This window comes from Cinclus cinclus, chromosome 1, assembly GCF_963662255.1.
Source record: "Cinclus cinclus chromosome 1, bCinCin1.1, whole genome shotgun sequence".
NCBI lineage: Eukaryota > Metazoa > Chordata > Aves > Passeriformes > Cinclidae > Cinclus > Cinclus cinclus.
Genome location: NC_085046.1, coordinates 83,462,717 through 83,751,074, shown reverse-complemented (window position 1 = coordinate 83,751,074; position 288,358 = coordinate 83,462,717). Strand labels below are relative to the sequence as shown.

The window sequence follows — 288,358 nt, the reverse complement described above, 5'->3', positions numbered from 1 at the left end:
TACTGAATCTTTGTTCTCAAATATTTTGTAGGCCAAAATTTCAGGTGCCTGTTTCTTAATATTGGCTAGAAAATGCTACATAATAAAACCTAACAACAGTGCCATTTACTTTCATGGTCTCCCTTGTGGGTATATATATAGACTTCTATTTTTCTCTTCATTTTTGCTTAATCCAACCCTAAAATCTCTTAGATTAAGTACACATAGGCAGTGACTGTTTATAGTATCTCTATTGCTGTCTTTTGAATTGCCTTTGCTCTCTGTAGTGAAAAAATGGTCACGTTTATCTGAGTTTACTTAATTATTTGCCTCTTCATTCTTGTCACTTCTAGCATTTCTAATTGTTCTTGAAATTTCTTTTATTGATTGTGCTGAAGCATAGCCTCCTGTACCCATTTAAAAAACAACTGTTTCTAATGTTTTGTGTTCTTTTATTGGCTGTGTTATGAAATCGTGGGGATTAAAAAAGAAAAAAAATAAAGAGAAAAAACAGTTTATATAAACAGCTTGGTATTTTTAGATATTTTAGAGCACAGGGTCAAGCAGATCAGCTTTTAATTAGAAACAGATTAACCTTTGATCACTCCTGCAGAGCTCTACAGCATTGACTGAAGGTAATCCCCACAAGCTTTGGAGTGAGCATAGTTGAGATATCTTACCAGTGACTTTGCATTTAAAAACTGAAGGTCATAAAGTCAAAGCAGCATGCTAAAGCTGGGAAGATTCTAAATCCTACTGGGGCAGCGACACAGATGATATGCTGCTGGGGAGCGCAAAAGAAGAGCAGTCCAAACTACAAATCAACTGCTAAAGTGCTCCTAAGTTCTCAAGTTTGTTAATTTATGGTAATGTATGAATATCTATTTTTCAGCAAAACTTATATAAAAATAGATAGTATTGTAGCTCGTATCTAAGGAAGAGAAATAACAATTTTTGTTCCTGAAAGTTTTGGCTGCAGAAGCTAATGGTAGCCTCAAAATGCAGTGGAAAGTCTCAGGGGATTTTAGTAACGTGGAGCTGTTTATGGCATTTCTATAATGATCAACATATTGCTACATCCCAAATGTTTAAGCATTCTCTGTGCTCATGTAGATGTGCATCTCTTAATATTGCTGACTATTGTGAAATCTCACCAAAGTTCTCTTCAAAGCAGTGCAGAGCAAGACAGCAGACTTAGACATTGTCTGTCCAGCTCTGGAGAACTCATTTGAAAACCCTTTTTGTCTTACTTTACTCACACTTTTAGGGGAATATCTTGCCCTATAGGAGTACCTTAGGTATTTAACTTATCGGAATAATCTCATTCCTTGCTGGTACATGCTACAAGGCCTTATTTGGCTCTAAATTAAGGGCATAAAGATTGGGCAGATCAAATGGGCAGAGGCACTGATGACTGCTGTAACTCTCTGGACATCTTCAGGAGAGGCAGTCAGAGAAGCACTAACCTTATGAGAAGCTTTTTACTTAGCTCTTCAGACTGCACTGCATTCAAGTGTTTGACATTAAAAGAAATTACTTTTAGAAGCAGCCTGCTTTTATTAATTAATTGAAGGTGTGTTTTGTCAAGGTACCATGAGATTTAGTGAGGGTACCTGACAAACTCTGTGTGCTACAAGAATATCTGAAGACCAGTTTGGCTTTCAACATTTTCAGTCTAGTGTTGATCATTTATGGCTAATTTTTTCCATGCTAGATTGGAGTGAATTTAATTTCTTTTGTTGTGGGTGGGTTATTTTTTGTTTGTTTTGTTTTGCTTTTTACTCTCAGACTCTGAGTTTGGGAATGCATAATACATGAATTTGTGTATTCCCGTAGGGAAAGCTTCTCTGTCAAAAATTGAGAAATGAAGAAATATTGATTTCTATAAAACCCTTTTCTGGAAGAACAAATAAATGTAAGTTTTATAATTTAAATTTTGTGCATGATGTTCATAATTTCGTAAGTGATTTGATTGAATGCAGTGAAAATTTGAATTGAACCCAATTTAAACTAAAAATCTTGGACTTCAAGGAAGCCAGATGGCCTGATGATTGAGAACTTTGTTTTCCATGATTCCTTAAACCTAATTTTTCAGGAAAAGTTGAGAGCCTAAGCAGAATAAATGCACTGAACTTCAACTTAGTTTTTCAGTACATGTTATACCAAAACTTTGGATGAGTAAATGATGAGCTGCATTTTTTCACCCTTTTGCAATTCTCGGTTGTCTCTTGTCCCTTGCTGAAGCTGGTGTGCGATGACTGGCTCTGTGTGCTTCACATTTGTGTTTTTAACAGGCTTTCCTGGCCCCAAGGCTTTGCCCCCACGGCAGCACCAAACCTTGCCCAAGCCAGGTGTGGGGGCAGGTGACTGTCACTAGAGGGCGATGCACATCCAGAGGTTTAGGAATTTTTTTTTTTTGTCCCTCCAAAGGAACCGATATGGAGCGCTGCGGGTTGTGGTTGACCCAACACAACTTGCTGCTGTTGTGGCTCTGAACTTGTTGATCAGTTGTTAGATATGTATGATAACGCTGATAAGAAAATATAAGAATTTAGGAAATGACTAGGAGATCTCTGCTTGGAGTTTTACTGGAGTTTTTCTGAAGACGCCGAGTCATTTTTGTGAGTGTTTTTCATGTTGAGCTATGCTTAAATATTTTCTTTCCTGTGGCACCCCCTGGCTTTTTCTTTTTTTAGTTTTGTTCTGGTTTTTTTTTTTTTCCTCAAGGCATGCATGGTTCTTTTTTCCTACTTACTTTTTCTTTTAGTTATTGGAACATAAATGGGTTGATATTTTTAATTACATAAGTTCATACTTTCTTTAAATGAACTCAGTAAATAACTTTTGCACATGTCTGACCCAGCTGGTAATGTGCAGTGGATGGGCAAAGAAACAGTTTATGCTAATTGTAATGATCTGTACATGTAACTATTGTTAATTAGTTGCTATGAACACCTACTGGCACTTTACAGCAAAAGCTGTTGTATCAGAATAAAGTGAAATAAAAAATAAGGACATTATGAAAAAAAAAAAAAGAATGCAACTAGAAAAACACCAAAACCCCATCATTGCTTTAGTCCTTTTCTGTCACCATTTAAAGCAAACATTTGCTCTTTCAAGCAGACCTCAGCAGCAGCATGAACATGCCCTGTGCACCACCATGTTACAAGGACACACAGGCCAACTGTGAAAGGAGCTGGGCTGCACAAGATAGGAACTCCTGATGAGCCATTTATGGAAAATTCAATGTAGTTTCCTATGGCTGGGATGAACTTAACTTGTAGTAAGATTTGTCACTTGTCTACAATAAGTTTTATTTTGATAAAAAATTGTCATACTACAAAGGTAGGAGTGTTGGCACTGAGGTTTCCACAGCTGTAGTCTTCCTTTTTTTTTTTTTTCATTTTTAGGTTAAACACCTCAGAAGTTAGGGAGGTATCTGAGTTGGAAATCATAGCCAACTATCTCAGAGCTTTTGTCACCATTTGAGTACGCTCTTACTACAGGACCCATCAGGAAGTCAGGCAAGGGTTTTATTTCTTGTGTTGCCCATTATCCTAACCAAGAAACTGATGGGATAGGCCTGCCAAATGCTCACTTGAGAAGATAAACCTTCCCATTCCCCAATGGAATGGAGAATCTGTTCCTTTATAATCTTAAGCGCTTTTCAAGAAAATTTATTTTGATGCCAGTATTGAGAGTCATTATTGAAACCTTCTAAATCAGAAAAATATCAGTGACAAGTTCATAGTTGTTATTCAAGAAGGATGAGGTTGGACATGTGGGTTTGCTGGTATTTTCTCCCTAAGGTACCATACTGCATCACTAACTGAGAGACTTGTGCTTTGTGCTGACTGGTGCAGTGGAATTCCCAAAGCTCAGATCTTGGTATCCTGCCTTACACTGGGCCACTCTGGGGTGCATCATCACTGTGGGGTGTTAGAGAGAAAATACTGGGTTTTTCTCTAGCTTCTTTCTTTTTGAATATGTTCTTTCCTAAAGACTCAGCCTGGCTGGAGAGCCATGTTTGGGAAAAGACCACTTCCAGTATAGTAAGAAGAGATATGTTTCCTTTTGGTATATACATGAAATGGGCATTTATCCAGTAAACTTCATGGATAATTAGCTCACTGGTGAGGTACAATCATGTCAACATGTACCCAGGTCATGTCCCTGCTCACCAGTTACTTCTGCCTGGTCCCCCTGATAGGAGTGTTTGAGATGACAGAAAGCTTTCGTCTGGGCAGGTGTTTTAAGGTAATTAGCTCTAATACAAAATAAACAGAGCTTCTTTTTAGTGGGGCCCAGATTCTTCCCCCTTCTGAGAGCCTAACATTTTGCATATCTGTTGTGTACCACACGCAAGCTGTGAAGGTCAGGCCTCTTCCTTTCTGCATAAAGAACAATTAAATGCCAGTAGAAGTTTGTTTACTTTCTCTCCTTTGACTCCAGTAGAGAGTCCCTTCTTTACATCAGTTGTTTTATCCTGTTTCCATGAGGTCTGTGGTGACACAAAGCAGTAAGGTGATGACCTTGAATCAGAGCAGATGTCATAGTATCATGTATTTGTTTCCAGTGCTATTTAACATTTGCTGTTTGCCCTAAGATAGCAAGCTGGCTTTTCTTATGTTAGTTTTCTTTTATAAGCTGCTCTGCAAGAAGTTCCAATTTAAGCCTGATCTGATGCAAAGAAGTAAGCTAAACCACAGAGAGGTTGCAGATAGAGTGAATTAATATTTGGTGCCAAGAGGAGCGTTGACAGGATCCAAATACCCAATCTTCTTGTGCCCTCATGGCTTGAAGGGAGGAAAATAAGTTTTTGGTGTTTGACTAAGATTTGTCTTTGAAGAACCGCCTCAGAGAACAGTCACCTTGATTTGCTCTTGCAATGTGAATTCTGAGGAGGTTGTCATCTAGTGGTATAGTCTCTGAATACCTTGGCAAAACTTGATCAAGGAGGAGAGAAGAAGTAGGAACTAGTTATGGTGTTCACTGTTTTGGCACTTGTCTTTGGGCATCCTGTTCTGGGCTAAGGTCCAAGACCTGAATTCTCTGATACTTTTTTCCCTCTGTCAGAAGTGCATGCATGACATAAGCTAATTACATTTTCCCCTGAGCCTGGATTTGGGATGGAGTGGTATATGCTGACTTCTTCCACAGCTTGTGGTGATATTCACATTTGGCAACAGAGAAATAAACTGAGATTGAGAAATAACTATTAAGGCAAATCTCTGATTTGTACACCTGAAACTGTGGCAGAAAATCTTTGCATAAGATTAGGAGTTTTGACAATTATTGATCTTCATTACTTATTTTTTTCCTCAAATGCTTGAGGGTCTTGGTGATTCTGTCAATGAAGTTTTAGCTGGGTTGGTTATTGGTGTATTTTTGTTATCCTCAGCATAACAATCTAGGCTTCAGATCTCGTTCAGCTGTATTTGATTTGAACTGACTTCCTATCAAGTAAGACCTCTTCTGTTAAGAAAATAAAATTTGGGGAAAGTAACTTTCCTCACTATCCCCTATAATGTTATAATTGTCACTAGTCTGTAAGCATCATAACAAACCCACGTCAGAGTGGCTAAAACATTACAACTGAAACAGTGCCATTCCATGATTGGAAATGAGCTACCACAGTGTAGGTCAGGTCAGTCTGCCCTTCAGTTTCGGTTTTCCTAGCCAAAAATAGCTAATTCTTCTGGTCATTAGGGTACTTCCAAAAATGCAGAAGGAATGGTTTTAAATTCTACTACAATGGAAATAGTTAAGTGTCAAACCCATCTTTGTGTTTCCCCAGACAGGTATCTTTGGGGCTTTGAATTGAAATGTATTAAGAAAGAGTGTCACATCTACATCTAGAATTACAAATACTTACAAAAAAAATTCTTCATTAAAAAAAATAATTATCTCACCTAAGGGAAACAAAATAATTGACAAAATGTTCTTGTGAGTGCTGTAGGCTGAAGCACCAGCTTTCTTCCATGAGTTTCAATGTACTTTGATATTCTTTGATTCCATTATTAGGATCATTAAAATATACAGTATACAGTAAAATTAAACAATCCAAATCCATTTTTTTTTCTGCTCTGATACATGAAAAAAGAACAATATTTGGGAATGAATTATTGGTATCTTTGTCAGTAATTCAGATTAGTGGCAAGAACTACCTTTATTTTTTGTGTACTTTGAGTAGTTGGCATTTTCATGATGCCTTATGACAGTGTGTTACCTTACTGACCTATTTAGGCACAACACCCAGCAGTTCCTTAATTACTTTTAATCTCTTTTTAATGTCATTAGTGCACCTAGCACATTTTCTATTGCCAGTGGAAGTGACCAGTGATAATCTTAAAATAGGGTGGCCTGTCTGTGCCTGCTGCCTTCTTTTAGCTTCCGTTCTTTTTTGTGGAGCTATAAAAATTGGGACAGGTAAGTGTCACAAGACCAGTCTGTCAGCTGGCATGGGAAGAGTAGAGTTGCTCATCACAACTACAACGAGTGAAATTAGCCGTGGTGAGAGAAATGTCACCTGCCCTGCATGAGGTTCATTTTACCTCTGCAGTCTCCAGAGGCAGGGAGTAGTCCTATGTGCATGAGGCAGATGAAGGTTTTTGTATCACTGTATAAGTGCTTTAATTTCTTTTAATTTAAAGCTAAGACATAACAAGTTTTTCCAATCTCCAGGGGAAGTAACAAAGCAGTTAATCCTTTTCTGTCATTCAAACTTTCCACTTCAGCTATTTATTATGTATGAGAGCAGGCTCATTTTAATCAAACCCATATAATTTCTTTTAAAGAATATACATCTACACCTCAGCAAAAGGTGCTTTCCTGCATTTTTTTTAATAACAACTGTTGCTTTCTTGTGGTTTTGGGTTGGTTTATGTTTTGTTTCTATCTTTAAACTGCACCTTTACAAGAATGACAGAGCTGAGACAGTTTGTAGCACCACCAAATCACATCACCAGAATACTTCAGGATCAATGTTGTAATTGTCATCTCTCAAGAGGAGGTGGCCAAAATACATTGTGCTGTCACCTTTATTGGTTTGGTTACTGAGGGTTGATGATACAGCAATTTTGCCTCATTAGACCAAAACTAACAAAGGCAAGCAATCATCTCAGAGCAATTTACTTTAGAACCGAAAGACCTCTGTCTCTTCTGAGATGTCTGCTGCATCTTTAAACTTTTAAGATACTTCTTTCTTCACGGTAAGATTTCCCTATAGGAAGGGGCTGGGTCTATACTCTGCTCTACCTACATCTCTGTCTTTTTCAGTGTGATAGGCTTTGGTTCAAAGTGATCCTAGGTAAAAGGTATCACAAACTGAAGAGGAGAAACTGTGAAAATGTCTCAGTGGGAGACCTTGTACTGGGGACGGACTTGCTTTGCCTGCTTCCGTTCTGTGGACTTCTCTGAAAGGGAAGAATCAAAAATCTGCTGTTCCAGTTTTGGTGTCTGAAACACTGGCAACGATATTGCCCCCTCTCTTCCCCCTGCTACCCCTCTTCCCCCAGTTTACACATGTATTCATTTGTGATGGCACACAACAGCAAGAAAAGAAGCTGTGAAAATGAGATCCTTTTAAACTTGTAAATTCATCTCCTCTAGAAATCCAAAGCATGATGTAATGCTGATCACTTTGTTGTCCTGTGAAAAGATGTCTTTTTTCTTCTTTGCCCTCTGGAAGCCAAAGGTTAAAGGCTGGATTCTTTGTATGTTTCTTCTCAGGCTGAATCTTACCCAACAGATCAACTAGATCCAAGCAGTGTGTCAGAAGCCCTTGCAATACAGGATGAGCTCAACTTGGGAATATGTGAGAAAAGTCATGAGCTAAATGCTTCTTAGGAGAAGTATGAAAGAAAGATTCTTTCTAGCATTTATTATATGTTATCTCACTTCTTGGCAAATGTGCCCAGAGCACAATATAAGTCCTGGGTCTTTGAAGTTCTTTGTGCTTTGCCTTGTTTATTATACCAAGCTGCTTTTTTTTGTTGTTTGCTTGCTTATTTTTTTTATTTTTATTTTTTTTCCTGCATGTGTGTGTTTGTTTATTTGCTTCTGACTGGAATGGTACTGTGCCACTTAAATTTATTAGAAATTGCTGCTTTACTACTCTCTGATACTCTCTGAAAGGAAGACATAATGATGGGAGCTAGTCACCATCACTTGATTTCTTCTATCTTTGGGCTTGTGTCACACTGAGCCTTTCTAGAAAACACTTATGTGTGTCTAGGTAAATGATTTGCAGGTAATTAGAAATCTAAGATTTAAATTTAGAACTCAGCTAATATTTGAATTTTGATAAGCTACCTATACTGTGCATGTCTTCAAGGCCAATCTTTATTTCAGGTAACAGCAAGTGAAATTTGAAGGTGAAACTTTGCATCATAGCATTTATTAGTAACTGTTATTGTATTAAGTTCATCTTTATTTGTATTGTTGTAGAGTCTCAGCCTTGGACAAAAATCATAAATCTGCTTAATCCTTTGAAAAAATTTTAGATGTTTGACTAGATGATGTTTAAGGCCTCTTTCAACCCTAACCATTCTATTATTTCTGGAAAAGGTCCTTGGGGTAGCCAGTAATGAAGGCACTCTAATTTTCTGCCAATATGGCTTTTTGTCATGAAATGAAAATAAAAGCTCTTCTAGAATGCTCAAAATGTGTTTTGGGAAAGGTTTTCTACTATCACAGAAATAGGACTCTTGCCAACTGCATCCACCAACAGCTGCCCTGAATTTTTATACAGCATTTTCTGAAAATGGTGTATTAGGTTATGCATTCTTATACAAATTCTGTTTTTGAGAGCCAAAGTAAATGGTGAGATTCAGAGTACTATTAGCAAATAGAGTGGTGCTCCATTAACTAGTTATGCAGCCCCTTTTTATTAAGCCTAGATCTGGAATTCAATAAAGAATTGTAATTAAAAAGACAGTTTGGAAGAGGTAATGTTTTTATATTTGAAGATTTTCCTTTGCTTTGTGAAACTGTTTATTATGAGAAGCTTACCTGAATTGAAACAGCTGCCCACATTGGAAAGAAGCTGTGAAAAGTTGTTTCTTGATGGGGTTGACCTCTTTCTGAGGAAAAGTGTGTTTGTGCATGTATTTTATAACACGTTTGTATATTGTATTTATAGGCCTCAGCTCATTTCACTCCCAAAAGTCTAATTGGGAAAAGTTTAGCTGAATTGAATCTGTCTGGAAATTCATTATTCAGCAAGGCCAGGTGCTATTGTCATCTGTACCTGAACCAAATGCTTACGTGCTTGAACCCCATGAGTTTTTGAAAACAGTCTCTAGTAAGGTTCATAGTCTCACTATCTCTTAATGAGAGCAAGACAGTACAACGCACTCTTGAGACCAGAAGACATTCAGTGCGTTTTCTGGAATGTCCAAACAACAGATAAGTATTCAGGGCAGTGGTAAGCCAAGGGCTTTTAGTTAGCACTTAGAACAGAAATGCACAATGTTTTGGGTTAGAAGCCACTCTACAGATCCTCTCCTAACACCCACCATGTCATGGGCAGGGACACCTCCCATTAGCAAAGGTTGCTCAAAGGCCAGCTTGACCTTGAATATTTGCAGGGTTGGGTACCCACAATTTCTCTGGGAAACTTGTTCCAGTGCCTCACCACCCTCACAGTACTCACATTAAATAACTGCTTCCTAATGTCTAATCTAAATGTGCCCTCTTTCCATTTAAAACCTTTCCCACTTGTCCTACTACTACATGCCTTTATGAACTCACTTTCCAGCTTTCTTGTCCTCTCTTTAAGCACTAGAACATGCACTGATAAGCTCTTCCTAGGGCTTTCATCTTTCTAGGCTGAACAGCCCCAGCTTTTGTAGCCTATGTACATAGGTCAGAAGTGCTCCAGCCCTCAAACCATTTTTGTGGAACTCCTCTGGACTAGCTCCAGCAGGTCCATGTCCATTTTAAGTTGGTTTAAATAATAGTAAGAATGATCACAACACAAATAAAAGGCACTGATTGTGCTGGTCTCCAGCTCTTAAGCTCATTGGTTCAAACCTATTAAAATACATAGTTTCATTTTCCTTCTTTTGAAGTCTTTTGGTAGGAAATATATTTGATAAGCATGATAATTCAAAAAGTCTCTGGAGGTAAGAAGACATGATTATTGAAGTTAGGGAAATAGAAACAAAAACTACACTAAGTCTTATGAAAAGTCAAAATGGCTTTGTGTGAGTTTTAGGGTAGAATGGCTTATGATATTAAGCTTATCAGGCTAGCCTTTTTGCAGTGCACTTTCCATTAGAATCTTGTGCTATGTATACAGCACAGTAAACAAGGTAGCTTGAGGCCTGATAGCAGCCTGATGTTTCATCTTGGCTGACTAAATCTGCATCTCCCATAGTTCTCCTATGCTGTGAGCACAGTGTTACAGTTTCAGGTACCTATATACCTGTGCTAGTTTACTAATTAGGCTATTTCATCATTTCTATACACAGAAGTGTACAGAAGACACTGCATGAAAGACATCCAACAGAGAGTATATCTGGTTTTTTATCACTTCTTTTCCATGAAACAGCTCTTTTACATAGACAGCCTCCCAGGCTATCAAATGGACCTAGTTTTGAATTACTGTTTCTTAGTATTTTCTGGGTTTTTTATTCTAATGGATTACATATGCTATGGAAAATCAAGCAGAGTTTTCCTCCTTAACCCAGAAAAATATTATAAGGTTACAAGAGTGCTAGCCAGGCAAAAGATAATATTGGGCAGGAGTTTGTCAACAAATTTAATTAGCAGTCACGAGTTTCCTCATAAGTCATAAGTTGCTTTGTGCTGTGATTTGTTGCTGTTGTATCTTTATAAGCCTTGGGGCAACGTACTGTGTCTAGGACAAACACTGCTTTATGTCCTTGCTGATGTCTGTCATTTGATTAACTTACAGTGTTTTATCAATCTTGGCTTGAAGGACAGGTTCTGGTCAGGTGATGTGTTCAAACATACAGCCAGAGAGTCCCTTGGGAAGAAGGAGGAAAGAATTCCAATTTCTTCATTGTTTCTCTCCTGCCAACAGGTACAGGAAAAATGCAGAAAATAAAACACATGTGAAAGTCTTGAGCTTGTTCTCTGTCACCCTTGCTCCAGAAACACTTCAAGTCCTTTACTCCCTAAGCATTGCCTAGATACTTTCTTTCCTTTAAAAGCAAGAATTCGGTTATCTTCCACGCTCAGAAGAAACCAGAGATTTGTTTTCAATATCTTTGCCAAAGCATGCTGGCTACCAGTTAATTTTCAGGTACACAGTATAAGCAGAAAAGACAAAAGATTATGTGAGTTTGTACACCACTTCATGTTAGCTGCAAAGTGTGAAACGAAACAGGGAAAAGACTAAGAAACAAGTTGTAAAAAAATGTATTCAAGTAAGACAGCAAATATAGCTGTAATAGAAAAATATTATTTAAAAACAAGTAAACGACAACAAAAAATGCTGCTTTGGGGAATCACTATGGTCTAGTTACCTTGATGTATGTTTCAGAACTTCAGAGCTGTGATAAGAATGGGCTCCACACTTTTTCCGTCAGGAGCTGAGAGCACCCCACTGCAAAGGGGGTGTCCCCTTTGGGTCACTGCCTGCTCCTGTAGCCTGCCAGCAGTGCTGAACAGCAGTGTTGGCAGACTGGTACTCATCTGCCCGAGCCAACACTGAAAAAGTGAATGGATAGTCCTTGTCAACAAATTACATTGTATCACCACTGAAATTTAGGAAAGACCACCATGTACCTGCACTAGCTGTCAAAAAGTTTACCTTGAGAGCTCTGGAGTCCTGAAGCAATGACACCAAGACTTAATTCTCTGGGACTTCCAGTTTGCTGCCTAAAGGGACTTTCATCTTTTAATCTCATGACCCTTATTTTTTCCGTGCTATTTAACTAATTTCTGTTCTGACAATTCTTAAATAACTAACTATTGAATCATAAAGACAGACTGTCATTTAACAAGTCTTGTTGTTTAGAAGTATGTCTAGAGCCTAAAGGTAAGTACCCACTGAAATACCAAGGTAATATCTTATTTCATGAAAATGTACACATTTAAAAGAAAAACAGCAAAACCTAACTTTGAGGTTGTACTAGTATGGGTAACTTTCATGACGGTGACTTCCAGGGAGTAGAAGCTAACAAATTAAATGGAAAAAGCTGTCAAAATTTTAAAGGGTAACTTTCTATTTGAAGAACTTTGGTTTTGATCTCTGATTGAGACAGTCTTAGGAAAACTGTGCTATGAGGAATGTTAAACTGTCTGCATCCAAATGTTTAAAGGATTATAAAAGTTCATCAAATCACTAGTTGTTTTTGAAACATCTATGCATGGAGTGCGTGGACAGGATTCGGAATAACCTGGAGAGTTCATTGTTTGCACAGTAGTAGGGAAGAAGTGCTCCAGATCAGAATAAAAGCAAAACTGAGACTTGCATGGGATTGTTAGACATGATGAGATCAAAAAACCATGCCAATTAAACAAAATATCTTGTTTCCTTATAGCTCAGAGTCATGCAGATGGTGAATTAGTTGGACTAACACAGGCTCATTTATGCAAGATGCCACCAAATAGCCCATCTTCTGTGTTGCTTTTGTACCTGTGAGGGATTGTCACACCTTGTCTTCACAGGACTTGTAAAAATTACAGTACATTCCTACGGATACCAATCAGTACTTCTGAAGAAAGATAAGAAGTGGTGCAATATAAAACTATTTTTTATTTCACAAATAAGGATTTTTTTTGTTTGTTTGTTTTTAGCTTGTTTGTTTTATTTTTATAACTTCTGGTCTATTGAGTGATTTTGTATAAACCACTAGTCCTAGATATGGAATCTGGGAAATGGGGACATATGCTTCTCTGTGGATTACACTGTGTTCCCCTGAATTTGTTTTTTTCTTGGCACAAAATCTTCAGAAGAAATATAATAGTGCATGTAGGTGAGGCACTAACAGTAACAAGCTTGCCTCTTGGATTGAAAATTCAGAATATCTTTGACAGCTCTTCAAGGCTTATGCTATCAGCCAAATCAGTAATGTTCCAATTAAATCTTCTTCAGGAAGAATTTCTTCACTAAGAGGGTGGTCAGGCACTGGAATGTGTTGCCCAGGGAGATGATGCAGTTGCCATCCCTGGAACTGTTAGAAAAACCAAGTAGTTGTGTCACTCTGTGATATTGTCTAGTGAGAGTGGTGATGTTTACTCAAAGGTTGGACTTAATTACCTTGGAGGTCTTTTCCAACCCTAATGGTTCTATGAAAGCAAAAAGCTACATAGCCTAGCACATTTTACATTTTTCAGACCCTATCCCATAACTTAAAAGTTTCTCTGCAGCTGCCAGCACTCAGTGGCCTGAACGTGCCAGTGTGCTACAGATAGTGAGGAGAAATGGTGACTCCTCCATCCCTTGCCACTGACCCTTTTCCCTATTCCAAAATGACCTTCCCTCCCAGGGCCAAGAAAAGTTCTCTAGTTCAGGGCTTCTGGGAGTATTTTCCTGTGGACTTCTTGGGCATTGGGGTTTCTTTCTTTCTTTCTTTCTTTCTTTCTTTCTTTCTTTTTTCTTTCTTTTCTTTTCTTTCTTTTCTTTTCTTTCTTTTCTTTTCTTTCTTTTCTTTTCTTTTCTTTTCTTTTCTTTTCTTTTCTTTTCTTTTCTTTTCTTTTCTTTTCTTTTCTTTTCTTTTCTTTTCTTTTCTTTTCTTTTCTTTTCTTTTCTTTCTTTTCTTTCTTTCTTTCTTTCTTTCTTTCTTTCTTTCTTTCTTTCTTTCTTTCTTTCTTTCTCTTTCTTTCTTTTCTTTCTTTTCTTTTCTTTCTTTTCTTTTCTTTCTTTTCTTTTCTTTCTTTCTTTCTTTCTTTCTTTCTTTCTTCCTTTCTTCCTTTCTTCCTTTCTTCCTTTCTTCCTTCCTTTCTTCCTTTCTTCCTTTCTTCCTTCCTTTCTTCCTTTCTTCCTTTCTTCCTTCCTTTCCTTCCTTTCCTTCCTTTCCTTCCTTCCTTTCCTTCCTTTCCTTCCTTTCCTTTCCTTCCTTTCCTTTCTTACCTCTTTTCTTCCAGCAGATGTGATGCCCCATAATTTATGCAGTTTAACATTTGAAGACAGAGACACAGTTCTGAGTATCCAGAGAAGGGAGGTGCTGCATTTGGACAGCTGAACTTCATTGTGTTGATGCAGAAACACATTTTCCTTAAGCCTGATGATGTGACTTGAACAGTCCTTGATTGTAGTACACACAGCCTTACAAACAAATTTTCCCCCAAACATTCTTCTGAATACTTGTGTGCTTTGTGTTCTAGTTCTGTTTTTCTTTCCTTCCAGCAAACACTCAGGCTAGCAGTATTACTTGGAAGTTTTAATTTTAAAGCAGTGATTGGATGGAGTTCACAGAAAGCAAGCTCAGAAATGCAGCATTTATAAAGCTTTTTTAAAAAAGTTAACCAACTTGTGCTTGTTTGCATTTTCCCAATACTTGTTTTTTTAGGTATGTTTCCTGAAATAATGGCTGGACAATTGTTACACATTATTTTAGTTTAAAAATTATTTAACATGCAAAAAATCCATGAAGAATAAATTGTCAAGGAGATATTGGTCTTAAATTATCCATATTGTTATGAAATCTGCATTTTAATAAGTGGATGTTTTGAAATATCAATGCCATTTTCCCCTTACAAGAAAAACTACATCTGCATAAACTGAATACCTGCTCTCAGACATTAGTAGCAGTTTGATATGTTGGTAATTATAATTCCAAGACATCAGTGCAACAAAAGCCACGAGAGGGCAACACTTTTGCATGGCTTGTGCAGGGAGCTGGGGTTTGGATGATTCCCTGCTCAGTGTCCATTCCAAAATCTACAGGGCAATGCATGTTTCTTCAGGATAAAGTTAAACTCCTTCTCCACTAGAAATGCACCTAAAAAGAGTATTTTTTCAGACTGCCCACCTACACTTCAGAACCATTTACAGCTCCAGTAGCAAACACTGAAACTACTGACAAAAGTGTCTAATTGGAGAAATATTCAATTATGCTTTAATTTTCAAGTGGAAAATTAGTCAAATGAGTTCAAATGAGCAGTGTATTCTATTCACACTCCCAGCATGGGAGCAGCCTTGGCAAAAAAATGAATACATAATTAACGGTGGGTTCACCCTCCATATTTGTCCAGATTTCAGCTAATTTTCTGCCTTAAACACTGCTTTAGATCTCTTACTTTTTCTCTTTTTAAAAATCTTTGGATTCTAAATAACTGCACTTGCTGAAAGGAGGTATTCCTTTCAAAGATTTCAGAAGTTAGTCTTATTTTCTTTCTGCACATCATTTGGTCAAATTATTTTGAACTGCAACTGTTAGAAAATAACCTCAGATCTCAAAAGAATTTTTGAATTTCCATATATCTCACAGGTTTTCATAATTTTTTCCTTTTTCTGTAAATCTGTAGATGAGGATCCTGGCTGCAGAAAGATTCTAACTAAGCTTTATCTTAATGAAAACAATTCAGTTGACTTTTTGGATTAGATTTGATTTTGCCTACTCTAGTCATGAGGCCTTTTAAAATAACAGTAAAATTATAGGCCTTGCCATGTTAAGAAGCAATTTTTTCTGAGTTCTTTTTGTTTAAAAAAAAATGTAGATTAATTGACCCTTATGTCTAGAATATATTGTGGTGAGGGGGAGAAACAGTGATGACCTTTTTTGTTCTTGGACAGAAGAGGCTGGGATTTTTTGTCAGAATCTCTACCACCTTAGTCAATGTGATGGGGGAGGAGGTGGTGTAACAAATGGTGATCTTTGTGAAATTCTATCCATTTCCAAATCCTAGTAACTGAATTATTTACATGCAGCAAAAGAAGTAATTGCTAACTGTAAGTAAAGTGGGGTGGGGGAGGACTGGGGGGAATCAATGGAAAACAAAGACTCTTTGTGGGATTTACAAGAGCCAAACAGTTTCTTTAAACCAGTTGGGCAGGTTAAATGCAGAGATGTCTTGTTTTTCAACAAAAAGTCCCCTGGAATTGTCAATTACTCTTCAACCTAGACAGTGATTCATTGTCCATTGAATAAACAAAGTAAAAAAACAGTTGTGAACATCATGATAAAAACACCTTTGAGAAAAGTCCAGAGCCTTGAGGGCTGAGGTCTCAGTGACAAATAAATTGTGATCCACCTCCAGCCTTTGTTTTAAAGTAGCTCCCAGTTGGTTCCCAAAAGGGTGCAGGAGTTCTCTTCACTAGGCACCATATTTTTGCATCTACCTGAGTTGTACTGAATCAGTATGCCTTGGGGAGATAAAAAGGGACCGGGGAGAATACTGTTGAAATTGAATTTAAGTCTTTACAATTATTCCAGATCTTTGTTCACTAACTAGGTTCCTGATGTTGACTCAGTGAAAAAAACTTGTATTGTATTTTAGCACAATGGTGCTGAGTGGAAAAAAAAACATCTCCAAATGAAATTTCCATCTCGAAAGCTGCCTACTCTTATCTGAACTTAGCTGTTTCTTATTACTTGATTAGTATTTAAATATGGTGATAAAAAATGAGATTGAAAGAATGAGCTGTGCCTTAGTAGTCTTGATATAGTTCCTGTTAGGTGTTCTAACTCTGGATAAACACAGAGTACAGAAACAAATCACTTTAAAACTTCTGCCATCTCTCAGGTAGAGACTACTTCTTGTGAAAAGGAGGAAATGTTCTTACTCAGGGATTGGGTTTATTAAGGGCACTTAATAGATTAGAAACATAGAGGTTATTTGTAGTTCAAATTACACTGTCTCTTTGTAATCCATACTTATATATCTAGAAGAAACTAAAACATCTGTCAAAAGAGCTCTTATACTGGGAAAATAGGAATATGTACATATACTTCCCTGCAAACTTTTCAAAGACTTTTTCCTATTACTTCAATAGAGAGAGTTTAAAAAAAAAAAGCAAACCAAAAAAAAAAACCACACACAAAACCTTCTGACTGGACCTGATGCCAGCATAGCATGTGAATTCACCCCTATCTTGAGATGAAATATTTAAATACTCTTCTAGCACATAAGTACATAGAGCTCCTGCCAGTGTTTGAAAGCATCTGTTGGAAACAATTGCAACAGTAATCTAGTGGACAGGCTCTGTGCACCAAATTTTCCAATAAACAGCTACCTTCTAGGCAGGACCCATTATCAATGAGGTGATCTTATTCTAGCAAAACTATCAGAAAAGTTTAGGGTTAAAACTGTGACAGGACTGGAAAAGATCAAATTGTCTTCTCTTATGACAGCAGTAAATCATAATGTGCATGGGAGTACAAATATTGTTGACCAAAATTTCTTAGCAATTACTGGTGGCAAGAAGAATGAAAAGTTGGTAAAATAAAGGAAAAGAAGTATTGATGAAATAGTCCAAAGTTGTGTTGGGAAAGCATGACTATTATCTCTTAATTCCTGATTCACCAGTTAGCTTGAGACAACGAGCTCAGAAACATGCATTTTACCTGTATATTTATTTTTACTTTAACTTTTATAACAAATCCAACCCTGAAGAGAAAGCTGGAGCAGAAGTTTGAGCAACTACCATAGTGATATTTTGCTCAAAGCATGTTGGGTTATGATTGTATTGGGTTAATAGAACAATACTTTAATAAATCCTACAAATGAGTAACCTAGTAATGGCAATAAAAACTCAGTATGAAAAGCTTTTTAAACCTCCAGATATGACAGCCTTTTGATGAAATAAACTCCTTCTCTACCCTACACAAATTGTATAGTGCCATTAAAAATTTATCTCTTGTTATGAATAAGTTTTAAATTATAAAGAGAAGGCTGGAAGATAGTATATAAATACCGAAGCGACTGCTTCAGTGTCTTATTTGGACACTGCTTGCCAGCTGATTTGCTTATGCCTTGTGCCAAATTATGTAAGAGTGTGTTGAAGAGACAAGAATGTTTTTTCTGGGCACTCGTGACTGGTTACAAATACACCCAAAGAAGTTTATTCAGACCCAGAGCTCCATTAGTTTATCTTTGGCATTTCTTCTTTGCAGCTGAGGTGAAAAGCTTTTATTTTAAAGGGTGAAATAGCAACTGCAACCTGTTTGAGAGGATGCAACTTTTTTGTTTGGTGAAGGCAGAAGACACTTACTGCTTTTAGTACTTTTCTCCTTCCTTGCAGAGTAGCTAATGGAAGCCCATACAATACTGATATTTTTTTAAATAATCACCTTCAGTAGGAGATATTTTCTTCATGCTTGAATAAAAATAAAAAAAAGGAAATAATTAATATGTTCATATGGCAGGGGGAAACCCCCTCCCCAAAATCTGAAACAAAATCCCAAACTAAAAGCACTTCACCCCAAAAAAAAACTTTCTGTATTTTTTTTCCTACTGGCTTGAGAACATGAGCTCTCCTCTGCTGGCAGCATCGGTGACTATAACAATTCAAGAAGTACAAAAAAGAAAGTTACTATTTTCAGATGCTGATACTTGGGAAGACCACAGAACACTCAATCAGATATTTCCAGGCACAAGTCTTGCAGATCAATACTTGAAAGCTTACAAACATCCCAGGGGTTTAGATGCTAGACTGTTAAACCCTAATTTAAGATCATTTACCATCATTGAAAGCTGTTGGCTCAGAAAATCCTAACCAGAGACTGTTTTTCAGAAGTAGTTAAGTATTGATATTGTACGCAGAGAGAATTGATTCAGTGCAAGGCATTTCTGGCCAATACATAAGAGAAGCATGGCTGGAGTCACAAGATTGATTTTGAAAAGGGTAGAACAGCAGCATGTTTGTTTTTTTTTCCTTCTGTCTTTGTATTGCTTGAAGTCCATACACCCCTTCCACAATTCTATTTCAATTTCAGGAAACAAGATATTTACTACCAGAATCACACTCCTTAAATTGCACTTTTTTCCATTCTTCTGCCACTTCCGTTTGGAAAATGTACTAATTACCTGTCATAAGGGAAGACAACTAAGAATTCACATTGCTTGACCCCATTTTTGCTGGTATTCCTTATGGCCTGGGATGATTAACCTATTTTTGCTAGGTCAATCTCCACTTCTGTAAAATGGGCATAATTCTCAATACCTGCATTATTCCATAAGGATGTTCTAAAACTTGGGTAAAAGGTTAATTGAGGTGACTTGTAAAACGTATTTTAGGATTTACCAGTGAAAAGTGCTATATTCATGCTAACATTTTGAAGACTACCTGTGCTTACTAAGGTAACAATCCAGTGAGCTGAAGATTAAAAACTTGGAAAAGAGATCCTATTGACATGTATTTGTTTATAAATGAGTAGGAAGGAATAGACCAGCTAAAGAAAACAGATAAAATAGGATTTATCATTCCCTAGTGTTTCACTATATATCAACATCTACTTAAAGCTTCTATTAAGGTAACTTTTCAGCAAAAATTGTAACATTTGCAAAGTTTGTAGGAAGAATTAAGTTGCCATGAGATGAGATGGATCTTTGCCTCTAAAACTGTATTTCTGTGTGGGTGAATAGTAGTTCCCTTCTTGCTGCTTTACCAGGAAATAATTGCTTGCATTCCTGGCAGTTTTAAACTATGTTTGTGACACAAGTTTCCATCCAAAACTTTATCTGCTATTATTCCGACACAGAACTGCGAGTCAACTTTTCCCCAGAGTCTTCTACAGCATTTTTTTTTCTTTCTCTTTTTTGTCACCACTTAAAAACCAATACTGTTTTGAAATAGTCACTCTTCCAGCTGAACAGATGTGACCATTACATGAAAGCTCTGAGGAATGTTCCATGGCAACATCTGCTGCTTCACTTTAAAGTTTATTTTTAACATGAAATAGTTATGAGGGTTCATTTGTAGCTGAAATGCTGTTGTCTCAAAGCAGTGCAATTAGGTCTGACCCTTCAGCAGAAGGGAAAAAAGGTATGATGACAAGCAGTTTTAAGGCAGAGCTACTGCAGGCAAGCTAGTGACTTTGCTTTGTTATTCATCACATTTGTGAAGACCTATGTATCTTATATGCCAAAATTTCCTTTGAAGTCAGGTTGTGCCATGAGAACTGCATCTTCAGAAGCAAATCTTTTCAAAAGATTTGGCAAACTGTTCTTGGGGGTTTTGAAAGTGATCTTATTCCAGTTTACAGTCTCCATATTGAAGAATTTTTTTGTTGTTGTTTTTAATACGAAAATATCTCCTTAATTTTTGTGCGACATCACAGTGTTATTAGAGTAATTGCTGTTATTTCTGTGCATAAGACTGATGTCACAATGACGGCATAAGACGAGGTCTGAGCTTCTGGGAGGCAGAAGGAGGCAATAGCAAAGGCTTTGCAGTAGTTTATAGCCCCTGAGGAGTCAGCATGGCTGGAGCCCTGGGGTAATGAACCACTGGGGGCTGCTAGGGTAGCACAGAGATGCAATGCTCACTGAGGATTGTGAGATAGAGAGGGTCACTTTACTGCCTAGAGCCAAGTGGCAGCTCACATTACTCAAAGCGGAATCCCAGATTCTGGCTTACAGCAGTTTTCCACTCATTTGCTGCCAGAGCTGGTGGAGTAAGAGAGAATCTCTAGTCCGTTATTTCCAGCCATGCAAAAGGACTGGCAGGAAACATATTGAAGCAGATGTCTTGTGTTTGAACAGAATTTCAGTGAGTCATCTGCATGCCCTTAGGCACTCGATGCACCAGACAGCTTTCTAATGGCTGTGGCATCTTGCTCACAATCTAATATTATGCACAAGTTGCACATAATAAAACCCCACATCTTTAGCTGGGGACAGTCCATAGTAGATTTGCTGTGCAGTTGAGGACCTGGTGCAGGAATGCAATGCCCAACACACCCTTAATCTGATTTGATGTCAAGAGCCAGAACCTGACCCTGGCCCATAAGTGGCATTGCTGTAGCAATCTTTTGGGACACGAGCATTTGTCATCTTCAGACAGCCCATGCAAACAAAAGGGTTTTTGTGAGTTGGCTGGCAGCCTGTGAGGTACATACACAGCTGTGTGCTATCTTAATTTTTCCCTTCTTTGTCCCAACATGCCACTCAGGGACTCACTCAAAGTGAATTAAAAGAAAAGAAAGATGTTTCAGCCTTTAACAGTAGCAAGCTCTTTTCCTTCTATGGGTGCAAAAATGAATGTCTTATGTAAGGTAAATCATGACCTTGTTACTTGAGACAATATGATGTAGCAGCTACTAAGGGCAGCAGGGAAGTTTCTCTTTTCTACCTGTCCTTTTGATACTTTTGATACCTGCATGTTCCTTCTCCCCTCAACAAAAGAAATAAAGCCCCATGTGCTGTGGTTCTCAATTAATACTATCTCACTGATCAATTTCATTGTTGGATTGAAGCAGCAGAAGGGGACATGCATCCAGGTAATGATTTACTTACTGCAAGGTCAAAGAAAATACTTCTGTACAGCCATGGTCTGCACAACTGATATTGAAGAGCCACATCTACTTGGCCCCACACTTCTTATTTGCCACTAAACCTGGAAGTGAGGCAGGGATTTCTATATCAGCAACAACAGAGCAAAGCCTCATCTTCATCACTCTCTTGGATGACTGAAAATATTTGCACATATGCTATGTGTAACATAGACCTGATTACTTGATGTCATGCATTACATGAAACCATCCTTGGGAACAAAACCTAGGTAAATCAAAACATGCTGCAGAACCCCAAATAAATTATTTAACAGTGACAACTAGTGTGGGAAATAGAGAAATTTATGGCAATATGATGTCTACGCTGAATCTTACACTGTTGCAGAGCTGACCTTGGATTAGTATAATTTGGAGTTTCTTACAGGCCTGATTTTTCTGTTTCACACAAACAATTAAATCTTTCTTTCCTTCCTTTTTTTTAAGACAAACTAATGCTTTTTCCACTCAGTCTCTCCACTTATTCTGTAAAAATAGTTCTCATCAAATGTCATTTTTACTTATGATTATCATACCAGATTGTCAAAAGACAGTATTAAGTATGCTATGCTGAAGGGGAAGGGATAACTTTACAGACTGCTTTGCAAGTGCTGATGTTTGGTTTTGCTCTTTATGTATATTAATGTATGTTGTCTAAGGTGCATAATTTTTATCAGTGTACTCTATGTACCACATATAGTTGGTTCAACAGCCCCAAAACTGGGAATTATTTCCGGTGAATCAAACAGCAAGAGTGTTTCTTCTCCTAAGGAACAAAAAACCTTTTAGTTTTACCTTTTGATTATTTTCAGACTAATTTTAGTACACCTTGAGCTTTGAACATACTCTTCTTTGAACTGTGTGAAAACACTGCACTGACTTAGGGTTGCTGAATTTCTGGCGTTTGATTTCTCAGATTCTCTAATGTCCTGCAGAGAATTCACATTGAATGTAAAATGATGAAGAAATTATCTCACTTTCACCTCTCACACCTTTTCTCTTTGAAGTCTCAACCTACTGCAGCCTGTTCTTGCAAATTCTGTTCCTATATTGGAAACTGAAACTTGCTATTCAAGAGGATGGCTTGTCCTGCTATGCGTACTTTAACTTATATTGTTATCATGGAGAGGCTGAAAATAATAAAAGCAATGTAAAAAACCTGGCTTCTGGAAATCTAGTTTATTGCTTTTTAGTGAAATCAAAGAGAAATCATGTCATACACACCTGATCTTGCAAAGTTTAATACATCATAATGTCTGAGGTTACCTGCATGAATGCCTCATGCCAGCATCCTGTACCAACAGCAATGGGAAATGAATTATTGTGACTCTTTCAATAACTTTGATAGAAAATGAAGCCTTCATTGCTGTTGAATTGATTTGCTGTGGAAGTGGGAACAATTATTTCCTGCCTCGTGCTTGTGAGTTGTTCTCTGGCTATGAGAAAGAGCATGTGTTCATGTCGTAATTAGTAAACAGGCAGTGTAACTTCTTCTGTGCAGTGTATTCCTTCAGCTTCATTCTTTAGTATGGAACTAAAGGAAGTACCAAAGCTCCTAAAGAGTGCAGTAAGCAAACGTAACAGAGACAGTGATGTTCCTGACTATTCAAAAGATGAACCTCAAAGCACTGGAATGTGACATTCTACATTGTAGCTGATCAGGAGCTCCATTAAATCCTATGCCAGAATTTTAGATATCTCGGCTTACCATAGATGTATTTGAATTTAAACATTTTGTGTTGACAGCAATCCATATCAAGTTTTTATTCTAACTCTAATCAGGAAACTTGGGTTTGCAGGTTTTTGGCTAGGATTTATTTTCTGTTCATTCAAGACATAAATTGCATTTACTCTGAATAGAAGCCCACTCAGTGAGGTTCCTGAGGACACTGTGGTTATTCATTGAGTAGGGTGATACTTTGAATGTGTAACCCCATCTTTTTCATATCAAATGTGGGTAAAGAGAGTTTGGCATCTAGCCCACTAACATCCTTAATCACTGAGCTCCTGCTAAAGAAAACTACAGCTGATGGAAATAGGGTCGTTGTTTTGAAAAGAGAACAAAGTGGCCACACAACCACACATGCAAACAAATACTGGACTAGTTCAGCATCTAAAAGAGACATTTGAAGCCTGAGGTACCAACAAAAGGAATAGAAATGAGCAGAAACTTCCTAAGGCATCTGTAAACTCCTGATTGCTTAACAGTAATAAAGTTCAAACAAATAGTACAGCATGTAGGTACCTCTACAATTTAGGGGACATTCCTCAAACAAATAAGCAAGTGACATGAAAATATCAATAGGAATAGTAGTGTGCTTTAAGAATACTAAGAGAAAAATGGAAATTTGCCAAGTTTGAGGAAAATCTGGATCATGTAAAGATATTAGTAAATTATGCCCTGTGTTTGCATTCAAATATTTTTGTTCACACAATGTTTAGTAGAAAATAACTAATGCAAGATCCACTGCACTGATTTTATCTATTACATAAATTACATTACCTATGGAATCTGTAAACATCATTACAGTGAAGAATGATATTATCCACAACATTTATTCTTGAACTGCTAGGAAATTAGCTACTGCTGGAAAATGTTGACAGGGAAAAAAAAAATTGTACTGGTTTTGATACATGAAAATGAAATAGCATCTTGACTGTAGAATGAATTATATAAGCTAAACTCGCCATGAAAGCCTAACAAAACCAGACAGAATGTAAAAAACAAAAAAAACCAAACCTAGTTATTTGGGAGTGAACAAGTAGACTTGATTTGAGTAGATTTGAGCTTACAATCAAGGTTTCCTACCTTACTGTGCTTCCTTAAGCAATAAGCTGGTTAATGGAACATGTCCCTCTGCATAGTTTTTCCTCCAAAGTTGGAAAGGATTAAGTTCCTAACTAATGTAGAACATGAACACCTTTGATACATGCATATGAATAAGACAGAAATATTTAATCTCTAACTCTACATTGGGGACCAGAAAATTGTGTGCTATGCTCTTGCAAATGTCCAAACAATATGAAGCTTTGTGCCTTTAAATTTTGATTCTGAGCAGGACTTGAGTGATATTTCTGTTCAAAGATTATCAGTTTTTAAATACTCTTTAGCTTTTTGATCTGAAATATCACAGTTTACCAAAAAGATATGCAACTGGAAGCATCCATCTCATCTCATACATGCAGCAGTAAAATTTGAATGGCATTAGCAGGTAGCATATACATTACATGTTCCTAGAACCAAGGATCCCAGATACATAAGACAGATGTCTATCTCCTATATAATGTGCTATGACAGCAGGCTGGAAATTAACCTACTTTCATTGTGTGAATAACAGTAACACCAATGTATGTGTTTAATACATAGACTTTGTAAAGATTGGCTTGAGAGTAGTGGAAAGTTTTGGGGGTTGAACCCATTTCCTGAAATGTACATCTGGCATGTTGGTGAATATTAACAAAGTCCAAGTGCCATGTCCTGCACTTCAGCCACAACAACCCCATGAATTACTACAGGCTGAGGGAAGAGTGGCTGGAAAGCTGCCCGTCAAAAAGGGATCTGGGGGAGCTGTTGATATCCAGCTGAACATGAGCCAGAGTGTGCCCGGGTGGCCAAGAAGTCCATTGGCATCATGGCCTGTACCAGCAGTAGTGTGGTCATGGAAGAGATTGTCCCCCTGTCCTCAGCATGGGTGAGGCCACACCTCAAATCCTGTGTTCAGTTCTGGGCCCCTCACTACAAGAAGGACATTGAGGTGCTGGAGCATGTCCAGAGCAACAGAGCTGGTGAAGGGTCAGGGGCACAAGTCCTATGAGGAGCAGCTGAGGGAGCTGGTGTTGTTTTGTCTGGAGAAAAGGAAGTTCAGAGGAGACCTTACTGCTCTCTACAGCTTCCTAAAACAAGGTTGTAGCAAAGTAGTCTCTCCCAGGCAAACAGCGACAGGACAAGAGGAAATGGCCTCAAGTTGTGCCGGGGGAGGTTCAGGCTGGACAGCAGGAGGAATTTCTACACTGAGTGACTGTTAAACATTGGAATGCACTGTCCAGGAAGGTGGTGTTCAAGACATGGTGCTCAAGAAACAACTGGAAGTGGCACATAGTACCATGGTCTAGTTGACAAGGTGGTGGTCAGTCAAAGGTTGGGCTTGATCTCAGAGGTCTTTTCCAAACTAAATAATTCTGTGATTCTGGGACATGGTGTCTAAAAACTCCACCTGTGTGAATTTGCATTAGAAAACTCTCTTTTGTTTTTCTTTTTTTTCCCCCTTCTTGAGTATGTTCAGCAATTGCTGTACAGACATTTCTTCTTTTGTATTATTTGAGTAAGTACCCAATGGGATAGGTCTGGTGCTCTGTGGATCCTAATACTCAACAATAACCAGTTAATTTTGTGGAGAGGCATTTATATTTTGTATTCCCTGTTTTTATAGTAGAACTTCTGATAGTTGTCCTTGAATTAGCATTTGTTGAATTCATTAGGGAACATGGACATTTGCTAAACAGAAGATTTCGTCAATAATTCAATTTTTTCAAGTTTTTAAAAATATTATTCTCATATTTGTAAGTGTAATTTATTTGCAAATCCAGCCAGCTGACAAAGAGTGCCTTTCATCAAGAAAACTCATAATCTAACAGCAAGGAATGGAATTAGTTGAAAGATGAGAATGTAGACTTGAAGGAACTTGCTTCTCTTTCTAGTGGTCTAAAAAATTTTTTTGCCCTTCATTTATCTTTCACTATTTGGATTATTTCCTTTCCATTTGATATGATTGCTATTCCAAGGACATTAGAAACTGCTGCACTTTTGGCAAGCGACCTTCCAAGAACTTTTTTCTGCTCTTCACACTCAGCATCAGTATTATGTGCAGTAAATTTTATTTGTCAGCTACAAAGAAATCTTGATGCAGTTTTTCACCCTGTATGACATATACTTTCTCAGTTATCAGAACAATATTTCCCTTTATACTTAAGGGAGAAGGAAGGAGAGATTCATATTTCTCTACAAGTCAAGAAACTGGAGTGCTCTGAGCTCAGCTCTCCTGAAGGCAATGTCTAAAGTAAGAGCAGATGAACTTAGATACAAAAGTTAAATGCCTGAAGGTAACAATCCCAGTTGAGAGTATTAATGAGCACCAAAGAAGCATTCAGGTCTTTGAGAGCTTCATCTGCTATTGAATAACCAAGATAACCAGCAACTACCCTACAGCAAATAAAGCAAACAAGACTCAATTTCAGAGCACTTGTACTTTACAGCTATGTTCTTTTTCCTGTGGGAAGCACAACTTATTTAATAAGAAAAACATTAGAACAACATAAGAGCTAGATTTAATGGAAAGGCCAAGGCAACCAAGTATCAACTGGGCAGTCATTGTCAAGCCACAAGTATTGTTAGAGGGCAAACTCACTGAGGGCATTGCTTCTCTTTGTTGTTCTCTTCTCTCTGTTTTTCCCTTCTCTCTGTTTTTTTCCCTTCTCTCTTATGCAATAACTCTGGAAAGACTTCTTGCAAGGATATTATACAGTATATTGGATTTTTAATGGGCTACAGACCAGATTTCACCATTTCAAACTGTTCTCAATGTCCACCATAAATTTTACCTTACACATAACTTTCAACAGGATTTTTTCTGTTCACAGGAGGAACAGGAGTAAAATGGGATTACATGCAAAACTGAGCCTTGTAGGCTGCCTGAAAGAGTAGCAGCAAGCAAAGGAAAATTAAAATATTATTTTATAGCTGTTATAAAAATTATTCCTGTGAGCAAAATATTTTTTTTAAAGACACCTCTTGCCTAAAAGTGACATATTTGGCTTCATTCTGTTATTGGATGCTCAATAAAAATCCTTCTCTGCTATTGCTTTTTTGAGTTACAGGGTTTAGGTTACAAGAGAGATGAAGAGGGACTTTTAATAAAAGCATGTAGTGATGGGACAAGGGGGAATGGCTTCAAACGGAGAGTAGTTTTAGAATTTATATTAGGAAGAAATTCTTTATTGTGAGGGTGATAAGGCACCGAAATATGTTGCTCAAAGAAGCTGTGGATATTCCATTCCTGAAAGTGTGCAAAGCCAGGTTGGATGGGACTTTGAGTAACCTGGCCTAATGGAAAGTGTCCCTGCCCAAAGCAGAGGGTTTGGACTATAAACAATCTTTTAGGCCCTTTCCAGCCCAAACCATTCTGTGAATCTATAATTAATCACTGAAAACAAGACTTAGGGTGATAATGCAAATTACCCCACCCTGGTGTCTGAGAGCTGATCAACAGTTTACCTGTGCATATGATTTCTACATTCAATAAGTGGTCATATGCCTAAAGGCATACAAGTGATCATTGTTTCTGTGAGTGTGTTACAGAGACTTTTTATGTTACTGGATTTTTTTATGTTATTTGACTGTTTTTCCCAGTATGGGTTTCCCCACTGGAAGAAAAAAGACAGCTGTCTTATTGTCTATGAGCACAAGAAGCTGCTTCTCCTTGACAGGCAGCAGCTGCCTGCATAGAGATGATAGTGCTGGGTTTGAGTTGTAGAGCATGAAGTGACTCTGTACTGACAGTATGGGCATCCTCTCTACTTACTAGGGCAATGCCCTACTGATGTTCTGAAGTTCAGACTTAAGGGTTTGCCTGTGCAAAGAAAAATTGAAGGAGAAAAGGGAGTTGCCAAGAGGGTGTAACTCTTGGACTCAGCTAACATGCCTGGGAACCCAAGGATGAATAATTTCAGGAACAATATGAGTACTTCAGAGCTAAGCACACAGACATGAGCAGAGTGTGATGTGATGTCTGCACATGATCTTATCTCTACGCTCTTGGAAAGAAAGTGGGATTTTTTCCAGTTGATGGGAATTTGATACCTAAGTCTCGTGAGTATTTGTTGGAAATCTTACTGTGAGGCTTATCTGTTTAGGCATGCATTCGGCAAAAAAATATTTTTGTTTGGGGGATTTTGGGGTGGGACTTTATCTGTATAAGGATGGGAAAGGGCTAGGTTCCAAGTTTCAAACTTATTTTTTTTTAAATGTTTTAACAGACTCACTCTAGTTACTAGAAAATGTAAAGAAATGCATTTTAATATACTTTAAATGAACAGCTGCCTCTCTGAAGAATTCTGACAAATATTATAAGAAAAGGCTATTTATCCTAAGACATTAGGAAATCACGTGGCATGGCCATAGCACCTTTTCTCATAATGGGCAATGCTTTATTTTGCCAGGGGGCAAAACATGTAACCTGTGTGCATAAGTCAAACAATGGAAATGGAAGTATATCCACTGGGCATATGTGTCAAATATGCAGTCCATATTCAAGTAACAAAATCTAACAGATTAGTACTACTTCTGTGAGAACAGCAATACTAAATATTTTGCATTATCTTTGTATTTTCCCTCAATTTGCTTCTGGCCATCTCTTCCTTGTTCAAAGCATAACTTACTGAAGTGTGTGTATGTCTTTTTCTATTATGTAGAGAATGAAGAGATAGACACCCTTGAGCCCCAACCAGCAAACAGTTTTTCAACTCTGAAACTTAAATAAGGAATTTGTTCTAGCCATCTCTGCAGCTTTTGAATGAGGCAAAAGGACTGCAAAGTGCATAATAAAAGGCAAGAATCTCATTTTTTCAGTTGCATTGGTTGCCAAGACACTGGACAAGACTGGTGTATGCAAGACTATTAGGACAAGGCTCCAGTTTAAATTTTGTGCAAGTTTTTTTCAGAGTATTCCTGGTGATTGACTGGACATTTTTCCTTGAAATTTAAATCTTCTGGTTAAATGGGTTCCATCTGCTTTAAATGCTATGAAATGTGTGCTGAGAATGTTATCAGTCATAGGAGATTATCTTTTTAATCAAACTTAATATTTTCAGGATGCTTGAGTATTCTGTGATGCTCTCAAGTGCTAAGTTTGTGTAAAGACACCATATTAACACATACACAATGTGCTCCAACCCATCCATCATACCATCAGGGCATCCATCTGCCTGGTAACCCTTCTCAAAGGGAGCAGCTGAGCACCACACCTAATTTCATATCTCATTTCTGCCTGAAAACAGACAAGTACACGATGGTCATGTGCAGGGGTTTTAAAAGCCAAATCCCCTTTGGGTCAGACTTGACACCTTTTTGGAGATTTACCTCCTTGCAGAAAATAGTGAGCAGCAGCACGAACTCTTGTCTGCAGAATGGAAATATCAAGCTGATCAACATTTCCGCATTGCTCGCAAGATAATCCTTCATTTGAGCTGCTTATCTGAAATCTGTCTCATGAATCTGATGGGAGGATTTGCCCTAAGTAGTTAATTATGGTGCTGCTAAATTTCCTCCTCTCTACTTATTCCTTCACTTTAAGAAAAATCATGCAGCTATAAAGACTGTGAACTTCAATTAAAAACAAAAGAAACATTATCTAGCTAAAAACTTATTAAGGCACCTGAAATTATCTTTTTGCCTTTCATTCTGATCTTACTTTCCCAGATGCTCACTGTAGGTGGATTTTCAGTTGGAGCAAATCTGGCTGTTCTGACAAAACTGTGGGGCTTGAGGGTTTTGTTTGTTTTGTTGGTAGGTTTTTAGTACATTTGAAGGTTTGTTATTTGCTTGGGTCTTTAGGTTGTTGTTGATCTGACTTAGAGCATTTAAATGGAGAATTCTTCTATGTCAGGCTAAGCCCTGTCTGTTGTCCTGGCCTGAACCTGGCTGTGAAGGAATTGCAAAGACAAAATAAAGACATTGCCAGATTAATTATTTCTAGGGCACGTGAGACTCTTACAATCTTTTAGTCTAACTTATACTGCAGAGAGGAGCCATGGCTTTGTTTTTTAAAGTATTTTGTACCTAACTGAGGTTTATGAGAAAGATTTCATATGTTTTGAAATTTAAGTGCCATTTATGATCCCTGATGTGATGGTGATAAGGGATTGCAAAGACATGTTAATATGGATGATGAAAAATTGCTGCGGTAATATGGGAAATTGTTGGGCCATTTCCCACACACAGAATATATTTTGTCTATGAGGAAACACTTTGCTGGTTATTCAGATTTCTCAACCAACCTCTATAGGAAGATCCTATTCAGGTTCTGTTTACACACAAACTTTCTTTTCCCTCTGGATAAGGTCAGTATATCTTTCCTGGTGCAGACACTGAATGGAACTGGATGTTCCTTGTGCAAGTGGGTCTGCCTTAGGGTGGGATTTCTTATGTGGTTCAGCAAAACATACATCTCGTGATACATGTGAGAAAAGGACTTGAATTCAAGTAATAAAAGGTACTTTTCTATCATAGAAGTGATACCAGTAAGAGCAAAGTTTTACTCAAAAAGTTATGAAAGTTCTCATTCTCCTTTTACTGAGCTGCTAAACAGGACAGCCCTGGATTTCATGTGGTGCCGCCTTGGCCTCTTGGGAAGCTGCTGGGCACAGCCTTTGTCCTGGTGAGCTTTCCTGCCCAGAGCTGGGTGTGTTGCTTTCTGCAGCAATCCAGTCCCTAGAGAAAATGAAGCAAAATGTACTTAATTGTTGTTGCCATGAAAAATGACAGTCTTGGAGGGAGAAATGGCCCCCATCCAATCGCTTTTATGAAATCCTAAAAGAAGCTTAAGTTTCTCCTTGGGAGGTTTAAGATTTTGGGGATGTTGTCAAATTGCCTTTCATTAGCTGGTGCTTTCATTAGCTTAATTCTAGGTGTATCCCAGAAGTTCCCAGTTAATCCCCAGGAAGTTTTGGTCTCTAGCATTTCAACAGCAGAGGCATACGTTTTTTATGAAGACACCTGTTTGAGCATACTTTTTTCCTCTTTATATTCCCTTCACACATTGACCAGGACAGGTGTTACCTTACTTTTTTCTCATGTTTGTGGCTTTTGAAAAAAATTTTGGAGCCTTTTGGCATGTAGTCCATAAAAGCTTGCCAAATGTGAACTTATGTGAGCAAATAAATGCTTTCTGCTAATTACTCCAACCAGGCATTCTCCAGGACATGCTGAAGAGCTAAAATAGTTGTGCTTAAATGCTGGCCATAAGCTCTTTTCTTCTCCCACATGGACTTTAGGGTTTTTGGTTTTGTTTTCTTTTGCACACCATGCAAGGTAACTGTGTTCAAGTCCTGGTCATTTATGTCATTATGTACACATGGCCAAGTACTGAATTATAACATAGTTAGTATGAGACACAACTTCAAATTTTGTTTTTCACTTTGTTTCTGCTGAGACCTGTGCTCAGAGGCTCTACCAGCCCTGAGGCAGTAGGATTCTCCAGTATTTTGATGCCCAAAAAAAACCTCACTGGTTCATGGAAACATGTGTAGGACTTGCTTGAAGATCCAGTTTTGGTTTTTATTTAACTTCTTTAGGCACTTGCTACACAGGGTTGTTTTTTATTTTTACATTTCATAGGAATTTTGTACCTTGAGCAACAGTGCCTGCAAAAAGAATGTGAGGAAATATAATGACTTTTCTCCTGCTTTCTTGTATTAAGAAGCTATTTCTTAAGGCTATCTTCTTAACTGCAACTGCTGTCTGTGCCTGGAGCTATTAGAAAAAAATGGCATTATAGCTCAGAACAGCAGCATATTCTGGTTTTGATTTCTTGTGTGTTTACTACCAGACCCATTGGGGTCCTTATCAAGACTAAGTAGATTGTTAAAACCCAGGTGGTGGATGGTTTGTTTCCCCTTTACTCTTTTCATGGTTGGTGGCAGGAAAGTTTCTTGACACTCCCTTATCTGAGGTTTATGTAATGAATTGATCATAGGCAGTATGCACTTTGAACTTATTCCAGTTTGGCAAAGCTCAGCTGTTCCTGAGTCACCGTGACTCCCAAAGGAATTTTTCCTGACTTTAGATGCAGGTAGATGATTTATCCCTACCATGGGCATTTTGAAAAACGTCCCCAATGAGAAATCAGGCTCTTGATGGGATACTGAAATGGCACCATTGTACAGACACACTCTGATTTAGAGTCTAAAAATACTGACAAGTTCTGACTCCAGGACACATGCTGAACTCCCTGCTCTGTGTGCTGTCCTTCACTGGATGAGATACTCCAAGTGCATATTCTAGATACCTCTGCCTACTAGGGTCAGTTTGAATCTCTTTACATGAGTGTTTTAACACATTTTCATTTCTGCACTCTGTATGTATGTGTGCCTTCTCATGGCCACTGACTTGTTTTCCCACAGACAAGACCTAAGTGTAACCCCATTATCCTGGGAAATAAAAAATTAAACCTTTCACCAAGAGGTAATTATACCAGGTGTAATACTTCCTGACAGATAACTCTACTTTGCCTGAAAACCTCTAGACTGGGGACAGAGCAACCTAGGATTACACTGACAAATAGCCAAAGACAGCAAATCTGAAGTTTTTCTTTGGGGTTACAACCTGAGGTAAGCAAAAAGAAGAACATACCATAAGCAAGCAGTAAATTCTCGCACCTGCTTGTGGATGTTGTACCCCACTGGCAGGCTGGTTGCCTCAGTTCACAGCTAATGGGCTTTGTAATAACAGCAGTGAAACACGGGAGCAGGATGCCCAGAGAAGTGATAAATGCCCTATCCCTGGAAACATTCAAGTCCAGGCTGGATGGGGCTCTGTGCAACCTGGTCTAGTTAAAGTGTCCCAGCTTATTGCAGGTAGGTTGGATCAGTACCTTTAAAGGTCACTTTAAACCCAAACTACTTTTTGATTCTATTAAAGAACTCTGAAGTAATATAGCTTGATCAAACTGCAAAATCACCCCCACCACAAAGAAGCCTCTATCCAAAAATTGTGTATAGTGTGTACAGTGAGGTGCATCTCTCCCAAGCTGCCACTGTAGGCCTGGCAAAATTGCCTGATGACAAGCAGGTAAATTCTCTTTTTTCTTCCTTGAGTCCCTTTTAGAGTTTCTGATTCACTTCCTTATCCTCTAAGATGCAGTGAAAACCCTGTGAAACTGTGCTATTGCTGCAAAGTCCCTGGCAAACAGGAGTTTTGTGTTCTCTGCAGAATTTTTCCTTTTCTTCTCCACCAACAGGTGGAGCAGAGACGTCTCACCTCTGCCACTCTCCACAGAAAACTTGCAGTAAAAACAGTGCATTTACTTTTTTGTCTTCCCAAAAATTATTCCAAATCTTGACGTTGTTTTCCTAGTTTTTTTTGCCAACTCACTTACGACTTGTGTGCCTGTTCTCTTCCACTGTCAGAATGCAAATACACCAGCTGTGACCAACTGTCAAAGTCTTTTTTAATCTCCATTTAAATATTTACTGGCTGTAAAACAAACCTCAGGGCTCTTTTGCTAAATAAATAAATAAAACCAATAAAAATTGCTTACTCATTAAGGTATTTATTCCTATATTTTGTGTGGGAAACTCTCACAAACCTGTGTTTTGCTCCTGAATTACTGAAGGTGTCCTTTCCAATTGCTAACAGAGCCCAAAAGCATGTGTAAATGTTGCATAACATACACATAAGAATTAATGTTTAACAGCAGAGTGCCACTGCTGAGAAGGTATCTGTAAACAGTGCTTGTTTATATGAGAACCCTCGGCATATCGCTGGTGGTGAAGAGCAGATCTCGAAAAGGTTTGCACCTGAGAGACTGGTTTACAGTCATTCAACTCCTCTGATGCAGGAGAAAAGCCAGCTTCCTGCAAAATTAGCACATGACCTCAGAAATTATCCCAGGGGACCTTTTGTTCACTGTTCCCCTATTTTTAACTTGTTTTTAAGAATTCCAAATGAGCCTGCTGCATTTGAGTTGCATTTTTTCTTGTGCAATGACCTTTAAACAAGCATATATGTTCAGCTGTGGCATTGAGGTTGCACTTCAGGAAAATTAGAATTAGGTGTACACATGCGAGCACATACTTTGGCTACGTTTGCTGTGTTCAGCTCGGGCTCCCTGACACACAATTAACAACTTCAAAGTATTCATTGATGCAAATCTCTCATTATAGTATTCAAAGACAAATAAGGGTAGAAGGCTGTTGAGATCTTAATGGACAAACTATACATATATATATATATGGGGAAAAGAGGCTTTTTTCCTCCATGGCTAGAACAAACAGCGTTTTGCTTGCCTATATTTACTTGGACAAGTCACCAAGGGATCAGGGCTGATGGGCTGTGACCTCTAGAAGTTAATATGTTACACAGGAATAATAACAGAACAGTGTTAAAGTAGCGAGTGCCGGAATTAGCGCCTGCCATAGGCATTTCAAGTGCACGTTTCTCGTCTGCTGCCCTGTTTCACTCGAGGTATGTCGCTGTACTGTCATTACAGCTTGAAACATCACTGCACCACCCTCCCACCCCACCCCAAACAGGAAACTTATCTGGCATAACAAAAGCTTTCCATGTCATCCATGGAGTATTTCCCAGTTGTAATCAGGATGGCTGTAACTTGGATGGGGGCATGGGGAGGCTGTAAATGTGTTTGGGAGCAGCAGGGCTGTCCCTCTGGGCAAGCTGCTTGCCCCACTCCATGCCACACAGGGACAAATAAAGCTGCTCTGTGTGTGAAGGGGTGGGAAGAGGGGAAACAAGAGGGAATAGCTTTGCTGGGGACAGACAGGCAGACGAGGTTCCTCCTTTCATAATCTGTGCCAATTTAGATTAGCTCAAAGTGACTATGAAGCTGCAGTCTAAATTAAGTTTCATCCCATGTACCCAGCTTTATTCATAATTGCTCAGAGACAAGGAGTCTGTTGAGGCTGGGGTAGTATCTAGTACACATTTAGTATTTAACACACTGTCCTTTTTCTCTTGCTAAAATCTCTTTGTTTGCTTCATTTTCAAACTAATGAGGTAGGCTACACTGCCTTAGTATATCCTCAGACTTCACATCCTCCATCCTACATGCCAGTGGTAGAAGGGATCCTCTGGAAAAAGAAATGTTTAGTCATTTCATTGAAACACTGCTGCTGTTGTTCCAAAGTAACCCTCCTGCCAGGATGTGACTGGCAGCAACAAGGTCTGGGTTCAGATTGAAGGGAGTTACTCCAAACGTGGTGACATGGGCCACACCTGGAAACAAGTGGAAAAATTATACTGAACTTTAGTATTTCAAAAGCAGAGGCATAAGAGGCAAACATGAGTCAAACAGTTTAATTTTTTTTTTTTTTTTTTTTTTTTTTTTTTTTTTTTTTTTTTTTTTGGTAAGAGAGAACAAAAATCTGACCAGGTAGATAAACAGTGATAGTAACTGACTGATATAGTTATTATTTAACTATAACAGTTCATAGTCTTTTTTCTCTAAGGAAGTAACTTCCAGGGTAGAATTTTTCCTATCATCTAAGTGGAAGTAAGTGAAATCTAAGATTTGTTAGGTGATAAACTGCCCTATGAATCGATGCTGTGGTAGCTGCTGACGGTTGTGCTTCTGGCTGCTCCATTTTCATTTGTAGGCTTTGGCAGCTCTCCTGAGAGCCCTTTGCTCTTGGCTGGCTGCTCCCAACCTGGCCCAGCCACCTGTATGATTCTTGCAGCTGCTGGACTTGCAGTGCTTTAATGCTCAGAACTGCCCACAGCCAGCTGGCTGAAGTGAACTGAATCAGAAGCTGGACACAGATCTTCAAGGAAGCAGGGAAATGTTTTTTCCTCCCTCCTATGCATATACAGTCTGCAGTACAAAACCTTGTGAACACCCTGCCCATGCTGTTTAAGCATGACCACTAGCCTTCCACTCAAAGCACAATATTTGCTGTTGCCTTAGGCTGGGACAGCCATTTGCCCAGATACATTTCACAAAGCTTCAAATAAATTTGAAGACTATAAATGTCATTGTTATAGCTGCAAACTTTTCCCCAGTTTTTAAACTCCATTTCTCAGCAATGCCTCTCAAGCATAGTAACAAATGCACAAAAGAAATGTTTAGGACACGTCTGTTCGGGTGTTCTGTTTACCTCCCTCTCGCCTCTCTGGAGGGAAAAAGAATCTCTGGTGGGTTCCAGGGGTGTCCAGAGGGAAGGTTGTTCTTAAATTTTTGGGGCAAGCTATCAGGTTCAGGACTCAAAGGGACTGAGTTAAAGATCGTTCTGCTGCCTAAATGTCTTTTTTTCTCTTTCTTTCTTTCCTTCCTTTCTTTCTTTCTTTCTTTCTTTCTTTCTTTCTTTCTTTCTTTCTTTCTTTCTTTCTTTCTTTCTTTCTTTCTTTCTTTCTTTCTTTCTTTCTTTCTTTCTTTCTTTCTTTCTTTCTTTCTCTCTTTCTTTCTTCTTTGTTTTTTTCTTTTAACATAGAATACCTGGGAATACAAGAGACAAAAATACAAGTCCTTCACAAGTGACTGAAATCATTGTTCCACTGATGGTGGGTTCAACCTGACCTCTTCAGCTCTTGAGAACACTCATGAGCTCAGAAACTCAAAATTCTTTGTCTTATTTTTGTATCTCTCTCTCATCAAAATTGGAAGCTCTGATTACAAATCTACCCAGGGTGTCCTTTCAGCTTCCTGCTGCAGCTTTGCTTTTATGATGATGTTAACATCATAACATCCACGTCCTAAGAGCATCCTCCTTTTATCATCCACCTCCTAAGAGCACCCCCTTCATGCCCACACATTTCACTCCCATTTTAAGAAAAAAGTAAAAGCTGTTTGGCTTTGCTTAGAGCATAGGGGGATTGCAAAAGCAGATATCATTATTAAAAAAAAGCCTTCCTGTTCTCTTCTCCAGAAGGTAGTAACACCTATTTCACCACCTTAGGAGTTGGCCTCTCCTCCCACAGATGCATATTGGGACTATCAGCCTCAAGCTCCCAGGGAGCAGCGACAGAGGCCTCCCAGTGGAGAGGTGTTGGATACAAACATTTAAAAGCCTAATTTTGCAATAAGACCTTGGGGGATTTTTGTTGTCTTGTTTTGAGTTTGTTGTCCTGCTGGTTGCTCTCTTCCCTTTCTTAATCATTAGTCTTTTCCAAGCTTTAATCCAATAATTGAAATGTTATTAAGACTTCTATTGGTCATTTTCTTGTAACAGATTGTCACAAGACTGTTGAAGAAATCACGCTCATTAAAACTTCCTTCCCTGAGCTTTCCGCAGCATGTTTTCTGATCATACTGTTGGACCACTGTGGAGCCACTGATTTAATTTTAACTTCTACAGTAAAAAATAAGCTAGGAATGAGTTCTTAACTGTTTTGTTGTCTTAGCTGCTGGATTCTGTTTCCCTTCAGAAAAACTCCATTTAGGGTTCTTAGTCCTGGAGTTTCATTATCAGTTGACCTCAAATATCCTTAGTTTGCCAGTGATGAATCCTATATTCTCACTTGAGTCCACTAACACAGATACCTGAATCCTCACTTGGGCACTCAAGAATCACAGAGCATTTTGGGTTGGGAAGGGCCTTTAAAGGTCATCTATAGTCCAACCTCCACAGCATTGGCAAGGACATCTTTTACTAAAACAGGTTACTCTTCCCACCATCCAATCTAAACTTGAACATTCACAATGATGATGCATCCATTATTTCTCTGGGCAACCTGTTCCAGCCTCTCACCAGTCATTGTAAAGAACTTCTTCCCTACATCTGCTCTAAGTCTAGTCACTTGTAGTTAAAACTGTTACTTCTTTCTATTATCACTGCCTGGCTCTGGTAAAAAGTCTGTCCACATCTTTCTTATATGCCCCCTTTAAGTATTGAAAAATTACAGAAACTTTCACTTCTCCAGGCTGAACAACACAAATTCTCTCAGCCTTTCTTCATAAGGGAGGTGTTGCAGCCCTCTGATGATTTTTTGTGGCTCTCCCCTGGACCCACCCCAACAGTTCCATGGCTTTCTTGTGGTGAAGGCCCTGGACTCAGATGCCATTCTTCAGGTGGAGTCTCAGACGAAGCCACAGGCATCTGGAACTTCCAACTCAGTATGCATAAATAAAACCCCAAGATATAAAACCCTACCATAAAGGAAATAAAACTCTAAAATCATAAAATCATACATGGATGGATAAATACATCTATTTTACAGTCTATGTTACATCCATCTGAAAATTCCAGGTTTAGCCCTTCTTAATGCTCATCTATCAGGAAGGAATAAGGAAATCATAAACCAGTAAAAATGTAATTATCAAGATCTGTATTAGACAACAGTTTGGAAATGCAATTATTATGTATAAATGAACCATATTTTGTAATTTTATAGGGAATCACCTTAAAATTGAAAACATGGTAGCGAAGTACTGCTGATTTTCTGTCTTGCTCTTGCCCACACCACTCTTTTCCAAAGAGTTAAAAATGCCACCCTTCAAGTTGCAGAAATATTCTCCTATGTTATGATATGGAAATCTCCGTGAAGAGGAAGGCTATTACCAGCACAGGAGTGACTGTGCAGGGGAGCTGTACCTGTTGTTTAACATGTTCTATGAGCTTGGTAATAGTTCAGCTGGGACTTGACAACCTGACAGAGGTGTTTTCAGTAGCCATGAGCTGAGGCTGTGTGGGGAAGGGCATGGAAGCTTCTGTCTGTGGCATGCCCAAGTGTCTACAGGTGGGAACTTATCCTGTTCCCACATTGGAGCAGGACACAAGGGTATCTTCTGTACATGCAAGGACAAGAAAAAGCAGGGGCTGCTCATACCAAGCACCCTGAGAAACCTTCATGTAAGCAATAACTTAGGCTGCAGAGGCTGCTGCAAGACTCCCAGCTGTTTGCTCTTGTGTGCACACATGGTCTGACTCAAGCAGACACTTCCTTCAAGTTTGAGAAGTGTTTGGACAATGCTCTCAGACATGTGATGTGATTCTTCATGTCCAGTGCAGAGACAGAAGTTTGACTTGACGGTCCTTGTGGGCCCTTGTGGTCCCTTTCAATTCAGCATACTCTGATTCTATGAACCACTGGGGTGATCTGGCACGTCAAACACAAAGTATCTGTGAACAATTAAAATGTCACTCTCTGACTTTTAGTTTTCCCGTGTAAGCTGTAGACAGGTTTCAAAACACATTATCAATGAAAGTTTGTAAAGATTTCCATGTGCATTTTGGTTCAGTACTGACCAAGAAAGTTAATGTGACTTTTTTGACAGACTTAAAACACAGGCCAGTGCTGCAAAAGCCCCTCCATTGTCATTGTAGGTGTTAGTCTAATGCTTTTTAAGAGGATTTTAGCATTTATTTGTCATCTTCTAGTAAAAGAAAAAATGGTACACAAATCTGTGGGTTCCTTTAATATTGCACCAGATTATTAACAAGTATAAAACCAATCTATTCCTTCAATTTCTATGGACACATGCCTATTTACTGAAGAGTTGTGGTTTATCCTAGACCCTTCATGGCCACTAAGGCCTTTCTGTGATAGACAGAGAAAAAATGAGTTTCTATGGGATTATTGTTTTCCTCCCTTGTCATCCACCTCTGCTGAGAGTAGAAGGTGGAGTAAAGGTGGGGCTCTGGCTCACCGCCCACTCTGCTGGGAAGGTAAACTGTGCCAACAGGCTGGGCAGCAAGCGAGTGCTGATCCAGACACCAGCTGCTGCCAGCAGAGCTCTTGCCATGGGGGCAGAGGAGGAATCAAGCACAGATTTTGTCATCACAGTTTGTTTTCGGGGTGGTCCCTGAAGCCACACAGTAGTGCACCACCCTGAGTAGCAAATTCACAGACATCTTGACATTTTCTTAGTTTGCAACTGTGAACAGCAAAAATGTATTCTCTCTCTTTTTAAGTTAGTGGTGCTCCATATTTATTTTTCCTACGCACATCTAATGCATGTTTAGTATTCTTAAAGCCTTGAACCTGAGGACATTCTCATGCTGTACATTTTCTGGATATCTGCAGATGAGTCACCTGAAAAAAATGGAGTGTAGTTTCATTTTAATTATGTAATAATTTATACCACATCCCTAGACTGAGACTGCAGCATAAGGAGAGCTGGCAAGCCAAGAGAAGACAGAGAAATTAAAAGATTCCAAAGATTCACCAACCATACCATGTCAGGTACAGGGTGTCTAAAGGATATTTAAAGAATGTGGCAGACTTTTTGCCTTCATGTTTTCTTTTAAAGGACAGTAAAATTACAACATGATTAACCTCACATTCAAAAGAAAGAGGGAAACAAATGAAAGAAGAAAAGTTCTGTAGAGTAGACAACCATTACTCCATGTGTTTGCAAGAGATAAGAAAGATTTGGTAAATGCAGTTGGAATCAGTAGTAAACCACTTAATATCAGTCACCTTTGGATCATTACAGTGATGTTGTCCAGATAATCCATACTTCCTCCACCCCTCTTTGACTCTCCAATCACTTCCTTGATAATTCAAGGACAGTTTTTCTGGTTTCTAATTCTGCATATTGCTCACAGGAGCAGTGTAAGGAAGGTGACTGCAACCCTTCATAAAAAGAGAAGCTCTACCTTGTCTTGTTGCTGCCTGACCACATCAGTTCACTGATTCTATGGTGAAACAACAGTGTACTTCATCTCAGACCAAGATCTCCTGGATTTGTATCACCAGATGGCCATACCTAGCTAACCCAAATCTTCTGGAAAAAGACAAAAGCAGCAGCATTGGTCTCAAGGTATGTTAGAAAAAGAAAAGTATTATTGTTTTGTCACTTGTTGGGATTAAGGTGTAAACTTTATGAAATCTACAATGGGAGAGTTAAGAAGCCTCTGCTGGCCTCAGAGGGTCAGGCAATGGCAAAGTCATTCTTTGCACCACTGATCATATAATGATATGATGGTGACTAGAAAAATTTTACTGTACATGATGTTAACCTAAATGAGCTCACAGAGAATTCCTCCAGGTAAGAGGTAAGCTCTTTTTTCATTTACCCCCTCACACTTTGTAACTTAAGCCTAAATAAGGCTTTATGTATGTCAGAGCTTATCTGCCTTCTTCAGATGCTTTCTTTACAATACCATCTGTTAAGGCTCATTGTTTCAGGGCTATAAGTCTCATAATAATATAATTTAGCGATTTCAACATGTTCATGAGGTCTGTATTTGGGGTAGGAATGAGTAAATGGATTTTGGGGGCGCATGTAGCAATTTAAGAGGATGCAGCTATTCAAGTTCTGTTCAATTTATGGAGAATTGTAGAGATTATATGATATATCAAAGGTCTTTTTTCCTAAAGAATTAAGGAATATGATGATATCATATCAGTGACCTTTCTTTTTAAATCTTTGTGTGCTTTGAATTGTTGAACTAAGGCAATCACAAATTAGGTGACTCAATAGAAACAGCAGCAGCACCACGACTACTACTTTTGTATCTTTGCATAAGTACATATGTATTTGTCTTTATCTGTAATGTATTAGTTTTGACTTATACACAGACCCAAAACCTGTTTCCATTTATGTTGCTATCAATCAGGATTAACCGAAAGGTGAATCAGAGGATGCAGGTATGAAATGAGAATTATGTACGTAACTATGAAATTCTATAAAATCTATGTTGCACTTTATTCATTCTGAGACTTGAAAATGAAACCTGGAGTACTACTACTCCCTAACCATGAAACATTTCTAAATTTTAGTGAATTACTGTCCTGCAAAGAAAAAAAACAAACTAATGTAGTAGAAGTTTTACCCAGTCTGTGAGCTAGAAGATATTTGTGGACAATGTTAACAAAGCTTCTCCTATACAGTATTAAATATTTACATAGGGTACTGTGAGTGTATATAATTCTTCTTATTATAGCATGAAGATATATGTTTTACATCAAAATAGAAATGGCCTTCTTGAAGTAGGAACCCTGGTTCTGAGTATTCACTACAGACATGGCTCATGAGAATTGTTTTCTAAGGGCGTTTGGGACTAACTTACTCCAAGAATGACTCCAGGAGTTAGTAGCTGAAGCCCCACCTGACTGTCAGGGTTTCAAAGGCAGCAGGTGCTCCCCGCTGCCATCACTTCCAGCTCCAACCATGTTGCTGGCTGGAGAGCTGGGTGTGATGCATGGGAGAGGCGCAGGCTGCTTGCACTGGCGAACACGTGATGTTGTGTATGCAGTGTGCTGCACAGGAAACACTGGGAATGTGCCACATATACAGCCCACAGAGAGGAGCTTTCTGTTTTATTGTGTCATTAGACCATGTACAGTGTCCCTTCCATAGTCTTCTTCTCAATCCTGCCCGACTCTACAAAGTTTGGCCTGTCTGTAACCCCCTAACTGGAAAAGCATCAGTCATAAAGTGATGTGCAACAACTTCACAGCACTTCCAAATGAACTGCTTTGGATCTGCAGAAAGTTATTTACACAGGAGGCTCATAAAGTTTCCCTTTCTGATAGTTGTGCCAGGCTGCATGGCCCAAGACCTTTACTTCTGTTTCACAAAAATTCTGAAAGAGAGAATAATACGAAGAGTACAAACTACTTTCATTACAGGAAGAGGTAAGGATGAAGTGAATTTTAGTGGCGCAAGCACCTGTGAGGCAGTGAGTCACATCTCTGAAATGCTACTTTCACAACTTCAAAGTCTTTTTTTGCATGGCAAACAAAGATCGAAACCTCCAAGAGAGGAATGGCTGTAGCTGGGTCACTCTGACCAGCAGGCCAAGTGGGATTACCCAGCTCAGTACAATGAAGACAATTTTACATAACTTATTTAGTGTTTTGATTTAAATTTGTTTTGTTAGGTAGCCAAGATTTCCCAAAGGCTTTTTTCAGTCATATAATATGACATGATCTTGAAAATTGATTTTGGATTTTCTCTGGATAGTACTATTGTCTTCTCTGACACTGTTCAGATGTTCTCATTGTTCAGATGAGTATGAGTCATGCAACTACTAATTTTAGGAAGCATCTTATTTTATCATGTTGACTAGGAAGGTTGTTACCACAGCTGGGCCCAAGAACATGAGCTTTGGCACACACTGGCTCTGTACCAGTAAATACGCTTTCATTAATGTCAGTTCAATTGGAAACTAGGCCTCGGGTTTCAGATTTTGAAAAAAAGTTCACATAAGAGGAACAGAGGAAAAGATAGGAAATTGAAGGCTAAAACATACAGAACAAAATGGCAGGGAAAACAAATGTGGGGGGGGGGAAGAATATACGGAAGAATAAGTATGAAATCATTACCCAATCTTTAAAACAAAATCCCCCAAATTCTATGGTTCTTACACTCAAGACTGTGTCAGTGTATTGTAGAGACCAGCTTCAGTGTAGCTTATGTGGTTGTCCACTGTGTTCACTTTTAGACACATTTAAAATTACCCGGTTTTAATGTCCTGATGGCTGCACTGTTCACAGAAATTCCTCTTGCCGTATTCACATTGTGGGTTTAAACCATTTCCCCATTTCTTTTAATGTACATCATGTTCCTCACCCTGCATATGTGTTCTGAAATACTCTCTTAGGCAAAAGGACCCTCTCTTTCCAGGACATTTTTACACGGCATGATGGTGCTCGATCTGCCCTGCAGCTCTTGATTGTCAGCACTGGGCCAGGACTGCATCATGCACCCTCTCATCTCCACTGCTGCTCCATCCCTCTCTCCACCACTTTCCAGACCATATCACAGTTTTAAGGCACGAGTGAATGGTCAAGCAGGGGTCTCTTCAGCAGCCTTTTCCATGCAAAGGGTGGGCAAGAGCCTCCAGTTTCCTTCACCACACTCATGATACTTTTTTCTAGGTCTTAATGCCCCATTAAACCCTTTGCTGACTTCAGTAAGTTTCAGGAGATAAAAGGAAAAATATCTCTTAAGGATCTCTCTTGTAAAACAGATGGGTTGAGAGACAGAAAGACAAAGGACAAGCTTCAGTATTTCTACATGCACAGAAGACAATTACCTGATAATTCAGAAGAGCATGAACAATCTCAGCAAAAGCTACAAAAAGCCTGTATCTGTATCTATATTCATGTGCTCTTTCAGATGGCTTGTCATGTGACATATTATTAGTATCTTTTTTGGTTCTTTCTTTGTGATCCTCAATTGACATCACAGGCGTTTTACACATAAGTCTCTAAAAGATGAAAAAAACCAAAATCGCTGTTCCGAAACTCCCAGGTTGTCCAGGGCAGGAACGGTCTTTGCTCTCTTGCAGATGCCATGCAAGTGCAGTTTGGCACTGAGTCTCAAAGGAGGCTTCTCAGCACCAGACAAGACAAGTGAGAAGAACAAAAGATGAAGCAGAAACTCGTCAGTTTACTATGTGACTAAGGGCAGATCCAAACACCTTTGTTCTTTGTTCTCCATTGAGTGCCCCACTCATCAAGCCATGGTGTCTTTCTGAAGCAAATTCAGCCTCTCCAGTGGTATTTGATGATGTGTTAGGCTGTTATGGACCAGCAGTGACCCAATACCTGTTCAAAACTAGTAAACGTTTTTTATTTGTTATTTTGACTCGTTCCTTTAAAATGCCTATCATTTGCTCTCAGCTATTTCAGGCTCCTAACAAAAACAATGGGACATGTAGGGCCAACTCCCAAAACAAATTTTTGAAGAATGGGTGCTCTGGGACTTAAGGAAAAGACTTAGCAAGCCCTGAAAATCTAACTTCCTGTCTCTTTCTTTTCTTTTCACTATGGGTAGCAAAATAAAAGAGTTTTGTGAGCTCGAGGCTACACAACTCCAATTGCTATAATTACATAGCTAGGAATTTTATGATTGTACAGTAAGTCAACTCTCTTACCAGGACTAATGCTTAAATTGAAACTTCTAGATTGCTTGAAATGGGAAAAATACTTATGTGGTTAAAAAGGTTTGCTATTAACTGAACCTAACCACAATAACTAACTTCTATTCACAATTTCTTCCTGCTATAAATTTTAGGTTGTTATTTTTGCTTTGGTTTTTAGGCTCAAACCTGGCTTCCAGTTCTAGGATGGTCCTCAAACAGCTAAATCATAAAAAGAGGTTATGTGTTGGACTAGAGCAAAGGTTTGGTTAAGGCGCATATTAGCTAATGTTGAGCTAATTTTAAGCTCTCTTTGCTATATAAACAAATTCTTTGGTATTAGACTTGTCTTACTAGATTCCTTACGTGTTCAGTTACGTTTATACTACAAACTCAAATTCCTGAAATATTGTAAGCCAGTTTTAGCAGAAGAAAAATGTAGCCTTAAAGGGTTGATTCAGTAATACTACTAGCAGTGAAGGTAAAGAAAAATAAGGTTTTGAAAACTGTACAAAGGAAAAAATATGAAATTGCACAGGTGAATAATTGATTTTTTGTTTTTTATTTGTAAAGGCCTAAATTACTTTATGGCAAGGATTTTGTCATCCAAGTGAATTGATAGGCTAAGAAAATATATTGAAGAGGCCCATCAAAACAGAGATGAAGCTCTACAAACAGGAAAGGGTTAAAGAAACTGGGAATGCTGAACATGCAAATCTCACAATTTTATGACATTGGCAAATACTCATTTGCCCCTCTCCAAACTAATGCCCTTTGCCTAAACCAAGGAGCACAGCACCCCAATTGTGGGGATTACAATGCACACTAGAAAAAGCCCTTTTGCGCTTTTTAAGAGGGACATGCAGTGCCAAGTAGCCTGGAGAAAAACAGATCCCCATGTTGCATCACACAGTGTACTCCCCACATAGCACTCAGCTTTTTTATCAGATACATGCAACTAAAGAACAGGGGACATGGGCACTTGGCCACAAGACCATGAGTTTGGTAATTAATAGGCTTTCACTCTTTCGATATGCTGTACAAAAAAGAAGGGAACATAATGAGCAGATACTAGTTTGATGTTTTGTACTTTACACTTCTGCTCGGGTATTAAGGGTAGAAGTTAAAGCTGAGGCAAGGGAAGTTCTTTTGGTGCAGTTTGCTAATGATGCAGATGGGGACACGTTTGGGTGTTTCTGCAGAAGTTTTGTGCCTGTGCAGCTTTAGCAACTGTTCTATAATAGGGAAGAGTTCATAAAGATTTAGGAGTAAAAACAGGAGATGAGAAATGAGTGAACAGATGATGAACAGAGCCGTGAGATCAATTCCTGTGATGTAGTAGATGACCATTCATTCCTGGAGCTATGGAAACTGACAGCGTACAGTGACTGAACCAATCCCCTTGCAAAATAAAGCATGCAGCCTAGCCTATTTATTTTCATAAAGGCGCAAATTAAGATCATGCATGTGGCTCATTACTGTGGCATGTGGCTCAGATGACCGGGGTAATTACTGAACTGCGGTAACTCGGTCAACTTCTATCCATGGTAACAGGAAAATTAGAGATCAATGTTTTGCTTCTGCAAATTCGTGGTTTTGTTTCTCTACATACAGCTAGGACTGGCAGCTGCCTCCCATAGGTATCTGCAAATGTGGGGTTGGAGAGAAGGGAATAGAAGCCAGCATTCTTAAATCTCTGCTGAGGATATGGGAATTAAGGGGAGACTTCAGGCTGTCAAAGTGAGAGAAGATAAGGATGACTATAGCACAAGTGTTCTGTTATATACTAGGGTAAATACCTAGAAACTGGTATATTCGTCATAATGCAAAAGCCTCGGTAGACAAAGGTTGGCATTTACAGCGATCTTCCAGTCATGTAGTAGAGAAAAGATGAACATTTCACTCCTCTGTTACTTGCAAATCAGTCCAATGTCTGAATGTTTCAAAGCATCTGCCTGGGATGGGCTTTTTTTTTTTTTGTATATGGCAATGCCATCAGCCACATGAAGCTTCTGACCCCTATTTGCCAAGTCTTTCTTGCTGAGGAAGCAGCTCTCACTTTTGGACCCAGAGAAGCTGCTTGCATCTACTCTGTGTGGTTACTGATCTGGGTAAGACACTTTCTAATGGGCAGAGTATGCAGAAACATGAGCTCAAGACTGAAGGGACTGAAGGATTTGAGGAAAGGGATGACCATTAAGCAGAACCTGTGCGACTATGATCAAGGCAGCCAGGTGAAAAGCCAAGTGAGGAAGCAGCTCAGTTCCTCGTTCGAGTTCCTTACTGTAACATCACTCAGCCGGCTTGCTCCCGATTCCTGGTCCCGGCGTTGGCTGCTGGCTTGACCTGTCTATTGTCTCTGCCATCCTCCCACCGTGGCCAGGAAGGCAAGGTAGCACAAATGGAGAGGAGCAGAGAAATTCCTGGAATACCTGGAGAAGTCAGGCTGCCCAACACCGGGCGTGTAGGGCTGAGGACACAACAGTAGTGTCATCCAGACTTCCCTGCCTGGTTTTGCTTTCGCACACAGCTGTAGCAGCCGATATTCTGGGAAAAAGGTGTGAAGGGGGATATTCCTGAAACAACACACAGGGATTTTAACGCGATGCCCACGTTTTCACGAAGACTGTGCGGTTGTGCGCTCCGCACCGCCCGGGGAGTGGGGCTGCCTTCCCCGTGCTGGGCTCGTTCCAGAGGAGGAAAACCCCGGGAGAAGCCTGCCTTGCCGTGCCACGGCCCTCCAGCACCTTTCCCTGACCACAGCCGCTGCTAGTTTTAAAAGCTGTTTGTGCCGCCTCCGAAAGAAAAAAAAATTGTCTGTATGAACATAGGTGACGAGAAACAGGCCGCAGGTGGCAGAGCCAGGGCCGGGCAGGGTGTGAGGCTGAGGAAAAGCCTCCGCACCCCGCGGGGCTCAGTGTCGGGCACAGCCGCCTGACAGGCACAGGGTTTGCCAAGTTCGTGGCAAAGAGACGGAGAAGGGTCCTGGGAGCTGGCGCTGGCGGGGGTGTATGTCGGTTTGTCGCTCCTCTCCCCCGCCTGTTACCCCATCCCCTTCTCTCCCACGCCGTGGCGTGGGCGGCGTGGGTGGCCGCCCTGGCAGTGCCCGCGGGGGCGACCGCCGTGTTTGCGTTTGTGCCGGGCAGTCACATGGAAACCGGCTCGCAGCGCCCCCGCACTCCGCGCTGCCCGGGCAGCGGCCGGCCGAGCCCCGCCGCGCCGGGAGCTCCTCCGCCTGCCTCTCGCCCCGCCGTGCCCGGCTGCGGTCCGGCCGGGCAGCCCGGGAGTCAGGGCCCGCGGCGCGGCGTGGCTTCCCTGCCGGCCGGGTAAGGCGGGCGGGGGCCGCCCCGGCAGCGCATCCCCGCCCGCAGCCGGGTACGCCGGGCTGGGCAGCCGTGGGCGGCGGCGGCCCGGGCAGTGCCGCCCGGCAGCGGGGCGGGGAGCGGGGGAGGTGGGGGCGAGGGCGGCTCTCACTCCTGTACTCTCTTCTCTTCCCTCCCTCTCGGTACCCCCGCCTCCGACCTTCGCCGCTGCCGGGATCGCGTCTTGCACCGGCCCGTCCTCTGAGAAGTGGCGAGGGGGGCCCGGCCATGGAGACCCTCGTGCGCCCCGGGGCCAGCAAACCCCCCACCGGGTAAGCTCCCGCCGGGACCCGGCCCGGCCCGGCCGCCGCTCCTCTCCACGAGCGGGAGTGGCTCCGGACGGCGACAGCGGCCGTGCTGGCCGGCGGGCCGCGGTGCCTTCCCTCCGTCCCGCCTGTCTCGCTTCCCTCCCGGGCACCGAGGTCGGAGCGGCGCGCAGGTGTCGGCGCCCGGCCCGCTCGGAGCACGGCCCGGGGACGGAGGGGGCACGGCGGGGAGCGGGGGGCGGTGAGCGCGGGTGTAAAAAGGTCAGGAGCAGGAGAAAGTGTCTGTTTCGCCTTTGCCCTGCGGGAGGGACGCTCCGGCCCGGCTGCCGGCGCTGCTCCTGCGGCTGCCAGACCGGAGAGCCGGTTCGGTTCGGGGCTTGTTCCCGTGGTTCTGCCCTGGGGAACGAAGGGCAGCCGCTGCTTGCAGCTCCCGACCCAGGCCACCGGGGCTGGAAGGGACTCCGGCGGGGAGGGAGCCGGGGCCGTGGGGGGGATCGGGGCGGACCCGTCCGGCGGAGGGTCCGGGGAGCCCCCGCGGCCGCAGAGGTCCTCGCCCGTACGCCCGCCTGCCTGCGCGCCGAGACGCAGCTGCCAAAAGCCTTTGAAAGGTTTATTCAGCCGTCCCAGACGTGGGTCTCAGTCCCCACCGCACGGCCGCGGCAGAGGAAGGAAAAGCACTGCCTACCGCGAATTAAAAGTGCCCAAAATTGTCGGAGGTTGATGGGAGACCGCGGTGGCTCCTCCCGGTGCCTCCTGCCTTTAGTGACAGACACCGCTCTCGCAGCACTATTGCTAAGTAGCGGGAGGGTTAAGGGTTTTTCAAGAGAACAGACAAGCAGAAGATATGCCAGCAGTGGAATTTATTAGTCCGTTAATTAAACGACGAGAACAGCAGCACGATGAGGTCCTAAGTGATCTCTTTTGTCAGAGCAAAAGCTGGGCAAGTTTTAAGAGCTGTGCTGTCTGCTCACTGCAATTTACTGCTCTACTTCACGCTGTCTGCACAGACTGAAAGAGACTGTGATTGCTTCAGCAGCTTTTTTATTTTTACGTCTAATGTTTATATCATAAATTTATTTTCAACAAAGTAGGAAACAACTCTAAGGTACGTGCTAGTGGGTTACAGTAGTTTTGTTCAGTTTCGTTTCCTTAGTTTGTGTTTAATAGGAAGCCTTGCAGTGTACACAGAAAGTAGCACAGGGAGCAATGGTGAAGATGCCATTGCTGGTGCTGTGGTAATGAAAGAGTCTGTGCCATGTTTCTTTGTCTTACAACGTAGGACATAGCTTATTGCTCTTTTTGTAAATAAAATGCTTAATTCCAGCTGAAATTGAGCCTGTTTGATCGTGACCTTTTAGGCTAACCTTTCAGGAAGAGCGGTAGATGTAAGGTGCCTCCCCTCTCTGTATTTAGTTGATGTAACAGTATAGCTGCTTTCTAAAATGCTGATGAAGAGGAGATCTATGGTGCCAATTTACATATATGCTTTGAAGAGTAATTCAGATACAGTGCTGACTAAAAATTTGTCTTGATTGCTAGGTATCCAAAGATTTATTTAGAAACTTAATTTGCAATGGGAACACATATCATTGGTGCATCTCAGAGAGCACCACTGGGACCTGGGAACATTTCTGAATAAAACTCTTGAATCCTTTGTAACCAGTTTCTTGTCTACAGCCATAGTCAGATATGATGTACACGAACAGCAGTTACAGAAACTGCATTAACTTCAGTCATATTGCTCCTGACATGGCTCAAGGAGGTGAATCCAATCCTAGGGTGCAGATGCACTTGTGATATTGTATAACAAAGTGTGTGGGTGCTAATCTGCTCATGTGGAAGCTGATGGCATCACTGTCCTGTGTACCAAGGGGTGACTGCCTGTTTTATCTGAGCTCATTTCAGCCTGGAATTACTTTGTGTTGCCTTTTCTTGCAAGTCAGACCTTCCCTGCCTGGATGTGTCTGTGCTGTTAGCAGGGGACTTCACTGAACGGTTCATAATTCCCTGAGTTGCTATCATCCATATTGGACACTGGTGGATGTTTGATCCCTAATCAGATTTTACTCACTTGGTGATGAAACCTGTTAGGGCCAGCAAAGTGCAGCAAGAGCACAGCTTTGTCCTTTTTGGTTTCCGTATGAATCCAGACGTGAACTGCATCTGTGGAGCGTAGCTGAGGACCTCTGGCTGTTAAGGCCTTTGTGACAAAAATACCTTCCTTTCATGGCAGAAGACATGCTATACACATTTCCAGCTTATTGATTGGCTTAGCTTGCAGTTATGAAAGGGAGGTAAAAATGACCGCAGCTTCACTATTTTTAACAAAATTTAGGCAGAGCTGTTTTGTCTCTGTGTAAATAATTAACAGCAACATCGTGACCCTCCCTTGTTAAACAGTGAATAAATTTAATGTATCATTTTGTGCAGGGTAGACTAGCTCTGCTGTGTGCTTATAGAGATAAATTAACTTGGTGTGTTCCATGGCAGAGTTCCTTGAGAATTAAGCATTTAAATGTAGGATACTGTTGGGTTTTTTGTTTTAAATGGCAGAGGAAAACTGAAGTTTGTGCTGGTTGTTGCAGGGTTTTTCCAATTTTTCAGTTTCAAAAACAGTTGTAGACTTCAGAACCAATAATTTTATTATTACTGATTGCTAGGCATAAGGGTTTTTTTTAAGCTTTACCAAGTTCATAAAGGTTTATTTAATGAACATTTATTTTGGTTTATGAAAGTGAATTTAAGACAAGTCAGTAGCAACAGCAGAAATTACAATTTACTCTATGATTATGCCATGGATTCTAAAAGTAAAAAGATTCTAAAAGACCAATACAATTTTTTAGTATCTTTCTGTTTGTATCTGCCCTTGTTTCATTAGGGAGAGCAGAGACAATCTTCCCTGGGTGTTTCAGTTGGGGTTTTTTTGGGGTTTTTTGTGTTTTTTGGCCATAATTTGGCATAACAGACATACACTGGTCGTAAATGGCACTGCAAGCTCAAGGATCAGTTCTGTTCTGCTCTGTTAGTAGCCTTGCAAAGAGCAGAACATCTTCTCTGGCCACTGAAGGCATCTCCATCTCCCACAGAAGCCAGCAGTTTATGGATCCATCTTCATGCCTGTGACTGAGCACAGAAAATCTTCCTCTGGAGTCTGGCAAATTTGGGGAAAGCTTCTGTATTAAACTGGATGTATGAGTGCTTTCTTTAAGTAGGACCTTTATTTTCTGTGCTTCAACTTCTTTCCCTATCTCACAGGGCCTTATGGTACTAACAAATGCATGCACATCTTACCACACCTACTTTGAAGTGACTTCCCTGATGGATTGAAGTGTCCCTGGAAGTCAGATAAGGATATGAAACATCAGTAATGTTTGCATGCAGAACTGGGGAAAGCAAATCTCCAGCTGCAGAGCAAGTTGCACATCTCAGCTTGTTGAAAACTTTTATAACTACTACACATAGTTAAGTTGCTTTGTGAAACTGTGCAACCAGCTTTAAAAAAAATATTATTATTATTTTGTTTAGTGTTTTATTTTATTTTCTAGAAAAGCCTGGAGAGCACTATTGTGCACAGAACATCGATTAGTCTGTGTAACACTGGTTGTATCATACACTAGCTTACCTCCAGGTGTTGCACAGTTTAGGATAAAAAGAAACAACGTCATTAGTTTTTAATTGGGAAGCTGAGCAGTTTGTATATGTGTTCTATGTTTTGTATTTATATGAGATTTCTGTGTAATATGCCGAGTGGTGGATGGCGGAGGGCAATGACTGCAACCAGAAATGTAGAGTAGCAGTGTGGTGAAAATCACAGAGTGGTTTGGGTTGAAAGGGACCATAAAGATCATCTCATTCCAGCTTTCCTGCCGTAGGCAGGGACACCTTCCACTAGACCAGGTTACTCAAAGCCCCATCCAGTCTGGCCTTGAACACTGACAGGGATGGGATATGTGCAGCTTCTCTAGGCAACCTGTTCTACTGTCTCACCACCTGGTAAAAAATTTCTTCCTAATAGCTCATCTAAACCTCCTCTCCTTTAGCTTAAAACCATTCCCCCTTGTTCTCTCCCTGCATGGGAGCAACTTTCAAGATTGCTGCTTTGACCGGTTACAAAACTGACACTTTACACTTTTTGGCATTGGTCTTCACATTGTTTCATAATTTATATCTGTATCACTCCTGCAGAATTCAGTTGATTCACTTCTTATCTGTCCACCTGAGACACACAGAGCTTCCCTGTGATGCATTTTTCTGGCACAACAGTCAACATTAACCCTGTCTTCCTCTCAGTCTGGGCCCAAAGTATTTCTTTCTGTGTCAGTGGAGATACATCACATTAAATAAAACTCTGGTACTAATGGCAGAAAAACTGTGCTTGCTATTGCATAGAATGAAACAGGGTAATTTTTTTCTGTGTTTGGCACCTCCATATGAATGTAACTGTTGAGCTAATATACTGTAAACAGATTTATATTTTCAGTCATGACTAATATCTCAGGATTGCTGAAGATAAGGATACTAATTGTAAGAGTAAGCCAAATGGCGATATAAATACAATGCAATCCAGTCATGACAGCTGTTCTTTCAGAAGTCCAGGTTCCTATTTCTCATGTCTTACTTTTTCCTTTTTTTTTTCTTCCTTTTCCTTTCTTTCAGAAATCTGCCAGAGTAAATGATGAATGTGTTATAAAATCTCTTTCATTTCTCTACTGTCTAGAATATTCAGGATTTGTTTTGACTTTCCCCATCTTCCAGTTGTCTCTCATTATTTTGTTCCTATGGAATGTTTTGTACTTTTTTGTCTTGCTATTTTATGCCACTCCTGCCACTGTTAGATGAAATTGAACCCTCTCTTTCTTACTGTTACCTGCCTTAGTTGTTGTTCATGTTCTTTCCCTTATAATTCCGGATTCATTTTTCTTCACGTTTTGCTTCTGTTTTTGCTTCTTTTGGTCAAATCGATAGTCTTCATGGAGTCACTTCACTGCTCTGCAGGAACATTTTGATAGGACAGATTTTACTTACCACCCCATCTGTTACACCAGTAACAGTCAATTTCAAGAGGCTGCACTAGAGAAGGGGGCGTTAATTACAGTTTCAAGTGCTCTCATGGGTACCCCTTCAGAAGATGCTGACCTTTAAAGAAAAACAACTTCCTAAATATTTATATTAAAGTCAGTTCAATAAATACATGGCTGCTTTGTGTGTAGCTGATCTTTCTGTAGAAGTGGTATATTTCTTTTTGCCAAGTAATTCAGATCCCAATGCATGCTTATGGCCAGAATGAAAGAATTATTTTTTCCCTTCAGAGGAATGAGAGTTCTCCTGAATACGTATATTTAATCTTAATCACCTGTCCTCATGTAGACTTCTGTTGTCACAGACCTGAATTATCTCACAAGCATTTATGAAGACTTCCTAACAATATTCATTTGGCTTAAAGAAATACATTTAGAAGACTACATATGATTTATATACGCAAAAGTGTAAACACATTTCCATGACCAGCTCCAAAAGCAGTAGGGAGGCCGGCGACAGAGTTAGGGAAGTACCTCACTTCTCCTGAATTGCAATTCAGTGCCTTAACAAGTGTTCCCCTGTGTCTGAGCTTTAGATACTCAGTTAGCATCAGCAAACACTTGATTTTCTTGCAACAACTGTGTTCTGTATACTGCAGCTTTTTGTGTTGCTCTGGCATTGTGATTTCCATGAAAATTGACAGTTTTCACACTGTAATGCTGCTTCTAAGAGAATGACAGGCCTTTAGAAATTGTTTTTTCCATAGTGGCTTAAGCCAGTTTATGCATAAGAAACTGGGAATTGGAAAATACTTACAATCTCTGCCAGCTAAAATTATGATTTAAGGATAGTTTAAAAATGGCTGCATTTCCAGGTCGTGGAAAGTACAACCCTTATTAAGGTATGAATCCTTTTACTATAGAGTGTTTCCAGAGTTGTTAGTTGCCCAGTGAGCCAGGTTGCTTATCATTAAATAAGTGATGCTGGGAATAGTGTATTGTTGTCATAGTTTCAGCATGAGAGTGCCAGCGATGAGTCAGGGACTTGACCCATGCTAAGGAGTAGTCAGAAAGCTGTGTGGCAGGGATGTGCTGTGATGGCACTGATGCACAGCATCTCATACCCACTTTAGTCCCTTCATACTGTCTTTTCAGTTTCATTAATTCCTCAGCTAACGATCTTGCCGCAGGTGCTGTGCATTTGTGCAGAGGAGTTGTAATAACCAGAGAAAGGGGGAAAAATGGATTGGGAATGGTTTTCCTATGTTCTTTTGTTCTTACTATAGCTTCCAGATTTAAAGTGTCTGTGGGACCATAAAATTAATTTCTTATTCCTGTGAATTCAATGTGATATTTGTACGTTAAGCTGTGCTTTGTGTGTTCTTTGGGCTATGTTGTATGGAAGAGAGCTGTCATTTTCTTGTACAGTTTCCATGATGAAATGTGAATTACAAAGCTTTCTCTAGTAGTCAAAAAGTCATGCCTGGGTACTTTTATTCGGGCATGGTGACCATCATTAAAACAGTTAGGGAAGGTGAAAATGAAATGGTGTGGTCTGGCCTGAGGTACTTGCAGATGTGCACTAGACAGACTGCATTTTTGGGTTTGGTTCTGTGTTCTCCAGTGTCTTGTTTTTATTAAAGGTGGTTGACCTGTGCATAAGTATTTAAGGCTGGTCTGTGAGCTCTTCTGCCTCTTTCTCTCTCAGTGTTGCTGTGGTGTATGCAAAGTGGAACAGCTCAGTAAAGTGCGATGTGCAATTCCTCACCTAAGTAATCATCAACCAGGTAATTATGGAACTCTCTTACAGAAAACCCATGTTCAAAGATCTACTTGGCAAAGGAAGGGCTGAGGATTAAGCTTGCAGTAGCTTTTACTACACCGAATTGCTAGGACCACCCTGCAGCCTGGAGTCCTCCTTTTTCCTTTGAGTGAGAAGACAGACCAGGTGTGACCTTCAGTATTCCTGAAGCTGTTGTGTAGTAGTTGGTGTTTCTGTAGCAAGCTCTTAGAGAAAATACGGCCTTGCTCAGCTGAGCTGGTGTTGTGGTGCTAACAGTGAAAACTTCCTTTGTTCAAAAAAATGAACAGGTAACATGAAAAATCGTCCCTCTTACATGAAGCTTGAGCAAGAAAATTACATTTTATATTATCAGTGTTCTAAATATGGCCATACTGTAAGGTTCCAACAGCAAGTACCAATCCAAAAGTACCAATCAGATAAGTGTTACTTTATGTTTTCACCAAGAGTGACTAACAGTCACTAGCAGTGACTGTTTGCTGTGCCTACTTTCCTTTCCGGAGTGTCGGGCACTATTTAAATAAATGTGTGCTGATCTCAATGACTGTTACTGGGTTGTTACTGTGAAGTGGAGCTAAAACTGCTGGTTTTCAGTAATCAGGGGTTAATGACATGGGGTTTTTGAAGACCACAAAAATAGAGATTTAAAATGGATACCATTAAGGGTTGATGAGATGCTTTCTTAATTTTCAAATGTTGTTTCAATAAACATTCTTGTTACCATTCATACATAGTAAGATGATATAAAACCTCTCTATATTACTGCTTTTTTGGTAATATTTCAGTGGCTTAATTAGACCAAAGAACAATAAAACTCAAGGGAATTCAAGGGCCTGAGTACAAATGCACTATTGATCAGTTGCTGTCTCCAAAGTCTGATGGTCATTCTTGTTAATCTGATGGTCCCCTTATCTCTGAAAAGGCAGGTTTCTTGTTTTTGTTTTTGGTTTTGTTGTTTTTTTGGGGGGAGGGGGGAATATTTCTCATTTGTATTTATGTTGCTTGATGCCAGGAGATGGTGTGGTAATGGCTTGAGCAGGAGTTTGTCCTCTGAGGTTGTGTGGTGGCCCAGATGCTGTAGTATATGTAAATCCACCATTTACAGAATCATCTCAGTCAAGACCGACATCTCCAGGGATACAAGAGGAAAGCTCTGTTTTAGATTATCTAGATGATTTTTGTTTTAAAAGCTCATTTCTCATTTCTTCCTTCTTGCACCATGCATCCCACAGTGGGCATTCTCCAGTACTCACCGTGGAGATTTGTTGGCTGCTATGGCAGCAGTTTTCTGATGTAAGAGAAAATTAACTAGTAAATTCTGATTAAACCCTTTAAAACACACATCTTTTGTTGTGTAGAGTTATTTTATTTACGATAACTTTTTCCCTGCATTAGTAGGTTCCAAAAGATAAATAAAAACTTCAAGTCTCTTTACAAAAAAGAAACTATTTCTTTTTTTTTCCTTAATTCTGTGCTTAGATGACTTTCCTTTCTGCACTTTTTGTGTTTGAGGTTGGTATCTTGCATAGGCAGCAAAAATACCTCCTAGATAAATACATCTAAGAGCATGTCTGCTCCTACTGTGTGCAGGATGTGTATTTTTCCCTGTTTTTTTCTGAGTTTGCCAGGAGGGCATTTTCCAAAATCAATAAACTGTTTCAGACAAATGGGAAGAAAAAACGTTTTCTGTTCTTTTCTTCAGTATCTGCTCCCCTGGCAATGCTTTATTTTGGAACGTCTCAGTAATGGTTCAGGGTGTTGAGGAGGCAATATCTTGGTGCAAATCCAGATTCCTTCTGTTTCTTTTTGTGGTTTTGAGTTTGGTTTTATTTTTCTGGTCTTTTTCTTTTGAGTAACTTCTCATGGTACTTTTGGAACTAAGCCGACACTTTTATGGATAATAAATAAATTACTGCTGGTTTCCCTGGGGGTACAGCTCACGTTTCAGTGTCAACACAGCTTTCTCTGCTCTAAGGGGGCTGGTTGTGTTGCTTGTGGTCGTTCTGAGGAACGCCTGCTACTAGGACAGGGCTTTCTTCTTGGAAAGGAAGCCAGCCTTTGGCTTCTGCCACAATTAAAATCTCAGTACTGTGACACCTTCAGGTGTTCCTAAGACTAACTCTCCCAATTCATTAAATACAGCTACAATTAGGTCAGATCACATTGCTAAACTGACAGGGTTGTAATTAATGCAGCTATTTATTTTGTTTGCTTTTAATTACCTGTTTCTTTTCCCCTGCTGAACTGGAGAGTCACTCAATCATGTCACAGCAACACAGAGCAGCATCACATGCTAGTGTTACATTGCCAGTTGTGCATAACCTTGTGCTTTCTGAGATATACAGTCTTTTTGCTGTCTTATTATATGGCTTCTTAAGGTCTATTGTGCAGCTTTGTTCCCTGGGTAGTGACTGGTTCTGAGGGGGACAAACTGGGACCATTGTCCACTTAGTGGGTCCCCAAGTGTCCATTTACCCAGGGAAGCTGCAAATTGTCCAGCACTGGGCTGTGTGTGGCAGTAGACTTGCCTGAGCCCAGACTGACATAGGGATAATAGGGCGAAACCAGTGTGTGGCAGGAAATTGTTCTCCAACTCCATCATGTCTTTTGTAAACCAGAATATATTTTTGTTCCTGCTCTTACACTAGCAAGTCGAGGATTGCTATAGTCTGATCAAGTCTGTTACGATCATGCATTAGTACAGAATTTCTTTGCATTATTAAATGTACCTTTTCTGTTGTGAGACAAACACAAGATGTATCCTTGTGTAATGAACAGAGGGTCCAGGATCAAACTTGAAATTGAAAGAGGTCATCTTTTACATGAATCATTGCCTAACAGAATTTTATCCTAAGTTCAGAATTTTGTGGTTTTTCCAAATTACCTCTGTAGGTAGAAGGATAAAAATTTACACTGCAGTTTTAAATAATAAATTTAATTGGGTGTTTTTTTTCCCTTCACCTCAAGTCCTATAGATTGTACCAACTTTGCAAGACAGTTCAGAAAACACTACCTAAACGCAACCCTGTTGATGATTAAACCATGTCATGATGACAGTAAAATTTATTTTCTTCCTAACTTCCTAGCAAATATTTGAATTCCCCTTCCAACTTTTACATGGATTAGAAACAAGAGAATACCTTCCCGAAAGAACAATTAGTTATTCTGCAACAAGTATTTCCTCAGTTTTCATCTTCACAGGTATCAGGAAATATTACTCTTCTCAGTAGAGAAAATTGATTATAGTTGTGGCAGAATTCTTTATGAAGAAGACAAATTGTGAATTTTGGAACTATTTAAGTATAGGTGGGTTCAACCTGTTCTTTGATCTCCATGCTCTTAGTAGTTCTATTTCACAAATAATATCTCAGGTGATTTAGCACTTGATATCAGGATCAAAATACAGGGTCTTCCCTCTCCTGACTCAGAGGTAGTATTTCTTTCTATTTTTTGTAATATTTATTATTTTCCAGCCCCATATAAGACAAAGCAGAAATTAACTTTTTTCTTAGAAGCACCTTTTTTTTCCTTTTGCCTTTCCCCCTTAAATTTTTGGTCAGGCTGTTAGTGTAGTATTGTACAAAATGACTGCTAAGGACTGAGCAGACTCATAGTCTTTCTGTCCGCTCACTCTGCTGGACTCTGTTGGGACAGAGTTGGAGAGTCTGCTTGTATTTGCCAGAGAATGAAGTGCAGCAAAAGCACTGACTAATTGTTCAGTGCAAAACTGGAAATGGGACTTTGATCAGCTGCTCTGAAGCAGCATGAATTTATTTGACCTGTTCAGCATGGAGGAGACTGGCCATGGCTGAGTTCCCATTTCCTCATGTTTTGAGCTGAAGAGCCCTTTGGGTTTGGTCTTGCTCTGCTTCATTTGCCAGGTTGAGCTGTGTAATTCCCAAGCAGCTTGGCTGAAATCTCTGGGTTTGCTCCTGTATTAGACAGGTATAAGAGGGACCAACGTGGTCTTTGGTTGGGCATGTCGGGGAAATACTTGTGGGTGTGCACTGATCTTGGTGCCTTACAAGGGTTCAGGTTTGTGTTTTATATTAAAATAACAAAAGTCCGGTATCTCACTATAAAAGGAGGAGGACTGTTTAGGTAAAGATGGGTGAGTGCAATCTCTGTGTGTTCCTTCTGTAGTTGATTTTCTTTACATTATATTAAACTTCCAAGTGCCATCTTTCCACCAGTATTCTACAGCTAAAGACCTCTTGGACACTAACAGTTTATTGTTCATACTGGCAAAGATACAAAGGTTACTTGTTTCTGTTCTCACTTGTTCTCTTTGCAAGATCAGATCAGATATTACTTTTTTTTTTATAAAGCCTACAGCTTGTCTTGCCATTGCACCAGTCTTATTTAAGAGTGCTGCTCAAGTATATAGTTGTTTGTTGTTTATTACTGAGTATTCTCAAATTAGCCATAGTTATTTTGGAATGAAATCTCTTTGCATTCAGGTAGTTAAATACCACACTTTCTCCTATTAAAAATGAGATCCAGGTCTGCTGGAAAATATTTTACACATAAAAAATGCCTGAAGTATAAAACCTGTTTATACAGATACCATGGATTTCTTGCCATAAAAAGCACCGTAAATTCCCCGTGCTGCTTCATTTTCATAAGGAGTTACTTGAAAAGAAATATTGCTTGTGGTGAGTTGCCAATTATATATATACTAATTTGCTACCTGAGAATAATTTCAGATTTTTAAATTAAGTTTATCAGTAAGTGATAGAGAGGAAAAACGTCCAAAACTGCTTCATACTTTACAGTAGCATAGTATAGAAGTACTTTAGCTTAAATTTGCTGGGAAAGAAACTGACAATATTGATTTTTTTATTATTTTTTTTTTAAGGGAATGAATTTATCTTTTAATTAAAGTGGTGTATCTGTGAGGAGTTTTGGTGGTTTTTTTTAATGTAACTTGCCACTCACCTGTATTGTTACCGGACAAACAACTCAGTGCTGTATATCAAATATTAAGCTGTCATCATGTAAGTGGTTTCTGTGTGCAAAACTTTGGTGTTAGATTTGAATAGGAGGCTACATACAATGGCTGGGAATAGAGAGCTCTGTTCTGCCATAATTTGAGAGGACATGCACATTAGCCTGCTGTACAGATCAACCCTTCAAGCAAATGATCCAGACAGTTGACAAGGGGAAATACATTCCCTTGCTTCTCTTTTAAAAGATACCACTGCTATGTGTAGGAGGGAAAAAAAAAAAAAAAAGAGAGAGAAAGAAAGTTAAAGTTCAGGGGCATTCAGCTGTAGGGATGCAGTTAAGAGACTAAAAATAATATTGCTTTATCTTCCAGAAGTGAGATAGTTTTTTTTTTTTTAAAAATGGGGATTTAAGTGAATTGGAGACTTCATGTTCCTTTTGTTCCTGGTGAGGTACCTGTGATTTATTCCATAGTGCTTATCAGATAACAGAAAAGACCTCAGTTTTTCAGAATTGTGTGGACGTACAGAGGTCCACACAGGAAACTGTTGTGGAGGCTTCTTTGCTTGACGTTTGTGAGTAGTATCTGTACAACTACTTGAAAGTGATGTGAGGAAGGATCCTGCACAGCTCTAGTCTTTGCATGCAGGTGGTCTGGGTAGCAACCTCCTCACCAATAGGCAGCTCTGGCTTACTGCATGTAGAAAGAAACAGATTTTTCTTTTGTCCTGCTGGTTTGGTGGGCTCTCTTGGCATTTATAAAAAAGGAAATGTGTGATTATTTTAGGAATCTTTGAAAATGGCAGCATATCTCTGTATTAGTATGTTCATATTTCTCACCGAGTTGCAGATGGAAGATTCAAAACTGTGGTTTGGGCAACACGTTGATTAATACTGGAAATAAATGCTGCCTTATGGGACCTCCCTTCTGGAGCCAGCATGTCCACTGAGTCGTACAGCTGTGCCGGTCTTTCCAGAATTGTTCTGCAATCTATTTACTTCGAACAAATGTTGCAGTCATGGATGGATTTAAGAGGATAATGATCTGACAGGCCATGCAAGCTTATAGATTGTAAAATTTTCTGTACACAGAGAAACCACGTGTTCACTAATTAAACTTTCCTTATATAGATGAGTGGTACTGTTGTGTTCCTCAAAATACATATGGAAGATGAGAGGTGAGGAATATAATTTTTATTGCTGCACAGTAGGGTGCAGGCATGTTGACACCTGATGCAGATTCAAAATTGCCTTAAATTCTCTACTGGCTTGTATAGAGTAGTCAGTGTGTTTCTGTGGTTTGGCAGTGTTGCCTGCAGATTTCACAAGTGGTGGAGTTTGGGCCTTCATGCTTTTTTTAAAAATTGTCAGAAAGTACATGTACGTTCCTGGGAGCTCAGGGTAAACAGATCTCACTTGGAAAAACATTTGAAAAAAATAAAACTGTCCCTTGATACTGAAGTCTATTCTTCTTGGTCTTTTTTATTAATTCTGTCTAGCAAGTTTCTAATTTTGTGGCATGATAGAAGAGGAGAACTGCGTCCTTGAATTTGTATCTGGAGTAGGGTTATCGTCGCTTGGGCGCTGCGTTATACAAGCGTTGTAAGGAGTTTTCTTTGCCATGGCTTGTCATCTGACAGCCACGTTCTGCTTGGTCTTGAGCTCCTTGTTCCTTTCAGGTCTCATCTGCAAGCCTGTATCTCTCGGCAAAGCTCTGATTCCCCATGCTTGAAGCAGCACTTTGGTCTTCTAAAATTGTCCTTAAAATGACAGTGTGCCAGAAGTTACAAACTGGGCAGACTTAGGGATTATGTGTAAAGGCACAGCAGGGTGGTAAAGGAAAGTTTTAGAAGCCCACAGCTACATAAATTGCTTTCCTCAAGCTGCTTGTTTGTTATTTTCTCTGACATCTTCCAGTCCTTTCTGCTATCTTCTTCCACCAAGCATTACTGTCTTGCAGAAGAAGAAAGGGGAAAAATGTTATTCATGAAATAGCAAGTTAGATAGTGTAGGCATAGTAATAATCATAAAGTTTTACATGTTTAGATATAAATTTTACAACCAGTGTGTTATAAGAAACAGCTAAACCCCAGTGATTTATGCTTATAGGTAAGATATAGGCAGGAAGAGAATTACTATTTTTTCTCATTTATTCTAATTCCAGCTATTTTCAAGTTCAGACAGTACCAGTGTATTGTCTACTGTATACATTTGTAATTACATAAAACTGATAACAAGCCATATGACCTCTGCATACAGATCTAAATATTGCCATCAGTTAATTTATTATGTCTGAATATGTGTCTGTGCTTAGCTCAGTCTGTAATTCATAATGTGCTATCTTTATTATTTTTTACATAAAGAAATGTAGTAGAACAGTACATCAATGAACACTTAAATGAGAGAACTGAGTATGTGATAATGTACTTATTTTTTACTGTGAAAATGTTTTCCTTTTTCAGTATCATTTAACTCTTCAATCCATTAAATTATTTCTATCACAAAGTGAAATTTGCATGTACATTGTCAAAATGTGGCAAAATATGTATGTACAGATTGAGCAGACAGAGTTCTATTGGTTTAGTATTTCAATGTATTACCTTTTTCACCCCATCTCAAAACTTCCTAATAATCAAAACCAGTGAATGTTGTGTAACTTTATGATATGGTTATATAAGTCGGGAAGTTCAGTTTTAATAATGAAATTAAATGCAATATGCAAACAGCCGGGACCTTTTTATCTACAAAACCAACATAGTCTTGAGCAAAAGTTCAGAACTTTACTGCTGGCAGTTTACTTTCAGCTTTGCTGGAAAATTAATGCTTTCATGACTGAATCCAGTTTGTGAAAATATAAGATTTTTCACTTCATACAATAAAAATCATATATCTTTAAAGTTTTGGCTTCTTAGTGAAAAACTTCTAGTTTCAATAAACTGCAGCAAGTTGTATTTTAGAGAAGGGGGAGGGTAATTTTTTTTCCCTACAGAAAGTTTTATAGCTTTTTCCCCTCTTTCAAATTTTCCCTGAAATGACCAAAAAGATTTTTTTGTTTTATGAAACCTGCTCTTGATTAAGTTGATTGTGTTTTATTTACCTACTTAATCTGAACCATGCTTCTTCCTTATCATGTAAAGTCGCTTACTGTTGCTAAATATACCCGTGTATTTTAAAGAAGCAAAGCTGTGCGTGAGTGCGACCCATTCAGAGCGGGGTTGTAGGGTAGGGAGGGACCTGCTGGTAACCTGAGAGCAAGAGCAGATGCTAAATTAGCAGCTGGATCGTTAGTAACAAGTCCACAAGTGTCTGCTGGGAAATGATCTTCTTTGGGCGCATGTAGCGTGGGTGTGTGGGTTATTCAGAGTTTCTAGAGTCTAGTTGCTCTTTACCGGTGACTCAAAGGAAAGTCATGGAGCCATGAGGATTTTTATTTGTGAAGTGACTGGCAACTTTTTTTATTGAAATTACAGGCTGCATCTATAAATTGTCATTACTGTGTAGCATTTTCTACTAGGACACGCAATTGGAAAATGATTGGAAGGGCAAGGAGATTGCTGACAGTATTTAGTTAGAGTTAAATGAAAACCGCAAAAGATCTGTGGAAAAGCAAATAACGTCACAAGGGCATCATTAATAATCCCAGGGTTACATTTATTTTCACCTTTAATATAAATAGGTATCAACCATTGACTTTAGTCAGAAGTAGTTGAGATTACAACTGGATGGGACTCTAAAATGTGACCAGGGACTATCAGATGATGTGATTTCAGTGATAGCCAAGCAGGAAAATCCCAATAAAAGATCACGAGGAAACAAGGTAAGTAAGAGAGCTGTAAAAAAAGTGCTGAGGAGTCTGGCTATACTTCATATTGAGAATCAATGTATTTCTGTATATCTAAAGCTAGTGATTATGTAAATATGTGCTTTGCAGATCACCATTTCTCCATACTGAAGAGCATGTTTGGGTTGTTTTTTTCTAAGCTTATCAATTTGGTGGGGATGATTCAATTTTGTAGTATAAACAGACACAAAAACGATAGACAGACAGAAGCATGATATATGTATATAACGGTCCTAATGTCACCAAAAGGTTTTGTAATTTTTTTTCTTGTCATTGTTGATCAGGGAAAAAAGCCTCATTATGGAAGGGAAACAAGCCTTCCAGCTGATGAGTGTGATTCTGCTTACTAGTGACAGCCTTGTCATGGGCACAAAGTGAGTTTGTGGTGTTTTGAGGCAGTGACTATGATCTAACCTCCACCTCCCCTCCCCCCCCCCCCCCCAAAAAAAAAAAAAAAAGAAAACCAAACAAAAAAATCCCCAGATGGCCCCCTTCCAGGCTCATGTCTGGACACCCACGCAGCAGTGATTTAACTTATGAAGGTGCTGTATCCTACTCAGTTGTCCTCCTCTGGTAATTCCACTCCAGTACCAGGTTTCACTGAAGGTCAGTCAAAAGTTAAGGCTTTGGGGCTGGCAGCAAGGTTTTCAGTTGGGTGTCAGGAAGGGTCGGAAAGACAATTCTAACAGAAACCCCCCTCAAGACACAAACATATTGTCTGTTTCAGTGAGGGACGCACAGGACAGATCTACAGCTCTGAGTTTCTTTTTCTGGGAAAGGATGAAGAAGAAACATTTAAACAACTGTTTTTATCTGAGGATCCTTTTCTGCTCAACAATCCAGCAGCTAGACTAGATCTTTCCTCCGTTTTTTGCTGAAGAGTTAAGCATCTGTGTGAAAGACAGGGAACAAGTTACAGTACGTGCAGTTTTGTGTGAGTACGGAAGTGCCCTCCCCCAATTCCCAAAAAAGCATAGCCAGTTTTGGATTGTGTAGTGGCTATCTATATTAGCCTAAATATGGAAAAATGTTGACTTCATAAACCTTGGCAGAAAAAGACATATGTTGGTTGTATTTGCATGTGTATATGTATACAGACGTTATATTATCTGGTTTTAATTGACATGTTAGTGCCTTGGTAGAATAGTGAGTATGTTGAAGACCATATAAAGTTACCCTGTTCCAAGTACAAGCATGGGGGTGGGTTTATTTTGGGAAAAGGAAAAATGGAGGTTACTCTCTGGTAGCTTTTTTTCAGGGAAATTTAGGAGTGTGATTATTTGATTGCCTTTTGGCAAGAAATTGCTTTTCCATCTTTGTATGCAACTGTAATTTAGCATTAATGGAAAAACAGAATAGTTTGGTGTAAATCCTCCAGAGAGTACATCCAATTCTAGTAGGGATTAAAAAATGTTCTGCTGCATAGCTGATGTGTTGGTTGAGATTGCTGTTGCATAGCAGCTGGGATGGAAAAGGAAGAGAGTTAGCCAATTCTTTGTGATCACCAGGCAAAGAGCAGCTACAAGTTTGGTGTTTGGGATATTTTTTAATTTTTAAAAAATGTGCTATGTAATGTAACACATTTTTAAAAGAAATTAGTGTCTCCCCTATACAGCGGTTTGCTGTGAGCCTTTGTCACTAACAAAGTCGCTAGCTTGTCTAACAATTATGTTTTTATAAACAGGACTTAGATATTCGGGAACTATTTGGTCTAGTTTTCCTCAAATTTGTTTGTACCAGTGTGCCTCATTTTCTAGTGCTTCCTGTAAGTGTGGGTGATGTGTGGTAATGACAACATGAATGATGGCAAAGCTTCAGATCACTCTCCTGTAACTTTGTGGCAGAATTCTGTTCATAGCATGTATAGGTAAGAAAGCAACCATGAGCTTCACTCTTTGCTAATTTATGTAATGGTAAATCAGGATTATTTCAGGCTAAATTGGTGATTTTTGAGGCAAGTAGCCACTGTTTTTTGTGAGATGTGAACCTTTAATACAGCATTTTAATATAAATAATACCATAATTTTTTAAAAGCCTGATTAATGCAGAGAAAATGTTTATAATTTTTGATAACTTAGTGTCTGTGGGGATTGCAGGAGCTAGTCTGGGAGGGCTAACTGGTGTGAGGCTTTGGTCTCCAGCCCTAAGCTGATGTTGCGTACAAGAACCTGTGAGGTCAGTTAAGGAGTCAGCAGAACAGACCTTTTAAGGTCATGTAGGCATGACCTTGAACAGCATTTGGGATTAAATTGTTTACTTAGGCGTATGCATTTTCTGTCAAATTGTATGTCCTTTGAAACTTGGTTAAAACAGACCCTTCCTCTGAAGTGGCTGACAGAAGTAAAGTACTCTTTGGATTTCTGTGTAAAGACCTGGAGGCTGCTCCAGTGCAGCATCTTCTGGGAGAGAAGCAGCTCAGAAATCATTGCAAATGTGGGGTTTGATGACTCCTATATCTTTATTCCAGTTCCTTTGCTACTGCAGTAGCTAAAATACCTCAGGTACAAGTCAGAGGAGCCCCCTGAAGAACTTTAATAAATAAAATACAAACAAATAAAATCTAAAACAAATAACATCCAAACTTTATTTATATCAATCTTCTTTTTTTTAAAATTTTTTTTCAGCTAACCATTTGTGTTGGATTTGCAGTGAGAAATATCCCCCCTTAGTATTTGGCCTAACATATCTTTATAAAACTTCTTTGCAGATCAGAATTACTAGACTCAGAAGTGCAGTCAGCTCATGTCCCTGTTACAGATAAATTCTGCAAATGAAGGTGTAACTGCAGATGTCCCAACTGTGTGAAGTCAGGTCCTGCACACACTGCCCTGTGCCTGTGTTGCATCTTGCTGGTTGTGGATAGGGCATGGGTGATGCAGTCACACTGTTCTGTGACTGCAAGGCTAAAGTACAACAACACCAAGCAAAATTCAATCTAGTCCTCCCCTACTGAAAAAAAAAAAAAAAAAAAAAAAAGAGAAACAATTTCTCACTGCATATCTTTTGGTTTACAGATTCCTTCATTATAGTATTGTCCTGGACCCTGACCACACAGTAGGCATTGCTAAGAGATGAGCAAAGTTCGAAGTTGATATTTTTTGACATTGACACTGACTTTTTCCAACAGATCCAGCTGTTGAGAAATACAGTTTAAGCATTCAGACAAAAATTCTTTTGTTTTTTTAACTCACATGAATGGAAGTATTGAGGACTGAAGTAAATAACTGGAGGGTTTATACTATCTCTGAGTTTGAGTTCTGTTTAGGTTTTCATGGCATAGGACAAAGAGCTTTGGTGAAGAGGAAGGCTACAAAGAAATGCTTGTTAAAAGGTGTTGTACGACTTCAGTCTGTAAGGGAGGCTCTGCAGATAGCCCCTCCTTAATGGTGTTCCACTGCATGTTTTAACACAGATCAAGTAGGATGGAGCCTTTCTCGTCCTCCTCCCATCAGTTCATACCCTGCCTTTTCCACTGTGTTTCTCCTGCTGGCTACACCTACCTCTCAAGCCTCTTGTGCCTCCTGCTTGTGCCGAGCTGTGTCTGTCAGGCTGCACCTGCCAAGTCTCTGCTTGGACCTGGCTGCCTTACAGGACAGCCCATTGCTGCTGGCTCCAGACCACTGGGCCAGGTTACATGTGTCTGTGCTGAGCAGGCAGGTGTAAAAGAGTCTGATTCTGTGTGCTGGATTATTCTTGGCCAAAGTGTTTCAAAGATAACACAGGTGTTCCCACTGATAAACCCATTTCAGAGGGGAGGGTGTGAGCAAGTTTAAAAGAAACAGGGCATACACAAGGCAAATCCTGCACATTTCTGTGGCATTGGGATGCCATGAAACCTGACCAAAAGAGAAGCATTGATTCATGTTGTATAAGATGAGGTTTGGCTCTGAGAGAGAATTCCTTTTTCCTTTTTTTTTTATTTTTTTTTTCTGGGGATGGGGGAGGTAGCATTGAGGGCATTTCCTTTCATATCCTTGCTGACTGCATACAGAGGAGCTGTTGTAATTTAGCTACCAGGACTCACTGATGATCAGCTGCAAATATCTTGATCCAAGATCAAGAGAAACAAAACAGGACTCTGGTCCCTCTACGGAAATTGTTTCTTCTTCACTGCCCTAGGAGGATAAATGAAGGAGGCAAGACACTTAGCAGTTCAAATTAAGCTGCTGTTTGGAGTGATTTTACACAAAACCCTCCCTAGGCAGATCTCACAGTGTACTATATCTATTTGAAAATGAAAATACTATTACAGAGTGAGTGTCATAAATATACAAATCCATATAGGTTGTTTTAGAAAAGAAAGGTGGCATAACTGTCTGGATTTTATATTTGAAGAAACATGTAGTGATACATCCAAGGTAACAAGAGAAGGAAATCTGTCTTTCTACTTTTTCACTTGCAGTTCAGTTGTGATTTTCAGCCTTGAGATTCCTACTGCTTTTTGTGCCAGTTTCTGTGGCAGATAGGTGGGTACAGATGCTGGCTTGCAGGTTCATGTTGAAATAAAGTGGTGAAGGCAAGAAGGGAGGGGTTCAAAAGCAGGCTGCTGCTTGTAATAACACATGTGCTTTGTACTTCTTAGATCCTCGAAGTATGTGGAATTTTGATTTGATCCTCTGACTGCAAAGGATAGTTAAAAGTAGAGACTTTACAGGTGATATCACTTGACAGTCTTGATTTGATGGGAGGTGAAAGCAGATGTGTAGTTAGCACTAGAGACCATATCCTACTGTGAAACAGAGGTATTTTTTGTCCAGTGTCTCTTGGTGACACTGCTATGAAAATATAGGGATTTTATTTTTCGGTGTTGAAACTTTTTACGAGTCAACATAAATACCTTTTCTAACTTCTTTAGATATGAGTTGTTTTCACTTTGAAAAAACAAAGTACATGTGTTTACATGTACAAAGTACATTTACATAAACATTCACTAGTACAAAGTGTGTTTAGTAATGTATGGTATTGACTTGCCTGTCCTTAATGCCAAATTTTCATTATGAAATACCAAAGAGTAGATTATCTTTGAGATTATGACACCTATGGACCACTAAACTTTATACCGAGACACAAACTTTGGGAGCATTTCTAAAGTGGCAGTTTTCTCTATTCTTGCGACCAAACTGATAATGGGATGGAATGTCGAGCTCATTTCCAAGCATTAAATCAGACTAATAGGAGCAAGGTTACTTTGCCCATAGCAGAATATCAGTGGCTATTCTGTAGTAAATTTATAATGATATAATGTATATTAAAAACATACTTCAACATACTTCAGTGGGATTCTTTTTTGGCTCTCAGCAATAGCTCATTCATTACCTCATCATGATCTGGGAATCCTCCTTTTAGCATATGGTGTCCTCAGGTGCTTGCATGTGCTTCACTTGCTATGTGTTTTCTTGGTGAATTTACAGTCCAATAGCTGTTACTATAAAAAAGCAATTGCTGCCTTTTATTTTTAACAAATACTGCAACATGCCAACAAGGTTCTTGAGTTTTCAAGAATATTGTCTCATCCTGGAAAGATGTCAGATCTCTTCCCTTCTATTAGTCAATCTTTTACCCCTCTGCTAGTGCAATGTTTAAGTTTTCTTCAGTGCAAGATCTAGCAGTAGAACAGGAAAGAGTAGTTTGTTTTAGGATATTCCTGAGTGCTGAGAAAGTATTAATGTGCATGCTTTTTTCCTCTTCTTTGACGCTCATATTCAAACTTGAATATTCACTTTGTTTTTTTGTTATAGTAGTTGACATCAGATAGAGAGATTGTGAGAAATCATGGAATATGATACTGATTGACTCCAGGTCAAACACTGGCACTGCCAGGATGTTCTGCTCATCTAAAACAGAGCAGAAAAGGAGTCTGGGATATTTAGTCAAGAATTAAACAGAGGTAAGAAATTGATATGATGAAAAAATTTTCTTTTCTAAAACAACCTACATAAAGTTGTATATTTATGACATCTATAAAAGTATTTTCATTTTCAGATACATATAAGTACATCATGTGATCTACCGGGGGGGTGGGGGGTATATTAAATCACTTCAAACTGCAGCTTAATTCAGATTGATGTGAGAAAAACTGATGTGAGGAAAACAGCCACTGCTTTGGGATCTCTGGATCAAACTGTGGAATGATTGATGTAATAGTAAGCATTTTTTCTGTTAGGAAGTTGAATATGCCTAAGGCATCTGTTTTATTCCATCAATTTATTATTTTCTTCAACACAATGCATAGTCCTACTAGAGTGACTGTATAAAACCTGCTTCCGCTTTTCTTTCGTGCTCCAAAATGGGATACTGTAGAATATTTATTGTATATGCAACAAGAGTGGAGAGAGTGGTCTTTTTTTTTCTTTTTTTTTTTTTTTTTTTGTGGACAATGCCTCACTAGCTTTCAACGAAGATTAGCTTTCAACAGATTGCAGGAAAAAAAAAGAACAGATACACTGGGTATCTGGCAGTACTAGATTCCCCTGCAGACACTTGTCATCTGCAAAGCATGGCCTTTTAGACAGCCTTTGGATAAGTCTGAGTAGAATGTTACTGCCATACTTAAAAAATAATTAAAAACATTTGTTACTTGTTTTAAACTGAGGGCTGAGTTGAAGAATGACAGATTTCTCAGTATTAACTAATGAAAGTATCTGTAGTTAGGTTCAGAAAACTCCAACTCTGAATCCCTCTGTATGCACAAAGGAGCAAATCTAGTAGTTCATACATTTAATTCTTCCTGCAGCCTTGCTGTTGTTTTTTGGAGGGAGTAGACATTTGCTCCCTGCTCTTCTCAATTTCTAAACAACTTCCCTACATGCTATTAATGGTCATGAATTTTGCTGAAAATGTAAAATGTGACTCCTTATTATGAGACAGATAATTAATAGCAGTAAAGTGTGATGAGAGTGGTTCAGGAGCAATGGATAGTGTAAAATAACGACCCTTTTCAGAAGAAGGGATGTATATCCTCTTCCTTGTTTCCCAACTGGATTTAGGCTTTTTCATCGTTTTATCAGTGTTTTAACTTTGTAGTACTCCAGTTTTTAAGCATACCTTGTTACCAACACTTGCCAAGATGGGATGATCTGGCAGGCCAAGTCCTTCTCCTTTTGTTTGTTTCTTTCTTTAATTTTCATTGTCTTTGTTTCTGCAAGTTAATATTTTTCCTTTTTTCCCCCAGTTTGTACAAATATAGCTTTCACATTCATTCTTTTTCTCCTGATGCCTTCCACCCTGAAGATGCAATTAATGTGCTACTATTCTGTCCCAGGCTAGATTTTATAAGGGTGACATTACTGCTGTTGTTTTTTGGATTTACTGTAAAATCAGGAAATGATCATGAGAAATCATCTACTTGTTTACATTTTCTAAGTTAAAATAAAAATTGTAAGTACTTGTAATGCACATTTGTTTGCATTTTAAAGGTATAGACAGTTTTAGTTCTGTTGGTATAATGGTAAGTGGTAACAGTTCAAATCTCCATGCCTTGTACATTATTTATTTATTTATTTATAATCTAAAAGTTCTCAATTTCATTGATAGTTTGCCACACAGATGTTGTTCAGAAATAAACTTTGGTAATAGGATATGTATGTTAAGGATGTCTTGGAAGCAGAATATTTCATTGGTTAAGGAAAGGTTACGCCTTTAATGTAATGGGTAACTCTGATTCACACACCGAGGGAATGAAACATTTATCAGTTTTATTTCTCTAAGGACTGTTACAAAATCAGCCAGACAGATGTTCCCCCAGGCCCCCAGTTAGCCCAGACGCCTTTTGTGATTCCATTAAGTTAATTTCCTAATGATGGCGTAATTAGCGCAGTTTTGCCAGAGGAAATGGGATTTCTCTTTTGGCTCTTGTATTTGTTTTCCGTCGTGAACAAGGCAAGAGCTAAAAACAGTGTTTAAAAGCACGACTTAAAAAACGTAGTCGGAGCGTCCCCCGGACACGCCAGAATAGCGCGGGCAGCTGCAGCTCGGGCTGCGCTCAGGTTGAGGGAAGGGAGGAGGAGGATGAAGATGAGGAGGATGAAGATGAGGAGGACGAAGAGGAGGAAGAGGAAGAGGAAGAGGAGGAGGATGAGGAGGATGAGGATGAAGATGAAGAGGAGGAGGATGAGGATGAAGATGAAGAGGAGGAGGAGGAGGGAGGCTCCGGCAGCCGCGGGCAGCAGAGCTCCTCCGGGCGGCGCCTGGAGCTCTCTGAGCACCGCGGGCAAGCGCCCGACCTTGTTAATTCCTTAAAAATACCGGCATCGGCAAACAAATGTTTGGTACCGATATGAAAAACGACCTTTTTAAATTTTTTTTTCCCCTCTCTCTCAGCTTTTTTTCCCTCCCAAGAGAAACATAGAAGGTTTTAAAGATCGGAAAACAGAAGCGATGCTGGAAACAGAGCATTAAAGGAGGGCTGGAGCGCCTCCCCTGTGAAGACACGGCAGAGACAGCTGGGGTTGTTTAGCCTAGGGAGGAGATGGCTCCCGGGAGACCTTACAGCTCCTCCAGTACCTAAAGAGGGTTTACAAGAGGACTGGAGAGGGACTTTATACAAGGGTATGTAGTCCTAGTACAAGGGGGGATGGATTCAAACTGAAAAAGAGTAGGTTTAGGTTGGATATTAGTAAAAATTCTTTGCTGTGGGGGTGGCACTGGAACAGGTTGCCCAAAGAAGTTATGAATGCCCCATCCCTGAAAGTGTTCAAGGCAAGGCAGAATGGAGCTCTGAGCAGCCTGATTTAGTGGAAGGTGTCCCTGCCTATGGCAGGAGGGTTGGAAGAATCATAGAATCATGAGGTTCAGAGGAGACCTTCAAGCTCAGTCAGTCCAACTTTCTGCACAGTCCTATCACTGTAACCCCTAATTCACAGCACCCAGCATGAGATCCAGACACCTGTTGAACACCTGCAGGGATGGGGACTCCGCCACCTCCCTGGACAGCCTATTCCAATGCCTGGCCACCCTTAGAGTCAATCTTTAATTTTAATCTCTCCGGTGTCATTTTAAGGCCTTTTCCTCTTTTCTTTTTCATGGCTAAACACAAGAAGACTATATTTAAGCTCCCTTCCAACTCTGAACCACTCTATGTTTCTACAGATGAATCATTTAAATTGTTACATATTTCTTGATGACATTTTTCACACTCGTCTTACCAACAGGTGGCCACAGCAAATGACCAGGAAGCTCTAGAACTCAAAGTTGTGTGCACACTACTGTAGTTCTCAGAAAAGGGTGTCAAGGTGTGAGCAGAAGAAAGTCTGCAACAGTGCAGGTGCTTTACTAACAGTGACCGGTATCTCAATGACATGAGTTTCTTGTTTTGCTTTTTTTCAAAAATGTTATGTTTTTGAAAATCCTACACTTACTAGGACTATTAGAATTTGGCTGATTTGGCTCTTTGGTTTTAAGACCATTGCTGCTAATGTAATCTGTGTGAAAAGTTAGTATTTTAATGATTGCAATCCTTGGCTTACTGGCATGTATTGAGTAACAAGGCGATTGAAAACCTGAACTAAGAATGCAGGGATGGGGTTTTGTGTTTCAGAGAGTACACAGAGCTTGTCTGCCACAATCCATATGTGTTGCTGCATCCCTGTGTGGTGATACTGTAAGAGGAAGCTACAGTTTGCTTTGTTTCAGCATTTTACATTGAAGGAGAAATCCCTGAGCTGGATTTAAGAAACTGCTGTTTATTTCTTTAAATATTTGATTTTACTGGACACTTGTGTGGTTTATTTTATCTTTGTATTCATGGAATTTTTGTGAGTTCATTTTAATTAAAGAAGAGGTTTAGCTGGTAGGCTTTCAAATCTGATTGAAGTTTTTTTCTGGTCTACTGCCAGCCAAAGCTGCAGGACAAAGGTAAGACTGAAGCCCTCTTGCCAAAACCTGAGGCAGCACATGAACCCATGTTGCTGGCCTTACGAAAAGGAATTCTGCAGTCTCTGTGCTGCAGGGAAAGCTTCTTAGGGGCCTTCATAATTTTCTTGTGTAGTTTCATAAGGCACATCCTGTGTTTAACATGGGGTGAAGGTGACCTGGGTGGCTCAGGGTAGGGAGAGATGTATTGGCCTGAGAGTTTTGCATCATTTTTACTGCATAGCCTTTTTGGGTCTGGCATGGGCCTGGAGTCTAGTGAGATCTGCTGGTGTTGCCTTCCACACGCTGTTGGTTGGTGCTCTTCTGTAGTAGAGACTGTATTTTCTCACACAAGGCTTCTTGCACTCAGCCTGATGCTTAAGTCACTTTTGGGTCTTGTCAGCCCCGGTCACTGGGCATGTTGTCAAGACACTTCTCTTCCACAGTGTCTGAGCACTTTGCTGTAGTTTTGTGTGTAGCACTTTGTGTGTTTCCTGAGAAGGACAAACTGGATGAGCTTGAGGAGGTGGAGAGATCTGTCTGGGTTGTAGAGAGATTCCTCTGCAGCAGAGGAATGAATGGAACCTTCCTGTCCTGAAGCCTCAACTGCAGATTTCCAGGCAATGTTCCTGAACTGGAGAAGTCAAACGAGAAGTTCCATTTCTTCTCAGCATCTTCACTTTTGCTGGTGTGGTTGATTTTTAACTGTGTTATGCATCACTGGCAGGGTGGTGGGGCAGCCCCAGTGAGGAGAAACACAGCCTTTCCAGTTGGCTCCACAGCAGGGCATGGCTGACCCCCTGTGCAGTACCAGGATGAACCCAGCTGGCTGCTGCCAGTTGCACACTGGGAGGAACATCCACCTTTCTTGTTAGATGTGCTGCAATCCCGAATACCTGTCCTTGAAATAGTTTTTCTCTTGCCTCATCTCCCTCCCCCCCTTCCCCAGTTTATATCAAGAGACTGGCTAAGAAAATATTGGGAAGTATGTATCGTGTTTGGGCTCTGTATGTCTGTGTCTTCTTCAGACTACCTGAAGAAGAGACTGCAAAGTGATAGAAATAATTACCTCTAAAAGTTACTTGTTAATGCCAATGAAGTCAGAAGAAGATTTCCTTTAATATAACTTGTTTCTCCTTTCAACATTGAAGATGTTTAGGATTGACAGAAATTTCCTTTTGTATATACACATAATAGAAATGCAAAACCACATTGCTTGTCTATTTGACAGCAGTTCTTTGTGGGTAAAAGTTTGTTGATTCAAAGGAGAAACTGCTAAGTGAGGTTAGGGTTAGGCTATTTAATTTTTATTATATGTTTTTTTATTCATGTTAGCACTAATTCTTCAATTTTAATATAATACATAGAGGGTTTTTTTACATCCTAAGGCTGTTCCATCCTTCTCTGCAGCATAAATGAAAAACAGTATTATGCTTCTTTCTATATTCTCATTAATATCAGTAGTGTAGGAAGATTTTCCTTTTCTTCTTTGGCTTTTTTTTCCTTTCTGTTGCAAATTTCTTCTGAATCTTCAGATTTCTTTTAATTGTTTCATGCCATCTACCTCTAACAGCTATGCAGACTGGGTGCAAAAAAAGGGCGTGTGGAATTTGTAAGCCCAACCCAGATATTTTCAATTGTTCAGACTCTTCCAAGTTTAAAAATAAGTTGTTAAACTTGTTATGTGACACCATTTATGTATGTTTAATTTAGCTGTCATTTTCCAAGACTATCAACATGCCAGGTATTCATTTAGTCAAAGATTAAACTTTTAAGTCATTATTTGCTTTGAGAGAAGAAGCAGTAGTAAAATGAAATTCTCACTCTTCCTGCCCTGTATCTCTGGACCTAATCCTGTGGTCAAGGACACATGTGATAAAGCATAGCTTGCTTTTAACAGCAGCATGGTTAGGATAATTTGAATAAGGTTGATGTATTAATAAGTCTTTGGGTATTAACAGAGAAATAGGGCTGTGTGCAAATAGTACTTTCGCTAATGCCTGTATGCCTGGCTTGAGTACATGGAAGTGTTTGATTCACTCAAGGTGGACTTTTTGCTGCTTATGTCAAGCATATGTCAGGAGGCATCTGCTTCTGGACATTTATTTGCTGCTTCATAATAAGCACAATTTCACTTCTGATTTTTTGTATCAGTGAGCATGGTTTTTGACACTTACATGCCAGGCAAAACCTTCACTGTACTCTGTTACTGTTCTTCTGGACCCAGCAGACCAACTGCTCTGTCAAATCAAGTGCATCCTCTTATGAGGATGTGATATTTACATTATAGCAAACAAATGACATGATCAGAATCACAGAATGAACTAGGCTGGAGAAGACCTTGGAGATCATCAAGTCCAACCTAAGGCCTGACACTACCTTACCAACTGAAACCATGGCACTGAGTGCCATGTCCAGTCTTTTTTTAAACACCCCCAGGGATGGTGACTTCACCACCTCCCTGGGCAGACCATTCCAGTGCCCAGCCATTGGAATGGGCTTCTCTTTCTGTGAAGAATTTTTTCTTAATGTCTAGGCTGAACTTCCCCTGGTGCAGCTTCCCCTGGTGCAGGGACAAATGCCCCCATGCCTTGTGCATGAATGCCTCCATGGCTGTTTCTCTGCCTCTGAACATGGGGAGTGATGATTTACAAGTGGTTATGATCTCTCATGTCTTTCATTAGTGCATGGTAATATTTCTGTCATATAATTTTATCACCCCCAGCTCAGGGTGGGGAAAAAAAACATTTGGTGAAGCAGTTTCCTAAACACATTCATCTTTTGCTGGCTGATCTGTTTCCAGATGCTGTGAGATGGAATTTAGCTTGCTAGGAGGCTTGGGGCAACTTCAATGTGAGTTGGAAATGTACTTGATTTGAAGTCAGCACTTGGTGGCATCCTTTTGTAGAGCAACGAGGAGTGATCAACAAGATTTGCTTGTGCCTGTGTCAACAGATGTCCATAATAATTTCTTTATTCATATTGTTGTAGAGGAAGTTGATAGAAGGTAAAGCAATGCTGTACAGAAGCAGCTGAATCTAAACAGTGAATATAATTAGAATACTGTTTAGTTCTACTTCTCATATATTACTGACTCAGAAGCAGAAATGATGGCATAGAGCCTGATAGCATTCTCTCTATGTCAGGTATGTAAGCATGACATGCATTTGAGTGAGGGGAGAACAGCCTTTACATGCTGCATGTCGTGTGAGGTGTGAAGCAGGCCTGTGCTTTTGTCCATTATGATGGGGAGCAGCTGTGGCTGCAGAAATGCTTTTGTGTTCCTGGCAGGAGAGTGCACCTGTTGTGAGTGGCCTGTGCTAATTCAGCAGCTTTTATCCTGAGGTACAGGGGTCAGGTGAGTTTGCCGGAATAACTTAGATTGCACCACTGTTGTTTCTTCAGGGTTAGAATTAGAACACAAGGGAGACTAGTCCCTTCCACTTTTGTTATGGTAGATGTTACTCTGGGTTCCTCCTGCTTTGTTGCTTTGCTTGTTGCTTTGCAGTTTGTGTTGGGCTCAGAAGTGAATTATTTGGTGGAGCCTGGCTCCGTAAGCTGTATGCAGGATTTTCCCATCTGCAAAGTCAAATAAACAAGAGAGGGGATGCCAGGTCTGCTTGCTAGTAGTTGAGTGTTCTCATCTCTCTTTGGGAAGCACCATGCCAGCACGTGGCAAGTGAGCAACTTTTGGGCCCTGGCTCAGGGAGTGCTCTCTCTATGCTGGTAATTTCACCAATTATCACTATGCCACTGGCCTTCCCATTTGAGAGGAGGTGACCAGAGAAACTGTGGTGTGGCAGGTCTGACTTTATCTGGTGTCCTCAGATTTCCTTGACCTCTATGACTCAATTTAGAGTCAGAAATGGTTAAAAAGTCAGGGTGGTAATACATGAAGATAGCCTTGCTTGCTTTTTTAATGGATTTTTTTTCCTCTCTCTCCTTTTATGTTTTGAACACATTAGTTGTATTCTTGTGGTTTTCTGTGAGGTGTAGTGAGAACATCTAAGAGAGCTGTGCCTTTGCATAGCTAAAAGGCAGCTGGTTGGATGCCCAGGGTAGTACCATGTAGTCGCTCTCCACTTCCCAGAGCTTCTCTAGGTGCCATGCTGGTGATGCTCCATGTTCTGCTGGTATCTGAAAGTTGCATTCTCACTGGGGGGAGCCAGTAAATGGGGCTGTCAGCACAGAGGTGAAACTGAGCTCTGCTAAGGTTCTGCCAGAATGAAAACTTGGCTTTCTGCAACCTCAGTGGGAAAAGTCCTATTGACTTCACTGAGTCCAGGATATCTTTGTTCTGTTTTTCATCAGTTGTGAGTAGCAAACTCTGTAGTCAAATACTTCCAAACTCGTGTTTTCATTCACTGTTTCCAGGTGGGGGCTTTCAGATGGGACAGGCACTCTTATTTCAGCAGTCTGCCAACAGATTGTGTGGCCATGCAGTGCTAAATATACAATTTTATATACAAATATACAAAGTTTATTTCATTATGCTCTTTGACTGTATTTTTCTGAAAAATATTTATTTGTTTTTTCACTGGTTAGTTTGGTTTCAGTTTAATTGACAAGAGAGAAAGAAAAGCCTAATATTCTAGCTTTTCATAAGTGTCTAGAATGTTGGTGGCTGGTAGGGAGAAGAGGCCTTGTAACCACCTTGTAACCAGTGGAGTGACAGCTGCAGGATAAGGTCCAGAGCTGAAGACAGTCATTAAGTGCTCCAGCACTGAAAAGAGCTTATGAGACTTGTCACCCTCTTTGATAGGAAAAACAATTCAAGACAAAGAACTTGGAAGAAATTGGATGTCATTAAGGCTTCCGTTTCTTTGTCTTTTGACAAGGAGATGGACGTTTTCTCTCTTGGGTAAAAGACCAACTCTAAATTAGCATTTTTTTGTTGCTTGCATTTGAAGTATTTGTGCCTCTTGCCACTTCTAGTATAAATGTGGCAATTCATGTTATAAGGTAGACTAATATATCCTGTTTCTTCCTGTGTGGGTGCTGTAGGCTCTGCTGAGTATGCAGCTGGCTCAGGCATGTCTACAAAATCTTGCAATCACTGCTGTGATGCCCCATCAGTACTTACAGGGCAGCCTGAAGCATGTTTGCATTGAGTTATCTCTTTAGTAGCATTTAAAGTTCCTCAGCAGCTGATGCCTTCAGATCCTTGGTGATGTTTTCTCATGGATAACATGTTCCTGTGGCTTCCAATCTGCTGAGAAGGTGGGCTTGGTTTTACTCTGTAAAGTCCATAATGGTACTGACTCCTACATGTTTCCTGTGTCCTGAGCCAGTGCCACACATCAATAAAATGCCCACAATAATCATTCCTGATTTGAATGTGTGTGATAAAGAGGGAGGGTATTTGGCTCCTTCCTCTCTCATTTAATACTGTCTGGGTGTGTTAACATGCCTGATTTATCAAGATTTTCTTCTTAATGTGCTCTAGTTTGCACTGCATGAGGCATATATCCTTTTTGGTTTTGAGAGACTAAAAATCTATTAAGTAATACTATGCCCACAGGATAAATTAAACAGAATTTTAAGCCAAAACTAACAAAAAAAAAAAAAAGAAAGGGGGGGGGGGGAGTTTGCTGGCATATTAAAAAATCCTTAAAACACTTATTTTCTTACTTGATAAATCAGGATCACACTTCAGAGTCCTCCTGTTTGCTGTCATAAATATATTTATCTGTGCTAAAATCTGCAGTACTCTTTTCAGTCAGGCTTTCTGGTTTCTATGTTAATGTAGGTCTCTCACCTGCGTAGTAGAATTGGAGTGGGGTTTCTTACTTAAATTTATGATTTGCTTTTAATAAATCAAAGTACTTGAATTTTACTTTAAACCAAGAAGTACTTAATTTGTGTCATTTCAAAAGAACAGAATATTATAAAAATGAAAGTAAAATACTTGTGGTTCTAATAAGAAATTTGATCAAGCAAATCAGGACCAGAAAAATACACAGAATGTCAGCTGAAGATGTGAGATTTCCTGATAAAATCCTGAGATTTTCCTGATATGTGAGGCATCCCAGAAGTACAGGGTCTGACAACAATTTAGATTGGTTGTATTGAGTTCGGATATGTCTTTTTCTCATTGATACTGAATTTTTGCCTCATTAACCTTCATTTAATATACTGTGGTATGTGATTCCATGCTGTGTGATGGAATGTGTTATATGTACTGTATGTATTAAGACCAAATTATAGATGCTAATTAAGATGATTAGGGAGGGTAAGGAATGTCCTGGCATCTCTAGTTTTCTCCGTGAGTGAATATAAACTGTATCTCACAAAAATGCATTGTTAGATCTTTTAGGGGATTTTTTTTTTTTCTAGCTCTAAAGAAAAGGTTATGATCCCTGTAGTTCAAGTGCTGTCTTCTTGCATGACATGTAGTTTTCTACTGTTGGAATTTACAGAATAACTGTAGATGAAAAAACACAGGGTAGATTCATGCCTTTTGTCTTCTAGATCGGGCAATCCAAAGAAAGTTGTTTTCTTGTTTACCTTCCAATATGTCAGCAGATGTGGACTTTTGAATATATAGCAAGTGAACTTGAGAGGAAGCACAGAGGCACTTTCCCGTTTAGGAGAGCTCAGTGCAGCTGGAAAATATATAGCTTTTGTAGTCCTGCCTGCCATGTCTTGTGTCTCTCTTCCCTGGCTCCTTATAGCTGAAGAAATTAGCCAGGTTTCAGAAGCACAGATTCCTTCTAGCCTGCAGCCTGTAAAGACATTGGGGTAGTTGCTATTGATTAATTTAATTTCTGCCTGGAAGTACATGTTTGTAATGTTTTAAGAAGCCTTTTTGGGCTAAGGGGTGCTTTGGAGCTCTTTGCAACTCAGGATGCCTCTTTAGTCAGAGCCTTTAACTTTTTGTTTGCACCCTTTACTTTGGTTACGGTTTTCTGAAGTATCTGTGATCTTGTCACCATTTGGAGACAGATGCGTGGAGGTAGGTGGAATTAGGTAGGTGTAATTCTGCAAAATCTCCCTTAATGACCATTGCCTGCCTATTTTTGTGGGACCTGTTCCTGTCAGGGTGAACAGGTGAAATGAGCTTCAGTCGTGTATTCCTAGAGTGTTGTCACTGAATGAGGAATGATGATCTGTCAGCTCACAGTAACAGGTGTTAGTGTACACCACCCATGTACTTATTTAAGCAGTTAATCATGCTAAACAATTCTTCCCCATTTGCACCTCAGATGGACACTGTTTTAAGGCTATTTCTAGTTGAAACCGGTATTGGTAGGAGTAATATTCTATAGTAATGTTAATGGTTTTCCACTGAATTGCCCAGTGGCTTCTAAGCATAGTATAAAACTTAGGAATTAGCCAGCGTAGTAAATTACATCAGAAATTCATTAACAATATATATTGTTTTTCCTTGATTCTTCTAAAACTGTTCCATCTTCTGTGGGAATAAGGCAAGCCCTTTACTGCAAGGAGCACTAATCTATGGTCTTCAGGCCTCTAGAGAATGATTCTCAGTAAGTGGTAGTGAGTTTAAAAACCTCCCTGAGGTTAAAAGCCTGTGGGCACAAAAATAGAGCACCATCTGAGATACCTTTGCTCAACAATACAGTGCAAATGCACCTTGAATTTGCATGTTAGTTAACAGCGCAAGTCACCACAGGAGAGTTTGTAAATCAGTGTTCCTAACCAATAAACTTTTATTGAAGGTGACTGTTGGTAAGAGATTAAGATAGGACAACCACACTGAAATCCGAACAGCTCCTGTCATTTCAGGGGACGTAACATGCAGTACAAGTGTCTCTGAGATAGCCTCAGGTTTGAGGAACCATACCTTTAGTCATTGCACCCTCTAGAAACAAATCATTAGCTCATTGCTGTAATGATTCACTGTTAACAAACATGATAAAGATATAATGTTAATAAATAAATAAATAAATAAGTGTGTTAATAGAGCCTATTAGAACTGGCAAGGTACTTTTCCAGACCTAGAGAGTTTGTCATGGAGTTGTGGCATCCTCACAAAATCTCAGCTGACAAGTAGCAGAGTGCATCTGAAGGATGTCCATTTGCCCACACCATACAGAAGGCCAGGAGTGCTTCCAGCCTGATTGGAAATATGCCTGCCTTGTCTCATGACAGTGTTTTCCACAGGTGAGCATGGTTAGTAAGAGTCCAGTTAGCCAACCTGAACCTGACTATAACTTCATGAATACTGAGGAATCTCATTAGTTGTCTTGCCAGAAATTTTAATCTTGTGTTTTTCACAGTTCAGACATAGTATTTGCCCGCTGTAGAGAATTCAGTGTGCAAGTGGCTTGTTTGCGTGATTATAGCCTGCTATCTGCTTAACTGAACATATTAACAGCTCAGTGATGATTTGAGAGCACAGAGAACAGAATAGACTGCCCTGACAACAGGGCTTGGGCATTTTACAGTATAAGTATCAGTATTTTGCTTTTCTCTTTTAAGTACATTTGGGATGATAGCATGGGTGGCTTTGGCATTTTGTTTGTTTGGTTTGGTTTTTTTAACTAACCAGTGCCATTATGCTTACATATCAATAACACAAAAATAGTGCAGTTCTCATTTCCCACTGAAGCACACCATGCAAAGCAGCCTGATTAGTCACAGATGAAAGAACTGGATGATATTTCAGCTGAGCACAAGCAATGTGATGTTTTCCTTAAGTTTTTTCTTTATTTTAATAATATTGTTGCTTGGAATGGAATGAAGCTAATAGCTCAATACTTGATAAATGGGGAAAATACATTGTGAGTTTGTGGATAACGAAGGAAGAAGTGAAAAATACTGGCGGGGATAGGATTGAATGGCTGTGCGCTGAATGCTTTGCACTGCTGCATTACTGTTTTCTCTGAAAGTCAGTTTAACAGCAATCTTTTGATTTTGGTCAGCGTTAAACTGGCAGGCAGTTTTAACAGAGGTGGTGGTGGTTAAACATATTTGAGTGCTAAAGCCTAAATGTTTATTGTCTGTATTCATGTTCTGGTTCATCTGCAGCTTCTCTTCTGGCAGATGTCACTGTGAAAAGAGGAAGGCTTCACCATCCCTACCTGGAGTGCTGTTTTTCTACTTTGCTTTTCCAGACCACATTTTTTTGGAAAGTGAAGCTTCTTATCCCTCCTCCTGCATGAATTGTGGGTAGCATTTTGTTTGAATCACATCTCCCAAGCTGAAGAGTTATAACTATTTGTGTATCTCTGACTGAGAGATGTGATATAACTGGAGCTTAGGTTGCAGAATTTTACCTTTCCAAAATAGAACTTATCTGTGCTTTCTTGCCTTTAACCACCAAAGACTTCTGTTTTTCTTCAGCATGTGATTCAGCAGATTAGGTAAATAATTAAATAATGTTAAGTGCTCTCCCATTTACTCCCATTTACATCTCCTCTTTACTGATGTGCAATTCAGTGGAGTTATACAGCATGGCACCACTTGTAGTGTGGTCTTTGCCACACACTGAATGTGTGGGTGGTATCTCAAAAGTCCTATGATATAGCTATTAGTGATATAGACCTTACAGTGCTTATTCAGGCAGTGTTTTCATTAACTGCAGTGGGCATGTACCCAAATCTTGGGATTTGGCTGCTTTTTAGAAGATTTTCTTTAGGGTTTGTCTTCTACTTTGTTTTGGGAACTGATACAGGTAGATCTATTAGGCTCCTTAGTGTGGCTGTGGTTACTAAGTGTAAAAGCATTTGTAGGCTCCAGTGTTGTTCCTTGATCAGTTAAAGCCCTCCCCACATACAGGTCCATCCCTGCTTTCACTCTGAAAGGGCTTTCTAAAACAGCAGTGGGGGAGCACTGCATGGCCCATGCACTACAGGAGGTCAGGTTAGAGTGCTTCTGGCTTCTAGCCCTAAAAATGACTCTGTCGTGGAACTGGTATGTCAGCTGCTCTGTCCTAGGTCTTGAGGAGATGCCTTAGTGAATGGAATGAGAATTAGGCTTTTGTTGGGAGGTAGTACACTATGATTCTTAATAAATGTGTGGATGATATATAAAAACATGATTATTTGAGGATACCAGCCACAGGTTAACAAATCATTTGGTCTTCCTGTCAGAGGGTGAGCCCTCAGCAGTTCAGCTACGTTGTGTCAGTGCAGGAGTCTGGGTCCTGCCTGGACAGAAGCCCGTTTTCTCTTCTTTGGCAGCTGTGCAATATTTAACAAGGTCCAGAGTGGCCAGGTTTCTGCTGTGTGTTGGGACACATTCCAGCCACTCATGAAATGGGTCATAAATGGGGAGATGCCCCTAGTAACTAGTTTCATAACAATTATTCACTGACACATCCAAGACCAGGAAATTGCAGCCCAACACTTTTAAATGATTTATTGGTTAAATTTGGGGAAAGTTTGAAATTAGAGAGATGATATTAGGAACTACTTGCATTAAACTGTATCATCTCACCTTGACTTCTGTTTATTTTTCTTTAGCTTCACCCTTGGGCAACCATGATCACATACTTCCATCTCTGCTTCCTCTTCTACAGATGTATTCATCTGTAGAAGTTGTATTTATCTCTTCATTCTATTTGCTTCTAGTTTTTTTCCTTTTTCTTTTCTTCTGGCATAGAGACTTTATTTTTCAAGTACATAAAGCTGTAGGGTTTCTCATCAGTAGAATCAAATGGAAGATCAAAAATATAATTAAATAACTTTCATTTCTTTGCCAGAAACAAATTATTTTTTCTTGTTCTATTTTGGGTGACTTTATCATGCCTGCAAGGAAATAATTTTCATTGTGTCTGTCAGTGTGATTCTGCCTTAAAAATAGAATGATCTTTTACAAGTAATATGAAATTCCAATAAATGTTTGAAAAGAGAAAAGCATAAAATATTTACATACTATAATAGCCATCCAGAAATGGAATCCAGAGTAAAGACTGCTAAAACAAAGCAACAACTTATTAAAAAAAATACAATAGAGAACCCCAATTGTTGCCTAAGCCATATCTGCTAGTAATCTAGTTCATTCCATCTTAGTGTCTGCTGAAGATTTCAGCTCTTCGAAAATCCTAATATTTGTGTAATATTATTAAATTTGCTAAAATATTGTAAAATAATATTGGAAACAAATTACTACAATAGTAATGCATTTTAGACCTGTAACCTGTATAAGACATTTAAAGGTTTACATTACCTGTGTTGCACGTAGTTGTAATGAATTAGTATATTTAGCCTGTGATAGACCAAGTAAACTTGAGAATGTTCTTTGATATTTTTGTTTTGTTTTTAATTTAATTGGTTAATTTAAATGTTACAGATGGTGAAGTGGAATGGAGTTCTAGTTTATGCTGTAAGGCTGTCTGGATGAATTTGTGCCTCTTTAGTAGTCATGGATGTTGTCATACTCTCCTGGTGCTGGTTCTCAATCTCTGAGAGATTTGACTTTGGTTGCCATGTTCAGAATTCTTGAGGTGCCTTTATCTTACTGCTGATTTGTTTGTATTTGCTTTGCATTTGTGTTGTGTTACAATTTTTCTGACCTGCTACATCAGAAGCTGAAAGGATTTTACTTACAAATAGGAAACTTGGCATGCTGTTTATTCTGATATAGTGGTTGTCTCTTTCCTAACCAGTGATCTGGGTTTTCTTTGCTTTGTCATAAGCAACACACAACGAATGAAAAGGAAATATTCTCTGAAAGACGTCTCCTTCACATCTTAGATCACTGAGCATGAATAACTTCTACCCTGCTGTGTCTTGGTGGTTTGGAATGTGAGGTGTGTGCCTCAGGGCTGGGCTTCTGACTTTGCTGTGCAAGTTGCCAGGGGAAAAGGACCAAGTGAGTGAACATACTCATCTGCATTCTTTTTTGCTTGCCTATATGCACAGATTTTCCCTCAAAAGGCTGTAGGAGTCCAATCATTTGAAAAGCAAGAATGTTTATTGCCATCTTTCCTGGTTTTCACTCAAGGGACTCTTTCTCTATTTGCTCATCACTGAGCACTTGCAATGTTGGTTTATTTCTCCTAATTATAAGATGGGGTGTACACAACTGTCACAGAAAAACTCTTTGCGCATGTTACAGCCTTTTGACCAGACTGCAAATTGACTCAATCAGACTGTGCTAGTTTGCTGTTACATAAAGAAATGAATGTTTTCCATAATTCTGCTATAATCAGGGATGGTTAAGGTTTTGTTTTGTTTTGGGTTGGAATTTTCTTGGTTTTGTTGCTGGATTGGGTTTTTGAGGTTTCTTGGTGGGGATTTTTTTCACCTCTTTTTTTTTTTAATATTCTTTTTTTTTTTTCCTGCAGTTTGTGTGTCTGTGTGTGTGTGTGTGTCTGTTTGTGCTTTTGTTGCTGTTTTTGCTTGTTTAAAATGAATGCTTAGAGAGAGCTGACATTGAAAGGACCAGATTCTACAAACTGGTGAATTATGGAGCACTTGCCAAAATCCTGCTGACATGCATGGAATGAAGTCTGTTGTGTACCTGTTAAGTTGCCCTTGTTTTACATGGCAGAGGGGATTATTTGATGGAAAGGGTGGAAATAGGTAGCATTTTACTGTTTCATTTTCAGTTTTTTTTTCTTTTTGTTTGTGTGTGTGTGTGTGTTAGACCTTATCTGAAGAAGGGCAATCTCTGCATAGCTTTGCCATGGGCGTGGAAGTCCCAGGAGCACTGCTGCTCGAAAGATAGATCATGTTTTTCTAGAATGGGATTGTAAAGTCCAGGTTACATCCTGCTGCTTGGTAGTTATATATTAATAAATTGTAGGTCCAAAGGGCTCGTGTTACCTTGTCTTGAAGTATATAATCCGATGAAACTTCATTCCTCTTGTATTTCTTCTGTGCTGAACTACAGAACCACTGATCTTATTGGTCAGTTTCCTTGTTTTTCCTTTTCCAACTTGAGTAACCTGGTGCTTCTATTGAGAACAGTGCTGGTAGGTGATTTATAAATTCTGCCTAGTTATTTCATGACTATATGCAATTTTTTTGCCGTTTACAGTTACGTGAGAATAAATAGTTCAAGCCTCAGTAAAAGCCACTGTACATTTGTGTATTAGAATCTGCTGCTTGTTTTCACTGTCTCTGTCTCAAGGACTGGATGGAAGCATTCATGTAGCCATGGGTTAAACCTGATCATAGATCAGAAGTGTTCCCACTTGTAATTTCTGCAGACTAGGAGCAGGTACAGCATCTTAACAGGTATCTCAATAGTGAGCACAGTGAAAGATGTTTGTGGACAGAACTAAATTTAGGTTGAATTTATCTCACACTGAAGAATGGTATGCAACTCTTTTGTAGTATAGCATGGGAAGTACCCTTGCTTCCCATGCTTAAAACAGGCTTTTAAATCACTCACTTTCTTTGTGCATTATTTTAGTGGGGTAACAATAAGGCTTTTATTACAGAGGGCTTTTATATTGTCCTTTATAACCATTGTGTGCTCTGACAGAGAAAGATGAATTCTTTTTCTCACTCACATTCAATAGTATTAACAGGCGTCTAGGCACCTTCAGAATGCACTTGCTGGAGCCTGTCAGAAAAAGCAGCTCCTCATGTCAGATCCAACGTAGAGCTAGATCTGTGGGTTTCAGCCTGCGATTCATGGAGCTACGTTCTAATACAGAGATGTTTCAGAAAGTTGGCTAGAAAATCCAAATCTGTGCCACATATCACTCCACAAATGTGAACTGCAGAGGGATCTGCTTCCACTGAAATAGTTTGAAATCTGTCATTTGAAAAATGTTGAAAACCAGGAATTTCAAGCAGCCACAGTGAAAATATGTAAGTCACTATTGTGGAAAAGTTCGTATGAGGTCACCTGAACTGTTGCTAGGTTAGAGAGGCTGCAGTGGGAATGTTTTCCCTTTTCCTTTCTCTGATGTCTCTGAAGGAAGCAGACTTGCCCTGTCCTTTCTGCACAAAAGAAAAGGAGGATTGTAGTATCTAAAAGGCCCTGTCTGCATAATGCCAAAAAGAATATGCATTGTTAGATGTTATATGGAGTTAAAGTAAACATCACTGGTCAATGTATGGCTGATGCTTTTGTTGGTGTGATGCCTGATTTGCTGACACACTGTGCACACTGCCCCCCCTCTCTCCCCTGGCCTCAAGCAGTTTTATACAAGGTCTGTAACTGAAGAACTGGCTGAGGAGTGCTTAAAAAGTTTTTTAAAAATAGATTAAAAATATAAAAATTATACTCTCATTAAGGTGTCTGACCTGGTTTGTCTGTTACCATAGAAAACCTCAGGCAGGTTTATTCTATCACCACAGAACACTTTGTCTAGCATACTCCTGATTTAGTTCCAGCTCCTTCACCAGCTTCAAAACTCAGTCTTTCTTCACTTCTTCCCTGAAGTTTCAAGTGTCTACAGTTTTAGCTTTTCCGTTTCATGATTATTTAATTACCATTGCTTTATTTCTTCTACCTTTGTTCACTGTGTGATCTGGAATTTAAAAGGTAAATCATAATTGCGGCTTGTTCTGCCAAGCTGAGAACACTTGCCTGCTTTTCTTGCTACCCCCTTTGTCAGGAGCACTGTGTTGGAATTATCTCCCACATTATAGAACAAGCTTAAAAAAAAATAAAAGCTTGTTTTAAGAAACAAGTTAAACTCTATAACTACTTCTATTGATGTAGTTGATATTAAGGGCAAGAAGTACATAATTTATAAATTGATTTGATGTTCTTAAACTGCATGATTGTAAGGCTGTGTTGCCATGAATCTGGATGTATGCAAAATGCCCATGTCTGTCATTGCCTGCTTACAAATAACTACTGTAGCTAAACATAAAGGGACCTGGGCAGAAGATTAATCCATTTTTTTTTTTCCCTTGAATAGACAAATAAATTAAGAGTTTTGTTTATGGAGAGTCAATGCTGAGAACTTACCATCACCTCAATGGGGAGGAGCATGCAAGGCGCAAGTTAGTGATTGATGACTTCATGCCTCTCTCAGTGCATATAGGATAAAAACTAAATGTTCAAGGAAATTTCTGATGAAAGAGAACTTTCTCAATACTGGTAAATAACCCAGTAGCTCTTCCTGCGTATCTGTAGGAAATGCTATTTGTTATGCACACAGGGAGGGAAAGACAATATCTTCATCGCTGCTGATTTGACACTGCCTTGCTGAGGTCTCACTGAAATGAGCATTTTCAAGGAAGTGTAAAGAATTTTTGCAAATTGTGTCACAGATATTGTTGGTCAAATGCAAATACTGATTACAAAGTATGGAGGGTTTGGATTGCCTCTGAACACTTTTTTTTTTTTTTTGGTTGGTTGGTTGGTTGTTTTGGGTTGGGTTTTTTTGTTAATGTGATAAAGGTATTGCTTTTTTCTTCTGGCAGGAGCTTACAGTGGTAATACAAACTCTACGTTTAGTCTTTTTATCTGTGAAAATGGAGGTTATGTCTTATTAATGAAGAGTTTGATTTGGTGTTTCAGTTCAGTTTTTATTTTTTCCCCCTGAACACGGTTTTGCCCTTGGCTGATTTGACCACTAAGCTTTTCCGGCTTTTAAGGCTTGGAGTGCTTTTTCTGTACTCTTCCTTTCTGGACCTCAGTTAATGTTGTTTGCAGGGTGAAAATCGTGTGAAGAGTCATAATCTCTTCCTCCACCCCAAAAAAAAGAAAAAAAAAAACAGGCAGATTAAAAAATGCAGGCGCTAGGCCTCCATAATAATTTCTGAGTAAATATTTTACTGCTTTTCCCATCTGTTACAATAAAATCTGACTTAAACTAAGCATAAATCTAGTCAGAAGAGGTCACTGGAGTATTAATCATCAGAGTTAATCCTCTTAGACATGTGTTTGGCATGAGGCCAACTATTCAGAAGTTTTAACAGCACACATATGTCGCTTATCTGTCTGGCATCTTGCCAAAGCAGTAAATTTCAAGTCTGTGGTGGGTTTATATCTCTGTAAAGTAGGCTTGTTTGGTGCAAGCTGATGCAGTTTTTCTGTGTATCACACACGGTGCATAGCCTGCTACTAAAGAATGAGTTCCTTTCAGGGTGCTTTCAAAGAGCTGTAGTGTTGGTGTTGCATGGTAAGAAGTGATATCATTCACAGTTGACCTTTTCATGGAGCTTCCCTACGAAGTACGATGAGCCAGATTTAATGCTACTAACTTAGAGCAGAGGAAGAGACAATATTTCAAGTAGAGTAATACTGTGGAACCCAAATATAGCTGAATGAAACCTCACCCTGCTTCCACTGCTGCCATTCTGACTTGGAGGAAACATTCATGTACGTAAATACAACTCTTTCTTGAGTCAGGTCTGGACTGGACCCAGCATTTCTGTTTCTCACTTTGTAGGAGTATGCTTCATACTCAACAGAAAAATGATTATATCATATACTAATTATGGAACTGATTCATCCCCTGGGGCATGGAAAGCAAACAGTAGGAGTGAGTTTATCATTAAAAAATTAGCATATTTTTAGAGAGGAGGTAAAAATAAAAGTGCAACTGCACTGGAAAGGTTAGTGATGAACAAAAAAATTACTTGCATTAAAGGAGCTTTTAAAAACAATCTCAGATTATGGCCAAAAGAACATATATTTCTTAGTAATGTGTTGGGATTTTCTTGCAGGAAGTTATTAATTTTCTTCTTGCCATTCTTTCTCAAGGAAAAGAATGAAAGCTCGTGCTCCCCCTCCACCAAATCAACCTTCTGCAGCAAGTAGAATTCACAGTGAGCACAAGTCACCTGCAGAGACAGCTGTAATTTCTGATCAGAACCTTATGAGCATGAAAGAGAACATGATAAACAGGCTGGTGGACTTCACAGTTGTTCTACCCAGTGGAGTGGAGCAGAAGTGCACTGTGCAAGGAAGGTAAGGTTTTGATTACTCCCACTTTTTGAAGCCTTTTGTTCCCCGTGGGATGCTTGCTGATGCCATCTTTCTGAGTTTATGGGACTTCTCTGTCATGCTTTTCTCTGCATTTAAAGCAGCTGTTGCACCAGAGTCCTGAGAGCCATGTATAAAAGACCCTCTCTTCTGGGACAGGAATTGTGTCACTGTTTTCCCCATGGAACAGCACGTGTGCGGATCTGTCCCTTTCATGTAGTGTCACTGTGCTTAGGTTTTATCACATCTCATAATCCAGAGTGGGCTTGCTGCAGTGGAAGTAGGTGCTGCTGGCAAACAGTCCTGACAGAATGAGTGCCTGGAGGCATGCCAGGAAACAGGCTGGCAAGACGATTCATCGAGTTTAGAGATCCCGCCTTCACAATTACTGTAAAGCTGTGTAGACAGCAAAGCATCTGCTCGTATTTTGGAAGCCTTTTATATGTAAAAGTGTATTTTTTTCCCCCCATGGAAAGAAACAGGGATTTTCTGTGTAACTTACTGGGTACGATCAAGAGCAAATTGTGTTGGAAAGGTAATTTTGAGATAATTATTTTCACTGTAGGAGCTCTTCTTTATCCTCATTCTTTCTGTGTAAATTGTTTTGAAAGAGAAAGACATTACTTTAGGAAATAATATAGAGAAGTTTCAAAAATATAAACAGTATTATGATGAAACCATAGCAAACAGTGTTGTGGGCAGGAATAGTCAAGAAACTGTAGAAAGTGTGACACCATGTTCAAAAGGTATGTAGGTGTCTGTTCATAAATCAGATTCTGTGCTTATTTTACATTTGTGGTTTTCAGTAGTTAGTCTGCCTTCCAGTAGCACTACTTCCTGGTCTGATATATATTAGTCTGTGTTGACTGTTTCCTTCATAGTGCGTTTTGATAGCCAGGGAGGATGTGTAAACTTGTGTTTGGTGTCTGGGACTTCTTTCTCCCCACTGCTTTTCTTGTAGAAACTAGTATTCCCTTATCCACTCTCAGGAATTGTGTGCAAATTGTGGGTGTCTACCCCAAAGCCAGAGTGATGTTAAAGATTTGAAAGGAAAGCAGTGCTTATCAGAGCTCTCAGATAGGACATGTAGTGTTAGAGTTATTTTAGGGAGATTCGAACTTAATGAAAAAAAGAAGAGAACAGGCCTGGTAAGTGGAGCAGGACATGAAACTCATTGACCGTTGGATCCCAAAGAAAGGTGGTATTTCATTGTCAAATGCAAGCCACTTGGGAGCTGACAATAGTCATGCAGCATTTTTTATTGAGACATAGATAATTGCCGTATGGTTAGAAACGTTTTTTTCCCTCCCAAGTAAGCAGTCCAAGAGCACTATAAGAGTGGTCTTCTAATGTGACTTTTTGAAGAACATAAAAGCTACAGGAGCAAAGAACAAGTAGGAACATCCCTGTACAGTAAATATTCTGTGTCTCACATAGGTATTTATCATTATGTACCACATACACTTAGACTGTTTTGTTTATTAGAGTCTTTAGTCTGTGGACAAAAACCTGAAAAAATGGCAAATATGAAACTTCACCCATTTCTGTGAGATTATTTATGTCATCTGCATTAAGCATTCTAAGCAACCAAAATGTTCTCTTTGTTGTCTGTGAAGGTGCTCATTTCTCTCCAGGGTCTGCATGACAAGTCTAGGCCTTTGATTTAGGTGGCAATTAAATTCCTGCTTGTGTTAATGTGCTAATCTGCACATCTCTGGTGCCTAACCTAGGCAGCATCTGTTCTCCCTCAGTGCTACCTTGAAGACTTGAGTGGAGATGTTAGAGACACTTACAGCCAGCTGTGGGAAGTGGAACATGAAAGAAACTGAGAAAGGGGAATTAATCACCCTAACAAGCCATGAAATAAGAAATAAAAGACATTCTGTAATAAACCCTGTATTACAGTGGCATCAGTCTGTGAACTGACCTCATGTGTGCTGCTATTCTTTCTAATCACTGGAAGATGCAGTTTTCTGTACACTAGCCCTGGTTATGTTTTTAGGTACGTAGACTAGTGAAAAATAATAATGTCAAGATTGTCTGAAACTTTTAGGGGGTGAAATTTCCTAAGTCTCCATGTTTGGATGAAAGCCCTGTTTTTTCAACTTTTTGTATTGTTTTGATATTGTGAACTAAACAGCTATGAGATACAATGATACTCAGGGGTAAACAATAAATGATGAAGTTACTGGCTTTTAAAAAATGTGTTGGTTTTGGGTTGTTTTTTTATTTTTGTTTGTTTGGGGTTTTTTTTGTTGTTTTTTTTTGTTTTGGGGGGCTTGGGGGGGGGGGTTTTATGGGTTTTTTGTTTCTTTGGTTTTGTTTTTTTTTTTAATTTTATTTTTAGTTTGAGGCAAGTGTAAGAGCCAGTGCAGGTAATGAACTATTTTCCCTGTTCACTCTTTTTATCGTTGATACTATCCTGGAAGTACATTTCAGAAAAATCTGCTGATGTTTATACTGTTCAGTATTTTTGTTCCCATCATTAAAACTGTATTCTGCAAAATCTCCTTTTGGCTACCCTGGGGAAATATATTTTCTGTTTCAAAAAAATTTGCAAATCCTTGCCCTGGGCATATTTATAATGAAAAATGATTCTGTAATTTCAGGAAAGCAGTTCACAGAACAATGAATTACACCAGATTATATTTGAAAATATAAATACTGTAGTTAATTAGTATCACTTAAGATTATTACAAATTAACTAAAAGTAAAAATTATGTCTTTCAATTTGTTCATTGTATGTAAGCAAAGCAACATGTTGTAATTTAACTTTGTTCTCTATGTAAAAAGTTCCTGTAAATACGAGCAAGAAGGCAGAAAATTCATATTAAATTTTCTTGAAAGACACTTTAAGGAAAAAAGTGTGTGCTATTTAAAGGTATTTTATTGGAATCTGGAACCTTGAAATTGTTTTCTGTATAAAAGTTAACTCAAGCTGACAGTCTCTAACAATTTATTGCCATCGTGTAGCACACAATTTGTTAGAGAATTTGGAAATATATAGTGCATATATTAGTACAAAGCTGAGTCCTTAGGGAGTGTGTGCAGCAATAGAATAGTATTAACAAACTGTTTTCGTTTTGAAATAATTGACCCCTGGGAACTCTACATGTAAAAACATGTATTCATGAAAAACTGTTAGCCTACTTTCCCTTGAAAAGGAGGGAAACACTATTCTGTGTTTGCACTTTGTATGTACTGTGTTTGTACTCTGTGTATGAGCACTAATTGATGTGCTGAAGGATAGGTAAAGCATTGGCCATGTACACATTTAATCCATGTAGATCTGTAGAACTGTTAACAGGTCTGAGAGGTGATGGGTAGATATTTAGATGGAAAACAAGTAGAAAAGCTCCCGAGTTACCACTTTTCTGTTTGTGATTCTCAGAGGTAATACTTTCAGTGGGTAACCTGTAACCTAAATAAAGGGATCATGGATCTGTCTTTGTTCAAACTGGGTGGCACTGAAGAGAACTTCCTGATTCACACAGATACAGACATTAAGTGTCAGCAGCTTGGAACTCATTAGTATTTGAAAAGCATTGCAGAAAACCAGGGATATTTGAAGCAAGGGGAGGTTTGGTTTGGAGTTGTCAGCACATGGATGACCAATATGCAGAAAAGTAAGCTGGACAGTTGTTGCACCTGCTGTTATCTTACATATTACACAAATTCTCTCATACGAACAATGCACAGAGGGCAGGACACTAGAAGAAATAATGAACTAGCTGAAGCTGTAGTCCAGTTGTGCAAAAATTGGAGGACAGAGTTCAGTACAGAGTATGCATTATATGGAGCATAAAGCTAATGTAACCACAGAAAGAATATTCTCACATATTCTCAGTGACTCTTTATTGTGGGCTTATAGCTCAACATACAACAGTGTCTCAGGAAGGACTGAAGGTGAGAAATCAGCCCAGGTTGGTAAAACATTAAAGAGGTGTTTTAGGAGAAGATAAACAGGGCGCATGGCAAAAGGATTAAGATTAGTTTAACTAAATACTGAATAAGAACCAGGTCAAAACTACAAGTAGTTCAGTGTAGGCGAAGTGGAAAAAAAAAAAAAAAAGTTGTACTGAAATTTTTATTGGAAGAGGCCACTGAAACACAGTCTCTAGGCAAGTTTGAATACCTCCAAGGAGGAGGTTTTTGGACTTCTCTGCGCTTCTTTTCCAGGACTGGAGGCATCTTTATGGGGACTGCCTTTATTTGTACCTAAATGGTATTTTCTATTCAGCACTTGTCTCTTGCTACTTTTCCTCTTGCTGTTCACTGGCAAGAAGAGTCTGTCTCTGTAACCCTACAGTTCATACTTACAGACAATAGCAAGGTCTCTACCTATCTTGTCCTAAGGCTCCAAAAGCACAGTTCTTTGTCCCATCTTTTGTGTCATCCTGATGTTCCTTCTGTGGACTTGCTCAGTTATGGAAAATAAGAGCCAAATGTACAGGAGCAAGCCAGGGAAAGAAATAGAAAACATTTATGAGTCTGTTTATCACACTACCAGAACTTTTTTGGATACAGCTTGCTACTTAGTGTGTACATTTTTTCTGGTGTAGAAAAAATTGTAATCTTTCATGGAGTACCTTTGAAGCATAAGAAAATAATGAGGAATGTTATTTTCTGTTTTAAATGCAAATAGTGAAAGAATTAGTGACTTCAGGTCATCCACCCACTTTACACTATTATGTCTCTTTTCCAGTCAATTGCTACTGTAGATTCTTAGTTGAGATTCATATTTGTAGATTGACCTGAATAAAGAAGATTATTTCCTCCAGTTTGAGATTTTCTAAATTTTTTTTTTTAAATCATGGAATCACAGAATGGTTTGGGTTGGAAAGGACCTTAAAGACCATCTAGTTCCAATCTCCCTGCCATGCACCAGGGACTTGCTCAGAGCCCCATCCAACCTAGCTCCTCATGCTTCCAGGGATGGGGCATCCACAGCTTCTCTGGACCAATTCCTGTGCTTCACCACCCTCACCTAAATTTCTTTCTAATATCTAATCTAAGCCTACTCTCAGTTTGAAGCTATTATCCTTTTTCTATCACCACATGCTCTCAGCTTTCTTGTAGGCCATTTTTAGGTATTGGAAGGCATTTGTAGCATTAAAGTAAAACGTAAAAAGAGGGTTGGTTTCATTTCGTAGAATACAGCTTTACCCTGTGCATTTATTTTTAGATGTACAAGGCTGTATTTTAAAATGGATTTCTCTGTGTGAACCAAAGCGGTTAAGCCAAACCACACTCAAAACATCTCAGTTCTTTTATACTTCCTTAAAACCATAGGCCTCTGTCACATAGAGCAATGGGAAACAAGCAGTCACCTGAAACTTGATCAGAACTTCAGCACAATAACCATTGTTGACAAAGTAGCTATTCTTTACTGTCCAGAATTTGCATTAATATCACACATTAATATCACACAGCTCAGTAATAGAATATCAAAACAGACCCCAAATACTCTCATTTACTAAGGAAAGATATATGGACCTTCTTATTTGAGCTGTAAGTTGTGTTCACGCTCCAGTTTTGTCTCTCTGCTCTCGTATTTGCTTGTCAGTCATTAACCTTTGGTGTCTATTATGTAGTGTTTGGTCACTTGCCAAAAATTTCAGCAACATCTTACTACAATGAAAAAGTAAGGTGTTTCTTAGCTGAATAGTTGGAAAGGCAGGACAGATTTAACTTCATTTCAGCTTTAGATTTAAGACCTGCCTGAATTTCTAAAACAGAGGCTCTGTACAAGATATCCAAGCAGGGTAAAAGAAGTGGAGATCTGTGTGGAACAAGATGGAAGCAAAGGAATGATTGACTCTTTGCATGTTCCCAGAGCCATATTCAGCCCAAGTTTAGAAAGAAAACTTGGTCTAAATTAGTAGATTGCCATTGTCTTGCTGTGTTTAGTGACTATCTTCTGAGTGTACCATATACATGGAGTTACTTGAAATAAAACTCCCATTTAAAATCAAGCTGAACTGTATTATGGTTTAGAAGGATTTTTTTTCAAGCTGGTGCCATTGAAATCTGATATAAAAATAACTTCATTGCAAGGATTTCCCATCTCTATTACTTCACTTGAAACACAAGAATTTTGAACTTTGTGGACTTCCTTCTCCTTCTCCTTCTCCTTCTCCTTCTCCTTCTCCTTCTCCTTCTCCTTCTCCTTCTCCTTCTCCTTCTCCTTCTCCTTCTCCTTCTCCTTCTCCTTCTCCTTCTCCTTCTCCTTCTCCTTCTCCTTCTCCTTCTCCTTCTCCTTCTCCTTCTCCTTCTCCTTCTCCTTCTCTTCTTCTCTTCTCCTTCTCTTCTTCTCTTCTCCTTCTTTTCTCCTTCTTTTCTCCTTCCCGCTCTTCTTTTTTCTTTACACTTCAAAAGTTTTGTGAAAATTTTTCCCCAAATTTACATTTTTAAAGAGCATATTCTTTGCTTTGAAGCTTTTCAAAAGCTTCCACTACACTTTCAAATGGTGCAGATGAAGGCTGGTGATGCTTTTCATGGAACAATTGTGTATTCTGAGTAGCATGGCTCAGGCTGGGATGTTGCAGACTTCCTTAAGTGTTACGTTTAATGCGTGCCAGTTCATAATCAACAGTAAGGTGAAACCTCAGATTTGGCTGGATTTTTGAATTGTCCATTATCCACACACATTTCTACAAGTTACATGATAATCTGTAACTTATTTTCTCTGATGGCTGGCGTGGGTTCTGATCTTGTTATAGTTGTGGCAGTGTTGCTGCTGAATATATTTTATAATTTCAGTAGTATATGTGTGAAATCGCAAATTGTTATTTTGATGAACTATCTTCTCTTTAAAAATACTTTTTCAAGAGGCAAGATAACTGTCCAAATTTGAATGAATTATCACAGTATTATGCACTAAAATATACAAAAATATATTACTATTCCAGTTTAAATATAAATGTCATGCACATAGGACACCATATATTGTTATTCTGCCTTGTAATTTACTTTTCTCTGAAACAATAGTAAGAAGGCTGAGGGAAAGCAAACAGATGCAAATTTTACTTTAAAAGAAATATGTCTGTAAACAGACAAGTTGAGATCTGTATCAGGAGAACTGATAAGCACTTTTTAAAGGTGCGAACTGCTGCACAACTTAATGAATATTCATGTGAATACTGGTGTAGGTGGGATTCTCCTGTAGTTTGGACTTTGTAGCTGTAAATGTCTGTTGGTTTGTGGTATGTAGCGTATAAATTGAACATGGTTGTGAAATACAGATGCTTTCTACTTTGGGATATATCAGAATGAGTAATCATTAAATAAGCTGATACAGTTTGATTTGGACTCTACACATTTGTATTTGTTCTCTCTGTTAGCAGTTGCCACAGTGCACTCTATCTTGAAGCCTCCTTAATATACATATTAATGACATCTGTTTTCCTTGTTTGATCTTCAGTCATCATCTTCTGAGTTCTTTCCTTTTCAGTGAGATCGTGTTATTTTAAATTTTCCACACTTGCCACTTTTCCAGCTTACACTGTGTAACTCAGTTAAACTTGGAAAAGGTTACTGTAAAGAAGGTCCTTCCTCTTCTCTTGTATAAGAAGAGCTGTCACCTACCAGGTAATAAGGAATTGCTCTAGTTTTCTATTTGTTGTTTCCATTAGCCCGCCAGTGATCTTCACCAACTTCTTGAGCAGTTGTTGGCCACCAACATACCTATAGAAAGAAGATTGTTGGCTCTGCACACAGTAGTTTCCCGGATGCCAACAGCTTGTAGTTTAAAGAGTAATTCTTAAGCTACAGGTGTAATGATGTTGGCTAATAACCTGTGGAGGATTTTATTTTCTTTGAATTTGCTTGCATTTTGAATCTACATACAGTTTTTCCAGCTTAAACATTAAAAGAAGTTCCAGTTCTTTGAGCAAATTGCTGTCTGTGTATTTGTTTTCACTTATGCTAGAAGACAAATATCCCACTGTATGGCAGGTTCCAGCTACAGCTGATAATTTTTTTTTTTTTCTTTTTAGCATACATTGTTTTCTTGGTGACAGACTGGTTTATGAAACCAAAATTTTTTAGAAAAATGACCAGTTTTAATAAACCTATTTTTTCTGATTCTGTATGGAATTTTTGAGGGGAAGGCTGGGAAAATAAAAGAACCCTACCGTGGTAGAGGAGAATTTCTGGAGTGTGGGGGAACACAGTTCATATCTGTTGTATTGGGCAGTATCAAGCTCCTGTGAATATTGAGTTCCATTGACACAGAATGGAGTACCTCTGTGCACGAAATGAGAGGGACAGTTGCTGATTCTTTTAAAACCTCATGTTTTAAGAATCATACTGCAGGAAAAGTTGCTGATGGTTTTGGTCCAGATGGTACAGATGGTTTTGTATAGGGTTAATATCTCCACCAAAATAAATATAGACAGGATCTATTGGACTGGAAACTACTGCTGGTATCAAATGGATGTGGAGAACTCAAAGCTGTAAATTGGAAAAATAAGCTTTTTCTAGCGTTTGTTCCGGATTTAAGTACTCCATTTTTGGCTATGTGATTGTTCAAATCTAGGTGGAGTTTACCAGACTGTGAGTTCATAATTTATTAATATATTTTCTTCACGTTAAAGAAGAGGATTTGAACTGGAGCATTTAATGTATGGATTTAGTACATTATGACCCTCAGTTGGTCAGAACATGGTGCTGATAATACCAAGATTGTGGGTTCAGTCCCCATACGGGCCATTCACTTAAGAGTTGGACTTGTTGAATCCTTGTGAGTTTACTCACTTCCAACTCAAAATATTCTGTGATCTGTGATCTGGAAGTAGGTAAGAGGCACTTTCTCTCCTCTTGGCTTATGTTTGTTATGCTGATTGGCACTGCTGTCTACCTGATACTGAATCGTTAGTTGTGAAGTCATAAACAGACACTGAAGTGTGAATATATTTAATTACTATCGTTTTATCTGATCTGTTTAACATTTAAAAGCACTAGCACCCTTCCCTCACAAAAATGGTTAACTAGTGGCACATCCACAGCTTGTGTTGTCTTTTATCCCTCCATCTTAAAACTGAGGTAAATTTTATGGCAACAGTTTTTTCTCATGCTAACGGTGAATTCTTCTTCCTTGTAGTAAAGCTGTGATGGATGTATTGGTTGATTTATGCAGCCAGTATCACTTAAATCCATCCCAACATAGTCTTGAACTAAAGTCTTCGGGAACTCAACAAGTTCTGAGTTACAAGCCAAACACTTTGATAGGAGCACTGGATGTACAGACAGTACTTCTGAAAGAGAAGATTCCTGAAGAGAAGGCAAAGCGACCTTTGCCAAGGGTCCCTGAGGTCAGTACTCTGTAGGATTAAAATGATGCCATGAAACATCCTTCCATTCCTATGATTTCACTTCTTCCAATCTTTCCATCTTTGAACCAGATGGGAAAGTCTTGGGATGGTCTATAAGCTGCTTTACTTGCTTAACAGTTTTGCATATAGATTGGCAGAGGCTAATCTAGACATTTAGACAAATTGGTATGTTGATGTGGATAAATGAAAATCTGAAGTTTGGGGCAATTGAAAATTGCAGTAATGGCTGGAATGAATGAGTGTTGGGGGATTGTGTGGAGATAGTGTTTTGGTGATATTTTGTGTACTGTCTTCACTGAAGATGTGGGAGAAGGCTGATCATTAATAAATGTATTTCACAGTACAGTGAAGATTGAGAAGTAGTCATTTTCCAAACGTTTGCTGAATTTTTTGTTATTCTAATAACTATAGCTAATTATACTCTCCTACCTTGGGACTTGTAAACATTTACATTGCATCTGCCTCTGATTCCTTTTCCTTCTTCACATGCTCTTGTGAATGTCACCTCAGTGGAAGGGGTGGTCTGAGATTTTATTCTTTCAAACAGTATTTTTTGCAATGTGGGGCAAGTTTGCCTAGGAATAGGGAAGACAATATGGAAATCCCCAGTGCTTTTCTGACTGTAAGAGGGCCTATCCATCACAGAAGGGAGACTGAGAGTTTATGTTCGTTTTTGCAGAAATCTGTGAGGCTGGTAGTGAACTACCTGAAGACACAGAAGGCTGTGGTTCGAGTTAGCCCAGAGGTTCCTCTCCACAGCATCATCCCAGCTATTTGTGAGAAGTGTGAAGTCAGTCAAGAGCACATTGTTCTTCTGCGGGATGGCATAACTGGGGAAGAGCTGGAGCTCACCAAGTCTTTGGAGGAGCTAGGAATAAAGGAGCTGTATGCCTGGGACAGAAAAAAAGGTGAGCCAAGACTGAAAGCGATCACTGCAGGGTTATATGATGTGACAGCAGTATTTTGGGCAATTAAAAGCATTTGTGCTGCCATTCTTTTGGGGTCCAGCTGAAACAGCAGAACGAGATCTCAGACTAGAGAGTGGCATGGGTTTGTTCAGTGAGCTGTGCCCAGAGCAGCAGCCAGGTCAGCAATGTGCCCGGCCGTCCTTGGTTGCACTTGGGCCTTGCGCCAGGCTGGGCTGGACTCTGGCAGGGTGCAGGTTGGCCTACGGCAGGGCAAAAGGAGGAGCTTTGCTAAGTCCCAGAGCTGCTTTTGGTAGAGGTGCTCACAATACAAGGGGCCTCACCCAGGCAGTGTCTGTCACCTACCTGTGCTGTGGGTGGAGAGAAGGAAAGAAGAGACATGCCATAGTCATGGCAGCTGTGAAAGCTGAGAGGCAGAGGCGACAGACCAGGGCTTATGAGAAACAGGCTGGACAGAATCAGAGACGGTTTCTCCAAAGAGCGAAATTATTGATGGTTTAGTGAAGAGGAGCTAAGAGGTATTTGTATTTAAAATTTTGTTCTCATGTTTACCTATCCTCACTTTCTGTTCTCATAGACAAAATTGTAGTAGCAGCTTCTTGGAGTTGAGTTTTATCAGCCTGATTATGTATTCACTCTGTGATGTGCTTTAAAATATACCTGCTTTAAAAATGCACATTGACAAGCACTACTTCATTTGAGGTCAGAAAGTGATATTCATTAAAATTGTCTCCTGCAGTTTTTCTCAATCGCTATCACTTCCAGCACAGTAAATGTCCTTATTAATTGTTTAGATAACATTATTCTTGTAGATGCTGAGCTGTAGGCTTATTTTTTATTTATAAAATTACTTATTTATGTTTACATTGTGTCTCTTCTTTCCAATTCTTTGATAAGTGTCAGTTTTACCTTTGTGCGAGTCAAATTTCAGTGAGTTTAGACTTTGAAGTAAACTAAATATCTCCTTTTCTTTTGAATTGCTGGGATGTTCCAAAAAGAGGCTGAAAACATGTCATAACTCAATTGCAAGTTTGTTTTTTTCAAGACATGTTTACTGTAATTAAGCTAACCATTTTGGAGCAGCATATTGAACATGGAGTGTATTCAATGGGATTCATTTCCTGAACATACTTCAGGGACAACTTAGAGAGTAATTACCATAAGCCTTCTGTAAAGTCTTTCCTTTCAAATGAAAGTGGTGGTGTGTATGCTGCTGCAGTGCTGGTCCTCGAATTTGGTTGTAGCATATAGAGTCAAAACCAAGACCTTACTACAGGGCTGGGATTATAGCAGCAAATTATCATGGAATCACTGAATATATTGAGTTGAATGGACCCACAAAGATCTACACATCATAGGGTGCTGCTCTCTACATCAGCCTTTTTTTTAAATACTCTAATATTTCTTAACCTGTCAGTATTCTTTTCCTTTCATTATTATAAAATCACCCTGATCCTGCACATAATTCAGGATCTTTTATACTTTCCTCTTACTCTGCACCATGGTGTCTGAGAAAACCAGTAAATGCACATAAAATTTACAAGAATTTTTCCTTTGTTTCAGCAAATTTCTTCTTCAGTGTTCTCATTTGTAATCTCCAAGAGGAATAAACCTGCTGGTTTCAGTAGCAGTTGGTCTGTGACTTGTGCATTGAGTGGGTATCTAGCCTGCTTATTTAACAGAAAATAGATTTTTTAAAACACATTCTCACTAACAAGTAAGGTATCACAGGTGCTGAAAGCCATTGGCTGTGCTTGTAAGAGCAGATTCTGTAAAAACTCCTCACTCTTCTCTTGCCTGAAACAGAAAACACCAAGAGCCAAAGGATTATTAAAACAGAAGCTCTGCTGCCACCTGCTTACTTAATTCTATTTAGCAGCTGAAGCAGCTTCGTGAATGAATCAGGAATTAATACAAATGCAGCTAAACTCCTTCAGTAGCAGCTCTGAATGTGTGTTGGTGGTCAACATTTTTTCTGTAATGCTTAGGAAAAAGGGTGCTAGGACTAATTAATGAATATTGTGCTTTACAGGGCTATATTAGAACTTTAATGTGTTTTCTCTTATCCTTTCATTGCCTGACTTTTCCAGTTCCTCCATCAAAAACTCAGTCTGAACCTTCTCTGAACTATAGAGGTACTGTACAATGCTGCTGAGGGGAAGCTTCACTCTGTGTTTAACTCTTTCACTCTAGGTTCAGTGTGGGTTTGGTAGATAGATCTTTAAGAATGTTCAATAAAATGCCATAGAGAAACAAGCTCTTTTTGATCTGTTTTGTCTTTCCAAAGTGTTGCTTACATGTCTTGTGCTTCTGCTAAGAACAAACACATTCTGTGTGTACTGTCTCTACAGTAATAGCCATTAAAATGCCAGCAAGTAACAAATGCTGCTATAGAACTGTTTTGTGATGTGGTGTCTCTCTATAGATTCCAAGCCTGTTCAGTTTACCTAAATCATTATTAGGTAAATTTCAGAATTACTAACATTTCTGAGGTCTCTTGGGTTCAATTTTTTTTTTTAGTAGCAAAGGCAGAAAATTTTGGTGTCTGTGAGATCTTCCACTGGTTTCAATTTACATGCAGCAAAGCACTTTAATATCAAATGTATACAAACACATTAGGTAACTGAATAGATAGTGACTTCTGAACTGTTACAGTAGTTGGGGTTGAATTAGATTATATCTGTGCTTCTGCTTCCAGTCAAATAGAAAAAGTGTGTGTTTAGTGTGTCCTTTTCCCTGTTAAGTCTGTTTTAATACATTGCTTAAATTAATTATCCTCAAGAAAGGTATGGGTGATTTCTAATGAGCTTTATTTCTTCGCGTTACTGGTACACACAACATTACCAAAGTAAAACTGGGTAAGTTATTTAATTTTTTTATTAAGGAAGTCCACCTCTAGTAGGTGATAGCCACTGAGCAAATCTTAGCTCATGGCTCCTTGGCTTCACGAATGGCAGCACTCTTCCCCCTAATCCTCTGTCATTGCTGTGACTTCCTCTCACATGAAGATCAATACTAGATTGAATATCTACTGTATTTATTTAAGAAAAAGTTATACAGATTAAAGATTAATAAAGACTCAGTATTTTGATATTATATGCATTACTTAAGTCCTAATTTACTGGGATTACACAATGTTCAATGACAGTGTTGATGATCAGCTGCTACGTTAGCCATTCAACAGCATTGTTTATAGTTGAAGACTATGCAAGGAGAGGAATCAAAATCCATATCTAGTCACAGCTCAGCCCCAAGCAACAAACCAGCATAGGGAGTGCTTAGTGTTTAAGAAAAGTATGAATTCATTGTATTTGTTTGCAGTGCAGTTGCATCCTTTCTTAAGGATAGTTTCTCCCTGTTGTCCTTTGTGTTCACTGTATGTGTTTGACACCTTCTGGCACATGAGATTGTTTACATGCAAAAGTGATCTTTGTGAAAATAACTTTGTATGTTGTGCAAATAAGTTTACAAGAGTTCTGGGGCGAGGTTTTTTGGTAAACCTTTATTTTGTGTCAACAAATAAGTCATTTTGAATTTGAGTTTTAATTGATATTAAGCAAATATTTACAAGAGAAAGTACTTTTTTTCCCTGTGAGCTAAACTTTTTTGAATGCTAATGGAATAATCTAATGTGCTTGGAATCAGGAGGAAAGATTTATAGCATTATGCAGAGTCAATTTAAAAAAGTGAGAGGCTTCATCGTCTGTGTATTAAATGGGCAGTGTTGTTTCCTGTAATGCATGAGTGTGTCATTTTGCTCATCCATCTTGTGGATGAGAAGCTGAAGGGATACTAAATGGTATGAGAACTCATACAATTTCTTAAGCAGGTTCAAGGGAGACACATATAAGCTCTTACTGCCTGAAATACCTATAAACTCCCCTCTTTTCCCACCTGGAATAAAAGAACCAGGATAAGAAAGGTGACCACAACCAGCTAGTTTAAATTCTAAGGAGAGCCCTATTTCCAAGGGCAAGGTCTTCTTCGTTTTTATAGAGCTTTATCCAAATTACACATTGAGAATCTCTCATTTAGTTTAAAGTATGAAGTCAGACCTATGAATTGTTAAAGATACTCACCAGTATATCTTCTTTTAGTATTATGGTGCTCTATGAGATTTAAGTGATGCATCTAACAAGCATTTCTGAAGTCATAAGCAATTTGCTCATGATTTGCCTTTTAATAAGAGTTACTGGACTGTGATTGAAAACCTAGTGCACTTTATTAAATTATTCTATTTGTCTTCATTAGATTTTTGAATATACTCCAAACACATGAAAGCTTGACGATAAAGTATGTGCAGGATCTGGCTGTTACTTAGATAATCCAGTCCATAACATCTTTGGCTCAAAGAAATCCAGTATTAATCTAGGATGTTTTAAAGTATTTATCTTGTGAATCTTTATTTCAAAAATGTAACAACTGTTCCATTAAAATCATTTCAGAACCAAATCGAAAGGCTTCAGTAAGCAGTGATGCAATAGAGAAAGAAAAGACAAGACTTTTGGGATTGTTTAATGCTGATAGAAGAAACAGCAAGGTAAGTGTTCAGCAGTGTACTGCTTAGTAAAGAGAATATATTTCTTTCCAGATCTGTTAAGTCTTACGGTGGTGGCATTTGTTTGGCCTGCCTTCCTTTTCTTTCCAGACAGTAATCTGTTAACAGGGTCGTAAACTATGTGCAATCAGTGCAGCCTGATGGAGATATTACCTGCTTATTGAAGGAATCAATCATGTTCACCATTTACTTTTTTCTTTACTTTTTTTCAATGCTGTGAGTTTAGTAGGTGTTAAAAAAGGGCAGTAGATTCAAGCAATCTGTATCTTCTTATTAGCAGTACTCACATTATAAAATGCATTTATGAGAGGACTGATGTAATACAGAACAATTTTATTGTCAAGTAGATGTGTCTTATGACCTCTTCTGTGCATGGGTGATAATCTCTTTTAAAGCATTTATACCTCTCGGAAGCTCTGTGCAGGCCATTGCCATCTCCAAATCTGTAAAGCTGATGAATCAGGTATAAAAGAAATAACTTCCAATACTGACCTGAAGCACCAGCATCTGCTGGCGTACATGTTAGCCTTTTTTAAATTTGCTTGTATTCTTGAACTGAAAAATTTAGGAAAGAAATCTTGTATAAAATAATTCCCTTCAGATGCATTAATGAAGAGTATTTCATTTATCACAGGAATAAAATACAGAAGAACTTTCTGACTTAAGAACATAGAAAAAATAGTGGCTTTTAAGTTCATACCTTTTGTATTCTTTACTAAAAATATTAGTGTTAAATTATTTTAGATGTAAAGTATTTAATACTCTAGGATGTCAGAGGGAAGAGGGAATTTTCTTTTTTCTAGTTTAAACCCTCCAAGGCTTGTAGAGTGGAATTACAAAATATGTACCTGGTTAACTGGCAGAAAGAAACGTTTGCTTGTTAATGGATTGGTGTTTTACTCATCTAGTCTTCTCAGTCAAATTCTCAAAACTGTGAAGACTTTTAAAAATTTCCCACAGTTGTCTGCCTTTTTATTCATTACCAAATTTGTGGTACTTTTGCTAGGGAATAGTTTCCTTTATGGACATTGTGAATTACTGTGTTGGAAAACCTTATTTCTGTCATAGATACTAAACTATTCTTAATATCTTATGAGGAACATGTAGGAACTATTTTATGAGATAAGAAGTCAGTAATTTTCAGAATGTTTTTCCACTAAGTATAAGAAAATGCTTCCTGTTTAGAAGGGGAAAAAACTATAAGTGGATCAAGAAGAAGAAACAAGTAAACAAGGGAGCTCAGCCTGAGCCTCTGGAGCATGCTGTGGGGCTGTAATTCCTCTGGAAAAACCAAACACATTACAGCATGCACTTTCTGCATCATACTTTGTCCTCTCATTGCATTTTACTGAACTCAAGTGTGAGATCTGTGTTGTTGCAGTTCTAACTCCTGAAGCAGATCAGTTTTAACTTTTAAAGTATTTATGGTTACAACCTTAGCAAAAGTGGCTATGAAGCATCCTAATCCAGTGGTTACTGCAGTGGGTTTCTCACAGCAGAGTTGGAAATGTGTTCAAAGATTACAAGCCCCTCTCTTTTTTTTTTTTCCTGTTCTCTTTCTCTTACTTGTTAATCAAAGCAAAGCAGGTGATACCCTGAGTTTTTTTAAATACAGATTTTAAGAAATGCTTAGGATATTGAGGGTGAATTAAATTCAAAATAGTATTCGACCTGGGGAAAAGTAGGAACTGTACAAACAAGTGTGAGAAACAGCTTCTAAATCTGAGGAAAAGGTCTAAGTCTTTCTTGCTGATAGTTCTGACAAGTTAATTGATTTTCTTTGGTCATTTCTTTATTGGACACTTACTTTCAAATGGCAGTTACTCTAGGAAAATAAAGTAAATCAGTCATTTTGTTTAGTCAAGCAAAGAAGGAAGTGTTGCCTTCACAAACCTATGGGAATTTAAAATACAATAGATGGAAGAATTACTGAAAACTGAAGAATAGCACAGCACATAGGAGCAAGCAGGTGTTAACTAAGCATAATATGTCTGACTTGCTATTGTGAAAGCTTTCTGACCAAAACAGCAGTGAAACTGTACTCAACAAGCAGGATGAGGTCAAATTAATATTTTTTTTTTTTAATAAATGATTTGGTAGGTTTATGAAGGTATTAGAGGATGGGATGCTTTGTGATTTCAGGGAACTGGAATCAAAATCTCAGGGTGCCTAAACTCTGCTCTTGATGGCTTTTTTTTTACATTTTTATTCCTCCACAAGGATTAAGTTGGTTCTGTGTATTTTTTGTTTGTTTGTTTGTTTGTTTGCATTATGATTTGCAGTGGTGAGGTGTGTGTGTGTGTATGTATGTGATCATGCATAGTCTCTATTTTAGAACCATTTGATAGGAAGAATTGTTCAAAGTCATATACAGTAGCAGGACTGCAAACTTGCAGGCATTTGCAAGGAGAAGGCAATTTCTTTTGCAAGGAAGAAGAGGGTTAGCCTGTGTTGCAAGCTGTCCTGGATCAGATGTCACTGCACACTACAGGCCTATGCTCAGATTTCCATGCCCACACACATGCTTTCTTTCTCAACTGGCTCAGTGAGAGCAGTAATTGTGGTATGACAATACACCAGATGTAGCTTTTCTAATAAAACTTTCCGTTATGTTGAAAACACTGTGACATAGAACGAAAGCAAAGTCGTAGTCTCATGGCTGGTACAAATTTGTTAAAAGTATTTCTTTGGTTAACTTTGTACTGGCAGGCTTAATGCCAGATCAGGTATCATCTTGTTCTCTGCATTCTAATTTTACGCTGGATCAGTTATCCTCTGTTCTCCTGCAGCTGGCATAACAAACATAAAGGTGGCATGAACTCCATTTCTTTTTGATGTTAAATGTAGTTGTTTGCCTGAGGCTAAATCCAGATCAAATTGGCACTACTAAACAATCCAGTGGAGCAGAGGTGCTGTGCAGACAATCATGGGATCTAGGCTTAAGTAAGGTATGTGCTAGCACACAGAAACAGTTTGTTCATGGGGAAATGGCAAAGAAGGAGCTCCCTGCTTGTTCCATTGTGTTTGTGGGTATTGCAGAGACTAGGAGTCTGGTCCCTGATATCACAGGAATTAGTTACTCCCTATTTTTATCCTTGCCTAAGTATTTTGTCTTTTTATTCTCAAATCTTTTTGTTAATGGCATTCTTAGCTCCTTGCCTACATCAGAGAATTTTGCAGGCTACTTCAGAGCTTCTCAGCAATCAGGTCCAGCACTACTGAGACAGTTTGTCTTGGTTCCGTGATGGAGTTTGGTATTTTGCTCTGGCGTGTTCTTGCAGTTTTGCTTCCTTTGCTGCTGCTGTGTAGGACACTTGTTTGTGTTGCAGACAGAAGAATACTTGAGGATGAACAGAGATTGTGGAGAGGAGGATGTTTTTAGTTCTGCATCTACAAGTGAAGGAAGCTTGGATGTAAGTACTAACACAGCTTGTAGATGCTATTGCATTCTTATTAGATCCTGCAGTTTGATTTAACCAAAAACCACTGCTGTTCCTGATGCTTAGCCAAGTAGAAATAGAAATAGCTTTATGCTTTAGCAGGCTTCATTATGTGAGTGTACAGTTTGCATATCTTCATGAAGTTAAAATGTAATGCTTTGTCTTCAAATAAAACTTGCTAGCTTCATTATGAATAAAGTTTCTTTCAATGTTAAATTCTAAGCAGTTGTGAGAAAGAGCTTAGGTGCTGTGACATGCAGTGACACTCCTGCATAATGCAATAGTAGTATGCCTTACCAGTGCTATTTAAAGGGGGCTTTTCTTATAAAACCACACCTTTCCTTTTCATCCCTGTATCTGACTTCTGCAGCATGGCAGCATTCTATTTGTTTCATAAGGACCTTGGGGGTGAAGAGTAAACACTGGAAAAAGCAGATAGGATTTTTGTTAAGTACCTCAGTAGGGTTTGGGGTACTAAAATCCTGTGAGCCACATTTAGAAATATTTTAAGTGACTGAGAGCCTGCCAATTTATGAGGAACTAAATAGGAAGGTATCAGATTAGGAAGTGTGAATCCTAAATATTTTCTAAGACAGTTCTCATGGTATAGTAATTATAACAAATGGAACATCTTTTTATTACTTTTTTTAATTACTTTACTTTTTAATCATAATTTCAAAACCTAGAGAAGACTCTGATGATGTGATAGAAGTTTGAAATGCAACATTCAGCTCTGAATGCCCCTTTCATAAACAGATCTTGGGAAAAGGAATGTGGATCTGCCAAATATAGAACTCACTAGCCACAGAGAAGGGTGACAGGAAATTGTGGAAAAAAAAGGAGTAAGAGAACGAATCCCATATGAAAAGAGTAATATAAAAAGAGTTCAAAAGGAGAAATGGGTAAAAAATTGATTGGCTGTAAATTGTAGAAACACCAAACTGTAAATCTGTGAAGATTTCATAATAAAAGATTAGTGAAATGGAAAAGCTGCTGGTTGTGGGTAACACAATAAAGATGCTTGATCTGGGTGAAGGCTTGTTGCTGCCTAGGGCCCAAGTGGAAATCGTTTTTCTTGCATGTGGCCAGGTAGAGAGGGCTCATGATCTGGCTGTACTCAGGAATGTGCATTCTCCAAAAGCCTATGGCACCTAGGAAAGCTTGTGTTTCCTTCTTGTTGGTTGGTGGAGACATCGCGGTGATCTTATTGATGACCTCAGTGGGGATTTGGCACCGCCCGTCTTGCCACTTTACTCCCAGGAACTGGATCTCTCGGGCAGGACCTTTGACTTTGCTCCTCTTGATGGCGAAACCGGCTCCCAGCAGAATCTGGATGATCTTCTCTCCTTTCTCAAATACTTCCATTGCCGTTTTCCCCCACACAATGATGTCATCAATGTATTGCAGATGTTCTGGAGCTTTACCCTTTTCCAGTGCAGCCTGGATCAGTCCATGGCAGATGGTGGGGCTGTGTTTCCACCCCTGGGGCAGTCGGTTCCAGGTGTACTGCACGCCCCTCCAGGTGAAAGCAAACTGAGGCCTGCACTCTGCTGCCAGAGGAATGGAGAAAAATGCATTGGCAATGTCAATGGTGGCATACCACTTTGCTGCCTTGGACTCCAGCTCGTACTGGAGTTCCAGCATGTCCGGCACGGCAGCGCTCAGCGGTGGAGTCACTTCATTCAATGCACGATAGTCCACAGTCAATCTCCATTCTCCGTCAGACTTGCACACAGGCCAGATGGGGCTGTTGAAGGGTGAGTGGGTTTTGCTGACCACCCCTTGGCCCTCCAGCTCACGGATCATCTTGTGGATGGGGATCACGGCATCTCGATTTGTCCTGTACTGCCGGTGGTGCACTGTGGAGGTGGCAATTGGCACTTGCTGCTCCTTCACCTTCAGGAGTCCCACTGCAGATGGGTTCTCTGACAGTCCAAGCAAGGTGTTCAATTGCTTAATGTTTTCTGCCTCTACAGCAGCTATTCCAAAAGCCCACCTGAGTCCCTTTGGCTCTTTGCAATAGCCATTCCTGAGGAAGTCTATGCCTAGAATACACGGTGCCTCTGGGCCAGTCACAATTGGATACTTCTGCCACTCCTTCCCAGTCAGGCTCACCTCAGCCTCCAGCAAAGTCAATTCCTGTGATCCCCCTGTCACCCCAGCAATAGAAACAGGCTCTTCCCCAACATGTTCTGATGGTATTAGGGTGACCTGTGAACCAGTGTCAACTAATGCCCTATGTTTTTGTGGCTCTGATGTGCTAGGCCATCGGATCCACACCGTCCAAAAGACCCGGTTTTCCCGTGCCTCTCCCTGGCTAGAGGCAGGGCCCCTCTAGCACTGGTTATTATTTCCTTCCTGGGCATACATGTTGGAGGTTCCCTCAAGGGGATCTGACAAATCATCCTCCCTTTTGTAGTACCCTACATCTTGGTTATGGGAAGTTGAGGCTACCTTCACTTTAGTGGAGCTCCTTTGGTTAGTGTTTCCCTCCTTGAGTTGACGCACCCGCGCTGCCAGGGCAGAAGTGGGTTTCCCATCCCACCTCCTCATGTCTTCCCCATGGTCACGCAGAAAGAACCACAGGTCAGCTCGTGGGGTGTACCCTCTATCCCTAGCTGGGGGACGTTGGGCTCTAACTCTGGGATCTGTGACTCGCACTGGTGCTGCATTGACCTTCCTCATCTCCTCCCTCACCCCTCTTATCTCCTCCTTGAACTCCTCTCTGAGTTCCCTAATCACGGCAGAGACCTGAGCCTGCATTGGGCCATTGATCATACTCTCAAAATTTCTGAGCTTATCGGCAACAGAACCCACTGTCTCGTGGTTGGTGTCAGCATTAATGGCTGAAATGAATGTGGTGTATTGAGATGGCCCCAGGTGTGCGAGATTCCACAACATCTGCCCTGTGCACCTGACCTTGTCGGGGTCATTGTCATGTTGTCCACCCCTCCCAAAGAGTATCTCCAGTACTGCCACTTCTCTCAGCTGTTGGATCCCCTCCTCAGCGGTCTTCCAGCGCATTCTATGGTGGTGCTCCTGCATTCTCTCTCTATGGACAAACCTCTCTCTTACACTCATTAAAAGCCGCTCCCAGAGGGAAAGGGGGCCTGGTTCCCTTACGAATATGTGATCCACACCTGAGTCCTGGGTCAGGGGTCCCAAATTCCTTGCCTCAGTACCATCCAGTTGCACACCTGTACCCATAAGGTCCCAGACCCGCAGTAACCATGTTGTAAAAGCCTCACGGCCCCTTCGTACAACGTCTTTACGAAGATTACGGATACTCTTGTATGACAGGGACTCTGTGACGATCTCAACCTCTGGGTCCCCTGCTGGTTGTGAGGGCCCTGCTTTCTGATCATTATTATCTAGGTGCTTTGTTTTCACCTTAGATTTTCTAGTTTCCACGGGGGCAACTGCTGCTGGCTGTGAGTGCCCTTGCAGTTCAGCTGGAGCCTGGAGAGATGTAACATTTGTGGGTTCCACTGCTGCACCATCAGGTTCTCCCTCTTTAAGGCAGAGGGAGAGTTTCTCAAGAGCTGGGGAAAGGTACTCCTTCAGCATTTGGCCCATCTCCTTCACTAGAAACCCCACCCACTCTGGATGGTTCCTTTCTGAGGTGAGCTCTGGGGCAGAATCAGGCTCAGGGGCAACATCCTTAGCCTCTGGGGCAGAATCCTTAGTCTCTGGGGCAGGGGCAGAGTCAGGCTCTGGGGCAGAATCCTTAGTCTCTGGGGCAGGGGCAGGGTCAGGCTCTGGGGCAGAATCCTTAGTCTCTGGGGCAGGGGCAGGGTCAGGCTCTGGGGCAGAGTCCTTAGTCTCTGGGGCAGGGCCAGGCTCTGGGGCAGGATCCCTATTCCTTGGGGGACGTATCAGGGTTGTCATCCAAGTCAATCTCCCCTCATCTCGGAATGTTAAGTAGAACAGGTTTACAAGGCCTATTAGCAATGTCAGCCACTGTATGATATCATTACTGCTTAGAAGAGATTTGAACCCCTCAGAAGCTGGTGGAGCAGACCCAAAAAACTGTGTAAGGGGTTGGGACAAAATTTTCCCTGGTGTCATATCCTCACAGTATGTACCATTATTAAAGTAGCCCCAACAACATACAGTTAGAGTGTGATAGCTCCAAATCCATGTGCCCACCTTCCAGAGGAAGTTAAAAATCCATGAATTTCTCACGTTATCAGCCCACAAAAGGAACTGGATAATAGTTACAGCAGCCTGAGTTATAGGACCCATGTTCAAGTAAGGGATTGCAAATGGGAGAGATAAAGCTGTGGCCACATGGAGCCCAAACCACGTTAAGCTGGACAACATGATGCCACCTAACACAAAACTGAGGTAACTCAAGAACTGTTATTCCTTTTTCACCCTTTTCTCTCAATGCCCTCGGGCCCCACGTTGGGTGGCCAAAATCTGTCCTGGTTTGAAGGACAGGTGTTTGCCAAGGAAAGCAGAAGCTTCCCCTTGGACTGAAAGAAAATGTGATTCTTCCGATCATTATAATTTTGGAATTAAGAGAGCTCTCAGGCAAAGATATGGGGGTAGGAATAACAGTTCTTTACTAGTATATCTAACACGACAAACAAGAACAACAACAGCTATGAAATTACCCACAAACAGAACAGTAACTCAGTCCCAGTGTTTTTTGGCTGCAGGCACCTTTTCCCTGAGCTGCAGTTCCCGGTGCTGGGAGCGGGCGGGTCCCGCAGAGCCGCAGGAGGGCTGGGGGTGATGGCAGCGCTGTCCCAGGGGGAGAGAGAGATGGAGAGAGAGCTCTCCGCTCACGGTGTTGGTCCCGCTGCTCAGTAGAGTGCTGGATGGTGGTAGTTCACAGCGAGAAGACAGCAGGGCAGGGTCCGATGGTGGTTTCCCGACGCTGGGATGGGACACAGACGGCGATCGTCCTTCTCGTCCGAACTCCGTGGGGAAAATGGGCCGATGCCCAGCCTTCCTCTTCCTCTTCTGGCTGTTTGAATCTCGCTCCCTCCCGTCCCCTCCCCCTTGTCATCAGGGCCCAGTCAACAGGTATCTTAGCATGACAATGGGGAAAATTCCACAGAGGGAAAAAAAAGAAAGAACTAACCCTCAACACCCATCTAATATATCTCCTTCACTAGAACCCCCACCCACTCCTGGTGGTTTCTTTCTGAGGTGGGCTCTGGGGCAGGGTCAGGCTCTGAGATAGCATCCATTTTTCTTGGGGTAGGTATCAGAGTGATTATCCAATACAATATCCCCTTATCTTTGAATGCTAAATAGAACAGGCATATCAGCAACACCAGCCACTGTATGATATCATTAGCATTTAGAGAAGAGTTGAACCCTTCAAACACTGCTGGAGTAGACCCAAAAAACTGGATGAAGTGTTGGGAGAAAATTTTCCCTCGTGTCATTTCCTCACAGTAGGTACTATTATTAAAGTATCCCCATGAACATACAGTTAGAGTGTGATAGCCTTGAATCCATGTACCCACCTTCCAAAGGAAGGTAAAAATCCATTAATTCCTTACCTTATTAACCCATAAAGCAAACTGGATAACAGCCACAGGAACTTTAGTTATAGGGCCCATGTTTAGCTAAGGGCCTGCAAGTGGGAAAAATATAGCCAAAGCCACGTGCCACCCAAACCAGGGTAAGCTATACCACATGGTGCCATCTAATGAGGCTTCTATATCCAGCACACAAAAAATAGGTTACTCAAGAACTGTTATTCCTTTTTTCTCTCTATGCCTTCATGCCACACACTGAGCACCAAAATCTGTCTTGGTTTGAAAGACAGGTGTCTGCTAAGAAAGGCAGGAGCCTCTCTTAGAAATGGAGAATTAAACCCCCTCCTTCCAAATTATTATAAGTTTGAAAGTAAGGGGCTCTCAGGCAAAGATATGGGAATAGGAATGACAGTTCTTTACTAGGAAAATTAAAATAGAAGTACAGTATTACACAGGACAAACTCAAAAACACTAACAAAGTCAGCATACAACCTGACACCCTGTCAGTCAGGGTGTTGGTAGCAGTCCCATTAAACGGTGGCTGCAGTTTTTATGGAGTGACAGATGTGGTTCACTTGAAGCAGTGATCCTATAAAAGGGTGCAGTTTTCCTCCAAAGGTCCAGTGATGATGTGGAGAGGTCCAGTTTTCCTCTGGAATCCAGTGGGGAAAAAAAGGCTTCTTTGGTGTACCAAATCTCATTTTTTATCTAGGTAGGAAAGGCTTGGCTCCTCTCCCTGGGTGGAGCATCTCTCAATGGGATGATGTAATTTTATCAGTCATGCAGTGGGACTCAATGGCCCATTAACAGCCCATATCATCCTGGAGGAAGGATGGGTTGTGGAAACGATCAAGATGACTGCCCCACCTGGTTTTAACAGATGGCCCATTAGCAGAGAATATCTCCAATGGAGATAAGGATCACTGCCTCACCTGATTTCAACAGATGGTGACAGAATACATACTGGTGACATCCTGTATTGCAACTTAAGACACACCAGTATTTGTATGAGCACCAATCCTGAGCTAAGACATAACATTTCATAAAGAAATGTGTTGACCTTTTTGCATTGAATTCTGTTCAAGCTTGTATAAGATGTATTTAAAAAGTCTAACAGATTCACTCAGTGTCACAGAACGTCTGTCTTTTCAAGAGACTAAATGGGCTTCATAAAAAGTTCAGTAATTGTGATGCCTTAGGTGAAAAATTCCAAAATGTTGCAATCTTGGCACAGAGAGTTGGCATAGATAACTTGTATTAAGATAAAATTTAAATGGAAACACCAGCAAAATTTTAAAGGTTCAGCTCAGCATTTCCTTGTGAACTAGATTTGAGACCCTCAATCATTCTGAGTAATTTGTTATTCTGCTTGTTCAAAAGATGCCTCATTTACTTCAGTGGGACCAAGTATCCCTATTCCAACTAAGTGGTATCTTACATAGCCATATATCTGAAATGTATAGTTAGAGATCATTATATAGAAGTTTCATTGATGAGATAGGACTGTTGGAAAAATGTCATCCAGTAGAGGCTTCCTCTTTTGCGGTTGTCTCAGGTCTGCTTTCTAGTACTGTTTTGGGTCATCTGAAAGTGTTTTAGTTTTGCTGTGTGGGAACCAAAGGCAGTTGCAATTTTATTTCTGAAAGAAAAATACATTTTTCAAAAAGCAAAGGCATAGTTTTTGGTACAGTACCAGGAGTTACACTGACTGGATTGTGAAAATTTTTCTTGCCTATAAAGAAACAGTTAACTCGTGAAGTACTACAAAGGTAAAGGAATGAACTTTCATATGCTTAGTTTAAATCCTTTTCTCACTATAACATGGTGGGGATGTGCATTGTGAATTGTAGGAAAGAAAATGCAGTGATTCTGTTCTGGGTATTGATTTGGAGTTGGCTTGTTTCTTTGTTTAAAGCAGGCAATATGAAGTAATGGAAAAAAAGTGTAAGAAATGAGACCCTTAGGTGTTTATTCAAGCTCAAGTTATAGTCACTTTAACCACCAAACCATTCTCAGTGCCATTTTTATCTAATTATTATTGGAATTATTAAAGCCTCTAAAATACTTTGAGTTGTTGATGAAGAAGCAGATTTTCAAAGTCAAGATGGCAAAGTCAACGCTTATGCTTGAGGTGAAAGGACACTTCTCCACAGATTAGCAAAAATAAGGTGAAAATAATTTGTTAACAGTTTAGAGGGGGGGTGTATAAATGCATGAAAAGACATCTCCAATAAAATCCTCAAAGTGCAGCACTTCATTACACCTCACACCAGTAAAGGACACAAAATCCAGTAGTATCTTGTAAATGAAGCAGAAATCCTTTCCCTTAATTTGGGAAGAAAAACAAATCTGTTTTATGCTAAGCAGATGAGTTGTATCTCCAGGTTAACTTCCCACAAAACAAATGCTATTGAAATACACATCGTAGAGGTGAAGCAGTTGGAAGTTGCAGCACAGTTAGCTGTATTCAGCTTTTTCTCTGTCAAAGGCAGACTGTCAGAGCTGGAGTTCAGAACAGCTGGAAAAAAGGGAATTTGAGTCCTCTCTGCCGCTTGGTGTCACTGTCCTCATATAAACAGTTGATCAAGATAAAACACAGTATTGGAACACAGTACTAAAATTAGCTGGATTTATTTTTGGGCCTTCGTGTTTTCATAAATCAAGAGTGAAAAAACACATCCCAAGTGCTGAACGATGTGTAGGTCTGATGTGGACTTTGTTTATGTAATGTATCAGCTTGGGAACAAATATTTAGAAGTACAGCCAGGAACACTTATCAGAGGCTTTGAAACTTCAGCACAAAGTCTTATCACACAAGGTTTTTCTAGTTCAAACATGGCTGCAGCAGTGCAATGTTAGAGGATCTTCAACAGCACCATTTTTAAAATACCTAGTCTTCAGTGTATATAAGTGTAAGTTTTGTCCATAAGTATCAATTTATTAAATAAAGCAAATAGTCTAGTAGTTCTCTGCTTGATGAGTCTCTCATGATATGATTATATATGCTCATACACAAAACTACAAGAGGAAAAGAAACATGTAGTTTAAAATACCAGACAGTTATCGGACACTTCTAGGATATGTGGGGGGGGGGGGGGGGGGGGTTGGTTTTTATTTCATAAAACAAATGTACCTGAATAATTGCAAGATTGTTCTCCAGAAGAAAAGTTCTTTGCTAATATTTGATAAAAGTCATCAAGAACTTTGCTACATTAATAAGGCTGGCAATCACTTCTTAAGTAGCAGCAACAACTCTTTTCCATATAATAGCTTTTAAAACATATATGGTTTACCTTTTCAGAGCCTTGTATTCTAGCTGTAACTTCTGTGCTGTCTTTGGTGGCAGGAGTTACACCATTCATTCATTCATTATACACTTTTTTAGTTTGTAATGGGTAGAAAGAAGAATCAGGTACAGTTAGATAAATGTTATTTCTCCTCAGCCATGTCAGGTCCCAGGTGATCAGGTAATATCCTTTCCTGTCAAGGATTTCATGTCAAATAGGCAGGTACTGTTCAGGGCAATAGGAATGGGAATACTGCTCATGTCAACTAAATGGAAGTTAACAGCCATCCACTATTAATATTTCCTGATGTTTGTCAATCACTTGTGTTCTACATTCCTGGTTTCATGTTCTTCCTCCTTGGTCTCCTGGCAATACTTAGAGTGTTTTTATTTGTTATTAGCAGGGTCAAATCCTGGGATAGTTATGTTGCATTTTGTACAGTTAAAGCTATCTATGCACTGTTCAAGATTTAGGTAGTGATCTGGCCTTGAAATAATAGCTACTGTGATTTTGTTTTCAAAATACGAAACTCACAAACTGAGTATGGAAAAACTGCAGCAGACAGGTCTGTCTGCCCCAGTCTTTCATTAAAGGGTGTCTGTAAGCCAGTAGTTAGATGCCAAAGGATGACACTAGGGAAGATATGGTTAAATATTTTCATTTGGACAGCCATGATTAGAAGAAAAAGATATCTAATAAATGCCATATATCTCAGCATAGTGTTCAGATTCACAGTAGAGTTAGTTTGATTTTGACAGCCTGTGATAAACTGTGGAAAAAAAATCATTACTGTTAACTTGCCTTGGTAAGACAAAAGGTTTGCCCAAGGCTTAAACTGGCATTGAGAGAATTTCAGTAGGTAATAAAGACGCCAATGATCAACTTTATTTTTCCTTATCTACTGAGGGCAGGACAAGAAGAAATGTGCTTTATATATAGAAGTAGAAATTTAACTTGGATACAAGAGGGAGAAAAATTTGACTGCATGGAAATTTCACAGGGGAGCATGCTATTAAAATGACTGTGAAATTCTTATCATCCCCTAATCCTCAAAACCTTCAAAAATGTCTAGAGGATGAGCTAGCTACATGTACTTTACGCTGTCTCAGAGCAGTTATAGATTAAGCAGACCGTGTGGGTGCCTTTCAGCCAGACTATGGCTGCTGGAGAGATGCAGCTGTACCCACCTCCTTCTGTGGTGTGTACTTACAGGATATTAACTGTCTGCTCATGTGAATCATGGTTTTGCATATTATAGTATCTTTAGATTTTTTCTTACAGTATGTGATAGCAGAAGGCAAGAGCTTGAAACAGTGGCTGCCTGCCACACCAGACTTCAAGATTTTGCTCCACAATGTGGTGTTACTAGACCTCTTCAAAGAAAAGGTCCTTGGAGTTAGTGGAAAACAAAAATCATCTCAGAACCAGCTGAACTACTCTGGCTGAAAAAAAAAAAAAAAAATAGCCCGAGGCAGACACCTGGAATGGAAAGTCTCAGCATCCATGGTAAAGCATGGTGAAGTTACAAGCTATTAAAAACAGTATCTGGTGAAGAGATGTCAGCTGACCCCTGTTCTGTCTGTGCTGCTTAGCTTGTACTTGCCAACTTCATGCATTCAAAAATCACTTGTCAGCTCTTGCCCTCACCACACAAAAGTGGCTTAAGATCCTGAGATTTGAAAAGAAATCATTAAGGGTGGACTTCCCTCCACTTTACATCTGAGTGTTAGGTTTGTAGAAGTTGCATTTAAGCTTCTTTTTTTAGCTTCTTTTTTGTGACCATGAAGGTTTGCTAGGGGTTTTTTTGGTGGTTTTTTTTTTTTTGTTTGTTTGTTTGGTTTTTTGGTTTGTTTTGGGTTTTTTTTTTATTTTCAGGTAGTCAGTGGTTACCAGAACCTGTATCTTTATTTAGAACTGCGTGGTTCAGAGTTAAATCTTCACAATTCATGGTATTCATGTTGCTGCTTTCAAAAAAGGTAGCTTGTAATCTTCAGTTCCTGCAGTGGTTTTAGCAGGACGTTTTGAAAGAAATATTGTCAAGAAAGGTTCTGAAATGAGCACAGAGAAATGGATTAAGTCAAATCAAAAGGGCTTGAGTAGGGTCATATCTACAAAAGGAATTGGGTACAACTATGCCTGACAGTGCCTGTTTTAAATACCTGATAGTGTGGGTGTCTGGACTCTGAATCTAAGCAGCCAAGAGCCAGATTTCCCAAGTTTTGAATCCACTGAAATCTTCACAGCAGGAGTTGCTTGTTAAACTCTGCCCATCTGTATCTGTTACCTGCCTCTGCTCAATATTCAAATCTCAAATCAGCTGTTAGATACAGGTATTTAAAGCTTTTAAAGCATTACCACTTACTACTGTTATCCAAAATGTGAGTGAGCTAAGTTCTCTTTTTTGCCTTTAGATATATCAGCATCAGAGAATTATTTCCTCCTTTGCAAAAACCAAAAACAAAACAAAAAAAAAAAAAAACAAAAAACAAAACAAAACAAAACTTACTTGGCTGGACACTGCCTGGAACAAAGCTGTGAGGTATTCTTGATGTGGGAAGCACCCTTTTGTAAAAATACACAACTATTCAGTGACTCAGAGAGCAAGAGCAAGCTTAACTATTCAGACCAGTAATGAACTAACTTAAGTGCGGTAGCAGCTCTGGGTTTCCAGTGCCAGCACCAGAGATGTTTTTCTGTGTTTTATGCTAAGCAGATGTTGCATCCAGCAAGTAAGTAGTCACTAAAGCTAGAACTGGAGGAGCCAAATGGCTTCCTGCCCAGATGAATGCCCTAATCTCAGTCTCTTTTTAGCTAAACTCATGTTCATGTCCTTGAACAGAGAATAGTCTTGCTCCCCTCTCAAGAGGAGAGAGTTTGTAATCTCTCAACTAGACAATGGATTTGGACCTGGATTTACCATACTCTTACTGAATCATCAAACTTGGGCAGGGGTTTGGACAGGACAAGAGGTTATAGTATATGATTTATATAATATATGGTATATAATAACATAGCTGACTTTTCAGGAAGTTGCATTTTTGTGAAGCCCAGTTACTTAGTTGTGCTTTAAACATCCCTATAGGATCAGGTCCCTTGGCTGACAAAGGAGATTTGCTGGTTTTATGGATCCTGTTGGAATTTAGGCAGGAGGTTAGAAGCATAGTTTTTCCACAGTTTCTATGCTCAGCGTGCCCAGAAGTAGAATTCAGGCACCAAAATGGTAGTAAGCACATCAGAGGGGATACATATCAGGCTTATTGATGGGAAAGTGCAAACCATTGTGATTTAAGGAGGCATAACCTAACAGGAGCATGCTAAGTTAGACTTGGTGTGGCAATTCCAGACCAGGGCTGTATGGCATCATTCTCTACATGGTGATGTACCCAGTCAGTCTGGCATAAGTTGGCTCAGATATCTCCCTCGGATGTTTAATTAAGACCTGGTGACACGCCCTTAACCACCCAAATCCTTTTATGTCTGATTCATCTTTTGTTACTGATTTCACTGAAAAGTTCTCAAGTTAACTCACTGAAAGAAAAAAAAAATAATAAAGCAGCAGCTAATAAGACCAATGGCTTTTAATTTGCATTAATAAAAGCACATTAAAAAATACCCAAAGACAAACTCAAAATTCCATTTGAGATTTTTCTAGTGACATGTCAACAACTCAGACTTTCCTTTCTCGGTAATTAATATTACCAGAACCCCTTAATAGTCTGTAATAGCCTTGTAATTCACAGTTGGTCATAACACATTCAGCATATTGTTCTTAGTGGCAAGCATGCAGTGGTCTGGAAAATGCCACCTTTAAACAAAAGTTTTTACCAGGATCAGGCTTTTCACAATTGGAATTTCTTGTCAGGCTTTCCAGTGGTAACTGCTGTAGTAAAAGGATTAGTGTGTATTTATGCCAGTATCCTCTACTAGATGAAATCAGAAATGGCTAACAACATGTCATTGATTCCATATTTCTAATATACAATGGAAATTTTCTTAGACAGTAAAACCTGTTTTGTAGTGGCATAATCTAAATCCCATGTAACCATAGATTCATTATATTAGTCTAAAATATGCTACTAGCATATGTAGATTTTAGATACAGCAAAAATTTTCGTCACTGGTTAAGGTATAATTTCTTTTCTTTTGCAAGCAATTTCTGAGGCATGAGTGCTAATAGGAGGATTTGGTTTCTTTCCAGCCTCTTCTGTGGACAGTGAAGACTCGATTTCATTAAAAGTAGTGGCATACAATAACATTTCTTTTAATTAGATGATCTCATGATTTCCACACATATTTGTCCTGTACATTATTGTTCGTTGGCAAAACTGAGTTGCTTGGTAGCGTGTGAAACCATATGTCTCAATAACATCTTATGGCAGGTAAGGGAGGATTTGCAAAATGCTTGCTGACAGGACACAATGCATTTTACTTTGATGGGGAAGTTTTCCTAAGTGAACTTCATGGCTTAGTTCTCTCATGCAAAGTCAGACCTACATGAGGCTTAGTGGCCCTTACAGGTCTTCCTTTAACTCAAAGAGTTGTCTGGATGAAGCAAAGACTGTATAGCATTGAGTGTGCTTCTCAGTGTGTGCTTCTCAGTTATTCATCACTACAAAAAGAGACCATATAACACTTGTAGCCTGTGTAGATGTTTTGTATTCTTTCTTCTTTTTTTTTTAATAAAGAACTGTTGAATCATGTTTTTTGAGTCTTTTACATGCAGCTGCAATATTGTTCCTCCCCTTGGAGTTTAGCAGAAAGGACTACAAATAATTTCAGCTGTTGCTTTTTCTCCTACTCTGTGTTAAGTGTATAATACTTCAATTGGATTTTTAGAAACATTTTGGGATGCAAACTGAAATGGGGAAGAAGAGTGGCAAATAATGGTCAGTCTTTTTAAAGGCTTTTCAACAGTATGATGTAGTCAGTTCCACTTTCTTGAATTACTTTTTTTTCAGTGTCATTTGCACTTTTAAGCAGATCTTAAAACACTTGGGCAAACTAAGGAAAATATTTCTAGTTTTGGAAGTGCTCAGCTGGAAGGGCAGAAGAGAAAGCAGATCAAGACAAATAGCAAGACATAGCCTTACAGAGGTCTTAAAAAGGAGAATAACTGTAGGCATTGGCCCCACTGACTTTTTCAGTGCCATTCCAAGCACCTGTTTAGGTGTTTTGTTGCTTCAGTACCTCAGTGACTTGCTGTGAGTCAGATAGGACCAGTGTGTAGGCTATGAATTTTGCAGGCGGTCTCTGAAGCGCACTGACATAGTGAGGTGGAGACATTACCAGTCGATTTGTGGTGTTAGTGTGAAATTCCCCACACCCTCCTTCTCCGATGGTAACATTTTCTCCTTTCTAACCCAGCAAATGTTCAGGTATGCATCTTGACTTCAGTCTCTCTCAGTTTCAGTGCAGAGATGGTGTGATTTCATTGACCCTAAATAGAGCTTGTTCTGATTTACAGTTGTTTGCACAGGACAAGAGTCAGGCCAATAAAGTGCGCTGGGGAGGTTTGCCTTGTAAAAACCTAATGGCAATGGATTTGACAGAAGGGGGAAGGGAAGAAGAAACATTTAAGACTATTTATTAATCAAGAATTCCAGCAGGGAGGCTTTTCTTGCCTTGATTCTGGCAAATGTACAGATGAGAGATACTGTGCAGAGACTGTTTCTGCACAGAGAAAGCCCTTCAGATGTAAACATTTGAGCTGCTGGCATGGGAGATTAGTGCAGCACCCCTGGAAGGGGGGTAATACTGGTGCTGCCTAAATTTCACAAATGTTAAACAAGGTCCTTGTTCTAGTTTAAGGGTTACAGGTCAGAAAGACAATACCAACTAAAAATACTGGCAGTTGTACAAGTCAGACAAAGTTATTCTAGGATTTAATTAAAAGCAATTTGCCTATCCAAAGTTCTGCCACCTTCTTCCCCCCTTGCACAAAAGGAGGGGAAAAAAGGGAGGTGGGAAAATATATCCTATGTAACTTCTTTGAGTTAGGAAAAAAAAACCCACTTTATCCTCCGTCTATGGAAAGGGAATACTTTAGGACTTCTTAATAATTTTGGTTATGATTGTGAACTTATTGTATTGTTCTGTTTTAATTTCCTGTGGCTGAAAATTGCATCAAAGAAAGCATCATGCTAAGGGTGAAAGCACTGGTCTTTTAGCTTTGTAGATATGTTCATATGCTGTTTAACATCGTGTGTTTTAGTTTTTAAACCCTTGCCAATTAGTGGCACAGCTAGTTACATATCAGGATATCTGATCGTGTGTTGCATTCTGTGGATTTTGGTTTTGAATCTGTTTTAATCATGTTTTTAAAACAGCTCCTTGCCTATTTGTTGGGATTCAGTTCACATGTGTTTTGTTGGAGGTCCTTTACTTTCTTCATTTTTTTAACAAGAGGTTGAAGTATAGATATCTGGAACCAAATTTTATGTTTAAAAAATCAGAGCTATGCTTTCTTGGCTGGTGTTGTTATGATTTTCACTGAGCTTGAAAGTATACTGAAGAAAAAGATTTCCTGGAGAAGTGACGGTGAGGACATAGTTCAGAGAATTATTTTCTTTTGACATCATACAGTTAAGACTGACCATTGGAGACTTGATGCAGAACTCACTAGAGCCAATGGAAAAATTCCTGCTGGTTTTAACTGGCTTTGGACCATGTCCTTTATGAGTTGATAGCCATTATTTACACTAGTCCATTTTAGAATTGTTCTTTCTTGTCCTACTTCAGATTCTCAAAAGTCTTGTGGCACTTTCATTGTAATCTCTTAAAACGTAAGACCTTCATTCCTTTTTGATGGACAGTTGGCACAGATAAACCCCTTAAAGTTGCTTAATTTATAGAGTGTTTTCTCACTGGGGAAGGAGAAAACCCCAAAGTAAACATGTTAAGTCTTGTAGATGAATTGCAAACAGTGGCAAAGGAAGGGAGTGGCTTTCACCAACCAATAATTTGTTGCAAAAGCAGGTTTTTCTTTGTTATCTGAGGCAGTGCATACCAACGAGTGAGCAGAATTCCCAGCACTGGTTGCCCTATTTAAGCTGTAATTGTACCAGTTGAAGTCCAAGTGTCAGTATATGTTTTATCTATTGCCATAGGTTTTTAACTTCTGTGTCTGTTAAATGTGGGACTGTTCACTCCAGTGAAATGGAGTACACCTTTCTGTGGAAAAAAATAGATAGAAGAAATGTGATTTCTTAGTATTTCACACTAAATTCACAAAGAAACAAGGCTGTACACAGTAGGAAATTAGTTTCTTGGGAATAATAAACATTCACAAGTCAAGCTCTGGTGTCCTAAGGATATATCACTTTTTACTTCTTTTTTTTCTTTTTTTTTGACTTGGAGAAACCTCACAGGCTACAGTATACTGCAAAGGAAGATAAAATTATAAATTTATATATATGTGTATATACAAAGTGGGAAAAGACTGAAGCGGCCTGGTCTCCAGCACGTCTATACTTGCAGTCCCTTTGCAGTATGCTATATTGTCACTTCACCTTTATTTAGAAGACGGAGTGGTCTAGACAAAGTTAGAGTTGAAAGAATAATGAAAAATATTCATAATAGGAAAAGGCTTAAAGGCCAAGGATATTAAAATAATGTCAAAGTATTACTTCAGAGAAAATTCAAAGGGAGGGTCTACTTCTTTTTTCTTCTGTTTGTCTGAACCCAGTTAATTATTTTTGCTAGCATGATCAGGGTATTGATTTTTCTCCAAAGAGGATAGTCTTTGGAGCATCCTTCAGGATGGAGAGAAAGCTTGGATTTGAATTTCATGGTGTTGGAAGATTCAGATCCTGGAATTAATTCACTTGATTTCTTCAAAGTGTAAGCATATGTATTTTGCTATCCAAATTAATCACCTCCTTTAATGAGACAGGCTTAATTTCTACAGGTATCAATCTGTAGGTGTTATGAAACAGAAGGTGGCTTTGTATACCACATCTGCATGTGCTCTATCCATTGTCCAGCAGGAGAGTGCTGTCTATAAACTTTCTCCTCACCACTGTACTCTCACATGGTGTCCTCTTGACTTCTTCTCTTCACTCCTGAACACTGATGCTGATCTGGGAATAAATATTCAACTGTTATTGTTCACAGTGGTTTGTTGGCACCTGTACCTGATCATCAATCTGTAAGCATGATGTGTCTGTCTTTTGATTTTGTCTTCTGCAGACAGCTGTCATATCTCGTTAAAGTGTTGGTCTACTCCTGTGCTGTAATTTGCAGTCACAAATTGTCATGAAACTCTTGAAACTCCTGAAAGCATGAAACATGCAGCCTTAGGGAGCTTGCTTGGACTAGCCCTTAGGGCTTCAGACAGCATATTGTACTCAGTGTGTAGTACGTGTGCATTGAGGCACAAACATGCGTGCAGATATCAGAAAGAGCTAACTGAAGTGATAAGCTGTGTGTGCATACATCCCTGTGTTTGCATGTATGTATGCACAGAGGTTATGTGCAAGCACGTCTGCACATCCAGACATCTGAAAGAGCTAACTGAAACTGTAAAATTCCTGGCTGCAGACTTCTGATTCATGTTGTTAGAATCATCTTCATGACTCTGTAATTAGGAGTTGTTTTAAGATTTGCACTAATTTTAGAGTTCAAAAGCTTATTTGTTCTTCTAATTTAAGTTTTAAAGTCTTCAGAGGTTATATTGTTTTTCAGTAATATCTTTGGCTGTGTTTTATCATTACAAAGTGTAAAGTTTCCTTTTTGAAAATTTGCTTTGACAGTTGGATGATTGTATTTGTCTCCCTCTAGCTAGCCACCTACTGTCAGCACATACTTCAAAGGGAAATGTTGCAGGAATGCATTTTAAGTTCATAAAGTATTTATGGCAGAATTGGATTATAAGGACTGGAGCTAAAAGCCAGATCCCTGAGCTTCAATAGTTCAGAGCAACACCTTTGACTTCAGGGTTCTGCAGATCTTGGTGAAAATTTTCCTTTGAATCTCAGTAGATTTTCTTCATTCATCAACAGCTTTAATAAGTAGAGATTTTCATAGGCCAATAGACACATGTCAGAATTTCAGCAGACACTGAAAGCTTTCCAAGATTGTTCATTCATGTTTCTTGCCTCCAGAAAACTTGCATAAGGACAACACCTTCATTAAAATGTGGAGAAAACACTTTCTAATTCAAGTGGAATAAAAATACTTTCAGTAAAACTCAGAAATTATTTCTCCAAAACCAAAAAAATACACACCCAAAAACCTCATGCCAGGAAGTATTCCATTCATAATTCTGGTTGCCATAAAAATTGACTATGCAGACATTAAAGAAGATATTTTTTAAATTGTATGTTTTATGTAAAGTTTCCATCTCCTTCTCCAGTATAAATTGGCATATCTACAACAAAAATATATTGAAGATGACCAACTCTAGTGGTTTAATAGTTTCTATATGTTAAAAGAATTTGCAGAGAAGAACAACTTCTGCAGTAGTTTTTTAAAGCTATTAAAAACTACTAAAATTATTATTTAAAGCTATTAAAAATATTGTAAATTTCAAGAGGACATATACTAAAGATGTAACAGCTCCTGTCTTCCATGAACTAAAAACCTTGGCTGATTGATTTAAAAGAATTAGTAATTCTAGAGAAAATCAATTCATATTGCAATGATGAATTCATTTTGCTCAAGACTTATGATCCATTTTTTGGTTATTTGTGATTGATGAATGCTTAACACCAATAGAAAAATGTCCCTTTTTTTTCTGTTGTCAGTCTTTGACCTTTTGAACTCCCTATTTCCTGATGTCTGTTGCCAGACCGTTAGTAAAGACAGGTTTTGAGTTTTGGCTTGGTTGTTTAACACTATTGGATTGAGCTAATCTATTTTCATGTAGTGCAAAAGTATAAGTGAAAGGAGAAACCAACTTTTTCAAGCTTACAAAAATGTGGCTTTTTCCATCCTCAGTCTTCCAAGATTGCTCTCACTCTATCTGCTAATGCCCTTCCAAGACAAAGTGCAAATAGCCTCTTTTTGAATGTTCTTCCCTTGTTTTCCTTCTGGCTTAATATTTTCCTATCTTCTTTCTGTACTGGGATTGGATTGAATTGAATTTTGGAGTCCGTGTGAATTTTCCTCTGTAATTCTTTCTTCAGGTTCCCTTTAAAATGTGTTTTTCTGTTTGGGTCTGTCATTGGATTTTCGACCTTTCTTTGTAAGTTTCAAAATGTTTCTTTGTTATTTTCTTCCATTCTGCCTCATTTCCATGTCTTATGCATTTCATCCCTACCACAGAAATATTTATCACACATTCACAAATCTGTATATATCAGTCCCCTTTTCTTTCAGTGCTAAATCTTTTCTGGTTTGAATTCTGTTCATTTGACTTTTGCCCCACTGCCTTCATGACACGTGAACATGAGCATCACCATCTTTCTGGGCCAGTACATGGAGAGTCATGGAGTTTTCTTACAAAATATGATTTCTGTCCTGCACAGACTCCTTAGTTCATTGTTCCTCCCCCAGGATATAAGGCAGTACTCTTATCATCACATTCATATCACATTCTTCTGATTTTTGCTGTGCTCCTCTCCTTTTCCAGACTTTCATCTCTGAATTTCTTTTTGGTCAAATCTCATTACCATGTTCATTTTTTCAATTACTGTTTTTGTTCCCATCCTCACTTCATGTGTTCTTTTGTACTTCTTTCCCATCTGCTTTTATTCCACTTGGACAAATACCCAAAAAGAGACTTGTAATGTTTTCCACATTTTTTCTTATTTCTTTTTATGATTCCCCAATTCTTTTATAATTCCCTGCACATCTCTCATTACAAGCACGTAGCTATCAAAAAAAAAAAAAAAGTTATGTGAGTAGCTGAACTTGCTGACTCTCTATCTTTTGTTGGATATTCCTTTCTGGGAATCTTTTAAATTATTATTTCTTCCCATTGTGGCTTTACATACTGGTATTTTTCACAGTTATGAAAAATCTATTTTCAAAATACAGTGGTTTTTTTATAGGCTGACATATTTTGACAGTGCATTGTGACAGAATGTGTTGGACTTGTGGAAGATAAGTTTTTAGCAGTCTAGCCAGAAAGATGTAAATCAGCCCTGAGAGGGTGCATTTTATATGTAAAGTGATTCTGGTATTTTCCCCAAATGATATTAAAAGAAAGAAGGAAAAGAATAAAAGAGAACAGTCCTTCAAATGAGACACAAGATTGTCCACACACTTCTGAAAGTCAAGATAAATGATTTTACACTTGTATGGAATGCAAACAAAGCTTACCCTAAGCATCTGGTTTCATCCCAGACTGTCACCCGCAGTTCAGCTTGATTCTGGAATTCACTTCAGATTGTACCTGCAGCCTGCACTCCCTACCTTCCACCTGTGTGATGGGTAGCAATGTTTCCTTTAAACTGCCAAGGAACATTCGATCTCAAAATGTTTTCCATGCTATGTTAATGATTTTTTTTACTCACTAGGGTTTACATACACAGAACAAAACCAAAGGTATTTGCATTTTAGGGGTTTTTAAAATAACTCTAACATCCAGAAAGTTAAAAAAGAGCCCACATGCTTTGTGTGCTGTCGCTCAGCCTGATGGTCTCAGCTGCAGAGCACCATAAGGGCAGAAAGGAGGCTGGCATATTTTGGAAGCTTGTGCATATATGTCCATGTTTTCTCTGTAACATGTGTGGCGCTATAAAGTAGCATTTTAAAGGACTGGGCACACATGTCTCTTTTTTTAAAAAAAATGCTGATTTTAGAAAATCTTCTTTTAAAGATACTTGTAATGGACACATGCTGAAGCCTGTGGTTGTTTCATACATGTAATTAGATTTATACCGATGTTGAAATATCTCCCAATAATTTGGTGTCTCATCATCTTTAGCTGCATTTTTGTAAATTGAGAATGTGGAGAATAGTGGAATATTAGATGTAAAATATGTCAGTTAGGGTGATGTTGACATGAGGTTTGCTGTTTTGAACATATCATTCCTTGCTTTGCTGATCACATTTGTTTAGAAAAGATTGTTTAGCAGCCTAAGTTTCTTTCATTTGTGGCTAAATATCTTTAGATTTCATCAAGATAACTTTTACTCCTTCAGAGAACACACAGTGACAGAAATTAAATCAATTATGCATTATGAAGATTTGTAGCAAGTGTGTTTACATCAAGTTGAGAGTGACTTGTCAGTGCTAACAGCTCTGAATCAAGGAAATTTTTTCTCTCCTTTTTAACAAGTTCCTCAGCTGTGATTCACAAGGTCCACAGGATATGAGCTTGCTGGTTACAGCAATGAGTTCAGTGTCCAGACTGATAGGAGAAGACACAAAGTATTTATATGTGTGTGCCTTTCAAACACCCATTTATACAACTGGCTCTTCCATTAGTACCAGGCAGCATTCTACCTGCTCCCATCTTCTGAGTGATGAGATATGGCTACTCTCTTCTGTCAAGAAAGATTATTTTTTGCGAATTCTGTTGGGATACTACTTTTTTTAAAAAATATGAATATGTTTGAAGCACACTGTCACTTACCAAAGAGGTGATACAAAGACAAAAACGTAAATCAGGTTAGCTTGTGTTCCCTTTTTGCATCTATTGCTGCGATGGAAAAAAAAAATATTGTGTCCATTTCTCTTGATACTGATTGTCTCTTGATACAGTTTGAATAAATAATGAATAAATTTGGGTAGCAGTACTAGACAAAGGTTTTGTTAAGCATGAAGGGTATTCTGACTTGAGAAAATCTGAAAAGTAAAACAGGAAACAGGAGAATTTATTTGGAGGAAATACATTAAATTTTAAATCACAAGAAGTGATTTTAAAAGCTTCAATTCTCAAAATATTGATATGTCATGAAATCTTGAACTGACTTTGACAATCTCTGAGTTGCTTGATTAATACACATTGTTGAATTCCTAGACTTGTATTCCACTGCTTTATATGTGCCATGGTACTTCCTTTAATTTTGGAGAACTCAGATTAAATTTGTGATCTCAGAGTGGCAGAATACTGAAGGAGGTGGTAGTAGTGGGTGATACTGCAAATGTTTCTTTATATTTGCAAGAGTTTACAGATATGCTTCTGTTAGCTGGAATTCATGTGTTCCCAATCCATGTTTTCTAACCTCCTAATGATTTTAGTAAAATGTTTTTCTTCCTAAACTTCAAAATATAACATTTGACAGTTAATTTTAAAAAGTAAGCGGTTTATGTGTGGGTTCTTATTTGTGGGTCTTGCCATATTCATTCAGTATCCATGTGATTTTCAAATGGAAAATTAGTTTTGAATATTGCTTCACTTCTTTTATATATATGAGGCATAAGAAGTATAGCAAAAACTAAAGAAAGTTCTTGGAAGCTCCCTCTGGTTGCACACCCTTGTTGTCCTCAGTGTGGTGGAAGGGGCCAGAGTCAATACCCATACTTGTTCCCTGCTGAGAAATTCACAGTGAATCTAAGCCCCTTGGTGTGTTTTGGAAAACCTTTTTTCCTGGAGGCTTCCATTTTACTTGTTCCTTTCCTTGGGTGGTTGTTCTTTCAGCTTTTCTATTGGAAAAGAAATAGGACACCGCAGGAGTGGCAAAGTGCACATAAATCAGTTTGAGCTGGAAACCAAGGCTGCACTCTTAGCTATGGAGTCCCTTTCCATCACATTAGTTTACCTAAGTGAAGACAAGAAGTAATCAGATAAGTTTCTAGGAAGGGAAGTTATGCTTAAGGTACAAGGAAAAAATTAAAAACAATTGAGAGGAAAACCAGCATAATTGCATATGGTGTGGACCTGTATCATAGGAAAATTTTAGTGACCTCTGCAGTAACAGATTGGCAGATTGGTCACTTTAGCATTGAGGAATAGAACGGATGATTTTGTATGGGAAGTGACTGCCTCGCACCTGGCACTGCTAGGATTTCTGATCTAAAAACTCTGTACTGAAACAAGAGGAATGTGGTCAGCCACACACAGGGAAAACTGGCAGGGGCACAGGAGACAGAATGTTCTCAGACATCTCTGGTTCTGGCTGTGTAAGTTCTGGTGTCTACCAAATGGGCCCTGACTACAAGATCTGGAACTGCTATCTAGATGCTCTGATAGACTCACAAGTGTAAGGTAGCATTAGTTGTACAGACTTCAAAGTATAACTCAGAAGTTTTACAGTAAGAATTTGAGAGCCTACTTGCCAGGCATATAAAATCAACACAGTACAGCCTGTGTAAATAACTGTTGTAGGAATGAAATAGTTGCTTCTCTTTTATGATTGTCATGTGAGACCAGATAATTTCCTACCAACAGCAAAATGCAGCAAGATAAAGGAACGTAAAGTAAATTGCATAAAAAGGTGTTTTTTTTTTTTTTTCAGAACAGGAAAAGGTTAACTTTTTTTTTTCCTTCTGACTGCAGACTGTCAGCACAAGTGCTCCAGGGAGTACAGAAAAACAAACTGTATTCAGTGTGGCTGGTTAGAAAGGAAAATCTGAGTAGTCACAATTTTTTTTTTGGTTGGGTTTTTTTAACTGTGTGTCCCAGCAATCTCATGACTGCAGTATAATGCTTAAGTTTTGAAGCAGGAGCTCTGATTAATTCAGTTTCCGTGGTGTCAGTTTTAGTGCAAATTTAGTGCAGTATCAGTGTCTGTCACGGAAAGCAGCCTCTAAGTTCACTTCGTGCAGTAGGTCTGACATAACCTGTCTGGCATTTTATATGGCCAGTTGTAATCAGTTGTGGTATCATTCAGCTAATCAATAAAAGTTTGCATTAATGGAGTTTAAATGTCTAACAGGCATATTCTTGCTGTCACTGAATGGATGGATTTGTTTGCCTTCTGTAAATCTTACCTTTCACATTTATCCATGGTACACTTGCAAAAAATTATATCCTTTATGATACTTTTCTTTTTTGTCTCTATTTTGAAAAAAATAAAACCCTTATTTTTGCTAATGCATGTGGTACTTTGAGTGCTTAAAAACAGCTCAGTTGATTACTTCTGATTTAGAAACTTCTAAGAAGGAAGTTGCATAACAAGACTGGGAGCTCAAATATGTGAGTTTTGGCAAAGAGCTGCGGAAGAAAGGCTTGTCTGTAGCAACCTTGCAAGAAAAGAACTTGACATTTTGAAAAATTTTTATTGACCAGTGTGAAAAGGGAATAGGAAGTCAAATCACTCTCACAGGCAATCTGCAGACTCTTCCTTGATGACCTTTAAATGCCACTTAGTGTCATCAGAAAGTCAAGGAAATGCTAATAACAGGGCTTTGGGTAAATAAGGGACATCTTTTAAAAACAACTGTAAACTGATTTCCATTTTTATACACATCTGGTTTTGTATAACGGAGTTCTCACAGCAGTACAGTTACACTTTTAGTAGGTTACTCTTACCTTTATTTATATATGACTTTAAAATTTTCAAAGTTTCCATAAGATACCAGAACTTCTGTTTATTCATGAAAATGAGGTAGTTTGAAAAAGTTATTTTACAATTGCATTCTAGGTTGATGACCGTGGAACAGAGACTGGCCTCAGCTTTAGGCTCCTAATCTATCTTGAGTTCAGCAGGCTATGGGACTGTACAAGTCTTGTAGAAAGCTGACTGCTTGTTGTCTTCTGAAAATGAGAGTGGTATGCATACCCCACCAGATTACCCTTAGCCTTCATACTTCTGTGGTTTTAGCAGTCCCTATTTGCCCTTCAAAAATGTCTTTTGTGCTTCAGTACATATTCCAAACCTATGCCTAGCTAGTTGCTAACCTGACTGCTGTCCTGTGCTGGTATATCTGGTTTTGTATTGGGTTTGTTTTAATTCAGAGGGAAAAAAAAAACCCAAATCAAACTATTTCTTATTCTTGCTAGTTTGCATTAATCATTTACTGGTTGAACTGGTAGGAAAGCGCTCGAACACTAGTGGCTTAACAAAGACTGTGATTTTGCAAGAGACATTTTTGAAAGTTCTTTGTATTTAATTCATTTTCATGAATTTTCTTTCATGAATTGACTTTTTTTCCTTTTTCGTTTTTTACTTTTTTTTCTTATGAAACACATGGATTCTGTGAACTGATTTGGATTCTGAGCAGAGTATTCGTGCTAAACCTGCTTATCAAATGAAATGGAGGATAAGGGCTGACTTTTTTTAGCCAGCAACATTGGCTTCAATTTCTGAGCTTGGCTTTACTCACACTGCTGTAATTTGAGTAATTCAATCAGTTCTTTGATAACAAATTAGAAAAACAAGAAATGAGAGATGGTTGGAGTATTTGGCATGTAGATATCATGTCACTGCAATTTTTCTTGATTAATGTTGTATGCTCTTAATAGTTGCCTTGCTAAACTGCCTGAAAAACAAACCTCCAAAATCCTATGATTTGAAAACAAACTGCATTGCATCTAACCCAGCATAAAATATAAAAGCTGGATCAGGTGTTGTCTTTCTGTATTAGTTACAACAAAAGACTATTTGTGCCATAATCACTTGTGTCAGTGTTTGGTGTCCAGGGTTGGGGTTTTTTTTCTCTTAAAGCTAATGAAAATGACTACACACATGGGAGAATTTGGAGGTCTGCCTCCTGTTAGGCAAAGCTCTTGTTGCTGCACGAGAGGGCTTCAAAACTAGTTCAAAACTGTCCTCATTCCATTCCCCTGGAAGCTGGGGCGAGTTTTTTGTTTTAGGGCAAGTGTATTCACATGAGCATTCTTGAAATGCTCTGTAAGGGAATAATGGGCTTGATATAAAGGTTGGATTTGGAAAAGAAAACATAGATGAATTTGTAAGGTTGGGGGGTTTTTCTATCGTTCAAGTCTTTTTATTAAAAACTACTTATAGTGTAATGGAAGTATTACGTTCCCCCTCCTCCCCCACCACCTTGTATCTTCTGTTAGGAAATCCAAGCTTAAAAACAGAACAAACCAGCTTTAAACTGTTTAGCTATTCATCACTGTATTCTTTCCCAATGACCTGTAGCTTGGAAAAGGATTCTGATAGTTCTTCAGCCACAAGATCTCTAGATAAAATTGAATATTCATTTTAAACTGGTTATGGCCTATTGTCTACCAGTACTCTCTACTTGTAGTGCAAGGAGGCAAATCTTAGGGCTTTTTATTATTTTCATGTATCTTTGTCTAAAAGTTCTCCACCCATTTATCTAGAGGGCTAAAGAATTAATAGAGTCAAAGCATACCTGCAGAACCCACTTTGAAATTGTTTTGTTCAATTGTTTTGTAAACGTGTGAAAAGAGGAAACTTCTTTGTGTTTCACTCTGTGAGCCCCTCATTTATGTAGGAGTAAACCAGTTTTATTTGATAGGACTTTGTACTGATAATTACTTAAAACCTTTAGCTTACAGATGAGATCATTATTTTTTTCCACTGCCCAAGATACAGGGCCAATATAAGACTACTTCTCTATAAGATTACAGCTAATCTTTTACACAATACCTTCTACATCAAGCTTTTTTTGTCTTCATTTCCTAGAAGGGTAAAGATAGTATTGATCCATTCAATTCAGAGAAATTGGTGATGTAAAAGATGCGGCAAGCACTGCTTGCAGTCAGAGAAGACAGGTATCATACTCCACTTTTGCTAAATATGTTATTCCAAGATTAAGTGTGCTGCACAGAGTGCAACATAGAAGCTAATAAAAGCACCTAGGTCAGTCATTGGTATCACACACACAGTAAGTGGAGGACAAGGCACAAATCTGTTTGCATCTCAGTTGCTTTCACAGGAATCTATAGAACGTGGAACTTTACCAGGCAGTAAAGGAACATGTATTAAATATATTTTTGCATTGCTCTGGTTTTTTTAGCTCTTAATGGTTTATCAGTGCTTCCTGAATGGTCCTAAAACTAAATTATTTGTATTTTTAAGTTTGTTGCTCTGTGTTTTTAATTTTTACCTAAGCTTGCACTTGGCACCTGTGGAAAGAGATTTTTATTTTTTTTTTTAAAGTAATGGCATTTGGGGTGGCCTTTAAGTTTCCTGCCAGTAGGTATTCAGTGGTTTTGGACAAAATTCCACACCAGAGAGTTCTGTGTCCTCTATGGGAGAGTTTTGCAATTGTGGTGGCATGTACTGTTATGATAAGAACAGCATTATCAACCATGCTCATCAGTCTATGTTTCCAGAAGAGGTATTCAGCTCCAGGTCATGGTGAAGTGGTATCAGTGGTGATGCCACAGAAGATATTTCTGGGAAGGAGTTACAGTCAAATAACTTAATTAAAAAGTAAAATCTTCAATTTAATATGGAAGATTCTCTTAATTAAAAAAATGAGAAGGTGACTCAGATTTTGAGGGAAAAGTTTTTACAAGATTTTTATTAGCAGAGTAAAGAAATATTGAATTTAAGAGTAAAAACTAAATTTAAAATGCATATTTTCCAGCAATCCTAGTTCTAATCTTTCGTATTTGTAGATTTGCTACTATGTGACTGCATATGTTTCTGTTTGTATATTAATATGAAAATGTATTAAGATTCTGAAATCCATTACACTTTTTCCATTGGTTTTATTCAGTTTTCAATGAGAACTAAAGTAATTTTTAACAGTAAGGAATTACTGAAGTAGTTTTCTCTTTTTCCTTTCATCTGGGCCTGTTAGAATCCAGAGTGATGCCTGTCAGCAGGACTTCTTTTCACCAAGTTAAATGGTTGTTTTCAATAAGTTTTAAGTGATTATGCTTCATTGTGCATGTAAATTGGAAACAATTTAATGGTAACAGAATTTCTCTTATGTAAATCTGCAGAGAAGACTCAGGTAAATCAAGCAGATTGATAACAAAATAGACAAGCCTGAGACACTGACAGCATTTTGTTAATACAGTATTCTCGTTTAAGAGTAAATCTTGCTTCCAGAAATGTGTAACACTTGTAATTTAAATGCAACTGCAAATGCATTTGGGTAACTGTAATTATGTGACTTGATGTGAACTTTATATTTTAAATAGCAAGCAGCAGCAGTGTTCCCATCAATACTACTGTTAAACCGCAGTAGGTGCTTATCGTGCCTCCTGTCTTATTAATACTGCCTGTAAGCTTTGTTCCAGTTGACCTTTGGAAGTTTCCAAAAGTTAGAATTTGCAATTCAGCAGGTTTGGCAGAAGAACATACATGATTATTCATATCATTGTTTAAACGGTAACCAGATGTGTCTTGTTTTTCTTCTTTCTTTCCCATTGTTTTTAAAGAGTGATGTTAATCCAAGATGTTAATCCATTTACAGGGTTTTTCCACAGCACCAAATTCCCCTTCGGTGAATTCTCGTTCCAGTAGCCTGGGTTCATCACTGTCCCTTGGTAACATCTCTGGAATGACAGCAAACCCAGAAGGGAAAAAGCGCAGAGCACCTCCTCCACCAGTTTCAACAGCAGTATTGCCGAACGTGGAGGTGAGGGGACAAGAGAGGACAGCAGCACAGGTAACAGTGACACTGCTGGATAGGCTCCTTTCTTTGGTGTGCTGGGTACCATCCATTCATTCAGCAGTCCTAAAGCCATTCACAGGTATTTGGTTAGCCATTAGCTAAGTTGACAAAAACTCCATCTGACAAGATAAAATTTTCAAAAGTCTTAATTTTTTGTACACATTTGCTGACCTCTGTTGAGACTGCCCCAAGCTTTCTGCCCTGTCAAGAATAATTCTAAATCAGAGAAGTTTTGTGAATCAATATGCTAAGAGAAGGAGGGTAAAGAAAAATAAAGAAAAGCTGGAAATTGCATAAGGTATCCTTACTGACCAGGGCAGACCTGGAGAACAAGTGAAAGTTCTAGGGAAGAGACAAAAGCCTTCAGCGCACTGTTTTGTCCAGATACTTGTCAGGCTAGCGCCTGTATCCCTGTTTCTAGTGCTGCCATGGGATACCAGAATATCTGCTCTGTTTTCTGAGTTATGCCATGTGACCTTTTAAAGCAGTGCTCTGGTTTTGCTTTTATAAAAGGTCACTGTTCCGCAGTACATTATTGAGAATGAAACAGAAATGGGGGGGAAGCCTTTCTGAGGCCCTAAGCCTTTGAAAAGAATAGAGCTAAGAGAACAGGAAATAGTCTTGCCTTTATAGTGACACTCAGGGGTGTGCTACTGAACCTGCAGAAGCACATGAAGTCTTCTGGTTCCACCAGCCACTAATAGTGTTATGGTCTAAATGTAAACCATAGAAATGAGCATGTAAACTTATATCTGGATGCCAAAGAAGAGTGCAAGGAACCAATATCACCAAAGCTGTGTAATGTGGACTCTTACCTGCTATGGGCTTACTGCCTCTGCAGCAGGCTGATCTTTGGAAAGCAAACTGTCCTAGTGCAAAAATGGAGTGAGAAAGGAATTTTTGAGTTCACTACAGAGGAAGTGGAGGAGGAGCCTGGTGTTTGGTGCCCCGTCTTATTTATCTGCATTAAGACATATGTTAAATGCCTTTTCAAGTGAAGCATTCTGTACAAAAAGATGGTGCACACAAGAGTGGATTTTTATTTTCACATTCTTACATTATCTATGTGTGATTGCTGGAATGTAGTAGTGTTTCATCTTTCAAAATTGGAGTGGACGCCTTTGAAAAAGCATTCATTTATGGGCACAGCTGAAGAGAAACATCAGCATTTTTCTAACAACACTTGTACACTTTTTTCCTTAAAATTTTCTTTTGAAATTCCTATGTAAATATTTTTATTTGATTTCTTGCGTCCCCCAGAGTTAATGTGTTTATGGCAAATAGATCTTTTAATACAGAAATACTATGGCATTGTAACTACTAAGTTTATGCAAGTATGGTAATCACAGACTTCATTATTCTGCCATTCTCTTTGGCTGATCTCCCTGCAGTATGGCATTGAGATTCTAAATTGTTACGTACAATAACACTGCAAATCTAAACTCTTTTTAAACATACTAACATCTCTATTTTCAGCATTATTACAGATAGGTTAAAATGCTGGTTTTCTGAAGCCATTGGTAGAAAAATCTGTATTTTATTTTTCACAAGTAATATACCGTATACTATCAACTTCAAATTCTCATAGTCTGAAGGAAAAGTGATGTTGAATGGAAGTAGATGAAGGTCGTGTCAGAGGATTTTCAATGACAAAGTTCATTTTAGGCAAAAGAAGTGTCTTGTGTAGCTGACAAAGTCAGTGAAGACCACAGTAGAGGTGCTACAGTATGTTTGGCGGCATTTGTTGAGTAAAGGACATCTTTCTGGAAACGATGGCATTGGTCAAAATGTTAGAAAGTTATGCTGTGTTTCTGAAGCTCCCAGGCTGAATGTTGCTCAGATGCTGCCATGTACTTTTAACAAGAATGGAGTAGAATTGAAATAAAGCACAAGTTCCATGGGGCAATCAAAAACTGAGGGAAGAAATTAATTATTTAGTATTATGGGGCAAAGTAGCAATGGAGATATTGTTTATAAGAAAACCCAAATAGTTCTATTTTATCTATGTGCAGACAAGCCAGTTAGCTGTGAAAATAGAGTAAAAAATCTTAGGGTGTAAGTTTATTTCTTTAGTGTATGGGAAAGAATTAGCACTGATCTTTTTTTTCAAGGAAGGACGTCAATTCCTTATTAATGGACTTCCTTCCATAAAAAGATAAGATGTTTGTTTAGAAAACTTTATTTATGTGCGACTGTTACTAACAGGAAGATCCTGCAAAAGGGGAACATGTTTATTTCCAGTGAAGCTAGCACACTAATAGAAAATGAAAATGTGGAATTCTGAACTTTCAGAAAGTTTTTTCTTTTTTAGCTGTCTGGTTCCATGAAATTGTGTAGGAAATCAAGTACTGCAGCTGTTACGGACACCTGTAACTTTCCAACCCAATAAGCCTGTTATTTTTAACCCATTGTTATGTTCCAGGCATAGATGATTCTGTAGGGTTATATATATAATCTCATCTCCCTGCCTAGTGGTCCCAAATAGAAATGTTCATGTTTATGAAGACTGGGGTGTTTTAGTTCATGCCGTACATTTAGATTTTCTCCACTCACTTTTCTGCATAGGTGACTTACTGCAATATAATTTTACAATCTTACAGATTTTCTTCTTGTAGAGCTTAGGATAATTTATCTCCTTGTGGATAAGGCCCCTGCAGTAATTTTATTTACTTTTTAGTGCAATGACATTAGTTTCCATGTCTATTTAAATGTAGTTTTCCCTCTGTAAATGTTTTAAATCTACCCTAGAAAATATTCATGTCTGTTCAGAGTGTGCTGAACATGTGCTAGGTAGTTTGCAAAGGAACGCAGAGTCAAAGAAAGGAGTCTACAGATTTCTTCTTTGGACACTTCATCCCTTCTTTTCTTAAACATCCGCCAAATTATGCTATTTAGAATAATGAGAAATCACTTGAAAAAATAATCTTCTAAAGCCTAGGGTATATAACAATTCCAGGAGGTTTGATGCTTATAAAGCAAGGATGTCCTCTCCATTCTTAAGTTGCAACACAGAGCCCACATGATCCAAAGAGTAGAGCAGAACAATGTAGAGGTGAGTTAAAACTGAACACCCTGTTCCATCTCTGTTGTCTGTCACAGCACTCCAGGAGATGTGCTAGCAGAAATTCCACCCACCCCCCTCCCACTCCCAAAACAGTATGCACCATATTGACAAAATAAAAAAGAGCGGTATAACATTGTAGACAGAGTATACCGAGAAAAGCCACTTGTGAAATCTGACAGAATTACAGGCATCTCCTTAGAGGCTTATTCAGTGATCTCTCCCTCAAAGAAATGTGTAAAATGTGAAATTTTACACATCCTAAAAAGAAATGTGTTTTTATTGGAAAACATACCCTTTTGGAAGAACCTGAAAGAGCTGTGAAATTGAGTTATTTGAGTTTCTAGGAAGTCAAGAGTATTGTGCACTGACAAATTAGTTTATGGGAATAATTACTTTTTTTGTTTGATTTTTAACATGTGTGGTGAAATACAGAAATGAGTGAAGGATGTGATAAAGTTGGCCTTGGGCTTTTCTTCAAGAGCTTTGTCTATAAAATGCAATGGCTTATTCAGAAGAAATTCATGGGGGTTTTTGTAGGCAGCATAGAGCTAGATGAGGACTCTTCAGTGCCTTCATGAGTATAAAAGCTCTTGTATCAACTTCAAATATCAGAAATGCAACTTGTAGACTGTGCTAAATGAGCTGTGTGTTATTTCAGCTGCTACTGTTTTCAGAACAGAAGCACTGTAAGTGTAACAGGAGGCATCAGGGACTTTTTTACTAGCCAGTCAAGTTCCTGTGCTAATAGAACAATAGAATGATATACCATATACCGTACTCTTCCATAAGTATCATAGACTTTAATTTTAGTTGTTAGATGGCAAGACAGTGGGCTTAAATAAAAAATGTATTGATGTTTTTATTGCAGGTGAAGAACTGGAGTCACACTTTTAGAAGGTTGTATTATAAACCAACACAACCTTCAGGTTTATTTACATGTTTATGTAGTCTCCTGTATGTTGCTATAGAGAAATTAATGTATATAGCATACTGTGAATTTTTGCCCTGCTTCTTACCTTCCTCTCTTTTCCATTTAGATCTCAAAATTTGGTTGCTGAGGATGGTTGTTGACTGAATTATTGGTCAAGACCATATTTTACAGCAGAATACTTGCACCCAGTGTTTGATCAAGGCTGATATTTTCTCACCAGTTATAACTTATTCACTGAAAAGTCTTACCCACCTGAACAAAAAGGCAAGAGACCCAAAAGAGAGCCACAGGTTTAATCTCATCCTTTCTGGCAGATTTTTTCCCATTGTCCATATTTAAAATAAAACAATTCTATGCCTAAATGAGAAGTTTGGCTTTAAGGGAATCATTATGTGAACTAAGGTAAATGAAATCTTCATATCTTTCCTGGAGATAATAAGAAAATAGGAGAATAAGATACACTAAAAATTTGCCAAATGTCTTGCTCATGTAGAAGATATTTTCAGTAATTGCTGTTTTTGCCTTCTTAGTTGATGATCTGTCATACTGACCACCACATAGGGTGATCCTTTTTCCTTTCCTTTCCTTTCCTTTCCTTTCCTTTCCTTTCCTTTCCTTTCCTTTCCTTTCCTTTCCTTTCCTTTCCTTTCCTTTCCTTTCCTTTCCTTTCCTTTCCTTTCCTTTCCTTTCCTTTCCTTTCCTTTCCTTTCCTTTCCCTTTCCCTTTCCCTTTCCCTTTCCCTTTCCCTTTCCCTTTCCCTTTCCCTTTCCCTTTCCCTTTCCCTTTCCTTTTTTCCTCCCCATGCCCTCCTCTCCTCTCCTCTCCTCTCCTCTCCTCTCCTCTCCTCTCCTCTCCTCTCCTCTCCTCTCCTCTCCTCTCCTCTCCTCTCCTCTCCTCTCCTCTCCTCTCCTCTCCTCTCCTCTCCTCTCCTCTCCTCTCCTCTCCTCTCCTCTCCTCTCCTCTCCTCTCCTCTCCTCTCCTCTCCTCTCCTCTCCTCTCCTCTCCTCTCCTCTCCTCTCCTCTCCTCTCCTCTCCTCTCCTCTCCTCTCCTCTCCCACAAAGTATGCTGCCAGTGCATCTTGCACTGGAAAGAGCAATGGTTCTGCTGGCAGTCATTGATGGGAGTGCTGCAGAGCTGGCAGGACCCTGGGTTAGGCATCCTATCCATTTAGTAGCATTTTCATGCTTTTGGTAGGGTTGCCTTTCTCACAGCAGAATTCGTGTTATAGTACTATTTACTGTCCTTTTATATGTAAACCAATATAAATATAATACACCAGGGATTGAAACCTTAGGTCCTCCCTGTTTGGTTGAAGTTGTTAGCAAGTGGTCAAAAGGAGGAAAAAAACTCCAGTGAAATGTCCTTTCTGGAAGCCATTGACTTTGTACCTGTCTACAGGCAGCCCTGAAACATTTGAAATGGCACTGCAAATGAGCACAGCATATAATGAAAACATACCTGGAATTCATTCTGCCAGCAAGAACCACTTCAAGCAGTAAAAATAGAGGCAGTAATGTATGAATAATCTAATATTGAAATTGTAATTAACATACTAAATTTTTTCAAAGTGTTACTAAACTGTAGACTCATCCACATTTTTAGAATCAGTCCCTGAATTTTCAGTTCTAAATTTTCCATGTGCATTTGTGTATGCTACAGGTATGGACATGGAAGCCACTTGGAACTGTGACTCATAATCTTCCTTAGAAGATGTATTTTAAAACAGTGGCCAAGATTTTTAGAAATGGTTAGCTCAGCTGTCCGTAATTAGGAAGCTGATTTTGGAGCATGATGTTTTTTGAACTTTTAAGATGTCAGAAGCTACGTCTGGTTGCTCAGCAACTCAGTATCTGGCCACTGTGATTTTAATATCATATTATTTTTCAGTGTGCCACCTTCTGTCACCAAAAGAGTTTAAATTGAGGTTGTTAATTCAAAAATCTGAGCAAAGCAAGCATTTCTTCCACTAATGTCCCCTCAGCACAGCAGGGTTTTTTGCAGTTATCTTTCATGCATGTTTGCACAGAGTGATAACCACTCATCCACCTTACTTCTTTATAATGTAATGCCACAGATTTGTGGTTAGCAGGCTGCAAGGATAATCTTGATTTATACGAAATCACACTGTTGCTGTTGTTCTCTTCAGGTTTTCAAAATTACCTATTTCCCTGTGGCTGCAAATTAAGCCTTACAGCCGTGAACACACATCCTGTAGAATAGCATAGAGTTAGTTCTTGCCACGTACATCTGTGTCAGTATGAATGCCACCAGGAGAGCTCTCTGTCTGTGTGCTCTGTGAGTCTTGAATCTGCTTTGTCCCTGGGTATTTCTAATACATCTGATATTTCAAATAATAATACTCCTTCAGTTGGCTTTCCCTCTGAGAAACACTCAGGTCTTTAGGAAGAACCTGTGTTTGTGTCGATGACAGCCTTTTTTCCTCACACATTTTCTTTGACTATGAGAATTGTCCTTTTGTAGCAGAAGCATGATGCCAGCAGGCCCTGCAGTTGTGGGAAGCTGAGAGACAGAAGAATCAGCTGAATGAGAACACCTACCATGGCTTCTTAAAGAACTGAGATTTATTGTAGCCAGCTGTCTAAAACCCACCTAATTAACATCACCTCTAGAAGCACGGTACCCATACCAGCTTCTTTTCTTCTATTTCCTCTTTTGTGCATCTGTTGTAATTTATTATTGTCTAAATTTCACTCTGACCAGAGTCCTGTGTCCCAAGAGGAAAAGTTTCAAATTGGTTAGATTTACCTGATTAGTAGATCCTATTTTTTGTAGCAAGTATTGCAGTCATACTTGAAGGAGGGTTTTGTTTTGTTTTGTTTTGGTTTGGTTTGTGCTGCAGAAGGATACGTTTATGCTATAGGTATTTTCTTCCTTTCTACCTTGTGCTTTATTTCACTACTTCTGTATAAGGTGCAAGGTAATGGACAGTTCATGGGGGACATGTGACAGATGTATTCTATTTTAAAAAGAAGCCCAGAATCCAACAAAAGGGTGGATGGCTTCAGATTACTTATCTCCCTTTTGTAGGTTACACCTAAACCAGAAATGTCTACTAGATATGAAAGATATGAATGCATGCTTTTTTTATCATCTTTTAGAGAGGAAGGGAGGTTTCTCTCGACTCAAAGGGCTTCTGGGTGAGGTCTTCTCAACCTTTTTCTTATGACACATTTCCTTTCTCTCTTAAATGTTCTGTGAACATATTTTTGTTTTGCTTTGTGGTTTTTTTTCTTTTCTGTGGAGCACCCAGAAGTCTCCTTTGAGAATAACAGATACATTTTTTCACATTCTGAGGAAGGATGCAATGAATCAGATTTTGCTGTAAGAAAAAGCTGTTTTTCAAAACATGTCTTTTATTTCTACAACCTACTGTATCTTCTAGGTAACTTCTCAGGTTTTTGTAAGTTCCTGAAGATGTGAAAGCAGGACTTATTCAGAAGGAGGAGGGAGAACACTTGAAGGACTTCTTAATTTGTTTAAAATGTTGATTTAAAGTTAATTAATGACTGGGTTTATATGCCTGTTCAATTGTTCTGATTTAGATTTTCTTTTTGTGCACAGAGGCCTGAGATGTGAATGTTGCATGTTATTTTTAGAAGTGTCTTTGCCTTTGTTCATTAACTGAGGATGTCATGAGTGTTAGCTGTGATCTTCTCCAGTCTTTGTGGCAGACTTGCTAGAATTCTCAGGCAATATGTGATATCTCTCAGCAGCATTTTTGTGATGAGGGCAGGAATATTGAATCTTTATTAAAGTTGCTCTTTCTCTGGAACACTGTTCAAATGCCCAAGTTATGTAAGCCTTAAAGAAGGAAGCTATTTATTTTTTTGTATTAGAGTTTGGATATTGGGTGCTGGAGTGCACATTTTACTGCTTTATGATGCCAAATTAGACAATTGCCATGGGACAGTATTTTGATAAGGTCAAAGAGTAGCTGCATGTCTCTCTCTGTTAATGCAGATAAATAATTATTGATAAACCAATTAAGAATGGAGATTATATCTCTTTTACTTGTTTCTACATCAAATTCATGCAGCAATTTCTTTTTTTGGCTGTACCAGGCTGTAAGTACTGCATGGTAATTACATAAATTTTCCATTAGGCTCTTAGTATCTATTTTTTTGTGTTTTTTTTGTTCTTTTCTTCCAGTCATTCTGCCTGACAGTTTAGTTAGAAGCCAATTTATTTAATGTATACATTTCTACAGATGTTGAGAGTTTATGGGTATCATGGGGTCTTTTTCCTTTCTTCGTAGAACCACATAGAAATAATTTGTCTTACTCTTTGGCCAGAGAGTTGTCTGTTAGTTTGGGATGGTAAAACAATTAAACTCGGCCTTACATTTTTCACAGGTTAAGGTTGATGGCACACACAGATAATGACCATCAAGCCACTTGTCCAATAACAGAGATAAGGAGTGCACTTCAGCTCTTTGGCTCTGTAGTTCCTTTGTCTGAGCATCAGCTGTGTGAAGTATTCTCAAGATGATGTGCCAGAGACTGCACTGCTATGTGAAATAGGACAGATTGTATAAAATAACTGTGTTTGTAGTAAGTTTCTTTCTACTATGTGGAGCAAAGAAATAGAGAAAAAAATTACTGAATAATACTGCTAAATGATGCCAATGCCACATTCTGAGTTTCCATGAAGAAATTCAGAGGAAATAGGTGAAAGATATAGTTGCTGTATGGAAAGTGTAAGAGAAGTAAAAAATCCTGAAGCCTTCTCAGGTGGTTTATATACTGGAAAAATTACTAGAAATACAACAGATAATTTATCCAGTTGGCATCTTTGTAAAGACAGCAAATAGGGTAAACGTAGCTTTAGTAAAAGAGAAATCCAACTTTACAACTCCCTTACAGTGCTCTTGATGCATTCAGCAAACAGATGGATGTGATCTGGTTGATACAGTCTGTCTGGGTTTCCACAAAGCTTCCAAGTTCCCTCAGCAAGAATTTCATTAGGAAATCAAGTCTCAGTTCTCAGGTCGTCTTACTCTTAAAAAACAGACACTAAGGAAAAGACAGGTTGCAGGTTAAGACTAAATGATCTGCTCATCTAGTGGTGAAATGTTGCAGCAGCCTTGGAGTATTTGACCATCCATGTTGATCATATTAAGAAGTGACCTGAAAAAGAAACAGTAAAGTGAGTAATTTTGTTGCTCCTACTTGAGTTATCTGAATAGCAAGGACCAAGGCTGAGTAGGAAGAACAACAGTTGAAAGACCTTATGAGACTGAGTGCTGGGAGTGCTTGCAGATTAAAGTATTTAAATTCAGTGGGGGGAAGGGTGAAATTGTATACATGAGAAAAGGACGCTCTGAATTTTCCCTTGTAAGATATTGATCTCTCAGCTGGTAATAACTGATTAGGAAGATCTTAGAATCAAAATACATTTTTATTTGAAAAAAGTAATCTCAAAGCTCAGTAGCAATCAAAAAAGCAAATCAGATTCAGAGCACTTTAGGAGAGGAAAAAAGGTAAAAATAACATTTTATTACACCACTACCTTATGAGCCTTTTTTATGCCATCTTGAATACAACAACAGTGTTCCCCTTGTTTCAGAAGGATATTACAGAATAGGATGAGACTCATGGAAGGATATCAAGTGTGATCAAATGTGTGGAGTAGTTTAGTACAGGGTCAATGGTACACCTTAAGTAAACAATGATTCTTCATCTTGAAAAAGTGAGTGAAGAACTATGGGTAGGGATTTGAATTTTCAGCCATCCATTACAGCAGCATTTGGAGCTAATAGGAAACAGGCAAACTCGCAAAATCAAAGCATATGGATCTTCATTGAATTGGTCCACCAAGGTTGTTATGGACAGTAAAAGTTTACGTGGGCTTAAGAGGAGGCTGAACAAATGCTGCAAGGATGACAAATCCATTATGAATTCTGAAAAATAAATCACACCAGGAAGTCCCTAAAATGGAGAGGGTTGGTGAGCACAAAAGTATTTGGGAGAAGGTAGTATTGTACATACCTTTCCTCCTCTTCTTCTGCTGTCCTGTAGGTACCTGCCACAGTCTAATAAAAAAGCCCAAGAAGCAACCTTGATCTAACATATGCAGCTATTTTTGGGAGAATACTCAAGAGAGTTGTACCCAAATAATTGTCTCATACAATCTGATATCACTCCAGAAAAGTCACTGGCAGCATTCACAATGACTTCACTAGGTCCTCTTATCAGTGGTAATTTTATGACCAGAAAAGCATGTTTCTCATTAAAAACAGAAACAGCTGCCTCTGATTGCTATTCCCAGTCATCAGTCTCTGTTTTGTGCTCCTCAGTGCAAAACTGCATTCGCAGAACGAAGCTGGAAGTTTTGCCAGTAAATCATAGGACCGATAAGAATTTTGCACCGTGAACCCTAAAGTAACTTGCCTGATATACATTTATGACTTGGTAGTGTAACTGCAGTATCAAAGAGCCCCACAGGACTTTGAGGGTTATATTTGCAGACCCCTTGGGCTGGATCTCTGCTGAGATGTACTTATACAGCTTATATTACAGGTGACTGGGAGCTGTATGGGTGATGTCCAGTGCACTCTACATGTGCCTTTCACTGACAAAATAAAAAGCAACATGAAAAATGTGATCCCTTTGCATTTCAAATCAGTATCAGATGCAAGTGCATGCCAGATGTGTTCTCGAGATTGCATGTCCTCTGAGGAAGGAGCTGTTGAGACACTTCTGTCTTGTGCAGTGATGGGGTCATTGTTTCACTTCAAAAATTATGGTATTTCTACTCAGGAGATAGAAAGTCAATCTTTAGGTGTTCCCTCTACCTATCCACTTTTGCTTGAAGGACCAGGCAATATTTTTTTTAAGGCTGTATAAGGGTGGAGCTTTTCTTAATGACTTTCACTTAATGGCCTTGTCAAAAAAAAAAAAATGTACAAACTGCTGCCCTTCACTGATACAAAATTTTGTGATGACATATATTAAGTTTTATAGAAACAATAGTCTCTGTAACCAATCATAAGCCTGGAAATTTTTATATATTTTGTATTTCCACTGGAGATGAGCCTGGCTAGTGCTATTTTATTGTAAAGACCATTATCAAGGTGTACAGAACCAATTAGTAGAAACAAGAGTGAGCAGTGAAAGAAATCTGTGGTCTTTAAAATGCCCTATACCCTGGTAAATGACTAGGAAATTAAAATTCAGCAATTAATTTCCACTTTGAAGGTGTTTTGTTCATTTTTTAAAGAGCTTTAAACATGACATTCACTTATCTGAATGAGAAATATACAGACTTGTTCATGTCTTACAAAACAATAATCAGATGGCAAACATGAAGTCAGCTGACAGCACATCAGATAATGTTTGCTGTGTGGTTTGGATGCTTAATTTAGCTAACAGCTGCACTTTGGTTTGGATAAATGATGCAGGCCCAAATTAAAAGAAAAGAGTAAAGTGCAATGATGGCTGAAGGCTTATCTTGCTGTCATGTAAAGCATGAAATATAGGAAGGCTAAAAAAAGCTTCTAGAGAAAGGGAGTAATTTGTACTTCTTTTTATGATAGAAACAGCTCCAAAAATTAATTCTGGTGTATGCGCACTTAAACACATTAATTCTTTTAAGGTAGTTATTAAAAAACTACAGTTTAAATGATACATGCAGTGTAGTGACTACTTTCTCAACATCTCCAAAGAGTATCAGTTAATGGTATGTTGTATTTTATACTGTATTACAGAATTTTCTTCTCTGTACCTCTAAAAGAAATTCTGTTGTTTCAGTCCAAATTGCTACCCATCCTCTTATTGCTCCTAATGTTCAGCTTCATGTTGCTGCACATTTATTTACTAACAGCATGTGTCTCATTGAAAAAGAGGTGGCAGAAAGCCTTTTAATAACGTTAGGCAGCTCTTTTTTTGGGCAGCCAACTTATTTTCTAGCAGCTTTCTTGTCCCTCCTTTTCTTGCAACGTTTTTCCTGTAATTTTAAATGGAGTAAGGTGTCACAGTGTGATGAATTATTTAAATAAAGGAGTCTAAGCGTTCTTAGTCAAGAAGCGATTAACCACAATTGGTTGTATTTTTTTCCGAAAGCTTGGCCAGTAGGAACTAGGATGTCAGGTCAGAATTTCAGTAGAGTTTTTTGTGTTAGTGAGAAGGTACAGCCTCTCAGAAGTCCAGTTGGAGATAAGACTCATTTTGCAACATCCCTTTGAGAGTATCTTTACTCAGATAATGTTCAATCAATTGCACTAGAAGAAGATAAAATTTTGAGATCTGCTTTGAAGTTACGTCTTCTTACATTGTGAGAGGAATCCACTGTGTGGCTTTTTTGCAGTTTCAGAAATAGAGTTTTTGCAACTTTGTCTTGGAAATAGAAGCAATGGTGATTTAAATTGCCTATCTCTTTAACTGAAGGCTAGACTTTGTGAAATGCTGAGTGCTTCACAATTTGACTTTGATAAGCTGTTACTTTAGAGGGGTTGGAGAATGTAATTACAAAATTTTATAAGGTCCCTCTATGGTCTACTTTCCTGTTGTCTCCTGGAAAGCAGTCCAGTCCTGCACTCTAACCTGTGTAGCTATAAGCTCTGAATTGACATCGAAGTTGGAGTGAACTGGTGATGGTTAATATATATGCAAGAGCACAAGCAAGGTGAGGTTACAGGGTCTTTATATTACAATTTAACGTACATAACATAATAATCATGCAAAAATGCAAGATTTGTTTGGCAGGAGGATTTCCTTTTTTTTTTTTTTTCAAGAAACATATGTCTTGAGAGTTGAATCCTTGAATTATGTGCAAGAAAAATTCTTGGAATAGTCTTTTTGCCAGCATCAATAGTGTTCTTGATCTTTTGCAATAATCCAGTTGCTTCTGGCTGTGAGTTTGTGGTTCACCTGCCAACTGTTTCTGAACAAACTATACTACCTGCCTTGGGAATGATACCACAACCATCTGGTGAGATCATGATAGCATCACTTGACCTCCACATGTGGTCTCTGTCAAGCACTTCATTGAAAACTGGCAAGACATTAGGGCCAGAACATACTGTTCTATGCAGCCCTGAATTTTGGCAGGGTTGCAGCACTCAGTAAGTAAACTTCATCTGGCTTGCAAGTCTCAGACAAATAGAACAGGCTGATGTCATCGTAAGCTTTAACTCTCATTAAAGAAGAAAGTATGTGTCAAGCAATTATGAGGCTTTGTTGGGCATGGTATTTAGGGGAAGTTAATAGACAAAGATCATTTAGAGCAGCGAGACTTCTGAAGAGCTGGCATTCAATGAGCGATGAAAAATGACCCTAGCACTGTGCTTAATTTAGAAACTGGGTTTGCATCACTTTCCAGACTTTGCTTGTAACTCCACCTTTTATAGATCCTAAATTAAAAAGGTAAAAAATTACAGAATAGAAAAATTAACAAAGTAAATGTGTGGTGTGTCAATCAGGTTTAATTTTATGGCTTAGTAGCATAGTCATTGTTTAGCCAAATTAGAAAATAAGGGAAAACATCACAGGTATAAATATATGTTCTCTGTTACTTCAAGCTATTTTTCACAGAATCATGGAATTCCTAGGGATGGAAAGGACATCTGGAGATCATCCAGTCCAACCACCCTGCCAAGGCAGGGTCCCCTAGAGCAGGTTACACAGGAACATGTCCAGAGGGTTTTTGTCCCAGACAGGGAGACTCCACAGCCTCCCTGGACAACTTGTTCCAGTGTTCTGCCATTCTCAAGGTAAAGAAGTTCTTCCTCATGTTGAGGTGCAACTTTATGTGTTTTAATTTATGGCCATTGCCCCTCCTCCTGTCACAGGGCACCACAGTAAACAGTCAGGCACCATCCTCTTTAAAGCTGCCATAGGTCATTCAGAGAAATAGGCACCTCATTCTGTTTGCAGTATGCCTGTCTTAATAAGAATATAATTTCTCACCTTCTGAGACCCAGTAGACAACTTTTGAGTCCTGCTCAGCTCTATGTTGCTGACACTTCCAGGCATGGCTAACAAGCAACGTGCCATGATGGGTTCCTCAAAAAAAGTTTTCATAGCAGAATCTATTTGTAATTTAGCATAATAAAATTTTAGACTTTGGGGGGGGGGGGGGGGGGTAGCTTGATGTAGAGTCATATTATGCTACAGTCCTAGTAATATATCTAATTGATACTGTGGTACCAGTTTGCTATTCTCCCCTCTTTGTGCTTTTAGATTGTGGAAATACAGGGGCTTTTGGCTGGCATTAATAAGTGCTGGAAAGAACTAGGCTTGAGTGGGAATTTGAAAGGGGCAGTGGGAAGGCATGGTACTAATGAGGTAATAGTTAAGGGTCCCTTCTAACCCAGACCATTCTATGGACCTATGAAACCGGAAAGGAATCAGGAACTGTCACTTGACTTACTGCCTAACCATGTTTCCCAGACACTCTATGGGCCTGTGGAAGGAGAAGACTTATAGAAGGGGGTAGAACACTGGAAATAATCAGATATGTTTTTCTCTACATTTAGAAGACTGCGAAGGTGATTGCCTAGGACTTAATGCTAAGTACTAGAAATTTAACTTGGTTACTCTACAGAAGAAAATTTTAAGTCTAGAGAAAAACCTAAAAGCTACAGGGAAGTATGTCACTTATTGGAAGTAGAAAGAATAGTGTTCTCCTTGCTCCTTGTCATACGTTTGTGTGAATTCCCTTCCACATTCTAGCCCTAATGGATTTTAGGCTACAGCACATCCTTATGGCGAAAAATTGGAAAAAGATGCAAAAATAAGTTTTGCAAATCTTCATGATTTCTCTGAGATTTTTAAGGATAGACAAGCAGATCAGCCAATCATCCAGCCTATAATCCAGGATGTGAGACTGAGAATGAGAAGGTAACGTATAAAATTCTTAGTCTAGTACCTTTCCAAAAGGCAGTCACTTAAGAAGATGACACTGATCAGATCAAATTCATTAACAAAGTTGCCAGAAGAAATATGAACTGCACTGCTGTTATGCATCTTCCACTCTTATTAATGTTCATTTATTCTGTTAATTGTGTGATTCTAATGAAAAATATGTGCACAAATATGAGATTAAAGGCTGGAGGTTGTTTTTGCCTTTTTTGTTTAACTTCTCTGGAAGAGAAATTAATATTGGTAACAAATCAGTTTCTGGTGGTTTTAAAATGTGATTTTTAAGATTTTGTTGGTTTCCCCCCCCTAAATAAAGACATAAATGAGGAGAATTACATTGTATTCTGAGAAACAGAGGAAGTTCAATTCTTTGCCAAAGCAAACATCCGCAGTCTAGTGTAGTCTACATGTTTCAATGCGTGTGAAAATACTTGGCGTTGTAGAGTGATTTCCTTGAGTGGAAATAATACTGTAGCTAGAAATGAGATTTTGCAAAGAAGGAAATCACAGCTATCTTAGTAATTTAACATCTCAGATTTGTTTATGGATGGTTTCCTGTCTGACACATTTAACTGAACAAGTTAAAGAGTTTAAAGATTAGAATGACATTAATTTTTAACTGTCCTTGACTGTGACATTTCACAAAGGGTGTGTTCTATAAAAACAGATGGAAAAATGAGCTTGCCCCTTCACCTTGTACTGGCTTTCTTGTGTTAACAGATTTAGCTTTCTGTCACCCATCAGCCGAGTATTCAAGGACATACTTGCCTTTTGTCTTCTTCATTTTGTGAATAAAATAGCACAAGAACATAGCAATTTCTGTAAAATCCAGTAATACTAAGCTTTTATCTGTTACTGAGACTGAGGTGTTTTTGCAGTCAGAGTTTGATTTTGATAATCAATATTAAATTTTATTATAAAATTATATTTAAATAATAAAATTTTATTTTAAATATAAAAATGTTATAAAATTTATTATAAAATTATTTTTAACACCAAAGTTATATAATAAAAAATTAATCTGAACTTAAACATCACAGGAGAAATTATGCAAGATATTTTTATATGTGACTAAAATATTAATGGTAGGGGTATTTTCAGAAGGCAGATGCAGTTTGCACTCTAGTTCTAAGGCAGATTTCCCACAGTGCCTGAGTGCTTCCAGCAGGAAAGCAGTTCAGAAGCTGAGGCAGGGAGTACAGCTGATGGCACAGGAATCCAGCTGGGATGCAGCCATCAGGTGAGACAAACGCTCGCACAGTACAGGGAAGCATTGTGCAGAATTTCAAAGTCAGGAGGAAGCCCCCTAATAGAGTGGTGTTGTCAGGACTGAAACACGGTTATCCTGTTCCAGAGTTGCTTGCTATTACTGTGGACTTAAACTCAAGTTGGAAGTAGCTTGGGAGTCTCCCATCTAAAGCTGTTCCCCTACGTCCAGAGTTACACAAGCTGTCATGTCTGGTTGGTCCCAGTATTAGTCCTGCTATCCCAGCATACTTACTCATATGGCTTACTTAAGGCTAAGCCTCTTATTATGCATTTTATTGCCAGGCTTGTGAGATCCAACACATCAACATATATGGAAATAAAATGACCAATGCAGAGAAACTGTTTCCTGATTTCTAAAGTATAGTTATTTCTGTGCATTTTACCAAAATGACAAGCTTTCCAAATAATGCCCTCTTTAAAAGTGTGTCAGTGTGCTAGATTTTTTATTATCTCTGTGTCTGTTGTTTCGGTAGTATGTTGTTGTATTGCATGGTGTCCTAGTAATATTTTAAATAACCCACACAAATGCATTCTGTAACGTCAGGATGTGCTTCTGGGAGACATCAGGCTGCTGTCTTTGAATGCAGTTTCTAATATACTTGTGTTTTAGTGCACTTTTTTACTTTTGGATTAAACATTAATCATTTAATCAGATGAAACAGGATACTATCCAATATGGAAAGAAAGTAGAGAAGTTCAGTGCTGAATAGACAACTTTATTCAATGCAGCTTACAGTGGTCAGCCTTATGAGTTGCTCATACACCCAGTTTTGAGAGCTCACTGAATTTTACTTTGTCAGTATATGCCAGTGAAAAGACTAATGATGTATGACCTGTCCAAGGAATATTAGGCACATGAGTAAATGATGTATAAGAAACATTAATGTTCAGTTGGGACTTCTTGTGGTTTCTAGTGCTAGACATGTTGAAGCATCTGTTGCCCTGTGAAAATGCAGAATCAGCTGGGCAGAATAGATTTATATCATCAAGTTTACTGGACAGATTTATGTCTCCATTCTGCAGCTGAAAGATTTATCTGTCTGACTTTCCTAGAACGACTCCTCCTGGATCAAAATATTTTCTTCTCAACTGCTTTAAGTTATGTCATAGGAATATGTATTTAAATCTAAAACCATAAATCTTGCATACCAATCTACTACTTGTCTTTCATAGAATATTATAAATGATTGGTGCAGTTACGTCAAGAATTTAAAGCCGATTAATGAAACGTGTCTTTTTTCTTTTATAACTTCTTGTAAAATAGCTCTTAATTATTTCAAGATTTTTTTAAATTTTTTTGCAAGGGGAAGAGGTTTGAGATTGTCACACACATAGTTTGGGATGATACTGCTGTTTGTTGAGCTTGTTGTTTTGTTGGTTTTTTTCCTTTGGATTGCATTTAAACATTTTTGAGATTCAATAGGCATTCTGATCCCACACAGTATCATCACCAGCAGGTGTATCAGAATCTGTCTTGCTTAAATCAGAGTGTTTCTAGTCAGTGTGGGATGATGGAATCACTTTGTAATGATGGTGTGCCAGTGATTGAATCCATATGTCCTTTTTCCAATTATTTTTCTTTACTTCTAAAAATAATTTCAACAGTCATTCACTGTTTCCATGAATAAGACAATTTGTATACAAATTAGCCAATTCCTCTATAAAACAATAAAAGGTCCCTGATGTGTAACAGTGCATAAAAAGGAGAAAGAAGCAAGAGTACAATGACTTTCTACACACAGTTTTTATCATATGTTATATAATTTTTTTATTTGCATATGCTCAACAACCATCTGACATCCCTTAAAACCAATACTTATTCCAAACATGATTCTATTGCTGATATATTTGTATCATCAGTAGCTATGTTGTTTGAGCAGGAAGAAAATTGCCTTAAGGAGAATTTTATTAAATATTGAGACCAGAAAATTCTTAGGTTTTCAAGATTTTTCCTTTTCTATGGCAAAATGATAGGGGTGATAGTAAAAGGAAATATCTGTTGCTGTAAGGCAAATGTTCCTTACAATGTCTATAAAAATATTGGAAAGACTGTTTTGGATTTTGAAACACAAACTATGCCAATTAAAGGTACAGTTTCTGACTTACAGAAGGAGGCTCAGTTTTGAGAGCCATAAACCTGCAGTGAATTTGAGCCTGGTTGGGTCTGTGGGTAACAGAAGGTTAGCATTTACCAGATGACTTAGTACTTTATGACTTAGTCATAAATAAACATTTCTGTTAGAAAGTTTTAAAGGGAAGGGCTGACAAATACAAAACCAATGTCTGGCCTGTAAGCAGAGGACAGGCAAGGCAAGGGAGTGGAGCTCCCACTGGAAATTTATCTGAGAACATCCTTTAAATGCTTGAAGAATTTTCAGTAGTGGTGACTTTTGTTTCTTTGGGCCTCCTTTAGTATTTTTCATTACTTCATATTCATTGGAACATGACCCACAGAAAATACTGGACTTTTACACATGTGGAAACCTAAACTCAGTTTACACATGCACTTTTACAGTGTCCAGAGGTTGTTTGCAAGTAGGGTGACTGTGAAATGCTGCTGATTGAAAATTTCAAGCATTGGCCTTGTAGGAGTCTTTTCCACACAATTTTGACAAGTAACCTCCCCATGATGTTGTTGTTATGGTCTAAATATATTCTCAAATCTTATCTAGAGCCCTCAAATTTTGATAAGTATGTTGAGCTTTCACAGTATGAAAACACATTCAGCACATTGCTGAGATATTTTGTCTGCAATGTTGGAAGTATTTTTCAAAGAGCCTGTGAGTCCTGAATGTGATGGATTTTTTTTTTAATGGTATATAGCCTTATGAGAACAGGAAGAGAAATTACACTGTTTTTCAGATTTGAGTCCTTTTGACCTTACTAATATCTAGCTCAGTTCATGGTATTAATTATAGTCAGAACTTAATGAACATCTTTTCAAATTATGTATTTGTTGTAAAGGGAGCTGATCTAATAATTTCTTGTTGATAAATATAGGTAAATAAATATAGGTGAAGCGCAAGAGCTAAAACAAGGAAATTCTGTTAGACTCAGAGAGGGGTTCCTGTAAAAAAGTTTCAATGGGAAATTACTCCAAATAACGTTGTTAAGGCTGAATTTCTTTATAAAAGAAGCAGCCAGCCATAGCAAATAATTTTTGAGTTCTATTGGTTTTGTATATACAACTGGAAGAAAGAAACAATTTTCTTCGTACATTTTCCATTTACTTTTAGCCTCATAGGTTTACTGAAACTGGGATTGAAGAAAAGATAGTTTTAACAATTTTTATGACCTGTTCTTGAACTAGACACTTCTTATACTCATTGTAGCATGACTGGCTTTAAACAAGCTTTTCGTCTTCTTTATGGTGTTTGTGAAGAATACTGCACTTAGCTGACACCATAATAAAAGCATTTGTGTGTGTGTATTTCACCAAACTTTCTTTATTGTAGTCGTGCAGTAGCTATTTCCTAGCCTATTGTTCAACTGTAGCAGCGTGATCATCCATACATCTATGTAATGTTCCTCAGAAGATTTGGCTAAGTAAGAATACATAGAGCTGAAAAAGAGAACAAGGATCTAACCGGGATCTTTTCTTCATAGGAAAGCAGTTATGTGTCTGTGTGACATACCAAGCTAACATCCTTCACTCTTCTGGTACTCAGAGAAGGGTGATTAGTGATCTCTATAATTTTAAGTGGGAGTACACATTTCCTTACTTTCTTCCTTGATTATCATAATTTCCTAGCTTTATCTTTTAAATCACTGGTCCAACCATTTTTTGTCCTAAAATAAAATGGCCTTTATGTCTGAAAGGAGGAGTGAAGGTGGAAGCTGCAAAATGCCATTAAACAACTGCAAAAGTCAAGCTTGTACTTGTGAAGTGTTGGGAAAGTTCAGATGGTGCCTGTCTCCCAGATGATTTAAGTTTTCCATAGCTACTGAATTTTTCAGTCTTTGTAGGAATCAAAATCCCCACTTTGATAATTTTTTTTTTTCTGTAAGGTAGTATCCTGAAGAATCAAGATACAGTATTAATTGCCTACATGTTTTTAGTTACTTAAAATGCAGGGCAGAAGAATAGGAATTTTTTTTTTCAAAGTCTGTATTTGCCAGTTTCTTTGATAGAGAAGAATGCGGCATTAGGTGGCTGTCCTTGGCATAACTCCCCTTGAAACCAAAGTCTGATGAGTCCATTTCACTGAACAGAGTTTCCCATGTTCAGCTCAATATTAGGCATTCTGTTTCAACTTCAGTTAGTTGTGGTTAGTTCCTAACCATTATAGGCAGTTTCTTTGTTAGGTAAAGTGTCCCATCTTAATATGGAGCAACACTAGAACATTGGACAAAAGTTCTTCAGAGGAGGTCTAAAATTTCATTGGATCCATTTCAAGCATTTGGTGTGGTGCTCTTCTCTGGGTATCTGTCCAGTGTTTTCTAAATTCTGTGAAATTTGGTGACCAAAATTTAGGTCCACAAAATTGCTAGTTACTCCTAACATTATTGCCTATTTACTATGCCTTTGTCTAGATTGGCTTCACTGGCTTTAGTCATGCACTGTATCTGGTGGAAATTTAATATAAAATGCTGACATAATCCATGATAGTAGGAATTAGGACCAGGACACCTTTCTTTCCCACCCTTCTTTGGTGTGAAGCTGCAGCTTATCCTGGTTGCTGTGCTCTATGTCCAGTGTAGTTGCTACCAAGTTTCTCTCATGGAGGATGCAGGTTCACCAAGGGGTGGAGAGTGTGCAGTTGTCATGCAACATGGTAGTTTAAAGCATAATCCTCAAAGGTGGGCAAAAAAGGGTTATTTTAAAAAAATTTAAGACCCTCCTGAGTGCTTTTAAAAAAGGAAGTCTGAGTGGAGGAGACTCTTTTCATATCCTAATCCTTGTAAAATTCATTTATTCTCAGATTTTTTTTTTTTACTCAGTGTAAGAAAGGAAATCTGTAAATGAGTGCCTTTCCTCTGAACTCTAGTGGTAGATTTAAGCAGTGTGAAGCTACTATTTGTTTAATGAAATCTCCCACCACAATTGTATTTTAAGGTTCCATTAATCCTCTGGATTAAAGGAAATATTATCAATGTAATTGTTGTTACTTTTATTTTTATTAGTTAGGCCTTTTAAATAGTAGAAAACCACCCATGGTTCTGTATATTAGATACAGAAGTGTTGGGACAGACAGAGCAGTTAAATTAAAGAAGTGAAGACTTCTTTGGAGGAATACCAGCTGCATGTCATATGTGGGCAACCACCATTACTCTCTGCCTCAGCAAAGCAGCTAGTGTTGCCCATACCTTTCAAATATAAAAATTCCACAGATTTTCCTACATGGTTTTATTATTATTATTTTTCCGCAAAAAGGAAGTAGCGCTAGTTCCAACAAGCTACAGAAAACATTATGCAACCCAGTGAAAGCCAAGTCATTTGTAATAACATTTTTTGTATTTTTAAAAGCAGTATAAACAGTAATAAAGTGTTGGCATATCGATCAGCATGTTGCAATTATTGGAAGCCACGGTGTTACAGATCTTCAAAAGCGTGTTTGTGAAGTCCAGTAGGCATGAATAGAGTACAGTGTGGTCTCATATCACCATGCAAGCAAACAGTCAATTCCGATTCTCCTCTCTTAGACAACAATTTGAGAAGAAAATAAAAGTAATGAGAAATATTTTAGTCACTATACATGCCAATTGTAGCATATAGCCATAATTTAAGGTTTGAAGAAACCAATGGAAAAGTAAGATCATGTTATGGCTCAAGCTTAACAACACACATAGTGTCATACTCTGCTTTGCTGAGTATTGGGCTCTCTAGTTCACTTTTTCCAAAACCATCAAATGCCTACCAGACTGGTATTTCTGCTGTGACACTCATCTGCAGTTCTCATCTCTTTCCTTTTCTGAGTGCAATATTATTGTAATTGTTTAATCTCTGATTGTCACTATAAATGCTCGCTCATTATAAATATACTGTGCTGAGAAATTAGGTCATATGGTAAACACTTATTTTTTGGTTATTGAAAACTTACAATACCGACAAAATAAATCCATTACTGTGCCTGTTTTTCAACTTTGTTAGATATCACAAGGAGCATCCCTGAATGATTTAAGGAAAAAGAAGAGGCGTGCCCCTCTTCCACCAGCTGCGTCTGCTCCACCCACTCCTGCCATGCCAAACAGGACAGAAGACAGGGAAGACAAGAGGAAGAGCACAATGGGTGAGAGGCATTCTTTTGCTCCTGAATAACCCTATTCATGTGCTTTCACTGCTCACTGTTTGAAGTTGCCTTAATTCTGTTATGCTGTGAGTTTGGAAACTTTTGTAACTTGGGGAAAAAATACATTTCTCTGCAGAATGAAAGTCTGGAAATAAGTATTTGCAAAATTCCTCTTTTTGTTTTTTTTTAATGGCACCATTCAGAGTACCACAGGGAAGTAAAATGTAGATAACACTCATCAGATGATTTGAATATTTGGCAAAAACTTTATATACAAAAGCACTAGCCCTGGGCCTATTCTGTGCCTTGAAGGTCATGACTGGTTTGCTAGTAAATGGAAATACAGAAATAGTAAATGGAAATGCTAATAAATGGAGATAGGCCAGGCAATACTGAATGCATCTGAACCCATGAAGTTCTGCTAGAACCAAAGTACAACTTGGTTCAGCATTTTCTCATGTTTCTAAAGCCTGAAGACATTTGATTTTCATATAGTTCTCCAACAGTCTGACATCAACTGCCCATATAAAGGTTGGTGTGGTTTTTTTTTAATTTCATCCTCACTTTTATTTTAAATCAGTATCTGATGATTCTTTAGCTAAGCAATAGAAGAGCCGATGCTCTCAAAGGGATGCCATACATACCTGGACTCCACAAAAGAAACTGTAGCTTCAGCTGCATGTGGCACCACATTTACACAGGAAAGCTGAAAAACATTCTCCCACACCTCTGTTATCTGCCTGGTAGCTTGTTCAGATTGGTGAGAGCTTTGCCTGAGTGAGAACACCAGGATTATGCTTCTAGCGAGCAAAGTGATTTTATAATGGATCAAGTTATGAGATAATGACCCCGCATATTGGAACTCATTTTTCAGTACATTAAGAGAATCATTCTTCAAGTGCCATAATGCACTCATTGCACTTCAGTTCATGCCTTTGACCTCATGTTTCATAAAATGCTGAAGACATACAGATATGACATTCTGTCATACATAATTGCTTACATTACAAATGCCTCACGGTTTAGAAAGAAACCTCTTGGCTTTGTTCCAACATTTATTTTCAGTAAATGCTTCACATTTAATGCCTCAGCATTTATGTAGCAGCAGGACTCCATTATCATGTGACACATTTGACTCCATTGACATCTCTTATTTAAACTCTCTAAGGGCAGTGTTATTGCTGGGCTGTATAACACAGGAATTTTCAGCAAATTGGGTTACTTTTAATCACTACAGATGTCACATTCCACCGCTTCTCACTCTTTGCCCTACTACTGGTCACTTTTTGATGACATATGTTGCTTTAACTTTTTATAAGTGGTTTGGGGCCTTTTTTTGTTGTTTGTTGGGTTGTTTTTTTTGAATATTGGTTCTCAAATGTTACAGATGAGTTGTAGCAGATCAGAGCTACTTCTAGTCTGTTCAGAACTGTGTACATAAGTGCTTGCTGTCCAGACTCTGCTCGTGTAGGATTCTGTAGTATCATTTGCTTTAAATGGAGCCTTATTATTTTACACTGACAAAGAACTCATCCCACAGTAGCCCTGTCTTCAGTGCTTTTTGTTTTCTGCTATTTTCTTGAATGAATGTGTTCATTAACAGAAAAAATGTTACAGCCGGAGAGGGTTGGTAAAACAGCCTCTCTTCGGGGCCCTTACAAGAAAACAATGAGAAAGCACAGATGGCTCTGAAAGCATGAGAGAAAAGCTGTGAAAAAAGCAAGACTCTAGTGAGGGGAAAAAACATGCTGCAAGAAATAGTTAGCCACATGATGGAAAAAGTATTAAAGATACCTGTGTAGCTCTCAAGTTAGCCATGTGAATCAAAGCAAAAGATCTTATCAAAAATATCCTCAAACTGGCAAATTCTCTGTAGTATTCAAGACTGAATAATTTATTGTGACACCAAAGTATTGTGCCAAATTTCCTCAAAGCAGTAAAAAAGGCCTTGCATGTTTGCCAGCATTAAATTGTGTATCTGGAAGATACTTCTCTGGAAGTTTGTGAGTCCTAAGTAAAAAATCTTAATGGTTTAATATTTTTTCTTCCTCTTTGGTGCTGCTTACCTTCTCAGCAGCCCCAAAGCACAAGCCAGAGAGTGTAGCAATGGATCAGACCAAACATCTTTCTCTGCCAGCATCCATCTTCAGCAATGACCAGAGCACATGATTGAGGCAGGGTATGAAAGCAGAATGTACAGATAGTCATGGTTCCTCAGTGCATTTTCAACTTCTAAGCACTTTCCAAATAACAGTAGCTCAAGTTCTCTATGTTACAAACTGGCAGCAGCTTTTTAACATTGAAAGTAGTTCACAGAGTACAGTGCAAAGACACGTATTTGTTAAGGTATTGCACACAGTGTTGAAATAATCCCCAGACAAAGTTATGGGCATTTCCTTTGATAGATTCAAACACTACTTTGCAAAAAAACCAGCTAAATCTTGTGCTTCTCTACAGTATCAAAATAATATAAACTGACACAAAAAGATGAACAGAAAAACCTGTAACATACCTACTTCAAAACAGCAACCTAAGGCACCTTCCTCTTTCTCTCAGGAAGAGTCAGGAAAAGAGTTACGTAAAGTATGAGAGGTCGACAAATTCAGGAGTTCGACACTTCAGAAGTTTGTTTTTGGTTTTTTTTTTTAATTTTGCTGAACTGTTTTTCTCCTTATGCCTGCCAAAACCAGTGATTTTAACTGTTGGTTGTAATGTAGGTGTATGTGTTGGGCTCAATTCTGGTCCCACTGCTGTTGGCTTAAGACCCACCTTTTCCTTCTCCCTTAATTATTTGGATGTAAATAAGAGCAGAGTTAGATCCAGAGTGACTTTGGATGTGGGTAAGGGAAAATCAATGTGTTTTTTAAAAATAACAATAGAGCCATCATTATCTTGCAATGAAGTAACAAATCAATTGATCCTCCTGTAGGTGATGGACGGCAGGTGCCACAAAAGCCTCCTAGGGGCACCACTCGTGGTCCCCCCCAGTTAGTGATCCCCCCACCCCCACCTTACCCTCCTCCTGGCAGTGACATTGTGGATCCAACAGTGTGTTACAGAGAAGCAGATGTTACAGCACCAACAGAGCTGGTACCTAAACGTATGTTTGAAAATATATGTATTTGCATTTCCATTCTTTCAATGGTTACTCTCAGGAGTACCTTTTCCAGACTTTCCTCTCTGCTCTTTAGACACCAGTTTCTGTTTTTCCCTCTTTCTCCCACCTGTTGTCTTTCAAAATGTCCAATGCAGTGTAACTAATTAATATAAAGTAATCAAAACACTTGGTTGGAGAGAGTTTTGCACATGATACCTGGTCATTGTACAGAAGCATTTTAAAATAACAATCAAGCTTTGTTGCTTTGTTGAACTGAAAAAAAAACAAAAAAAAAACAAAGCACCTGTTGTCTTGTATTAATTCCCCAGGTTTGTTTTTCTGTACTAACAATTTTTTTGTCACCCCAGAGATAAGTTCCTTCAAGAGTCAATAGGTCTATCAGTCTAGGCTAAAAACTACAGTGTCTTCATTCAGAAAATTAAAACATTTACCGGAGCTGTATATTATTAAAGGCCTTCCTGTCCTAATGGGTATATCTTTCTTGGCATCTCTGGGTAATCCTTTATGCGCTCGTCATCTTGGGGCATAGCAGATATCAGACAAAGAGCTGCAATATTTTTCACAGCCTCATGTACTTGTGAAAAGCATGTTTTCATGCTGCTTTCTTGTGCTTATCCATTGACTGTCTTTAAATCTTTGTATACAATCCAAGTCTTTGATCATGTATTATGTTCCCTGTGGGCTTGCCCTGCACACCCATGTGGAGCCTGTAAAAGCAGCAAAGCTCTGCACATTATGACATCTCATGGATGCACTTCCTTTGAAGACTAGGAGGGTGTCTCCTTACCATGGGATAGAGAAATGTCTCCATTTGCTTCTAATTTGACAGAAGGTCCCTTTCCAGGACCTTAAGTTTACCGAAAGTGCTCTGCAGGTTGCAGTTGCTCTGATAGGTTAATGTGGGTGTGCTTGGTGTTGATAACGAGCTAAATGGAAAGCACTATTTTCCAAATCTGTGCTGAGGAAATACAAATTGGTAAGTTTTATTGGAGCTAATGATGGAAATTAAGGAGATCATACTAACAGAAAATCTGAATCTTATTGAGAATTAACCCCAAGACCTCTTTACCAGCTTATGCACAGAAATCATATCATACTTAAAATCTTCTTTTGTTCTAGATACCATCAGCTTGCCTACAATGTTTTCTTTATTAAAAATCCATTGTGGCCTTCTTTGCATTAATATTTCTGCTTCATTTGAGTTTCTATCACTGTTATTTTGCAATGCTTTCCTGATCTACCTTGCTGATCAAATACCCTTTAATCAATGCAGCCCTGATGTAATCAGTGAGATCATTTGCTCTTAAACAAACAGAGTATCTCAGCCAAAAGGATTTGATTAAGCTTGTGCATAGAAACATTACATGAGTTTTTATTGTCCTCAATTTACAGAGAGCAAGAGCTTAGTGAGTAGTTATTTTAGACTTAAAGCATCAGTGCTGGAGAGGGACAAGTTTTAGCTCTGTAATTATGCTTTGTCCTACCTAGATAAGTGTGTAGATTTACACAAGAGAAGCCTGTATAGGTGTACCCATGAGAGACAGCAGCACATAAGACAGATGCTAATTACATTGCCTAATGCCATTCTGAAAGGTGCTTAGATACTGTAGTGATTGAGCTGTGTAAGAATGTTTTGCAACAATGTGTTTTATTGCCTGAGAATGCCTCAAGCAGTGCAAATAAGATTTGGGCGGTAGATTTAAAGCGCAACAAAATTTTCAGTCCTTCTAACTCTAACCTCAGTAAATGTGTTTTCTCATAGAATAAGGTGGGGAGGAGGATAAACTGCTGATGCCAGCTGTTGATAAAAGACATATTTTTTCTGAAATCACTCTCAAAACATCTTTCTCTGATAATGAGTGTGGTCTTCCTTTGCTGGGTGGATGACTATCAACAGTAGTATGTGTTCCACAAGAAAAAATTCCCATTTAGAAGTTAAAATTTTGTGATCATGTGGAGTTTAAATTCTCACTCCTTATGATCTGCCACCATCTGTGAAGGTCTTTCCTTCCTTCCTTCCTTCCTTCCTTCCTTCCTTCCTTCCTTCCTTCCTTCCTTCCTTCCTTCCTTCCTTCCTTCCTTCCTTCCTTCCATCCTTCCTTCCCAGAAAACACACAAGTTGTCTTTGTGCTCTGGGAGACACAGGTCAAGAGATTTTCATTTCATAGACAGTGGTGGCAATCACTGTTCACTGAGTTTTCCAAATTTATGTGGAGTGTAAGTAATTCATTAGTATGGCCTTTAGTAAGATACTTGAGCTTTTCTGTATCAAAAGGTAAGAATCTCTTCCACAAACAAGGGTACAAAAGTTCCTCGCAGTTTTTGCTCTAAAAACTTTTTATTCTAATTACACAACCTTTTCTCTAACATTTGGTCTGGTAGAACCTTAGCTGCATGTTGTGTGTACTTTAAATTGGTGTGTTTATGGGATCCTTTCTCCTTTCTTATCTTACTAATAAGATTGTTCACGGTCTGATTCTAAGATTGACTGTACTTTGGGAATGCAGAGATGGAGATTGTTGCATGGTGTTTGGTTATGTCACTTTGCTTGTGAAGTTCCAAATGGTTGAGTTGATGGCAAGCTCTGCACTACTTACCTGAGGTAAAGAATGCACCTGGTGAAAGACTGCTGCACCTAGACAAGCAACTGAAACATGCTGCCTTGAAATGTCAGCCAGCTCATTAGAGTAAATTCAGTATTCCTGTGAAACTCCACATTAGTCCTTTATTTGGCTACTTATGATCCATCATTAAGATATGCGTTAAGAAATTAAAAGCTCTATGGGAAAGAATATACCATTCACCTTCCTGCAGAGTGAGATCCTGAAGTTAAGTTGTTCACTCTGGCACTGGATAAAGTTCTAGTGAACTCAGGGCTCACACTGGGTAAGGGCTTGACATCTGATTGATTTGTAAATTTCAGAAAGTGCTCTGTCTTTGAAGAAATTAAATCATTATGTGAACCTGTCCTTGTTTTTAACTATCCATCAAAATAGTCAAACATCAGTTAATTAGAAGGTTTTTAAGGAGTGAAGGAGTGGGTGCACTATTTTATTTTCTCTAGATGACAGGTGTACTACTTGTTGATGAATAAAACCAGGTTAATTCTAAGGTACTGCAAGAACAGAAAATAACCTTATTCCTTTATCTAATTTTTAATTTTTTCATTATATCACTGATATATAAACAGGGAATACAAGCCAATTGACAAAAGCAATGACAGTTTCACAAAGAGTTCAGTTGTGTTTCTTCTGTCACCTTAGATATATATCCAGTCTTTCACAGGGCTAGATTCTAAGACTTGGGTTTTGTTAGCTTGAAGCAAAAATGGGTAGAAATACACAGGAAACTTCACTCTCTTACACGTGGCTCTAAATCAGCTCGGAACTGAGGGCTGCTGTGCAGGGAGTTTTGCTGGCTTGTCATGGTACACTGCTGCATAAAGGCATGTGTGAAGTGACCCAGCCTTTTCTTTCTCAGAGGTGGTCTTTAAAGGAAGAACGCCTGCAGGTGAGGCTTAAGAGGCTTTTATTGCCATCACTACTCTTACTTGTTCAGGTCATCTGAGGCTAAAGAATGAAGTTGAATCTCCAATATCATCTATCTTGCTCCTTCTGGAGAATTAAAATTCAGGCCAAGTAAAGCAGAATTCATAGACATACTGTGTATCAGTAAGTATTGTGCTGTTAGGACTGAGTTAGCTGATACATGAGCCCAGGGAGTTAGTCTCAGAGCATCTGTGAAATTCCAGATTTTAAGACATGAGCCCATGCACCAACACCTCCTTTGGGCATCTAATTCTTTAATGTTACTGAGCATGCTAGCCATTCTGCTGACTGACCTACACAGTACTTATAATTTTATCCTTTTACTCTTTTCCCCCAACAGTTTACTGTTGTGCATCATTCCCTTCATACTCCAAGCGTGTGTGACAGACCTTGCCTCTTCCTATGACCTTCATACTTCTGAACCTCATGTTGCCTCTGCTGCCCTGATTCTTCTGTTGGCTTCCTTCCTCCCCTGCTGGATCCAAAAAAAAAAAAAAAACAAACCAAAAAAAACCAAAACCTTTTTTGACTGAGATTTTGGCTTTTCTTATAAAACTTGCACAGTCTCTTTAATTACTATTGATTATTTTTGGCTGTGGTTCATACTCATTTGTGAGATGTATGCTCCAGAAAAGAATGGTGTGTTATATAAATCTATATATCAGCCTCAGAAAGATTATCTGTCATTCTTTTCCAAAAGACTTTCTTTATTTTGAGCCATGGTTTGATTTGATTTGGTGTTGAGTGTGTTCTTGGGACAGGGTGCCTTACTTCCATATTGTTTAAAGCTTTAATGAAAAGTTTCTAAAAACTTTTTTTTGTTTTCTTTCTGTTACTCTAGGTATAAAATTTTATATTCTCTATTTGTTCTATTTTTCTTTTATTGCATCTATTTTGTTCCTTTGGAACAAAACTAGAACTGGGCACAGCCTAGTTAAATTGAAGTGCAAGATTCTTTCTGTATCTTGGCTATCAATCAAGTTGTCAGGAAAAAAAAAAAAGAAACAGGAAGATCTGTTGCATCTATAAGGGGCTTAAGAGGAACACCAAGAACCAATACCAAATGCACTGATTCATATTCTTTACTTCTGCTTTCATCCTGATGCTTAATATAAGTAATTTTATCTTGATGCTGGAGACATGCTTTGGAAATCAAGGTGTGTGTTCTATTTCTGTAACAAAAGATTCAAACACTATTTGCTCAAGATACATCTCGTTCCACAAGTCTCCTTTTTGCACTTGTACTAGGAATAGTCAGTGAGTTCTAATTAAGTATCATATATAGGTTTGTACTTAGCAAAAACTTCTTTGTGCTAAAGGAAGTTCTTCATGAGAACGGCTCATAAGACATGTATGTTTAATAATCCTGAACTACAAACATAGGCTTTATGAGTTGTAATGGAATGGTGCACACACCCAGAACTATTCTGACCTCACATGTACTGTGCTTTAAGACATTCATGTTATTTAAATGAGTGACTTGCAATATATAACTCTAATTTAAATGATGAAAAATTATTGTTTTACCCTCAAGCAGATAATCATGTTAATCTTGACTCCTTTCCAGGTAAGCAAAATGGAGAATAAGAAAGCAAAGCATTCCTACAGATAATATGAAATATTACTAAAATGGGGTTTGACAGTTTTTAATACAAATATGACATGTAGTTAGTGAGTTTTAAGTGATTCTTCAGAAAGTATACTTAGTACCCTAAGGGTATTCTAATAAAAGTGGAGTGGATTTGAACTCTCTGAGCTGCCAGGTTCTTTGTAATACCTTCTTAAGACAAGACAATGGTTTAATTGTAAGTCTTCTCTCAAAAAAATAAAAAAGTAGGTGTTCACAATGTGAAGATTAAGAACCTAATTTACCCATTCTCATTACTCTATTTGAAGTCTATTTGTAACTCCACAGAGTTACATGGCCCATGGAGTTCAAACTAGTGTAAAAATAATGAAGTGGTGAAACAAAGTGTTTTATATTGAGTGCAAAGTACTGTGTATTGTCAAAGCAGTTCTTTCCGTTGACACCATTTACATTGAAAGGTGGCACAAGTTTTCAATAAAATCATATTTTTAATGAAAACATCTCCTTGCTTTGAAATGATACAGCTATGACCCCTCTCCACATAGCTGGCATGTTTCCTATGAATAGCAGTCTCTTTTCAGGTAGCCTCCTCAAGATCTTAAAGGCTGTAGGTAAAATCTCAAAAAGTTCATTATTTACACTTAATTTACCTTTAATTAAAAAGCAAAAATTACCTTTAAATATGTTCAGGGGAATTAACAGTTTTTGTGAAATTCCTAAATTAAATATTTTAAATACCAGTTTAAGCTAGCTAACTCTGCCTTTCAGGACTTTAAAAGGATCATTGCTTATATTCACTCATATTTGTTTAATATGATTTCAAAAGTTACAGATACATACATACTATTAAAGAGATCTTAAAAAAATATATAGAAGAAAAAATTCTGTGTTTTTACAAGAAATCATCCTAGTTACAAGAAATTATACTATGACATCAGCATAGTTTGAAACTCCCCCAGTACTGTATACAGTGTAAAAAAAACCTTTCAGTGACACTCATGAAATCTAAATCTGTTGAGTGGAATTGCACAGATACTCTGTCTCAGAGCTGTTAACTCATAAGGCATGATTTCAGGACCAGGAACTCACTGAAAGTTTGGTTCATGAGCTCCAGCTCAGCCCTGAGGTACTGCTGGGGAATTCCTGTTTGTTCCAAGCTTCTGCTCAGGATTTGTAAGAGCTCCTCAGCTTGGCTTCTGAAAGAGAATGAGTTTTTCTGTGGTTTTCAGTAACAGGAAGGAGTATCAGTTTAGGTCTCCTTGATGGAGTCTCATATCAGCAGTGATATGAAAGGACATTGGCTTGGTTTTACTCCTTTCATTTTAAGCTTGGAGATATTGGAAGTGTAGTGACAATGACATGGAGAAGTTAATTACAAATTGACCACTACGATAAATTTTTCACTCAAATGCTAATACCAGAGTTAGTAAGAAACACATTTAATGTACTCGGGATTTATCTGCACTACCAAAAAGCCTTGTACAAATGCTGGCCTTCATGTTAAGATATCTGGGGTGAAAATCAAATGAGCAAACAAAAAAGAGGAAAATATCATTGAGCCCTTTACAGAGAACAAATAAATACCTAGATAACTTACAAATCAAACCAAATTTCATTCTTACGACTCCAGTGTCAGTGGCTTTCAGTGTTCTTAGAGAATAAGGACAGATGTATAATTTATTATTAAACCTATTCTGATGAATGTTCACAACCCGTAAGAAATCCAGTGAATTAGAAACAGATTAAGCTTCGTGATGCACAAGTTTACTGAAATCCCTTTGGATGTTGGCCACCAGAGGGAGCCAGTGTTGTCCCAGATTCACAGTAGGAGAGCGAGAAAAAGTAACACTAAAAGTGAATTTCAACCTGGAAGATCCCACACTTACACAAAGTTCTTCAGGTTTTAGTCTTTGGAGTAGACTTGGGGTTTTGTTTTATTTGGTTTTGTTTTGTTTGGTTTGGTTTGGTTGTTTCCAAATAAAAAAATAATTTTGTTTCTAGATTTTCTTTATTTAAATCAGTTTCATCACAAATAAGAAAATGAAGATAAAATTATATTTTCAGGTTATGCCACTGTTATGGCTTTTCCAGATGCAAGCTCAAATTTTTGCTCTAGGCTTTCTCAAAGTATGGTGGAATATTGGGTTGGCTATTATATTACATAGATATTAACTTGTATCTGTAGCAGCTGTGTCCAAAGCATGGTAATTAGTTCATATGGTTGGTATATGTGCTTAAAATATGTGTAAGTGCATAGGAGTAGGTCAGGTTTAGTGCCAGCATAGAAAAACTGTGTTCTGCTAGGTAGATCTTATCAGCTTGAGTCTTGGAATTTTAAAATCATGACCAGATCAGTTTAGTATCCATCTTCTTTCGCGGACAAATTACTTCATGACCAGCAATTCAGTCACTTAGAGACTAAAATCTCTGATTTTCAAAACATCCTTAAATATCTTTTCTACATGTAATAATTTTGGGTTTTTCCTTACGGTTGGAATCTTTGAGGATCAAAATGGATGTCATCTTTCTCACAGGGCAGATGGCTTTATTTTTTTCCTTTTCTAGTGACAAGAATGTAGAATAATATTAAACTTTGAACTCATTTTTATCTTCAGAAAATGTGCTGCTGGTCTAGCACTGAAAATTATTATGGGCAGGTAAAATATGGAGAAAAATATTCTAAACATATGAATGGAAAAAGGAAATATTTCTCTTCTTGTTGTTTTTCAACTGGAATTATTTAAAGCTGTCTGTGGTATCTAGAGTGCTCCAGTAAGTGCCAAGGGAGAATGACTGATAGAGAAATCATCTAGTTTGAATTGTATGATGAGTTGCAAAGACTTATGATGGATTTGTTTATTAAACATACGGCCATCCAATCTATCATGCCCATCATCTGTCCCTTTATTCTGCTTTTTTAAAGTAAACTCTGTGGTCATGATTCTGATACCCTCATCATTTATGTTTACAGCCAGTTTAAGCCTTTGTTATTGTTCTGTCCCAGTATAAAAGTGCTTCTTTTGAGAGCTGGGCTGTGTGTGCTTAAGTATAACAGCAGTTCTTTCTTCTGAGCTTGGCTTCCACTAGTATGAGTCTCAATATATATTTAGTACATGCAGTAGGCACCATTTAACGTTCCATACAAAAATACATGTTATTTCAGAAGACAGAATGGAATTTATTCCATCCCTCGAAAATTACAGCCATGTTGTTTTTCGATGTCATTGTAAAACTATGGACTCCCCCCCTCAAGGATGGTGGAACAAAATTTCTGTTTCTGTTTACACTTCTTATTCATAAGCTTCTGCTATAGCAGCTCTGTGGCTAGAGATGTCCACTGTTAAAATTCATAAGAAGTTGACAAAATAAAAAGTGACATAATTAATTCTTTGTTCATCCAGAAGACCTTACAGGTAATAAATGCTGATTTTTGCTGAGGTAGATAAGGGGAAAGGTGATCTTGTATATTTCCCTGCAAGGCTCCCCTTCTTATTTATTGCATACTCTTGTGTAGTGCTGTGGCACTGTTTACTAGTGGTAAGTGACTGTTGAAAGCATTAAGTCCAAAGAAATAATGAATAACTCTAGAAGCTGGCAACATATTGAATAGGTATCAACTACTGAGTCCCTTGAATGTACCTCGAACATGAAAGATTTTTTTTTTTTTTTCTGTTCACTTCTAATAAAATAGTAAATTTGGGTCACCAGATCTGCTTCATGTTCTCATGCATTGAGAAAATTCTAAGGAAGGAGACTGAATCCTGGGTAAAAACACTGGTTGGAAAGTGGGGTAACTTCATTTTCTCTTGCATTCCCCTACACTATGGTACCTGCCTGTGTTGGAAGTAAAAGTTGTGGTTTTGCAGACTTTGAGCCAGCAGTCAGTCTGACTGTAAGGGAGCACAATCAAGTTGAATAATTGAAGAAAATATTTTCTGTTTACATAAGTATGGGACTGGAACCCCAGTGAATCAAATAGTCTTTCTAGACACATTTCCTGCTATTTAGATTTTTAACTGGCTACTTAACTATTTCATGTTGTGTGGAATAAACCAGAGCTTCTCTTTTCCCATCCTGACTAAGTGTGAAGACATTTCTCATCTCCTCTTAATTCCCTTGCAGACCAGCTTTGCAATCCAAGTGGTTTGTGGATAAACTGTGAATGTTTCTTCCCAGTGAAACCAAATTCCCTGTTGTCCTCTTCCTTTGTCAAAAGAAGAGCAGTTTTAACTCCGGGAGCTGTACTTTTAGTAACTGAGTGGTATCTTAGACATACTCTGCTGCCCTTGAATGGTGAAATGTGAGGAAGTCGTCACAGCCATACACATAGAACAACTTATTCTTTATCAGTAACAAGTGGGTCTAAACATCTGCATTCAACCAAATATGTGCATGTGCTGCAAGTGTGTGTTTGAGCACTTTCATCCTGGGTGTGAATTGAAGTTATGCCAGGTTTACACATAAGGTATAGGGCAAATCAAACTGGAAGGTTGGTGCATTAAATGGCATTTGTAGCGCAAGATCCTACTGATTCAAACGCAGGCAAGGCTCATGGAGCTGCTGTAAACAAACTGTTGAAAATTTTTCTCTGTTCCAGGTAGGTGATGATTCTAATACCAAAGTGGTTTTCCATCCCTAGAGATGCTCATATTCAGCTTTTTCTATTAGCACTTCTAAGTCAGTAAACTCTGACTAAAATGCCTGCCTACTTTCTTCTAAGAACTTGAGAATTCTGGCCATACACATTCACTTCTGGGTTTTCGGGCATGAGGGAGCAAAAGACTGAGAGCAGAGACAGCTTCTCTTTTTTTCTTCTCCTTTTGTAGATTCCATAATTGGTCCCTGGCATGGATAAAGTAATTACTTTCTAACCTACTACCATAAGCAAAGGAGAACAAAAACTAAAACAAAAGAGGATGGAGGAAGGAATAAGAAAAGAGGACTATGACAGACAAATACAATTTTTTCTTTTAAGAATATAGTGATTAAAAGGTGAAAATAGCATTGCTAAATATATGGTGCCCTCCCATAAACCGTGAAAGACTGGTAGGGGATAATCTGCTTACTTGTTAGAGCAAACAAAACAGCTAATTTTTCCACTTCAAGTATCTAATAAAAATTATTATTATTTTCTGATTTTTAAAGCATGTAGGTAAGCATTTTTATTTTCTCTTCCATGTATTTTTTTCCTCAATTTTTTTCACTTGACAAGAAGGTAAAAACTAAAAGGAAAATATTTTTACAGTTTGTAAAATATAAAATTTAATGAGGAAATAGTTTCAACATTTTTTTCTAAACTATGTTGAAACATGCAAGAGATGTATTTTTAAGGTGTGTCTATGGATGAAACAGTCAAGATTTGAATGCATATACTTATTAAAACATAAGAATTATGATAAATTATGTAAGAATTATAAAGACTGTAAGAAAAAATAATTATTTGCTTTAAGTTCAAGATAAGAGCTTTGTTTGCTTAACTTTCACTCATAAGAGATGGAGCATTTTGGAAGACAAACAAACTCTTACAGAGTTGTTCTCCAGAAGGCCTCACAGTGGACTACCAAGGACTGTAGAAGGGCCACCCTATATAACTTCTTAGTGTTGTTGGAAGCAGATGACACTTTGGGGTCTACTGTGTGAATGCACTGGTATTTTGATTTTGTTCTGATCCCTTTTTGGGTACTACCACTCTCAGGTGTATTAAATCAATGCTTAGGACTGACACATTTTTTTTTTAACAAGTAAAATTTATGCCACCGTTCTCCCCAAAAATATGAAGTGTCTTTTTTTTTCCTAAAAGAGGTTCTATTCCAATTAAATACAAATTATATGAATATTTTTATTGATTACAATTTAAATCTATATTTTTTTTTCACTTCTAAAACCCTTCTCTGCTTGCCTTCAAAGAATTAGAACAATATGCTGATTAACTGACTAGTCAGTTAAAGAAACTTAGAGGTTTAAGTGTCCAAGTTTTCCAAATGAAAACATTTAGGTGAAAAAAAAAAAAAAGTATGCATATACTGTAATTTGCTTGTTTGCTCCACTCCCTTGTGGACATGCCCAGTTTCCTCTGTACCTGGCAGCTTTCCTGTTCAGTATTCATCATGCTAATCAATGGGGTTCAGATGTTCTTGAAATAAAACCACTTGTCTTCAGTCTGCTCTTACAAAGGACACAGACTGTACTAGAAAGTCTTTTCTTCACTTTCAGAGTACATTAAATACATGCCACTGTTCATAATACGAGGCTTTGGCAATGTATCGATTGCTTTCTTTTACACAAAAAATCCTTGCACAGGGAAAATCCTTGTGGTTTTTTCCACAGACTTAAATTAGTGCCTGTGAGAAAATTAACAGGCTGAAGGCAATTGAGACAGAGGTCTTTAAATTTTCATGCTGTAATGGGAAGAGTAATAACAAACCACCAGTGTGATTCTGTGCTGGTTTGATAGGGGCCACTCTAAGGTGAGTGGAGAGTTTTACAGCACCATGCTGAAATTATGAGCAATCAGGAGAATTAAGGTAATGTTTGAGCATTATTGTACAAAGTGTACTGTACAAAGTGCAACAGTGGCCAGTCACACCTGCTAAAAATTTTTCCAAACACACTTTTTGGGTAATAGTTTTAGGAAAAAATTTAACTTTTTTTTTTTTTTTTAGTTTAAAAGAGAAGGTGCTGTTTTGTTTTAATAGTCTTTTTGATTTTTTAGTTAGGGATAAAAATAGGAAAGAGAGAGGATAAAAATGAATAAAAAGCGGGAAAATAGATGGGGATTAAAATTCCAGGAACTTGAGGTTCTTGCTTTTCAAAACCAAAAAGATTTGAGAATTCCTCTTTTTCTCTTCTTTGTTTTCTTATTTTCTCCCCCCAAACCCCACCAAGTAATTTCTTAAGCATTTCTTTTGAACTTCTGTATTAGTGACTGAGTTCTCTGATATCTAAACCCCATTGCACTTGGGGTTGAAGTGTTGCTATTGTTCATAGCATCCTTCCCTCAAGTATCCCTGGTAGATTATAGAAAATGAGCTTTTATGTCAACTTGTATATGAAGAAAGTCTCTGCACTCAGTCCTTCTACCTCTTTATTACAACTTTTGTAATTGAACTTCAGACTGTTATCCTTCCTGACTCATTCAGGAGAAGCTGGTAGCCAGTTTAAAAGTTACTGGAGGGTTTCATAGACAAGCTTAAAACAGACAATAGGGTGACCCTCTCAGCCTAATTTCAGGAGGAACTGATGCTAAAAAGAAAGAAACTCAAAGGCATTTCCAAATTTCCCCCTTTTATGCTGATTCTATTTAAGCCCATTAACTCAGGTGAAAAGTTCCCCAAACTAGCTTGCCTATTTTGAGGGTATGATCATAGCAAGCCTTCAAATTCTAGAAATGGCCCTGCTCCAGCAAAGCACTTAAGCATGCTTAATCAGATACCCCATTATACAGCATGCACGTTATTATTGAATGAATTGTGTAAATGAAAGCCTTAAAATGCTTCACGTGAATAAAAATGCAGACAAATTTTCCCTGTGGGGATTCATCCCATGCAGGAGATATCTGCAGCTTTGCATTTTAATCAGTGAACGGTCTGATCCTGCTGCTGTTGAAGTCAGGGGCAGAACCTGACTGCTGCAGTGGAAGCAGGATCTGATACTAACAGCACATAATATGAAAGGGGGAAATATTTTTCCAAGTGGGTGTTCAGATGGTGACCCATTTCTTGCATCAGACTATTGTTCACCAGAGCACCAGAGGTGGCACTGCCATTAACATTTTAGTATCCACAAATCAGTACAAAGCAGTAACATCCAGTTACTGCTCTTACATGTTTGCATTTCTTCAACTTAATAGGGAAAGAGAGCCTCAGGGCAAAGCATGATTGATGAGATAATTGATTTCACATGAGGACTGTGGAAGACCAGGCTAAATTCAACTCTGACTTAAGTATTTCTATCTCTGCTTATGTCTGAAATAATCTGATGTGGTCCATCTGCTGCCAAAGAGAAGTGGTGGCATGAGAGGAGTGCTTTTCTGTGAGAACTTTGTTCTCTACTTGTCCAGAATTCCACTTCTTACTAGGCTCCCAAAGAGAGCTTCAGCATGCACTGCTGGAAAAGATAACTTCATGGTTAGTGTGTGGAGGTCGTAGTATCAAAGAACCATAAAATGGTTTGGATTGGAAAGGACCTTAAAGATTAGCTATAGCCTAACACCCCTGCTATAAGCAAGAATGCATTTCTGCAGACCAGGGTGCTCAAAGCCTCATCCAACCTGCCATTGAATGCTTCCAGGGATGGGGCATCCATAACTTCTCTGGGCAACCTGTTGCAACGTCAAAATGAAGAATTTCTTCCCAATGTCTAATCAAAACCCACCCTCTTCCAGTTTAAAGTCATTCCTCCTTGTCCTATCGCTACATGCCCGTGTGAAAAATCCCTCTCCAGCTCTCTCGTAAGGCCCCTTTTCAAGGAGCTGAAAGGTGCCAGGAGGTTTGCCCAGAGCCATCTCTGATCCAGGCTGAACAAACCCAGCTCTTTCAGCCTGTCTCCCCTGGAGAGGTGCTCCAGCCCTCTGATCATCTTTGTGGCCCTCCTCTGGACTCACACTACCTCCCTGCATTTGATTCTTGTCCCATGCTGTGGTTACTTGGCTATGTCTGCGTCACTGAAAAAGAAGTCTGTCTTTTTCTATGATTCCATAGAACTACTTGCCCTTATGGGCCTCTGCAGCATGCGTGTGCCTGTTTCCTGCAAGTTTTAGATCCAGGGGTGCCTGGAGGGGTTTTAGGTGGAGATTGTGATTGGCATGCACTCTCCTGGCCTCACTGCTCTTGGGTGTCCCTCATCCCAGCATGAGAGTCTGGTCTTTGAAGGGCCTAGGAAATGCCCTTTGATTATGGTACAGTACCCTTGCAGGGGGTATCACACAAGAACTTCAGGGAGGTACTGTGTATACTCCAACCCTCAGTTTTCTTCCCTGCAAGAGTAATATTTTCTTTACTGGTCAGTTTCAGAAGGCAGACTGTTTTAGAGACAAGAAGTGTTCACGTACTCAAAGTAGTGTCTCACTGGGTATATACTTTTACTGACATAATTGGATGTTTTACAGCTCTGAGGAGTATGATAGCAGAATAATCCAGTGTGTATGTGCAGTGAAATGTGTTATAACTCAGAACAGAAACATGCTCTTCTAGGTTAAAATATTTCTGGAAGTATAATTGCCAAAGTAAACCACCAGCCCAAGTTTATTGTAAAGCCTCTTGGAAATGGAAGCACACATTCTACTGATCTGGAGGTCCAAGAGGAGTCAGTTCATCTACATCAAAAGAGGTCAGAGCAGAGCTGTGTTTCTTTATACTATGGATATGTATGAAAATCTTTTCATGTCTAAATTTGTAGCTAGCTGTTGAAAATCTGTGTAGGTATTTATATTACTGATGGTTTGGCTGAAGTATATCTTGGCCAATTAAATGGAGTAGTTTTGTGCCATTTTAATTTTAAGTTAGGTGGTTCACAAAACAACTTTCTCAGGGCTCTGTCTGACTTCAGATTATATTAAGGTACTATCCTATAAAAAGAGAAAAAAAAGTAAGGGAAAATGATAGGTGCACTGATGGGGGAACTGGAGGGTTCTGCAAGAGTGATTAAATCCCATTTTCTTAATCATCACTCCAGCCTACAGTTCACTATTAGCTTTTGGTATTAAGCAAAACCGGTATTTGGTGCCATTGGCTCTTAGTAAGTCTGTGTTGATAGGAAAGATTTTTCTCAGTTGTGTAGCAGTTCTCAGTGGAAGTGCTTCTGTGCCCAAGACGGTATACAAGTATATTTTGTCCACAAAATTAGAAAGCAGCTGTTCAAAATTTTTATTTGTATGCATGTAATACCTAATGGTTTCAGTAATAGATTATTACAGATTGACCTGATTTTCCTTCACCTTTCCTAACTTTTAAATCACTTTTAATTAGAAATACATACAGAACTGTGAGTAGAGTGGTGTCTCTGTACTATGGAAAGAGCTCTTAAATCCCACAGGGGTGCCCGTACGTGTGTGTATATGTGCCCGGTTTAGGGTTGGGTTTTTGTGTCTCTTCTTTGCTGAGTTTGCTGGCAGCCAGTTACTGGGGAAGGGAAGGATAATTACAATGCAAAAGTGTTTTATGTTTTTCTCCTGTGGATGATGCTATAAATACAAAACTGCAGTAGAAATTTTGTGGAATTGTTAACAAACTGAGGAAGAGAATGAATTGATGCAGAGTGCACAAGAGTGAAAAGATAGCGAAGTTTAAAAAGAAAAGTTGAGCAAATGGCCCTTCTTCTGTGGTCTTAAAAATCACCTAGTAAAATACTGTTTTATTGCATAGGTACACTCATCATTTCTGGTTTTAATCATTACACTGCATATGCTTTTCAAGCAATTTTATAGAGTGTGTTCTCTAAGGTGGCTCTTGAAAATCACCTTCACAGTCCATTTGTTTAGATGCTGCAGCGTGCTTCACTGAAAGCTGACCACCTCAGGAAAGGATGAGGATTGCCCAAATCTATCACTTAAGACTAATAATTCCCAGCAAAATGGGGAGAGTGAGTTATTTCTTCAACCAGACTCATTATACTGGGCAGTCTCTGGTTTTAGATCTAGATTTTCCTGTCCTGCAAACACCCCCAAAGAGCCCGGTTATTTAACACAGTATGTTGCCAGTGTTACACGTGGTGATTTATGAAGTACAAGTTCAAAGTTATCTATAATTGCTCTTAAATATATTTCTATATTATCTTCCTACTCTAACCTACATTGTCTGCTTGTTGGTAGTCTTTTTGAACTGCGTGGATTAGTCACCCTTCCCCTCTCCTCACCTGAAGCAAGGGACCGTCTAGAGCCCTGAAATCACCTTGTGAATCATTCTAGCTTGCTGTTAACCTCTGAAAGTGAACACCAGGAAGTGTTGTGAAACTCTCCCCATCACATTTCATTGTGTTAAAAAGGAAATTAACAACTCACACCACTGATTCATTTTCTAAAATCTGTCCTTCCCAAAGCCAAGTGACTGTGTTCTCAGGTTAATCAAGGAAAGATCTACTTTGACACAAGATCCTTTTTCTGTCAAAGAGCATTTTGCTCTTTGTGTTGCCTTTATGACATCTGATCCCTTTGAATAAGGAAGGCTAGTTACTGGCTATGATGTAGAGTTGTCAGAGAGTCCAAACAAGGCATTTATAAAAGCAAGGAGCTAGTGGGTTCAAGAGAATGCCAAAAAGGAGAGAATGAAAAGCAGTTCAGCAATAGCAACAGCATTCTAGGTCAAATGGGCTTTGCAGGGGTCAGAGAGTCTTTTTCAGTCACTGAAGAAAGGATTGTGGGAAAGAAATAGGAATAATAAATATGCTGATTTTCCCCTATCTGAAAATCTGTGCTGCTTAGTTCAGAAATTTTTCTTTAGTTATTTGGCAGGTGGTAAAAATAAAGGTCTGAAATGGAAGAGGGTAGCAGACATTTACTTGCAGGGGTTGCTTCCTTTGAATCTTTTAAGAGCCAGCAGACATTTTAGGTAGTGTTTTGAGGGAGAGAGACTTCACAATCTTTTGCAGTATATGTCTGAAAGGAGAAACAAACATCAGCGCACAGATCTTCACAGCTGCTTGTACATGGAAAAAACAATGGAGGGACTGGAACACTCTTCAGTTCCTGTTCCCTGGCTTGATCCTATCTTGTATTGCCTTTGGTGTAGGAAACTCCATTGCCAAAAAAGCTTTTGTGAAAGTTACAATACTTTTCTGTTGTGATATCAACTAACAACAGACAAGTTTAACCCCAAGGGAAGTGCTTAACTCCCTCAAATTCATAAGGCAGGTTAAATGAGTCCACACTGCATTTATTTTTCAACCATAGGAGAGTAGACCTAGGTAGCTAAGTTAACTCTCATTAGTTTGGGATTGACTATGAAAATGCTGAAGATTCACAGGGTGTAACTAATAACACTCTGTTTGCGCCTTTCTGATGATATGTCTGGTGAGACATGTTCTTTGTGAGTCTTTTAATTTTTGTTATTGTCTGGCATGTAAAGGAATGGATTTACTTCTGTTTGCAGGGTTTGCAGTGAGAATGGCTTCAATTAAAGAGCCTATTGGAAAACATGAGGATGGGGCATAAGACTAAGAAGACTGAAAATATCGCATTATGTGAGACTGGAAGTTCCGTGCAGGGTTGTATGAGTCAGCAACGTGCCCTTGCAGTGATGAAGCACTAACCACAGGCTGGGTTGCACTAGCAAGAGCCCAGCCAGCACATCACAGGAAATGATTATTCCTCTTTACTTGGCTACCATGAAGCCACATGTTAGTCCATTGTCCAAAAGCGGGTCCAGTTTTGAGTTCTATGTAATAAAATACAGACACACCGCAGCAGAGACAGCAGAGCCTGGCAGGAAGCATCAAGGACCTACATTAAAGTGCTGAGGCAACAGGGCTTGTTCAGCCCTCCCCCTGCAGAAGGGAAGGGTAAGGAGAGTTTGAATGCCGTCTTGCACCTAAAGGAAGACGAAAGACTGAGGCAGACTCTTTTCTGAGATTCACTGTAAAAAGATAAGACTGCAACAGTGACAAGTTGCAGCTAGAATGTTTTTTGGTTGACATTAAAATAATGTTCTTAAGTGGGAGAAGCATTAGACTCTGCCCAGGGAATGATTCATTATTTTTTTCCAGAGAGGCTGTTGGGTCTTAATGCTTGGAGATTTTCAAAGCTATGCTGTTCAAGGCCCTGAACTATTTTGTCAAAGCTGGAAGATAGCCTTGCTTTGAGGAGGACATTGAACTAGGTAACCTCCAGAGGTTCTTTACAAATGAAACTGTTCTGTGACCTAAATAAACTAAGCCAACATTAAGCTGCTCTACATCCTCATTTTGGAGGAGGGCTGCAGCTGCAGAGCATAGTACCTCAGCTCAGTATTTCCTTGCATATTTTGAGTTCTTGCAAGGCAGTTCCAGAAGTTAGGAGAGGAGTGCTTTGGAATTAATCCCACTCCTCTAATAGTATTGTTAAAGTATAACAGTGGTCAGTTATTTTCTCTCTGTTTCTTTGATTTTTTTTAAATAAGAAAGTATGCATGTACGTTCAAATATGCTAAGAAGCATGCTGATTTAATATAATTTTCATTATGGTAGGGAGAAGACCACCCATTTCGTCTACTGCTTTATCTGCTCACTGAGTGATCTTTTTTAACACTTATCTCTGCATACAGTTTTTTGATCCGTGAGCAAAATGAGTAAAATATAGCAAGAACACATTGTACCTGTGTGAAAACCCTTAAGCTAATCCTGTGTTTTCCATTTTCATAATCTCTGTAAATAATTGCCATAACAAATGTTTTCCTGTTTCTTCCATCAGCCTTCTTCCAAGTATATGAAAAAAATTGCACAGCATTTTAATACCAGTCTTTTTTGATGGTCTCAACTTTTTGCTGCCAGGACAAATAATTAGAGCAATGTTTCTTTCTCTTGCTAGAAGTTTTAAGTACTGTCAGTGAAAGAATTATGTTCTAACATTTGGGGATGATTATAGGAATTAATATTCTTTAACATCATGAAGTTTGTGGTAATTTTTTACAACTTCATTATAATAGACCACTTGAACTACAGCAAAGCAATTTTAGTCCATGAAAAGAAAGTTCTTTGGTGATAGAACAAATGATAAAAGAAACTGTAAAACAATTACCAACCTCTTAGCAAGAATTAGATGAGTTAGATAAACTCTGCATCTCTGAAACAATTGTGAAGTTCAGGTTACTCATCATGTAAGGGCTGAATCAACTGTTACATCTTCTGTCTGACCTTATTGAGTGTAATAACAAAACATCATCAGTGCTGTAAAACCAGAAGGTCACAGCACTTCCTGAACAGTTAGGATTTACATCCTGTGCCTGTTGGATTTAGAAGGAGCTATGACTTGGGCTTTGGTGACTGACTTTGTAAGTTCAGATGGGGTAGGCATCTTTTGAACACTTAAGTTCAATTCTAATCTAATGCAAATTCGATGGTGGTTATTTTCATAGTAGTAACCAAAGTAGTGAGTATTTTACCCCCAGAAGTCTTCGCATATTGAATTAAATCTTCATTTCTGAAAGTGCTGATTTGCATTTAGACCAGGTGAGGTTTATCTGTCTCCCCATCATTGGCATTCTGGATGAGTAATGTGTACATATATGCAATATCAAACTGCACGAGTGAGTGCAGATATGACTCCTCTAAACTCAGAGTTCAGTGTTTTCCTAATTGCTTACAGGCTATTGAGATTAAAGCAACAAGATCTCTTTTGTGTTAAACAAGAAGCTCACATTCTTTACTCATGAGCTACTCTCCTCTTTCCCTCTTGATGATCATGGGCAGCATTCTTGCAAACAGACGTCCCCCTCTGCAAGAAAGCCTCTGTAACTTGTGGCTGACCTAATTGTGCAGCGACAGCGCTGCTGCTGTGGATCTGGGGAGATCCCTGGTACAGCACTCATGTGGGCTTAGCAGTGTCTGCAGCCTGAGGCAGGACACAGGTAAGCAGCTATCCAAGGCTTTGAAGGACTCTCTCCAGTTTCATGTGGGGGTGAGATGAGCCACGGAGATTTTAGAATAGCTTGGAGACTGTGGACTGACTTCTACAGGCTTTTCAATATCCCACCCCACCTGATGCCAGTGAATGGGATCACGTTACTGAAAATTTTTATATATTTGAAAACTCAGCCTTCAGTATAGAAATGTTTCAATACTATTTCATCTGTGGCAGTTGTTATTTGTGTGTTCAATCCTGAACTATTCTCTAAATACTCTTTCTTAACCTGGATATGTCTGCATGAGGTCCTGAGGATCAGAGCCTGAATTTTTCGTAGTGTTATGATAGAGGAAAGAGAGGAAAATGTTGAGATTTTTCTTAATTGACCAACATAAAACCTCAGTAGCGTGGTCATGCTGTGTTAGTGTGGGGTGGTCTTCTGCATGTACATCTCCTTGGGGAAAAAACATGCAAAAATTGGAAGGCAGAATCGCATCTACTACTAAATGTTACCCTGTTCTCCTTGCAGAACTAGACATTTTTGTAAAGTATTTTCTGCCTTGTGAAGACAAGACCACTCATAATGTTGAGGTAGCCTTTCTTCATGTCATGTGTCATTACCCAGTAATGCCCATCCCATCTTCAGTTTGCACCAGTGAAGACTTAATCAAGCATGTAGGAGGAAGAATAGTTCTTACTTAATCCATCCAAGAATGGCTCAAATTTGAAACAAGGGTGTTTTAGTGCTGCTCTTAGCTGAAACAAGGTTGTTAACATGGCACAGAACCATCACAGTCGTGTTTTATATGTGTGCTCTCATGTTCAGACAAGTAGTAGTTGCAGTCAAAATGGTTTGTCTCAGCCAATAACTCTGTTCAGTGCCATGTATTAACTGTGTTAAAAATTCATGAATCTTCTTGGTGAAGATAAAAAATAGGGAAGTACTTTGTCAAACCGATAGACTTGAAGAAAGGGGAACATTTTAGTTTTTCTTGAGCTTTGGGAATTTAATAATTGAGTAGAAAGATGTCCATTTGATATATTTCCATGCTTCAGGATAAAACTGCTGTTGAATGAGGAGGTTCTTATTCTGGCCTGGGTGATTCAGCTGCCAAGATCCAGACATAACAGGGAAAAGACACCCATGGAGTCTGATAATAAGAGATTGGTTTTCCTATTGTTTGTCAGCATGTGGGAACAGTGGGCTGGGGTTAGGGATCCTGCTGCAGAGCAGGGAGAGACTTGAGTGTTGTTACTACTGCAGTAAGCAAGTAGGGCTCTGTGACCAAAAAGATCTAAATCCCCGAGCAGAAAGATAGAGGAAATAGTTGCAGGCAGGCAAGAAAAGGATGAGGAAATGTGGGAGACAGCGAGGGAGGAAAAGGCTGCCCCCCTCATGTCAGGATCTGGGAGTAGGTACACGGCTATAAATTGCCAGCTATAGGGTGGAGGTCATTTATGGCATCCATGTGACAAGAGATTTGTCATGTTTTACAGAGAGGTCTCTTTGCATCAAGGATATATACTGCATTGTGCATTGCTTCAAAATCTTCCTGTGTGCTTTCACTCTTCAACTTCCACTCTATAAACTGATTTCTTTGTTATCCTACTTTGTCCTGGTTTTAACATATTGTAACTTTTCCTAGTGTTTGTTACTGGGTTTTTTTAATTTTTGTCTAGAAGCCAAGAAGCCATATACTTGTACCTGTTTTTTCACTGTCAGTTTTTGTGGGGTTTTATCATTTGATTTTAAGTGTCAAACTATTCATATTTATCCTTCATGTTGGTGTTTTCCTAATCGTAGTTCTATGCTAAGCATACTCAAATCCATTCAGTGGCACATACTTTGTTCCTGTAATTACCATTTTAAAATTGAACAATCTCTGAGACTATATCCAGAATCTAGAACTAATGTTACAGAAAATAAGGTCAAAGAAATCAAATAACATTGCTTCCAAAGTTGCAGTAGAGTCTTTGGATCATCTTCCATCATTAATATCAATGCTTGACAGCACTTAAAAGTTTAACCGTGATTTGTAACCCTCTGAATTTTATTGCTTCTACTGTTGGAAATCAATTTCAGTACTTAATGGCATCTTGTAACCTCACTCAAGGAGAATGTTGGCTTGATTTTTATTCTGGTTTTACTCAAAGCTTCACTGCTAAGCTATACCCTGACAAAATTATTTCTGTGACATACTTTAATAAAATTATTTTCACTTCTCCGACTTAAAGAAAATACTTTTGAGTATACAGCATAATTCAGAAGTATTTCTCTGTGTTGATAATTTTTATTGAGCTATAGCTTCCTGTATTCTTCAAAGAGTTGTTGATTCTGAGCCCGAAATACAATGAAGTATTTCTTCTTCGTCTATAAATTTAGTCTTAGTCACACTTGCAGACCTGGGACTTCTCATGTAATTAACATCCACCACAAGTGTCTGGAAGATCAGACCATAAACTGTTGTTTAATCTTCCTGTTGCTTACTGAGGTTCAATAAGAGAATGGAGCACACTTGTAATTCCAAATTAAACATTTAGATTAGTCTTTATTGATTCCTTTTGATCAGGAGAAGTGTGTTTGGGCTTGATTCTGTGTTTCATCATTCAGTAATTTCAGTCATTGAAATTATTGACCTGGTTGGGAGCTCTCCATTAATGGCATAATTGCAGATGAAATTTAGAGAATTTCTTGAAAGAAATTAAATTGTGGGGTTTTACCAAAAAACACAAAAAGGGGTATCTCATAGGAGCCAAACTAAAACAGGGTACAAGAAATTACACTGTGTCTAATCTCCTCTCAAAATCTGCAGCTTTTAATAGAATTAAACATGTGAAGGGCGTATCCCTTGATCTCCTTTATAAATACTAAACATTGGAAAAGTTTCTACTCTACTGTCTACTTTTCTTTACGCTTATTAGGAGATCTTCTATGCTTTGAAAAATATGAAAATTGAAGGGTTATAAAATCAGTGACACCCACTGGGCCAGCAGTAGATGTAGTTTATCAATTAGGTGTAAACTTGACTGGTAAATTCCTTGACTGGGGAATGCTGCGCATTTTCACCTGTACATTGACTTCTTACTGGAAATGTCATCTGCTTGGCAGAGAAATAATGAGATTATGTTGTCATAAGGAGTAGCGGGAGTGATTTCTTGAACTGCATCATTTAAAATTCAGTCTAATTCCTCAAGAAACTGTCCCTGGAAAATTGTTTCTTCAGAGAATTAATGAAACTGATTTGCTATGGAAGTTGTAAGACCCAAACCCCAAAGGACCAATATAGCAAACCACATCTCTGAAAGCTGAGGACATAATTTTTGTCACTTTTCAAATCATCTTTGTCTTATATACAAATACTGAGCACCCTCCCTCACATTTCTGATGCATTTCATGTGGGTTTTTCCAATTACAAAGGGACAGCGCTCTGATTTATGTACTGATGACTTCCAGCTAACTTTCCTTGTTATATTTCATTTAGAGAGCCTGCTGTCTACACATGATAATGTTTATGCAGTGGATGACACGGTTCTGGAGCTATCAGAGGTGGAAGAAACAGCATCAGAAAGCAGCTGTTTTGCATCAGAGGACACCACGGAGGACTCGGGTGTTTTGAGCTCCCCATCTGACATTGTATCTCTGGATTCACAAAATGACAGCATGAAGTTGAGAGACATCAAGCTGGTCAATGGCTACATGGACCCAGCTGAGGCAGATGCAATGTGTGGCACAGAGACGTGCCCCGTGCAGAACGCTTACTGTGACAGCGTGGGACCTGACAGTGCTGCGCTGAGGTAAATATTGACTTGCCACCAGCACTTGTCCTCCTGGTAGGGACTCATTTAAGAAAACCAACTTATACTTTCTTCTGCTCTTTCATAAACCAGTACCAATGCCAAGTGACTCCTCCCAGTGAAAAGCTCACTGCCAAATCCCCTCGAGCAACATACTTGTAGCAACAGGCAAAGGTCACTTTTTTGTTTGAACTTGTAGTTACTTTTCTTGCAAAAGACCGCTGCCCTCCAGAGTTGATTTCTTCAAGGAGTCTGAAATAATCCTGTTACAGTCTGGTTTATTTTGTACTTCTGATAGCACCTGAAGTTTTTAAAAAATGTTACCATATATTGGTCCTGAAATGTGACATGCAGGTAATATAATGGAAAATTCAAGCCATCAAAAGCCAGGTGGAAAAGGACTGTATGCACTGAACTTTGGAGATTGGTTTGGAAATGTTTGCATGCATATGTGTATGTGTATATATATATACGTGTGTGTGTGTGTGTGTGTGTGTGTGTGTGTGTGTATGTTCACCTAATGCTAACCTCCACTGGTGTTATACTTTGGGGTGGAGTTTTTCAGTATATTTCCTTTTCTCTCTTTTTTTTTTTTACCATAAACAAACATTTTTCTGCAGTTTTTGCAAGAAAATCCAAGAACCTGGAGTTTAACTAGAAACTGCCTTCAAGCACAAATGACTCTGACACTGTTTGTTTGCCAAAACTCACACAGTCGGTGGCAGAGCTGCAAAGGGAACCTAAAATTTATAGGACTTTGCAAATACAAACTGGCCAAATAGGAAGCTGTGCCTCCAGCAAGGAGGGTGGCCTGGTAATACTGACAGGGATCCGCTCTGTGTGATGCTGCAGAGTCATGGGACAGGGGCCAGAAATTCTTCTGAATTCTCAGTTGACACAAAGTCTGTGCTTTCTAGTGTCTCTCCATTCAGCTGCTAATCTGTACCCACTTCATAAAAGCATGTATCATGACCTAGTTATTTCCATCCACACATTTCTGAGTGAGAACTTCATCTTGGATCATACAATGGGTGATAACTTAGGGACAAATTACACCAAAGTCAGTTTAACCTGCTGGAATGATCTTGGTGTTTTTCTTTATCCATCACTATCAATGGGGACAAGGTCAAGCCGCAGTTAGATATTTGCTCAACAACACATTTTTCTTGTGATTTTTTTCTTTTGAAGTGTTTTAGGTCCTGATGTAGTTTCTATTGGAAGGATTAGATAGGCTGATAGAATAACTGCAATTAACATTCCAGACCTGATCCAAAAAAGCAACCCATTAATTTCAGTAGGCTTGGATTGGTCCTTCTGAGGTAAATATGCTATCCCAACTTTCTTCAAAATGCAGGATCTAAAGTGGTTTTCTTGAAAAACACACATGTATGTTCCGTGAGGGAGGAAGAAGTTAGCATTTTGTTGACCAAAGACATCAAAGCAAAGCCCTGTAATAACAATTCTAATCAGCTACAATTTGGGGGGAACTTTTTCTGGTTTTTTTAATCAAATAAAGGGTTAACCACAAGTCATTGTGACACACGCTCGTCTTGAGAGTCAGTATTCCCTCCATCTTTCACCTTAGCCAAAGATATATGTTCTGTCCATGGCATTTAGATTTACCTCTGCCACACAAACACACACAATTTTTACTAGTTGGAAAGAGTGCACAGAGAAGAGACAGTGGGATATTTCATAAGCTGTCCAGCAGGACTTGAGTCCAGGGGTCTTGCTGAGCCAAAGGAGTGGAAGCTGGAAGGATAGTGTGATGCACTGCCCATTGCAGTCAGGAAGGTGCTGAGAGACCAGTGCTGCAGTGTCCTGTCTTGGGCCCCCAGTTCAGGAGAGAGACTGGAAAACTGGAGAGGGTCCAGTGGCGAGCCACTGAGGGGGCTGGGGCACTGGAGCACACGAGGTAAGAGGGGAATGGTTGTTCACCTTGGGAAAGCGATGTTGGTAAGGAGGGACCTGGTTGCAGTCTTTCCTTAACAAAAGAACTATGAGGATTCTCAGGCATACACTGTGAAAGGACAAGAAGCAACTGTCACCGGCTGCTCTAAAGGAAATAAAAGTTAAATATCAGGGAATTCCTCAAAATGAGAATGGTTAAGTAGTGGAAGAGGTTCCCCAGAGAAGCTGAGGAATCTCTATGTCTGGAGATGCTCAGAACTCAGCTGGTCAAAGCCTTGGGCAGCCTGGTCTGGCTTAGAAATTAGCCCTGCTTGGAGCAGGAGATTGGGCTAGGCTTCCAGCTTCCTTTTTTTTTTCCTGTTTTTATAATGCTAAATATTCCGTATTTATCTAATATATCTGTGATTTAAAAACAGTGTTTTGGGACTGAAATAGGACAGTTGTTGTTGTTGTTTGGGGAATGCATTTATTTTTCATAAATGCTATTTATTTTTTAGGTTCTGGGACAGCAAAATTGCTCCAGATCAGCTTAGGGATATAGCAAAAACTGAACATTTGTGATGTATTTTAATCTTATGTAAGCAACCACTTAGACTGCCACAACAGTGATGCTGGGAGTAATATCTTTTAAAATGTTACGCTCTGAATGTGCCAGTAATATTTGAAGGTAAATCCAATTCCACTCATAACATATCTTCGTAAACAAAACAGCTTTAAAAATTGTACTCCTCTAAATCCTTTGAGATCAAGCTGCTAAGTTTTTAAAAGCCATTTCCTAAGTGTAGAGGAAAGGGAAAGAAAGTAGTTTTTTAAGACTATTTGCATGACATTCTTGTTTTAATCAAATACAAATCCATTCTTAGTACAATTTTGACTACGGCCAAATTTGGAGAACATCAGTTTCCATTTTCATTGTCTAAAACAGCTGTCACCCCACTAGTAAAATGTGTTGGGAACTCAGAAATTCTACACAGTTTTTTGGTTAATACTTTCAGGACCAAACCAGTCTCTTAAATCCCCAGACAAGTCAAAATGCACTTCATGTGAACATGTGAATATGAAGCTGTACAGAGTTATAAGTACATTTCAAAAGCTACAAAATATAAAGGAAAATTTTGCACAGAGTTCATTCTGTCTTCTACTGTGTACACTAGTGATCTAAACTTAATTCTAAAAGGAAGAGAAGAACAAAGAAATTGGAAGAATGTGTTGCTACTGTGAAGTAGTAGGGGGTTAGAAGCAGTGAGACTTGACTTCTAATCGAGTCTGAATTCTACTGTAGCCAGAAATTTTATTTAGTGACTAATTTGGCTAAGGCTTGGGAAAAAAAGGTTAATAAGAATAATGGAAACATTTAGTTTGTCATTTTAGATTCTAAAGCTGACTAAAAATTGGGCTTTTCATCCTGTGAAATAACAAATTCCTAAGAATTAATAGTGCTATGTACTAAAATAATTTTGTACTGTATGGATTGTGAAAGGTACCCTTAAAGTGGAAGCAAATTATATTTGGAGTGTGAAGGGCTGTAAAAAAAGTCCAGGTAGTATTTTGCCCATCATTGTGAAGAACTGCAATGAAGAACAGAATCAAGTCCACAGTTCTTGCCTAGGTGTGCCCCAGAGTTAGCCTGTGCTCCAGGAGATCAAGAATATTTTACTATGTTGCTTCCTTTAATTAATCATATGTTTTATTTTAAATTAACTTTTCTTAGGGTTTCTGGAGTTGTTTACTGGATGTCCTAGGTGGTCTCTGTGTGGCTCAAATGCCTGATAGCACTAGAATATCACAGCAGGGTCTTCATCTGCTGCTGAAGTCAAGGAAACTTGTGAGCATTTAAGGGTACAGTCTCTGACATGGGATATGTTTGTCAGCTCACAACAGGGTGAGATTGTGGCCAGGTCAGGAATTACACCAACCACGGGCTTTGCACAAACAAATATGACAGCACAGCAGAGTTCCAATCTACTTCAGTTCCCAGAGCACAGAAAGGGAAATTTCTAAAAGAAGGTACGTAGATTCCAGGGTTTCCAAGCTGGGTTCTTTCCTCAACGGTTTTAATTTTCTGTTCATGGTAGCAACTTGCAGATGCACTTTTTTTTGTTTGGTTTTGTTTGGGGATTCTTTTTCAAGCAATCATAATCTAAATACACATACTAATTAGCAATTAGAATATCAAAACAAATGTCAAAACACTCCAGTTCTGCTCTCAGCTCTGCCTCTAACCTGTTAAACCATCTTGGTCTCTCCACCAAGAAGAGGGATCTGTGAGATCCCCTTCTGACACTGTTTTTCTTTACTGTAAAAACCATAACACAGCTATCATATCTCACGATACATTTGTGCAGTTCCTGGTGGAGCAGAATCCAGACCTCAGCTGGAGGTGCCAAGGGCTAAACCCATATAAATAATTGACTACATGCAACGTTTGCCTGTGAATGTTTTAATATTAACTGCTGAGTCTGAACATTGTACTACATAGTTCTCTTTATTCATATCCTTTCTTATGGTTGATGTCTTTGTGTTTTGTATCTGTTCACCAAATTTTAATATATAGTGTTAAATGAGTAACAAGAAAACCACAGAGAAGCTGAAATGTTGCTTATGTAGCAGTAAGTACATCTCATGATCTCACAGTGTTGCAACCCTGTCCTCCCATACCCCCTCTTTTCCCATCCCTGTGTGGTGTCGTCACGCAAGCTCCTAGGGGCAGGGATCAGACAATTTTAAACGCCTATAAAGCATCAAGCACACCTACTGTCTGGAGCTTTATAAATAATTACACATTAAAAAATATGTTAAAATAATATTATTAGGGATGCTAGGTCATGCGCTCGACATCAGGTAACTTCAGTATTAAGGCTGTGTGTGTAATCTTAGATTCTCCCCTTTTAACATCAATTTCCCCCTTTTTGTCCTGTATGATAACGTCTCCGCTTACAGTGATGGGATTCGATTTAATTTTCTTTCTAAGTTTCAGTACTCAATTAATAAGACAGTTCACTCTACTGTTCACTCAGTTCAAATTCTTTTCTGGAGACAGGACTACTTTATTTCCTTTGGCTCTTTTTATTACTCATTGCACTGGTATTCACATGCTATGCAGACTTTAATTCATTTCACTGCACAGAGCTCATGTGATGTGAAGAGGTGGCAGTTTCCTGCTTTAGGGAAGGAGAGCTGATGGGCTTTCCTTCAGTCAAGGCACAGTAGTGAACAGACAGACCATGCCCGGTCCACCTTTTTCTTCAGAGAGCTGAGTATTAAATAGAATTTCATGTATCAGAATGCAGCTCTCATTTTCCTTCAGACTCTGTTCTTGGAAGCCATTTAAACATTTTGGTTGAAATAAAATAATAGTATGATTATGAACATGATATAAATTGCCATGTGGGCTGTCACCTCACAGACATGTTTTGTTTCTCAACTTTATAAGCAACTGAAATCAGTGTTTTAAAGGGTTTAACTCTTAAGAGTGGTTCTGCTGGCCTGTCTCAGAAAAACACTTTGAAATACCAGAATTTTTTAATTCAGAAAAAAAATTAAATTTATTGAAATGTTTAAGAAAGAAAAGTATTCTAAAATGTGAGGGGAACTTTGTAGTTATAAAGATATAAATAAATACAGGTTTGTGTGTGATAAAAAGACAAAATGCCTTCTAAATATCTGAAAGGGATTTTCCCCTTCCTTGAGTGTCTGCTTCAGTAGCCATGAGAGAGGAATATTTTTTCACGTACAGCTAGTAGAGGACATAGGGTGGGGGTGGGGGAACCCTCCAGAGATCAGTTCGTGCTGTGGGTCTGAGCAGAGATAATCCCATTTCCTTCCTTTCTCTTGGAAGAATTTGTTACCTTTGGCTCTGTTCAGGGTAGCTGAAGCTGCTGGAAGGTCAGTCCTCTTAGTCACCAACCTGAGAAGTACTTGATGTTTGCTACTAAACTGTTTGGGTTTTGATGAGTTAGTTTAAAACAAAAGCTTGAAACGATAGGGGTGGGTGAACCTGTTCTGCTTAATTTTCATTCCATTCACATTCAAATGTTACAGGGTTTTGTATTCCACTTGGGAGGGACAGGACGGAAGGAGAAGTTAGAAGCTGGAGAGAATTCTGTGTGGAAGCTGGTCAGAAGAAATAAAAATAGTGGGTGGCAGAAGGCAGGAAGGAAAGAGAAAAACTGCAGTGAAAAATAGCGGTGTATATATGTATTATATATACCTTTGTGCACAAACACATTCTGTATAATTACTTGTCACTTGCAATTGTCTCTGAGAAACAGGAGAAAGTTTATTTCTGTTATTTCTCTATAGGATAGGTTATATTTTTAACTGGGTATGCCTGTTTTACTTTTTTGAAATCAGTTTCAAGGGGTAGGAAAGTAGAGAAAGGGTTAAAGTGACACAGAGAACCTCAGGGAAGAAAAATTATTTAATTAAGACCCAGATGTCTGACAGATTTGCAAGCCTCTGCTTCTTACATAGTTTTCTTTCCTTATCTCTGGCTTTCCCTTTCCCCTTGTTCCAGAAAACTCTTCGAATTTGGAAACATTTGTGTACTTTTTTGCTGGCAGATCTTCATGGAGGAAAAATATTATGGATATTATGGTTAAGTAATAGATACTCTCAATCATTCTAGGGCAAGAATACTTATTAGCCTTTCTGTTAAACTCATCCACTGGAAAAATACGGTATGCTATGGAGCTGTAGAATATTTTAAATATTAGAGAGCAGCTTGGCTTGCTAAAGGCCTGGCGTTGGCTTACAGGAGAGGAGGGCTCTGGTCCTTTTCTGTTTCCATTTTCTGTGTAAATCAAGAGAAGTTATTTTACTGTACCATCTTTAAATTTGCGATGTTACATTGCACAGGTGATGTGGCTGCGTTAAAATCTAAATCATGCTAGTCCACTTTCCTGACTATTTCTGGCAATTCTGTCATTGCCTACGGGCTTTCCTGCTGAGAAGCTGTTGCCAGAGGGGAGGAGTGGGGGTGCATCCAGCTATATGGCAACTACAGGCTGCTGCTTATGCTGCAGGACCCTGGAACTGACATATGTTGAGTACTCTGGAAGCTTAAATCACCCTGGTATGTAACAAGCTTAGAGATTTCTAGCATTAGAACACAAAATTATACTATACAAAAGCATACTCGTTTGCTTTTAGATTTAGATTCTTGACCAATAACCATGGAGGAAAATTGTAAAAGGACCATAAACCCAACTGCTGTTGAAAAATTGCTTACTTTTCATCCTCGCCTCTGTTTTCAAGGTCTTATTGTTAATTGGGTGGCAATATCTGAAGACACTACTGGACCTGTGTATTAAAGGATTGAAAAATAGTTAAATTCAATCACTGATGGCTTTTATTCAGCACAGATATAAATGCAGCATAAAGACCTTTGTTTGATGTAGTGCCTCAGAACTAGAAACATAACACAAACTAAAAGTGGAATGGAAGTGGTACCTATAGCTTGCTCTCAAAAATATGTGCAGCTTTTTTTTATTGCCTATCTAAGAATGTAAAAATGAAGGCTATCTGATATTCAACAGAATATGACCATGTGCTTTTTCCCTTTCCTAGTTGCCTGCCAGTTTCAGAAATCTTGCATCAAACACAAGTGAAGACTTCACTATCTAACCAGTCCCTAACTGGTTGTTCAGTCTACAGCTTTTGAATTTTAACAGCCTTTGGTTAAAAATTCATTCTCAAGTTCACAGGAGGCAGTAGAAATGGAAAATATCACTGGTCAGGTCATAGCTTAGGTGACTAGAAAGCCCAGCACTCACACTAGCTGCTCTCCTGCTGCAGTTATACTACTTCCTTGAAAATAAGTGAAAAAAGTTACCTAGTCCAAGAAATGCAAAGAATGGAGAAATGGTCTCTAAGATTGTGGAAACCATTGGTTAATACAGAAAACAGTTACCTCCACTTTTGAAGAGTACTTTGCCACATCAGTCACAAAAATGAATGTGTAAAAACCCTGAGATTACTTAATGCCATCTTTCTGGCCTGATTGAATAGCAAGTTGTTTTCAAAAACCTTCAGCTGTACTTCCTACAACTTAAAATCCTTCAGCATCAGTCTCTTCTTTAGCACCCACCTTGATATATACACAAGGTAGAAGCATTTCGCTTTGCAGCATTTGTGTAGCAGGTGAATATGATGGATTAATTTTAAAGAAGACAAACTTGCACACATAAAGATAGGTTAATGTAATTCCCCAGTACCAGACTGGGATGACTGTCAGAGCTGGGAAGGGAGCCTGAATGTTCCAAAGCCCAGTCTTTGGAACTGGAGTAGCCACGTCAGTTTTCCATGTAGGCCAATCCCTCTTAGTTGCCCAAAGCTCATGTGAGAATCTGAATGCTCTCAGTGTGCCTCACAGTTGTCACTACCTCCCTGCATTTTCTACTGCACAGTGTGCCTGTATGGATTTGGCTTATTTCCAATGGCTGTCGTCCCACCCCACCTAGTAACAGGTTCACAGGAGCTATGTTCTCATGTCTCTTGGTGTAGCAAATATTGTGCAAAATGAGTGAGAATGCAAATCATGTTCAGTTAACCTGAGATATTTCTGCTACTAGGTTTCTTCTTACCTGCTGTCAGTCAGATAGGACACAAGTTTCCCTGTCTTCCATGTTAAGTCTAAGAGCCTCAGACAGATGTCTTGAGTATCCTACAGCATTTAAAATGGCACCAGGTAACTGCATTTGGACAATTGAATGTTGTCCTTCATCCCTTCTCTGCAGTTAACATAGGTCTGTGTTGTACTTAAGCAGTTATGGTGGGAGGTGTCGTCCCTGCCTCTGGTGCCATACGTGAGGCTCACCAGAACTCCCAAGAAGTGCTTGGAGAAACTTGGGTCAGATTTATCATTTACGGACCCACAGGTAACGCTTCTTTGACCATAACAAAATGGCAGCTTCTCTCATTACAAATCCCTTGTCTTACCACCAGTTTGGGTTTATTTTTATGCAGCATTTCCAGCTAGTTTTATCAGATAAATTTCTCTCTTTCTTAGAATGTAAACCTTCTCACAAATGTATGTTTCCCATGGCACTCATTTGGTAAAATGCTGCTGTAAGTTTCATTTTGTCTCCAACTGCGCAAATGACTGCCAAGGAGTAATTAGGCGTTGTAGCCTGAGCTCAGTGGAGCATTAGATGCTGTAGTTTAGTAGTCACTTTGCTTCATTCTGTGCTCTTGCACAAATCTCTGCTAATCTACATAAGTCATATGTGTGCAGGCTTCCAGGAACCGTGCACATTTGCCATTTTGAGCTTGGGCTGAATGCTCACTAGTGCTGTATTTTTAGCACCTCGTGTTTTAACCAGGAAGGCAGCGTAAAGGTTATCAAGTTCTTCCCTAAGTAAAAAGAAAATAAAAAATAAAGCTTGTATGAGAAAATACCACTGGTAATGTTTATCCAGAATGTAACACATGGTATCGAAATAAGTCATATTTTTCTTGGCTTCTGGCCAGAACAGCTGTCAACAAAAGAAAAGTGTGTAGGGTTAGAAGGGAAGAGGGCTATGAAAAAAATTTGAGGCCCTTTTGTTTTCCTTTTTCTGTGAGAAAGAGTTTTAGGCATATTTGCAAGTCATGTGAACTACTGGAAACTACCAGACCTTCACCTTACAAAACACATAGCCCATTCTAAATTCCCAGTGGTAAGAATTTTAAGAAGGCCCTTTGTGATTAATCTGTACCTTCTGTCTTACTTTGTAGGTGAGATTGGAGATGCATCAAACAGAGGTATTTTAGAAATTTAGAAATGCAAAAGAAAAGATCGGCATTTTTCTGAAGCTCCCTCTGTAGCAGCAAATAGGATTCTTATCATTTCATTTTCAATGCATTGTTCTCTTTCATTCAGACAAAATCCGTGAATTGGATAATATTATTCCAGTTGTCTAAATAAAGGATTGAGGAAGAGATTGAGAGGCAAATTATGGGTAGTCACTGCATAAGTGCACAGAGGATAATGAAAGAAAACACTGCTGACTGTTGTGCCCAGCAAGGAGAGGATAATTTTGCTGCGAGGAGTCACTGAAAGATTCCCACTGATAGACATGAGAAAAGAACTGGTCAGTGCAGTGCAATGGACCTACACTCCCTGTTAGCATGGACAACATTAGTGATACAGATTTTGGCTGTATTGTAGAAGAGTCAGTCAATAGACAGGAAAATATAATCAGGTACCAAAAGGGAGGTGAGCTGGCATAGCCTTCATGAAATTAGGTCTCATGAGTTTACAGATTTTTCTCCCAAGGCTTTGGAAACAACTTCTCCACAGCAGGTCAGAGAATGAATCTCAGTGTGTGTCACTTACTTGCCTCCAGCTGTGTGCAACCATTCTGCAAGACCAGCTTTGTAAAGAGGGAAGTGGTATTTGCTTTCCATGGTGGATAGACCTGTTGCTTAGCTGGTGCACAGCTTGAATGATTCTTCCATTGGAAATGCTCTGTCTGAGTTCACAAATAAATTGTTTTAAATGAACTGAGGAGAGTATTTTTTAATAATTTTATTAAACTTTCCATGGCAAAAGCAATATGAAATTAAGTTCATTCTTTCTGCCATCTTCACATTGAGAGTTTTGTTTATCAGTCTTCTCTCCCAATTCAAATGCTGCAATAAGTGTAGATCTTTTTGGCAGATTGCTCATCTGAACAATCTCATTGATTTATGGATGTGTGTGTGTGTGTGTGTGTGTGTGTGTGTGTGTGTGTGTGTGTGTGCTCCTCAGGGCACAGGGGTACTGCAGTCCTACAGCGCCAGGTGCCTGCACTAGAGACTTTAACTGATTTGCTCCACCGTCCTCGTAATCTGTCAGGGGGAAAACTCAGTTCACCATGAATCCTACAGTGTGGATGTTGAGCCTCAGCATCATTAGATCACACTGGCATATGGGGTTGTTCAGGGCCTGTCAAAGCTCAGGTCAGTGGCAGAGTTTGGAAGAAATTTTATTCCAGTGGCAGAGTACCCTGTCTCTTCCTCTACATTTAAAACAACCAATTTTGATTTCTGTCTTAAATTCCAGTTTAGGAAACCTCTTAGTCATATATCAAGCCTTGTTGTCTTGAATTAATCCCATCTGTATATTCAGATACACAAGAATGTGTGCATGAGAGTTTTGGAAGGCTTCCTTGAAGGTGTGTGTTGTTTTTTTCATTGATACCACATACATGAAGTCAGCTTCATACGTGCAAAGCAGTTTGGGTAAAAGTAGAAGGATCAGGCTGCAGGTCTATTGCAAAAGATGTAAAGGACACATGAATGTTAAATAAATAATGAAGTAAAATCAAATAAAACATCTGATGCTTCAACATGTCATTTCAGTTGCTCCTGGTAGGAGCAAGGGAAAAATCAAGCAAAGTAGCAAAAAATGAAACTACATTGTTGGAAAAAATTTAAATTAATGTCAATAAACACCCCAGAATTTTTATTCAGATTACTATCTTAAAGGGAAGAAGAAAAATGGCGTTTTTCAGGTAGTATTTGGCAAACTAAAAAAAAATCTGTAATCTGTTAACTATATCTGTGCAATTAAGGGTATGATCTTGAAAGGGGCAAATCTGCTTTACCCAGCTAGAGTTAGTTTAAGTGTGGCTAGAATGGAAAGCTACTTTTTCAACAGACTAATCACAACTCTTTCCTGCTTTTCCAATCACTAATCACAAAACTTAGATACAGTGGCACAGGCCACAAGATCTTGAATTTGGGTGAAGTAACTGAAAGAAATAAAATGTCCAATGTGAAATTCCAGTTTCAATGATTTAGATAAAAATGTTCTGCTGATTGAGATTTTCCTTTAAGGAAAAGGAAAACTGTTGTGCACCAGATTGACATACAGGTGGATTTTTGTTGTTGGTTTGTTGTTGTTTGTTTGTTTTTAATTTTAGAGGGGGTTTTTTAGGATTTTTTTTTCTTTTAAGAAGCCAAATCAACACTTGGCGTTTAATCTGATTTCAGACTCATCTTAGGTCATTGTACAGTTTCATCAGTTTTCTGGCAAAATCAGGTCCCTTGATATGTTTCATTAGAAACTGCTTTCACTTTCTCCCACACCTCAAAATGCACAGTGATTGTGTAAGAGCACTTTGACTGTATTTATTTTTCATTACCATGCAATTTTAATTTAATTGAGGTGTACATATATTGTTATAGCAGGTACACAGGATGGTTAGTGGTCTGCCTTAAAATTGTACAGATATGCAAAACCTTTGTCCTGGTATATGCTGTGTTTCTGCAGTCCAGCTGAAATGCATACTACACACTGAAGCCAGACCATTTCTTTGCAGGCTTTATTAATTGCAATTTTTTGATTACCAGCACACTGGGCATGCTCAAACAACACCAAGATCTTTCCTAGGTGTGTATGTGTCAGTATGGGGGTTTCTGTGTAAGGCTACACATTTTTCATACTTTTAGGAATGAGTTTCAGAACCCCAGTGGGAGAAAAGGGGCTGAAATCATAGTGTGTTTCAGAGCAACAGTGCAAAGTGAAAGAAAAGGGAGAGACCAAATGATTTTCTTCTCTTTCCTTTAGCAGGCAAGATGAAGCAATGGCTTTGGCTAAGCGTGAGAATGAAGATACATTCATTGCAGCACAGTTCCAGCAGACTTTGGCTAACTTGGATGAAGATTTAGAAGGTAGGAAAGGGTGTCTTACCTCTGAAGTGCAAAGCCAGAGACACAGCCAGTGGATGCAGAATCAAGCTGTGCTCTTCAGACATCCTGTATGTTTCTCACTAAGATCACAGGGAACAACTCATGAGTATGAGGCAGAATGTGGTTCCTCCAAAGCGGCTTCTTTGCTTCAGGAGCAGACACCTTTTATAGGCTCCCACTGAATAAATTTCAAACTGCATATCAGATTGTCGTTGTATTTCAGTGTCTTCCACCAAAAAGAGATGGACAGCAGCCAATGGACACATTTTATCAGCCAAATTTAGTATAATTTCATTGGCTTCAGTGAAGCTAAATCAGTTGTGAATGTGTTAAATGAAGACTCCCTCTGTTTTTATTTTATCATTATGAAGTGGAAAAGGATGGAACATTTTTGTACCCAGTGTCTTCTCTGTGTTAACAGGCACATTTAAAAGTTAAAAATGAAAAAACATGAAAGAGTGGGAAGAGAAAAAATGTCATATTGTGCTCTTCTTTTTCCTACTGTGAATTAAAAATACTTCTCTATTATTGGTTTATCAACAAATGACATTGAGTACTTTTTTTAACTTCCCATCTTCATTTTAATCCTTCTGCAATGGACTTGAGTCTTACTTGATTTCTTATGAGTTCTCAGACACAGCCATTCCTTAGCTTGTGTTGTAACCTTTGATTTATACCAGCAAATTTGAGAGGATGTATAGCCCTCTTGCACAATGAATCTTCTGGCGTCACTGGTAATAAAGGGTGAGAAGAATGGAGAAAAGATAAAAGTACTGTTTCTTTCTTTGCTTGCTCAAGGAAATCCTTCTGCTGGGCTGTTATTACTAACCAGGTCTGGGAAACTTAATTTGGAGTTGCTTGCTGTTTCTTAGAAATGTTTCTCCTTTGGAGTCATGTGGTGAAATGTTTATCACTTAGATAAGTTAGTCAAAGATAAGGTATGAACAATAGATGAAATTCTGCTTTCAGCTGCATTTGTGTGTTTCCCACTGGCTGAAGCAGGAGGACTGCAGGAATATTTTGCCAATCCTAATAAGCAACCAGACAATAAAAAGCACCCATATGTCCCCTTTTTTATAATACAGGCATTAAAAAAAGCCCATTACTTTAAGTGTAACTAAAATACCTGGTTTGCTTAAACTTGTAGTGTCTGTTTGTGCAATTTATAGTCATGTTGCCTAAACACTGCCTATATGTAACATTATATGTGTATTTTGCAGCAGTGGATGGTGTCAGTAACTCTGACTCTGACTACACCAGTGAAGTCTTGAACCCACATATAAGAAAAGCTGAGGCTGTCCAAGATGTTTCCATTTCTGTTCCAGTAACAATCATAGATGATGCTCCAGATGTTAGCACCTCTAATTCAGATGAAAATCAAGAGTTGGAGATTAGGGTTTCACAGAATACCTCATCTGACTCTGTTAATGCAAGAAACTTCACAAATAAAAACAACAATGCAGGTTCCTTTGATAAGGGACACACAGATGGCAGAGCTGTATGCAAGGACCTAACATATCAGCAACCATCTGAAAATGAATTCCTTCACTTGCCTGTGGAACAGAGGAGAGATATGTTTGAATCTCTCACATCCTCCTTTGAAAAAAGAAATGAAAAGAACTTAAGACTGGAACCCTCTCCTAAACATGGTGTGAAGTCTGAGGAATGCAAATCCAAGCTGAGTCCATCTCACTCCAAAGCCACAATTGAAATCAGTACAGCAAAAGAGAAGCTAAATCCAGTTAATGAATGTAGTAGCAGGGAGAGATCTTTGAAAAAAAGTAAATCAGAGTTAGAAATCAAATGGCCACCAGCAAAAAAAACGGAAGTAGAAGTCCCATCGACACCTACATGGTGTCATCGTGCCCAGAATTCAGGATCAAGCTACGAACCTAAAATGGGTTTGACAACCTTTAAAGTTGTACCTCCCAAACCCGAAGTAAGACATTTTGATAGAGGAGTTTCACTCTCCACTGGTGCCATTAAGATAGATGAACTAGGCAATCTGATAGGCCCAAACACCAGTGTTAGTAAGCAGGTACAAGGTTCTGCTTCTGATGAAAGTGAGGAAATTCATATTGGGAAAGTGAAGGCATTCTGGAGGTCAAGTTCTATGGAAAAGCAAAGTGATGACTCTGCTGAGCATTTTCCTAAAAAGTCTAAGGACTCTAAGCCCTTCACTATAAAACACGAACACAAACCTGTCTGTCTTGCAGCTCCAAAATCTGCAGCACCACAAACTGTTACTACCCAGGCAGCTGAAAGACAGTCTGAGAGTGAAAGGACCAAACCAGCTCCTTCAGTTACACAGTCCCAGGTAACACCTTTAGCAGCCCCAGCCCTTAGTAAGGACAAGCTGGAACTCCCATTTGTAAAGCCACACAGGAGAACTTCAAGTCAGTATGTTGCCTCTGCCATTGCAAGACACATCAGTGCAACTACCTTTAAATCTGACAATATGGAATATAATGAGAAAGATGAAAACAAGCAAGGGGTAGGAGAGGTTAAGAATGAAGCAGAAGTTTCACCAAAAAGATGTATTATTGTCGCCAAATATAGCCCTGTGGAAGCAGAATCATCAGAAACTAGAGAAACACTTTCAAGTATTTTTGCTTGTCAGAAAGCATCCCACAGATTTACACCTGGTGATAATTCTGGTGTGGAAAACAAAGTAGTTAATATCAGGGCACCAAATCAAGCAACTCCTGCGAGTTTCTATAAAAAGAATGCCAGTGTCCCACTTACTAAATCCTCTTCAAAGAATAACAACAGTGCAGAAGATGATCATGGTTTAAACAGCAAACAGACTGTAGCAGAGAAAAAGATTGTGTTTGACCAGAAATGTGAGACTTTGACCCATACTAACTCAGCGTCATCCCTCAAGTCTCCTGATCTCCAAGGAGTCCCATCCTCTTTCAGCTCATCTCTTCGAGTCACTAAATGGCGTCCTGCTAACGGTGCACAAGTTAGCTCACTTAAAGCTTCAGCTGAACTAAATGGTGTAGCAGCAAATTTAGAGTCAGAACAGGAGGAGAAACCTGATGATTCAGATGTTAATACTGTTGGTGATCTGGATGTTAATGTGCAGACCAACATTTTTGGACCAAAGAAGAAGTTCAAGCCTATCATCCAAAAGCCAGTTCCAAAAGACACATCATTGCACAGTGCCCTAATGGAAGCCATTCAAACAGGAGGGGGAAAGGAGAAACTCAGAAAGGTAAAGTAGAAACCTTTTTTAACCTGATCAGACTGCAGAGCTTTATATTCACCTTGTCAGACACCAGAGGTTTGATAACTTGTACAGTTGCTGGTGAGCTGGAGAACACAAATGTATACATTGAAAAATGTATAATGGCAAAATGCAGACCAAGCTGCTGCTTATTCTCCACATCCTGTATATTATGCAACATCATGGCTGCTGCATTAGCTGGAGGAGTCTAGTGCATAGAGGGTGCATAGGCACAGATAAAGGAGAGGTAATTGATGTTAGTCTAAGAGCCAAACCCTCATTTCAGTGTGTTATGTAAAAACAGGAACTCTCAGCATGGTGAAAACTTGTAAATACCTGCAGTGAAAGAAAATTGCATTTTGTTTTGCTGGGGATAATAGTATGACTCTGACTTCATGCTCAGGGGATATGGGCTGCATCTCTAAGTACAGCATTACTATCTACACATATCCTTACCATTCAGTATGAATAAGGTTTTACAAGCAGGGCCAAAGAAAGACAAACTGATGAGTCTTCATAGTTTGCATTCTGGTGCAAGTGCCAAAAAGTGTTTCCAAGCTATCTCAAAGTAAATATCAAATAACAATGTGAGGTTTATTCGCTTCATATTCTAGGTTTCAAACAGTGCACTAAATGGCAGTCATGGGAAACCCTCATATGCTGAGCCAGAGAATGAACGCTCAGCCCTACTAGCGGCAATTAGAGGCCACAGTGGCACCTCAAAGCTAAAAAAGGTAAGGGATCAATATGGTAAGTGATATTCAAAGTACAGTCTATTCCTTCTGAGTGTTTTGAAAAAAAAAAAAATCCCACAAATGAAATGTTGTGCTGCAAAGACAAAAATTGAGGGGGTAGCTGTATGACAGAAGACTGGATCTGATTTAAACATAGCAGGTTCAATCCTATTCTCTGCTATAAAATTTAAAAGTCTTTCAAATAGTGTGCTTTTAATTTAGAAAGAAGCATGTAGAAATCCAAGCCAGTTACAGGGAGTGTACATAGAAGACATCAAATGTTCATCATTTTCACATTTAGGTGGGATCTTTTTGGTTTTAGTTGGAAAGGATGGTTTTGGTTGGAAAGGACTTAAGCATTATCTAGTTCCAACCCCTCTGTTTTGGGCAAGGACACCTCCCATTAGACCAGGTTGCTCAAGGCCCCATCCAACCAGGCCTTGAACACCAACAGGGATGGGACATCCACAGCTCCTCCACACAGAGAAGCTCTACTTTAGGAGTTTGCAATTGGATTAATATATTTGCATTACCTACCAAATATATACACACACCCAGCTTCCTGGAAACACTAGGGCTTCTTCATACATGCAGTTTATCTGCTAACATGGTACAAGTTGTATGCAAGTAATTGTTGTTGATGTTTCATCAACATTCACCACAGCAGGATGATTCCTTCTCTCTGAAAGATTTATCTAATCATTAAAGCATCTCTTATTCCTAATAGCCAAAATCTGCATTGTTCTAGCCTTAGTTTTCACTCAGTTGACTAATCCGGCCAAAGATGTGTCCTTGGCAAGGAGGTTCCCATTTCCCTCGTGCAATGACTCAGTTCATTAGCACATATCCAGATAGCTGGCATGAGATAGAAAAATTCTCTTGCCTGTGTTAGGGAATTACTTCACCCCTCAAATATCCTACTGCCCTTGCTGCAGGTATTGCACAGCTTGCTCTGAGCCTGTGAGCAGGATGTGCTAAGCAGAAGCAATCTTCACACATACTTAACTGCATTCTGCACTCATTAGGAATAAATAGCAATTTGTGTAAAAGAGGCTCTGACAATGAAGTCATCACAGAGACTTTTTGGAATACTTTCCTCTGGCAGAGAAGTTTTTGCCATGATTTTAAAGTTGCCTAGAAACAATATGCTTTTTCACACCATGTCACCTGTGCTAGTTAAATCAGTGTGTTTGTGTGTGTACAGGGCTCAATACAGATGTGCTGTCCCTTTCACGTTGTCTCAAATGTTAGCCTTTTATCTAACATGACACAGTGCTCATATATATATTGTGTGTATATGCATATGTATAGGGAAGGAATATAATACAGATTCTCTCTGTGGATTCAATTTTAGGGGAGTTGAATCCTTTAATTTTTCAGCACAGAAGCTCTGTGCTACAGTTTGTCTGAGAAATGAATTACAATGGATCTGCTTGGAAACCTCCTATTTGGCCCACAGTACTGAATTTCCGAATAATTGCTGAATCACTATAATTACTAACAATTTGTCACGATTATTACTAGTAATGATGTTAATGGCAAAAGTATCTCTTGACACAGTTGAGGGAAAACTGGCTTAGTCTGAAAGACTGTCTTTTTCACCTGAATGCATTTAGAGTAGGATGAGTTTCCAAGCTGGTAATTTGTGCAGAAATTTTAGTTCCTGAAATTCCACAGAAACACACTTGGAAGAATAATCAATCTATTTTGTTCTCAGTGCTTTCACATAGCTCTCTCTGGCTTTTTTTTTTTTTCGTCTTTTCTCTTTTTTTCTTTTTTTTAAGTATTGCTGGAAACTTTAGGTTTAATGACTTTTTTTCCAGTGAAGCTATGCCTGAGAGCTCAGATCTGAAAGAGCTTCCCTGTCATCTGAGATTATTTCTGTGCAGCCCAGACTGCAAAAAGTAATCATATTCCTGGGTGGCTACTGCAGCCTTAACATATCTTCCTGATTCCAAAACCCTTGTGGTTGTTTCCAAATTAATACCAAGTCCAACTTTCTCTCTTACCTTACATGCCAAGAAGAGTTACAGGATGCTGAAGCTCACAGTAAATAAAGATTGAGTTTCTGAGACAGACTCAGTGCCAAGTCCTCGATGCTGGTAATCAGCCCAGCTGAGTGATGTGAGTGAGTAGTAACAGATGTTCAACCCCATGAGCAAACAAAAGTTCTATGGCTTTTACATCATCCAAGAAAAGTGAAATAGGGGTACTGAAATCAAATGTCAAATAATTACAGTTTAACCATGCTTGATATTAACTGACTTATTTCAACTGCATGATGAGCAGATCTCCTCATTGGCCTCCCAAGAGCTGCAGCGTTTTAGGGACGCAGAACGTTCCTTGCAGAAGGCAGAAGACCTTCAGGAAGAGCACCTATATATCCCACCTGCCCCTGCCCAGCCACCACCACCACCTCCCATTCAGCTGTCAGCAGCAGCTCCTAAATCCTCTGCCACAGCTTCAGGTAATCCAATGGAGGCAAGGCAAGCCCTCTTGGAGGCCATTCGCTCTGGTGCTGGAGCAGCAAAGTTAAGAAAGGTAAATGTACTTTCATATTTTGCCGTGTATGAAACAACCTGTGCTTACTGTTTTCAGAACCATTTTTAAGCTGTTCTAGGCAGAAATTTCTTTCTTCCATCAGAAGAAGGTACATGCACACTATTTCCTCTAACTGAATCAAAGGTTGGGAATGTATCTGAAACCTTTGAACAGTTAATGAAACACACCTGTGCATATATGCAACCATGTGAACAGACATTGTGTTTTATTAAAAAGACCATCAAGAGCGTGACTATAATTTCAGAAAGGATTTTCATGACCTTTTCTTTCTATGTTATCTGAGATAATACTGGATGTCCTTTGGACAAGGTGAGCCTATGAAAGATCAGATATGAGACCCCAAAGTAAATTTATAAATATTCTCTCCGAATTTCAGTAGTGTGTCCTAGACCTTGATTCCCAACACTTAAACCTTGATCACACATGCTGAGAGCTGTCAGTAAAACTGTGAGGTCAATTTAATGTCTGCCTGAACTTTTTTAATTGAATGATGTGTGTTTCATTTTTGTGGTTAGATGTGAATCGGTCAACTCCCAGATGGCTAAATGCTCAGTTGCCTGTGTGTGATTTTTGGAGCAGCTATACTTATCTCTTTGATCAAAGTTTGTTCTTCCCAATCTCAAGTTACGCTGTATTTCTTGGTAAAGAGAAGCAGATCAGTTGTCTTGAGTGGAGGCATCCCAATATTACACTGCAGTATCCAAGAATAGACTTTGATCCAAGGACTTTAAGGGAATGTAGAAAAGCAGGTGTAGTTTTCCCAACAAATGAGTTAACTGATGCCAGCCATAAATGTGTAAATAGTCTTTAACCTTGCTCACTTGTCCTCTTTTAAATAATTTTAAAATGCACTCAAATTTTAACATTTAAAAATTGTCAAAAAAATCTGGTTTCTGATAAACCAGAAACTCCACAGAATTCCACAGGTGGCACAAACAAATCAGTGTTTCAGGGAAATTTATATCAGCATGTTCTGATTACATCAGTAATATGGATGTGCAGTTAATTTTTCATGTGAAAAATTACATTTGTGTTATGCAGATGATTATGAGGACCAGCTGAGTTCACACTTGGCTTTTTCAGCTTGGAGAAGGCTGAGGAGCAACCTCAATGCCGTCAGTGCCTTCCTTGAGGAGGGCAGCTGAGGGGCAGGCACAGTCTCCTCTCCGTGGTGGCCAGCAGTAGATCCCAAGGGAATGGAATGCAGCTCTGCCAGGGGAAGTTCATACAACAGTAGGAAAAGGTTCTTCACTCAGAAGGTGTTTGGGCACTGGAACAGGCTTCCCAGGGAAGTGGTCACAGCACCAAGCCTGACAGAGTTCAAGGAGGAGCTGGGCGATGCTCCTAGTCATATGGTTTCGTTTTAGGCAGTTCCTGGGAGGAGCAGGGAGTTGGACTCAGTGTTCCTTATGGGTCCCTTCCAACTTGAGAGATTCTGTGATTCTAAGACTACAAATTATGAAGAAGTCAGGCCTTTATTCCCCCACTTCACCAAGTGACAGAGAAAAAAAATGGGGCTTGGATATTCAAGGGTACTTCATGCAGTTGTTTTCTAGATACTTCCAAATTTCTTGTTCTTCCAACTGCATTGCTCTTGCAGAAGTCTCTGAGGGGATCCTTAGCTCTACTCATGAAAACAAGTCCTTTTCATATCTTTAGGGGGTTATTTCAAAACACTTGGATAACCAGTGCAGGTTATAAAAGTACACCAGATAGACTGATGTATTCTGCTAAACACTGTGTCTGTCTTGTCTCATTTCCAAAGCAGAATAATTTTTGCTACTTTTGACATTGAAACAACAGAAGAGTACATCTCATTATATAGGTCTCTTATGAAAATAAAAGAGACCAGTGTTTTTTCCAAGACAGAGTATGATTTTCTTATTACTGTGCTGTCCTTCCAGATATTGGATATGCAAGCTAGTCTTATGTATGCCAAAGTCATCATGACACTTTGACATCTGAGATCTCATGCCCTTGATAATTGATTAAAGTAAAAATGTTGTCAGATTTCTGAAAAGGCTTTCTATCCAGTGTGCTTTAATATCTCTTCTAGTTTTATTTTTATATAGAGAGCCAAATTCTGATCCTTCCCTGCAGCTGGACAACTTGTGACAGCAAAAGTTGAATCCATAGAGGAGAGAGACTACATAACAGCTGAATATCAGTATTTTCTCCTTTACCTACAGGTCTAAGGAGCACTGAGGTTTTTGTAGGCTGTGGCTGACAGGTTGCTTTGTGCCCCTGCTGAAGCAAATTTTTTTCTTTGTTTTGCCTCTTCTGTCAAAGTTCTATGATGTTGTGATTTGGAAATGTGAGCACAGCGCTGTTTTTGGCTTTGCTTTCTGGAAGATTTTGGTTGCAGCAACTAGACAGCAGAATAGGTAGTTCAGTTCAGTAATGGCATCTGTTTCTCTTCCACTGTCTTCCCAAAGTCTTCTGGGACAAAGGCTTCTGACAGCAAAGTCATTTATTTAGCTAATATTGTGGAGAACTGGGAAAAATCTGTGTTGCTGACAGTAAAGTCATTTATTTAGCAATATAGTAGAGAACTAGGAAGAATCTGTGTTGCATAATTATGTGTGACTTGGTGCTTATTTATGTGGGGTTAGTTGTGATGGAAGTAGATCAAACATAGCTGTCACGGGAAGCAAATGGAAAAAGAAACCAATTGCCTAGATAAGGAGCATCCCAACAAACATCTGAGCTCAAGTAATATCAGTGAAAAGGCAGCTCCTCCACTCCTCCCCTGATTACACAGCTGTTTGCTTAAGTCATGAACTTTAAGGTTAAAAGATTCGCTCTACAGGAAATGAGGAGAGAAGTTGCTGCAGGCTGACCTTGCTTAGCTGAGAGTCAGGGTCTGCACAGCACAGTCTCTAATTGGGTCAACCAAAAGAAACCAGAGCAGAAATAGATGCTTGAGGGAAATGCCAAGTATAGGCAAGACAGTGTATACATACCTCTCCTCACTCTTCCTTAATCCATTTTTTTGGAGTACTGTGCATGTTTTGGAAATAACTCACTCTTTGCTTTGAAGAAATGGCTTCTGTTTTATTGCACACTTTTACTGTCCAGAGACTCCTGAAAGAAAATTCCTGCAGGTGCCAAGCTCAGTTGAGCCTGCTCAGTCAAGTGGTTCATCCCCAGTGCAGGGTAGTTCAGATACCTGCCAGAAAGTGGTTACACTACAGATCCTACCCAAAAGAAAGGGAGACACAGAAGTGTTACAGGAATGGGATGAATTTACCAGCCTGGAGAAGGCCTGACAATGTTCAGGGAAGTAACCCTTTTCTTCAGTTTTCAAAATGGTCTGTCAAGGAACCTGACGTGTTCAACACAGCCAAAGTATAACAGCAAGTCAGGGAGGTGGCATCAAGTAAAGCCACCAGCCATGATGGGTTCCCCGGTGCCTTTAGTGGTTACTTATGAGAAATGAACAAGTCTCACTAGCAGGGAGGCTGTCCCAGCCATGGGGTCTGCTGCATGTGCAAAGGAGAATCAGTTGCTCTAGGAAGTAAACAGCTCATCTGAGATGAAATTTTGGCCAATTCTGGTGGACAAAACTCAGGTCATAGACCTGTACCATTTGACATTCTGATTTTAAAACTGAACTAGTGTTTTCCTGAAATTGTGTCAAACAGTATCATATAGTTAAGTTTATATATATGTGCAGTTTTTAACTTCCCATTTGCCATCTCATAAAATGCAAAATAATGTAGCTAGATGTCTGAAATTCTGTATATCAATACGTGGATATTTTTGTATTTGTGTAACTTGCCTTGGAATTTACCATGATTATTTGTGGAAAAAAAAAACATAACTACACATGCAAATAACCCGTTAGCTGTCTAGCTGTAGGTATAGTTGCAGCACAAGTCCATGCAGGATTAAAAATCTTACTCAACAAAGGGAAGCTGTAAAAGGTGCTTTAGCTTATATGCCATACACTCATTTTAGGCAGAGTTGTACCCAGGAATTTGGTAGAGATATTGCAGGGGAATGTGTCTGCACATGGTGGGGAAAGCAAGTTAGATCTCTGAAGAACAGGCTGTTGCTCTTGGTAAATTGATTGCTTTCGACCACTTTTTAATGGTATGTTCAAGGGAGATTCTGCAGATTCCATGCACTTTCCAATAAAGACTGGAGTTGCACCGAAGTAGCCTTTTCTGTTTGTTCACTGAGACTTTAAAAATTAATTTGGCTCCATCACACTTCCTACAAACATTCATGGTGATGTCTGGCATCAGCATTAGCTCACGTCAGTTCTTGATACGTGCAGTGTATCATTCTGTTGGCAATCAAAGGAGTCAGGTAAGGTAATTACTGCACCAATTGCAATGAGTCCCTGTGTTCTCTGGGATAATTCAGAGTTGGTTGTCAACAAGTAAAGCATTGGTCGGAATTATGGCATGTTGAGTGTCTTCTGGGAAGCGTGGCCTAGTTCCATACCTTTATGTCAAATGGTGGACTATTCTTCTCACATAAGCAGAGAAGCATAATTGTGAATGAACAAATACTCTTTCTTATCACCAGTATCTGTGGGTGCAATGAGAGAAATTACAGACTCAAAGCCACAGTTGATGTAGGCATTGGTATGCTGGAAATGGGGCAGCAGGCCCAACGATAAGGTTGGCCAAGCTTGATATACAGATAGGTAAATGCACCTATAAAATTATTCTAGTTCCCATGCACAGTGAGAGGCAGGCATTTGCATGCTGTTACTCTGTTTGAATTGAAACATAAAACATAATTTGAACTCTTCACCTTGCTAATAATTTATACCATGACCTATTTTTTTCCTCAAGAGTAAGGGTCAAAATGGAAAATTTAGACTTGATCAAATGCATTATTCCTGTTCAGCTTTTGTGGTGACCTTAATGTATATCGCTCTGATAGAATCAAAGCTCAGTGACTTTGAATTTGGAAGAGCACCGTAGCATATGTATTTGAAATTAATCATACGCTTAGATGACCCGAGGAGTGGGAAGGAAGATAAGCATTTGTTTAAGTATTTTCCTGAATCAAAGCCACTGGGAGTTTCCTTCATTCAATCAGGAAGCAAAGTACTCATCGATTGATTTTTTTATGGCTAGTTACAGCTAAGCAATACAGAACAGATTTTGACTGACAGATGTTGCGTACTTGCAGCCTGGGCTTCTGTGCATTCTACAAAATGGAGGAATTTCACAGAAAAATGCATCACCTATGCTCCAGAAATAACACAATTGCAAACATAATACCTAAGGATGTATGCGGTGTGGGTTTTTTGAGGTGTGGGCTTTTTTAGGGAAGGATAGCACTTTTTTTAGACCAAGTAATATAGCTGGGGAAAAAAAAAAAAAGGCAGATAAGCTTAAGTAGTGTCAAGGAGCAGATGAAGAGACCGGTCTTGAAAACAGCCCCACGGGAGAATGTTTGGTTAACAATGTCAACAGTTGGAGGCTTAAAAATATCTTGAATGATCATGTGCTTTTCTTTGTTACAGGTCCCTCTGCTCGTTTGAATCATGTAAAAAGAATAGGTACCTGGAAAATCTAACCCTGTATGCACCCATAATCATCATTCAAAGTCTGAAGTGGCAAAAGAAATCAAGAAGTTTAGCTTATTGTCTTGACTACAAGCCAAAATAAGTTGTAGTTAATTTTCTGTGTGTTCCTGCATAATGGTTCTGAGGGGAAAATATGTTGCTCTGCTGTAAAGCTTCTGTGCCAAGGAATTGTGTTTTGCCTCTGAATATTTAAGATTGCCAATAAACTATTCTTGTTGGCAGGTTAATAAGGGTATAAACACTGTGCAGTCCTATGTTAATACTTAATTGTGTTTATGGGCAAAACTGAAAACTTTTGTAGCTATCTGAAAAGTAATACTCATTTCCAGCTGTTAAAAATATGTAACTATTTCAAACTATTTACTTGCTTCTTTTTTGATTTCAAGAAGGTCTGTAAGCAACTAGAGTGAAAACCTGAGTAAAGATCTATAAAAAAACAATCACAAGAAAAAAGTTATGATACCTAAATTGACATGTGCTGGGGTCATTGGTTTTTAAAATTAGATTAACTTTGTATGTCTGCTGGAGCTCTGAGAAAGCAGGCAATCAATAATGAATGTGAGACAGTGTCTATTGAAAAGTTACTTATGGGATATGAAGTATAGAATGCTGATGTGCAGAGATATGCTGAACCCTAGTAACAAACATGGCACTTCAAAAACATTGAGCCCCTCTAAAGGATCTCTATTTGCAACAGACTATGGAGGTTATAAATAAGATTCAGAGTACAGAGGTCCAAGATGTAGAATTCATCCTGCACTGTAAAATGAAGAGGAGCTGGTTTCTAACAGTAACCAGGACTTTGTGGTCTGTTGTTCAGGTCATGCATAAGTTGGCCCTTGGTTTCTAATTTGTATGACTGTTGTATGTTGTCTCACAAGTATTTATAGCAGCATCTTTTTCAAATGTTAACTACTTTGGTAGTTGTTGTTGTACATATTTTGAAAATATTTCGTTAAACTGATTAACTTAAAAAGGACAAATTAATTTCTTTTTCACATTTCCTATATTGTAATGAAACTGAAGAAGAGAAAGTTTGTATATTTACATTTTTATAATCAGAGACTACAGTGGTGGCAGATTTTTTCCTTGAGCTGGAATTTAAAATGTATAGCTATGGACTGTTGAAAGCAGGAGAATATTTAGCCATCTGCATTTAATGTGACTATATATTATATATTGTAAAATATTGATGTCTGTTAGTGCCACAAATAAAAACAAAAATCAAAACCTGACATGACTTTAAAGGCACTTTTTTGGTTTTTGTCAAATATTTTCCATTTACTGTAAGAAATTAGAACTAGAAATGTACTTTAGCAAGCTGATATGCTGTGATCATTATCTCAAGTCTAACATAAAATATCTCAAGACAGGAAAGTGTTCACAACTAACATTTGGAAGTGCAGTAGAAATCACCAGCTAGGATCAGTATGTGCGTTATATACATTTCAACAATGATGGAATACTGGTATTGCATTTCTTCATTAGGGAAGCTTATATATTCAGAATTAAGGTGCCCTGTCGCACCCTAGGATAAATAACATCACCTCTGATCATCCTTCTTTTGCCTTTGAAATCTTCTTGGTGTGCTGCAGTCAGAAGTTCTAACATTGAAAATGCTATCACAGGAAAGGATTCAGTCACTTGTAAGTTTGATACTGTTGGTATTCCCCACAGCAGCAAATACTCCTTCCTTGGCTGGCTGCTGCAAGGCAAATCTCATTGCATCTCTCCCTCTTCTTGTTATTAGTGTTGCCTGAAGGGTCTGGGTGCATAGCCCTTCTTCCTAACATCCTTTTAGTGTAATAAGTTATATAAGTACTTACTTTTCAATGTAAGGGATTCAAAACTGGATTTTTTGACAATAGCATCCTCTGGGCTTCACAATGCAAAGGTCCTGGTTCTGGGTGAGGTGCTATATATATATTACCAAAGTTTCTAAGTTTTATTAATAGATAAACTTCTGGGTAAAAGCTATAAAAACAACTACAGTATAAGATGTCATCTTCACTTTGACAGCAGAAAAAAAAATTGCAAAAACCCTGATGGCTCAGTCACAACTCAAACTAAAAATGGAGGGGGAGTTCAGCTACCTACAGTAGGAAGCCTAGGCTGGGTGTTCATTCCTTTCTCATGTTAATGGGAATTGTATCTGCTCTTAAACTGTCATCCGGGTGCTGTTGAACTCTTGGTAGGAGCTCAACTGAACCCCAGGTGAATGCAGATTTTATTGTAAACCCATTTATAATGAAGTCCAGTTATGGGTATGACCCTTCCATATAGAAACTTTCTGTTCATGCTTTTAGTAGTAGTAATGGCTCATCCTAAGTTAAAAGGAAAACCCTGAAATGTGTCTGGTGAAGACATGGCCTTCTCAGCACCAAGTATTTTCATGTATGTGGCTGCTCTTACTGTCCCACACTGTATGCTAGTGCAGACACAGCCTGTGTACACAGCCTGTAGAGATGTACCTGTTGCCCAGGTTACACCCTGACATGTGCTGTCTGCAAGCTCCTTTCTTTTTTGAAGGACTGTAAGAAGGACAGGGAGCTCCCCTTTCCCCCAGTATCTCTCTGCCTAGATTGTCCCCACATGCTCTTGCCTCAGTTCAACCAGAGGAAAGACTCAGACATATGCCTGATTCATCCAGCCCTTTATATTTTCTTTCTTAGGAAGAGATTGAAATTAAATGAAAAAATGGTATCACCACAGAAACTGAATGGAGAATTTGGATTTGATATCTTTATTTATTGTACAGGTATAATTCAATGTTCAGGGCTTAAGGAAATCTAATATTATGTCTCAAATAAAAATTTCTACTTCTTCCCTCCCCTTTTTAACATGTTTTGTTGTTTGTTTTTTTTTTTTTAAACTTGAGTTTAAAGTAATCCTCAACCATTAAGTCAGCATTAGATCTCTCTGATTAGATATTTAATTTTAAATAATACTGGTTGTCTGCACAAACTATTTGATGTAGAGGAGTTCATTATAGATACATTTTTCTAAGGACAGCCTGTTAGCATTAGTTATGCAAAGTATTGGACCAGAGCACCTCTTAAAATGCACATCAATCTATAGAGTTTCAAGCATGGCAGGGTTCAACTTCCCCAGTTCATATAAGTGATTTGCACTATGCATACTACATTTGCCACAGCCAAAAATTGGCATTTCATCAGTGTGTAGGAGAAAGAAAGAGAACAAGAGATGCACTTATGAAAGACTGGAAAACTACACCCTAAGATAGTTTTCCCTCTAACCTCTCCAGAAAAGAAAGAAGCAGTTCTATTGTTGAGTGCTGCTTAGCATTAAAAAAAGGCTTAATTTTAATCCAAAGATTTGCACAAATCTTGATTTGAATCAGTTCATCTGAATGAAATGTTTATAAATCCATTCTTTGTTGGTGCAATATGAAAAATAGTTGTCTTTGGCAACCATTAATTAGCAACTTTTACATATGTAAAGTATTTATTTGTGTGCATTGTATCTCATCTCTAGTCCCCTGTTGGGTTACGTATGCATTATGTGTACCAACGTGCTTTGCCTGTGAGACTTCTCTAAAGATTTATTAGACTTTTCCCATTGTCACTCCGTTTGTTGCTGCTGAGCACACACAATAAAATACTCCATGCCCCTGCCATATAGTTTTACCTGCCATAATGGTTGTGTTTCCTCACTTGCAGAAAATGACCTTTGCAATGATAAAGTTCTTTTTTAAACATAAAATGAAACAAGTTCCTGATTTTTCAGTAATGTTCACCTGGATTTTGTGCATCTCTGTTTTGATCTGCTTTTCTTTTTGCTTTGATTCATAGCTGATGGCTTCCTTTAGCTGGAGAAAGTTTCCCTGTAGTTGCATTCTCAGGGTTTTTCATCAAAGTATGGCAAGATGGATGACCCTTTCTAAAAGCAAAAAGATACCTATTTTTTTGTTATTTTTACCAAATATAATTAATTTTTTTAATAAATGTAATTTTCTTAGATACTAGTAGGTTGCATGATGCTGCACCAGATATCAAAATCCCACTATCCTCTGTTTGTCTAGCAACTTTTTTGTTCTTGTTTAAACAGTTTCTGATTTAGTGCAGTATTGAAGATTTCAAAAACAGAGAGAAAATAGAACTACTTAACAGGAATATTGTGTTTTTCACACTTAAGGAGTTTAGGAACAAGCTCACTTCCATAGTCTGTTCCCTCCCATCACTCATTCCATATGTACAGGAGCACGCGCGCACAGAGTCTCCTTCGTCATTTCAGAAGGTCAGGAATAGTTAAAAAAGCATCATTACCATGGGATCCTTTTCCATTTTTAACAGCAGCTTTTTTTGTCCTGTAAAATAGGAATTTCCAGAAAGTCAGGGACTAAGTTTTGGCACAGTCACAGCAGCTATACACAGTCACTGCTGGAAGCAATCTCAAATCCAGCTCCATATAATGCTATCTTCAGCCAATATATTTTCCTTTGTTTTTTTTTTCTTTCCTTTTTTGTCTGTGAACTGATGAAAACATGTATGTGCCATGTCTCTTTTCTGAGGTAATTACTGTGCTCGAAGCCCTAAAAGGTTTTCCCCTGAACAAAGCATAGTGGTGTTGCAGTTGAACACCAGACTGAAAGAGGACATTTATTCATACACAAACACCACTGTCCAGTTTGCAAGTCAGGAGCTGGAAAAGGAAACCTTGTTGAAAGAACAAGACTGTGGAACATTATTGTCCTCTACATCAGAACCTGTGTTTACTGTAACAGGAACAAAGCAAACACAGTGCAAATGGGCGTGGGCTTCCTTTGTCTTGTTCCATGCATTCAACAGAGGGGTTTCTGTCAGAAGCACTGGCATCTGTCCCTAGTAGTGCTTGGCACGGGTGAGTGGGTCACAACTTGAGGGTACTAATTTGGGTGGCATCACTGATGGGTTGTGTCACTGGTTTGGGCTTTTTTTGCCTTGTGATAAGCCAAAATGTGGTTTGATTTAGCCAGTACTCGAGACCGCAAAACAAATGTCTGTGCTGCGGCAATGAGCAAAGGCTTCACACGTGAGGTGGAGAGTGATCCATGATCCAGTGTGCTCCATGATCCAGTGTGTCCCAACTGCAGCACCCAGATTCCAGTAGCCAGTGCAATCTCATCTTCTTAAGCCAGAGGTAATGATAATGGTGAAGGGAGAGGGAAATGGATGCATCTACCTTCTGGCAGAACCTAGGAATAAGCCACATGTAATTCAAAGAGCTGCAGTCCTCCCTGCCCCAGCAACATCTAACAGTGCAAAGAACATGCAGGAGGAACCTCAGTAAGCAGCAGGTCCACCAAAACTACTGAGAGATCTGAATTTTACCGACAAGATCCTGAAACTGCACATATCTCTGCTGATACAGCTACCTGGTGGGTTAACATGCTCCAGACCAGACTAATACTCTCCCCATTATAGACCCTTTGCTGATAAAATCCAGCCCTCAGTCCTTCAGTCAGCTCAGGAGGTGGGTGTACCTGGCGTGTTCCCAACCAGCAGCACCAAACACAGAGCAGTGGTTTGGCTGCCTGCACAGTGCATGCCTCCTCATTCATTAGCCTCGCTGCTAATGTTCCAAACTTCCCAACTTATGGAAGGAACTGTCAGAGGCAATTTGCAGGCAGACAGTGCTGCAGAACTGCAAAGAGTTATATTTTTACATGTTGATGAATAATTTAGCAACAATTCTGTGTTATGTAAAATTACTGCTTTACTGCTACTGGGGCCAATGTTCGTACAAAGTGTTCTAAGCCCAGTTATACAAGTTAAAGCTTGCTAGTTTTATCCTATGCATCTGTCATTAGCGATAATTTTTCCAGGTTCAAACTGGGAAGCAGAGCAGGTCTTTCATTCCAGGAGAGGGAAGTTCCACATCCTTATTCTCCTTCATAGTCCTGATCATCCTACCTATTTCCAAATGGTCAGTTTTGCACTAGGTTGTGCAGTAGTGCTGGGATTCCCCAGAGGAGGATGCCATGTAATATATTTCCATATAAACACCATGAAAATCATCAATCCTCCAGACCTTTGCTCTATATTACACAGCAACCTAAGACCTCTTTTCATGCAGAGTGGCCACATGTTTCATCCCCCTCCCCTTGTGGATGAGCCTGTGTGCTTAATGTGGGCAGGGAACACAGAATATGGGCAGATGCAGATATATCTGGTTTTGGTTTCAGGTTGGAAATTGTTCCTTTGAGATTCCACCTATTCTATACTCAGAGCAGTATTAAAAGATTAGGGAAAGAAAGGAGTATTATTGCCACCCAAAAGCAGGCTTGTAAGGGTAAATTGAGATTCAAAAATTTACAGTAACTTAATGTGGTCCACATCCAGAAATGGAGAAACTCACAGGCTTCCTTAGTACTCTGCATCTCAGCGACTGCTTCTACTGTATTCTACAAGTGTTGCCAAGAGATGCTTAGTTGCAAATGCAAATATGTTCAAGGCTGAAGGATCAAAGAGCAATTAAATTAAAAACTGCTGACAGGTCAATCTTAATAGTCATTTCCATGCTGAAATAAGTCAATAAATCTTAGCATGCAATAAATCTTACCACATAAAGGTGGGCTTGCATAACAGGAAAATGTAGTAAAATATAGCAATATATTTTATGCAAATGATTTTTAAAAGTAATGAGTAGCATGTTTTATTCATCTTGTCCTGGCATCAAAGCGGTCAAGAAGACATTGGACTTCTGGAATGGGTTAATCCTCTGCAACAGCAGTGTGCTGAGCAGGCAGAATGCCTTCTATTTTTATTACTATTTACTTATATTTGTAAATACAAACCTTAATTGAGCTCCTGAGTCCTGCTGTGTTTGGTACTGTGCAATCATCACATAAGTGACTGTCCCTGCCCCAAAGACTTTTGCAAACTAGAAAAGTTAGAGGAGGAGGATGGGAGAAAAGCAGTCGTGTGACTTGCCTGAGGTCACCCAAGTAGTTATGGCAGGGGCAGAACTGGAGCCTGGGATTCCTGTGCCGTTCTTTGGTCCTGTTTTCCAAGTCATACAGCTTCCTGGCCTATAAACTAAATACAGTAAGTATGGATCATATAAGAAACAAACTCAACCTCTCTCAGTACCGCTCAAGCTTCAGAGAGGCAGAGAAAACAGCTGTTCCCCTGGCTTTTGTACCAGACACCTTAACATGTCCTTGTGTTTTTACTTGTCCTCTCAAACGTATTAAGTATGAAATATTAGATAATGCTCTTAGGTGCTTGTGTCTATAATGAGACACATCTCCAACAAACACATAATACAAGAGGGATTTAGAATCCAGCTGCTAAATTTAAAACAGATTTTCTGCATAGTAGAAGTTCCCTGATAGTTAAATAGCCAATATTATCCATCACAGCTTCCTGCCCACCTGTAGCTGTACTGCCTGCTATCCCCAAGGGAAGATCCAAGAGGAAAAGGCTCCCGGTACTGCTGCTTCAGCAGTGCCCAAGTGCCTTAACAAGGATCTTTCTATTTGCCCCTGTGTAAACACAGGATGGCAACCCAGGCAGGCAGCACCAAGTGGAGGGAGCACAGGTCGTTTTAAATCATTTGCACGTTCTAAATCACCAGGCACGATCTTCGAAGAGTGGATCTTGTGTTACACACTGCACTTGGGAGGCAATGTAGACTATTTCCAGCTAGTAAAACTCACAACAAATGACCCGGCACAGGAGAAGTCCTGTTCTCAAGAAAAAGCCTTACATCAGCACAGGCTCACAACTTGCTCTTCTTCTCGCAGTGGAAAGACTGAGGGTTTTAATCCCAATTCTAAAACAAGTCAAAACTTGGTGAGTATAGTAATTGCACAGAATAAAGGGGTTGGGACAACCTGTACATCCCTTCACCATGTTGCATGCTCCCAAAACAGTGAACAAAAGGTGAGGATTTCTTGTTTTGCTCTGAATGCAGGTCTTATGTTACATGTCTAAAGATGCAATGAAAATGAGATTTCGAAACTAATTGCAACCTGTTCCCTTTGCATACTTTTAACCAGAAGTAAGTTTTCCACTGTTACCAAAAATGGCAAAAATGCCTTTTTGCCTCGTATGCCCAGGACAGTAAATTGTCATCAATAATCAAAGACAGCATTAGAAAAAATGGGTTTAATGTGCCAAGGAAGGTTTCTCCAAAGAGCAGGTAATGTTATTGTCCACAGTAGCAAACCAGTCCAGTCCAGATTGAGGTCTACTAGTGAAATACCAAATGGAAGATGTAAACCTGGTTTTATAAAAAATACATCCCAGCTCTACCTGACCTGTGCCTAGGAGCAGATTTTATTTCTCAGTGTGTGAGGCAGAATTTTCAGAGATGAAGAATGATGAGTCAGACCCACGAAATCATGAGACCAGTATCCAGTATGATGAGAGTTGCATTTTTCTGTTTTTAAGGGAACAGGTTCTGCTGTGTGGTTTGGTCTGCCTGATTTCTGAAACTCCTTTGTCTGTCTCTGGGGTGTGGGTAGAGGCGTCAGCACCGTCCTCTCCTAATTTGTCCCCCTAGCTGTGCTGTGGGGTCAGGCAGGGAAACCTAAAGTGGCCCCAAAGGCAAAGAGCAGTTCCAGGAGAAGGGATGTTGGGTCAGCACAGTGCTCAGGCAGCCCCAGTAAGCACAGCTTCTAACTCAGACCCTGTCCACACCAGTACCTCTACACAGGACATTAATTGCTGCTTAAAAAGGAAAATAATAAGAAGGATTAAAGTACAGTATTCCCAGCAACCACTGCATTTGTGCTACCAGACTACTGAATACTTGACCCACATTTGCCAGTGAGTACTGGAAGGTAGTTCAAGCTGGTACTCAAAAAATTTCTGGCCAGATTACTCATTAAGACAGTTTTTAGAGTATTGAGGGGGGGGAAAAGAAGAGACTGTCTTTAAAGTTTTTGCTCAGGCCTGCTTGACTCAGGTTTTGTAGTGGTACAGCTATTTCCGTTCAAGGTGTGATGTTTTTTACTGAAATAGATAAACCAATACTAGTTGGGGACACTTGCACTGACACAATGGTGCTTTATACTAGTACAGCTTATTCGCCTGCTTGTATGAAAATAGAAATTCGAGCATAAATAAGCTTCTTTATACTGGTATAACTGTTTCTACCCTAGGGAAATTAAACCATTTTTACTATACTAGCATAGTTACAATTTTATGTGTAGCCAAGCCTTTGCAGTAGTATACATTCTGTGTAGAAAAACCCTCATGGAGGCCTGTGCCTCGCTGTGCCAAAAAGCTGCAGAAAGTCAGTGAGATTATTCTGCTATTAGTTATTTCTCTGGATCAGGCTATCAAAATCTGGTGGAGGGGAAGTGCTTTCATTTATTTTAGTTGTCTGCTAAAATAGTCCATGTATCTGGCATGGACTTGCAATGGTTTTGTTGATATCTAGAGGCAGCAGACAACAGAAATGAGAGTCAATTTTTTGTAACATATTGCAACAGGAAGAGTAACATTTACAATGTCTTCGTAAATTCATTTTACAGGAGGGGAATAAAGCTTTAGTAGCAGAAGCCTGTCACTGTAAGTCTCTCTGCTTTGGAAATGAGCATCCTCCCCTTGCTCACACCTGGGTATCTCCAATTTAACTCAGCACGATGTAGAAGCAGAAAGCTATTATCCTGTGAGATAATAGCCTATTCAATTGTCATCTCTTACAGACAGAGTACGTTAAGCAAAAAAAAAGAAGAAATACAACTTTTAAGGGTAGTCAGCAATTATGTGAAGCTTTTCACCTTAGAATGCCTTGCAAACTCTAGTTATATTTAAACTCATATTGCTGGAGTATGTCTGTGCAAGTCTATCTGTGTGGGTGCTCTGTCCTTTTTAATATGCTCTATGTAAACATATCAGGAAGATAGGCAACACTCACAGGTCAGTGTATGCAGCAGGAAAATGCTTGAGCTGTGCATAGAAATGTTTGGGAAATGTTTGAGCTCCTGCTGTTGGGACTCCTGTGGGATAGAAGGGAAGGGAAGGGAAGGGAAGGGAAGGGAAGGGAAGGGAAGGGAAGGGAAGGGAAGGGAAGGGAAGGGAAGGGAAGGGAAGGGAAGGGAAGGGAAGGGAAGGGAAGGGAAGGGAAGGGAAGGGAAGGGAAGGGAAGGGAAGGGAAGGGAAGGGAAGGGAAGGGAAGGGAAGGGAAGGGAAGGGAAGGGAAGGGAAGGGAAGGGAAGGGAAGGGAAGGGAAGGGAAGGGAAGGGAAGGGAAGGGAAGGGAAGGGCAATACTTTGTTTCTCGCAGCCTATAATTGTGCTCAGAAATAGAGTCAGCCTCTCCATTTAGGTGATAAGAAAAGTGACTTAAAGAATGGGATGGAAATTATTTTTAAATACCTGATGACAGCATGATTACTTATGGCATTATAGATAGAGTACGCAAGTTGGTGACCCAAGTCTTTTCCCACTAAATATGTATTCACAATCTTCCTCTCTTTGTATTTAATAATTTAGAGGTCGTTTTGGCAGTGTGAAAAATTGATTAATTCACCTGCTATCCTGATGGCCATTATAGGAAAATCACAAAGTCAGGGAAGTGCCTTGATTTTTACAACTGACGTCTTATGCAGACATGAGTCTATTATTCAGCTGTAGAGCTCTGTGGCCCTTGAAGCTGAGTTGCAAGGGTGAAGGTCATTGCTCTTCCAGAATCACATTGCCATTACATGAAGTTTTAATCAGCAAATACTGGACAGACACAGCTCCAGTACCAAACTTAAATACAATGGAATTTGCCCCACAGATGACTGTAGGTCCTTGTTGTTAAATGAACTCTGCCTGTTTACCTTTCAGCTGCAGGTTAAACATACGAAATGTGCCATAATCCAGCTTTTCCCACATCAGAGGCTTGAAGAAACCACTTTCCTGTAGCACTGCGTATAAAGAGGTAACATTTTTTTCATTTGCCTCACATATCAAGATTCAAGGTAATCAGTCATTCATTCTACATCATAAATAATACATGTACCCAACCAAACACAAAAGGCTGTACTTCTGTCTGTTTTCCCTCCACGCTTTAATAAGATCCTCTGAATTTCAAGATGAAATGTGCAGTCTCATATTTAAATCATTAGGTCCCTGTGTGGTATTTTGTCTCATTTTTGCAAGGTCAGGGTGCCCAATGTGCTCAAAGAAAGAAAGAAAGATAATGACTTTATCAGCAGAACAAAAAAACTGATTCAGGGTGAAGAGGAAGTAGGGGACCCATAGAGGGTAAAGGCTTGCTGGGGATTTGCAAGGAAGCTGTAAATCAGTGGTTTCTCACTATGGTGAGATTCACCATCCCTGTGGTACAGTGTTCTGCCATAATGAGCCCTGAGCTCCTCTGTCAGCCCTTTCCCAGGTTTGGATGTGTTTTGCTGAAAGGGTAGCAGTCAAACTTCCAAAATACTTGTGACAACTTCTGGGAAACTGGAATAGTCACCAAAAGAAAACAGAATTTCACAATATCAGTGTGTGTCCAGTAGCTAAAACTTCCTGGTTTCTGTGCAGTTTCTGGCCATGATTACCTGTTTGGAACAGAGGATGGTCCTGAGACCCGGTAAGCCTGGCTTACATTTTTGCTTCCTCACAGGCTTCCTCCATGACCCTGGGAAAATCACTCTATTCTTGCATGTCCTGGTTTCCAGGCCTGTGTTCATACAGGATATCCTCTTTGCTGGCCTCTCCTGTCCTGTCTGCTTCAAGGGAAACCTGCCAGAAGATGAAGAAGGGGCTGAATTGCTGTGCATTTGTTAAGCACTAGGGAGGTCCAAATCTAGGCAACAGTTGTGGTCCCCGTAACATAGGACTATTACAATAATGATGCAATTATTTAACCCATCTAGCTTCCCTGGCTGTTGAACAGCAGATATTTATGGTGTTAAGCTGTGTTTACTGTCAGGTCCCAGCAAGTGCTCACATGAATGCATGGGGCGCAGAAGTATCAAAATAAATGCTACAACTCCTTAGTTTTAGCACAGGGAGAAGCAGGACCTCAATCACAATCCAAGAAAGAGTGAGACAAAAATTTGGCAGGCAAAGTACACTATATTCTCATGCCATCTTTAAATAACCATTTAACTAAAAAAAGAGTCACCTATAAATCCAGATAGAGACACATGATTGAATTCCAAAGCTAGTTTATGAAAAAGATTTCCAAAGACCACATGCTTATATGTTATCTTGGACCACAACAACCTGGGCAATACCAAGACCCCTCTCGGCAGTGACAATTTAGGCACAAAATAGCTACAGAAGTGCATGATTAAATGCAGAGTGTAAAATGAGTATCACTTGCAGAAGTGTCATGCCTTGCCCCCTAGTTATACCCATGGTAAATTTCATCCAGCTAATTAAATCTTCTATGATGCTCAAAGCTGCTCTCCCTCTGATGCCCCTTATGGGACCTTTCAGTAAGAAGTGAGGAGATCACAAAGGACCTTTACAGGTAGTTCACTAAGCTGTAGGGGCAGTCCAGAAAGTGTAACATCTTGACAACTTTAACACAAGTAATCTTATTCTGTCATGGTCCAGTTTGGGCTAATTGTACTCTTCTGGCAGGTTGCTTCTCCACCAGGACAGCTGTCCGAGGGCACCCACTGCAGTGCTGAGTTCTGGCATAACATGCTTTGCTCCCACTATCTCCCAGGTCCTATTTCCAGCTGGGGTGCTGGGGGTAAGAGCAAACCTTGGCAGCTGGGATGGAGCTGATGGCATCACTGCTTGGCAAAGAGCTCAGAGATTTTTAGAATCAAGAGTCTCACAGCCAGCACAGCCAGACCATAGTGGTCAACAAACTGCTGACCACAGAGCAGTCATAGACACAAGCTGAAGATTATTCATGAGAGGAATAGATTATTTCCCCCTTCAATTATCTTTTTACTCCTGAAAAATAAAAACAAAACCCTTTAATTTTATGGGGTTTCTTTTCGAGTCCAAGGGTTCAGGATAAACTAGCAGGCTTAAGAAAGAAAATGTCCATAAATTCAAAACACATATTCTTTCCTAATGATTTCCCTCTCTTCTCTAAGATGCTGAAAGAAGATGGGCTGATAGATGTGCTCCTGAACAGTCCTTTGTACATGACGTATCTGGAAACTGAAATATATGCAATGAGTTAAATTGACTGCCTCGTACTTAAATTAATCACAACCCAGATGGAATGTGAAAGATTTTACGCACACACATGCACATTCATACACACATACACACACACACACACACACAGACACACACACACAAGCAGGTGTGTAACCTCTTAAGGAGTTTATAAAGGAAACCTGTAAAGTGATGGATGAAAAAATAAGAGTCCTCCCTATGTTCATTTAAAACCTATTAAAGACCTATTAAAGCTTCATTTGAAAATCTCCAGAACACACACCCAGCCCCATGTTGACTGAAATCCTGCTGTCCCCAGAGCCCCCAGGCTCATTTGGAAACATTAGTGATGTCTAAAAAAGCAAGGTATATTGCATCTCTGTGCCTCACCACTTCCAGGCATAACTGGTAAGAGTCCACAACTCCCCTCTCTCCTCTGTAAATGTTGCCCAAGCATCAGAAATTCTTTTGTCATCAGGTCCTGACTCACAGCCCAACTTCATCCCTGGGTCCTGTGCCACACATTTTAAGCCAAAGACTGAGGTTTTCCTTCGAATCTTCCTTCCTAGCTTCCCTTGCTCCTCCTGGCAAGCAACCAGATCAACTGCTAGGATAACCCTGTCTCCTCCTGAAAAACAACTGAACGAGCTTGGCTTTCTTCCTCCCAGAGGGTGCAGGTCTTTCCAGCTGCCGAGATAGCTCAGGCTACCTAGAGGGATTTTTCTGATGTACAAGCAAATCTTATGGAAGGAAGTAGAAGTCACAAAGAGGGCAGGGGCAGGAAGCCACCTTTCAAAAGCAGCCTGATGCAGTGTGCCTCCTCTAGTGTGGCAGGGCCTCAGGAAAAGAATTCACTGATGATGGCCTTAAGCCCTTTCTCACATGCAGTCCTAGACATGGGATCTGGGCCCGTTTCTGGAGACATTATGGTCCTAGGGGGTCATTTGACTGAAGACAGTCAAAGGTGCACAGCAATAACCTGCTCATACTTGTTTTCATTTAAGCACAGTTCCAGTAGATGAGCATTAGTGAAGGAATGACTGTTAAGTGCTCTCCATGTCCTGGGGCCTCCCTTTTCCTACCCCACCACAGGCTATTGAGTTAAAACTCCACCATGACTGGTTTGTCTCACAAATCTGCCCCCCCAAGAGTGTAAATCTTGCCCTCAGACCATGAACAGAAGTTTGTCAGTGACACAGGTCAAATTTTTCTCAATCTGTATGGATGGTTTATGAGCTATCACTCCCTTTTGCTGGGTCTTGTCTATGTTATTGTCATTAGCTTGTGAACTTCCTAAAGAAAAAATTCTGGTTGGGATATAGAGCTGGAAGTGATCTTTTGTGGCAATAAGCCACATTTACTGTGGCTTATTTTCATCGCTTTTCCAGCTCTAGGGTTTGGAGCCTTAATAGCAGCTGAAAGGCAGTTGCATCCTTCTGTCCCTTATTTAAGCCTAGTCAACATGTGTTCCTGGGCAGTTTGTAGTTCTTCTTCCCTTGGAAATGTTGGAGAAATACCGTAAAAGTTGTGAGTTGAAAAAGGGGCTAAACATTGATTTTCATTGACTTCATGTTCAGCCACAGTGAGCTCTTGGATACAGCCCTGCCTCTCTCTCCTCTGCAAGTTCAAAACACATCCCCATGTCAGGCAGCTGCTGTAGAGGGACCTAAAATGTGTTTTCTCCCTTCTGCTGAGATATGAGCTTGCTTGTAGCTGAAGAGTGTATTTGCACAGCAGAATAGCTGGTAGTTATTGTGGTAGAAATGGGCTCTGTAGCCTGCTCAGCCTTACAGGTAAGTACCTGCCTGCTTAACAAGCTGTTGTTTTGGGGCAATTTTTAGGATCATCTTCTATTACAATAGCCCAAGTTCAAAAACTTTGATGTCTCTGTGATAGCAACTTCTGTTTAAGACAAGTTTTTTTCCTCTGTTATTACTCTAAAAGTGCACAAAGAAGTCCTAAATTGTTTGCTTGATTGTTTTGACCTGTAAGGTAGTTTTCTGATAGCCTTGCTCATGCCAGTCAAGAGGACTGTGGAAGTGCATTGTGAGATTTCTCTACCATTTGCTGAAGAGACAAGGTCATATGATTTTTGAGAAACTTTCTCTCTCTACTGCAGGGAGTTCAATGTGTAGAAGCAGAGAGCTGAGCACATTTGGGTTCACCTGCATGGTTGCTTTGCTAGTTGTAGTGGCTACTAGCTCTCCTGCTACAAGGCACATGTAGATGGCTTTTTCCAAGTCCTCAGGCTCCCATCAAGTATGACAGCAAGAGGCATGCCTGAAAGCCTGAGCTGGAAGAAGAATAACAGAGAGAGAGAGAGAGAGAACCTGGATTTCTCAGCTGAAGTTTAAAGAAAACACATAAACAGCTTTGCTATCTTTATGAGATGAGAGAAGTGGTCAGGCAGGTATACTGGACTTTTTGTTATGGTTCACTTTAAGGCCTTAAAGGAGTTGAATAAAAGGCACCATTTCATATCTTTCTTTTCTAAGGATACTGAATACTGTGGTTTTATCTGATTAGAGAAGCAAAATCCTGACAGAGGGGAAAAGATGTATCATTTTCTGAGGGAATGCTTCCTGCTGATTATTGTAGCCCCTGGGGCAGGCTGTAAGCCTTTGGACATGATAAACTCTGTGACCTCCTCATGGGGATGAAAGGTGGTTTGATTTTTTTTTGCCACTTTCTTTACCTTTTCTTTTTTTTCCTTACTGCTCCAAGGGATATGCAGCTTGGCTGGAGACATTAAAGGACATTAAATTACTTGGTTTCCAGAGCTCACTTTCCTTCTCAGAAGAACTGCTTCTCTCTCTTTTTTTTTTTCTTTTTTTTTTCTTTTTTTTTTTCTTTTTTTTTCTTTTTTTTTTCTTTTTTTTCTTTTTTTTTTGCTTGATAATTTGATGCTGCTGTCTGGAAAAAGGTCAGGCTTGCTGTCATTTCTGCGTATATTCTTAGATAAGAAAAGGCTGGGTGCTGTCACCCTCCATGCTATACAATCCTGTCTTGCACTGAATATTGCAAAAACATCTCACAATTTCCTTAATAGAATTGAGGTGCATTTGTAAAGAAATATTACTCTGTAGAGCATTTGCAAGGGTGATTGCTGTATCAAATAGAGATGACATGTTAATTGCTGGTTGTGGAAAAGGCCTCTCCTTCTAGATTAAAGGCAGCTCCTGCTGAGTCAGCGCTCATAGCTCTCCTGTCCTGAGACTGAATGTGAGGCTCTGAGCTTCTCCTTCTGCTACACTGCTCAATTATATGTGTGATACCAGCCAGACAAAGACAAAGTAGGAGCTCCTTCTAGGTGGAGGGAGTGGTGGAGTCCTTTCCTTCTAACACTGAACAAGGAATTGTATCATGAGAAGGAAAACTGTGACATCCCCAAACTCACTGTTTCCCTGAAGCACCATAGGACCAGAGCTTTCCTGAATTTTCCCTGGGTATCCTTTACACTGCTTTATAATTCATATCTCCAAGACATGCCTTTTAGCCCATATTCAGCATGTTGCTCATCCATGGCTCATCCATGCTGGTTACAGAAAATGACTTCTTGGAGCATGATGGGTTTTATCCACAAGCTCTCGGGTAACCCCAGCAAAGCCCTGGCAGCCCCCTCTCTCTTTCTCCCAGCTGCTCCATGTGGTGCAGCACTGTCCATTGCTTCTTGAAGCAGCTCTGCAAACAGAGCTCAGCCTCCTGTGAAGCCCCGGTGTCTGTAGCTGCCTTTCCCTTACAGGGATATGTTGGAGGCACAGCTAGCTGTGGTTTAGAAAGATGGAGATAGAGGCTATTTCTCAAGAGAGCTTGAGGGAGAGGCAGAAACTAGAGCCAGGTGCTCTAGTGCCCATCTCTACAGTAGCTCAGACACACCCCAAGAGACTGTCAGGTGTTGGTTCAAGGGAGCTATAAGATGTCTAAAAACCACTTTGGGATTTTTTTTCTACCAAATTAATAAGATTAATTTAAATCCCTGTATATGTACTTTAGATTCTCTGCTTCTTTTCTGGTTTTAGAGTGCAATTGGGAAGACTCAGACCTACTATTTCAAAAATTACTATCAGCCTTTGAATAATATCCCTACATCCAGCCAACAGACTGGGAACAGATTAAAAAAAACTAACATAATGCAAAACTTGTGATGAGACCCTAAGCTGTCAACATCAAATACTTCAAGATAATTAGAAGACCTGACATAACTTGCCCAAATGGATATTTGATTTACTGCATACCACCACAAATATATACTCATGGGTCATTTAATTCCTGTTTCTGGAGCAAGGTAGAGACAGTAGCAGCTGCAGGTGGAGATACTGTTGTGCTGGGGATGGGGGTTGGGAACTCCTTCTCTTTGTCAACTTCCAAGAGAGAAACCACCAGGTAACACAATGCAAGTCAGGAAATCTTGTTCCTATCATCTTTCTCTGGCACTTCTCTAATCTTTTGTTACCAGATAACCATGTTTTGCAGCTAAAGCAGATTGGGTGCACCTTGGTGGGTTGCCTGTGCATTGGGACAAGAAATGCTGATTGTTCTGGAGCTCTGTTACATGAAGCATCTCCCCAGACTTACTCCTCATGGCCATATGGTTTAGAAGCAGCAATGGAAAAAGTCACCACTCAAGAAACACAGAGCTCTGTGGCATCCCAGCCTTGCTTTACTGCCCCTTCTTCAAGACCACAAAAGGAGAGAAGATGCTCTGGGGTGGGTGAGGCATTTCTGCATCAGGAGGAGGTTGAGGCATGGGCAGGGGCTAGGCATGCGGTGTGTGAGAGGGCTTGGGGTCAGGCACAAGGGCTAAATGAAATAAGAAGGTTTTCCACCTCCCAAGACAGCTAAGTGAGAAATTAAACTCCCACATGAAGTGAGGAAGAGCAGAGTGATTCTGGGATAAGGCAGGACTGGGAAGTCACTGGTTGTGTTCCATCCCTGAGTGATCCCCCTTTTCTCCCCTGGGGAAATGCAGGGAGAGGGAAGGAAATGGATTGGCGGTTTTGGCATTGGGTGTCCGTGGCACCAGCCCTCTGGCCCTGACAATTGTGCCTTAGGGGGAAGCAGACAGGACCCTGGCCCAAGGGGGCTGTGGGAAGGCCAGAGGAGGCAGTGGGAGCAGAGACACTCCAGTGAGGCCCATGGAAGGAGGCAAGCCCCAGCAAAGCACTGTTTTCAGTCAGTACTGTCAGGCAGGATTTGTTCAGGGACAATATATTTCCCCATTGTGACAGCTCTGGCAGGCAGTGCAAGCGTGGCTGGTCCAATGCTCTGATCGGGGGCTCGCTTCCTAAATAGGAAGAGAATTTGGGAAGAGTTCCTGAATTTTTGCTGTTGTTTACCAGCATCCTGGTGGTCAGCTTGCTAGGGCAAAGCAATTCTGCAGCCTGGAGATATTTGGTAAAACCTGCCACAGGACAGCTGATGGAGGAAGTACTCATGGTACAAATGCTCACATAAATGTTCTGTCTGCACAGAAAGGCTTGCAGCTGACAAAGAAGATAAATGAACAATGATTTTTGAGGATGCATTTGAAGCAGAATAATGAACCTTATAGAGGAAGTTTTCATAGTCAGAGTGCAAGAACAGGAGAGGATCAAGCAAATTAAGACGCAAATGTAAGTAAAATACAATTCTTTTAAGGAAGGGCCTTTATACACAACCAGTAATTAACTTGTGAAACTTACTGCCCCAGATGCTATTATTGAGGTCAGCAAAGAAATAAGATTTAAAAAGGCCCATGAATAATAAAAAACACCAAGCGTAGCACTCAGTAGAATAACAAATTGCAAGGGATATAAATCACCATGCTTTAGATCTTAAATAATAATAAATTACTCAGTGATTAGAAGGCAACTTTTGCTATGGGCAAGTTCCTTGGTAATTGCTCATTTTAGCACTTCTTGCCCTTTTTTATTTCCTGAATGTGTAGTGCTGGCCACTGCCTCAACAAGAGAAATTAGTTTGGATGACAAGCAGACATTTTCTCTGCATAGTGTATTACAGCGAAGAATTTCAGCTTCTTCTCTTAAATAATAATTACTTAAAAGGGAATTTCCCGTATATAAACAGCACAAGAGCAGCAGAAAAATCTGAAGTATGCCATTACATTCTGCAGTGTTGGGTAAAGAGCTTAAAAGAAAAAATTTAAATTATTTTAGTATTTTTAGCTTTCCTGGACTAGTTTTTCGTTTTTGTCATAGTTTTATTTTCTTATTTGTTTTGGGCAATTTTATGGAGGTAATAAAAAATTTCAAGATAAACATGTTGATTAGACTATTGTATTTTTGTGGCACCTGCTTTTGGCTGGTCTGCCAGACAAACTGATTTATAGATTGGATAAATGCATGTTACTTCAGTTGACACACCAGAAAGCCTAGGTTCAAGCTATTTAGACTCCAGCTCCTTCCTAATAGAGATTAATACAGTTCTCTGAGTTAACATTTAATTTCTGGCCTGCCAAAAAGAAAGTAATTTGGAGCAGCTAAGAGACAGTCGTGGAGCTGAGCTGGGTACAAATTGAATCAAGGCTTTCAGAGCTCCTCTCACTGAGGCAATGCTCCCTGGCTTGCTTCCTAGCAGGATGCAGGGCAGTGTTACTGGCACAGGTGCTCTACAAAGACATTTTGTGCTGCTTCCCCATCCTGAGGTTTTCCATATGTTTTCTCCTTACTCAGTAATTAAGCAGCTCTCAGGCAGCACCACCTCACTGCCCTTGGGGTGAGGAACATGTGCTTGGGAAAGAGGTTTTGTCGCTTAGGTCTGTCTGTACAGACCAGTGGTTATTCTGGTACCACTCAGCTCTGCTGGACATCTCTGTGAGCTTTCAATAGGTATAGTCCCTTATACTAATAGGTTTTTTCCCTGTGACAATTCAGAAAAATTGAATTGCCTTAATTTTTGAAGAAAAGTCAATTACATTAGTTTTCTGTTTCCCCTCACCACAGCACCCCTCTGAAATGCAACACCTCACCCTTCTGAGTATTTCTAACCCTTTTCTCCAGCTCAGTTTGCCACCACAGCAGGATATGGCTGGCTGAAACTAAGTTTGGTCACCTCCCCTTCTCTGGGCAGTCACATTGTTGATACAGTAAAACCAAACTCCTGGATGACACCAAAGCTGCTCCTAACCCATGTCTGCCCTTTCTCTCCGCAGGAAAGCATTATCAGTGCTGCTCCAGAGAGAGAGACTAATAATACAGTCTCCACTGTTTTGGACCAGCTGCTTCCCTAAAATTAAATGCATTGGAGTGCCTGGCGTTTCTTCTGAGGAAGTGTGTATAAATGTTGGGCAAGGGCTTTACACCACTGGTTATCACTTTGCAGGATGTGCTAATAAGGCAATGCTCGATGGAGCACTGACATTGCCCATACTGCGCAAGCAGAAGTGGTGGCAACATTCATCTCCTCAGAGGGAAACAAGGGAGCAGCCTTCTGGGTTTAGATACAGAGGGCAAAGACACTAGAAAAGATGTATTTGCACGAAATGCAACCTACATCATCTTAACTCTTACTGAGGACATGATTTTCAGGTTTTCCATAGGATTTTTCATACCTGCCATATTTTACATACACAAACACACACGCACACACAAACACACAAACACATGCATATATTTACTGTATGGAAAAATGGGATAGTCTTTAACAACAATTCTTTAACAACTATTTTTCAATTCAGGCTGGTGTGGGACAGTACTCCCCTAGCACAACCCTGGCCAAGGTTTGCAGCTGGCCCCTGAGATCTCAGTGGGAAGGGGACACCAAGAGGAATGGCCACGCACAGCCCAGTGACCTCCTGGTGCCACCTTATGAATGGACAGCCTGTGGCCACACAATATTTACCTGTGAACACAAATGTTTAGCAAGAGCCTTTAGTTTGTTTTACATCATATTTCTGTCTCACCACAGGGCACTTATCACCATTTACCTGATTATTTAGTGTCAAATGGTTCTGCTAACTTTATTCAGCTGGGTTCTTCTCAGGGAAGGTCAGCTGTTCCCATCCACTGAGTCCTTGATGGAGCAGATAAGTCAGCATGATCCAGCCTATTTTCTTGGCCTCCAGACAGAGACAAAGTAGATGAAGAATCATAGAGCCTTGAGACCAAAAGGACAAGACAATTATTGAGGTTAATGATGTCTTGGATTGAGGTGACGCAATTTTGGCTCATCTTAGAAGGAATTTATGGTACTCAGAGATGAGACTGTGCACCCACATAGACAACTGGGCATTCCTCCCACGACTGTATTATCTGGCCTGCTGTGTGCAGCACATAAATCTGCTGCTGGTATTCTGTGCAAGGAATCCCAGGATCAAAACACACAGGACCAAAAGGGCTTGTGGTGGTCATTTTCCTGGCCTGCTCCTCCCCCTCCGAGGTGCCCAACTTTTGGTGGCATTGGCAAAGCACTTGGTACCATGGTGTGCACACAGGCCTGTGAATGCATGCACAGGCACATGGGAAAAGGAAAGCATAGAGAGGTTCTGTCCCAAATGCTTCCTGGAGACTCTTCCCTCTTCTGTCACTGCATTTTGCTGCAGCTCAAGAAAATCTGCTTTTGCCCCATTGGCTGAAAGTTATTAGGAATATTAGCACTGTGAAAAGGAGCCCTTCCTCTATGGCACTGCAAACCTAGAACACATAGATACAAAAGACCCTTCACAAATCAAGTAAAGGAGATGATTCAAAATAATATGATTAAGTACCTTTTTTTTACCCTTTTCAAAACCATTTTTTCTTCACAACAGAGTTCTGCTGGAAAAAATACTTGCTTCAGCTATGGATTGCAAACAATTACCCAAGAATGCTCACTTGTTTGTTTGCTTGCAGACAGAACCTCATTCTTCACCCTAGAGAACAGGTAAAATGGCAAACCGCTCACCAAGACTATTTGTTCATTCTCATTTAAGGCCTGTAATGGATACACTAAATGACGTGATTTGTTTCTATTCCCTTGGTGCTGTGATTAGATGAGTGGATCTTTTTTAAGCAGAAGAATAGTGAAATAATGACTAGTGAATAATAAATCTTTGTTTGCATGCTAATACTCTGTGGAATATCAGGTGTGGTATAAAAAGTGGCTATCCCCCAAACAATTTGCTCAAACAAAACCCTTGTTCTGAATTCAAGCACTGTTTCTGCCATATCCAGTCATCTGTAGCCAGAGGCTTTGCAGAGAAAGTGTTTCAAGGAATGGTTTAAATGAAAATGGGCAGCTGCTTGGATCATAAAAGAGGGAAGGAGTTCCAAGAATGAGAAACTCTAGAAAAAGGGCCAAAATCATAAAATGTAAATTTGTGCTTTAAGGAATTGTTCACTACTTTTCAGACAAAGGGAACCGCTTACCATCCACTCCCTGAGAAGCCTCTCTGGCTCTGGGAGAAGGGAAGGTTATGAGTTTGATGGGAAGACAATGGATATCATAAAGAAGCAGCCCCAATCCCAGCATGTACTGCCTTGCAAGTGCTGAACTCTGGCTGTGCCTGAGGCCCAATCCTGCTGACAGCCAAGGATAGGCTCCAGTGCAAGGCCCAGAGCTTTTGCTTCTTGAGAAGAAGGGCGCGAATTCTGAACCAGCACGACCTGCAAGGAATTTACTGCTGATATTATCACTGAGATCAAGGAAGAGCACGACTTTTAAAAAGCATTGCAGAATACGTACACACAGACAAGCACCGTGCACACAGGTAGCAGATATGATGGAATGCCCATGGAATGTGGGTGCATGTGTGTGCACACGCATGCAGTAAAGAATCGGACTGACAATTGAAGTTCGTTTCCAAGAAACAGTTTGTTTCTAACACAGTTTGGGGATGTGATAAGCCTGACTGCTTGCTGAGGCTGAAGAGTAAAAATTGTCTCATGCTGTGCAAAGGATTCTTATATTGTTATATTAATCTTAAATTAATTTTAATAGTTTTATTAGATTTACTTAGGTATCTGCTTTGTTTGCCTCACTGGATTACCCATTATGAAGGCTAGATTTCCCTCAAATGTGGCTATATGCACGTTGCTATAGCTACCCTGGTTCTGGCTATTTTTTTCCATAAAGCCAGAGTTCTGAACAGCCTTCCTGTTCTAACATCTGAAACAGTTCATCCATAGTTTTTGTATTCATGTGTATGTTGCATTGAAGACCACAGAATCCTGTGTTTCATTCTCCTCTTGTGAAACAGTAAGGACCTTTAGCTGAGGACAATTAAACTTCACTTAGGTACAGGTGGGAACAAAAGGTCTTTGAAGAACACCTTTGAAATTAAGAATTTACAAAAGGCACAGTGAGGAAAGCTTGGAGAAGGAGAGATAAAAAACTTCCTCTGCAAGAATTAACTAGCAGGAAACTAAAAAGAAAAGGCCAAAAACTAAAATGTGTCCTAGGGGTGGAGGAAACACACACAGCTTTATTGTGTGTGCTCTTCTGTTGACAGGGCACATCACTGGAACTTTCTTCCTACCAGCGCCAAGCAAGAAATCTGGCCTGAGATTCAATTTCTCCATGCAAAGTCTCACAGAAAAGAGTATTCTTGAGAACAAATTCTACTTGTCTAGAGTGGTCCAGGGGCACACTGCAGTCCACATTCACAAACAGCCCTCTGACACTTGTGTTCAGGTGAGACTCAAAGGAAGAATGGAGGGACACGCAGGCAGGTGGGTGAATTCAGATGTGAGACAGATGTTTTGTTGTGCAGACAGGACAGAAGAGATTTTACTGCCTTGGGAACTACCATATATCCTATCTGACAAAAATTACATCAAAGAAGTCCTTCATACATGGCTCCTGAGGTTGCTTCACCTAGAAGCAAACCCAATTTATAGCTCAGAGTTTCTTATGCAATGTTCATACCAAAAGGCTGACTGAGAAATAGTGTAGAGTTGGTGGCACGAATGCAGAGCATTGGGTCAGGGGGTGCACCAGAGTTTCCCTATTTGTGCTTGACAAGCTGTGTAGACATAGCCTAGAATTATCACCATCCTCTACTCCATCGACATCTCTGGTATTTCCTCCAGGCCCTGCAACTGGCAGCACCGGATTCTTATTTTACCTGGCATCTGTTGTTTCCTTCAGACCAAATGGTAGCCAGTGTGTCTCATACACTTTAATATCATATTAGCAAAGTCCCAAAATATGTTTGAACACTGGGAATGTGGTTTCCTAAGGTTACACATTGTCAACTATTTAAAAGTGCAATTCAAGGTTTTTGAATGGGGAGAGAAGTTTCTACCCAAGAAGGAGTTTTTAGCTTTCAGTTTTCCTGAAAATCTTTGAAGTTGGTTCAAAAAATAGGGAAGAAACTGTTGGTTATGTGAGGCATCCCTATGTCCTTGCAGTCACTGATTGCCTCACCTCAACAGCCCCAAGTGTTTGGACTGTAGAACTGGCATTTAACCTCGATTTCACATTTCATTGAATGCCAAGTCCAAAGGCTTTTATTATTCAACAGTTCATCGAAGCAGAAGGGCGTGACTCGTTGCAGAAACGGAGATTTCAGACTTGATGAGCATCAAGCTACACCCTTATCATATATTGAATTACTTTATGATTTCTAAAAGCACAGGATAGACTGTCCAGGATATACAATGAAACCTTGCCATTCATCAGCAAATACTATAAATCTGACCTTATGTTCCTCAAATGAGCTGTAGATGTAGTTCACATTTCCTTGACCCTAGCTGTTGAGTATCTTGCCTCTCCTGAGGCCTCTCCCAGCTCTGTAAAGGCAGCCTTTCCAAGAAGTAGTCAGCGTCCTTCACTTTTTTCTTGGTGTATAGAACTAATGTTTCCTTACTTCGATCTGCAACTATACCTTCATGCCAGTAGAGCACAATGCCCTTCACATGCTCTGGGACCTCTGTCTGAAATTAAATTCCTGCTTTGGGGGTGCAACTGATGAACTGAGCCCTGGTTACACTTTGGGCTCAGCTCCTCTGCATGCCAGCTTTTGCAAGTGAGAATTTCCTCTCTTCCCTGTTCCAGGAATCAGGCCCTGAGCAGATTGCTGTCTTTCAACTGCTCTCCTCTAAACTTTAGCAAACCCTATTGCTGGGCTGAGGAGCACAGACTGAGGAGTCACCTTGAGACTGTAAATGTGTTCAAGGGGATGCTGCTTAATTAGGGCACTGTTTTGATCTTTCCTGTACCTTTTTTTAGCCACAACTTATGATCGAATGTTAATCATTTAGATAAGGATAGTCTGCAAGACTCACCGAGGTTATATGATATGCAACTAAGTAATACATATTAAAGCTCAAACTTTGTGCTAAGAAGCTAATGATCAAGTTATCTACGTCAAGGACACCTTGACCTGGTAACCTCAACAGACACAGCTTCCCTTTTACCATAGGCAGATGCCGAGAGCTGTGCTTATGATAGTGACTAATAATATTAAAGCAGTGTTTTGCCCAGAGATTTCTAATTTTTCTTCACCTTCTGCAGCACAATCGTGGTCATCACCCACCACCGTATTAGTCAAATGCCTTCTGGGTATCAAGATTCAAAGTACACAGAATGTGCATAAAAAGTTGGCGTCCTGACAAAATGTAGCAGAGACTAACCTCTGTAATCTCTTCTATACAGAGGCATCAATATGTTTGGAAATCAAAGGTAAGAAGGAAGTGGTGCCTTTCCCAGCCACTGATGCCTTTTTGTCATGAGAGCTATTGCCTTCCCTTCTTCACCCATGATAATTTCATGTTTGCTGCTCTTCCACTTTCATCCTTCACTGGCATAATTTTCTTGAAACCAGTTGATCTTGCTGTTACCCTCCTTTTTTTTCCCCCTTGTACACGCAGTCTTCTAGTACAGAGAAACTTACCTCTCTTTCATGTTCAGGAGAGAATCCTTAAATAAAAAAGGATTAAAAAGTTTGGCCTTCCATTTCTCTAGCTCCATGGGTTTTAATCTGTTTATACTCATGGTGTGTCCAGCACAACATATCTGCTATCTGCTGACTTTGCTCATATGGGTCTTTGCTTTGTAATCTGTGTTTTGAGAACTAGCATCTTACCATTATCTAGAAACTACGCTTAAGTAGGGAAGCATGACTTATTTTGAACTTCAACAGAATGAGATGTTCATCACTAAATCATTTAGGAGTAAATTTTTTACCTTAAGTTTTAGAAAGAAGGAAAGATATTCTTCATGTTTTCTTGAAGTAGCCCATTCTGCAATTCAATTAACTGCACCAAAATAGCAGAGTAATAATACTAAATTACGCTGGGATACCCTAAACTCCCAACACATTTGTTTAATCAAAAGTAAATGTTGTATCTGGAGATAATTTTTAACAATGTGTTATGACTACAGCATGTCTCATAATATGTTATTAAACACAATAAAGTGATATAAAAACATCTGTTTAGAGGAACAATGCTATTTTAATGCAAATATCTGTCTGTATTACCAGGCTGCTACAGATAATAAAAACTGTACTAAATATGGCTGAATTATCTAATGTTTTATCTCCTTATTTTCAAGTTTGGCTTGGGTATCTTTCAGTTTTCAACTACTAACTGCTCAGCATGGTATTTAAGTTACCCAAAGACATATCATATAATTTATTTATATAATTTGTTCCAGCAATATGTTGAGTGTTGTTTGAAGCACAGTGATAAAAACAGCACTTATTGCAAATTATTTACAGTCTAGGGAGAGAGGCATGGTCCAATTCCCTCACAGTTTAAATGCTCAGGACAGAAACATCTTTTTAAAATGCTAAGGTTCATAATAATTTCCAGAAATTTCCCTCAACGGTAGCAAGTTGACTGTGCACCTTTTCCTCAAAATGCTCTCTGTTGTGGTTGGCAGTGTTACATGGGGTTACCTTCCACTCTGTTTGGAATCTTCAGGCACCTTCAACCTGCTGCTGATGGGCTCCAGGTCTGGACAAAAGTGATTTTGGTTGTGATTTGTCTTGTCTGCAGTTCTCATACATTGGCGTGCTGGAGTTTGCCAGCTCAAGAACAAGACAAGGGGCTTTCTCTGCTCCTTACACCAGTGAGAAAAAATCTAGTAAATCATAAAGAGAAGGTATGGTTCCTGCCTCAGAAAAGGAATCTTCGGTTAAGCACTGTGAATCATATTAAATGAAGTAACATGATGGTTGTTGATTAAATCATCATATAAAAAGGGGCTGCTTTAGCAATTTACTTGCATCAGGCATTTCTAAAATACATACTGTCCCACCCAGATTTTTCATGAGCTGTGATCTGAGGACATGGCTCTATTCCCAGCTGTGCAGGGGAGATAGCATTTGTCATGCAGCAAATCAGGGCCAGATGAGACAGAGCTGATTCCTGCAAGGCAGCTTAAACAGGTTACAGCACCTCACACTGCACCATGAGCAAGCCTAACCACAAGAAGAGCTTTGCATGAAGCAAAGCTTCATGATTGCTGCTGCTTTATTTTTACATGAACCAGGTATCAGCCAGCACTCACCAGCTCTCTCTCTCTCTCTCTCTCCAATCATGTTTAATTTATTGAATAATTTCATTTATCACAACCACAAGAGTGCTTTAAAGCTTGAAATTTATTACGTCACTAAGAAATGCATACTCAGAGAGAGCAAACTGTCCTGCCATTACTGTCATTACTGTGGTTATTAAATAGAAGCCGTTAAGAGTTTTAATTGTTTTCCTAATGATTGCCTCATGTCTTGTTTGTGTTAGGGCAAAATGTTTAACAGGCTGGTCACAGTTCCAAAAAGTGACAGAAATTAATCATCTGCTGTCTCATTGTGGCCTGGGGAAGCTGACTCAATGCAAAAAAGAAAAACCAAATCACCTCTCCATCAACTGCTCCATGGCTGCTGAGCAGTGCAGCTCTGATTCCCCATGTGCTGGTAGGAGAGCTGGGCTTGGCACCCCAGCATTCCTAAGAAAAGGCATACACATAGGCAAACACCAAAGATAAACACACAATCCCAGCAAATATCCATTGTCCTCTGCCCACCAGGGAGTGGGGGTGCAATGGAAAGAGGAACCAAAGAGAAGACTGGTTTTCTTGAGGGCACTACCCTAGAGCTGAAGATGAGACCATATTGTTTTTAGATGGTAGCTTTCCAGGGGGAGTCAGCATGGGTTTTATCTGGCCAACTGCCTCAAAATGAGTCGCTCTAAATCAGTCCCCCTGGAATCCAGGCAATGTAAACCTTTCCTGTCCCCAGCACATGCCAGCATTCACAGCTGCTGAGATGTGGGCATACTCCCGCATCCCAAAAATAAATCATGACCAGAGCCGATACACCCAGCCCTGCGCCTGAGGCTGCAACTGTCTTAGAGGCCAGCTGTGGAAAATGCAAAGCACTTGGATGCTTAGGAAATGCTGGCTATAGAAGGGAAGTGAACATGACAAAACTCTTTTCCTAACTTGTGAGAAGCCAGAGAAACAACAGATGAAAAACTAAGACAGTGCAAGGTCTGAGGTGGATAGAATGAAATGATTTTGGAGGGCAGAAAACACTGATGCATTGATTTCTCTCCAAGACATTGCCCATGTCTTCTCTGGGTGGCTTTGACAGCACTATGCTGAAGTATACTACCCAGAGGCTCTGAGCCATGCAGTCAGATGAACTGAGAATTTTTGTGTGATAATTTCTTAGTCCATATGGGAGCCAATGGAAAAATGGGAGAGTGGCACCCTGCTGAAGCCAGACAAAGCGCCAGATAATGTAAAATGCCCACTGGAGGGTCTCATCACCTCTAATATGGTGGGCTTTGATTGCTGAGTCAGTGGATCTTAGGAAAAAAAACAAGAACAGATTAATAGCAATTTCACACTGATGCCACTCAAACTATGAACAGCTTTGAACGTTGATAAATACTTCAACTGCAGGAAAAAAAAATCATGCCCAAAGCTCAGTATTCAGCCTTTCCTGTCCTTGGATCCCAAGAGATGAGATGATTGCCAGACTCCCAGTTTATACCGGTAAGGGCTGAGGCTGCTCAGCACCTTGCAGAGGCAGATCCTAGAGTTATTTATGAGGAACATTTGCATGTAGTGATGATTTTAACCATTAGCCCAGAAAGAACACTGCAGTCTGCCAAAGTCCCAAATGCTAAAAATTATAGTAGAAGGATATTATTTGCTGCTACTGACCGTGTTTAAATACTTGGTTCTCCAACAGAAAAGAAATCTGAAAAAAAAAAGCTCATAAAAATATTATATCCTACTAGAATATCCTAGACACCTTTTGTGAAAGACAAATAGTTTAATTATAAACTGATGCTGCTCAGAGTACATTCTTCTATCATTGCTACTGTGATTTTTGGAGCTACAGTTTGGTGTTATTCTTTCTAATTTTCATTTTGAGTGGAAGACAGCTCTGTTTTGAGAGGAAACAGGAAAGAAATGAGGCCAGGAAATTTAAGAGAAGACATCACAGAGCAACTTCACACAAACTCTTCCTATCAGTCATGAAATAATTAAGTAATAGCTCCACAACACCCAGCATTCACCTCTCAGAGCTGGGAGAGTTACATAGACAAGACCACAGGAAACTCCATCTCCCTATAAAGTAAAGAAAATGACAGCACAGACTGCAAAATGCTGATGCAGGCAGTAACTTGCTGCTCATTAAAAAAAAGACATGGTCAAAATATGTTGGATAGAGAACATTGATGAGGTAACTTGTCAGACTGTGAACTGCCTGAAATGTAAAGTCAGTGTCTGATGATGTGTCCCCTTTCACATGTCCTTTTGTCTGACTCCTCTCAGGCCCATTATCTAACCACACAGAGTATGTGGTTGTTTTTTTCCCCCCCACACCTAGCCTGAATAATGGGGAATCAGTAAAAACCTTCTGAGAAAATAACCCAAAACTTCATTTGAAAGTTAATAAAATAAAATATAAAAAAAAAAAAAATTGAGCATAACTGAGGATCCTGAGAGGAGAATTTAATTTCACTGCATAAATTTGATCCCATAGTCAGTTTAAAACATGACTTTTAACTGCAGAAGTAAAGTTTAAAATATTTTTAAGTGGGCAGTCACACATCCTAGTATTCTATGTACCAAAGACCTGTGTCAGTTAGGAAGTGATGTTCAGAGTTACTTATGTATTCGGAAATCAAATTTAAGTCAGGGAAAATGGAGCCATTCAAAATAACAGCAGCAGGTGCTGAGACCTGGCTGCCTTCTCCATTGATGCAACCACCCTCAAGGATTTCTCAAAATAATAAGTAAATTACCCTGAGAAGGAAATTTCTGGCAGAGCCATTGCCATTTTACTACGCCCTGATAAAGGGACTGTTTGGTGCTCAGCCATGTTGCCTGTACTAGTGTGACTAAGTCAGTCTCCACATTCCTAGTTTGCCTCTTTCTTCCAGTCCCATTACAGATAGAACCAGTTGAACTTGCTGAAGTCTGGCTACTTATTCAGTTTTTTGTTGGAATGTTAAGAGTCTTGGACTTGTCATGACCATCATCATAGCAGGAAGACAGGAACTATCTTGGTGGAAGAAAAGCTGAGTGTGAAAAAAAGGCTGGCCTCTTGCACCCCTGGGTTTGCTTGGAGGATGCACAGCTTCTCCAGGCTCCTGCTGACCTCACAAAGAGTGCTTTCAATGAGTTTCCTCCATGAGGGACTCATTCTCTGAAACATCTTAGCACCTGAGGGGTACAAGTTAGGCTGAACTCTGTCTGACATAGAGAGAGAAACAAGAGGATCCCATCACACAAGTATGAAGTACTGTCTGGGCTGAAAGGTACACAGTAGGAGGGTGTGCTCTGAGTCTTATGTTCACATGTGACGTGGGATTATATAACCATAAGCTACAATGGCTTTGGTTTTTTTATAGTTCTGACAGATATAGATATGAATACTCAGGACAGCAAGAGTCACTGAGTTTCTCTGCATTTGTATGTTGTAGATATTCTGCTCCAAAATGTCCAAAGATTATTCATTTTGTGTTAGACCATCTGCAAAATCCTAGAACAAATGAGAAAGCCTTTGGGTTAAAACCTAAAATGAAAGCTCATGTTCTGCAAGAGGCAGAACAAAGAAGACCCTGATCATGGGGTTGAATTTCTAGCACAGATGCTCATTTTGGCTTCATTTCAGGAGGCGTTGAGTGCACCATGCAGTTAAGCAAACTCTTACTCAACATACTCCAGCACTAGAGCTCTACTGACTTGTGTCAGATGCAGATGATGCTCTGACCCTATGGTGCAGCAGCCTCCTTCACACTGAACAAAACTGCACACAACTTTATTTGTTCTCCCTGCTGTAGTTTTAGAAAAGATACATTTAAAAAAGATAAATTTAGAAAATATAAATTAGAAAAGATAAATTACATGGGAAAGAGTAAAACTATTTCATACACACTCTAAATTTGGTATTCACTCTTTGCTTATTGGGTAAGCAGCTGAAGTCCCATAGGATGGTTTCTGAGACATGGAAGATGGTAGCTGGTCACAGCAAACTAGATTGGCAGGCAACCTGGGGGATGTTGTCCTTTCCTAAACTGGGGCAACACTGGAGAATAGGAGAATACAGTAGACATTCTATTTCCCTTAGCAATAATCTCCTTCCCATGTAGGGCAGAACTATTCAGTCCTTCAGCATTCATAGTTTACCCAGTCAGGAAACATATTATTGCCTCATAAAATGGGGCACCTGTCTCATTTTCCATTAAATATTAACAGCAGCACCATAGAAATGAACTGCAGTAGTGTTATTCTAGTAATGTTCTGGGTAAATCTTATTAGAGTGTACCCTGGGTTTCAAGAATCAGAAGAAAAGTAGGAATATATGAAATATATGAGACATTTCAGACTGATGTGATTTAGACATCACAGCATCCCTTTTGCACAGGTAACAAGAGCTTCTTCATCCTTCAGTGCTGCAATATAGAACTGGTAACACTTATTGCTTCTCAAGTATCTTTGCTATCAGTAGATAGCAAAACCTTTGCTTAGGACTACGAAGGGTCTTTGCAGGGTGCTTGTAGCAGAGGAAAGCCAGGTACAACCTCCTGAAGGCAGTTGTATGAGCTACAAGACAAGCACTGCAGAAATAGGGTCGGCACCCTGACGCCTCTCCCTGGCACCCTCTCTTATCCACTTAGCAGCGCTTGCTATATAAGGGACAGTCTGCCACGTCTACCAGCGACTTATATCCCACAAAATCTCCTTAGCTCTGCTGCCTGGCTCCTGACCTTTGTGGGCAGAGTACACCGAACCAGGGCTCTGAGAACCTTGTTTTTAAAAGTCACGTACTTCACTCTTTCCTGCTTCAGCCCAGGCAGGAAGCAGCAGTACAGAAATACCACACCAAAGGCTGTTCCTGCTGCTTTCCAAGCCTGGCCTTCCCATTCCTGTTCCCTGTGGACAAGTCTCCTGAAGCCTCTGGATTGTGCTGAGAGTCTCCAGGCTTTTTCAGGGGCTTTCCAGTTCGTCCTGGGTTTAGCTGAACTGGGAAATCTGCAAGAATAGCTTTTGTCCTGCTGCTGCTGTATTCCTGTTTCCTAGCCTTGCTGAAACAAAAGCGGCACAGGGAACATTTTCAGTGTTGCAGATGAATAAGACTTTCCTGGAACAAATAAAAAGGTCAAATTTGATTCCCATCACAAGTCCTGTGCATTTCTAGCTTGTGGGCCCTCTCTGAGACTCGGCCACTTTATGCTCAAAAGCCAACCACTGCCTTCCACCCAGCTTTAGTCCTTTGTACACCAATTTGTTTAAAACACTCAACCAAATGAATGGTTTGTCCTACTTTTGTGGACCCAAATTGGTAACTAATGCTGTAGACATGAAAGACAGAAAACCAATAAAGACTCAGTTTTGATGTTTCTTCATGTTTTTCAAAATTCCCAAAAGCAAAGCTCTACAGATTAAAGCATCCTTAATGTGCTCTGTTCTCACTGGTGCTATCCAAATTGTGTGGCCTGAAACACAGAATGAGCTGGGAAACTGAGACTACAATTGAAATTCATAAGGCCATAAGCCAGAAAAAAAAAATTACAAATTAGCCCAATAATTAGCCATAGAATCTTAGTTATACAACAGGACCTTCATACATTCTCTGTGTGCTTTTCTGAAAGAAAGAGAGAGAGAGAGAAAGAAAGAAAAAGAAAGAAAGAAAGAAAGAAAGAAAGAAAGAAAGAAAGAAAGAAAGAAAGAAAGAAAGAAAGAAAGAAAGAAAGAAAGAAAGAAAGAAAGAAAAGGCACTACTTTTAGAAATAATTCAGAAATGTCTATTTTATGTAAGTTCTATTTGTCACATTAATTAGTCTGTGATAAATTCAGACTTTCATCATACCATGCACCTACCATACATGCCTTGAGGGGGCAAAGAAGAATCATGGTGGATAAATTCTGAATAGACAAAAGCTACAGTAGTTTTTCCATACATTCTAACAATCCTTAAAGGGAAGGAATGTGAGAAAGAATATGTACCTGTCTAGTCTCTAATGTTTTCCTTGATAGAGTTCATACCTAGGTATAGTCCCAGACTCAGCAGTCTGTGGGAGTAGAAGGGAAAGAGGAACTTCCACTGTTGGAAAAACAAGTTTCATAGAGATTTGGAGGGGGAAGTTAGTAAGACTTGATACTTGAAGCTGATCAGGGCTTGTTTGGCTCAGTTCCAGGACAGACTCTCATGGATTTTTACAATTATGGGGACCTGATAAACACAGTTTTGGACTATCCCATGAGTCAGCTGAATGACGAGAAGAAAATTTGCAAATGTATGTGTGAATAAATAATCTTACAGCTGCTTATAGGGCAACTTTTGTTATTTGAGCTGTTTGTAGCATCGCAGCATTTGTTCCTTTAAAATATTTATCTGATCTGAAATTGCAAGAGGTGGTTGGTTTGCTGGCTTTTGTTTCAATTTTTTTTTTTCTTTCTAATTGCTCTTCAACGTTATCCAGTTAAACATTTTCAGCCATCTGGTCCAGGTGCTACAATTATGCAGGATAGCACAGCGTGATAAAGAACCAGAGCAAACAACTTGGAGAACAACTACAGGTAGACATACCCCTTACCCAAACCAGCCAGCAAATTTTTCCACAAGTTATATTTACAGGCAAAAGTAGGAAAGATTTCATGGCAGGTGAGTAGCCCAGAGAAAAGACAGAATGTCACAGAAATTTATGCAAAGCTGGCTTCAGTGATCTTTAATGATACTTTTCTTCCAATATATATTATTTATTCACTATTTATTGAACTTGGCCTTAAAGTAGAACAAGAACTCATCAAGTACATTCTTTACCTTATAGAATTTATTTCCTGTCACTGAAAAATAATATTAATGGAGAGAACAGTGTTTTAGATCATGAAGTTAAATTCTAGATTAATGAAGAGCATGTATTAATATTATTTTATACTTGAATAGACAAATTTTAAAGGATTTTCTTGCCACACAAGACAAGTGTTACATTTAATATCACAAAAACCTCACACTCTTGTCAAAAATGAACTTTGATTTCTGAAAAATCTATTGCTTATAAAATTATTTATGCATTGTTAGAAAGACAAAAAGCAGGAGGCTATGGAGCTGAGTTCTGTGTAACGGCTCTGAGACTGAAAAATGTAAACAAATACAAAATAGAAGCAATAATACAGTTCAGTTGTGTCTAATGGCAGATAATATTAGAGATAAGTGCTGTAATATGTTCTGCCTTCTTATCTGGAAAGACCACAAATAATGACTAACTACTGATAAAAAAACCAATTCCCTTTGCAGACTTTCTTTTTCCCCTCCAACTCCATGTGGACTCTGTGAAAAAGAGCCCTGTGATGATGATGACTTCTGACTAACTTATGTATTGTCTCGGAATAAATTTTTAATTTATGACTGTGTTGATTACCCTGGCTGAAGGGGGAAAATCTTGAAGCTCCCAAACCCCCACCTCCTCTGCTTTTTCATCCTCCGATGTTTTATTTTCCCAGCAGTCCAGCTGTACTCTCCTCATACTGTGTGTATTGTTGGGATTATCTTCAGCCATGTGAACTATAAACATGGCTCACTGTGGCCCAGCTAACAGAGTGGCAAAGGGCCAAGAAGGAAAATCATCCTCTTCATCTGAGAGGCATCTGGAAAATGGACCCAGAAAGGGGTTTCCCTTGGTCTGCTGGAAGTTCTCTGACACCACAATGACAAAGAAAAGCCCACAAAATAACAGAGTTGTTGTTTTTAGGTGATGGAATACTTCCAGGTAAACATCATGACAACAAGGATTTTGATCCTGGTTGGATTTTTTTTTTCGTTAAGTTATGAGGCAAAGAAAGACTTGTCCCCGTTTCCCACCAGAGGGAGGGATGTTGTCCAACAACACATTTTCAGAGATGAGAAAGCAGAACTTGAGGCACACATTTTCCAATCATTGTGAATTTGGGGAAGACAATTCCTCTGTGTCTCAGGTCCATCACATGTAAACATGGAAAATAAATCTGCACACTGATTTGTAATGTGTTCTTGTAGCTATAATGTGCAGTGTTGCGTTTACTATTCTACCTGGAATAAGGATAACAACAACAACAACAAAGGTTTGAAATCACTTAACAGCCTTGGTGGCAAATTAATTCTCTTTAAAATTATTGTGTAGTAGAGGACAAAGTGTAAATTAAGAACATAGAGAGCTCTCTGTATCTGTGTCTGTGGTTATACTAATATAACAAGGAGTACCATGCTAGTCCCTAATTAAAAGAGAATAGTTGTCTGATTAATGGACAGCACCAGATGGCATCAAAGGAGTTACCTTTTTAGTTTTACTTTGCCATTCTTCAAAAATGCTTATTTCAGGCTGTGATGAATTTTTTTTTTTACCATAGGATATCACCTATAAATTTATGTTCCCTCCGCAAATTCCTCAAGTGCCTGGGAAGCAGCATTCGGAATAAAGCTGCTTATTGACCTTATTGGGAGTTCTTGTTAATGCTTGAGCCATATTTTCTCTTCCTTACATCACATTCACTTTCCATTTCAGTGAAGGAGAAACGAGGACTTCATCTCCAGCCCTGGCTACTGATGTGCTGTGCAGCCACGCTGATGCTGGAGTCAGCAGTGTCAGAGTATGTGTGGAAGCCCTGTCTCCAGCAACCCTCAGCACGTATCTAAACTTTAGATTAAAGGTCAAACTTTGCATCTGCCTTTTTCTTGACTCAGAAAGCCAATGTCCTCAGGCAGGCAAGCTATTTTGTTGTTTTTCATCAGTTGGTGGAAAGCAGCTGTACTGCTTAGCATAATTAACGAGGAGGTCAGACAGTAATGCTTTGTATACAGCAGTGTTATATGCAGCACTAAGGCAAGTAATTACCCATAAAAACAGTTTATTGTAAAAAGAGTGGGGAAAATCCCCCTCCCCTGAAAAAAAAAAAATAGGAGCACAGTACTTCCTTTTAGTCATCACTAAAAACATTTCCTCTTCAGGTTCTTCAAGGCCAGAAAATCATTTACCAAAATATTCAGGAAGTAATGTACAACAATACTCATTACTGTTTACTGAAAATTTTCAACGAACTGTTACAAATATACGTGAAAAATATTCACGTAAAAGGAGGCAGGTGCACACCATGCTGTATTAACTACCCCTCCTGGTGTATCCTAAGGTAGCTTTAAAGATATTACAAGACAAAATTCCTGTAAGTTCCTCTGCAGACAAATTTTTTTCAGGTCTTTGACTACAAAATAATATATTTCTACCGGCAGGTGGGGGGAAAAGCCACTAGTATATGCTTATTTATGATAAAATATTTCCTCCCCAACCAAGGCTCAAGCAGGAGGCACATTTTCAGAAGTACTGAACAGGCTGACTCATTCCTCAAGAAACAGAGAGTGCTAGAGAAAATGGCAGGGTGAATGGAGTCCCTCTTAAGGTAAGATTTTACTGTTTAGAACAGAATAGAACAGACTGTTTGGAAGGGGTCTACAAACAGGGTACTATCCAAATGATTCTAAAATACTGACAGGCTTTGGGCATTAATCACCTCTCTAGAAAGCCTGTTCCAGTGTATGACCACTCTCTCAGCAAAGAAATGCTTCCTGATGTCCAGACTGAACATCCCCTGGTGCGGCTTTGTACTGTTGTCTAATTTGGGTTTGCTCTTTTCTGATAGAAATGCAGATTGGCTCCTGAAGAACCCGAAAGAGGTAAAACTGAGTATTCATGAGCAGCCATCTGATTCATTCCACTGAAGGAATGATATTCAGGCCCAGTGAAAGGCCTCTGGCTCTGCCCTGAGCATCTTCTCTTCTTGAAACTTTTTACAACAGACGATAACACAAACTGTTTCTCACATGTTCCTTTACTTGAGAAAGTTCTTTCAGTCTTCGCTGTAATTGTGACATCTGGAGAGTGTGCTGCCAGACTTTCTCATGCTGACTAGTAACCTGCACAAAAGTATTCAACACAACTGGAGGAGGCCAAGATCACAATATATATTACATAGGTTACAGCATGTATTCCAACCCTCAGTATGGGGCCTTAATCTGTGCCAGCATTGTGGACCAGTGCCAGGCAGCACCTTACTCCATTTACAAGTATCACTAATTTAGGTGAGGATGTCCCCAGTGCAATATGGATCAGTGCAGCTGTTCTGAAAAAATCTGGCCCTGTATAAATATTCTGGTGGCCTGTGTGAGAAGGTATATTAACATATGAATTAATCTGGAATCTTCTATTTTGTACATTTTGTTTGAGCTTATCAGATGGTATTATTTAAACATTTACCACACTGTCTAAAAGTAAGGAATCCAGTCCTCTCTAGTCTGTTGGGGATGCTCATCATGCTCATCAACTATAGAGGCAATTCAGGCAATAATTTGAATTCAACACATAATATTTTGATGGCCAAAGCTGGAAAATACATATGTATGTGTGTATATGTATATGTATATGTATATGTATATGTATATGTATATGTATATGTATATGTATATGTATATGTATATGTATATGTATAGAGATAGATAGAGATGAGATAGAGATAGAGATAGAGATAGAGATATAGAGATATAATTATATATATGTTAATAAAACCACTATATATACATTTCATATTATATATGTATTAAAAAATTTGTATTATTCAGATCTTACACACATGTTTTAGCATTTAATGAAATCCTTATAACAAGCCATTTCCCTGTAGCATATTACTGCCATATACCTGGCAAAACTTGCAATACATATTTAATGGTGTTCCACATTTTTTTTTCCTGACTCTCCTTTTGATCTGCAGAAAGTTACCTGGTAACCAGAATTAAAAGAATAATATGAAGGTTAACTAGTGCTAACTGGCATTACAAAGGGCTTCAGAGATGTTAAGCATGTGTCCCAGGCAGGGCAGCCACCATCTCCCACTCTCCAGTGTGGGGAAGGTGGCACTTTGTCTTTCACATCTGTTACACAGACTTCTGCTCACCGTGGCTGGGACATCAGCTCAAATGGAAAGAGCATCTGGGAGTAAACAAGCTTGTCATAATGTACTATGAATATTTTACCTCAGAAACATTTTCACATCATGGCAGTTTTGGCATGTCTTGGGGGCTGTAGAATCAAGCTGGAGCTTGGGCTGTGGGGTATTTTTGCTGCTGGAGCCTGGCATATTAGGCAAAATCCTCAGGAGCATTTTTCAGTGCACTGAAGAGACGTTAATATTTCAACCTAAGACACAAAGTTAATAATATCCTAATGGCTGGCTCTTGGACTCCCTCCTCACAGAGACAAATGCTACCCACACATTCCTTTGCCCGATACACAGACAGTCATAACTTGGTGATTAGCGTGGTTCCAAGGTCTGCTGAGATAAATCACAGAAAAGCACTGCATTGCTTTATATAGACTAATAACTTGAAGCAAGTCAGGAATGCAAGGAAAGCTGTAGGAAGGGATGTTTCAAATGAAAAGCTCTCTGTCAAAGATAACAGCAAGGAGCATGAGTGACGGAGAGCACCAGCAAAATATCCAACATAGGAGAACCAGGGAGGAATCTGAAGCCCAAATAGTAGAAGATATAAAGGCAGTTTATAAATTCTCAGCTGATTCTGCCATCTCTGGGACATGACTAATATGGAGACAATGACAGTATGTGCATGTCTCAGGGAGAAATAAAATGGTGCTGGGAAGGCAAGCAGTGTTCGAAATTTCTAAACTGAAAAACAGTAGTGTCTGTTTCCTTTTTTAAAAATTAAGTGTCATTTTCATAGGGACATTGTGGACTTTGAGAAGCAAATACTCTCCCGGGAATGGTAAAAATTGGTTTTAAATGTGAGCAGCATCCCAACAAAAAAGCACAATTGCCACATAGGAGAAAAGGTAAAATTAGGGCATTCCTGCAGGGTATCTGAATTCATGAAAAGGACAGTTAACTGTCCTTAAGTGTAGAATAAAACAGTGTTATGTTTTGTCTTGTCTGCAATAATGCAAGGATAACAAAAAGAGGGAAATAAAAGTGTTCATTTCATACAGAAGTTGCCATATTGACTCGAGGTGTTTTCTACTAGATTTTCCCTTCTCAGAAACAAGGACATATAAAAAATACTGCCTGTAGATTTATTCTGGTTGCTGCTTCTTTGATTGTAAAGCTGAAATAATGTACCCTCCAAACCCACTAATATTTCTATTGTGACCAGACTTGTCCAGAGTTTTACAATCCTAATTAGTTTCACAGTTGTCTTGTTGTTTTCCTGTACTCCCCCTCTGTCTGCTCATCACCATCTGCTGTTGTCCACGGTGTGATCTTAAAGGAAGTACCATCTCTTTGTTCTGCCTCTATACAGCACTTCATAGAAATAGCTCATTATGGGAATCCAGGGCTGAAATTCCTAAACACCATGGCAATAAATGTAGTGGACAGAAAGAATAATGAGTCTCAGAAACAGTAAAGAAATGCCCAACTCCTGGCTTTCGGGTAGTATCTCCTGCTTTTTGACTCTATCTTTTGTTCCTGTGCCATTTCTGCTCAGCCCATTACAAGAATTGCTGGAAGGAGTTAGATGAGCACAGAGAGTTTGGTCACAATGCAGCCATCATTTGGGGAAAAAAGGCAGTGATGAATGTGGGAAAGGGAAAAGTGAGCATCAGAACTAAACCTCTTTCAAACTCACGCAAGTGCAAATAGGGAAACATCACCTTTGTCAGTACCTGTACTTCAGCCTGTGTTCTTGAGGCCTTTGTTCTGTTTTTATCAAGTTAGAAATATTTAAATGGAGACACATTATGTCAGGTGCCAGTGTGTCCCAACAGGGAATGGGTGTGGTCAGTGATGGTCAGTGACAGTGTGCTGAAGTGCAGCATTAGCTCTAAGGATCAGCCCTCCTCGGCGTTCAGCAGCTCCTAGTCTGTATAAGAGCAGTCAGTACCTGGGCGTAATACTCAGTGGATGCCTCCTACTTATTTCACTTCTGTCCTCTATTTCTCACAAGTGCTTTATGTTTGTTATTTGTACGTACTAAGAACATAAGATCTGGTTGACTCAGTAACTGAAAGAACTGATGATATAGGAAAAACAAAACAGAAAAATATCATTTCATCTGGTAAGTTATGGGTGGCCAGAATTGGGACCTCTGCAAATGAACTCTATTATAAATTCTTGAGGTTTAGGGGTCAGGGGGTTGCTTAGATTTGTGATGAAGGGTATGGAAAATCTGACAGAAATGGATATTTTTCACTATTATTTAATAGAAAAGGGTAACATTCCCGAGGCAGGTTAGTTCAAAGGCCTTTCTTGGATTGAATGTGAAATGTGAGCAATTTGCCTCCAAAAGTCTGAGGTTTGTGGCTATTAGAAATACAGCAGTTTGGGAGGCTGTGTATTAAACCTCAATGACTGGCTTTTGGCATTTGAACAAGTCAACATAAAATGATGAAACTCAATATTCAGGAGGACTAGTCTTTCAGAATTCCTGAAGAGACATTCATTTTTATAACTGTTCATCTTACATTGTGGTCTGTGGCATTCAGTTGCTCATAAAAATCTTTTAAGTGGAATTGCATTTTCAAACAAGGCTGAACGTGTTATTTATGGAGATTTATTAATATTTAATCAATTGTTCCAAAGTTCATCAAGTCATTATGTTGCTTATTCCCACAGTTCATGCCCAGATTCAGCATTCTCTCATGAAGTACTTATACCACACAGAATATTCATTTACAGGACCATAATGTCAAGCCTGTAACATTCTTTCAACCCCAAAAAAATTTTATAAGTGCTTCATTATTATAAAATATAACCTTGCTGGATATTTATTTTTAATGTTTAGCATATCCACTTTTTAAATTAACATCCAAATCTGTGCTATTGTTTTACAATTATGTGGCCAATTATGTAAGCTACAGTTCTGTTCTAAAGGAGCAGATATCTCTGCAGCACGTGCAGTCCGTCACTGAAAGAAATTGCTGGGTGATGAGCAAATGCTAAGGTCATACTAGTTAGTTATTTAAGGTGACTTTAAAAGACCGAAATGACTACTCAAAAGATGACAGTGTTCCCAGGGAAGCCCCTAGCAAGGGTAACACAGCAACCCATTGTGCAGGGCAGCAATTAGGAGTGCCAGTGCTGACCGGAATCCTGGGATTCATTGTTCTTCCTGATTTTCAGGTCATTCCACCCAATGGACAGATGCTGGGGAAGTCATAATAGAAATTACCAGTTTGGGGATGCCACTTCAACAGAGGACCCTGGGTTAGTGTGGGATTTTCACTTGTCTGGACCCTGCTAGAGGAAATAACTTATTTTTAGAGGAAAAGCTAATTACAACGAAGGAAAGTATTTGGTGTTCTGTTTGGGGAGATAATTGCCAGTGTGCCTCTGGCACCTTTGGGGAGCTATCCGGGCTCACACTCCTTTCACTCAGTGTGATCTCTGGGATAAAAACCATCTTTACCTCTTCCCTGCAGAAGCATTCCCAGGATGTACCAGCAGTTGAACCTGAAGTGTGTGGACGCTTGAAAAACTTCAGCAGTAAATGGCCCAGAAAATTCTTGCAAGCAGTTTGGCAAGCTACCTTCAGGCATATTTCCAGGAGCTGAACTGTTCTGGTACCCCCCTGTCTGTGCTGGCCATCCTCAAAGGTTCAGCATGGGGCTCTCAGCGGGGTGTGAGAAAGGAGGAGTTAGAAGTGAAAGGCCTCCAAGTTCTCCCATAGAGACACCAGTCGGTAAAACTGATCTTTCTCATTAATTAGGGCCCAGGTGCAAGAGAGGTCAGCATATCCTATTGACAAGCTCCTCAGGGAGCTGGTGTTGTTGAGCAACATCAGCATATTCTGACCATCTTCCTCCACCTGGGATGTTTTGCTCTTCCCTTTCCTTCTATCTTGGACCATTAGGGGCACCTGTGTGTTCTCCTTTCCTTTCTTTGTCTTATTTTTTCAGCCCACTTGAGCTGCTATACGGCTTTCCTGGCAGCAGCAGAATGATCATTCCCAGTGAGATCAGTGCAAGGTTCATTTATGCAGGGGCACACACTGGGTGCTGCCTTAGCTTTAGCCTTGACCCTGCACCAGGCTCTTCAGTGGGTAAGGATAGCAGGGTCTGCCCCAACTGCTTTGGGATTACTCCTGTAGGTCATGGGACTAAAGCTGGCAGATGGCATGGAGGCAGTGTTCCAGAGCATAGTGACCTGAGTGAAACCCAGGCGTAGTGGCACACAGCTGGCCTGACTGGGTCTCCAGGTGTGGAGAAGGGACATGAGAGTCCTTAAGGGGATGAATGAGCTGAGGGGGCACTGAGAAGGGAGATTCCTGTGGCTGCCTGAGGAAATACAAAGACTGCAGCTGAAAGACAGAGGATTTACACTAGGAAAAGGGCACCGAAAACCTGGAAAAGGTCAGAAAAGGAGAACAACAAAAAAAAGCTGGGAAGGCTTTGCCAGTTATAGTAAGTGACATAAGGATGTTGATCTAACAACTTAACAGTGAACATTAGCAATTAGTAGCATAATTTACTGAAGAATATGGTCAAATCCAAATCACCTGAAGACTTTAAATCAAAGTAGCTATGAAAAAATACAAGACAGCTGAAAAAAGACTTGGAACCACAAAACAACAAAATGTCCCATGCCCCGAGTGTTGGGTAATCCAAAGATGTTCATACTATCCTCTCAGAGCCCAAACATGCTCTGCATCTTCATTATGAGCAGCATATCATTCTTTGCTAAACTAGTACCTGCAAGTTGAGCAAATTCCTTATGCTTGTAAGAAAATATCTCTAATTTCAAGCCAAAACTTATTTTTTGTGTCTGTGTTTTGCAAAGTTTTTCACTTGCTGTACAATAGGTCATGAGGAGGCAGGAAAATTTGTGATCATGATCTTACATGGGTGTATAACTGTGCAGTGGTAAAGTATTTACTTGTAGCAGATGGAATGAATATGGGAGAACATCTAATGTGGTAATTGACGCTAAAACCTAAGGCATTAATTAAATGTGTGTTCTACTTAAGAAGTCGAATAAATGATGAGTGACAATTAAAAATGATGTCTTTATAATTATTCCAACTCCTATTTATGAAAGTGGAGTGTGACTGCATATTAAAATATGATTGAAGGTTTGATGACTCCCTATTCTTTCACAGTTAAAACGTTTGCAATTATTTCTCCCTCAGATTAGAGCAATGCATAGTGATGTAAAGTAAAACAGCGTAGGCTTGATTCTCCAGTCACTTAGCACAGGTTTTATATTGGCATATGGTGACTCCCTTAAGCAGAGCACTCTTCAGTTAGGGTGATTCGAATGGACAATTAAGCTCAGCATGCTAAATACTGCAAATTCAATATGAACATCTGGGGATGCATTTAAGGATCAATGATTCATTTTTAAAAATAATATTTGGTTTAGGTTTGGAAAGTCTGTTGCCACTGTAAGAGTGGAGATTTCTCCTTCCTGATGAAGCAGTGGGAAAAAATCCCTTTCCTTCACAGGGCACGAGATAAGCCTATTAATAGAAGTCAGGGTCCTTTCCCTCAATCTGTGTGTGTCTAACATATCTCTTTGAAAATGCTTAATTAGTATAGCAGATTCAAACTTTGCCAAAGGGCTGCATACCACTGTCTTTGTATTATGTTAACTAGAAGTCATAATTGGTTGCAGTACCAAAAGAGGTTCTGAACACAATTCTCCTACACTTCCACAATGACTCTCTAAGGTTTCAGATAGTGGAGAATTCCCTTCTCTCAACAAGTTTTGAAAATTTCTCACAGTCACAGTGGAGTTGTTTGGGTTTTTTTCCCTGCCTATCATGTAACCATTAATAGCCCTCACTTTCACTTATTCTTCAAAAGTTGTACTACAAATATTTTTATTCTGGAACAGAAGTTTGAAGTTTCATATTACACCCAAGAATTACAAAGAAGAGAAGATGCATCCTTCTATAATTTGAATTTTATTTCTGTTTAGTTTTACTGTGCGTATTCTTTCACCTTTCTTTCACCCTCTGTAGTTGTTATGGATATGATGTGGAACCAGCAGTCCATATCTTTGAGAAGGTAGTCAGCTCAAGGCTACCTGGCAATGCTGCTGATTATTTTTACTGCAACTCTGAAAAGAAAGAAAACAAAATGTGTGTGTATGTGTATATATATCTACAGGTTTATTTACACATGCACTAAAGATAAATATTCACTGAAGCTTTAAACCCAATGCCAAGCTGGAGAAGCTGTTTTTTGGAGTCTTTCCTAGCACCCAAGGCAAAGGGCTCTACCCTTGTCAGCAGAGCAGCAGCATCCTTGCAACCTCTGCACTTGCTTCTCTCATGGGTGGAGGGTGGCCAAAATCGTGCTTCATCTGTCTGCATTTCATCCTCTGGTACTATTACCAAGTCTCTCTTTTCAGCCTCCATGGCCCACTTCTCCTATTTATATTTCCTCAGCATTTTTCAATAAAAATGCCACCATCTCCCAGCTTGAGCGTTTTTGCTGCTGCCCCACTCTGATAGGCACCCCTGTCTGCTCCTGAGTGCTGCTGCAAAACATTCTCCCTGCCTGTCCCAAGTCTTACATCCTGCACAGCTCTCCTTACTCTTTCCAGCTGCTATACAATAATTTCTACATTTTCATTTTGTGCTTCTGTCTGGAAAACATCTTCTCTCTTCCAGTCCATTAGTAGGTCTCAGACATCTCTTTTTTGTGTTGATTCCCCCAGTCACCTGGTGCACTGCAATGCATTAGCTTCTCTGTTTACCTTGTTCAGTTAGCTTTTATTCTGCTCTAAATTGGACTTTAGCCACCCATAATTTGTGAGTATTTAGAATGAGATATATTTTGTAAGCCATTTGAAATACAAGGATATCAAGCTTTCACATGGCATAAAACACTGGTTTCTGGATTTAGTATTTCTCAAGATAGAATCTGTTAAAATCATGCCTGACTGGAAGGTGGAAAGAAAGCAAGAGGCCAGTCCAAGTACTGTGCTTCTGGGTTTTGTTTTACCTCTTTTTGTTTACCTTCCAAGAGGGCCTGTTACAGGTGGCAATTACATGGAAATAGGCAGAGAAGAGCAGGGCAATCTGTTCCAGTATGCATAAGATGCATCTAAGAGATGGTCAGGACCAGGACATGCACAAAAACTAACCAGGGCCTGAGACCTCTTTCTCCTCTTCATGTTAAATACGATTAAACAAGATGGTGGCAGTGCAGCGATTGTAATTAGCCATACTAGTTTTTTCTATGTAATAATAGAAATTCACCATGACAATCTAACTAATAAATATGTATTAAAATTTTAATTATCTATTATTTAATATATATTATCTAATATTTAATATCTATTGTCTATTATCTATTATATTGACCAAATATATATTTAATTTATTATAATTATAATACAAAAATAAACAGCTGTAAAATTTAGGAAACTTTTTTGTTCAATAAATGTTAATGCTATGAATTATGCCTAAGTTACAAAATAAGGTGATTTTTAAGATCAGCTCTCCACAGCTCATTCAACCCTTAAAACCACTTTACTTTTTACTAGTACCACTACATTTTGATCTTTCTTCACTCCTAGATTCCTTCTTACTTTTCAAAGCTACTGCTTATCACCTTATCTGCCCTGCAAAGCTCCCCAGACCTTTAATCTGTTCAGTCCACTTGTCACAGACTTTCTCCTTTTTTAATAGGTGGAGTTCAAATATTCTCACTAGCAGTCTTTCTTTCTCTCTGAATAGTAGACCCCCACTGCAGCTTTCTCCTGATGTGAAGCCTTTCCAAGTGCTGCTCCCTAAAACATCTTTGACCCAAAGCAAAGGCCTTGGTATTGTGACTGGCCTTCCTTCAGCAGAACACAGCTAATGAAACAATGTGTGAAAGAAAAATCTAACCTGGAAGTTCCTACCCAGAGAGGGCAAAAGTACTTCTGTCACATATGCAGACATCCAGAGGAAGTCAGGGCATGCTAAGAATCAAAGAGAGTAGCACTACAGGTTTTTGGACACTGCAGAGTGGTAACAGCAGACGACCATCCCTTGGTTGACCACAATATGACTGTGCATGGAGGAGGAAAAGGCACCACCTGGCAATCCCATTGAGCAGATATCCTATAAGAGAAAGTCTTTTATCTCATCCCCTGCTGTGTCAAAACCTCCTCTGATGGCTCAGCACTGAATAACCACAGGAAGAATCTCAATTACATTACTGCCTATGTTTTCTCCACAGTTATGCATGCCCAGGAACTGTGATATACCAGGCTACATGTCAGTCACTTCCCAAAAGCCCCATAATATTGTACATGAGCCATCCAACCCCAGATGCACGTGCTGTGGCACAGCTGGGAAAACAAGGCATACACATGGCGGTCTTTCATTCAGTGATCTTATTTTACAATGTTGACAGAGAAATCTCTCCATGTTCATTTACCAGTCTGCTGTCAGTATTGTGGTATTTATATTAAAGATGCATTTACATAATATTTATGTATTGGTACTGCTTTCACTAACCAGCTTTCCCACCCGGCAGTTGGCAGTAAGTCTCGCATCTGGCAATTGAAGTTTTAAATGATACTGTTGTGCTCTTTGAGGCAACAGGTAGATGCAGTTTTGGGGGATATAAAGGCCAGGTAGTAAGGTAGCCATGTGCTAGTTATGCTTATTGATCTATGCAGACATACAAGGACAAGGGAATCTTAAGAAGCTTAAAAATGCATGAAGCCTGGTGGCAAGTCAGAGGATTGCTAACGTTGAGCAGAGAATTATCCCATCCAAAAGTTAGATGTGCGGACAAGTTACTACTCTAAACTGATAGCAGTGTTGAAGACCTCTTTGCTAACACTATCAGATAAATACATCTTCAATCTCTGCTTCCCACATTTGACACTTCTTAAGGGCTTGCCTACACAATAAAGTTGTTCTTACATTGATTTAAAAAAATGTAATTTGGTTTATAAGTGATTTAGTTTAACATTATTCAAATAAATTCTTTAGAACAACGTGTTTATATAAAACATTGGATGCATGCAAGAATAAATGCTCTACAGAAACCAGCACCATCCAGGTTCTGACTTGGACAGAAATTGGATTGTTGTACAACTTCCAGTCTTGGACTCAGATGAAAGTCTCTGCTTTGTTTTGTTTGTTTGTTTGTTTTAATGAAAATGTCTCTAGGCATTTTAAATTAATTTTATTTTTTTAAAATGGCATATATATGTGTGTATATATATTTGTATAGGTTTATATGCACACATATATATAGACATATTTTACTTCTGTTGGCATAGCTAATGCTTTTATTAGATGTCTTTATCTGCTTAGAGACACTTTCACTGAACAAAATGAAGTGCTATCTGAGACACTCATAGTCCTAGTATATCTAGACTGAAGTGCTTTCCTTTGTGAGATACAGAATGTTTAACAATTCCTTATCATTAATACATTTGTAACTGATGTGACATATGTTGTCCGTCTGTTGTCCGTCAATGTTCTAACACCAAAGTTAAATCAGAATTGGCACAAGTGGGATTTCTCCTGTTCTGTGATGTAGAAAGAATAGCCAGTCATGATTTGTATAAATTACTTCATAGTCACAGTTATATACAATACAGTTTCCTATTGAGGCCAATTCCCTAGGCAACAGCCCAAATCTGTAAATGTCTAAGCACAGAAATACAGCCAGCAGGATGTCTAATTCAGTTGAACTCAATGGAGATGATTTGGTACTCATAACCACCTCACCTCCATGAGCTGTATGCCTGTTTTAAGCAATGTATTCAGAAAGAAAAAAGTACTCAAATACTCCTTCCTAAAGGAATTTTTCTATAACCTCCTCATATGCCTTGGGTTTTATTGCCCATGTTTTGAATAATTGTTTCCCTCCTGAAATTCAAAACAAACTTCAAGAAAAACAACTAAGAAATTAAACTAAAGAAGCCCTAAGTATAATTAATATAATGCCTTGTGGTTCGAGTCTCTTTCCCATATCTCTATTCATCTGTGTGAAAAGGCTTCCATTACAAATCGGTGGGATATTTTGTCTTGTCAGTCCTTTCAGACAGCTTCATATGCACTTTTGCATGTGTAGCAACAGATGCATGTAGTGCACCTTGATCAAAAGTGAGGCCTAATTGACTTCTTACAAGAAGACCAAATGGCAACGAGATAACTACACATGGGGATGATTCAGCTTGCTGCATGTCTGGGGCACCAGAAAGTTTGGCTATATCCTGGCAATACTTATAACTCTGAAACACACCATTCATTGGACCTGATAATTGCTGGTGTAGGTCACCACAACACTATCATGAAACCTCAGTGAAATGGCACCAAGATGGAAGGAAAATAGACTCTTTGAAGTCTATTAAAAAAAAATAATCAAAGCTATCCCTGTACTGTTGCCTCCCAGCTGTGCCGAGTGCTGCTCAGCCCGTCCCTACCCAGGAACTGGTGCCACAGCAGCTTTGCGAGGGCAATAAAAAGAGCAATCAATTTTTACTCCTCTGAAAGGACAATGCAAAGTATACATGCCTCAAACCCTAGCTTTAAAATAGACAGTGTGAAGGTTTTACTAGGTCATAAATGTGAGATTCATTGCAACCTGTCTTACATGATAGGACAGAGCTCACCTGTGTGTTGGTTGCACTTTTGCTCCTAGTGAACCCACAGCACCATGTAATATTAACCTGCTAGACATGAAAACAAAAAGAAGCTTGAGGAACATATGGGTACACTGCTCCCTATCTGTCAGAAAACTGTCTAGGGAAATGAGGTCAGCTATCTACTTAGAAATCACGCTTGAACACAAGGGAGCCTTGATTTGTTTCTCTGTATTGCAGAGGGTTTGGCCTTCCTCACAGAGTGGAGGAAAATTCCTTCTGCACTTTCATTAAGGTAGACTCAGCAGTTTAACCAAGCACAAGGATACACTGAGCAGAGGCACTTGCTATTCGGGCAGAATAATACAGTTTCTTTTAAGTCCATGTACTGTTTAGTTGAGTACTAGTAAGGGAAGGACTAAAATATTCACCTGTTTGGTTTAGCCTGAACTATCCTTCCACTACCTCTCATTTAGCTTTGACTATCCTACTGCCAAGACCATGATCCAGTGTAGACACATTATCGGATACAAATGTATGTTATCAGAAATAAAAAGTAATTTCTTTAATTGTATGGAGGGATTGGTAAGGATTTCTGATCATAGTATGATCTTGAATCTCAAATTGTGGACATTTTCTTTGCTGCTTAAGCAGATTTGAACTGCCATTTAGTAGGGGAGGAAACTCTCCTCGATCTGACTGGTGTCTCTGCTGTACTGTCAGTTTGCACATGAACTCCTTTTAGCTAATCATGAACAAGGGATAAAAATAAATAGCTACCAAAGGAAAGCCTCTACAATTACATCTCTTTGGAACCAGAATATCCTGGACCTGCTCTCTCCTATGCAACATGTGAAAAAAAACCCCTGTATTTTGTTCTCCTTTCTAATTCCTATAAGGATAGGAAGAAACAAAATCTGGGGGTTTTTTTATATAAAATTAATAGGGGAGGTTAGGGAGAGTTCTCCATCAGATAAAAATGGAAAAGGCTTTTGAGGGAAAGCCCTTCCACCTTTAAAGGCCTCTAGTAGGAAGTTCCTAAAAATTGCAACAGAAGCTAGATGACTAACTAATGAGGTTGTTTGAGGACGTAGCCACAACAAAAATATGTAAAGACTGCAAGGTCTAAGAACTAATTATCATACAAGGAAGAAACAGATTTTTGTTTTCCCTGTTTAGCTTTTATGGGTCATCTGTCACTGAACTGTGAACAAGTCTAGGAAAACTGGGAATCTTCCGTCTCTCATATTTAAAGTCATGGTGTCCAGCTCTGGATTTGGTTGGAGAATGAAGCCATTCATCATGGGGCAATTCATTGATGGCTGGAAGACATTAGAGTCGTTGACATCTGTTAAGTATTTCAGAAATTATGAGGATATATAGTGATGAGCAACGCAGAGGCCACATCAGACCAGAGCTTCATAGTCACCCAGGAGTTGCATAATTGAGGAAGAAACGTGGATTCTTTCCAGAAGATGTCAAATCAAGTCCATCTGTACCGAAGCAGGACTGAAAAACATTCATTGTGTTCAAGTACCAATTCAAGCAAAAGCTCACTCAGAATTACCCTTTTACAGCTCTGTCTGATGTGTAGTTCTGCCTTTACTCTGATAGGCTTCTTTACACTTCTGAAGCATATATTTCTCCTTGTTATCTTTAAGACAGAGAAATTTAAATCCACATATTAAATTCCACTTCCCTTCTGCTAATTCTTTTACTGTTGCATTTGAATTCCTCCCTCATTTTTCCTTGTTGTCTTTCCTAGGGAGGTCTGTGAGCTAATTAATTATACTCTTATTATTGGGAAGTAGGAATGTGTAGCTGAGAAGCAGGGGCATTACAAATACTTAGCTGAGGTATTGTAGGGACTGGGTGGCCGCTTCATCAGAAGTCTGTGACCTCATAGATTTTGGGCAACATTGGTTTAAACCTTGGGTCCAGCTGTTACATCTACTGTAGGAATTCCCCACTGGATGCCTGGTCCCTCATAGCTGACCGGAGTGATTGTCTGTTGTGGCTTTGCAGGAGCCTGTGCTGTTCTGCAGCATAAGGAAATGCCTTTGGAATGGCGAGCTGTTACCCCTCGTATTGTATTTTGATTGCATCTCCCTTCTTCCCTGCCCCGGCCCCATCCACTGAAGTGGTGATTGCAAAGCTGCCACTGTAGCTTTCCTGATGGCTTTCGTCCATGTAAATGAGGTGTAAACTCTCAGCAAACAGGGCTGCCATGCATTTTGGCATGTCTGATGAATGCATTGATGAGCCTGGGTTACCAAGACAGAGGAAAGTGGTGAAGGAGACTGAGAGAGTTTACAGGAACCAGTGCTGGAAAGAAGTCACTTAGGATGTCAGGCTTTGATTGTGCAGCAAATATGATTTCTGTATTACTATAGCAAACAGTTTCCACCTCTCCCACCATGGTTTTTACATCTTTGTTAGAGGTTTTTCTTTGCCATGGATCCACTTTGTCACATAAAAGCCACCAACTAGAAATTAAAATACCTTTTCTCTTCAAAGAGAAGAGATAGGCAACCCATCCATTTTTTGGGGAAAAGAGGGTTGCTCCCTTTCTAAATTTTGTTTTCTTTTCCATATTTTCATACAGGACTTTCACAAACAAGGAGAACTGAGTAGCTAAAGAGTAAAGACACTAAAACTTAAAATATCAAGAGAGCTGTCAAACATATTGAGTAAGTGGGGAGGAGTAGAAATTTTCCTCTAATCTCTTTCAGCTATTGTAAACACATCTCACTTGCAGCAGCACATCTTATCAACAGATGTTGGTTGTTCTTGTCTTTAATTGCTGCTGTCACTTTAGCTCCTAGCAGTTCCCGCTCCTGCAGCTCAGTTGTACAAAAGTTCACTTCTCTAACCTCTTTTTGCTCTGCTATCCTGTTCCCTCTCTGGGTGTGTGTTTAGGGGGGGTGGATGTGGGTGCACTTTCTCTGCAGCTTCACTCCTGCTGCCATGCTCTCACTGCAGTGTCGGTGTGTGGAGGTTGGTGGTGTAATCCCTCCATGCTCAGCATATACCACTGATTCAAAGGACGAAAACTGTTTTCTCCCATCTGGTCCCAATCCTGGAAAGCTGTAGGAAAACTGTATGGCAGGTGCTGCTTCAAGAAAGCTCTTCTCATGCTCAGACAGGATACCCTTTTAATCCCACATAAAAGCGGCAAAGTATTTTTCTCCACATAATCCTCTCAATTCCTGTCTATTTGCTGCTCTTCTCTTCCTACCCCCAACACTGCCTTTTCTTTCTCCCATGGGACTGGCAGAATCTCAGAGGAAATAAGTAAAGCTTTCCTAATATAGAAGCTCATCTTCTCTGAAAACACTTCTCATTCTGTTAATGGAGTTTTGGAAATGTTTCAGTTTTCTCCCTACACTAATACTTTATTCTATTCCTCTGATAGCTGTCCAAGCACCAGTGTCATCAGTTTTCCTAGCTTTATTAGCTCATTTTGAAAAGGAATGCTCAGGCAGTCTAACAAAATAATAATAAAAAATTGGTTGGAGAGTTTTATATCTATGCACTCTCTTAAAAAAAATAAATATGCATCTGGAGACATCTTTCTGAGACCATGTCTTTACAGGGGTTTTACACTTCACAAATATATGTGCTCTACATACAAATATCAGTGGAAGATAACACAGGTTGCTTAGTAGGTTTACATATGTTCCTTCCCCCTTCCTCTCATACCCTGATATATGCCTGGGCCCAGGGCTCTTCTTCCTGAGTCTCTCCAGCTATGATATCTATGCTCAATATTTGCAAATCCACTCATAAAATTTTATGTAACAAAAGCACGAAGTGCCTGCAAATCCTCTGCATAGAAGGCAGTGCTTTTTCTGTGCCTCCCTCCCCCACAGTTACACTAGTTCTGGGGAGAAGCAAGGGAAGTGCAGAGCAGCAGACATGGAAACGCTCTTATTCTTCAATGAGAGTAGGGTTTTCCACCAGGGAGAAGGTGCAGCTTATTACCAGGGTCAGGTGGATTTGCTGTACCCAATGCTGGTCTTACAGGCTGCAGCAGAGAGGGAGGGAAGGTCGGGTACCCTCTTGTCTCCTCAAAACCCCAACTTGAAGGTGGGGGTAGGGCAGGGTGAGCTGGGAGCCTTCCATCCTCAAAATAGAAATTGTGGGGAGCAAGGATGTGCTAAGCACGAATGCATGTAAGGGTGGGAAGTTGGTGGGAAGTCGGTGGGAGGAGGAAGAGTTCTTCAGAATTGGTGGCATCTGAGGAGACTATGGCTGAATGTAGAAGTATGGGCAACCCGTACGAGGAGAAATGCCTGCAGTTGCCCTGTGAGAGAACTACTTATGCAGAGAGTATGGAGCAGGCTAGGTAAGCACATGCTTAAAATACTCCACCTGCATTTTGGAGACATTTATCAGCACAGGCTACATTCCTTGTGCTCCACCCTAGCTGCCCAGGATGTGCTTTCTTGCCTACCTTTCTCCAGACACCTATTTGCAGAAATAGGAGTTGACTGAGGATAAGCATCACACAAGACATGGACAACAGCTGCCAGGCAGTGCCCTGTCTTAATGACTTGTCCCAAATGCACAGAAGGGGAGATAGGAAAAGAGTTGACTGGGATGGGCTTCCATTTCATGCAACCTCTCCCAGGGAAAACTAATGGGTGCCCCAGTCAGAGTGCCACAGAGTAGCACATACAGAATTTCCAGGCAGGTTGCAGCACCTGGTCTGCCTGGTACCCTTTCCATTTTTGACCCATGAGGATGCCAGGAGGGCAGTTCCTTATCTGTGGTCCACCCAAAACTAAAAGGGAGGGCAAGAAAAAGAAACTGGATACCTGCTACATTAACTTGGTTTCATGAAGTGTAGTTTGGGAAGTGAACCAGTCTTGATAAAGGCTGGCCATGCTGGCATCAGCATTTGGAGTGTAGATTTGGTCACAGCTATGTGCACAGAGTGCAGAGACAGGAAAAAACTGAGCCAAAAACGTGTGTTCTCCAGCAGGAACACAGAACTAAGGTGCTACTTTTATGCTGCATTTTTATTAGTGGTATCTCAAAAATATCACTTTCAGCATGCCTTTTTCACTTCTCCCACAGAAGCATGAAAATTAACATCAACTAACAAAATTTTCTATTGCTCTGGAGGAAATGTTGTTGAGAGTTGTTTATACATTATTTTTCTCATTTGCTTTTTGTTTTTATTTTATCAAAGTCCAGTCATAATTAAATACCTGATTATTTTCCTTTTTTAAAAAATGCATTATTTAAATCTTTTCCCACCTTCTAGAGTTTAAGACACACACAGACACACCTTGACAAGTAAAACACAAGACCCTTCATGCAGAGTCATTTCCCACCAAATTTCACACTGGGCATAATATGCCAGCTCAGACAGAATATAGAAGTGAAAGCTACGTGGTCCCAGCACATATCTCCCAGGCACAGGCAGCAAACTTTCCCCCAGATAGATGGATAACATCTGCACCAATTGGATTCTGCCAAGTGCAAGAAAATAGCTGTGCTGCTTGTGGAGGTGAGGTAAGGTCATATTTGGGGGTTGCAATTCATTATTCCCTATCCATCCATTATTCCAAGGGAAAGATGTTTGAGCTCACGTCTTCTTTTGGCTGCTGCTGTGCCATCTGGAGTGATCAGAAAGGGCCTGGTCCCACAATCTTATATCTTGGTGTCAGCACCACCACTTCCAAACCAAGCAGGCCAAGGAGATATTGTGGCTGCACATGCAGGAACATACACTTCCTCAGTGCATAGGAGAAGAAATCACAGTCAACTCCTAAGCTTCTGCAGCCCTTTTTCTGCTTACCAAAATCCCACCTGTAAAGACACCTACCTGTCCTTACCTGCTCTGTGGCTGCACATGGGTGACAACTAGGTTTTTCCCCCCCAGGCTGAAGTGCTACCACTTATAGGTAGCTTATGCAATCCTGTTCCTGAGTCAACTTTATCCCAAACAGGAACCTAAACAGGGTGAAGGTCAATTCCTGTTAAAAAATACTATGTTGCGCTTGGTCTATCTTTCAAATTACTCAAGGTCAGGTTTTATTTAATCATGCTTTCTTCCACAATTTTTTCCCTCCAATATTAAAATTTTAAAAAAGCAATTAGATAACGAAGCATATGTATCTTGTTTTCTTGGATTGTTTCTCAGCTTTTTCCTAAATTGTCACTGCCCCTTTGGACTTGAGCAGTGGGATAGCTGCCAGGTTTCCACAGAGATGCAAACAAATTCCATGCAATAAAATATCATCTCTACATAATTTAAGCCCCAAATGTACATGGTGACAGTTTTATGTTTGAGTAATATGAAAATCCAAGATATTGGATGTGAGTATAATTTAGGATCGAGAGCTGCAAATATTTCTGTGCCCTGGAATCCAGTTAAAATGCACCATTGCACATGCCGTGTTTTGGTGGTGAAGTATTGCTTGCCTCTGATTGCTGCAGGGTAAGAACTTTATTTTCCTAAGCCATGATTTAATGCTTTCCACCCCCTGTAAATTGTAACTAACAATGCCCTCTATGTGAGCTCTGGTAGCTGAGGAGACGGGGAGATGGCTGTAGCATGAAAAAGGAAAGAGGGGAGAAAAGAAGGGCAAAAGAGAGGAACATCTACAATGGGTTAAAAACATTCACAACTTGCCTTCTTAAAGAACTGAGGGCTGAATATTGGGCCAAAACCCCAATTAGATGGTGGCAATGGAACTGCACTGATTTCGAAGGAGCTGAGCCAGTCTGAACCAGCTGAGAAGCTGGTCTGCAGTTTCACATTTAGAGCCCAAAGTGGTTGGAGCAGGGGAGGTTTGAAACTGTACTCCTCACGTAGCACGGAGGGGCCTGCAGGAATAATGTTTGCTTTGGCATGGAGGTGGGTTAGTGTAGACCCAGCAGGTCCTGCAGTGAAAGGCTCCTTTCTGCTCTGAGTGATGGTGACTTCCATAAAGACAGCAAATTCATCCAGAGATATGTCCTAACCCACATCCTTCTTTAATTCATAAGTCCTTGCACAGTGCAGACCTCAAGGTGAATCTATGTGGATGCTTTTTCCCCTGTTTTCATCCCTGGATGTCCCCTGTTTCTCTGCATGGCACAGATCTCGTGGTGTTTTCCCTGGATACCTATTCCAGACTCCCTGTTTAGTACAGCAGCAGTCAGAGTCTGTGTCAGGGCCTGATAAACTCTGAAGCTTTTGAAATGCTTCTTTCTACAGCTGTGGATCTCAAAGGAGCTGCTGTGTTTCCTCCGTCTTCCCTTTTCCTTACAGAAAGCCCCTAAGAGGAGTTTTTTGCTAAGATTTACCCATTTCTGGCATGATTTCTGGTGTTTGCTCTCTTCTTCCTTCCCATCCTCTTCTCTTTTCCCAGGATGCTTGCTCTGGCTCCATCTCATTAGAAGGATTATCTTCTCAAAGCATGTGAAATTAAGAAGTAGCTGTGAGGAAAAAGCACAGATAGATAAGAGGTTCCTCTCACCACAGGCAGCCTCGTCCAAAATGTTTCAATCGGTGCAGGAAGGCCTGAATGAGGCTGTGATACAACAGAGCAAATATCCATCCCATAAAGCCCACCTTCTTTCCAAGAGATGAATAACAAAGCAGAGGACAGGTGGACAGGGAATAGTACCTGATTTCTTTTATGACGCAGTGATCAGAGGATATCAAAAAAGAACAGCAGGCAACAGGTTTAAAATAGATAGAGATACCACATTATGCAAATTATAATAAGTAACTCCTCAGTTTAATCACAGCATTTTGTGAAGAATTAAAACTTGTATGGGTGCAAAACCTGATTGGCAAATACATTAAATTAAAAGAAGATAACTCTCACGCAGGGAATCCCTGAGGAACAAAACATGAAGAAAGGGAAGCACTGAAGAAAATCTCACTTTGTGTTTGATCTGCTGCCACACTCTCCCAGGAGCATCTACGTATTGGCCATCCCTCCAGGCAGGGCACTGGGCTGGTGGTTTTTGTCTGACCTAGTACCACCTCTGTTATGTTCACAGGTCCAGTTAGTCAGGTGCTGAGTCCCATCAGACCTGCAGCACTGCTCTCTTCAAGAACTTAGAAAATAATAGTTTAGATCAACTTTCTATCACGGCCAACTACCAAGGAATTGGTAATTCCAGATATTCAGTCCAGAAATTCTGAAGAAAATTTCCTTTCATGTAGAGAAAAATTAATGCCCGTGATAGATACTGACTGCACTAACCTCTAAAAATTCATCTAGCTGATTCATATCTAGTCTTTATACCTACCTGAGTCAATGGTAAGATGGGTACCCCACCAGTCCCAGAAAGATACACCAGTCATTCTTTTTCCACATCCTGTGGGCTCACCATATGCTGATATTCCTCACCTGACTGCAGCCATGGAAAAGCACATCTGGTGAGAAAAAAGAAGGCATTTTTGAAAACCATCACTGAATGTGCCTTGTGTGGCAAAACTCCAGGAGCAACCTTTTCTCCTTAGCAATTCAGAAGGCTGGTGTTGGTATAGACAAAGAACATACACATGCCACGTGCAGGAATGGATGCCAACCCCTGAATGACTGTACTGTTTACTTCTGATGCCACATTATCTTTCTTCCAACATTATTACAACTAACACCAGAAATCCTGACCTAGAACATGTGTCTCTTGTCTTGTGGGGGCATCTGCGATACCATGGATTTGTTGCAAGCTGGTAAATGGTAGTCCTATATCAGCTGAGATTTGGCGGTGTATTATATGTGGCAACTTGAGCAAGAGGCTGAGTTCTCAGACAGAAATGGTTTATCACCAAAGGAGGTCTTAATTTGGATTAGCTGTTATGTCACAGCACACCACACTGCAATACTGACATTTTGTTGCTGAGGCTTCTCAGCATCTTAGGCATGTGAGTTATACTTATGATTTGAAAGCCAGGTTAGTAACATGTCCATTTTTTCATAGATGGAAAAACCTCCACAGTTCTGCCAAGTACCTAGGATTCCTTTTTAAGAAATACAGAGCAGATGCCACAGCTTACCAATAACAGTTTCTCCTAAATTATAGAATCTATCTCATGGTGTCAAGTCTCTCTCTAAGGAATTATTGGAAATACCTCACTGCTATTTGTCTGGAATTACAATCTCATGCTCTGAGTGTCAGCTAACATGTATATTGATATTGAGCATGGGATCTTACTAATTCCCTGCTGAATAAGGACTTACGGCCTGAGAGCATTTAGCAGTGGAACAGATCAATCATCACAACAAACTTATTATAAGCATTTCTAGGAAAAATATAACAGCATATGCAAATTCTAGATTCTGTCACCCTTCCTCACATCAAACCCTATCTTGCCAAACACCTCCTGCCTTCCAGAGCTATTACAAGAGCAGGGATTCCTCAGTGAAACAGCAGTAGTGTATCTACAAATAGGGGACCAATTATGTGTTTCTTCTATTCGCCACATTCTCTTGCTTCAGCTGCCTGGACTAGATACCTAACACAAAACAGAAGACATGTTAGTCCTGGTTCAAAATTGTGTGATAACTGAACTATGAGAGTTAGGATTCAGGATTTCTGGGGGACCTACCTGAAGCAAATGAGGACAAGGAAGGAAAACTATTTTCTTTCAGTGTGATTGATTTCAGTAGATCTTCAGAGACTGACTTCACACTACTTGCAAATTCGCACTACTTCATGAAGAAACATCAGCAATTACCATAATTTCTCCTAAGAAAAATGTATGCTTGAATTAATGTTCTTAATTAGTGGAACTCAGTTCAGTGTTGAAGGCTCTTTAATTGAACATTTCTATTTTACATATTGGGCCCCTTCATTCTTTTTTTTCCTATTTATTGTCACACATCCCTTTTAAGAAGGTGGTATCAGGTTCTAGGACTTTGCACTTCTTGATATAGACAACTACACAGTTTGCTAATCTGGTTTGGTGGCCATTGCTCCATCGGATCTGATATTAAACCTTCAAAAATAATCTTACCAGACAGATCTTCCTGCATATTTAATTTCTCCACTATAAATTATATACTTAGCTGTCACAGTAACTTCTGGACACTTTGCAAATACAGTTAACTCTCTTAGCTTTGATGTAGTATATAAAAGAATTGGTGCCTACCTCTGAAAATGAAGTATTTAAGAGAGATTATGTTGTTTTAGGGATAAACTCTCAAATAGCAGGAAGGTGTCCTAAGGTACAGTTTGTTATGCAAATTAACTTACCCCATTCTGGCATTTAAGTAATTCTTCTGATTTTGCTAAGTGTGATGTGTGAGACTGACACTTATTTAAACTCTTCTGTCAAAAATTCAGGATTTAGTTGTTTGCTTTTGTCTTCATTCAAGTTTTGATTGCCTGTAACTTTTGAAAAAAAAAGTACAGGGATGTGGTTTCAGCATAATGTTTCTTAGGTTGGGTGGCTAGATGGGCTAAAGGTGAAAGGTTTTGAATACTTACATCCTTTTTTGAGTAAAATCCATCCAATATCTTTTAGTTTGGTCAATTACAGATCTAACTTCATTTCCACTTACATTAACAGGAGTTTTATCCACTGCATCAATTGGCAGAGCCCTCAACTGTAGTAAGAAGCAGTGTAGCCAAGTTCATATCAGAGTTCCTATTTCAAGTTGATTTTAAAAACTTTTATTTTTAATAGTGTCTCTAATATCATGATATACCAAAGACCTGACTCCCTGCAGGTAACAAAATTTCAGGGAGTTTTATTTGGAGGGAGAAACGAGACATGATTTGAGCAGTAGCTGTCAAAGAAAATAGGAATTTAACACTGGGATGAAGGTAGATTTAATTGGGAGACATGAAGGAAGATAAAGGAGTGAGAAAAGGGGGACAACGTCTCTTTATGTTGTGAAATATAAAAACATGTTTAGAGGCCAACACTGTTGTGAGAGATGGAGAATAATGAAGAATTCAGTATTACCTTAATTCTCCTGCCCTTTTTTAAATAAATCATCATTTCATATGGCAAGTCTCACTTTCTTCATACCCATTTCCATCATACAGATTTAACTAACAAATTGCTTGTCTTCTCAAAAAGAAATATGCCAAAACACATGGTGAATCCATGAGTAAAACTACGAGACACCAGTCTTCTGTTTACTTCAATCTAGCTATCCTTTATTTTTTGAATTTTAACTTTGCTGTAGTTGCCTGTGTGGTACTGGTTTCTGAAAGAGACTGGAGTCGTGAACCTCAGAAGACGTCCTAAGCTAAATTTTGTTTTCCTCAGGTGTGTTTTGGTTAACTCAGAATTGCAGCTGTCTCAAGATAGTATCTCCAAAATGTTGAAAAGGGAAGTAGAAAGCATGTATACTAGATTAATATCCTATACGTATCTTACCCTTTGAGCTTTTCTTTCCACCTGAGTTTTCATCCTTTCTCTTGTTCATTTCTTTAAGAATGTGTGGAAACCCAAAGACGGGCAGCAGAAAAGTGCCTGTGGTAGCTCTGTGGCACCTGTTCTGTTTGATCCCCTCATGGTCAGTCACTCATCACAACCACTCACACTGCACCACACATCTGTCTTTTTGCCCCTTCTTGTCCCAGTCTACTGTTCCTCACAATGGAAAACTGCCTTTTCCTCCACAGACCACCTCTTCCACCTTTTCAGCTCGTTCTGGCTCCATTGCTTTCTTCCCAATGTAGTTTTGCAGCTTTGACAAGGCACATGTTTTTTCCCCTAGAAACAGAAATTGATGGGTATGATCTATCATGTGTTTACATTGACTTTAGAGATCTTTGGATGTAATCCTCTCCCTCAAAAATATGGACTGTAAAGTAATATGATATTTCTTCCTTATTGGTTCTAGAGTGTTCCATGTAATACTGCAAACTCAGTCCTTGCCTTGCACACAGCATTCAAGAAAGTTGCTGAATGTTGCTTCTGTGCTGTACATTTATTGACTGAAACATTTGAGTTGTTGCTTTTCACACTGGTAATTTTAGAGCGCAGATGCCTAGCATGTTTACTCACATACCAGGGCTCACATTTAATGAGCAAAATGTCAAGTATATTGTTATCCACCATAAAAACTGTGAAAAATATCCTTGCCATCTGCAGTGTGCCTTCTGCTTCAGCCTAAAAGACTTTTACAAGCAACTACATGAAATTAGCATTAAAGTCAATATTTATAAATGGAACCACCTCTAAAGGGCCGGATCTTCTCCCCTCCCACACCCCCTGTTCCTCTGGGATCTAATGAGCTGGGGAGGCTGTGTGCAGGAAGGGAGCCGAGTTGCGCCTGGCTCCTGGTTGCAGTGAGCCAGAATAATCTCCCTGCACTGAGGAAGCAGCAGAAAGAGAAGAGTGGTACTAAATGGCATTGACGGCTTCCGAGGGCCAGATCCTGTGCTGGTGTCAGTTGGTGTAATGTCACTGTCCCCACTGAAGTGATGCAGTGAGCACAGATCAGCTCAGTTTGGGTGACTGACACAGCACTGTCTTTGATCTGCACTGTCTGAGGATGGAGTCTGCAATAACACTCATGGAATAGATGGTGGATAGTAGAGCTGAAACTGGGATTTGATACACTGCCACCAGAAAAGAATACCATCTTCCAAGAAAATGTTTGCTAATTCTCCACCAAATGTGGAAAACCTGGACATTTGTTCTGCCTTTTTATGGTGCTGAGGACAATGAAGATCGTCTGTCGCTGAAGTCTCTAGATTGTACTGCAAGACTAATAAAATGAGCAATTACCAGTAATGGATAACTGCTCCTGGGCCTTCGCCAAATAGCCTATATAAACTTTAAATTTTGCTCTTGCAAAATCTTCAGTCGAACCATGATTAGGGTGTTGCAGAACTGAGATCTAGGCACATTTTGAAAACTGTTGCTGTCCACTGCTGTTATCCCAACATCCATAAGCAGCTGAAATTCCAGCCAGATCTTTATGGGGCAGAGCTGATGAACCAAAGCCAGAACACACTCCCTCAAGTGGGTGACCAAGATAACTTGTGCCATTTGTTCCAGCTCTTCTGTCAAGTCGTCCACATACCACTGGCTCCACCAAACTCAGATGAACCACAGCCTAGAACAGACTTCATGAAGACTGGTCACTCCCACAGCTGGAGGCTGATGACATAGAGAAAGGCAACATCATTGTATAATCCACATCACCTTGCCTTTTTCTTTGTAAGCATGTTGAACAAGAGGATCGGGATGAAAATTGCTGTGGTGATTAGCAAACACAGCATAAATATTTATCCATAAAATTCCAGATCAAATACATTTTGAAATATTTATTTATGGTTGTTTAGATGTAAATATATTCATTAATTGGACTTTAAGAAGGGCACTTACATGTTCACTTAGAGTATTCCTAATATAGTCATTGCTTGGGCAATTAGGCCACTCACTAAGCCACAAATCTTATCTTTCACACCGGTGAGTCATAAATAAGGACTGAGTCACAAATAGACCAGACAGACAAATGGTGTCAGGAAGGAAATAAGATTGGTTGTGAACATATTTAGTCTGGAAATTAGAAGATGGCTGCAGACTACCTGAGGAATGCAATTATGATATAGTTTTCTAACTGGGAAAAACTGAGCTAAGAGAAGTAACTTGAATTGCTTTATCATTTAGCTTTGCAAGATCATGAAACGGACTGTGCACCAAGTAGTAGAATTTAGAAGTCCTCAAGGATTCAGAGTCTTTGCCTGCCACGACTACCTGGAATTAGGGGGTTAGTGGCCAGCTTACCCAAGTTGTCCCAGCCAGACCCATTGTTATCAGGAGTCCTTAGGACTCATACACAGCAGGGTGAGATTAGACATATACAGCAATGCCAGTATCATCATACAGTCAAGATTCTGTGCAGTGTAGACTCTAGTGTTCACACTGTGAGTGTGAAGCTGTGTTGCTGTGGGTGTTGCAAAACCCTCCTGTCATAGAAAGTGAGAACACCTTGACTTCCTATGATTGCATTCAAGGGCAAGTTCAATTATAGCGTGTTCGATGATGGGGTGCACCAAGTAAAGTGGAGATCAACTTAGCTCTATAAGCTAATTAAATGTTTTCCAGTGTTTGACCAGTGCAATGACTTTCTGTCATGCAACCAGAGTTCCTGGGAACTCTTGTAATACAGATAATGGGATTTACAGTGTTGGCTTACCTTTACTGACTTCTGTATTTCTCAAGGAGAAAGGGAGACTGGGATTTTTGTTATTTATGGAAGACAATTTACTTACTTCCTTGGTGTAAATAACAGAATAGGCTGATGCAGCATATAACATAGGCCGGAAGGATGTTTGCATGTGAATGCTATCTGCTAAATGAAAAGATTCCCGTGTCTGTCATAGCATGGTTTTAACTGTGCCTTTCAGTTCTGTATCAGCTCTGTTCTGTATCAGCACACTTGTCTTTAAATGTGATCCTTGTTTTGCTGTGACACATTATGACTCAAAAATATTCTTTTTTTAATCAATCTCTAGTGCATGGATAGACATCCCATAACATATTGGCCACATCACATCACATCTTTTTACCTTTTGTATTCAGGGTACAGTCTTCTCTCTCTTGTTCCCTTTCCTGCATGCCCTTTGGTCTCTGTCCTGTCATATGATACAGGCACTGGTGCTTCCCAGAGATATTCATGGTCAGTTAGGCAGCAGGAATTCACATAACATGATGTTGACATTATATGGCCATGTATTATTCCCGTGTGATACTGGGCGCCTGCATTTTGCTATAAATGAGGCCCATGTTCCCCAGTGCACCTGAATGAAAGGTGCTTTCCACTGCAGATATAAGGGCTATCTGACCACAAGATTCAGTACCTGTATTTTACAGAATCACAGAATCAGTTGGGTTGGGAAAGACCTCTGAGATCATTGAGTCCAGCCAATGACCTAGCACTACCATGTCAACTAGACCATGGCACCAAATGTCTCATCCAGTCTTTCCTTAAATACCTCCAAAGACAGTGACTCCACCACATCCCTGGGCAGCTCCTTCCAATGTCTAATCACCCCCTCTATGCAAAAATTCCTCCTAATGTCCAAGCTGAACTATAGGGTCAGTTACTGATTGCTTTCTGAAAACTTACCATCGGGTAGTGTTTCACTGTCCTGGAGAAATGCTTCTATTTCTTGCTGTTTCTTCTGTCCACGCATGACACTAGAACGGTGCCTCACCTCATTGCTTCAATATATGGGAAGGTGAGAAGACAAAAAATTAAAATTACCTCCACATACCTCACTTCAGTTTCCTGGAAATAAAGAAAATTTAAAATATTAGTGTGCAAATAATCAAAACAAAAAGTGACTTTTAACTATGCAGCATGTGCTGTGGAGTTTAGAGGTCAAGAATTCAAGCTTGACTCCAACTTGCACTTTGACCTCACTGTGACCAGAAATGGATCCTAGTTTATAACGTAGCCTGCTTTCTTGAAAAGTAGTCTGACAGGGTGTGAGCATCAGCAGTGAAATACACACAGAGTAACAAATTTATTAAAATCTATAAGCAAAACACCTTTATATATATATATGTGTGTATATAGATATACATACATACATATATATATATATATATATATATATATATATATATGTAGTTTTCTCTTTACAAAACTGATTTTCTGAACTGTTAGGAGAAAAATAGAATTTCACTCTACAGAAATTTATATTTTTTTTGTCTCCTATGTAGTTTGCAATGGCTCAGGCTTCTACTTTTCTAACAGTGAAGATCATTATAAAGTTATTTCTATTATGAAAGGGTCCACTTTTGCAAACCCATGAGAAATCACCCTTCCATAAGCATGAAATAAAATCCTTAAGAGGAGAAACCCCCCTTCAAATCATGAAAAAGTTTCACATCTACCTAAGTGCTGCTGCAAACTTTGCAAACCATGACATGTATTCCACACATATTCAAGATACACCTGAAGATAATGTTTGGCTGCTACATGTTTTCCTAGTTTCACTTCTATAGAGAGTTTAGACCCAGTAAATATTTGCTGTTGGGGATATGCACTGTAATTTATAGCAAAATTTGCTGTGTGCCCAGTGTTGTTTGTGCTTGAGAGTTTTGTTTTTGACTTCACTACATATTAAAATAAGGTCTGAGAAGTATGCAAGTTTTCTTCTACTCTCAAATTAACTTATTTATATTGACCCCAACATTTGGGCTGAAATTCTTCACATTTCGATATCATGACTGCATTGGTTACTATATCAGTGGAAGAATAGGAAAATCTTTCTGCCTCTTCCACTTTAAAAATGTCTCATTACTCAGGGTTGCTCAGCCCTGACTAAGGAAACATACTGATACCTATTTATGGAGAGTTTCACCATCTCAGCAGGTTCCCTGGATCCAGCTGTGCTTCAAGGTATAACGCCTAGCAGGTATTCACGTTCAGAAATTCAGTTCCACTTTAAACAAGTGCTTAACTTGTCCAAAAGGTGCTTTTTGTGGGCAAGTTGTTTCAAGAGTAGCTGGATATTCCCCATGGGCTCATGAGGAGAGCCTACAAAGCACAGCCCAGCACTGAGCTGGTCTGGGTCCCGGTCTAGCTACTTACTTTGCTGTGGGGCTTGGGAAATTCTCTTTCTTGCCAATAAGTAGCATCCCTTAATTTCATGTGCTTGATGTTTGAGTGCCATGCTTGTGGCAGAATGCTGGGGTTTTGGAGATGCTGATTTTTCTTCAGATGGAGAATTGAATCTCTTGGAAAACTGTGGGCATGGAAATGCTGTAAAGCTGACATGCATCAGTTCCCCCATGTGCTAAAGCAGAGAAATCTTACTAACTCTGCTACCAGGGCACTGTAAAATTACGTTTATTATTGTTTGTAAAAGGCATCAAGTTTCTTAGATCAATACTGCTACTGAAGTACAAAGTAATAGTACTTCTCAAGGAGGGAGAGGATTGCCTTTTGAGTTGCCATCTGCTCCTGGCCTGACTCCAATTGCTTCCTAGTGAGTAATATGAAGGCAATTTCATTTTCACAATATGACATATGTAGCTTTTGGTCTTGAAGAGGGAGGAACAATCCACCAGTAGTTTGCCTCCCACTGTAGAAGCAAATGATCTAAACTGGAGCATAGTAATTAGACAGATTCATTGATTTGCTGTAAATATCCTAACTCTGTCGTCACTCCATTGTGGTTCACAGAATGAAGTTTGTTTGGTTGTTAGTATGGCATTTTCTACATTATCTCATCCCTGAGGCATGGCTGAAATAAAGGTCTGTTCAAATGCTTGCCAAAAAATATTAGGATAAAAGGATCACCAAATCTTTGAGGGGAGGAGAGAGAACATACAAAGCAATCAACGTAAGACCAGAAATGTCGTCTGTCATCTTAGAACAAGAGCTCTTGGGAACAGAATCCATGCCTTTGAGGTGGGCACATGACCACAGAGGAGCCACATTCCTGTTTCAAGGCAACCTCACTGCTGGAACTCCAGTCCAGTTGAGGTTTTTTTGCCATGCAGCAGCCTGTCTAAATCTTTATGGAGTAGTTAGTGTGTATTTAAAAGGCTCTTGGTCAAGGAGAAGGAACTGATCTTATCTGGTGGGTGTAACTGTTCTGAAAGTCTTTTCTGCAAAGATATTCTCTGTTCCCTTTCACTAAACGTTTTGAGGTCCAATTAGCATATGAGATTAGACAAATGTGCACCTTTACATGACTGAGTTTAGAAAAACAGAATAAATAATAGCTAAATCTTAGGCAATCAGTAACAAGCTTACCTAACCCAAACTTCCAGCTGGAGGTGGTGAGAGCTTCCTAAGGAGCACCAGTGGATTTCCTCTCAGCTGTTGTAGCAGCTACTGCAAGAGTCCCTGAGACTTCTCACTGCCTGTGGATGTAGAGTGCTGATGAAGATGAATGTCTGAGCTACTGTGTTGCAACACAACTTTACTTTTTTTATTTCACATCTGCTAAAGCAGCAGAACAAAACACTCAGGGGCAATTTGACCTTCGTAACTTTAATTACATTTTTTTGATAGTGAAATGAAGAATCATCAAAAATCTACTTCTCAAGAGAGTTACAGATTGCTCTAAGAATATATGCAGACAATTTGTATACATCTGACAATCTTGGAAAAGAGGTCCTTTGATAAAGAACAGCCATCACAGTTTTGAGAGGAGAGGAATCAGAATGATCAAGGTTGGAATGACCTCCAAGAAATCTTCATTTTGTCCGGATAGCAACTACAGGGCAGTCCTTTCTGTTGAAAGACTGCTGCTCTCTTATCAAAGGATGTATATCACTTTGTGTATATCATATAATTCATTCTTGAAGACTGCTCTATAATAAAGATACACAAAAAGCCTACTTCTGGCCAGCCAGTACGAAGTGCAAGTCCCACCAGTCTCCTTGGATGACTCGTTTTCCAAATACAAGGAAATAATTTAAACCAGACAATCACTTTGTACTCCTTTAGCATAGTGAATAAATAGATAAGACTTCTAGCAAATACACTTTTAAATCACTGTATGCACAATTTCTACTTTAACACAAGTTCTCAATGCTCTGTTTAAGCAGCCAGCCCACTGCTTGCTATGGATGGAGCAAGGGAATTTTTCATGCCAGCCAATTTCTGAGAAAGTTTTGGCTTAATTGGATAAGAAGAGTTAATGAGAGACTATAGCAACTATAATGTATGACAAAGGATTAATTTAGATGACAATGCAGTGTACATTGCTTTTTGTTCGGCAATTTTTTTGGCAATTCTTGCACCAGGAAAACAAAATTTGATTTCCTTTGCAAATGGCAGTTTAATTGCACAAAGTCTAGTTCAAACTTGAATTGACTCTTAGACGTGAGTGTTTTGTTTATTTGAAGCCACAGAATGGGAGTGGTCTCAAAACTCCAAATTACCTGCTCTGGAGAATGGCTTGAGACATGACTTGGCTGCTATGGAGAGTGGTGGTACCTATAGTATGTGGGGAAAACCAACCTGAAACACACCTCAGCTTTGCACCCATATCCTTCAAGCCAACAGAAGGCTGTGTTTTGCAAAGGTGTATTTTAATTCAGAGGGTGCTGGGCTCTGCACACAGCTCAGCACACTGACTGAGGAAAGATCTGGTTTGGGTCCAATACAGCTGGATTGCTGTGCCTCTTCTCTCCCCTTGGTAAAACCTACTTCTATGTAATCTATTTTTGTTTACACCGTTTAAATGTTTGTGGTTTTCAGATGGCACTAGCCTGTTTCAGCTGTTGTGAAAATATGCTCTAAAAGCTACAGCCTGCAGGCAAGTTATGGCATTGAAGATTTTCTCGTTGTCTTTATTATTATTTTAATTGACTCACCCTCGGGAACCAAGAAAATACTTGAGACAAAATCACAGTCATACTATGCTCCTTAAGAGTTTTGCCACTGAATGCAGTGTGGCTGGATTTCATTCTGAGTCACAATTTTTGTTGCCTTCTCTCCTTATCTGTGGCAGAGCTGTGAATGAGCACTACATTTTGAATAAATCCTGATTTCTCATGTCATACATGAGAATATAAAGTATAGTTGAACTAAATCTCCTCCTATTGCAGTAAAATTTTGAATTTTTTTTCTAGTTTTATTTGGCATCCTAGTAGAAAACTTATTATGCATCAGGAAAGCAGCTGACTTTAATTTGGGAAAAGCAAACACTTTTAAAGTGTCATTTCACTTAACACCTTTGATGTCCAAAAGTGCCCATTTTCTTCATCACTTCATTGGAACTGAGAGAATACAGCAATTTATAATTCTTAGTGTTGAATCAGTCTATGTGTTAATTGTGGAGCTAGCAGTGGGAACAGATGTGTTTTTGTAGAAGGGTGGGCTGAATGTATTCATCTTTTTAATGTACTTTCTGTTTGAATGATCAGTATCGCTTAAAATTCCCCTCTCCTCTACACCACATTGTGTAACTGCTCTATTTTGTACAGTCCAGGAAGAGCACATCTCTCTCACTAGAGCTTAGGACTCCATCTCAAATTACAAAATGTCCCTGACTATTCAGCCTTTTGAAAAAGCTGTAAGTAGAGATATAACTTACCTAGCAACAAAGAGTAGATCTCCACAGTGTGGTCTATGAACACAGTGCGTTTATTCAGTTATGGTCATGCCATAGCTTTCCTTTTTCTGTCACTAGTCTTTAGGTGCAGCATACAGAGAAGGTTTTTTCTATACTCAACTGATATTAATAAATCCTCTTGATAACAACTGGGCAGGATATGAAGTCTCTAAACTTCTAAAACTAATGCAATTGATCAAGTTCTTGTTGAATCAGTTAAAAACCAGAACTGAGCAAATAGTTTGTGGAAAACATATAAATTTTTAAAATCTCAGTCTTTTCAGTCTTTCGGTGGATACTGAAATTTCATTTTTACCCTTTAGCTCATACAGCTATATTTAGTGAGAGTTTTTACAAAGTTGTCTAGGTTTTTTCTTAGTGCTTTCATTTCCCCTTTCAGCTTACAATCTCCACCATACATGGAGTGATAAAATAAATACAATGGAAAAGAAGGATGTAGACAGAAAGGAAGGAGAGTGTTCCCCCTGCTTCCATCTTCATATTAAAAAGGCTTATGTTTTCCTGGACAGCTTTTAAAAATCTTGTAAGCATTTGTTTCATTTATAGTAAAAGCAACAGAAATAATTTTGAGTTGGTTTTGTTCCAGATTAAGCTTTATTAAAATTCTACAGTGTTAGAAGACTTCCTGTCTATTTAAGGTGAAAAGCTTTGTCCATGACAAAAGAAACTTATTATCATTTCAAAGGTTAGTCAGCATTTTTGCCTATGTACTTACCAGGTAATAATGACCAAGTTCACCCTTTTTAGAAAGCTGGATTCTTTTATCAGTGCGTTCTACTAGTTAAAGATCATGCTTAATGCCAACTTTCATATAATGCTTTCATGAAAGTTCCTTTGAGAGAGAAAGCAGTGGTCAGATTCTGATCTCTCCTCTTCAGATCTTTCGCTATTGGATTTTCATTTCCTAAGTCAACGTAATAGAAAAGAAAATTATGCCCGCTCTCAGTATATATATGAAATACAATAATGTTGTTAAAGAAAATTTCATATCTACTGGACAGTTTTCATTAGTCTATTTAATAAAAGATGAAAATGACCTTTTTCTCTCTTGTAACTAACTGAATTGCAGAGCTTAGTCCTTTGGCTAAGTTCCAAAAGGAAAAGTCACCCTGCAGAGTTCAAGTCTTTGCAGAAGGCAAACCAAGTCCACTGTACTTGAACTCCAACAGCCATTTATTATAAGGTATTGAGTCTTAAACGTAGTGCTAAATAGACAGAGAATGCCTATATTCTGCTTATATTTTGGACCTTGTTTTGAACCCATAATACATGAGAAATGAGGAGTATAAATTGCAAAAAGAGTTTTTCTGGGCTTTCTGGATATCTTGAGGAAGTACACTGGAGAATAAAGTGATATCCTAAGCCAAATTGTACCACATGCTCTGAGCTTGGAAGCTGCAGCACAGCAAGACCCTCTCCAGCTAGGAGGGGACTGCATGCCCTGTCTTCTTCAACCCAGTGGCCTGGATTCCCTTGAGCACAGCCAGGGAGTCTCATTAGTTCTTTCACCTTCTTCCATCATGGGTCAGAGGAATCTGTCTTCTCTACCCTACACCTTAACCACTGCGGAAAGAAGAAGAAAACAGGGACCTGGGGCAAACTTCTGCTGGGCACAAAGTCCTGAAGGCATCAAGGCTTTTGCCAAGGCTGTTTGCCTTTACTTTTTAGACTGTCCTTGAGCAGGAATAATGTTTACATAGTCAGAGTACATTTTTGCCAATGCTATTTCTTGTGCACTTTTTCTTGCAGAAAATGATCACCTTTTCTTCTAAGAGAAAATATCAGCATTTTAGGCTGCTATTTTCATGATACAGCATTGTGTAGGGTGTTTGCAGAAATTTGTTATTTAAGAGAAAAGATAAGCATGTCCTTCACTGCTACTGAAAAGATGCACTGCTACTTCTCCACTTAACCATTTTAGTGGTGCTATTTTGGATAAACAATCTTATGACAGTACAGTTTTGTCTTGAACGATACAGCTGTAGTCTAGGAAACTAAACACATCTTTCCTACTGTTTTTATTTGTCAGATAAGTATTTTCAATATTCATGTGTATCTATTTTTTTGACCCACCACAAAATGAAAAAAATTATACTAATAAGGCTTGAACAATTGCTTCTTTTTGTATGTATTAGAAAGAAATTTATGTACAGAAACATGCTTAATAATAATTCAATTGAACATTTTATCATTGTCAAAGACATCTTTAGAGGAATCCATCAACTCTTCTGATTTCCATACAAGTCAATTTACTGCCTTCAAAATGTAATGTTAATGGCACTCAGTGTACACACTGTAATCCTTTAAAATAATGTACATAGCAAACGGATATGTTCTCATGCATTAATAATTTAAAAGCTAATTTTAGGTACTTAATATGATTAACTGATGGATCAGCAGTCTTATATATGAGAAACAGTGAGCACACTCAAAGCAAGAGCATACTGGAAGGCAGCCAGGTGGCTGCCTGTGTGATGCTTCAAAAATACCTGAGCTTTATCCCTCCAGTTTCCCTTCAGTGCTGGATGCAGAACATCCTGGTCATAAAAGGCGGTCTGGTTTTGAGATGAAGTGTGTAAATTGCCTTGGAGGTTGAGGTACCAGGACTTTTGGGGAAGAAGGGGATGTTTTAGAAGGCGGGAATCCCTGCAATGCAATCCTGCTGGTGGCTGGCTGGCTCTGCAGCACCAGACCAGTTATATAACTTCTCTCCTTTCACTTCTTGCTTTTTGAGGACACGCTGTAATGCAGGACTGTAAATTGATATTCTAGGGTGAAAATACTACAGATGACAAAGTATAACTGTTGCATTGCGAAGCTAAGGAATGTGCCGGGGGCAAATAGCATTAGAACAGTGTGTAGGAGAGGCGTGTGTTGAAGTCATTGGCTGTGCCCACAGCAGCGGGTTCTGCGAAAGCTGCAAGAACCGGACACCTATTGCACAAACCCTGACCAAATCATACAGGTACATGCACAGCTGCAAAAGAGATGGAGATTTTCTCTTCACACGGAGGCACAGGGAGCAGACAGGTGGCAACAGGTAGAAGTAGTAAGAGGAGAGGTTGCGCCTTGATTTTGGAAAAAAGGGCATATTTTACATTTAGAACAATCACCCACAGAAAAATCATCCCCAGGGGTGAAATCCCCACAGCTGGAGGCTTTCAAGATGCGATTGGACAGGGTGACAATCTCATCCCTTTCCCATAAAAAGTTGGATCAGGTGATCTTCGGAGTTCCCTTCCAATCTGGGCTGGATCTACATATGCAGAAAGTTTCTTATACAAGCATATGGGACTGTGAAGCCAGCCTACTGTGAGTAGGCGCTTCCTCGCCTATGGAGCAGTCTTAGGCAGATTCTTAGGCAGAATCTTACACCACCTGCGTTCACCTTTTCACTAAATAGCAACCTGGACAGGAGACAGCTTCTCCTTTGGTGAGGCACTCTGAGGCTGGACCCACAAAACGCAAGATCAGGGTGAATAGTGGCTCGCAGGAAGGCAGGACAGATCAGCCCCGCGGTGGGGAGAGGGCTGAATGGGCCTGGGAAGTGATGGCCCACAGAACAAGCTCCCAATGGACTGAGTCAGGACAGGACAGGACGGGACAGGAGAGGCAGCAGGGGTGCTGACAGGCTGAAGAGCAACGCTCAGCACTGCATCAAGTGGAGATGGCCGAGGGAAGTGCGGTGCCGAGGAGAGGCCGGGGGGCTGGTGGCATGAGCAGGGTGAGCAGCGAGCAGGCAGCAGAGTGGCACGTGTGTCCAAGAGGCTGAGGTGACACACTCAAGGAAACTGGAGAGATTATTTGAGGACTTGAACAGGGAGAGCAAGGGGTTGAGAACAGAGCGAGACCAGAGCACGGCTAGAAATACGGGGACCGGAGGGGCGGACTGATAAGAGAAGCGTTCCTTTAAATACAGCAAAGAAGAGCCACAGATGAAGAAAGAGCAAGAGCAAAGAAGGTATCATGTTACATTTCAAAATATATTCACCTCGGGCACTCAGCCACAATATTCCCATTAGTGTATATGCATCTGTCTAGGAGGAAAAGCCCAGAGATTTCTCCCACTTCTGCTAGGGCTCAATTTCCTTTTACAGGGCTGACCACTTTCTTATGAGAGGTGTTTCTGCATCTAGCGTAGTAAATATTCCTCTCCTCACCGAGTGTGATGGCTCTTGTAGGAAGTCAATACGTTTTAAAACAGTAGCTCTGAGGGAAGCGTGCAGCTTTGCTTCCCTTAAAAGAGCTTTTCCACAGTCCAAGTTATTTGCAAGCTACTTGCAAATCGGATGGCTCGGAGCTACCGTGGTGAAATAGCAAAGGTTCCAGTGCCCAGAAGTTCGCCGCAGCAGTCTGTAGGAGTGCTAGTGGCAGCCTGAGGATCCCGAGAGAGCAGGGCGCTTTGCAGCACGGAGGAGCTTTGGAGAGCCCACCGCACTGCTGGCACACGCCGGGAGCCTTCTCCGTGCTGCCTGGAGCTCAGGAAGGGGAGCTGGGGCACTTGTTCTGCGCAGTTTCGCGGGGAAAAAAATGTGAGAACAGGACCGATGAGCTTAAAGAAAAAGTCCAAGAACAAATGCCTCGCGAGTGCAGATGCTCTGTTGGTTTTATTTTAAAGAAAAAACAGCTCTTCCCAAGAAAAGCACGCGCCGGTGCTACCTGCGGGCGAGCTTTTGTTAGAGGGCAGGAGAGCCGGCACAGCCCCACGATCTGCCGCCTCCAGCGCCTCTCGCCCCGGGACGCGGGAGGGCGGGCAGGAGCGCCGCCAGCACACCGCCCGCGGCTGCCGGAGCTCCCGGCCGCTCCCGGCCACCCCCTGCCCTCGCCGGGGCGCGGGCCGGGGCTGCGGCTGCGTGCGGCGGGGGCGGGAGCGGGGCGGGAGCGGGGCGGGGCCCGCCGGGAGTCAGCTGGGCGCGAGGGGAGAACGCGGCGGCGGCGGGCGCCGTTAGCACCGGAGCCGGCAGCGCGGACAGGCAGGCAGAAGTTTTCTCCGCAGATCCCTCCCGCAGCCCGGGGACGCCTTGCGGAGGTGCGAACGTCCCCGTTCGCTTTGGGTGTGTTTTGCTTTTTTTTCCTACCCCCCCCTTTTTTTTTTTTAAACTTGTTTCATTGCCTGTTTTTTTTTTTTTTTAATAACCGCTTGGTCTTTAATTTGATTTTTTTTTCAGTTTTAATTTTTTCTTTTGTTACTGTTGTTTTTGAGGCGCGTGGCTCCCAGAGCTCGCTCTCCCCCGCCCGCGCCCCACTCCGCCCCGCCGCCCGGAGGATCCCCCTCCCCTCCCGCGCTCCCGTCCCCGCCACCGCCGCGCACGACCCTTCCCCCGACCCCCTGCGCCCGCCCCAAACTTGGCGGGTGCTCGGCGCCCGGCGGGGACGGTGCCGGCCGCCTGCCCGCCCAGCAGGTAAGGGGCCGGGGGGCGGTGCGGGGCGCGCAGGGGGGCGGCGGCCGCTGCCCCTGGGGAGCCGCAGCGGGGTGAGGCCGGGCCGGGGTGGGTGAGGGCTCGCCGGCTCCTCGGTAGCGGAGGCCGGTGGGAGGAGGAGAGCAAACTTCCTTTTCCTGGGGCCGCCGACGAGCCCCCCCCACCCCCCTCCAGTGCCCGCGGGGAGTGCCCCCCGCCCGGCGCGGAGCCCCCGGGGTCGGACGGGGTTCGGCCGGTGGCCGCGGGGCTTGGGGGATCGGCCCTTTTCCCCGTCTCGGGGCTTCCTTGCCGCGTTTTGTTTGCTCGCCTGCTGCGCGCCTCGCCCCGGCGGTGCCGGGAGCTGGGCTTTCCCGTCGCCCCGCGCTGGAGGAGAGCGAAGACCAGCCCCGCCAGCTGCTGGTGGTGCTGCTGCCGCCGGAACTGCCCGGTATTCCCCCCGCTCCGCTTAGGGTTTGCGGGAGGGCTGGCGGATGGGCAGTTCGCAGAAATGCCACCCCGGAGTGCTGCCACCTTCCTGCTCCTCGGCGGCGGGGATGCGCGGCGTGTCCCCGTGGCAGAGCCGCCCTGCCGGGCCCCCCGGCCGTGCTCACAGCCCCTCGCTAGCCCGGGAGACCCTTCCTGGGAGGGGGCAGTGCGGAGCTGCCCTGCCCCAGCTCCCCGCCGGGGAGAGGCGCGCACGCATGGCTCTCATTGTATAACTGTGGTACTCCGAGCCGGGGCTGAAAGTGTGGCATCTTTATAAGAACAGTTTGCAGTTAATTGGTTTGGCAGATGAACTCCTGCACAATCCTTTTGCCCGCTTCTGTTAAGTGCCAGCGCCCCCTCCCATCCCTTTCCCCCTTTTCCCCTGCTTTCCTTTGAAGCGTCGCATAACTCTGTATTGCCAGCAGGATGGAAAGTGCTGATTCAGCAGCCAGGAACCCCACTCCATCTGAAGTGGTGGTCTGCCTGAAGTGCTCCCATTTGTTGAAATGGGAACATGTGTTGCTGGTATGTCAAAGCAGCATTGACCGGGCTTTCTGAAATAGACCCAAGAATGTGGTTTGCCTTTCTCTTCACCAAGGCAGAATGAATTTGGGGTTGGGGCAAAGCAGGAGGGGGCAGGATAGAAGGGATGTGGGCATCTGCCACCTTCAGTTATGCTTCTAAGGGGCAACTGAAATTGTTTTGCCTCATAAAGGTGCTTATGTGTTTTAATGGAGATGTTGTGGGATGTGTAGCAAGGATGCGTTAATATTCCAGTTCCATCTATTCCTGTTGAGGCTAGTAGTTGTACCTACAGCTCTAGAAAAGGTACAGAGAAGGACAACAAGGCTAATCCTAGGATTAAAAGGAGTAAGTTATGAGGACAGGTTAAAAAAAACCACCACAAACACATGGCAATTAGAAAACCTGCTTGGAAATGGGGAAATATGCTTGAAACTTTGAGTGAGACCTCTGGCTGTGCTTCATAATCGTTTTGGGGCTGAGGCAGAGTGCAGGAGCTAAGCAGGATGCTCTTCTCATGCTGTTAGTCTTCCTCCAGGGCTTAACCCCTCAGAGCAGCCTAAGAAGGAGAGCTATTCTAGAGCTGTATTCCTCTGGCTGCCTTTGTACAGGTGTACATTAATGTCAGGGCTGCTTGGGTTTTCTTCCTCTAACACCGGGCTCTTTAAAATTCAACACGGTGTAGAGCCAACAGCAGAGCCTGAAGAGTACTGTTTGGTAGCCTTACTGCAAACAGTAAACTGACAGAGCAGCAGACCCTGACGCTTGCCTCCGGTGATCATTTTACCATGTTATGGTCTGATTTATTTTCTTCACTTGGACGTTATTTGTTCTGCAAGTAGGTCTTGTTTGCCCTGGCTACATATGAAAGATCTTGTGGTACTTCTATGGTTTTCCTTGGTTTTGTTAATCAAACTATCCCTTCTCTTAGCACTGTGTAAGTTGGCTTTTATCCTCACGTACAGCCACACCTGCATTTCAATAGTGTATTCCTGTATTTTTTAATGTGTAGTCCAAAAGCTCTGCCTAAATGCAAAATGGATCTCTGCATCTCAGTTCTGCTGAAGTGTATAGTGTGCACTCTGTGAATAAAGCAAGTGTCTGCAGCCCTCTGTCTTGCAAGTGCTTAAATGACTCTAGCAAGAGCTGTTACTAAGGCTTTATAGAAATCTTTGGTCATGGTTCTCATATGTGCTTGCGATGTAAATGGGCAAAACGTATCTGGATCTTTCTGGCAAAGGTATCCTTCCAAGGCAGGGAGTTCCCAGCTGGCAGAGGAGAAGCATAGCTGGGTCATTCACTTCTGCCAGCAGTGGTCTAGTGTTGTGCTGGGAATTTATTTTCTGACAACCCCAAATGAGCAGATGTCCCTCTAGACTGTGAGTCACCGTCAGCTTCCCTGGGCACAGGTAGCAGTGGTAGCAGGCAAACTGAGGGGCTTCTGGGTGGTGTCGCTCTAGGTGGGATCTGTTGCTCCCTTTTGCTGTTCTTCCCTGCACATCGTTAAGGAGGTGATGGTGCTAAATGAGGCCAGATTTCTAAGTACAGCTTTTTCTTAGACCGGCTCTGCTCTGTCTTGGGAAGTGTGTGTGTGTTTGTGTGTGAAATGCACTCAGGTGCTTCTTCAGACCACTGAAGTATGGGGTGGGGAAGTAGGTTGAGGGGTGCCTTTTGATGTGCAGTGGTGTGCATTTTTAGGATGCATTTAAGTATTTGCTCAGTTAAAAATTTCACTGGTTGCACCAAACACTGTGCTTGAAACCCCTTACGATTTCCTGCTGGCCTTTTTATTCTAAACCTCTGAGTGAACTTTATTAATGGGGCCAGGGGAAAAGCTAGTCTTCACTTTGTGCCAACATTTCTGTCCAAACTAAGCCTAAGGAAGCCTGCTTTTCTTTGGATGTACCTCAGTTATGAGAGTGTTGTTGCCAGTGTGATGTTTCTTAAGTGTGCCTACCTGGCCCAGTGTTTTCATAAACAAGGAAGATAAGTCCTGAGACCTCTGCCTCTGTCAGGCTTGCATGCACCTTGCCAACTGGC

At 39.6% G+C, this 288,358-nt stretch overlaps 1 protein-coding gene across 1 annotated transcript; it reads left to right on the top strand.

Moving 5' to 3' along the window:
- The first annotated feature begins 55,073 nt into the window (after window positions 1-55,073).
- COBL (cordon-bleu WH2 repeat protein) lies at window positions 55,074-210,808 on the top strand. The gene is made up of 16 exons (XM_062511003.1): window positions 55,074-55,135; window positions 90,596-90,802; window positions 99,921-100,131; window positions 100,832-101,060; window positions 103,169-103,213; window positions 105,524-105,618; window positions 108,966-109,049; window positions 137,056-137,250; window positions 159,493-159,631; window positions 162,561-162,731; window positions 185,898-186,210; window positions 198,656-198,759; window positions 199,998-201,994; window positions 202,621-202,740; window positions 205,030-205,281; window positions 210,791-210,808. Exons 1-16 carry the CDS (start codon window positions 55,074-55,076, stop codon window positions 210,806-210,808), a joined length of 4,242 nt encoding a protein of 1,413 aa, XP_062366987.1.
- The last annotated feature ends 77,550 nt before the right edge of the window (window positions 210,809-288,358 follow it).

Bases quoted from the DNA above. Each gene is read 5' to 3' on its own strand.
- COBL (XM_062511003.1), top strand. From the start codon at position 55,074: ATGGTGACCATCATTAAAACAGTTAGGGAAGGTGAAAATGAAATGGTG. The intron at 90,803-99,920 runs GTAAGGTTTTGA...TCTTCCTTGTAG, and splicing joins AAGTGCACTGTGCAAGGAAG to TAAAGCTGTGATGGATGTAT. The intron at 186,211-198,655 runs GTAAATATTGAC...TCTTTCCTTTAG, and splicing joins CCTGACAGTGCTGCGCTGAG to CAGGCAAGATGAAGCAATGG.